Consider the following 203,523-nt stretch of genomic DNA (forward strand, 5'->3'; position numbering starts at 1 on the left):
TTTACCATACTTCACAAATACGTTGGTTAAATTATTTATTCTCTTCAGTTGATGTTTTTGGTCATTTTTTTATGTGATCCTGTGCTCATGAGATGTGGGATCATATTTGCTGTCATGCCACGACTCTAAAATTGCTTGAATATCTTAGTGTTCTGTATGTTAACTAGAAGTTCATCGTGAGGAATTCATTTGGTTCTGTATCGTTGCAGGAATGGGATGCTATTAATGATTTGAGAGCTGACATGGGTAGACTTCAACAAGGGATGAGCAGCATGCAGAGGATGCTGGAGGCGTGCATGGACATGCAGCTGGAATTGCAACGTTCCGTGAGACAAGAAGTGTCAGCGGCCTTGAATCGATTTGCAGGACCTGAAGGTTATATTCCCATTACTCCCTTGCCCCCTGCTGTATAATTGGAGGATACTCATGGCATCATAATTGGTGTACTCTTTTCTCTAACACACAAAGATACTTCGCACCAAAATAGGGCGGATTGGGGATAGCCATAAAATTCTTTTTATGTGTTTGTTTACCTAGTTTATTTACTCAAGATGATTATTACTATTGGCAGATATTTGCTTGTTTTCAGTTTGGTTCGGTTTTCCTGCTTTGTATCGTGCTATTTTTTTTTTTTGGTTGCCATTCATTGTGCAAGTATGCATGCTATGTATTAAATATTTGCCTTTGTTTCACAGGATTCTCGATGGATTTATCTGACGATGGATCAAAATGGAATCAAGTGAGGAAGGGAACCTGCTGCGTATGCTGCGATACACAAATTGATTCTGTACTGTACAGGTTAGGACACGCTTTGCATCCCAGGTTCCTTGTAGTATATACTTAAACAAGATTTTCTATATGATCTGTGATGTATACTCTTAACCATTTTGGTGATGGTGGCAGATGTGGGCACATGTGCACTTGCTCAAAGTGCGCAAATGAGCTAGTGCGCAGTGGTGGCAAGTGCCCGCTTTGCCGGGCTCCGATCGTGGAGGTGATCCGTGCATATTCAGTAATGTAAAGTGGTGGATATACAGCGGGAAAGGGAATAAGTTAACGGCAAGTGAAGTTTTGCTGCTAGAAGTTTAGACAAGTAAAAAAAAAAAGAGGTCTCCTTTCCTTCCGTCTCTGCTCTCCTTGTGAATCTACATGTGTTACTTGCATATTTGTTGCCTTGCTGCTTGCAGCAAAGGGCATGCCATTGGTTGTTGAAAGGGTTTGCGTTGGGTAGCAGGAAAAGAAAGCGAGAGATATCCAATGTAAGTTCTTCCTCACTGTATTTATAATCTGATCCACGACAGAACAGGCACCTGCAATGATATAGGTTCATTGATAATCTGATCCTTTTTCCCGTGGGGATTGAACTCGTGTTTCATGTGTAGTGTGTGGTATGGCTCTGTTGTGCGGATGCAGCATTGTTGAGCTTGACACGTGTGCACTAACTACATCTGCATCAAAGCTGACTCATCGTTGACCTTGTCTTCCAGCTCATTTGAGCCACTTGTTTCTGTCGTCAACAAAGCTGGAGTCTTCTACTACTAGTAGTAGTCTCACCGGACATCGACATGGTCTCCACTACTGCCAAGTGGTCCCATTCTTTAGTTGGGCCCGCATGTCATGCCGACAGGTTTTCTCTACTCAAAAAAATTGCTACAAGCCCATATCCACACATAGGAATATAGGATACGTTGAGCAGTCACTGGCGCGGCCTGAGTCTGAGACCCAACGAGGATTCAAAACCCGACAGAGACTCGCTGGTGGGATTCAAAACGTAGGAGGGTGGGTTGGGACGGACTTTTTGGACACCTATGGACGCATGTGAGTGAATTTGCGTCCCTACCGCCGACCCAAATCCAAATTAGACCCTGACTCGCTCCACTGTCAACCCTAATCGCCCTCTGCCACAAAGGATGTCTCCCCAGCGGAGGCCCACCTTGCCATGATGGAGCTAGCCCATATGATCGGTGTCCCCTTTGCCGTCTTAACTCAATTCAACAGATTTAATTTCTCTTTTACTCGTCGCAATTATTCTCAGTCGAAGGAGGATAAGAGATTTTAGGACGCAGCTGGTAGGGACGTCCCTCCCTGGTGGTGGACATTGGGGGCATGCCTCGAGATGATCATGCGAAGGGACGGCACCATCAGGGAGGGACTCAACTTGGACATGCCTGACGTTGTCGCCGCCGCGCCATCCATCGCCGTTCAGTCAGAAGTCACAACCCTTCCTCTCTTCTCCTACATGTCCGTGACCGGAAGTTGCTAATTCACGTGCGAGCCGGTAAACTCGCAGCTCGCGCCTCTTCCGACAGCTCCCTTCTTTTTTTTTAAACTTTTTTTCCTTCACGTCTTTCTATTTTGAAAAAAAAATTAAAAAATCTGTCAAATTTTTTGAGAAAAAGAAGAATTTTTTTAAAAAAATTAACAAGAAAAAATTTATATTAAATCATTAATAGGTTTTATGTGCGTCTTGCTTGAACACGCAACTTGAGCTGTTAGCGCACGCCGACGGAACAGAATTTTCGTCCGTGACCCTGCAAGAATCTCTATGCAACTATGACTGGGAAGAGAACAGCACTGCCCAACTCTCGATAAACTCAGTTGCCTGAAAGCGGGTAGTTGGTTTAATTAATTAATTTTCGATGAGGTGCAAAATGATACTGCATACACTAATATAATCATGATCGTGTCGCCAAAAAAATAACAAAATAAAGCACAAATATCTCTTTTCTTGCCGGTGGAGCATACACACGTGAGCCACAACAAGAGGTTGTGGACAAGGCTCGGGTGGTGAGACGAATCCACCCGGGCTCGAAGTCTGGTGATGCACAGGGGTTCTGATTTATTTCGGATTTCTTCAGTTTCTCCGACGTGACGCTATAGAAAGGATTACAACGTACTCGTCGTTTACGGGATTCTTGATGGGTCCCGATGATCTTCGGATGGACACTTTTTTCAAGCTATGTATAGTTATAGAACTAGTATGTACGTGCGTTAGATGTATGTGGAGTGGGTGCGTGTGTGTGGGATGAGTGCGCGTGTTCATATTCAGATACTACAGCTGCATTCAGTGGTGGAGTCAAAAAAAAAAAGAGGTTGTGGACAAGAATATCATGCCCTTATTGATTTGTATACTATGGTAAAAATGATACCACATATATAGTATATACCTTATATACACACACACCACTCTATTTGTATACCTTATATACCCTATATAATATATGTATATATGTGCATGTGGACACACACTCACTCTTCACTCTAGTTGTTTTCGGTAGGAACAATACTACATCTACAATTGATAATGTAGGTTTAAAAACACTTGCGCTAAATAAACTATGGTTTCAAATGAAAATCAGATAAAGGGCGTCGATCAATCTATCTACTACTATGCAAATTGAATCAGTTCAATTGGTGTTTTCCATATTGATTGTCGTATAGTGCCAAGCCAAAACGCACAATATGCTTGTCATTTACTTCATTATCCAAGACAAAACTAATGAGATTGCTTGCAAAAAAGTATCAGTGTTGCGAATGATGTTACCAAAAATAACAAAATGATGCACAAGAAGTGATCTCGAGTAAAAGATTGTGATTTTCGTGTGACAATTAATAATGCCCGAGTTGAAGTTCAAGTTGGAAGCGCTTCAGTTTCTGAAACCATAACATCACTTTCGCGTATTCTAACAAAGTTTTGACAACACAATGCAATTTGCTAGTGCAACTCCAACGACAAAGACAATTCACAGTCACGCAACTGGTAAGGATTACAGGTGGAATTAGAAGTACATTCATCAACCCATAGTCAAATATATATTCATGACAACAATTATTTCTTAGTTATGGTATGATCACAGAAAGCGTGAACTATTTAAGCATCAGCTGACATGAACCAAGTGAATACATGCATCATTCATCTTTCTTATCTTCTGCGGCAGCACCTTGGGATTCAACTAGGGGTTTTGAATCGCTTGCACCCTGCAAAGGCAGAGTAAAATAAGCACTTTGGAGCTAAACCGAACAAACCATAGATGACAATCAATATGTCAGTCAGGCACTAATGGTAGGCTGGTGAGTTGATGTTCAAGCAAATTAGATAGGTGTTTGACTAGGCGCAGAGCAATAAAGTAGTGGTGTTTAGCTATACTTTGTTAATTCCTTGAATAATGGAGGCCACACGTAACAGTTGGGAACCTGCATTTTGCAACAGCTCAAGTAGCGTGAACATTTAGGCTTACTTCATCGTTCTTCTTTGCTGCAGGCTTATAAGGACAAGCAGGTGGGACTCTTTCAGGTCTCCTGTATTCCCATCCAAATAGCTGATACACCTTTCTCTGGAATATCATTCAAAACACGAATCAATGTTCAAAATTTGAGTAACAAAAATGTAGTAGAAAACAAAAGGACATGATCCCCAGGATGGTAGTATTACCATGCAGACCTTATGGCGGTATACGCAGTTAGCAAGGTCAGTTAGAATTGAGATATATTGGTAATTTGGTATGGTTCAGAACAGGGTTTGAAAAATGTTTTAGTTTTCATGATTAAGGCATGAGTACATGGTGAGACCTGACCTGCAGCACTGAACCATTATCTTGTAAACATGCAAATTACTTCCCAGAAATGTCAACAATCAGGTGTCTTCCCCACCAAAATTAAAAGCACGCTTGTTGTCCAATGCTAGCATACCTATACCAATACAATCTCAGATCTTACTTCAGTAAGTGTTATCACTTATCAAAAGAAGGTATCTCCTTTAGCTATTCTAATTCTGTCAGTTGTTTCAAGGAGATGAATTTCTGCCCACAGGAAACATAACGCATATGATGATCAGGATCACCACTGTGGGCCTGTCATCCTTGTGAGTAATGAGCGTGATAATTCGCAAGGTCCTGTTACTTATCCTTGTGGACCAGGCATGACTTGTAAATCTATCGGATTCTGTTCTTGCTAAGTGAATCGCATGACTGGGAATTTGGGAGGCCATGAAGTGCTGGTAAGTAAGTTAATCATAAAATCCTGACCAAATCGTCGGGTTCAAACGAATGAATGAACAATTGGCAACCAGGTCTTCCCTAGAGTATCACTGATTTGGTGGTGGTCCAACGAATCCATAAGTTCTAAATAAATCGCGGTTGCAGTTCATCAGGGTAGATAAATGAACCCCAAAATCCACCATAATTCACACCAACCATGGATGGATCTTATTAAAACCGGGGGATCGATTACTAGAATGGAGCTAGCTGACGGAAAAAGGAAAGGGAAAGCGGGAATGGAGCACATACGAGGATGAGGTCGAAGAGGTAAGGGAGGGCGTTGACCACCGGGATCAAGAAGAGGGGCAGCAAGCACGCGACGCAGACCTAATCAACATACAGCCATCAGGATCAGAATTCGCCCAGCAGCAGGCGGTGCGATTGGAATTGGAAGACGGGGCCAGGTCAAGCTCACCATATCGTCAGATGAGGAGGAGGAGAATAGGCCACCTTGATTTCAACTTGTTGCTCGTCTCCTCCTCGTCGTCCTCCGGCGGTCGCCGACCTGTGCGATGCGATGCGGTTGGGGGAAAGAGAAGGCGGACACGGTGGTGACTGGTGAGGTTGGCTTATGGGCCCATACAGCGGTGACTTATGGGCCGTGGAATTATGGGCTTTTTTAGTGCTGCAGCCCGCTTAGACTCAAAAGTGAAAAGACCACTGACCTGCATCTGCATGCATGCTAGACTAGAGCGAGCCTACGAGACAGACAGATAATAAAAGAGTGTTCTTCCCTCAAAAAAAGGAAAAGAAAAAAAGAGTGTTCATTATTTCACTCGTCGAATGCTTCAACTAGAATAATGTGCGATGCTATGACATGCTCCAGCCGTCTTTATTTGGACTTGGACTCGCATGATGACACCTGTAGGTTGAAATCTGTCGGTGGCAAATGGAGCACAGATCTACGAACAGTGCTCGCCTGGACGGACAGATTGTTTTGTTTACTTGGATCGTCCGGGGCCCCGGCAGCAGCAGCAAGTGTCGTGAAAGGTGCAAGTGCTGTGTCTGCAAGCACCGGCGGTCCTTTTTGTTGGTGCATGCTGCCTGCGCGTGCATGCATGCATCTGCTGCAGAGCCGTCCTCTCCTCCACAATGAAGGCCGTCGGCGTGGCACCTGCACCCATTACTACTGATGCGGTCGCACGAAAGACAAGCTAGCAATGATCCAGAGAGACACAAAAATTTCAGCAAATTGATTACGAATCCTTGCCCTCCATAGCAGTGCTTTTTATTATTATTATCATTATTAAGTAGTACTCGTTATTGACAATACATACGCTTGGGATCGATCGGGAAGCTCGATCGATCTCATACATTATTAATTATACATATATATGATCCATCTATATATCATGGGATGATCGTTTGGAGTATATATATGACGGTACATGCATATCTCAATTAACTAACTAATTAATTGATATTAATTGCGGCTAGCTAATAGATACTAGTAGCTTGCTTGGATCCTTAGGTATCGCCTGCTGCATGATGGATGCATTCTGGGGTGGTGGTGCGTGCGTGGTCTCTCTTGGGGTCGAGGCAGTAGTTGTACACCATGTGGTTGCGCTGCACCCACCCCATCGCCGCCTCCTGCCGCGGGCTCAGCGCGTCGTCGACCGACGGCCCGGGCCTTGGCGCGTGGCAGCGCGGCGGGGCGCGCGGCGAGCAGGCGCGGATGAGCAGTCCGGAGAAGCGGGACACGAAGGGGCTGAACCGGTAGTCGGCCTTGGACCTGCCGTCGTCGGTGGCCCACGAGGAGGCGTCCCAGATGGAGCCGTACACCCACATCGGCAGCCGCGGGAACGTCGCCGCGCTGCGCCGAGGGTACCGCCGGATTGGCACGTCGTCCACGTAGAAGCTGCATGCATGCATCCATCCACGTAAGGTACACGCATGTTTTATATATATATATATGCTACATATCATTCAGTATCCAGCAGTCAGGTGTGCGTACAGTACAATACAGTCGGCAGTCAGACCTAGCTAGATCGGAGGCATTTGTTTTTTTAATGGCAGAGTGGTAAATTTATCACTAAAACTATTGTCATAGATTTAGAGAACTTATTTATCATTCTTAACAAGAAATTGTCACTCCAATAAAATATTAAAAAGTTAAATATTCTGGTTAGATCGGGCCAACGCATCGAGTAATAAAATTGAATGATGGATGGTTGGATCCGGTAGATGAATGATTAGACGCGACTGCCGGCCGGATTGTCAGTGGGAAGGCGTGCAAGTGTCAACTAAAAGCAGCAGCTGTACGGCATCCTGCAGCTGCGTGTACGGCGTTGTACCCTGGGGCAACTGCTGATGCACACAAGTACTCGTAGCAACAATCTAGGCGCACAGGAATAATCCTTGGACATGGCTTTATTGTTGCTACAGTTTGGGTAGCACCACCACCGACGGTCCAGGTACCATTTTGGCTAGCTAAGCTAGCTGGCCGGAACCATCCATCAGTACCATTTTGGCCTAGCTACTTCGAAGTTTAAAGCGAAACATAAAAATAAAACCTTGGAGCTTTAATTCTTTGCATACAATGAAACCACGCCTGATCGAGCTGAATAACAATTTAGATGAGATGAAGATATTTCACTTTAATTTTGCATTAACATGGATCCCCCTCATTAACATGTAGGACGACTACTGTGCTTACTAGCTAGCAAATTAGATTAGATTAGATATGATACGATACGTACTAGGTAGATCGTCACGCGCAAATTAAAACAGTAGATCGACAACTGTGAAACATGCATGCGTGATTTCGTCCATCTTAACTTGTTACTAGCTAAGGTAATTTGTGTTACGCGCGCATGCACGTACGTACATGATATGCGTGGGGCTCCAGAGGATGGCGTAGTGGTGGAAGTCGGCGGTGGGGTCGAACCAGCTGAGGTGGAACTTGACCTCCCGGCCGACGACACGGCCGGGGCCGCCGTCGCCGCTGCCGCTGATGTACACGTTGGTCTGCAGCGTGTACGGCTGCCCCGGCGTCGTCCCCAGGAACTCCATGTCCATCTCGTCGTGCAACCCCGGGTGCGCCTCGCTGTTGGACAACTGCATCGATCCAGTCATCAGCAGCTAACAAGCAGTAATCATCATGCATTATATAGGGCAGTGCAACTATATACTATATAGACACATATATTGCTCCTACTACATATATAAATACACAAGCAAGCTAAGAAACAAGATATATTGTGCGTAACACTAGATAGCTAGCTAGCAGTACATAGAAAGCGGTGATGACGCCGGCGGTGTATCCGGGCTGCAGCTTGATGGAGGCGCCGAAGTAGCCGGAGCGGAAGGCGCGGTGCGACTTGAAACCGCTCCCGGAGGTGGAGTCCAGCCAGACGGTGACGTCGCCGGCGCCGCCCACGGACTGGTGCTGCGCGCCCCACAGGTTGCGGAAGTCGCGGTAGAAAGGCCGCGCCCGGAACCGCTTGCTCGGGTAGAATCCCGGCGAGGGCTGCGCTTCGACGACGACGCGGCATGGAGGCAGCAGCAGCGGCAGCGCCACCACTAGAAGCAGTGCATGCCGAGCAGCGAAGCAGGCGGGTGTACCAATGGCAATGGTGCCAGCGGCAGCAGCAACAGCCATGCCCATGGGTAGCTATTAGCTAGCTCGATTATCGAATGTTTCGACCTGCAGGATCGACCTGTGTCACCCGTGGGTGCAATGGGAACTAGATGAGATAGGTAAATAGACAGATGAAAGTGGGTTGATCCATTGGGCAGAGAGGCTGCTGGGGCCATCTATCCGGCCCTTGCAGTCCAGTGGACTGGACCGACGACATCTTGCACCGCATGCATGCAAGCAGCGTACAGGAGTAGTGTCGGTGCTTCAGACGCGTATAGCTGGCCGTACGTATATATCGATCGATCACATCGCACGTTGACACAGCATGTACGTCGATCCAGCGCCATTGATCAGCTACAAACGATCGACGACGACATACGTGTTAGCTCGATCGGGTCCCGTACGTAGTTGGTCGGGATCGGATCGGAGTTATTGTCGATCGTACAACACAGCACCGTACCCACCGACACAAGCTAGCCTTCGTGTCTCGACCCCATGCAACGCGCTACTGGCTAGCTTCACTGTGACCGTGTCCAGTGGCAGACTCGGTACTTTTTGGCTAGGCATTCAAACTTGGAAGATAGCTTAAAGTATTTAATGCGAAAAAAAGATTTACAATAGTAAACTCCACAATATATTACGAATTATTCATAATGGAGAGAAACCTAAATATTAAGATAAATTACAAGCATGACTGAAAGCTCGACAAGGTTTTTCACTTTTTTGAACCTTTTATCTTTACGCATATCATTAATAAAGAGTATGAATTGGTAACTAAGAGACACCAAATCTGTGCTTGAGAAATCTATTGGATAAAACTGAGCTAGTTTAAGAAAGTGATCCTTGTCATATGCAACAAATGAATAAGATAGATTGAATGATACCATGCAAATGAGTAGTTCTGTGTTTACCTCATCAAACTTATCATTAAGCTCTCGAAGTTGCCTATCAATAACGCTTAAGAAAATCTCAACACGAAAATGATAGTGATTATTGATATTTCTACGAAACCTCTTTGATTTTATAATTGGCTCATAATGATCATCCATGTTAGGGACTTCAATACCATGCTTCACACAAAAGGCAATGACCTCTTCAAGAAGTGTTTTCCATCTATCATCCTCTCGCAAGGTGCCCAATTCAACCTTTATCAAATAAATGAGATCAAGAGCATTAACAATATTCCAATCCTTCCTTTGCCATGAAAACAAACTCAAATGACTCAAAGTACACCAACGTTGTTTGAGCATTTATGCCTCGCTGTTTTGGGAATGGTCTTCTCCAACCATAATGAGAACATTCCGAATGGTAGGATATAATAAAATAATATGCATAATAGTTTTATAGTGAGATCCCCACCGAGTATCACCTGGCCTACCAAGGCCCGTCTCTTGGTTCAAACCTCGACCACTTTCAATCTCACCCAATTCTAATGCTTGTAAAGCTTGTTGAGCTTGAGCTGCCCTAAGCATTTGATGCTTTTTGCAAGAAATTCCAATAACACTTAGCAGAAATCTAAGTTGCTTAAAGAAAGAAATACAAACTTGATTTTCCTTAGCAATAGCTACAAGTGTTAATTAGAGTTGATGGGCAAAACAATGAACATAATAAGCAGAAGAAGTCTCATCCATAATTAGTTTATTTAGAACATTAACATGATCTTTTATGTTACTTGCTCCATCATAACCCTGCCCATGGACCCTAGACAAAATCAAAGAAAGATCTATGAGTAAGCATTGAATTGCAAATTTAAGTGTTGACACAGCAGTATTTTCAACATGCACAACACCTAGGAACCGTTCCACCACCCTCCCTTTTTTATCAACATAACGCAAGCAAAGAGCTAATTGTTCATTATGATACACATCACTAGATTCATCAGCAAGTATTGAAAAATATTGGTCACCAAGGTCTTGCATAATAAACTTAGTAGATTATTTGCACAAGAATTAATGAGGTCCTTCTGTATTTTTGGAGATGTCATTTGAGTATTCTTCGATGCATTTTTCATAACCACCTTATTAGCTTCTTCAAAATTTCTGAGAGCCACTTCAAAAGCTCACAGAAATTTCTTGATTTAGTGAGTCTTCACTTTCATCATGCCAATGAACCTCAAGCATACCACTAGTGTAACTTTGAGGAAAATCATGATCTCATGGTTGACATGGCCCTAAAGCAATATATCCCCTCTTCACTGCATTTCGTTCATTAACATCATAGTCGTTGATAGCTATCCTCATCCGAGGATCATGCTGTAGCAAATCAACATCATATATTGCTCTGTCATGTGATTCATCACTTGATTCATGACCTTCTGTTAACGGGGACAATGGGGAGCATACATTGGGATCTGTGCTTGCATCTTCTTCATCTTCGGTACTTGGGACGCGATCATCACCATATGCATCAATATCATTGTGACTATAAACTTGCAGCTAGAGCTCAATTGGAGGAGAATTGCTCTCAACTTGGCTTTTGATAGATGGAGGTTTCGACATCGAGGCAAAAGTTGTCTTTTGTGCCTTTGCAGTCCTTTCCCATAAAGATTTCAAATATGGGGTCTTGGTCTTCTTCATTTTCAAGCATTTAATCTCTACTGTCTGTATTTGAACAAAAAGAAAATAAGATCAATTAACAATTTGTTTAACAATTAACACTCAGAACTAAAAAACTAAAGAGTAGATGTGTCGTGTGCTTAAACTAGCTGAGAGATCCATGCGGGAGTTGGTTCATGTAAATTTTGGTGGCTGGTGTATCTAAAATCTAAAATGCTCTTTATACAGTGCAATAGATGAAGGACAACGTATAAATCTAGCTGAAAAAACTGGATGTGCTTACCTAGTTGGCTAGTTGTTGTCCTGCCTAGGAGACACACATGGTTCTCCCGCTGCCTGTTGTGGCCTCAAGAGCCGCCTGACCCCCTGCTAGCTATTGCACACCTCGTCCACTGTCCTAGCGTCCTCCGTTGCCCGTTTGCCCACCGTGGCATCGTTCGTCTGCCACCGAGAGAGGGTTAGGGGTGGGGGGGGGGGGAGAGAGAGAGAGAGAGAGAGAGAGAGAGAGAGAGAGAGAGAGAGAGAGAGAGAGAGAGACCTTCCGCCTGTCCGTCTTGTGAATGGGGGAATGGAGAATTGGGGATTGGGGGTAGGGATTTTGGGAGGGGGATGGGGAATTGCAGTCGAGGCGCTGCTGCTCCCGCCTGCTTATTGCAAATGAGGATCGATCCTCCCTAAGCCAAGCAAAATGATACATATGATTTTTGGGCTGGGCCAGTGGATAGGGAATGTGGGGGGAGAGTAAAAGGGCCGATTGAAGGTCATTTTTGGGTAGGAAGAAGAGATTTTGACCTAATTGCTTGTATACATGAATATATGCCAAATACCCATATATATACTCAATTTTTTGCCCAAAAAACTGGACATTTAGTTGAATGCCCTTGAATCCAATGAGGTCCGCCAATGAGCGTGCCTCCAAAAATACATATCGTCTAGCTATAAATCTGTTCATGTCAGATTTTTTTTGTCTATGTGAAGGGGATAGTAATAAGAAGAAATAAAAATTAGACTACTAACCAATAAGATAATATAATAATTTAATTCATTAATCTTACAACCTATTTGTGTTTTCAGCATAGATCGGCCCATCAATTTGGCTCACCAACAATGGGCCGCGTGGTTCAAAAAAAAAAAAAACAATGGGCCACGGCTTACATGCATCTGGTAAGTTTTTTCTTTTTCGTTTTTTAATATTTATTAGTAATTTATCAGTATGATGTTACTAAGCTATGCAACTCTTTTGTGTGTATCCTTATTATCCGTCGTCCTTCTAATCATTAGATTTTGAAAGAATTTTGATTTCTTTTCTACTTCTAAAAAGAAAAAAATCTCATTATTTGACTATCTATAATAGTGCGGAAAGAAAGCACGTAGGAAGAGTGCGTTGGCCTTGAGTTTCTCACCCTTTGTCTTAGGATTTATTATTTCTCTTTCTAGATAGGACGTGGTTATTTTTATTGATTTCTAATTTCGGGCTTTTGTACGCATTCAATATTTTGAAAGACTAAGTTCGGTACTTTTCAAACCTACTGCTTTAGCATTTTGGAAAAACTAGTTCAACGTTATATGTAAAAATATTGAAATAATGTATTTAAAATGTTGAACTCATTATTTTTTGTTGTTTTGGATTTCATGCTTATATACGCATTCAACATTTTGAAAGCTAATGTTGACATCTTTTAAAACCTAACTCAACATTTTGAAAAAAATAGATCAGTATTTTATTTAAAAACATTGAAATAGTTAATTGAAAATGCATGTTGAACTAGTACATTCAAAATGTTAAAACTTTTTAAAAAACTCAAGAACACGCCTGGCTGGAGATGCCCAAAGTGGAATGGGCCGAAATCAATCTGAACGACAAATGTACCTCTCAATTCGGCCCAACAGTCTAATTAATTCCACGTCCTGAAAGACTCAATCAAATCCAAGCGCACAACTAAATCAAACCAAATCCGCCACCACCTCGCCGCCGGCGATGGAGACGCCGTCGCCTCAGGCGAGCCCCTCCGCCACCGTACGCGTATTCTCCCATACTCATCCTCCCCCTCCCCGGCACCCGCAGCCGGCGCGGCGCGGCCCGCCTCCCATGACGGCGTCGTCGCCGTCGGCTTCGTGGGCGGCGCGGGAAGCGCCCGCCTCGCCGGGAGCGTCAGGTACCACCGCGATGGGGAGAAGAGGATGGTGTTCCTGCACCTCACGCCGCGCCCACGCCGCTGGAGGCGGGAGGAGGTAGCGGAGGCGGCGAGCTCCCGGAGACGCTCTTCATTTTCTCCGTGAGTTCGGATTCCTACTGTGCTCTTGCTGATTAGATTAGATGTTATCATGGTAGTCTAACTGTGAAGGCCAGCTTTACCTGCTTTATCTGGATGTGTAAGATCAGCTTGTTCTACTGGCTAATGGTAGCTAGTTATTGATGCACTGAAAATAGCTGGAGGATGCTGTTTCTGTCGGCTAGGTTCAAATTTCATAGGTTTCTATACATGCTTCTGATATCTGCCATTGGTCATTATAAAGTGGCACATTAACATATAGATTTATCATTTCATTCATCAGAATTGCCAAATATACAGTATGAATGCTACAACTTTAGTGATTAGCTGCAAATTGCTTGATTTGGTAATTTATTGCACAACTGACGATGGCATTTTTATGTGTTTACCTGATTACTAAAAATGATTTTATTGCTTTATCGCGGCGATTAGATGCACCCATCTGTCGGTTTCTCTTTAGAATAAGCTTTGGTTGGGCATACATATGAATATAGAGATTGGCACCTTTTGTATTATGTAGTTTATATTGCATTGCCATTGCTTGAGAAGCTAAATCTTGCTGTAAAATTATTTGGTGGGTTTTCTTTGTTCTCTGTATTATAGCAATTACTATGTGCTTAGATACTAGAAGCTAGCTTCTAACGTTCTCTGCTATACTGGATATTTTTCTTTCAGAATTTGATGGCATCGTGTTGAGTTGGCATCTTAGAGCTAAATTTGTAACAGTGTTTCTTGCCTATGTGGCTAAGGTCTGGTGCTCTGTGATGGGATAAGTCCTTGTGCAGCACATGGTCTAGCAATGATGGGATAAGTCCTTGTGCAGCATATGGTCTTTGTGGGGCTGCTGCATGGTCTTTGTGGGCTGCTGCATGGTCTTTGTGGGGCTGCCACATGGTGGTCTTGCTGCCCATATACTTTAGGACAGCATCTAGGATACTAGGACAACATCTAGGACAGCATCTTAGACTAGAGGACAGCATCTAGGACAGCATCTAGGACAGTATCTTAGACTAGCATCTTAGACTAGAGGACAGCATCTAGGACAGCATCTTAGACTAGCATCTTAGACTATCATCTTAGACTAGCATCTTGGCATATGCTTGGCTGGCCATGGGACTATAAATATGTATCCCCAACCCCTCAGGTTGGTATGGCATTTGTGTGAGAAATAAAGAAAAAATTGCCCCAACTCCTAGTGTCATCCTCTCTCGATGAGAGTAAGAATTCAGCTACTACCAAGAGTAAGAATTCAGCGACTAACAAGTGGTATCAGAGCCTGTTTATCCTGTAGCCTGAGCATCTCCTGCTCATCTCCCCCCTCAGCCTCGCAGCAGCCCCAGCTAAGAGCAGCAGCAGCCCCGGTTGCTCCTGCTCACCCCTCTCCCTCTGCGCAGAGCAGCAGTAGCTCGTCTGAAGCAGCCCTCTCCCCACGCAGCAGCCCTCCCCCGGTAGCGCGTCATGTCCGCAGGGCAGTCTCAGCGCTCGGTCGCCTCGAGCACGCGGCGTCGGCAGGAGGCCGAACTTGCCGCGGCAGAGGAACGCGAGCGAGCGGCGGCAGAGACCGCTGTGGCGGCGGCAAGGGCGTCGAGGCTGGCAGCGGCGGAGCTAGCAGCAGCCAGAGCGGAGGCAGAAGCAGCGGCGGCGGCGGTTGCAGCGCGTGCGGCGGCAGCGGAGGTCGAGGCTCTGCGCGGCAGCACCGGCAGCTCCATTTCTGCTGACGACAGCGCCGACGCGGACCTCGAGCTGCCGGAGGCAGAGGCAGCGCGAGAGCGGGCGACACAGTGGGCAGCGGCGCACGCCCACGAGCGGGGCGGCAGCCCAGACAGGCGCGGACGCGCCGGCGGCGCTCCTGGAGGAGGCGCGCACGCCGGCGGCGCTCCTGGAGGAGGCGCGCTCGGCAACGGTGGCGGACGGGTCGATGGAGAGCGCGGCCTTTACAGGCGGCGTGGCTCTCTCCCCGGATCGGTACCGTGGTCACCACGGGTTCCAGGCTGTTGTCAGGGACGTCGGCCCCGGCGGTGGGTGGCCTACCCTCACTAAGACCAACTACGTCGAGTGGGCTGCGGTGATGAGGGTAAAGCTCCAGGTGCGGCACATGTGGGAGGCAGTCCGGTACAGCGACGTCGACTACGACCAGGATCGACGGGCGCTGGATGCCCTCATCGCAGCAGTCCCGTCCAAGATGCAGTTCTCGCTTACTAATAAGCGGACTGCCAAGGAGGCTTGGGACGCCATCGCTGCGGCACGCATCGGCAGCGACCGCGCCCGCAAGTCCACACTGCAGGCACTTCGCAAGGAGTGGGAGAACCTGGCCTTCAAGCCAGGTGAGGACGTTGATGACTTTGCTCTCCGTCTCAACACTCTGTTGCAGAAGATGGTGCAGTTCGGCGATGACACCTACGGCGAGGAGAGAGCTGTCGAAAAGCTCTTCCGTTGCGTCCCCGAGAAGTACAAGCAGATGGCTCGCTCGATCGAGTCTCTGCTGGATCTCTCCACGATGTCGATCGAGGAGGCGATAGGTCGCCTCAAGGTCGTCGACAGCGATGAGCCACAATCTCTCTCGGGGCCCATCACCACTGGCGGGAAGCTCCTTCTCACTCGGGAGCAGTGGGATGCCTGCCAGGGTGACCGGAGGAAGGGGGAGCCTTCTTCCACGACAGGCGGCCGCAAGCGTGGCAAGTCGCGCAAGGCGCGCAGAGACGCCCAGGCCGGGGAGCGAGGACGTGCCGAGGGTGATGCCCGCGGAGGCGCCCAGGGCGGCGCCGCCGGCAAGCACAAGCCGGCACGAGACGACACCTGCCGCAACTGCGGCCGGCTTGGCCATTGGGCCAAGGACTGTCGTCAGCCACGACGCGGCCAGGCCCACGTCGCACAGGCGGAGGAGGAGGAGCCGGCTCTGTTCATGGCTCATGCGAGCATAGAGCTACCTCCAGCGGCACCGGCCGCAGCGGCTCTCCTCCACCTTGACGAGCCAAAAGCACACGCCCTCCTCGGCGACGGCTCTGGCAATGACAAGACTGACGGGTGGTGCCTCGACACCGGCGCCACCCATCACATGACCGGTCGACGGGAGTTCTTCACCGAGCTTGACTCTAGCGTCCGAGGCTCCGTCAAATTTGGGGATGCCTCCGGCGTGGAGATCAAGGGCGTCGGTTCCGTCATCTTCACCGCCGTGTTTGGTGAGCACAGGCTGCTCACCGGAGTCTACTACATTCCCGCGTTGAGGAACTCTATCATCAGCTTGGGACAGCTGGATGAGAACGGTTCGCGCGTGGTTGTTGAGGATGGAGTCATGAGGATTTGGGATCGCCGTCGTCGCCTTCTTGCTAAGGTAACCAGAGGCACAAATCGACTCTACGTCCTTAACGTGCAGGTGGCACAACCCCTCTGTCTCGCCGCTCGTCGGGACGACGAGGCGTGGCAGTGGCACGAGCGCTTTGGGCACCTTCACTTCGAGGCCCTGAAGCGGCTCAGTGCCGCAGAGATGGTGCGAGGCCTGCCGTGCCTCGACCATGTGGAGCAGCTCTGCAACGTCTGCGTGTTGACGAAGCAGAGGCGACTCCCCTTTCCCCAGCGGGCGAGCTTCCGAGCCAAGGAGAGGCTCGAGCTTGTGCACGGGGACTTGTGCGGCCCGGTGACACCGGCCACACCGGGAGGACGACGCTACTTCCTGCTGCTCGTCGACGACCTCTCCCGCTACATTTGGGTGATGGTCCTCGGCAGCAAGGGAGAGGCTGCGGACGCCATCAGGCGCGCGCAGGCTGCTGCGGAGGCGGAGTGCGGCCGCAAGCTGCGCGTGCTGCGCACCGACAACGGCGGCGAATTCACGGCGGCTGAATTCGCGTCGTACTGCGCTGATAAGGGCATTCAGCGCCACTACTCCGCGCCGTACAGCCCGCAGCAAAACGGCGTCGTCGAGCGGCGCAACCAGACGGTTGTGGGGATGGCTCGGGCCCTCCTCAAGCAGAGGGGGATGCCGGCTGTCTTCTGGGGAGAGGCGGTGGTCACGGCCGTCTACATCCTCAACCGCTCGCCTACCAAGGCGCTCGACGGCAGGACGCCGTACGAGGCTTGGCATGGGCGCAAGCCGGCGGTCTCCCACTTGCGGGTCTTCGGCTGCCTCGCGTTCGCCAAGGAGCTTGGCCACATCAGCAAGCTCGACGACAGGAGCACTCCGGGAGTGTTCATCGGCTACGCGGAGGGCTCGAAGGCCTACCGCATCCTCGACCCGAAGACACAGCGTGTGCACACGGCGCGCGACGTTGTGTTCAACGAAGGGCGAGGATGGGCGTGGGACAAGGCGATGGACGACAGATCGGCTCCGATGTACGACGACTTCACTGTCGAGTACGTCCACTTCGAGGGAGCTGGGGGAGTAGGGAGCTGGGGGAGTAGGCAGCTCTTCTTCGACGAGCGTGTCTACCCCAGTCCCCGAGCCTCCACCGACCCCGGCGCCTGCTACTTCGACAGCACCACGTTCTCCAGCCAGGACCTCGGCTGCGATGAGTTCTTCGCCGGCTCCACCACAGCCGGCAACGCCACGCACTCCAGCACCGACAGGCACCTCTCCGGGCACGTCTACTCCAACACCAGCTCGTGTCGAGCACAGCCCGGTTGAGCTCGCTACTCCGCTCTCTCACGACGAGGAGCACATCGACGCGTACCACGACGGCGAGCCGTTGCGGTACCGTACGATGGAGAACCTTCTCGGCGACCAGCCGGTGTCGGGACTGGTGCCTCACGATCTGGAGGCGCAGTTGCACCTTGCGTGTGACGACAGCGAGCCTCGGTCGTTTGCAGAGGCCGAGAGACACGCGGCATGGCGCCGCGATGCAGTTGGAGATGGATGCGGTTGAGAAGAACCGCACCTGGGAGCTTGCTGACCTCCCTCGTGGTCACCGAGCGATCACCCTTAAGTGGGTATTCAAGCTGAAGAGGGATGAAGCCGGCGCCATCGTCAAGCACAAGGCTCGCTTGGTGGCACGAGGTTTCGTGCAGCAGGAGGGGGTCGACTTCGACGACGCCTTCGCTCCCGTGGCACGGATGGAGTCCGTGCGACTCCTCCTTGCGCTAGCTGCCCAGGAGGGCTGGCGTGTTCATCACATGGACGTCAAGTCGGCGTTCCTTAACGGCGACTTGAAGGAGGAGGTCTACGTGCACCAGCCGCCGGGATTTACGATCCCCGGCAAGGAGGGCAAGGTGCTCCGCCTGCGCAAGGCCCTTTATGGCTTGCGGCAGGCACCGATGGCGTGGAATGCCAAGTTGGATTCCACGCTAAAAGGGATGGGCTTCGAGCAAAGCCCGCACGAGGCGGCCATCTACCGACGGGGCAGTGGAGGAACCTGCTCTGCTGGTGGGTGTCTACGTCGACGACTTGGTGATCACCGGCACCAAGGATGCGGAGGTGGCGGCATTCAAGGAAGAGATGAAGGCCACCTTCCAGATGAGTGACCTGTGACCTCTCTCCTTCTACCTGGGGATCGAGGTGCACCAGGATGACTCCGGGATCACGCTTCGACAGACCGCCTACGCCAAGCGCGTCGTTGAGCTAGCTGGGCTCACCGACTGCAACCCAGCTCTCACTCCGATGGAGGAGAGGCTGAAGCTGAGCCGCGACAGCACGACGGAGGAGGTGGACGCTACGCAGTACCGGCGTCTTGTGGGGAGCCTTCGCTACCTCGCCCACACACGGCCGGACTTGGCATTCTCCGTCGGCTACGTTAGTCGGTTCATGCAGCGACCGACGACGGAGCACCAGCAGGCTGTGAAGAGGATCATCCGCTACGTTGCGGGGACTCTCGACCACGGCCTCTACTACCCTAGGTGCCCTGGGGCGGCACACTTCGTCGGGTACAGCGACAGCGACCACGCCGGCGACATCGACACCAGCAAGAGCACGAGCGGGATCCTCTTCTTCCTCGGCAAGTGCCTCGTTAGCTGGCAGTCGGTCAAGCAGCAGGTGGTGGCCCTGTCCAGCTGCGAGGCCGAGTACATAGCGGCCTCCACCGCTTCGACTCAGGCGCTCTGGCTCGCTCAACTGCTTGGTGATCTCCTCGGCAGAGACACTAGAGCGGTGGAGCTCAGGGTGGACAGCAAGTCCGCTCTAGCCCTGGCAAAGAACCCCGTTTTCCATGAACGGAGCAAGCACATCCGGGTGAGGTACCACTTCATCCGAGGCTGTTTGGAGGAAGGGAGCATCAAGGCGAGCTACATCAACACCAAGGATCAGCTTGCGGACCTGCTCACCAAGCCTCTTGGGAGGCTCAAGTTCCTTGAGCTCTGCTCCAGGACCGGGATGGTTCAATCTTCCCACAAGACAACGCACAAGACTTAGGGGGAGAATGATGGGATAAGTCCTTGTGCAGCACATGGTCTAGCAATGATGGGATAAGTCCTTGTGCAGCACATGGTCTTTGTGGGGCTGCTGCATGGTCTTTGTGAGGCTGCCACATGGTGGTCTTGCTGCCCATATGCTTTAGGACAGCATCTAGGACACTAGGACAGCATCTAGGACAGCATCTTAGACTAGAGGACAGCATCTAGGACAGCATCTTAGACTAGAGGACAGCATCTAGGACAGCATCTTAGACTAGAGGACAGCATCTAGGACAGCATCTTAGACTAGCATCTTGGCATATGCTTGGCTGGCCATGGGCCTATAAATATGTATCCCCAACCCCTCAGGTTGGTATGACATTTGTGTGAGAAATAAAGGAAAAATTGCCCCAACTCCTAGTGTCATCCTCTCTCGATGAGAGTAAGAATTCAGCTACTACCAAGAGTAAGAATTCAGCGACTAACACTCTGTTAATAGATATCGTAGAGTTCATCATCATATGTACCAGACTATTATTTTGTAGATTTGTTTGACTCATAATCATATCTCTAGAATAATGGATGCCTTTGACTGCTCAAATTACTATTGTTCTGCTTCTTGGTTTTCTTTGACAAAGACAATTGATTTGGATTTACTTTGCAAAATTCTAGGTCTGCCACATAATAATATTTCTCCAAGAAGGCTTCAGATTCAACACACAAAACTTAAAGAAATTCCGACTGCTGCAATCTTCAAAGCATGCTTTTGCACCATTTGTGAAGTCATTGGTAGCAGCTGCAATGCCTGCCAAAACTGTTTCCTCTGATATCCCAACGTGACCAACGCACAGGGTTCCCCCATCTCCCCTCCAGCGCGTCGTGGAGGTCACACTGGTCATCAGTCCTCGTCCATCTCACTTATGTCTGGAACTGGTTCAAATCCTTCTGTGTTGCCAGGCCAATGCGTTCCTATTTTGCTCTTTGTCTTTGAGGATGATGCAGTTGATGTTTGAAGTGCCGCGACAAGTTTGGATGATATGGGTGACACATCTTCATCAAATCAGGGTTCTAGCACTAATGGCTTATCAAAACAGAGCTTAGCTTCAAAAGGTTCTGATTCAGTGGTTATGCTCGCCCAGGCAGCAAACAAATCTGAGGGTAGTTTGGGCAAAAAGCTGCATTCCTCGTTAGAGGGATAGATTCGTGTCTTGCTTAAGAAGTGCAGGGTACTTGCTGTTATGGAGCCAGGGCATATTGGTCCGAGGGGTCTAAGTAACATGAGTCATTATGTACCTCTATTCTCACTTGATACCTCAAGGGTTGTTGCACTGTTGAAACGGTGTGTTAATAAGAAACGGGAGCCATTAGATATCATTACAGGATTATTTGAAGATTCTTTGAGCTCTAAATCATCATTGGATATTCTTTCGCTGGAAAACAACTTCCACACAACAAACCATGACGACTTTCAGTTAATCAAGGATTTTAGATTCGGCAGTCTGATGCACTGAGAGGGAGAGCGGGGTATTCAAGCAATTCAACTGCCGGATCTGTTGCTGGTGTAGGCATGGTGGCTGCTACTGCAGCAGCAGCAGCAGCAGCAGCTGGGAAACCAGTTAATGCTCCTGATCTCCGTAGTTTCGATAAATGGTTGTCCATAAGTACATCTATTCTAGCTGCACTGCTCAATGGAAGAAATGTGCTTAGTGGTCAGTCTGAAAGCAAGACTCATACAAGTCATAGTGAGAAGAACGATCAACTTCCTGCTGCTGGATCTAATGCTATTGAGATCGCTTTATGTTGCTTGGCAAGCAACAGTGGGCTTAACATGAAATTTTCTTCATCATGGTGCCAAAGGGTGCTTCCAGCTGCTAAGGAGATATACCTGAAAGGTTTACCTGCCTTTTACCCAACCAGCATGCATGAAGTGCGGCTACAGAAGGCATTGCAATCCTTTCGCTCAATGGTTAAAGGGCCAGCAGTCCAGGTATTCTCAAAGAAAGCTAGAAGATAGGTGACACACAATATGGGAATCTGGAAGGAAGCAGTGCGATGCTGTTAGTCTTACTGGCAGACCATGCAAGCACCGGAGGCATGGTGATTTCTCTTCATCAGATGCAGTAGAGCAACATTCTAGTGGATATGTCTTCCTCCATGCGTGTGCCTGTGGCCAGTCACGTCGCCTTAGAGACGACCCTTTTGACTTTCAGACAGCCAACATATCTTTTAATTGTTTGTCTAATTGTGAAGATCTACTACCGATCTTTGTGCTTCCAAGAGGCAGTGATGCTGGTTCATTTTCAGTATCCTCTTGGCGTTTGGTGCGACTTGGAGGAGCAAGATATTACAAGCCAACAAAAGGGCTGCTCCAAAGTGGCTTTAGCTCCAAGGAGAATCTTTTAAGGTGGATGATATTTGTTGGTAAGGGGCAAGTGAGTAATGGCAACCATTCTAATACTATTGTTACTTCCTCCACAAGATCTAATATGGACCCTCAGACCCCACCAGTAGTTACTAGTGAAGTAAAGCCTGCCACAACCCAAGTCACGCCACAATTCAAATCTGCAAAGCTTCAAAATTCTGGAAAACAACCTGAAATGGAATCAATGACTCAGGTATTAATTTTGGTAAAGGTCTTCCAAATTTTACTATGAAAAAGCTGTTTACTGAAGTTGTTGCTGGCAACTCAGCAAAAGACGAGTTTCCTGCTCTTCAGCAGACTAGGCCACCAAAACCTGGTGGCCTAAAACATGAGCGGTGGATGAGGATAGCAGACCAGACTAATGGCTGAGGCCATGCAGCTCTCAGCCAAGGGTCTATAGCTGAAAGTGAATCTGAGAAAGTGAGCAGAAACAAGAGTAGTGAAAATGCTGATGGTAAGTCCTATTTACAGATTGGGAGAAATTTAGTACCAGTGATTGTTGGAAATGAGACTAGAGAAACTAATCAAACCGTGCAGCAGTTTGTTGTATATGTTGGATTTGAGCATGAGTGTCCCTATGGGCATTGTTTCTTACTGTCAGAGAAATATCTGAAGGACATTGATTCTTCTTGTTTGCAGTATCAAAGACCTTATCTAAACAAAGAAGCAGAAAGAAAACATGCAGAAAAGTTGCTCCAAAATCCATCTGGTTTAACAGCAACTACAGTGGACGTTAACAGTGGACGGAAAAACAATACGCCGTTGGAATCATCAGGGACAAACAGCCAGCAGCAATCACTGCAGCCCAGGGTTGATGTAGAAACCTCTCAGCCTTCTCCTTGGCTTTCAAATCCACAGAATGACAAAAAGGGAGCGCATTTTTTTCGAAGCATTACAATTGATGATGGTGGAGAAGCATTTTCACTCATGAACAGAAACTTGCCAATATATATGCACTGCCCACATTGTAAGAGCTCAGAAAGGAAGGGACATCAAGACGTAAAGTTTGCTGGTGCTGTGTCACAACTTCAACGGATTTTTATTGTAAGTTACAAACAATGTTTGAACTAAAGTTTATGTTGTAGCAAGATATGACGAAGTTTCATCATTCACACTTTCACAGCAGGAAAAAGGATTTTAGATGTTAGTAAATATGGATTCTAGTCGCTCCCTGTTGGTTTTTGTAGGATCTAAAGCTGTCCTATAATCTCGCTTTTCTACTAATGTCAAAGTTCTCTTTAATGCAGGTGACACCTGATTTCCCTGTCCTGTTGGCAAGCTGCCCGCTTGTACAGTTTGAGGCAAGTACCGTCATCACTACATCTGTTGTCTCTATACTCAGCATTGAGCATAGAATTTACTTTACTTACCTGGACAATTTTTTAACCAGATGTTTTTTTAACAGAAAATATCAGTAAATGGAATTATGTTTCTGATCATGAGTGACAAGGGTTATTCAGTATTGGATGTCGAGTTATCCTCCCACCTGAGAGCTTTCTTATCATGAGGCTTCCATTTGTCTATGGTGTTGAGACAAGAGAGGGAAGTACATTTCCCTTCAAACACATCGAGAAACAACCAGAGCTCACCGCATGGCTTGTTGGAGGCACAGCTTTGCAAACTGTATCAGTAGCAAATGTCACTGAGAAAGAAACCATTATGAGGTGATAAACATGGGATCTAAAGCTTTATTGGTTCAAGCATATTCTATTCACATCCAGTGATGTTCTTTTGGGGAGATGATAATAATTGTTCCTTTTTTTTGTTCTCTTCACCGCCCAGCACTCAAGGTATTGAATTTTAGGCCTCTTGTCTGTGGAATTCATGCAGGATGGTTACATTCCTGTCCGCGGTTTTGCTTCTACTCCTGGACTTGTGCTGCCAGCTTGCCAAGCTGTTGATATAACTATAGCTTCCTTTCACTATGCTGCATGCATTGGGAAATGGAAGTTTTTCTGAGGACTACCCGAATGTTGCACAATAGATGCAGAGAGAGACACACGGGTACATATTGTTAGTTCTGCATTTTCTCCGTTTTATACCACAGTACATGACAGTCTAGTTCATTACTAAACACAGTATGTGTTACTGATGCAGGCAATCATACCGTGCTTGCCTTGTACATTAATAGGTGTCAGGTAAAGTTTAGCTGGTGATGTAGGGTCCGTTTTCTTGAGGATCAGTGGATCAATCAGATTCCTTGACTTATTGCCTTTGCACTTGAAATTGTTGCACCAAGAAATAGTTCAGTTCAGCTGTGTAATATTTAGTTGGAATATTTGCTAGTCATGTTAAGAAAGTTTACTTTGGATTATAAAAGAAGAAAAAGGAATTTCTCGATGATGTATCATAGAAAACTGTTGCTTGAAATGCTTTTCTTAATCTCGACTGATTTACCTGTATCACAGGAATTTTTTGCAGCCTTGGAAAAAGGATGGATTTGAAAATTGAAATGATAACTGAAATTTTCTCGCATCAAACTTTTGTTGGAATGTGGAAGCTCCAGGTAGGCAGCAGCCGCTTCTGGTAGACTGGAGACTGGAGAATGTTGAACCTGGAAGGAAACGCATGAACAACTCCTGTTTGACAAGTGTAAAGGCACAGAAAGGTAATGAGATCACAGTCGAGCCTCTGTGTTGATGGTGCATCCAAGTCTGCTTTTTTCACCTGCAAAACAAGCGTTTCCACGTGATCCGAGTCATTACAGAATGGCGTTCACTCAGCTGTTCCAAGCCTGACACGTTGGTTAACTGATCCGTCCAACTTAAAAGGTTTCTTTCTTGTGTGTTTCTCCCATTGTCCAATCACTGAAGCATCAGTTGCTTCGACAAGCAGCTTGCTGTGCTACCTAATCTTTGCTTGGTCGATAACTGACTTGGAATTGAGCTCTCCCTTACCGGATTGACGAAAGCCCAAGTAAATGCAAACAGCTGTTTGGTTCAGGCACCAACACTGGGCAGATCGTAACAGTCAACTGTTGGTAAGTAACTGTTCTCGATTTATTTATGCAGTAGGTTCCATGTGCACTTTCATGTGTGTTTAAGAACCATATTCAGGGGCTTGTGGCGAATTATCGGGAAAAAGAAATCCACGGCTGTGACCAAGCATGGATCCAGTACGTTTATGAACTGAGGGAGTTATGCTCTTGCCACATGATCTGGCCTGAGTTCTCAACGGCTGTGATGTTTAACTTGCATGAACATGTGATGCTGCTGCAAGCCCCTGAATCTAGGGTAACCAGGCTCAGATGAGTTTGGCTACAGTAATTGCACTGTACCTGATACATATGCTTCGCACACATTGCTGCCAACAACTACAAACTCCTCCTTTTCTCCCTCCTGATGAATGTGATAGTGATTTAATCTTTAAGTTTCTACCCACTTGAACCTCATATGCGACCACTGATAACACTTTTAGAAATGTGGTAAGGTAACAGCAGCGCACAAAAAAATATCTCTGCCCATAGATTAGGCAGCCAGTGTTCACATGTATCCTTGCCTCGACTTCATTAGTACTTGTTTTTATAATCAAACCCTAAGTACTCTTCCAGAGGCTTTACAAGTACGTGTGATACTGTGATGTCACAAGGGGGAAAAGTCTTGTGACAAGTATGATGCCTCGACCTTTACCTATGGAAACGTCCGTATTTTCTTTTTGGCGCACAAATATATTCACAAGTTAGGGGAAAAAATCATCGGTGTACTAGTACTATGTTTACGGCAAGCTGATAAGCTCCATCACGGTTGGAGAAGTTGAAAGTGAAACAGGTACACAGCACAGCTCTTTCGTGCCTGCTTTTCCGATAGAGACATACGAATCCATCTCAACCGATCATGTATGTATGCATGTATTATGAAAATTACCGGGTAAATGGTTTTTCCTCCAAGAGAAAGAGCTAGCTTCAGAAGTTAGGTTAAATTCCGATTTCTTATGATGGAGCAGGGTCTAAGGGTTGTAAAATCGAATTTCAGATGTCAAGGCCTTCCAAGTTCCTAACAAGCATGTTATAACTTTTTTGGCAGTGGAATACAAGCACAATTTGGCACGTGCATTGGTATGTTCATTTGCGTGTAATTAATATGGAATTTGAGTATTGGGTGTAATTAATAGGGGAAGAAAAAAGTTAAAAGAACATGGAAAGGCAAGTCTCCAACTGGGAGTTGGCAGAGAGGGAGGGAGTGAGCTGACGGAGAGACCAGTGGCCACTGCACATGTGATGCAGCATGAGACTGACGGAGAAGAGAAGATGACCTCCCACTGGCCACCGCCACCGCCTAAGAAACTTGCAGCGGCAACCAACTACTGGGACCATAAAGTAAGGTAGCTCACTTGTGCCTCAGAAACGTACTTGCAGTGCTCGTACAACACCCGGCCGGCCCCGTGATTAAGCTTATAATCAGACAATGAAGTAGGGATTATAATCTCCACCGGCTGCTGTAACCTCAACCTGCAGCCATGGCTTTGTCTTTAGATTAAAGGAATGATGTCTGGTCGGTCTGGTACGTTATGAATGACAAAAGCCACGCATGCATGCATGTACCTCCCTTATTCTTTTTCCCTTGTATCTTCTTGTATTTGTAACATGCATGCTATATCTAGGGATGGACGAAAAGTTCAAAGCTCACGAGTCAGCTCGGCTTGTCTCAGATTGGTTCGTTTTATCTTGTAACGAGTTGACCCGAGTCAGCTCGCGAGCCAGGCCCAGCAAGGTGTCCCACATGAGGCCTGGGGCCTAAGCGCTGCTCCACATGACTACGACATAGCTCCAAGCAAGTCACTAGACACGTCGGTAGCGCCCTTTTCTTTAACTGTTGTTGCCTCCAGTCCTCGGTGACGCGTCGCTTAGAGCCCTCGATGTTGGCATGTCGTACCGGCTAGAGCCCTCGATGCCGCACTGCTCGGCCCCTGATGCCCGACGTGGTTGCATGAGGTATGATTGTGTTGTCTGTTATATTATCAGGTTCTATGATCTAATTGTGTTGTCTATCGCATTGTTATGGGCAATTACACATTTATTTCTTGATCGTTGTGCTTAATTTATGTCTATCCAATTGGTGTTAGTGCAATTCTCACTTCGAAGAAGATCAAGAAGCTAATAAAGGTGGATGAGCTCACAAATGGTGTCGATACAGTACACGACATCATAGCATAGCACGTCACAATCTAGCTTGCCCCAAAGGTCCTGCAGCCCACAGTGTCAAGTAGGGTCGTGTCGATGACTATCGGGGACAACTACGACGGCGGTGACTATATCTGGCTCACGAACTGGATCGAGCCGAGTCAAGTCTATCTTTTAGCTAGGTTTCAAGACGAGCTGAGCCAAGCCAACTTGTCAGCATAACGATATGTACCGAGCCGAGTTGGCTGTTATCCACCGCTAGTTATATCCATGCAGGAGCCACTTAATTTATTAATTTCAATTGTTAATCCCCGCCCATCATGAGTGTTGAAGAAATAAGTCGTCGGCCGATGGATGGATCGTGGAGTCACGCAGCACGAGACGTACAGCTTGCATGCATGGTACAATTAATCACAATGCAAACGGCTTATCATGCTTCATGCTCATCATTTTCAAATATCAAAACTCAATATATATATAAATAATTTATAATTAAATTAAGTTTGTAATGATTAATTATACGCAACTTAAAACGATACTTTGCCTAGAGAGTATCTGATCTGAGACTCTTCCGTCGATGGATCTATCGGTCTCGATGGATAAAAATTAATTGTGAAAGACGGCTAGGCCAACACGTGAAAGGATTAGATACGATCGACCGGCTGGCTAGCAGTCGTGATGCCATGCCGCTCATGCTATGTATTCTCTCGATCTCTTGTGCGCGCTGTCAAAGCTAAGTGCATGTCACGGAAAGTATTGTCTGCCTGCCTGCCTGCCTGCCTTTTCCTCCCCTGCTGCACCTTATCTAGCTGCAGGTACGTGCACACACACCGTCAGGGAAAAAAAAATACACGCATATATAGTATATACTAGTACGGTTCAATTCAATCCTATGTCTCTTGATCAGGTGCTAGCTCAGGAGGCTCTCAAACAAATGAGTTGGCCAATATAATTCTGATTGGATGGTGAGATCCACTTGACAAGTTAATCTACTTACTTGGTGGTGGATAAACCATTTAAACCAACACATCCAAAGCAAGAGATATCGATCACTAGCTAGAATGCAGTAGCAGATAAACTTGATAGCTTTCAATCGTCTTAATTTCTTGCTTGCAATTAACCCTCTCAATTCCGATCCCATGCTGGTAAGGTTGTAGCTCAAAAGGAAAGGAAACGTGCACCACAAAGTCCATAAAAGATAGAGTACCATCGAAACGGGCACTGCATGATGTGCTAGCTATTATTCATCAAACACCCAAGAATATTCGATAAATATATTTTGTACAGCGACATATTTTGGTACTGGACAGAACTAAATTAGGACATGCAAAAAAAAAAGTAATATCTAGCAAGCGGCCATAGATAACATTACACCCACTCCCTTAATTTCTTCGTTGAGAAGATGTGGCATTGTCGCCCCTCCACTCACTAGTCACTCCCACACACACTCACTCCAAGTGGCGAAACCTTTTATTTTCCAGCAAATGGAATTTTAATTCCAATTCCGTCACCAATTAATATATATAAATGTTAATATATTACTAGAGTGTATAGTATATTAAACCAAAGAATTGAAAGAATCAATTATATATATGTTACACTTTCCTTGATAGATAGATAGATAGATAGATAGATATATACCATAATAAGAATAAATTCTAAGTAAGTAATTGCTCAGATCCCCCAGAAGAAAAATAAAAAGATCAATCAGTGTACGTTTAAGAAAAGAATTCATGAGCTAGGCCAGGGCTCATGTCAATAATGGCAATCCACCAGCGCTGAGGCTGTCAGCATAAGGCCAGCCTTCTTGCCGTCGCTGAACTGCCCGAGACCGAGCACAACAGCCGGTGGCGGGGACGGGGGTGGAAGCGACACGGCTTCCTCGTCGGACGGCGCCGGCAGGTTGAGGTCGAGCTCTAGGTTGATGCTTGCGCTCCCCTCTTTCTTAGTGTCCGTGGTGATCGCGGTCACCGCGCGCTCCGGCGCGTTCAGTGGCCGGTGGCGCCGCATGTGCCCGCCCAGCGCCTGCCCCGATGCGAACTCGGCGCCGCATATCGAGCACTCGTGCACTCTCAGCTTGCTGCTGCTTGCGGCGACGTTGTTGAGGCACAGCGCGGTGGTGACGTCCGGGAAGACGGCGATCTCGACCTGAGGGGGAGGCGGCGGCGGCGGCGGCGATGCTGTCGCCATCGGTGGCTTCTGCTTTATGGTGGTGGTGATGATGATGGCGTTGGTGTTGGCGATCTCCTCGTCGGCGTTGGCGAGGCGTGGCTTCTTGTGGCTGGCGCGGTGGCCGCCGAGCGCTTGGAAGGTGGGGAAGCACTTGTTGCACGTCTTGCACTCGTACACGTAGAACCCGGCCCTGACGCCGTCCGCCGTGGTCGCCGCCTCCGTGTACTTTCGGCTCGTGTACCTCTCGCTCTTGACCACCACCGGCGGGGCGGCGGCCGGGTGCAACGGCTGTGCCTGCTGCTGCGCCGGCAGCTGTGGCGCCGGTGATGGCGATGGCTTGGAGTCCACGGCGGCGTGGGGCGCCCCTGCGCCGCCCTGGGCGAGGAGGATGAGGCAGTGGGCCATGTCTTCCTCCTCGGTGGTCGTGCTCTCCGATGAGGATGCGGACGACGCCAGCGGTTGGTGGCGCGGCCTCTTGGTGCGCTTGCGCTTCACGACGGCGGCGAGGGGCTGGTGCCTGTCCACCAGCTCGCCGGAGTGCTCCGTGGAGGACGTGGGCGCCATGAGCGCTGGCTTGCTCTCCCTCTCGGACAGCTCCGTTTGCATGTCGCGGAAGCAAGAAAGGTGGAGAGAGAGTGGGGGTTGTGGAGAGGACCGGAGTATGTTGTGTGTGGGGTGTAGCTAGGCCGGCCGCTGCCTTTTTTATTGGGAGGGAGGAGAAGAGACGAAGAGGAGAGGAGAGGGGAGGGCGTTTTGCTTTTGCATGCACAATAGCAGCTTAATAACTAGCCGCTATCTTGATCGACTAGCTAGTACAATCAATGGAAAGGATGAAAGTTTCCTTTCGCTTATTAATACACCATATAGAGTATTTAGCTAGAGAGAGAAAAGAGTGTAGTACTATGGCGAAACCAAGCTAGCCGGCTTTCTTTCTCTTCTCTTCTCTTCCACCTGTCTCTCTCATCCAAGCTTTGTTGCCAACTCTTATAACCTCCCCATCCCCCTTGTTGACTTGTTGTGTAGAGAGAAAAAGAGGAGAGAGAGAGAGAGGTTTTGGTGGTTAATTACTACTGGTACTATTGTTAGGGGGGGGGGGGGAGGAAGCTAGATAGCTATACTCCAGTAATAGTGGCCGGGACGGTTAGTTGGTGGCCAAGGAATTAACGCGCACGCTGCCAGGTGAAAAATAGGATTACCGGGTGTGTTAAAAAGGCTGGCTGCAATTGATGTAAATGTGTAAAACATGCGTGCAAATTAATTCATGAATAGCTAGCTAGCCTTAATTTAGCCCCAAATGCTAGCCTTAATGATACTCAAGTGCTGTGCTGGATTAGTACTAATGCTGTGACTGTGAGGTCTGGCTCCTGCCACGTTAATTTACCTGGACGATGAAGCAATGCAAGGTGCACTGCTAAATAATTAAACTTTGTGGAAATTGTTTGGGCCACCACTACACAGTATGTGGGAGAGACAGAAAGGAAGGGATCCAAGCAGGAGTGGTGAGTGAGCAATAGTAGCAGAGAAGAGCAGCAAGAGAGAGGAAAGCAAAGGAAGAAAGCATAATATATATATTCCCTGGGAGTGGATGGACCATGCAATGCAATGCATTGTGTGATTCCTGGGGTGATGGTGTTACACTGCAAGGCTGGATCGGAACCACAGGAAAAATGGTCTGCTTTATTTTTCTCCACTTTAATTTTGAGCTGCTGCTGCATATTCACTCTTACCACTTGTGTTTGGATTGGTATTTCCTCTGAAATTCCTGATACATTTTCAGCTCATATATAGTATAATTAATTTGACGCATTTTGTGATGGATTCTTGTTTCCACAAATAAACTAATGGGATATAGTGAAATCTTGGGCAGTTGTATTTAGCAATTTCCATTGATCGGGAACACACTGTTTAATTTTAATTTCTCCCTTTCGAAATAACAAATTGATCCATCATGAACAGCTAGCTTGCTTGGCAGTTAGCAACTAAAATTAGGAGGAGGTAGTGAGGTACTAGTGGTGGTGCAGATGTCACTCTCTCTCTCTCTCAAGCCTATATTAATCACCTGCTGCATGCATCTCCACCCTAGCTAAATACGTACAGTATAATGTTTCTCTCTCACGGATCGATCACCTGCATGTCCTTTGCACTGCACTGCATCGCCTAATCAGTACTAATAATCACTTGCTTTCTAATTAAGCTAAACCAATAAAAATCCAGCTCTCCGATGCTACCAGTTGTAATTCGTTTCGTTTTCTCTTGGATCCCACTGACACTAATAATTAGTTAGTGGTTGCATGCATTTTGTCCGTTGATGGATTTCTCTTTAATTAGTTTCGAATTTGTTCGAATCGGATCCCATTGGACTGGACTGGACTGGACTGGAGTAGCCTGGGTTAATTTGGTGGAGTAGCTAAACTCAACTTGCAGTGCAATCCAGTCCGTAGTACATGCATGCTTTGCCATATATACTTGGGCAGTGCATAAAAAGATGAGTGCCTTGAGGTACGCTTTCCATGATCCTGCCTATGATTAGCAATTAGGTAGCTTTAAGGATCCTATTAATGAATTATACACACACACACACACACACTATATTAGGTAGCTAGAACATGCATATATGTTTTTCTACTCTAAGTAGTCAACTGATAATTATTAACCAACCCAATGACAATTAATTAATAAGAAATGTTTTTCTACTCTAAGTAGTCGACCAAGGCATGCACCATCTCTAATGTCCACATTAAAAATTGTGACCCACATTGCCTCTATCTTGGGTTTCGATCCGTAACCATCGATCAGATCATGATTTTTGATCGGCAAGGAAAAGAAACTGGATGATCGGATAGAGTTAATTAACAGGGGGCGAGGGAACAATAATCCATCAGCTTGTTGAGAGAGAGAAAGAAACAATGCTCTATTTGGGGCAGGGAGAAATTGTGGATGGGATTATTGGAGAGAACATGCGGCGCATGCGCAGTCCATGGACACCCAACCCCAACCCCAACCCACCATGCTGCATCAATCTGTCTGTGCCGACGAGAGTGCAAGTGGTAGCCTTCAACTGCAACTGCATTTGATTTGATTTTGATCACCAAACTATTTATGTTAGGGCCGCATTTGATGGATCTGCCTCGCCTCCGATCCCTCAAATATAATGAACGGGTGTGTCAACTAGTCCCTATAATGCAGTTAGTATTCATAACTACTCATCATATGTAGTGTTTGGGTACTACCCATAGACAGATTAGTGAGTGGGCCACCACTCCCCAACCCCAAGTCATATTCAAACTAAATTATACAGCGACACTTGTATAAGTAAGTACTCCCTCCGTTTAGAAATAATATGCATATTTTTTTTAGAAAAGTCAAATTTTGTGTACTTCAACTAATATTTAATTAAGTCATAAGAATGTCTAGTGTATAAAAATTATACAATTAGGTTCATAATTTAAAATAATTTCATACTATATATGTTTAATATGTATAAATGATATATTTTGTGAGAAAAACTGAGTTAAAATTTAACTTTGAAGACCGAATCTAGAAGAAATAGATCTAATATTTTTAAACGGAGAAAGTACTAGCTTGCTTGCTTGTTGTGAGGTTATTCCTTGCTGATGGAGTTGCATTATAACTAGTCCAGGTTACTTAAGATAGTGGCGTGGAGTGGAGGGAGAGTATGGATGCTGTGCTGGCTTCATCGATCACCTTGAGAAGAGGACTAGAGGAGTGTGGCATGCAGGTGTTTGGCTTTGCTCATGTCATGGGCAACCAAACCAACAGAGTCACTGATTGGTGGGCAAGGCAGGGCAACCTTATTATTCCTGCACAGCACCATGTGCCAGAATCATCTTTTAATTGTTCCTTGTCAAGTCATGCATCCCTCTTTGCTTCATGCATGCTCGACTCCACTGCATCATATCATATCATGTGTTTCTGATTAATTACTTCAACATGCCCTTATAATTAGCGCCTCACCACATACTTTAATGATGCATCGATCGTCCCTCTTCAAACATTACTTAATGCTTCAAGGAACTACTTAGTGATGACTTGCGAATGCTAGCTACCTTCAATCATATCATTTCATACTATATATGCGTAGTTTGCTTTAGTCAACTTACTACCTACCTGAGCTGAGGTTCTCCTTCGTTCTCCCCTAAGAGATAGACTTCCTGCAGCTCCAAGAACTTTATGTCTTCATCCTTAAATTGGACCTGACCAGGTAATCACCAACGAGTAGTGGACAAATGCTAAGCAGATGTCAACATTCTCTTAGCTATACGACACAGGGAAAACTCAATAGCGACAGTGGGGAAAGAGAATAAAAAAGATCGATCTTAAAAAAAACAGAGAGACCAGGATCGATGATTCCTACAAGACAAAGTACATATATGCTTTACTACTAACTCCAAGCTAAATCCCAATCAGTAAAAGATTTAATTTGGAGAATAAATAATAAATTGGAGACCTATCTTGTAGTAGGTCTCCCTGTTCAGTGCGGCTCAGCGGCTCTTATCCAAGAACACTGAAAAACATATTCCACAAAAAGACCCAAGATCTCTCTCCCTCAACAGCGGGCCCCTGATTACGACATGAAATGAAAACCACATATATATAATCGGCTAAACGACCAGATGAAAACTCGTGGCCTTTCTTTTTCTTACTTTCTTCTTTGTGGAAAGGTAGGATTGGGATTTAGTTAAAACGACCATTCATATACCCCTTTTCAGTATACAAGTTGGCTAGACATATTAGTTCTCATGCATGATCCCAAAACCACACTGGTATAGTACTCTTCAAAGGTTCATACATTCAACATATAGACTTGATATCTTGTGATGGAGATTTTCACCAGGTTGGATGCCTAACTTGCCAGACTACAATTAGTCCTGTAACCGGCCAAAACATTGTACCGCCAGGCAAGTTGGTTAGTCGCGGCTAATGCTAATTGAAAACGAGTAGCTAGCTACTGAGGGCATCATCCGCATGCATGGCCTACTTTCAGCTCCAACCTAAACAATGCTTCCAAAATTAGCAACTTTGGTAGCTATTCAGTCCCTTTTCGTCGCACGCAAACTATATGCTGCTCATATTTTACAAATCTGCCAACCGAAAGTAGCAGTACACTGTCTTCGTTGTCGCAAATAAAAGAGAAAATTTGGCATGCCTTCTTCAGAGTTCAGAGTTATGTCTGGAGAGTCCACAATAATAATTCTATAAATCCTTGGAGAAACTAAACTAGGGGCGATCCGTATCTTTATCCGTCCACTTATCCACTCATAGCTATCAGCGTACTAGAATTATAACAAGACGTCGACGTTGCGAGACGAGACGGGGAAATTCAAATATATATCCAGGAGTATTTGTCACCATTTTGCTAGCCACAGAAAAAACATAGGGTGTCATATGGCCACACATACACAGTCAGGCAGCCACTGGAGTACTGAACTGGCTGTGGATGGAACTGATAAGTAGCAGATAGATGCAGCAAGCGTTTGTTGATGAGTAGCGTAGCAGGGGCAAGGCAGGGGACAGCAACAGGTAGCAGCGTCCTGGGCCAAGCAGAAGCAGAAGCAGAAGCAGTAGTGGATCGGATGCTAGTTAGCTGTGGAGAGGAGAGGAGAGGAGTGGAGTGTGGGTCACTACTGTATTGAGTGAGCCAGCGACAGCGAGCAGCTTGTGGAAGAGAAGGAAAGGAAAGGAAAGGAAAGCCTTTTTAATTCCCAGGAGAGGTTGGGATTGAGGCTGCGCAGCCTGCGAATTCGGTGGTGACACAAGAGCAGAGCAGAACAGAGTGTTTCCTTCCTGACGGCGACGCTGCAGCCGATCCCCTACACTCGCCTGCCTCTCTCGAGCAACTTTTGCGAAGCTTCCCTGGCTGCTCTAATTCACTAGCACGTAGGATCCAGATAGATTAAAAAAGAGTAATAGATATTTTATAAATTTCTTACGAAATAAATAATCTATTTTATTTATCTAATATACTTAAAAAAGATCACCATAAAGAAAAACACAACAAAAATTCAGACCTAACCCAAAAATTCTGATTGAAAAACCACATTTGAAAATCCAATAAAATTGAAATTCAATACTCAATTGAGTTTTTTTTACGTGAATTTTTACGTGAATTTTTTACGTGAATTTTATGTCTCTTCCGCTCCCGGTCCCTCGGTTGCCTTATTACTTGCATAGATATCCATTTCGTTTGACTTTATCAACACACCTTTTTATCCTCCGTTTTATACTTTGCTTTATCTCCACGTGTATAGATAGGATCACTCTTAACTCCGTTCGGCCTTCTTCACCATCTGGCACCAAACACTCGTTTAGCTCCGATCACCCATCAACGACCATTAAGTTGCGTTTGTCACATGCACACTATGAGATAATCAAATATATTTCTCCAACTCCATATCCAGTTCGTTTATAATCAAAATACTCAAACTAAGTTCAAGCAATTCAAAACTCACTAAACTAAATAAAAAACTTATCAATCACTTATCACAAATAAAATAAGACATATTTTAACTTATTTTCTCACTTTGAGTTCCGAAACAAACAAAAAAAAGCCTGAAGTGGTTTCTCTCTAGCCTCTGCTGCCTGCGTACACGTACAATGGTATCAGCATGTATGCATCTTGTGCACTCAAAAGCAATCGCTTCGCTTCGCTTGTGGCCTCATACTCATACAGGTCTCGTGACCACCACCACCACCTTTACATCCTTGAACCACTGCGCTGCGCTCCTCGTCAACCTGTGGTGGGCTGTTGCTGCTCGCTCCATCTCAGCACAGAGAGAGCAGAGAGAGATGAAATGAAACCTTGTTTAGGCCGGCCATTCGAGCTCACCAAACCGTCAGGCCCAGCAAGATGGCCACCAAATGAAACCCAAATTCGTCCTCCTCGAATCGCACCTTAGCGTTTAAGAAAAATGGGTCTCCTAGGACTTGTTGGATGCACATAACTGCGCGGCGCATGGCAGGCAAACATCACGTTTCATCAAGTGGAATTCTGTTAGGGCACATTTGAATGGGAATAACACTGTTCCCAAAGTTCCCCTACTCGTACTACTATACGTCGTTGTGCAAGTCTTTTTATTTTCTAAAAATCAACTAAGTTAAAAAATATTATCAGTGTCTCTATGACATGTGATCCTAAAATTCATATATCATTCTCATATCCGATGATATTTGTAAATATAAATATCTTTGTAATGGTATCTACATAATTTTGTCTATTTATTATCATTGCTAGTTTGCTTTCTCTAGAGATGACATATTAACTAACCGTCCTGGATCCATTCTCTTATTTCTGAAAACACGATAATCTAGAGGGATATAATGGTGGTGGAAATGACTGACTGCATTGATGCAACATGGAAATAAAATGTGGAGCAGTTCTATCTAATTTTAGTTTAACACTAAGATAAGTTTGTTGCAATTTCAAAGTTTCCTGCTTAATCTTCCGTGTGTAAGTGCCTGTAAGTAAGAATAGAATATCCGTCCTTATCATAGTTTAATTATTTCTCCGGATCAGGACGATGACTTTTATGTATAGCTGACTTAGTGTACATGTTTTACTAATGCAAATACCCAATAGACAAGACACAATGTTAATTGCAGCCATGAACATAAATGTTAGATCGCCACCAGAAGCAGACATTTCTTTGATACAATCATAGCACTTTGAAAAATTATGCCACCGACCCTCATGTGACAAAAATTGGCACCGTCAAAAGTCTGAACCCAGCCAAAATGTTGAAAGAACCCCTGGACTGTATGTTAGTTAGTATACAGATTTTTATGCTAGGAATATCATTTGTTTATGATCCATGTTCTTTGCACACTAGAATCCTATCATGGTATAGGAAGGATCGATGACCAGTATCGCATTATGTGAGTTGAGGGTGAGGCCAGGGGAGGTGAGTGCGGCAATGAGGTGGCGCGAAGGAGCAAAGGGGTGTGGAGGGTGGGGCTTATGGCTTGCTGCGGCGGCGGCAGCGACGGCGAGGAGGAGTATAGTAGGGGAGACTTTTAATCGGGGATGACTAATGGGCCTTGGTAGTTGGAGGTAACAGTTGTAATTTGATTTGTGAAAATTATAAAAGAAGAAGAAGACGATGACTAGGATGGATACAGTAATTAATCACGACGTTTAGCTAGTCTCTAGAAGCTAAGCTAGGCAATGTGCAACTCGTGTCGTCGGTGAACTCCACCCGCGCCGTCGTCGAACTCCACCCGCGCCGTCGCGATGCAATGATTCATGATTTATGTATCTATCTACATTCATGCATGCATTCAGATTCCTCGTGCATTTACAATATCACGCACGATTTTCAGATTATGTGCATATATAGTGTACGGATATCTACTGGTTCAATTAATATAATTCCAGATACTTATAGATATATCGATTTCTTACCATAATTACTTGTAACGATAATGCACTCTCAACTCTCAAGGAAAGGTCGCATATACACACATATACCTTTGCACTCTCAAGCAGTCCATCACTTGGGAATCAAATTTGGTTGATTTCCGATTAATTGTCGCTACACACGACGTCATTTCATTTTGAAGCGGCATCAACTGTTATTTTCACTTTATCCAATGGAGAGGTAGCAGTGCTTTGTGCTGCGAGTGATTTCTGGCACAAAAAAGAAAAGAAAAGAAAAGAAAAGGCAAAGGAGTATGGTACGTCGAGCTAGCTAGCCGGCCAATCTGTGCTCGCCGTTTCCGGAAAGCATCGTTGACAATTAAGGAAAACGTTGATGAGAATGCATCCATCAGCGCATTTCTGCGGTGAATCGTTTCACGTAGCCATCATATCATATTCATCATATATGATCATACCCCGGCCCGCGCGCAAGCAAAGAGATGGCTACTTTAATTAATTAGCTGTTCATTTTGTAGCTACGTGCGTGGTCTATATACAAAACATGGTAGATATATATATGGCTTCTGGTCTGTAGCAGATTGGAGCTCGCTAATGCATTTGGCGGTGGCTCCGCATGTGAACTTTATTACAGTACCTATGGATTGAACAAAAGATGTTTTCTTTGAAAGTAGATACAAAATCCACTTAATTTTCCAAGCTAGACGGCATAAATAAGATATTTCAATATTTGGACCGTGCGGCGCATGCACCAATGATGCCCTCAACAATGCGCAGCTTGCTCAGTTCCTCCTCCGTCCAACGACTTAAAAAAAGGAGGAGAAAGCAATCGATTGGCGAAGCGACGAAATTAAGAGAGAAGAAAAGACGGCTGGGATCCGGCCAAGATCCGTGTAGATCAATGGATAGGGCAGAGGTGGCCCAGGAGGAGGCCACGCGTGCCGCGAGTTTCAGGGGATGCTTGTTTTGCTCGTTGCAGTATGCAGAAAAGCGGCGCGTCTGGTCAGGGCAAGCTAGGTCGGTACGGACGACCAACGACCCATCACCGTTGAACGGAATACAATTCGTTTCGCTGTTGCCAGGCACCAACGAATTATTTATCTCTATTACACAAAGATTGTGACTTGGATTCCTACACCTGTCGATTTTTATGTTTTTTTTTTATTTTTATATGTTACTGGACTGACAAGAAAAAAATAATATTAAACCTATCATGTCACAGGCCAGCACGGTACGACTCAATCCTAAGTGAATCGTATCTAGTTTGACATCGTGACACGTGGACTGACACGATATAATCCGTTTAACTAACGAATCTAACCAAATCGTGCCTAAATAGGCATATATCATGCCGGGACAAGCCACCCATTTGACCATCTCTTCTTTTTATGGAGTATATGGCTTAGGAACTCTTTTGTATTATTCCAGTGTGACTAAGAGATCCACCTATTCATACAACCAAGCATGATGAAGTGATAAGTCTGGATATATAACGATCAAAGCACATAACCAATTAGATCCTTAGTTATGTACGTACCGGTGTCTCTCAAAATCAGCGCAAGTGAAGTAATCAGGGAGAGAGTCGAACGCCTCTATCCATCCACTTCTGCGGCTGAGTGGACGGCACACTCGTGTGTTCAACTCGGAAAAGCATGGACGGCACTCGATCGATCACTACATAAATATATAGATCGCTACCTTATCATGAAATAATGCTAGATAGCTGCTCCGCCAACAAACGGGTCGATCGGATCCGTCTCCCTCCGATTAGATAGCTCTCAGGAATATTAATCACAATATATATATATAATATATAACTTAATTCCTGGAGCCACCAAGCTATAGCTAAAAAGAGCAACCCCACCAAGACGTGGTTCCCAGATGACGCCTCTTTTTTTATGAACGTGCAGTGCGCAATGGAGCATACTACTATATACTACAAGAGTTCCAATTTTTTACCACAATTCTTTATGAGTAACCGACAATTTTTTTACTCTTTGGTACTTTTTCGAGTTTCTGACAGATTTAATTTCTAAAGTAATCTGTATCTTTCCCGACACTTTTAACAAACCACCAACATCATCATTTCGCCAACAAACTCATTTCCCACAATATTATATTCTTCATAAAATGCTATAAACCGTTGGCCACTTCCAAATATAAACCATGGGAAAAAATTGTTAATCTTTTAGTGATACTATGTTCCTTCTCATGTGAGTTATACCTGAAATGCTCTACACTATCTCCTCCGTTCAGAAATAGTAGGCATATTTCTTTTAGAATGGGTATTCAAAATTGAATTTTAACTAAGTTTTTCTTATAAAATATATCATTTATAGCTACAAAACATGTATAGTGTGAAATTATTTTGAATTGTAAATCTAGTTGTATAATTTTTATACACTATCATTCTTATAATTTGATTAAATATTAGTCAAAATATATAAATTTTAACTTTTTTAAAAAAAATACATCTACTATTTCTAAACGAAAGGGTAGTTAAATACTAAGGAAAGAGTAGTTAAATACTAGGTTCTTTCTTTCCGAGATTTCCTACTTTAGGACTCATTGGAAATTAGCTACTTAACGGGTAATATATATAATGCTGTCAAAACAATGAATAAATCATAGGTACATATAACAGTAGACAAGTTAATACTCCTAATTTCTTCACTAATTAAGCACGAGGGTTTGATCGAAAAGGCGTATGCACGTGCAATCGATCGAGCTTTCCTGGGGATTCCCAGCTGATGCATCTATACTTCAGGAGTAGTACTAAGCCAAACTAAGCTAGTATTTAACTACTCCCTTCGTTTAGTCTTGGTGCGTAGGGTATCTTAAAGAGAAATAGGTTGTATCTAAATTAAACTAAAAATAATGTCACCGAATATCGCTTATAGTTTTGATGCTTGTATCAAGTTGTAGATACTCTTCTTTCTAGGGATCTGGTTCCCTACTTTATATAGGGTGGTATACCGCATGCTATCCAATCGTAGCTGTCGGAGGATGAACTTCACAAGCGGAGATTCGGAGGGACTCCTTTGAGATTCGGCCGGAGGATGATTCTGAATCTACCTCGTATCTGAATTAAATGAGAGTAAATGAGATACAGATGGGATGTATGATCTGATGCTAGAGAAAATAAATGCTCATAGTATTTTAGACAGGTTCGAACCGCACGGAGCGTAATACCCTACTCCTGTGTGTATGCTATAAATGCTCTGAAAATGCCTCTACGAGGATCTCTTGCGTTACAAGGGTTTTTGTCTAAGTCTAGAGCTTCATGCTTTCTTATTCTTCGTCAGCTTGTCTCATTCCTGAAGAACTTGTCCTCATCGTTAGGACACACCCCCACCTTTTATATTGTCGGGGTGGCCTAGCGTGCCCAGAAAGGATGGCGTAAGTCTCAAGACGCTATAAATGGAAAGTAACTATCATGGGCTGCAGTTTGATGTTACGCGGGTTGAAAACGCGCTCCCGTCCGGTCCTATCGTCATCATCCAGCTTTTCAGCGGGTGCAGCGGAGAGGGGTCACCGGGCAGCCACCGAGCAACCCTGCGTGCCCGCCCGGCCAGAGCGAGCCTGACACAGCAGGGCGGCAGGCGATATGCCTCGAGCCCTGCGATGATATCCTGAGGCGTGCCGGATGACGCGCGATGGGACCCACCGCATTAAATGTCCCCACGCCTTCCTGCCAGGCGGTGGCAAGGACTGACAGCAGGCGTGGAGGGAGTGGTTGGAAGTGACAGGCCATGCTCCCTCTTAAATGCAGCATCGGGCCTCTCACCAATTGACACCTCACCGTTGAGCCCTTGTGGGGTCCACCGGCAAGGGGCTTCTCAAGTCCTCGGGGACTACTGTTCATAGCCCCGAGCACTCTCTCCCGGATATGTCTTTTCTTAGTCCTCGGGGAATTCGGGCACTCGGGGACCACTGTTTATGGCCCCAAGCGCCCTCTCCCGAAACTTGGCTTCTCGGGTCTTAGAGAAACTCGGGTACTCGGGGACCACTATTCATGACTCCGAACGCCCTCTCCCGGAACTCGGCTTCTCGGGTCCTCGGGAAACTCAGATACTCGGGGACCACTGTTCATGGCTCCGAGCACCCTCTCCCGGAACTTGGTCTTCTCGGACCTTGGGGAGAAGTCCCCGAGAAAAGACGCCATGTGGCACTCTGCTGTCCTGACCTCAGGATTCGAGGACCCCGGTTCCCATATCACCGATAGTAGCTGATAGGGAATCATTCATATTGTCTGCCATGACAAAGCATATGGATCCGATTTAGATATTAGTCGTTCTCGAGTTGGACAACCAATTAAGATTTTTCTAGTATACGACATCTAGATTTTCAAGTGTATCAGATACCGCAGATTCAATTCCGTAATATCCGAAGTTATTATATATGTGTACAATATATTCTATCCATATACAGTTTACTCCTTAAATGTATATACCATATAGTTATATTACCGTACACCGCTTAGATTATGTCAATAGCTTCTAAAATATTTATTTTAAAAATATAAAAATCATCTACGTATAGATTTATCCTGAAAAATATTCTTATAATATTATATTTTTATTAGATATTATAACTATATTTTAATAAAAAATTAGTTGCACGTCAAACACTATAAAAATAAAAAAATATTATGTATTTTTACAGGATGGAGTATTAAGTCTACCAGAATCAATCAATGTAGACGCTCACATAACTTTTTGTTTTTTTCTGCGATGAGTCGAACACGTATAACTGTGTGCAGTACTTTACTGCAAGTAGTAGAACGTTTTTAATCTTCACCTTCTGACTGTTTTTTCAGACTAGCTAGCACACGGTGCCCTTTTCCCTTTTATGTTTGGAACATTAGCTTTAAGGATAAACAAAGATAAGTGACATATATAATCATAAGTCTAGCCGGGAAAAGAAATTAACAAGGAGCCGCGAGCATATTCTTTTTTGAAAATCAAACACGGCTAGCTAGAGCTCGAGCCGGTCATATATTAAAAGGAAGAAAAAAGTTAATCTAATTTATAAGTGAAATCGGGTAAAAAAAATCTTAATAGATGCACGGTTTCAGAGAGAAAAATCAACACAAAGACCCCACGACGATAATACGACATTGGCTCAACAGATGACGCTCACGTCAGAAGGCACATCTGGACAATAGACAAGACCAACCTAACTCAACTCGCACACTAACCAACTAAACAACAGACACATTCACAAACTCGATCGACGGAGCCCTGCTCCTACGCCGCACCTCTCTGCCCCCACACAAGCTCGGTCGGCAGAGCCCAGCTCCCACGCCACACCTCTCTGCCTCCTCACAAACTCGATCGGTGGAGCTCTACTCCCACGCCGCATCTTTCTGTTGTGCAAGCCAATAGCGTGTCGCTTCAAAGGAGCGCGCATTGAAGCAAGCCGCTGTCGAGAAGAGCCAAAAAGAATGAAGAGTCACTGTGAACCGAGGACGTAGGGATCAACATACAAAAGAAATATGTAGACATCGAAGAGCGTGGTGGGCATCCGAGGCGATGCTTTCAGGAAGGGAGCGACAATGATGCCATTGTTGCTCGATCGAAGAGACGGTCAGGGTTTTCACCCAGCGGAGCCAAAGGGAGGAGGAATTGCCCCAATGACATCTTCACGAAGGAGATGATGCCCAAGGATGCTAACGTCTTTGACACTGGCACACAACCGGGCAAGGCTTTCGCTGCGACTCTGCCGCCCCAAGAACCATTCAAGAAAGCAATAAGCAGGCAAGACCATGGTAGACCCAGCAGGTGGCCAACGCTTTGATCAATGCCCAGCAGAGCAGCAGACCTGGCAGCACGGCACATGACGAACGCGGCAAGCGAGCGTAGCACTTGGCAGCATAGACAAGCCACCATGTCGCCAAGTGTGACCGCCTCCATGGCCAAACCACCAGCCCTCCAGCATCTGTCGACGTCGACACCGTCCCCCCAGCAAGCTGCAGAGGAAAGGGGCGGTCCGGCACAGGGTAGAAGCGTAGGCATGCACGATGCGCCCGCGCCCACACCACTACAACTAGTGACGCACCGGTCGAAAGGGCGCCAAACAGCGGTGGAGCGCAGGACCTACCAGTTGCTAGGTTTGCCACGCGCACCAACGAAGGACCCGGAGACGAGGCGCAAACCTGGCCGCACACGGACCCTGCCCACCGTGCCTCCAAGCGCGACCATGACCAAACCGTGCCTGCAGGTGACCGCAGCCGACACCGACATACCCCATCAGGCCGCGCAAGAAACAACAAATCGCCACGGCGCGCCCGCGGCGACTGACAACACATCGGCCGAAGGTGCACAACTCGACTACGGAGCGTGGGAGCTGCCACCCACGTGCACCCACCAACAACAGAGCGCAGATCCGGCCACCCGCACACGTTGCCAAACACAGCCGACTCGGATCTCAGCGGGGACAAGCATATCCGGTCGCTATCGAGGCGTGAAACCACACGCGCCTCCCGAAAATGGCGAAGCACGTCGGAACATGACCGAAAGGGTAGGCAACGCAAAAGCACGACCTCCGCCTAGAGCACGACCCATCGACCTCAATCTAGCCACTGGAGGCCGCAACATCAGAGCCATGCAGCCAATGCGCCGGGAGGACCGCAACACCGGAGCGGCGCAGCCAACACGCTAGCTCCGACGTCGCCAACCAGCGGAAGTGTCTGCCGCCACCTAGATCCGGCCCCTCTCACACGGATCCAGACAACCTAACTCATCGCATTGAACCACAAAGGGAAAGAGGAGAGAGAGGGGAGGAGAGGAAAAGGGAAGGGAAGGAAGTGGAGCCACTGCTTGGTGATACCCACCGGCCGCCGCCACCACCCTCTGCCGTCGCCGCTGCCAGCCTCTGATTTTTGAAAAATTTTGGCGGGGCACGGAGTCGCCCACGTGTCGCCTGTGGGAGACGACGTCAGGGCCGAGAGAGAAGGTAACAAGTCCAGCGGCGAGCATATTCGCAGCGCAGTCTGAATATAGAAGGAGACGATCGCCATTTCGGCCTTTGATTTGATCGCCATTTCGGCCTTTGATTTGACCGGTCAAACCACAGGTACGACCACCCCATCCATAGGAGGAAGTGCAACCCTTCTCCGTCCGTCTCTTTGCTCGATCTGGGGGGCGGAGCACCTGCGCGCCCCAGCCAGGCTCACACACGACACGACATGCATGACGATACCAAGTCCTCCTCCTCCTCCTCCGACCTCCGCCCTATATAAACCCCATCGATTTGCCACCGTCTCAACGTCTCATTCTCATCACCAAGCAAACAAAACAGCACGCACATGGAGCTGGTAGCAGCAGGTAACCTGGCATGCGGCGGCGCCATGGCCGTGCTCGCCGTCCTGCTCTGCTCCTTCATCTACGCTGCATGGCTCTCCCCTGCCGCGACCAGGCGCCGCCTCCGCAGTGCCGGCTTTGACGGGCCCAGACCGTCCTTTCCCTTGGGCAACCTGGTCGAGATCACGGCAACTAAGAACAGAACCGCGGCGGCGCCGGGCCCGGGCGTGAGCAGTGACATCCACGGCGGCGTGTTCCCGTACTTCGCGCGGTGGCGCGGGGCGTTCGGGAAGGTGTTCGTGTACTGGCTGGGCACGGAGCCCTTCCTGTACGTGGCCGACCCGGAGTTCCTCAAGTACGCCACCGCCGGCGCGCTCGGCAAGCACTGGGGCAAACCCGACGTGTTCCGCCGCGACCGCATGCCAATGTTCGGCAGGGGGCTCGTCATGGCTGAGGGTGACGAGTGGGCCCGCCACCGCCACATCATCACGCCTGCTTTCTCCGCCACCAACCTCAACGTACGTACAGTGCATACTCTCCTACGGAGTATATATGTTTGCTCTCCTGCTTTGAAATGCGTGCGTGCGCGCATGCATGTATGCATGCACTGATAATAAACGTAATCGTAACACGAATTGATTAATCACATCTCCTAAGTACATGCGCTGAAATCCGTATGAACACGCCGTTATCGGATTAGAGGAGGGGGTTTTTACGGTGGGCAGTTTGGGGTGTCGAATTTAGATGGAGGCTGGGCACGGTGGTTTGACTGCAACGAGGTGACAAAGGTAGCATCGGTGCCATAGGCGGTGGGCGGGATTAACGACATGAGAGCGTAGTGGGGGATTGGTTAGCGCAACGACAGAAGACAGTAGTGGATCCGGTAGTGCTCCCGCTACCAGAGACCGGTGGAGGAGGGCGGCGGCACACGAGGATGAGCAAAGGAGGTCGATGATGGAGTAGATGGGTGAAGGAGGACGGCGGTGGGCAGAGACAGAGGCGGGTGAGCGGGAGAGAGAGCGATGGTCAGATGAAGAAGGAAAAATCACATTTGTCCAATTGGATCCAACAACCGAGGATGTTGCCTGATACAAACATGTTATTTTTAGGTGTCTGAAATATAATATCACCCTTAATTAATATACGGGAGTTGTTAATTTTCAATCGAGTAAAAATAATGGTATGTTTTACTTGACAACAGCAACCGTTAGATGCTAACGGCTAAAAAAACTGATTAACAAGTGAACAATATTTTTCTATAGTAAGAATATATATAATTTCGTGATGTATATCGGACAAAAATCCCTGACTGAGTATAAATCAAATGATATATGCACGATCCGACGAACGAACAGATAACACATCGAGTGAAAGAAATCTATGATTTCAATCGATTGAAACGCAGTAAATCTGTTAATATATTGTAATATGTGTGCAGGACATGATCGGCCTCATGGAGGAGACGACCGCAAAGATGCTTGGGGAGTGGAGCGAGGCGGTGGCCTCAGGCCAGAGCGTGATCGACGTGGAGAGCGGCGTCGTCAAGAACGCCGCCGAAATCATTGCCAAGGCGAGCTTCGGCATCACCGATGACGAGGGCGGCGCGCGGGTGTTCGAGAAGCTGCAGGCCATGCAGGCGATGCTGTTCCGGTCGAACCGCCTGGTCGGCGTGCCCCTAGCGCGGCTGCTGCACGTCCGCAAGACGTACGAGGCGTGGAAGCTCGGGCGGGAGATCGACGCGCTGCTCCTGGAGATCATCGAGGCGCGCCGGCGCCGGCGCCACGGGAGCAGCAACAAGAACAACGGGAAGGACCTTCTGTCGCTGCTGCTGGCCGGGAACGAGGCGAGCGCGGGCGCGGAGAGGAAGCTGACGACGCGGGAGCTGGTGGACGAGTGCAAGACGTTCTTCTTCGGCGGGCACGAGACGACGGCGCTGGCGCTGTCGTGGACGCTGCTGATGCTGGCGGCGCACCCGGAGTGGCAGGCGGCGCTGCGGGAGGAGGTCCGGGAGGTGGCCGGCGCGGAACTGAACGCGGGCGCGCTGGGCCGGCTGACGAAGATGGGGTGGGTGATGAACGAGGTGCTGCGGCTGTACCCGCCGTCGCCGAACGTGCAGCGGCAGGCGCTGCAGGACGTGGCGGCAGCGGAGGGGAAGGCGATCCCGCGGGGCACCAACATGTGGGTGGACGTGGTGGCGATGCACCACGACGTGGCGCTGTGGGGCGAGGACGCGCACGAGTTCCGGCCGGAGCGGTTCGCGCGGGACCCGGTGCAGGGCGGGTGCCGGCACCGGATGGGGTTCCTGCCGTTCGGGTTCGGGGCCCGGATCTGCGTGGGGCGGAACCTGACGGCCATGGAGTACCGCGTGGTGCTGGCCATGCTGCTGCGCCGGTTCGAGCTGTCCGTGGCGCCCGAGTACCGTCACGCGCCCAGGATCATGCTCTCGCTCAGGCCCTCCAATGGCATCCAGCTCCGCCTCACGCCAGCATCTGCGTGATGATCGATCGAGTAGATTAATTCTATATATATGGATCGATCTACCGATCTGGCAGTGGTACGTACGTTATAGCTAATTAAGCTACCTGGGCAATAAGAAATTCGGATTTACTAATTTCAATCGACTGGTAACATAGCTTTGTTTCACTCGAAGTGTTATCTATTCGATCGTCCAATCATACGTCTCTACTATATAAAAATATTGTTTACTTATGAATTAGTTTTTTTTATTATATCTTCATCCAACAGTTACTATTGTTAAATGAAACATATTTTTTCCCCTCGATTAAAAATTAGCAACTTCTAATAAATTAAGTAGGTGATCTCCTAACTATATATGGGATTGTAGTACCGAGCTGTACACTTTTGTAAGCGCATGCCTGCCTGCATGCGTATGTACGTGAAATTGCCCGCACAAGTAGGTAGAGTTACAATTGCTATGCAACTCGTGTGCTTCTCATTTTGTATGACATGACGTACATGATCCATGAACGAGTTACAATTGTGAAGGATTTTGATTTCCTTGTGCCTGGCCCTCCCTGGTCTGGTCTTGGTCATCAGCTTCTTCAATCAATGCAATTAGCTTGTTGTGAAGATGAAGAATTAGCAATATATGTTTGAGGCGGTACAACTCTTTTTTACTCTATGGAGTTGAGTTGCTAAAAAGGATTACTCCACTACATAGCAATTAATATTAATATTGGTTTGACAGAAGAAAAGGGAAAAAAATGCAAGGGCCCATCCGGGTTCGAACCGGAGACCTATTGATCTGCAGTCAATTGCTCTACCACTGAGCTATGGACCCTCCGATGCTCTCACCAAAATGATTAGCGACGTAACAGTCTAATATTCCCCTCTTCTTCTCCTGCTCTAGATCTTGTTCAAGGGGGCCATCTTTCCTTGATGGTTAATCTAATCTACTAGTATAATCAGGACGTTGCATTGGTTGGTGCCATCACTTGGTCTTGTCATTCTTGTGTTACTACTACATCTAATCTCCTTCCGATTCGATTCAACATTTGGCCTAAACGCGTCTACTTTTCCTTCTTTATTGCTAATCCGTTTCTTACTTATTTTTTCCCAAGAGAATTAATGCGCAACAATTACATTCTTTTTGACGACGACGAGCTACGCCATTCTTTCCTCTCTTTTACACGCAATCATTCCCAATATAATCCTACGTGCTAGGGCAATAGTACTTTGGACCCACCCCAGATTCTCTTCTAATAATGGCAATTAGCCCGACCCATTTGACTTTTATAATTCCTCTCCTCACAGAACGGTACCTTGGAGTGGTTCAGAAGAAGAGATAATCCACATACGGAGAACTCAATACCCAGGTTCCTTCTTCTATATATATAGGAGTAGCTAGGTAGCATCTCATTATCTCGTACAACAACAAAGTACATCATCACAATATGATACGTAGAGTTTCTAACATGACCAACACAGCAATCACAAACAACTCTACAAGCAAGTTAATACATGCTGTGTCGTCAGGTGGGAAGAAGGATTTGTTCCAAGTCGAGACCCTGGCCTGGTCTTTCCATCGGTTTGTCCGGCGGAAAACTACTCACGGATCGAGTTGATATCTATGTTCGAAGATCTCGAGTCCATCTGCCTCATCATGCTGGGTGCCCACCCACTCATCGGATGAGGTGGCATGTTGTGCTCAGGCAGTGCCATTGCAGGGGCCTCTTCCTCACCTGCATTCGGTTCTTCATGTCCGGTGTCTGCCTCTGCCTCCGCTTTCGCTTTATTTTTCTTTGAACCACCATACATGAAGCTCCCCACTATCACCTGCAGCAATGCAAAAGCAATGTGTAAGAAAAAACTCAAGCACAAGCACAGCAAACTCATAGCTGGATCCCTGAATGGGAGAAGAAACTGGTATGGAAGACAAACAAGATTGTTGCAATGATTCCTTTTGATTCAGTTGCGATAACAAATAACCCATATGACAGCAAAATTATGATACTGACAGTATATTGAGACTGCATCACAAAAGATTGGATGAGCTATCACAGAAAGACGGTAATCACCTGAACTGTTCCAGCTGCTCTCAGGACTCCACCTACACTGCCACCGATAACCCTGTGGTCAGGACCACACAAAGCAATGCAAAGGCCTCCGCTTCGGGTTCGAATGCCGCCATCATCTAGCACCAAGTATGACCCAGAAAGGCACAGGATTTCAAATCGACCCTGCCAAATCAATAGTAAAACATAAGGGCCTAAATTAAATGAGAACAAATGGTATTTCTCAGGATCACAGTATAAATGAACAGTTCCATGGAAAAAAGAAAGTATCTTGTGAAGTATGGCCTGCATGGCAACCTCGCACATGGATATAACAATCTTGGACATCAAGCAGATGTTCTCAGCATGGATAATTAACAGCAATAGTTTAGGACATCAGCAAGCAATTCGACTATCAAGGTGAACAGCCATCAGCAATGCCCTTTGTTCATTTGGAACGGTGGGCAAATGTTTTATATTCAAACGTGCAAGAGAGGAACAAAACACATGCATGTAGTCATGTAGGAGTTTGGTGCAAATGATAACCAGCAGCAGGATACCTCATATGTAACCACGCCACCAGATTCCGAATCCTGATGAAGGGTTGCTGTAGAAACAGCCCCAGTTGCTGAAATGATGCACACTGCTCTTGGGCCTTGTTGCGAGAACGCCATTATCCTGGCAGCAATGTCCTGCACAAACAGGAAAGCTATAGTCACAAAACAGAAAGGCATACGCAACAATAATAAGAACTATTTAGTATTCCGTGAAACAGACAAAAGATTATTACGCTCTAATTTTGCTTCTTAAGTAGTTGGCACCCCAAGATTGGAATTTAGTCAATTTACCACCATAGTTGTTACGGCGGTGTGGCGAGGCGTGGTGACTCACAACTTTACAACGCCTATGGCGTGTGGCGTGGCAACGCCATACACACATCGGCGTTGAGAATACACACATTATAGTCTAGGATATTAGGAAATTATATTGGCAAATGGCAATGTTAATGTAGCTCAAAAGTTATAGTCTAGGGATATTAGAAAATCAAAGTAGCAATGTAAATGTGGCACAAAAGACGGAGAACTCTCTCATCTCAAAGTTTCAAATCTCTCATCTCTCCCTTCAATTAGTGGAATTTAATTAAAATATAAATCAATAAATAATTTCATATGAGCCAAAGCGAAGCATTTTTGGCCCACTCATTTTTTTCTCCTCTTATCGGTCGGCCCAAGCCATCTTCTTAACCGGCCTAGGCTCCCTGAAATGATCTGACCTGTTAACTCCATCTGCATCACTAAACCAAAAGGTCCAACTCCCAAGCAGAACCCAACCCTTCTTAGACTCACTCATCTTCCTCAGATCTAGGCCACAACCCCTCCCCCAGCTCCGGCGATCACCGGGGCACCTCTGCCACGACAGCGTGATGGACCTTCTCATCGCACAGATCACCACCGACCACCACTCTTCGGATGCGCTCTGGCAGTCATCCGCGCTCCTACAAGCCCAGCAGCAGTGCGCTGCGGGGTGCTACGTCTCCGCGCTCGCCCGCACCGAGGCGGACAGATCTGAGCAGGGGCGGCGTACGGCTCGGTCTCGGCGGCGACCTACGAGTCGCCAATCACCAACTCGGGCTAGGTCACAAAAAGGTATGCTCTCGTGGTCTGCCTCGGTCTGTGACCCACCCAACCTCTCCTCCCCCTTCTCATCACCTCGATTGACCAGTATGGCGCCCGCCACAAGGAAAAAGCCACCACATGACGCCTTATCGGCGCCGCAGCGACGCCATGCCGATATGGCGGACACCATACACTCCGTCGCCGTGGCGAGGAGCAGATCAGCGCCACACCGCCATATCGTCGTTATGGCAACGACATAACTACGCCATGACAACTATGTTTACAACAATTATGAAGTGTCGCTGTTAATCCATGGAATCAAACTACATTTTAACCCGGGTTCAATGAGATAGCATGAACTATAAACTTGTAAGTGCAAATGCTTTTATTTTAAAAGAAAATAAAAAAAATGCATAGGTTCTCAAGGACAGATGATTTTCTTGGATTAGGTGTCTAACTGCCAAGATAGTAAAAGCAAAGAATATGAAATGGAAATGCAATGTCACATCAAGTAGCTTTTCCGGAGACAATGCTAATGATGCATCATCAGCAAGTACAGTTATCTAGAGAAGTTAGCTTGCACAACGCAACACTGATGCTAATGCAGCTGAAACTATCCCACATCACAACCTCCTTCAATATCGATGATAGATTCCTGATTTGACAGCTAACAAAATAGCCGCAACTTAATGTACAGGGCTAATAGAAGCCACTTAGTGCCACCAGTGAATTCAAACACACAAAACTGTTTTGACCACTAAAGAAGAGTTTGTTACACTTCCTATAGGTTCATGTGGTGTTGCCTATTCAGATACCTCATCTATAAGATACACCTTATAACAACAGGAATTTGAGTGGATATGCACACTGGGTAAACCAGAAAACACTTGAAGGTAATTCGCAGCACCAAATACAAACAATCATCACTCATGACACTAAGCAAACAAGATGTCCAACTGAACAATAATACATAAATCAACAAAGGGTGAACCAGAGCCACTTTGGAAATAAATCATCATTTGATGATCATTCTAACTTACCTCTCCTGGTGAAATAATAATCACATGAGGAGTGAAACCTGTTCCAACAGAGCCAAGAAACCACTTTCCTAAAGAAAACACAATGGAACATCATCAGATAACAGCAATAATAAAATCCTCTCAGATCATGCATATAAAACAAGGGAGTGCGAAAGAAACAAAAAGCTAGTCACGCAAAGGTTCCACCTCTCTTTTTTTCTTGTGGGTAAAGCCAAGGTAGTAAAAGAGATTTACTTCCCGCTTAACATAGCAGAGCCAACAGACAATTTGAATATGTTGTCAATTCAAGAACTGCCAAATTCATAATCTCACTTTAACAAAGGAAAAAAGAGGGATGTTTAGAAGAACGCTCCACACCCACTCCAATTCGAAACAAAATCCTGAAGAGATTATGTAACAGAAACATAATCAGAACAGAATGTAGGGATTGTATTTGCCAAGATGGCAGTCATATCTTCCAGAGGACAACAGGTGAGTAACAACCTATCAGTCATGGGAAGGACAAGTAGTGGGGATGTAATGAAACAAACTAGAAAAACAGGTATAGCAGAGCAAATTGTTCAGAGTTGATCCAGATACTTAACAAAACGTATAAGCTAAGTCAAGAACTTCTCTTACATTGCACGATACACAATGTGGCTGGATTCAAGGAAGGTCAAACATAACATAATAGGCGGCCAGAGCATGTTCATACCCAAGAAGCAATGTTATCATGCAAGACATTCATGGCATTGAGAAGTTATGGCGTCACGGATATTGAAATCTACCCATAATTGCCTAGCACATTTTTTCAGTGGCACAAATAGAGTATATAAACTATATGGAACTACCATTGCACTTGATGATCAATTATCATAAATATAGGATATGCTAGTGAAATTACAAGGCCACAAGAAGTTACGCCATCACGGAGATTTAAATCTACCCATAATTGCCTAGCACAAAATTTTCAGTGGCACAAATAGAGTACATAAACTTCATGGAAGTACCATTGCACTTGATGAATCAATTATCGTCAAGCACAGGACGTGTTAGTGAAATTACAAGGCCACAGGAACTCACCAAGCGAAGCCAGCTGCTGCATCTTCCCAGACCCAGGTGGTCGCCCTCTGCCACGTTTCTCTGATGGGGCACCAGACCCTGAACCCCCAGACCCAAATCCTGAACCTGGTGTGGTGACCATGGCCATCCCCGAGCTCGACGAGTGAGGTGTTGACGATGAAGAGGGCGAGAGCCCAAGCGTCACCGCCCCATCAGGCTTATACTTCCTTGGCCTACCCCGCTTCTTCTTCACATGCTCATCCTGGCCAGCTCCACTCCCCTGATCCCCTTTAGCATCAGCACCCACGGCCACGCCCATGCCGATGTCCATACTACCACCGGCGCCGGCGCCACCACCAGCGCTGTGCTGCGCCACAGGGGGTGAGGCCTCAACATGGTGGTACCCCTGCCCAATGTGGGGACCCCCAACTTGCGGGGTCTGGAATCCGTACCCCGCAGAGACTGCATCAAGATGCTGCCGGTATCCGCCAGGCGGCGGGCTGTGGAGCCCCGCCGAGTGGCCGGCGACACCCGGACCCCCGATGCCCCGGTGCTGCGCGTAGAACGAGGAGAAGTTCGGCCCCGATGCAACCGTGGACTCCCTCCCGTCCATTCATGGAATGGGCAGCGCCGCAGAGCTCACCGCTGCCCACCAATACGCACGGGCCAAGCCTAGTTGCAAGAAACGGCACAGAGGTGGCAACTTTCCTTCACTATTCGAGATCAGATGCTCCCGAAAGTTATTGAAGCGAGCAAATGGACGCGAGAATCTCAACTCTGAGGATCTTCCCCCACGAACACTCACACAAAACTGCCATTCTTCTCGCGAGACGAAGCAAGATGAGATCGAGCAACGCGAGATCTCAAGAAAGCGGTGAAATTTCCTGGTACCGGAGGAATGAAACGCAAGAAAGAACGGGAAAAATCCAATCTTCGCAACAAATGGACGAAAAAAGAGGGGATTTGTGCGAGGTTTTCGGCGGAGACCTCTCAGACGAAGGTGGCCGCGCCGGAGGCTTGGGTGGCTCGCGGCGGGATCTGCTTTTGCGGCGGGTGGGAGGGGAGAGATCCGATCGAAAATGGCGATGGGGGTATGGGGTGCTAAAACCCTAGAGATGGGGGAGAGAGGGATCACAGGGGACGAAGCGAAGAAGAAGAGCGAGCATGTATGGTGTATGTGTTCGAGGAGAGAGAGTGCGGGGAGAGGAGAGATCAGGATTGTTTGTGGAAGGCATAAGGAATGGCACATTTCTTCTACTCACTGCGACTCTGCGAGCTAGGGAGGGCAGCCGTCAGGTTCGCATCTTATACAATGAGTTAAGTAGAAATAAATTATCTTACAGTAATATTAATAAGCTTTTGTCGATTCTTCATTCAAAAGATTTTATGTATATTAATATCTATTAGTACTTAGATGAATTAGTGTCTGTTGGTGTAGATTACATAATGAAACAAATACCAGTATAGTCATTTTTCTCTCTATTTTTTTACAACATAGATAAAAGATAAAATACAATAGCGAGTAGAAAATTATAAAAATCTAGTAATTTATATGAGCGGACGATACAATAGGAGTTGGTATTTCTCTTTCACGTGTAGATGACATGTTTTGGGTTGGCAACACCACTGCATGAAAATACCTGGCACAAAGGATCCTAGCCTTGACCGGGTACGGAGACAGAGACACGTCACAGTAATAATTGGACTGAGAAGTGAGAACTCACCCTCCCTGATATAGATGAGCAAGCTATTATACCATCAAAAAGAGATAGTATTTGTTACCACTCCACTTGATCAAGCAGAAAAAAAGAGGAGATATTTATCTACTGGCATCTATCAACATGCATTTCGATCGAGTTCTTGCTATGGAACAGTTTCAGCACGATCCAGCCAAGGTACCTGAACCGATCGAGTTCTTCGCAAACGATTACGCTGGCTGACATGACATCACCTCGATTATTGAGCTTGGAATTTCTCTCTCCTTTGAACAAGCCCAAAGGCCTTCTTTCTGCCTCCCAAGGGCCACCGGTAAGCTCCAATGTGCCAGGTCGGTTGGCTGCTTCCGAGGAGATTAAACAATTCTCCGAGCAACACGACAAGAAGCAGGCGTATGATACGACGTACTTCCAGGATCATACAGACAAACAATGGGCAGGCACACCTTGCATTTCTCCTATCGCAGCAGTTTCACACAAGAATTTTCCAATCTGAAAACGTTCCAGAACAGGAAGAAAGCTAGTGAAAAAGGAGATGTAGAGCATCATTTCGTCTGTCAACATTGAGTTGCTGGGCAGGCAAGAAAAGGATTGAATGATTCAGTGGAGCCACACAGTACTGAGGATCGACACATGCAACTGCTGTTGCATCCAAAACAGCGTGCAAAGCAAAAGAGCATAGAGATCACAAACCAGAAATCGAGACAAAAATATTCCAAGACGGTAACCATCTCACAGAAGAAATATTTCAGCCGTCTTCTTGCTTTGGACAAGCTCGTTTATACTCTACCACTACAGGAGTAGAAACCAGCAACAGAGAAGGGTAACAAGCTGCACTGGGAGGGAGTTGCCTAGGCTACATGAAATCTGGTCCCAGCAAATGCTATCCATATGAGGACAGAACCCTCTCATTTCGTTCAGAAAATCAACATCAGCTGAACACTTTAGCCAATGGAATGCAGATTATATGAAGCAAAGCTCTGCAATCACTTGTCGACCTCCATGGCTTGTGCAGCTTTGGCTTTCGTTAAGGCTGTAAGTTTCGTCTTCACCTTTTTCTTGCCAACCTTAAATTTACCACCCTTTCTATTCATTTCACCACCATCGATCTGAACAAATGGAGGAAAGAAAACAACATTAACATAAATGTGCCAAACTTAGATCGATCAGATCTAAATACAAGCAGTAGTCTAACATCATGATCAAACAACACGTAGTACAATCTGGGGAACTGGTGAGGGAAAACAATCCTAAGGACCAAGGTATATAACAAAAACTGCCTGCGCATAAATTAGGAGTAGTTAGAAAAAGTCCCTGAGAGCAAACATAAATATTCATAATATAGATGGTAGACTGTCAGAGTGCTACCCAAGAATAACAATTCTAGTTTTTAGAAGAAAACAGATTAGCAAGTTTTCCCTGGAGCACCAAACTAGTATGAGCAACCTGGTTGCAGCATATCAGATGGCATATAGCCACCAAAGATTACCAAGAAGCCAGAATGAACAAAAGAGCCATACAGCTGGCACAGAGAACTTGACAACATGTATTTCAAAGGGTTAACAGGCAAACTTCAGTTCACACAACCACACGGTTAGAAGTAATGCTAAATAACACAAAAAAGATAACAGCAAGCTGAACTTGTAAACAGGTTGTTTTCATCCACCTAAAAACGCGCCTCATATGTTTCCCAGTGCTAGTACTCGTCACGATGGTAACACCAGCCTAATGGAAACAGTTCAGATGGTAACACGATAGATAACAGGATCTAGTTCATAATCAAAGTACTTGTATATTTCCCAAGCTGACTAATGACCAGCGAGCATGGCATTTTCATGAAACATCAACAATAAAGGCGTAATAGGACCAGAACTGCTCAGGTACTTAAGAAAATGCCAGGATGGTCATTCCACAGCACAAGTTGAGGAATGAAAATTATGTTTCCTCAGGGATTAATCCAAGAAAAAAAAAAGTGCACACCATTCATGGCCTAGAGAATAAGAGAGACGGTGTGACAAACTGTAGCTCATTCCTGCAACCTCATAAGAAAGGAATAACCGCACTAACAATTTCACAAACTTCCTGTTGCCTGTTTAGCTGGTGGGCTGCGCCCCCCAAGCTGGAGCATTGAGACCAAACGACCATAAGACCATGATTACGGTCGGCTTCAAACAAACTCAGACAACTAGCCTCCTAGTCAGAATAAAAAGGACTAGCATGGTTCTATTTGTAGCTCTACTCTGGTCCTGATATAAAATCTGCTAGCCGGTTATGCGACTTGTAAACAAGCTTACAGCCTCCTAGCCCAAGGTAAATCATAAGAAATCAAACACCATGACATAGCATGGTGAAACACACATGCTAATTGACAGAGAAAGGCATCCCGTGATGCCAATCAGTAATCTAAATTTACTAGTCAGTAGTCAGGGCTTGAGCATTCATGTGGACAAATACATCAAGAACTACTATTTTAGAGAGAGAAACTGCAAGGCGTTCCTAGACAGATAGTACAGGATTGGTACCTTCATCTTGGATTTCTTGGCTTGCAGCTTCTTGGACTGCTTCTCCTTGGCTTCCTTCTCCCCTGCACATCACCACCAAATCAGAACAACTTCTCCACCAGAAACAGCCAAACAAGGGAGAGGCGAGATAGTACTTTGGAGGTCGAACTCGTGCTGCTTCTTCCTCTTGGCGAGGTTGTTCTTCTTGGACATCTTCCCTCGCCGCCAATCGTACCGCCGATACAACAGCAAGGAGAAGCGAGCAAACCCTAGCCGATAATTTCTCCCGATTCTAGCCTCCCTCCTTTAGTCCTTTTCCTTTCCCTTTTTTTTTTGTCGGTAGCTGTTGGATTTGGCGGCTTTGGGTCGACTCGTCACCAATGGGCCCAAATATATGGGCTTGCCAGCGTTGCTTATCTTAAAGCCCAACCACTATTCAGCCCATAGCCCAATAACCTGCGGCCCGCAAGACTTCTTACGTGGGAATTTTTTATTTTTTTAATATTTACAAAAATACACGACCATTTAGAAAAATACAGATATATGCTACCGTCGTCCACTGTATGAGCGATGGCAAAGTGTCAACTATCCAACGAGTGACCGGAGCGTCGCTGAACACCGCTGATGGCCCATTAGAAAAGATATCGCCTATTGAATAGATGATACCTTTTCTTATATAAATCGGCGTTTGGGTTGCCCTCACGCCTCATTTGCTGCCTAATCTAGAGAAGAGGGATAGGGAGAACACCCAACGCAGAGAGGAGAAAGGAGGGGATGGAGGAATAAGAGGTGAAGGCCTGAAAAGAAGATAAAGTTTTCTACTTTTATTTTTTATTTAAATATATATAAGATGTTAGATCTACAGTTTAAATATATTCTAGAGTTTAAATATATGTTAGAATATAGATCTAAGTGAGGGTAGAGCACAAAGGCGAGGAGAGAGAAAAGACGAGAGGGCACAAAGACGGAGAGGGAGGAAAAGCGTAAGATTAAAACATCTCTAACAGAAACTCTAAAATTACATCTCCTATAATAATATTATAGCATCCTATAATAATATTACAGTATCCCTTATTTTTTCCATCTTCAACAGCCACCATATTTCCTACCTTCTATTCATCTCCTCCTTCTCTCGGGCCCACAAGCATACACATGGAACAGTGATACGAGGCCTCAAATCGAGTAGCAAATTTGCCGATATATGCCGGAGCCTGTTTCACTGTAGCGCACGGCAAATAGCTTCTACGGTCTCTGTTGGATGCAAGAAACGCTAAAATGGACGAAGCACAGTGATGCGAGGTGAATTTCCGGTCTCCGCTGGAGATGGCCTAATCAACCGCTCAAAAAGAAAAGAAACTCCTAGAGGGATTTGTGACGTGGGAGGGAGCACCTCGCCATGTCGGGACACGTTGCTCTGGCCGACATTCATCCGATCAAGAGGACGCGTGGCGCAAGGCCGGTGATGACGTGTCATCCATCATTCTATCGTACTGTATCCACCAAGGATTAAGGAGCATAATTAACTTTCCCAAGCAAAAGCAATCTGCAAAAGGATTAGTGGTGGTGCAACGCGTAAGCTCTACTCTACTCCTCGTACTGAGCTAGAGCTTATAAAAGGAGCAGGCGATTAACAGCTTGGTCATCAATCATCATCATCCGCATTTGGTGATTGGTGTCAGGCTCAGAGTCTTGCTACTACCCGGGGAGATCGATGGAGTCCCGGGAGGCGATGGAAGCGGATATGGTGGCGCCGGCGGCCGCTGCCGGCGCAGGCGCAGGCGATGTCGGTGGAGTAGCCAAGAGTAAGAAAGACCCTTTGTTACGCTGCTTCTCTCTCATGTCTGTCTCTCTGTCCGTCCGTTTGCTTAAATTCTGGTGATGTTCTGGCAGCTTCAACCTCCTACCGACTCAGAAAAGTAACTAATCTGAGATCGAAATTTTAGCATCTAGATCGAAATGTCTCTTGTAAGTCGTATTTAGGAAGATGGAAGAAAACATCTGCTCCGGACCTGTCAATCTGAGATTCTCATTTGTTCTGGAGAAATTTCTCTATGTTCTAGTTGTACAGTTTATCCTGGAACTCGTAAAACAAAGGCACCTTGTTGAAGCTAACCTGGTAAAAACAAGTTACTTTGCTTAGAATCCACATGATGGTTCAGCGCTACAATTGGATTGCCTGCCTCAAGTGCTAGTCCGTGTGTTACCTGCAGATGGACCTCCAGTGCCAGTAGAAAAGGCTGCAGATGGCTCGGCTGACAGAGGTGTCCTTACAGTTTCAGTAAAAATGCGACTATGAATCTTTTGCTATGAAGAATCAATCAATTTACACAGTGAAAATTGTAGATGCCATACTTGCAAAGGTGGAGATGGACAGGAAATTGTCGACGATCAAGGCTTGGGAGGAGAGCGAGAAGAGCAAAGCCGACAACAAGTAACCCATACTGAACTGAACTGAACTGAACTGTGTTTAGAAGAATTCTTTGCATGCTTATCCACAATGTAATCTTGTTTTTACACGCAAATGCCTCACAGGGCTCAGAAGAAGATGTCATGCATCCTCTCGTGGGAGAACACAAAGAAGGCGTCAGTCGAAGCAAAACTGCGAAACCGAGAGGTCTGAATCTTTTCCACAAAATCATAGTCACTTATCAGGGAGATGCTGCTTGCAAACAGTTAAGCTTATTTACTCGACAGTTCTAGTTCTAGATAGTTGTGTTGTTGATCATTGTGTCAGCAGCTCAGCTTGGTGAGACTGAAATTGGTCGCCAAACATACTGTTAACTAGTTCTGGATTTCTGACCAAAGCTGCCGTTGCTGAACGAACGTACCTTGATACTAGGAGTAGCAAATGATATCAAACATGGAGTCTTATGTGAAGTTCAGTTGTCAAGATATAGAGAAAATAGCATGTGCCTATTCTGACATACATATGTCGATTTCAGGAGAAGCTGGAAAAGAAGAAGGCAGAGTATGCGGAGAAGATGAGGAACCAGATTGCAGCCATCCACAAGGAGGCAGAAGAGAAGCGTGCATCCGTGGAGGCCAAGAGACACGAGGAAATTCTCAAGTACGAGGATATGGCGGCCAAGCACCGATCCAAAGGGACTACCCCGGCGAAGAAAATCCTGGGCTTTTTTTAGCACAAAATACAGTCCTGTTCTTGCACAATCTGAATGGGACCAAGGGCGAGCAATTTGATATTAGCTTCTGAGGCTTAAGCTTGGTTTTGTTTTGGGCTTGTTTTCTTGTTGATGTTCCGGCCTCTTGGCTATTGTGCTTGTACTTTTACTATCCTTAGCTGAAAATGTAAGCCTGCGCCTGTGCAGTATGATGTAATTGTATGCATTGTATTTGTAGTCACTCAACATTTTCAAAAGCGAAAACCTGTAGCATAGCTGCATGTACGTGTAATGTACTTTGAAGGAAGGTACATAACAATGTGAACATCTGGATTCTGGAGTGTGGGACTTGGTGCTGGTGCTGAACAGTGACCAGAATTCAGAACACAGGGGACACGAAAGCACAACTAGCAATGAGCCAACAACAGCGATCGTGCGTGTTTTTTTTACTGACTTATAACCACCTCTTTTCTGAATCTACTGATCCGACTTATTCCAGCAATGCTACTACAGTGAGTAACAGTGTAACACTTTAACATCTAGCTACAGCAATGCAATGCAATCTACAAAATCATACCAGCACTGCAATGCAATGCAGATCAAAACATCTAGCTACAGCAATGCAATGCAATCTACAAAATCATATCAGCACTGTAATGCAATGCAGATCAAAACATCTAGCTACAGCAATGCAATGCAATCTACAAAATCATAGCAACATAGCTACGCACTGCAACTACAGTGAGTAAGGCAAACCTGGGACATGCTGCTAGCAGCGTGACGGGAGCGATCACGGTTTCGCCCGGGATCAGGTGGGCGGCAGGACGTGGTACCGGGTCGTTCACGCGGCGTGCGCAGAGGTAGGCAGCGAGCGCGACGTCGACGGTGGCCACGGCGCTGACCGTCGCGGCGAGGACAGCCACGAGCACCTTGCCCCAGAAAGCGGCGCGGCGCAGGCGCGGGCGGTAGTGGGGGTGAGCTCGGCGGCGGCGGCCTCGGCGAGCGCGGCCACCAGGCGCTTCGAGCGCCGGCTGAGGCCGTTGCCGGCATGCAGTTCGGCAAGGACGAGGTTGATCTGCTCTGGGAGGGGCGCGTCCCTGTCGGCGGTGGAGTCGGCGGGCACTGCCACCTGTGGATTCGCAAACCGGAGGCGTCACAGAAAGAGAAATTGAATTTAGGCATTCGGAACGTGAAAATTTTCAAATTTAGGGGGGAATTAGTTGATCAACCGAATCAATGGCGAACCGCCCATCCAGCCGATGGATCAATAGCCAAAATTCGAGTGCGAATTCATAACTTCGAAACACGAGCGCATTCAAATACGAATCGGAAAACCCAAATAAAACCACATTCCCATCGCGTCAAAAAAAATCCAGCGCGAGTCCCAAAATTTCGAACGGAAAACCGGAGAAGCAACTGAAAATTCAAAAGGATGCGGAGCAGCAAATTTGAAACGCCGATAAGGGCCCGCATTCAAAATCCTAGCACAAATTCAAATTTGAAACGCCAAAACTCCATTCCGATCATGAACAACCGAAATGACAAGCAATTAGGACCCGCATCCAAAATTTTCAGCACGAATTTTCAGATTTGAAGCGCCAAAACTCGAGACTCAAACTCAAACTCAAACAGTTCAGGACCACCGAAATGGCAGTAGCACCCGAACTCAAACGGAAAACCCCAAACACGAACCCGCATTCCAAATTTGCAGCGGAACCTAAATTCTTTTCGAAAGCAAGGAAACCTCATTTCCATTACCAAAATAACAGAAGCATCCACCGTTTAGAGTCCTTACATCAAAAATAAAGAAGTACGACTTTAACCGAATATTTAGATAAGTATGTTAAACAATATTATAATATAGACAGAACAACATTTCAACTAAAAACATTCAGGCAACTATATCACCATAGAAGATAACCAATCATTTCATATTGGAGCAAAACCCCAAAACAATCAGAATATCACACCACCGGAAAAAGGACCCCATCATTCATCCATTCCCTCGGTCTCTTAATTCTTAGCCAGCTCATCATCTTGAAGCAAAAAAAGGTGACCACCAGGTGTAGCTTGGGGTGGCTGCTGTCGAGCCAGCAGCTGGGACACATATTGCAACAGATCTTGTATACCACGAATTAGCTCATCTTTGCTCATGTTCTTGAGAAGCTATGCCCAAATAGTAAGAAAAAAACAAGCACGGAAAATAATATCACTAGGATGACGAGGAGATTTTTCTCAAAGCAAACATTATTCCTACGTTTCCAAATGACCCAACAGATGGCAGCCAGACCCATAGTAGCAAAAAAATTGTTAATATTCACCAAAGAGTCGATCCAGATATTGTATTGATAAGTAGAATCAGGAATAGTACGAGCATCGAACCATTGGGCCACTAACTCCTAAACTGCCTTGACAATAGGGCAGAGAAAGAAAAGGTGTATGTAACTCCTAAACTTGTAATCATATTATCTTTAGTAAGGATATCATTTTATTCAAGAAGCCAAAGAAAGATTTTAATCCTTTCATGTATCTTAGCCTTCCATATATTATTGAAAGGTTAGTTGGTAGTGTCTCTCATCAAACAACTATACAAAGATTTGACAATAAAAATTCCACTAGAATTCAACAACTAAATCACTTAATCATCACTTCTAGAAAACTGAAACTGGGAGGTCCAAAACAGTGTCAACTCCCACTGATCCTGAAGGACACCAGTCAGCCAACGCCTAAAAGGAACATTCCATTGGTTCATCACAACCTCACACACTGAAACATTTTTAGTTAAGCAGATGTTATACAGACTTGGGAACAAGATAAAGGTTTATCTTGAATCCAAACATCATCTCAAAATCTGGTGTTAGCATCATTATTAACAATACATTTTTGACTAAGAAGATAAAAAAGTTTAACTTTCAAAAGATCGGCCCAACATAGATAATCATCAATTTTATATTTAACTAAAGAGATAGAAGTATTAATGAGGTATTTCTTCCTAACAATAGCTTGCCAAAGACCAACAGATTTTTCAAGCCTCCACCACCATTTACACATTAAAACATAGCTCATTTTAATTAAGTCTTTAATACCTAACTCACATCTTTTCTTGGGTTTACAGATTTTCTCCCAGGCAATAAGGTGATATTTTTTTTCTTAGTACCACCATCTTGCAAAAAAAAATCTCTCCTTACCGTATCAATATGTTCCAAGACAGTTTTACGAAGAAGGTAAAAAATTCAGGAGCAATTCGAATTCACCCGAGCCGCGCTCCTCACCTCGGTGACACAGGAGTCGGCACCGGCGAAAGCTGTCACCGCGTCATCCGGAGCAGCGGAGATAACGGACGAGGAGACTTCGGGGTCTGGCAGCTCCAGCAGAGACGTGAGGACGTCCTCCTGTACAGTGAGGCCCTCGGGCACGGCATCCGGCGGCAGCGTGGAGGTGGCGGAAGCAGGGAGAGTGGAGTCATCGTCGTAGTCCACACACTTGGCCACCACCTGATTGTTGTATTTATTTTAGAAATTTTAATGTGATTTTGCTTCTCTGGGCCGAATCTCAACTGCCTCTGGGCCTTCATCTGGTTTGGTCCAAGCCCGAAGCTGGTGTGCCCTAAAAAGGGTTCCGGCTGACCAGATGTGGGAGAAAAAGAAAAAAAAATTCCCTTCGGGGGAGGCGGCGGCGGCGACTGCAACAGCCTCTCTGGGCTTCTCACGATGGAGCTTCGCTGGGATTCTCCTGGCGTGTTCTGGCCGTCTGATGGAACCGGATAGGGAGGTGCGCGCGTAGGGTTCGGAGGGGGGGGGGGCTCCTCTGCGCCGTGAGTTTGTAGCCGCCATCTCCCCTTTTTCTAGAGAGGCTGGGCTTTGATTCAGCACATGAGTAAACCGGGGCATCTCACAGTTTTCGGTTTTCCCCTCTTTTTCTCTCTGTGATTTGAGCTTTGGTGTTGAGAGCTTGGACTCCAATTGAGGTTTTGGCCGAAGCTCTTGTAGCACTGGGAGGCATCTTGTTGATGCTCGGAGCTACGCTGCCGAGGTTCGCCCGCACTGCAGAGGCTGTGCGGTTGAGGTATTGTATCTCCGTCATCCCCTTATCCGGCGGCAACGTCGGTTGATTGGATTTCTGGGACTACGACATCTGTGTCGTGCCTTGCCTCACTCTCCAGCTTATTCCAGCATATTCACTGTGAGCTCTCTCTATTCCCCTGATCTGAACTGTTGGATGCATGGTATAATTGCTCTGTGATGATAAATTTCATTGAAATTGATTTAGGATGTTGAGTACAATAGATACAACCTTGATTCTCTGTTTGCAATTTGGCATGAGCAGTGATATGATCTTTCAGTTTTGATTATAAGGATTCTGATCTCTTGTTAGCTGAATTTTGCTTTAGTCATCTGTCACTGCCTGTTAGCTTACATTCCTAAACTTGAGTAGCATATATTTCTGAATTCAGCACATTGTGAAGATTGCAATCTGCAGCTTGGAATAGTTTCTGTATTCCTTTCTGTCTCTTGTGCAAAGAGGTTTTAGTGTTCTGTTTGTTTGTCCTGTGAAGGCAAGATGCTGGCTATGTGCTGAATTCTGATTTCCAGTAAAATATATCTTTGTTATTCTGTCTAGGAATCTGTAGAATTCAGAGAATTGTATATCAAGGTTGTCATCTAGGTGTGATCTCATATCCTAGTTTAATTTGTGATATGATTTATAGTTCAGCTTAGGAGCAGATCTTTATTGATCTGGAGCTAGCTGATAAGAATACTCTGAGAGCCATTTGAATATATCATCTAGTTCAATTCAGATTATTATATATGATTTACTTTCTCAGTGCTCATGGTATGATAGACATGTATCTCATATTCTTGTTTTTGTTATATTTTATCTACTGCTTTTGTTATCTCTTTAGAGGAATATGTATATATATGCTATTTATATGGCACATATTTCAACACTGATCAGCACAGGGAGAAGAAGAAGGCGAGCTAGTAGGTGAGACACGGCTACGAAGGTGAGAGGACGAGGTGCGCGCATCGCTAGTTGGGTGGGATGTTACCTTGGCGCTGAAGGCGAGGTCTGTCAGGAAGACTGAAATCTGAAACTCTGAATAGTATGCTCAGTTTGGAGGCGGGAAGAAAAGTTAGTAGAGAAGGAGCGCGTACCGATTCAATTAGGGAGATCGAGCTGTTATTGATCATCTTTGAGGATTGGACGATGGAGCTACTTAGCCTGTTGCCAACTGATGGTGTATTTTATAGTTCACTTGTTTTTATGTTTTCTCTATTATGAATGCGCGGCAAAAACCTCTATGTACTGTGTCTTAAACTCTCGTGGGGAATGAATGAAAGCAACTAGAACTAGATAACACTAGCTTACTGTTAAGAGTAGTTGGCGTAGCATTTGTTCTTGCGAGTTTTCTTCACTTTTATACCCAATTTTTCACCTCGATCTCGTGATTCTGCGTGTGCTGCGATTTCTGAATTTCTCTGAATCTTCAAGAACCTATCATGGGTATCAGAGCCGAGTTGCTCCCCGGCACAAACTGACGGGGAATCCGACTGAAGCGAGGGGTGTGCGGCGCTGTTCTCGCGTCCAACTCCTGAAGCTGCGGTTGGATTTGTCTGCGACGGTGACAGCGGGGGACTGGATTCAGGCTTAGGTTGCACGGCATGTCCGTGCGTAAAATTTCATGGTGTCAGCAACAGTTCCTCCTTGATAGGATGCTCTTTGTTGCTTCATGCATGGAGGCATTGGCCCTAGCTAAATCATCCAAAGTAATCTTCTTACTCATTTCTTTTTAAAAAAGAAATCTAAATAGAGGTAATCACTCTTATTTAAGACAAGCGTAACTTCTTCGGATTTAGGCACGAGTTAATACAATTTAAAGCTGTGGGTTTTCATCGACATGGGGATTATGAGCAATGCGTAACAGAAACTAAAGCGTGGGGCTGCATACGACAGTTTATAAAACAACATTGTATTTTATCCAAACGTCCAGATTTTTTTTAAGGACCCCAAGTTTTTAATGTTATGTTATTTTTTAGAAACCATGGTATCCCCTAAAAATCCAAAAATACTACGTATGATAACAAGGCCTTGGTTTCTTAACAAAGCCATAATAGACGTTGGCACCTCCGTTTTTTGTGAATTCTGCGTTCATCATCTAATAAATGTTATTTTTCATCTTCAAAAAGGAGCTGCATTCAGTCCTTACAAAAAAAAAAAAAAGTGCTGCATACGAGTGCTGTGCTTGTCTACTGGAATCCATGATTTTTGCAGTTCGATTGGTCTAACAATTACATAAATATACTCTATTACATTTCTTAATGTTACATGCATCACGGTAACACCAGACCATAAACATAACGGCTCATGACTGGAACGTTAACGACACGCTTCTCATTTTTGCGAAGCAATAGCACTGAAGCCCGTATTACCGAATTAACGTGGAACGCTACCAGTGTACATATATGTCACTTCAGCTGAAAGAATGACATATATTACACATTCATGAAAATAAATTTGTACACTAGGATAAGGCCTAGGGGAATACAGAAAGAAATGCTCGTTCAACAGAGGAACATTTGGCCAGTTATTTCCTAATTCGAATCCCAGGGACATCCTTTAGCCCCATTTTAAGGGCGGTTTTCCTATATATCGCTGGAGGTTTCTGCAAACCAATTGAAACACCAAATCGGTTTGCTAGGTCAGCAAGCATGGTTTTATCTCTACCTATGTCGGCCATTGAATTGTAATAACCAAGCCATGCATGGTACGCTGCTTCTTTGATGCTCATATCAACGATTTTTATCGAATCATCAACCTGCATTGCAAAATGTGAACGCACCAGATTCAGTAATGATGCAAAATAATATACATAGGCTTAAAAATCTATTTTTGGCGAGCATATAACCTTAGAAATCTGAAAGTGCAGCAAAACGAAGGAAAGTATGACGATGGCAAAATAAGTAAATCTGTGACCCTTTAGTCACTACCACATCATGGTGCAACAGTTAATAGTGAAATGAATAAAATTCTAGAAATGGTGATGTCACAAAGCAACAGAAAATGCTGTCACGGGTATATATGCAAGTATTATTCAAAAGAATTTTCATAACAATACTTAACTTTTCTGCACCAAGACACCAATGTGGAACACTCACAGTTAAATTGCATGATGAGATGGTTACAGAAGGACACAATAAGCGAGTTAAAAAAGAAAAAGAACAAAACAAGCAAAGTAAGTAATTCAGACCTTCTGTTTCATTTCCTGCTGAATTTCTGGTGCTTGATACTTCTCTATTGGGAGGTCACTTATTTCATTCAAGAAATACTCTTCCCAAGGGGCAAGCAAAAGAATTCCTCTGCCACATTTACCTTCTTTCCCGGTCCTTCCAAGCCGATGGATATAATGCTCTCTATCTGGAGGAACACCAACCTAATCAAACAACCATGTCCGTCAGAGCTGCAATCGAGAAAGAATAGAGCAACTACAATCAAGAGTTAAGCAAATAAAGTAATATTGTCTTAAACTTTCTTCAACTATATTAACCATGGAAAAAATTCCCACCTGAATCACTAAGGTGACATCTGGATAATTCACTCCACGAGTGGAAACGTCTGACGTTACAAGAATTAAGCGATTAGAGTCTCGGAACTCTTCAGATATGCGAGTTCTATAAAGCTGAGGTTTTCTTGAATGAATTTCTCTGACATTTAACTTCAAATCTCGAAGCATGATATACATAAATTCAGTCACCATGGCAGTTGTGCAGAAAACAATCACCTGGTATTAGAAGATTATTAGTAAAACAACACAATGAAGTTCTTACAGGAACCTTACTGGTTGGTCGAGGGAAAGGGGGTGGGGGACCTTATAATCGACTTCACGATCAATATGCTCTTGAAGTAGGTGATGAACCATATGAAAATGCAGCTCATGTGGTACCACAAGATACAACTGCTGAACCTAAGCTCAACAACAGGAGGTAGCAATGGATTAACAAGCGACAAAAGTTATTTTCATAACAGAGAATAGAAAAGGGGGTTAAGAGAGAACCACGATATTCTTAGGATAACATAGGACCACAGTATTCTAATTAGGACCATAGAATCTTAAGCTAGAAATGATTTAGGAATACAGCTCATGTTGCCGCGAAAAGTATACAAATGCATCAAATATTAAAATGGTCAAAACAATAATGGGGGATATGGCTCAGAACATCTATGTGGATATTAAAATATATTATGAGGATGGTAAAAGGTGCAAAAAATTGAGTAGAAAGTAGGGCACCTTAGTTGGAGTTTCAACAGCTCCCAGGCCCACTGTATCAACAAAAACATGATCCCTCTTTAAAACTAGCTGTGAAACCCTTCGAACCTGTCATTTACAAATGACAACCAGTGCTCCCAGTTTCAGATTCCTGGTTATTCAAAAATATAGTACAGCATAGACAAAGACATACAACAAAAATACTGGTGACATGAGTGATGCTGATTATACTACCTCTTTTGGAATGGTGGCTGAAAATAGCAATGTTTGTCTTTGACGTGGCAAGCTATCAACAATCTTTTCTATGTCTTTACGAAAACCCAAATCTAGCAAATGATCAGCTTCATCCAACACAAGCAATTTCAATCCCATCAAGCGGACAGAGAATGATGATTTGTTTTCAATGTGATCCAGCAGTCTGCCTGGTGTTGCGATTAAAATCTGGAAGGAAAAAAACACAGAAAACATAGGTCAGGCTAAAAGTTAGTAGTACTACTTTCATCTTCAGTTGGTCAATAAATGTGACAAACCTGGCATGGATCAGACTCTAAACGTCTCTGATCAAGCTTGAATCTAGTACCACCAATAAGAGATTGAACACCAATTCCTTCATGGTACTTCAACAAGACATTTGCCTCAGCTGTAAGCTGGATGGCAAGCTCTCTTGTAGGGCAGAGGACAAGAGCAAATATTGGAGACACTCGATGATTTGTATTGCTCTTCATAGCATTCAAGACTGATTCAATTGCAGGAAGCTGTTTATCAATCCATTTTGAATTAATTGGTTGAAGGACAAGAACACCGAAAGGAAACAAATATATCATAAATTATTGCGAGTGAACATTACCAGAAAAGCTGCACTTTTGCCAGTTCCAGTTTTGGCCTTGACTAGAACATCTTTACCTGCTTATATAGAGTAGTGAGTAAGGACCGACTTGACCGTATACTTATGCTTCATAGAAAATGCTCCCTCCAGTCACAAAAGAATGTCATTTTAGACATCGACACGGTCACCAATACACTACTTTGACTACTAATTACTACTACAAAATGTTCGCAAAATATAGCAAAGTCAAAGTTATAATATTTTGAAACTACACTCTTCAAGACAAATCTAGCTATACCATTTTCAAAAGTTCAATCAAAATATTGAAAAAATTATTGATGGTCAAAGTTTAAACATGTTGACTGCACGCAACCCAAAACGGCACTCTTTTGTGATCGGAGTATCTCAATGTACAAACACAGATTAGACAACCCGACTTCTAGTGAGCTGTACATGCATAAGATCAGGATTAACATCAACTTCAGCTATACAAACAATTTCCTAATTTCACGAAGTTCATTCTTTCCCTCTTTCTTCTGGAAAAAAAAGCCTAAAGAAAGTAAACTAAAATATTATACCTTCAAGACATATAGGAAGAGCTGCCTCTTGCACCACAGTTGTTTGTACATATCCAGCATTAGTAAGCGCTTTGACTGTCAGAGGGGAGATACCACACTCATTAAATCTGAAGATAAAGAAACAACAAACTAGTTGGTTAGATGGATAGTAGCAAAAGGTAAATTCAGTATTCACCAATCATTCATTAATCTCGAGTCAAAAGGACAAGTATCATGATGTGTGGTGACTAATAATTGAGTATTATCCCCACTCTTTGTATTATGGTTAATTCTTGTGGTCACAGATCAGTGTCAGGATAAAAAAACTGCAGAAAGACCGATAAGCAATTTCATACAATACAATCTACACATTTCAACATTATCTTGTTGCTTTACCTAAATTTCATGAACAACCATACAGATACCACTTTCTATGAAGTTGCTAGGCTCCAGAACAAATTAACCAATAGCATACGAGGAAATAAATTACAATCAGAGATGATTGTGAGAGTGTACCTTTTATTGGTAAGCAAAGATTCACCCCTCGTCTCGTAACGCCTCCTATCAGTACCCAAAACCTCCCTGTTTTTTATCTCCTCTCGCAGCTCTCGGATTCTACCAGCGAGATCACTGTTTTCCTCCTCATAAGACTTGAGCACCCGCCTTTCCTTCTTCATATCGCAGTTCCTCAGAGCAGCACTGCTCCATCTCCTCCTGATGGCACTTGTCTCCCTCAATTCATCACTATCTGAATCCTCTTCACTTGAAGCTCCAAACTTTCCGAACTTAAGATCCCTCTTTGCAGTAGATGTGCCCTCCTCATCCTCATCCGATGAATCCGGCCTCCATTTCCTGCCGAATCGCCTCGCAACCGAGTACAACCTCTCCTGATTAAACAGAGCCATTGCTGGTTCCTCCCATCTATTCCCAACCTCAGCAAGTCCTCTAGCACCCAATGGCATCAGCGCAGCACCCGACTGCCAACTCGCCGAGCATGGAGACATCGCCGAGTAACACCTCTCCGGACCAAATAAACTGAGAGATGCCGAACTCCAGTGCGACCACCAGGGCGCCACAGTCCGGTACTCTCTCCTCGGATTGAACGCGGCCAAGCTTGGCCCCTTTCCGCCGGCTCCAACCTCCCTCCGAGCCCTCGGTTGCTCTAGAGCCAGCTCATCCCAATCCTTCCAGTTCCCCTCTCCCCGGGGCTTCCCTGAGTCCAAATGCTGCCGCCGGTCACCCGAAGTGATCCTAGTCGGCGGCCGCTTGGCTCGGCGGAGAGGCCCGTCGTCCTCGTTCCAGAGGTCCTCGGCGCCGGGCTTGCGGAAGCGGTCGGCGAGGGCGCGGATGTGGGCGCGCGACGAGGTGGGCCCCTCACCCGGGGGAGCGGTCGGGTCGGTGCCGGGGAGGCGCGAGGCCCGGATCTCGGAGCGTAGGCGGGCGAGGTAGAGCTGCTTCTCGTGGTGGAGGAGGCCGCGCTGCTTCTGCCGCGCCAGCTTCTCGTGCATGCGCTTGTACTGCCACTTGGACAGCCCGCCCGGGAACGTGCGTGGCCCGCCCCCCATTGCCGGCGGGAGAAGAGAAGGCGGCGGCGTGTAGGGTTTATCGCGATCGCTGCTCTGGGTTTTGACGGCGAAAGCAAAATCACAGCTTCCGCCTTCCAGAGTGGAAGTTTCCGCCTCCGTGTGCGGCTTACGGACTCAGCTCCTGTAGGCGCAGGCGCGGCGCATTGCTTCCGTTGCTCGCGGTCGCAGCAGATCTCTCATCGATTTCCGTGCGCGGCGGAGGGGAGAGATGGCGGAGAGGAAGCGGGTGCTCGTGACGGGGTGCTCCGGCTACCTGGGACAGCACCTCCTCGCCGCGCTGGCCTCCGCCGCCGACCACTCCTCGACGCGCTCCCCTCCCTCCGCGCCTTCCGCGCCGATCTCCGCTCCGGCGACGGACTCAATTCCATCTCCACGTCATTCGGTCAGGTACGGCTCCGCTTTCTAACCGCAGCTCGTGCAGTGGCGTCCTTCCTCTCCCATTTCGTCCAACACTTGGTTACAATGGCTAGGTGCCCCATTTCGTCCAAAACCTTTGCAAAATCTCAAGGGAAAATGCGACGCACCTGCAAAATCTCAAGGGAAAATCGTGTGAAGAGAGAATGTGAGATTGATTCCTGTGCGTGTGCGTGCACTTTGGTGTAGGCAGCCATTTTCTCAAGCCCCCTTCTGTGGCTCCGCCTTCCAGGATTACTTGGTTTTAGGGGCCTTAGTGCTCTACCCATCTGTCCAGACGATACCTACTGATCGCTTGCCTTTTCTTTACATGAATTAGCACATTGCATAGTTTTCCTCTAACTGGGAATGACAACCTTTACAAGTTCAGCCACACGAAATTGTGAACTGCGCCGCGATCTCAGTTCCTCGGGCCTGCGAAATGGATCCAGCTGCTGCTATGGCCACCAATGTGCCTTCTTCACTTGTCAATTGGTTGCTGAGCTTTGGGAATGGCAACTCTCTTTTGATTCATCTCTCAACAGATCAAGGTAGTACTTGATGTAACTATGTAATATGATGCAATGCAAACCATTGTTTGTGGTACATCCTATCCTGCAGTGTACAATTAAATATGACTCTCCTGTACTAACAGTTTATGAGGGGGTGAAATCCTTCTACAAAGAGGAGGATGATACATTGCCAATTAACATGTACGTAAAATCTAAAGTTGCTGCAGATAAGTTCATTGTTGAAAAATGCTCAAACTATGCAATCTTGAGAAGCAGCATTATTTATGGGCCACAAACAATATCTCCTGTGACAAAATCTCTTCCCATTCAGGTAAGATGAATTTAAGGCAGGTGAAACTCTTGTTGCTAGTGCTTTAGAATTGAAATTGTTAACTGAATATATATGCTGAAACTCCAAGCTAGCAGAGTGGTGTCTAAGTAAAAAGTACCTGTCATTTGGATGCAGTGGATGGATAGTGTTCTTTCACAAGGCCAAGAAGTTGAGTTCTTTAATGATGAATTCTGCTGCCCTGTTTATGTCAAAGATATGGTGGATGTAATACTGTCTTTAACAATAACTTGGTTATCAGGTGTGAGGTCAACACGTAGAAATTTTATGGAACCCAATCACTATATCTATAACAACACTTTCTAGAACATATTCCACATGCTTAACATTTTGTTATCCTCGTAATAAATGCTTTCTATTTTCCTGTTTATCAGTTGCATGGTGACTGACATCAAAGCACATGATGCAGATGGTAAAAAAATTCTGGTACTTTTGAATGTCGGTGGACCGGATAGGCTATCAAGATTGCAGATGGCTGAGTCTGTTTCTGATGTTAGTGGATACAACAACACTATAATCAAATCTGTGTCTGCATTGTTGGCATTAATCTTCTCTCTTTCCTGGAGTGTAGCATAGAAGCCCACATGTCTGCCTGTTAACATGCCTGGACTATTTCTAGACATAGTTCTTTAGTTCACTATGCAATTTAACAAGCATGATTTTGAGACACAAGTTGGCCTTAAACTTTACAACTGAAATAATTCATTTTGTTTTATGTATTTCGGGTTACATCGATTTCCAACCTGAGCATTGAGCTCACTTTAAGCATTGTGCATTGATATGATTCTTTACCATCATAACATCATCTAATGGCCCCATCCATTTATTACCCAGGTTAACCGGGGGGTAGCTTCTCCATCAGATATATCCATGGATATCACAAAGCTAACTCAGATGCTTGGTATCAAGCCAATCTCATTTCAAGATGGAGTCAGAGCTACACTTGATGCAGAATCCAGTACATGATACTTCCTTAACGGTCTGTTCGAGTTCCTAAGAGAGCTGTTTGAATCGAGATTCGGAAGTGTGATTAGAACCATATTTTGTTTGCAAAATTGCAGCAATGGTCAATTCTGTTGATTCTATGTGAAAGATGTCATTTTGTACTCATCAAACACCAATGTCATCGGTATTACTGCTTGGTTGTACCATTCTGAGTGAAAAAAAATGGCATTTATTTTATATTTATTTTTCAGAAGTTTGTAACTGCATTGTACTATGTATACTGTTATGAGTTGCCAACTACCATTAATGAAGAATCTTTAACCTTACGTATGTTGTTGTTTCATAATTTTAAGATATATTGCTATCCAGGTTAACTGAAAACTTACTATATACCCAATGAGTGGTTTTAACCATACCTTGGTGAGTTAGTGTTTTATATTGCAAATAACTCTAAATTAGATTAGTGGTTTTAGCCATACCTTGGTGAGTTAGTGTTTTATATTGCAAATAACTCTAAATTAGATTAAACATATGGTTTGGCAATGCATAATATGGGCCCAGGCGACACTAGATGCCGTATTCACACGACCATGTCCATGAGAGGGGCATTATGCTTGTGGCAGAAGCAACATGGTTTGACTCAAACCCTTGTCTTGTAGGGTGACCTATTGGCAAAGCTAAGTACTACTCCAGTCTCCAGTGCTAATCAGGCTTCCACAGCTGTATATGAGACCTACATTTAGCACCTGTGGTATGATTAAATTGCGTTGTTTTTTATCGCACTGCAGGAAATAAGGGGGAGATGGGAGAATCACGTGAGCTTAAACCTTATACTAGCAAAAGTTGGTACACCAACTTTTTGGTGAAATTCTACCAGAACAAGCTGCCTCCACTTTGCAGAGATCAGCGCCATATAAAAACTGTGTCAGAGGCTCTAATGCTCTATCACTCATACATACATGCATATATATACATACGCAGCATAGATTCGACCAGTGAAAGTTTGAACTCTTATACTTGCAGTTTAACCATGTTTGCTTCTATCACTATCAATACAAGAGTACTCATTTTCTGCACTTCTTGGCAGGTTTACCTGGATACGGACACGGGTGTCGGAATCCGATTTAGATTCGGGTGTACGATTCGGTAAAGAAAATTTGGACACGCAAAATACAGTTCGGAATCTAACACGGGTGTCGGAATCCAACTCGGATTAGGTGTCCGATTCGGTAAAAAAAAGATGGATACGGGTGTCCAGGTAACAATGGACATGTAGCGTATCATAGGTGCTTTTCGTGAGTTCCTGTAGCAAGGTTGTATGTGCTACAGATATTTGTCACATCATCAAAGCATGAGGTGCACATTGCATCACTGGATGTCCTTTCCAGGTTAAGCATACATATCAAGTCAGTGTATGGTTCTTAGAATTCCAGCCAGTCTCCAGCTAAAGCAGCAATTGCTCATCAAGGGTACTAGATTGGTTGCTTGATATTAAATTGCCATTAATCCTGCCTTGCTTGATATTAAATTGTCATTAATCCTGCCTGTAATGAGAGGCAGGATTAATGAATATGGGCAGTCACACAGATTGGTGCAGAGACACATCAATTAACAATCCAGCACGTCAAATGAAAGCCTACATGGTACTGTCAGGTATCTTTTTTTTTTCTTTTGTTACGAAATCTGATGAAGCTTTACATTGACTTTACTGGACAGTAGAAATATAAAATTGTAACTAGTGTCTCCTCAGCCAGTTTGTAGTCAGTAATCTTAAGCTGCCCATTCTTTTGTACTCCAACCTTTGCTGGTGATTGGAATTTAGAATAGTCTTGGATTTGTCATCTTGACTTGCCTTCAATTCTAGAAATGAGAAATATGCATCTGGAGTAAGATCGCAAGGATAATAGCACCCTAAATCTCTTTAAGTAATGTTACTAGATGCTCATAACTTTAAGCCTCTCCTTATATTCGACATTTCTTCCTTGCCCCTGATGTCTTACCTGATGTTAGATTACGGAGCACCAGTTTTGTGTTTGGATTTCCTCCAGAGGTGGGGCCTGATTCGTCGGTAGGGAGACTAATGGTGTTAACTACCCTTCGTTGACAGTCTGATCCCAAGGCTGTTTTTGGGTGAGAGGGCAGCAGAAGCCATCTCATTTTCCAATGAACCCTGTTGAGATGGCTTGTAACTGCAACCAAAGTCTGCTTGCTTGATCAGGCTAACATTATATAGTAGCATATAGGAAATTCATGACGCAACACAACCAAGATTGTCAATAACCTTTGTTCAGCACTTCAGCCTAGGCATTGTTTATGCAGCATGAGTTTCATGAATCTTTCTATATAGGTCTTGAGAAAAGATAATAAAGTTTTCTACTGCAAGATCTCTTCAGAAAACCTTGACAGCTGAAAAAAAAAACTAGTGCGAGTCCATATACAAACCAAAGAGGGGACACGTACTTCCAAATTACCTAACCAACGTAATTTAGACATGCCAAAGCTGGTCTGGTTGCTGGGATGGCAGTATGGCACTGCATGTTTGCTATGTTTTTCCCCACTTCATCATAGGTTCCATATCCAACTCCAGCTGCTAAATACACTTAAAAAAAGAAATCGAAAATTAGTGGGCCTCATGTGTGAAATTTTCAGTGAACCAAATATATCATCATCTATCCAAAGTAAATGGATGGAGGTTCAGTTTGAGCTCTATTTCTTGTTACCCGTCTCTTCCCCACAGGAGTATGATATGTACCCCGGCTAAATCAATATTAATACCCTCCATCCTTGCCTCCCAAATCCCTCTCTCTCTCTCTCTCTCTCTCTCTCTCTCTCTCTCATATGCCATGAGGAGGTTCTTCCAGCGCTTGCTCCCTTGCATCCTCCTCCTGCTTTTTGTGATGTCACACTTGCTAGGCTCAAGCCTTGGCTTGAGAACATCGAGAGAAGAAGCAACGAATGAGTTGAGAGGCCATGAGCTCCCTCCAACGAAATCTCCTTCTCAAGAGGTGGGCGACGACGACGATGCCAGTAAGTATGCTGTTTCAAGAAGAATGGTTCCTCAAGGACCAAACCCTCTCCACAACAGATGAGCATATGCTGCTGGTATGGTCATCAACTAGCTAGCCCCTCTGCAGGTGTAGCACCATTCACCAATACCTTTTTCCTCTCTGTTTAGCTGGAGTTTATGATACAGATGCATGCATGTTGAATACTACCGCTGTAATGTATTTTGTTGCATTATTAGACTCTGTATATAGATAAGATACTAGTAAGTTGTAAAAGTTGTGGTGCTGTAGCTTAAGCACATGCATTTACATGTCGCTATAGCTTGTTTGTTAGACAGAGATTTCAGACAGCTCGGCTTTCGCATAAGAAAGGTTGAGTGGACACGGCGATGTGCCGTGCCGTGCCGATGGTTGCTTCTCTCAAGCACGGCGTATCCATCTCAGTTGGGTGTCATCTTGTGGTGGTTGAAGGGCTTCCATCTGCGGGAAACAGAAGATTTCCGTCGGATGGAATGGAAGCATGAAAGAAGCTTATGAATGAAATGGAATACAAATCAGGCTGTCAGTACATTTTGAGAGGTTCGTTGGGAGCAAGCTTGATCGATTGTTGTGTGGGCTAATTTGGACAGGCATAAGGGAGAAATGGTGAGGAAATAAAGTAGTAAGCTGTATAGGTCAGCATCTCCGGCCCGGAGGACGCGCTGATTAGACAGTGATTAGGTGCGAGTAAAGTTTTTTTTAAGGTGTTTTTGTTGCCCCAGCAGGTGATTCTGGATCGATCATTGATATGGTCGGCGCAAACATGTTTTTGATAACACTAGCACACAGGACTAGTCGTACGTAGTACTCCATATGTTGCTTATTTATAGATAGTCTTGAAGAAAGAGTACCTTATGCAGTAAAATTGGTGGTTTACGTCGCGGTGAAGGTGAGAGATTGGCCAAATCTAACATGGATTGGAGTGTTTAATTTAGCAAAGAAAATTTAGATACACAAAATACAACTTAAATCTGATACCGACGCGTGAGAATCTAACTCGGAACAAGACGTAGATTCGGTAAAAAAGAAAAGAAAGGGCAGCTGCTGTTAGAGAGAGAGAGAGAGAGATTGGTCAAAGCACGAGATCCAAGGTAGATACTCAATGGCGAGGATCAACAGCCATCTTTTAGACTAGAGTATTGGGAGGAGGTACGAGGGAAAAAGTTTACCAGAGTATCTAGAGCATTAGATCAAAAAGCAGCATCCACAGGCAGAGGCAATGCAGCATGCTCAACCATCAGCTTGCCTCCTCTCTGGCTCTGTCTTTCCAAGAAGCATTAGTTCTTGTACGTCCACATCCACCGGCACCAACACAAACACAAAGCAGCACTCAAGGCCATCACATCTGAGAGGCCAAGGCATCGACATTGATGGGTGGTTGCACGGTCTAGGCAGGTGCCACTGCCTGCCTGGTGCCTGCCTTGTGCCCTGATGAAACAAAGGATTCTCTGATGCACAAGCAGAAGCAATTAACATGCTGTTGTCACCCAGTGCTGCTGTCCCTGACGATAGTGATCGCTTCATCCACCAACATCCCTGACGATACATGACGAATTCATGTCAGCACATACTGTCATCTCATCATGAGCATACCAGCTCTCAGGGCATCCCTGACGATACATGATGAATTCATGTCAGCAGATACACTGTCATCTCATCATGAGTATGTTATCTCTTTTTTTTTTCAACACACTTCTCACAAGATTTTGTCCTTAATTTCCATACCTTACAATATTTAAAGTTCTCTCTTATTTTCTCTCATTTAAAAGCTAACTCTCCAAAATTTCCCTAAACGTCAGCTTCTCTATCTCACCCACTTCTCTTCTCTCTATATACCATAATAATAAAAACTAACTACTATCTACAAGCACGGGAGGTTTGCTGAGTTTCAGACTCTCACCATTATAGCCTGCGTCATTCCTTACTCTGTGGCAATTCGTAAAATCATGTAAAAGTTACTGCTTTACCATGGACAGAAAAAAGGATGGCTACCAGAAATGACACTTGCGCTCCATGTTATGAAATTTCATGGCAGGCATGCTCACTGAAATCAGCCCTCTATGTTGGCATCTTTATGCATAACAATCACAAGGAAAATTACATCGATCAGAAGATCTTTGCTACCCACAGCTAGTAACATAGAAGAATCTCCAAATCTGTTTCATACACGATTGGGAAAGAAATAGAGAGCATGGAACATACATTGTCTATATTTATCCGGGTGCACCAACACAGACCCACAGCAAAAAAAGGATCAGAAAATTAAATTCTTGTATGGACAATGTTTAGCATACATGAACTCACATGAACGGTCAACCTGTCAATTTTTAGATCTCTTGCAACATTAAATCAAGAGGCTTTCAAAAATAGTATTATGGTGCTATCTACCGTCAATAGCTTATTTCCTTTCTACAAATACCCAGAATTTCACGTGTATGGAATCCTGAAATGCACTGTTTTTGAAGAGCCTAATCAACTATTGTTTTGAGGTATCTGAGGCATATTGCATTTGATCAAATAGTTTTGGAGAGGGCTCATATATCATTACACAACCGAATAGTTTTTCTCTTGTGAGCTACACAATCGAGCGGTTGAGAAAATTACTTTTTACGAGTAGTAAAGCAAATGGGACAATGCCATTTACATTTGCAAATTGGAAGAAATCAGGCCAGCAGCAGCAAGTCGACAAATCCCAACAATTTCTTATACATGCAACAAAGTAACCTTAAATTTGGTGATTTGATCAGATAACCCCTGCCGGAGGATAAATTGATGGTACAGCAATTTGGTAATACAAGTAAACAAGTGATATTGATCCCCAATTTTTTTCATAGCATTAACACAAGTTGCAACTGGTGAACATAGTGACACATTCCATTCAATTCAAACAACAGGGTCACACAAGATATTCACAGGCACGGACACAGAACAAGACAGATTGCTGCCCTAGAAAAAAAGAGGGAAAGAACAAGCAACGAAAAAAGCACACGATTTTATTTGGTGACGAAGGAAGGCGAGAGATGACGACACCATACTTGGCGAACAAGAAGAGGGGTATAGCTATCGCAGTAGGGAGCAAGCCATTGAATTCATACGGGCGGTAGGGGCGGCTGCTTCAGGTCCTGGTCCTCCTTGCCGTCGGCGGCGGGAAGGGCAAGGCCGACGGGGTTAGCAGCCTCGTGGTGGGAGGCGGGGGCGGAGAGGATGAGGGGGCGGCCCTTGGCTTCCTCCTCCTCCTCCTCGTCGTCGTCTTGGGTGGAGAGGTTGATGCAGGAGCAGCGCTCGAGGGAGGCGAAGAAGGCGGAGGTGACGCTCGCCCCCACCCAGGTCGCCCAGCTCTCCATGGCCGTCGCCGATCTGCTAGGGTTTGGTGGCGAGGGGGGAGAGCTTGGGACGGTCAAGCCAAACGCGGTGAGCAGACGGCGACAGGAGGGCAACAAGGGAAGACAGCAACTACCACTTGCACACCAGGCCTGGCCGGTTGCCTCACGCTGATTTTTTATTTATAATTTTTTTCTAAAATTCTTTCCCTCGTTGGATTAACTAAATTACATTAACGTCCTAAAATAAATTACTTTAAAACTAATCATAACTCCAATAATATATAATTAAACTTAATCGTGCGACTATAAATTTAGTTATCCATATTTACTATTGGCACATGTAAATATATAACATCATTTATAGCCTGACTCGATCTGCATCTACTCATATAGACGTATCTATTTGTTAATGTCAAAAAATCATCTTTATACGAGTAACCAATCGTAATCTTAAATCTTGCATCCGTTTAAATAGACTTAAATTTAGTTAACCAAGCAAAAACTTAACTCAAATTATTCAAATAAATAAAATCAATCAAACACCCTGTTTTTTCACCAATAAAACTCTATTAAGACTACTTATACCATGTAGGTCCACGAAATTAAGCTTTTTCATTCGTCGAGGTATGTGCTGAATGAATCTCAACGACGTCGATGTGTTGCACATGATTCGACGAAGAACACCGTAAGTGTATTTATGAAATGCCTGCTTTTATTAGAAAAAAATTGTAACGGTACAAGAGATGCTCTAAAGATTGGCATTTGAAATTTCTGCTTTTTCGTCGGCGGGCGAAGCACACGGTTTTGGCAACCCACCCACGGGTCGGGTCGAGGCGGGGCGACAGGAGAATTCCAGGCGGCCTCCGCCCCGTCGCCGCGGAGAAACGAAAACCAGAGAGACGCGGACGGAAAGCGACCAAACTCCACTCCCGACGCGACCGCCCCCTCTCCCTCCCTCCCTCCCTCCTCCGCGCTCGTGCTCGTGCTCCTGACTCGCCCCGTCCCCCGCCTACTCCCCATCCCCATGGCGCCGTCGCGCCCGCTCATGCGCGGGATCCGCCCGCCGCGCGTCTTCCCCACGCGCGGCGTCCGCGCCTCGCCATACGCCATCGCGCTCACCGCGCTGCTCCTCGTCTCTGCCTTCCTCCTCGCGCTCATCGCCTTCGGCGTCTTCTCGCTCCCGGTCTCCGCCCCCAACGCCGCCACCACAACCGCCGCCGCCGCAGGAGGAGAGACCGAGTCCGCCGACGCCCGACCCGCGCGCCCGCGCGCCCGCCGCGACCTGGGGTGAGTAGTCAAGATTTCGTTTCCCATTCCCCACCTGCGTTCGTTTGGGTGGTGGCTACTTGTCCAGATTTGGTCGATCCGGTGGCGATCCCGCTTATCGTTTGTGTTTGCAAGCAGCGAGGGGCTGGGAGAGCGGGGCGCGCAGTGGACGGAGGTCATCTCGTGGGAGCCCAGGGCATTCGTCTACCACAACTTCCTGGTAAACAATGCCCACGCGCTCTCTGCTTACTCAGAGTTATAATTAATAGATTTCTACATATCCATGCTGTTCTGTGTAAGGTTTAACATTCGTATGGGCCATACACAGTGTGATGTGAACTATTTGCTTTTTTCCCTGCTGAATTGCTAGCCGTTTGAGGTGGCACAGTTGGATCTGGGAATGAAAGAGTGCTTACCTTACGACTGGATGAATGGGTATGGGTGAATTCAGCTAATCTAGAAACACTGGAGTTTCGGGCATCCTCGTGGGAGGCATTGGATGTTGTCAACCCAACTTAAAATGCTTATGACATGATTGTGCTGCATTTGAATTTTACTGTCGTCCTTAGCAGAGCTTGCTAGCTCAACTGCATGGCATAAAAAAAATCACTAGAATTCTAGTACCAGGCTTAAGTTTCTCCCAGTGTACCTCTATTTATGATGGATTATTAGCTGAGCTATGAGAGAATTGGGATGTAACTATACGGACTAGTGCTGTCTCGATGATTTACTGTATATGCTATTTCATACCTATTCAGACAATCTTATTGTAAAATAAGTTGAGTGAAGAGTGCAGGGGAAAATATTTGTGTAGTGTAGTTCCCAGTGACATATTTAACTGTTGGTTTTAGTTTGGGTACCAAGTTGCCAATGGATGGAAGACTCACATGTACCATCTGTGTTAAGATATTCATTTGCACGTCCTTCTACACCACCATAACTTAAGTACTAAGAAATGCTTTCACGCAACCAATATGAATTAAGAATCTGATAAATTATAATTAACTGTTTTTTTGTTGATCTTGTCGTGTATGCATTTTCAGATTTATCATCTACCAAGGGAAATTTGCTTTAAATGTTGCCCTGTGTTAAATTGTTTTATATGGTGTGCATACAATATAATTTTTTAGCCAGTGTTTACTAATCATTTCTCGTTTTTTTTGTCAATTTTTTTTATCGTTTGTTAGACCATCATCCATTATTGCTGATTATTTGACTATGCGTATTACTGACAATTTGTTCCTTTCATTAGTCTAAGGAAGAGTGTGAATACTTGATTGGATTGGCCAAGCCTCACATGGTGAAATCAACAGTTGTTGACAGCACTACTGGTAAAAGCAAGGACAGCAGGGTTCGCACAAGTTCAGGCATGTTTCTTCAAAGAGGACGGGACAAGGTTATTCGGGCCATTGAAAAGAGGATAGCTGACTACACCTTCATACCAGTAGGTATGTAACTATTGAAATGTTCAGTCTATGGCTATATTGAAATCTCTCGGATGATAAAGACCAAGTTTTACATTAAAGTATAGAACTTCACTCACGTAATACATAGGGCAGCAGCTTGACGGTTATGTGTCTTATTTGCAGATAGCACTATGCAGGTGCTTAGAGTTTTATTAGCATGCAAGTATTAATTCATGCTGTTTTGCAGAACACGGAGAGGGACTCCAAGTTCTGCACTATGAAGTTGGACAGAAGTATGAACCTCACTTTGACTATTTTCTTGATGAGTTCAACACCAAGAATGGTGGTCAGAGGATGGCTACTCTTCTGATGTATCTGTACGTATGGTAACTTGTATTATAATGTTGTGGTAACATATGATACTTATTAATTTTCTCATATATTCTTGTAAAAATATTTTCGATGGGAACAGATCAGATGTTGAAGAAGGGGGTGAGACTATTTTTCCTGATGCCGATGTGAACAGCACTTCTTTACCATGGTATAATGAGCTTTCAGAGTGTGCCCGAAGAGGTCTTGCTGTCAAACCAAAGATGGGGGATGCGCTGCTTTTCTGGAGCATGAAACCTGATGCCACTCTAGATCCACTAAGTTTGCATGGTTAGTCCAACGATTAGCCCAGTGCTCTTGTTACTCCTTGTTTCTGGATACCAAAATATTTGAAGGATATTAGACCTTTTACTCTTGACACCCTTGTCCCATTTTCCCTCTTGGGATTTACATCCTTAACCTTTAACTGATGCTCTTCCAGTTCTTGTTATGTGCTATACAAATCTTACATTAGATTGTTCTTTCAGGGGGTTGTCCTGTGGTTGAAGGGAATAAATGGTCGTCAACCAAGTGGATGCATGTCCATGAGTACAAAGCTTGAGCTTTTTTGAAGTCATCATACCAAAGGTATGTACTGTTTTTGTGGATTTATACTGTGTAAGATGCTCAGCTGGTGGTGCTGCTTCTTTTGTTTTCTTAACAAGTATTTTAGTGTTGGTCAAATGTGGCTTTGAGCTTTGAAGTAATTTTGCATCCAGTTTCGTTTTGTCTCCTTCGATTATTACTCCCAGGCAGGTACTCTGTAGCAACAGAAATTTGCCATTCCTAGATATTGATCTATATGAAGTGAGGCTTGGACTGGATTGTTTGTAACATATAAAGTTTTGTTTTGTAGCTTGATTTGTGTTATCGGGAGCTTGATCTTCTGATGGTCTACTCGGTTTTTTTTTTTTTTTTGAGATGATGTGCTGTCACTTTCTCTTGCAGGTGGATCTCTATGTCCATGTGACTTGGGCTGTTTCCAGGATGGTGCTTGGGTAGGCTTTACAGGTCCACTCCAGATGTATTATTTACTCATTGAAGGAGAAAATATGGCCAATAAGCAGGGGGCTTCCTTGTCAACGCTGGACTTATAGAGATGACCAATCTTGGTTGACTTGGCATCTTTTCTTTTCTTTTCTTTTCTTTTGTTTTCTTTTCTTTTCTTTTCTTTTGTTTTCTTTTCTTGAGGTACCCCAACTATAGAGGGATGATGTAGTGTTGGGGTCATAGGATTTGGAATTTTGCTTTGTACCTTTTTTTTGTGTCTCACCGCTAACATCATCAGTACCATAAATCTGTAATGTTATGGTATAAGCTGTGTTGCTGATCCGTGTGTTGGAGGGCATCTGATTGTTCTGCAATTCAGCTTCAGATGTCCCGTTGATCCAAGGTATCTGCAGTTCAGTTGGCAAATTAGGGTCGGTGGCATGTTAAATGAACTGACTGTGGAGCTAAACTTGAGTGGTACTACTAAAAGGATGGTGAGTGACAGCGCAGACAGCACAATGATATTCAGACCCGACAACAATATGCACTTCACTTACATTCGTCCTAGTCCCAGACACTGAATAGTACTAGCTCCATTCGATGTTTTAGAGCCTTCAACGCGTAGATCAAGGCGACAATTGCTAATTTCACTTTTAACATATGTACCCTTTTTTTATCGTTCCTGTTTATAATAAATAAATAGCACCAAACGCACTAATCCTTCTTGTGGGGAAGGAGGAAAAGAGAAAAGAAAGGAAGTTAAAAGTTGAGTCCGTAGAAGTGTCAACGGCGGCAGGCGTCGGCTGCCGCGCCTACCCACGCACGCATCCATCACACGGCGGGCGGACGCGCTAGTTCCTTCCTTGCCAAGTTCTTACTCCCCCTCCCCTCACCGGCCATCTCATCTTAGTCTGACTCCTCCGGCCACCGAGGTAGTGACTCCTGCCTGCCTGCCTGCCCACCACATCGCCAGATCTCACTGCCCCCGACGCCAAACCCTAGCGATCCCCGTCCTCGGATCTGCCGCGCGCCATGGACTCCGGGGCCGGCGGGGTCACGTCCATCCGCCTGCCCTACCGCCACCTCCGCGACGCCGAGATGGAGCTCGTCAGCCTCAATGGCAGCCCCCGCGCCCCCGGGGAAGGACCGCCCAAGGACCAGGCCCAGGTGGGGAGGACCAGCAGCGGCACCACCAGAACCAAGCTCGTGCTCGCTTGCATGGTCGCCGCGGGCGTGCAGTTCGGCTGGGCGCTGCAGCTCTCCCTCCTCACGCCCTACATCCAGGTAAATAATAAATATGCACCATGCCATGCGCGCCCGTCCGCCCGCCCTTCTCCTCACGCTTATAGAGCAGATCCCGCTGTCTGGCTTCTTCGGTTGGAGAGCGTTCGCTCGGGCCTGTAATCCCTCTCGTTCCTTGGGTTGTTCGGTCTGCGCATTAAGGATAGGACTTTTTGTTTTGGGCGGCGCACTTCTGTTGGAACTGGTCACCGGTTACAGCAAGTTCCGTATATACCGCACCAACATTTCTAATCTACCACAAATGTAGGATAAATGCAATTGTTTAGAGAACGCGATGTTGCCATCACTAGAATGAACTCTCAAGCCTGGGAGGACTATTTGGCTACGAACTTTGCTACACTGTACTAGCACACGAAATTCTATGGACAATTAACATATCTCCACAGTCTAGACTGACCGGGCAAAAAGGCTACCGGTTTTAGTATCAATATCACATTGGTACTTCTGTTCATGTGCATTTAAATGCTGGAAATATGAATAAAGCTAGAACAACCACCTGGATTTTTTGTTATGTATTCACCTGTTGCTCATTTCTGAATTTTTTTTTTTTTGTGCAGACCCTAGGAATAGACCATGCCATGGCATCATTTATTTGGCTTTGTGGACCTATTACTGGTTTTGTGGTAAGTTACCTCAGGGAGAATATTAACTTGTTTGTTTGGAGTCGGCATATAAAGCTCAACTTCACATCTCTAAACGACAATGTCCTTCCAGGTTCAACCATGTGTTGGCGTGTGGAGTGACAAATGCCGTTCAAAGTATGGAAGAAGAAGACCATTTATTTTGGCTGGATGCTTAATGATATGTGCTGCTGTGAGTTAGATGAAGTTCCGTAGGTCATTATGTTTCTCACTTTCTTCATGCTCTAATAGATAGACTTCATACGTAGGTAACTTTAATCGGGTTTTCTGCAGACCTTGGTTACCTTTTAGGAGATACCACTGAGCACTGCAGGTAATAGTTGATCTCTTCCTTGTTGGTTGTTTTATTTACATCGAGTGTGTTGTCACTAAAATGTTTACCAATTTTTTACTCAGTACATATAAGGGTTCAAGATATCGAGCTGCTACTGTTTTCATTCTTGGATTCTGGATGTTGGACCTTGCAAACAATACAGTGCAAGTAAGCTTATTCAAAACTTCACATGCGATCTGGCGTGCCTGCACCAAATCTTTGTCAAATTCTGTGCCTAAGTTTTATTGGGAAGTTGCCTTTAATGGAGGTTCTCCTAAAATTTTGTTCTTTTTCGTTATGTTCAGGGTCCTGCTCGTGCCCTTCTGGCCGATCTTTCAGGTGGTTACTACCTTAAATTTAGCATGTTTGCTAATGCCAGATTCACCCTTAAAGTATCACTTATTGAATGATACATCCTATTATGCAGGCCCTGATCAGTGTAATTCTGCAAACGCAATATTCTGCTCATGGATGGCTGTTGGAAATGTTCTTGGTTTTTCAGCTGGTGCGAGTGGCAATTGGCACAAGTATGTCTTTTTACGTGTGTTCTTTTGTGCTTGCATAAACATGATTATGGTTCAGCAATTGGTGTTTTCTTTAAGATTATATTCATGCATTTGATCTAACTTGTGCTAGTTGATGTAAATGGTTGCTTGTGCCGCTGGTAAACCCGAAGATATGAGTCAATCTGTATCCATATGTAACAGGCTCAAATTTATGTGTCGTTTTGAACTATTTTCCGTGAACAGTCTAGAAGTAGCAGAGGAAACAAGCAATCCCATAAATTTGCTTCTTCACCTTTCTTTTTCATGATGAAGATACTAACAGAAGTTAAAAAAAAAAGAACCATACAATGATGACACTTCATGCACTTCCTGCCATCTTCTGACATTTGGTCCTCATGCTCCATCAAGTTCATGTATACTTTGTCCCAAATTCTCTCTATTCGACGAAAGTTACTCTTTTTTCTTGTACGAAAACTGAGTTTGCCTGCTTCTTGTTATTTTTGCAGGTGGTTTCCTTTTCTAATAACAAGAGCCTGCTGCGAAGCTTGTGGTAATTTGAAGGCAGCTTTCTTAGTTGCAGTTGTAAGTTCTCAGAGATTCTGTAATTGCCCTAGGAATTTGAAGCTAGGTTTCTTAATGCATTTTAGAGCTAGCAGAGTTCTTTATAAAATTATAAATTATAAGACTGTTTACTCCGCTATGCAAAAGCTGAGTAAGTTGTATTGTGCAGGTATTTCTTTTGTTTTGTATGTCTGTTACCCTATACTTTGCTGAAGAGATCCCACTGGAACCAAAGGGTGCACAAGGATTATCTGATTCTGCCCCTCTACTTAATGGTTCTAGAGATGATGGTCATGCATCGCATGAACCAAATAATGATAGACTTCCTAATGGCCATGCGAATGGAAACAATGTCTCAGCTAACTCCACTGCCGAGGATTTTACAGATGTGAATTCCAACTTGAACAGAGACAATGGAGAAGTTTTCAGTGATGGACCAGGAGCAGTTTTGGTTAACATTTTGACCAGCATGAGGCACCTACCTTCTGGAATGCATTCTGTGCTTATAGTTATGGCCCTAACATGGGTATGCTGTCAAATTGCATAGATAGATGTATACCGACCACTTGCTGATGGTCGCTTTTCTTTCTATCTTCGAGATTGATGGTGTTATCCCTATTTTGCTTGCTTTGCAGTTGTCATGGTTTCCTTTTTTCCTTTTTGACACTGACTGGATGGGGCGTGAAGTTTACCATGGGGACCCAAATGGTGACTTGAGTGAAAGGAAAGCTTATGACGATGGTGTCCGAGAAGGTGCATTTGGTTTGCTATTGAATTCAGTAAGAACTCGTGATCAATTTGTTTACTATTATTTGTATGCAACTATGTTTAGATACATTTGCATAACCTAGCAATTCTATGGCCTTTATTATCTAAAATTTTGTGGTACGTGTTATGCCTTTAAAAATTCTCTGAAACTGAGGTACTATGGTTATCTGGCCTTGTATTGATTTTGCAGATGTAATATTAGGTTCATTTGTATAGGTTGTCCTTGGCATTGGTTCCTTCCTTGTTGATCCACTATGTCGGATGATTGGTGCAAGATTGGTTTGGGCAATCAGCAACTTCACAGTGTTTATCTGCATGGTGGCTACAACGATACTAAGTTGGATCTCTTCAGATCTGTACTCAAGTAAACTTCATCACATCATTGGAGCAAATAAAACAATCAAGAATACAGCATTGATTGTGTTCTCTCTTCTTGGATTGCCACTCTCTGTAAGTACCAGAACCAGACTCACATTTCCTGCCTTGTTGTGTTGGAAGTTGTCTTACACTTTGCTCTTAAGCGTTACAGATCACATATAGTGTTCCATTCTCTGTAACTGCTGAGCTGACTGCCGGAACTGGAGGTGGACAAGGTTTGTGTTGCAGATGTTTCAGTTTTTATTTTTGCTTGTGTGATTCTCAGTGACTGATAATGTTTGTGCCCCGTCTCCAGGTTTGGCTACAGGAGTCCTAAATCTTGCTATTGTCGTTCCCCAGGTTAGCCATTTTTTTTTTCAAAAGGACTCCTGTATGCGTTGTTACTGAAAATGCTTCGACATTAATGCTTCCATTCTATCTGCAGATAGTTGTCTCACTCGGAGCAGGTCCATGGGATGCTCTCTATGGGGGAGGAAACATCCCTGCGTTCGCCTTGGCTTCGGTCTTCTCCCTCGCAGCTGGTGTGCTCGCACTTCTCAAGCTACCGAAGCTGTCAAACTCGTACAGGTCTGCTGGTTTCCATGGATTTGGTTGATGCTCGTGCTCAAAACCGGTTGCTGTGTAAGATTCAGATATTCACACCAACACTGAGCTCCATTTTGGCATTCGTTTACAGTGAAATGATTCTTTTTCCTTCAACCACTACAGAATAATATTGAAAGTAGACATTAGGATAGAGAGGCTAGTCAGGTTCATGTGCATACAAGGCAAAATCAAAGGTGTAAAATCTGTATCTATTTTTTTTTACAGTATATGTAAGCTGCCCGTACGGCAGAGAAATTTTACAACTGACGATGTACAACACGTTTTGGTCCTAACCTGCCCTCGTTTGTACATCATGTTCTCTAAGGTAGGCTGTCAGATACGTATGCCGTGTGTTGTATAACTGTATTGTCTCTGGCTGTAACAAGCATATGTTATTTTGCAGTTTTCCTAGTTGGTACTTCTGTACATGGGCACATTGATTGAACTTTGACTGTATGGTGACTAATTTTTGATACTGCAGTACGCTTCCAAATAGGGGTGGAACACAGAGATAGAGATAATAAGTCAATTAATTGATCAACCAGATCTGAGATCAAAGGCCGTGCCTAGCTAGCTTTTTGTTGTAGTTAAAACCAGATAGATGCTTGTTATCATATTCAACAAGAAAGATCTCACAATGGAGTACATTACATGCTTACATAGTTAAGAAACTGGAGTAGAAAGCTAAGCTTGCGGCAAGCGGAGACAACTCAGATTGCTCCTCTCCAAGAGAAGACTCACTCTGATCGAGTGGAACCATGGTAAGGAAGAGCCAAGGAATTGTGTGTTTGCGGTAAAGATTTTTTATTTTTTTAAAAAAAATTGTAATATATATTTTGATTTTTTTTTTTTTTGTAAATCTATACTTGGGTCGCCCGTTGTACATTTACAGATACCTTCAAGTCAGACTGATCCCAGTCCCAATAATCCTAATCCTAATCCTAATCCTAGGGGAAAGAAGCGGGCTCACCAGCCTCTCCTCGTAGGACGACAAACGTCGACTCCATTCGAGATGGACTCCGGCGCGCTCGCGTCCTCTGCGCCGCCAGCTGTCGCTCGCGTGAGATGTGTCCTCCTGATCGAGTCGCCGCCGGCCGCCACCCGCGCGAGGTGCGTCCTCCGCATCAGCCCCCCGCCGGCGTGGACGCCCGACGAGGACGCGCGCCTGGAGTGCCTCGCCAGGGAGCACGGCTTCCGCCACGTGGCGGCGCGCATGCTGGGGCGGTTCTCCAGGCAGTGCCGCAACAGGTGGCGCCACCACCTCGCCCCCGACGACGCCGACCTCGCGCGCCTCTACCTGCGGCACCGCAGCAGGGTTCACCTGCACGGCCGTCGTTTGACCCGCCCTTTCACCTGCGTGGATGAGTGCTTGTACAAATTACTATTAGTGCTAGCTAGCTCATTACACACCATGATTCTTTTGTATCATTTGTAACAAGTTACTATATATGAATGAAACGGATCAGAGCGAATTATACCATGCAATGAAAGCTAATAAAAAACTCTTTTCCATTTACTCGTTTTTTCTTAAAAAAATTATTGACTCTAATTATTGCATCGAAAAGATACAAATTGTCTTCTCATCGGTCATCGCTAACCAAAGCTATAAAGACAGGTGCCTTATTTCAGGACAGTTAAATATTGAAGGTACATTTGGTCGAAGGACGATGTTGAATAGGATACGGCTATACATATTTTTTAATATGATGATTTAATTTTTGTTTGGTTAGGATGGATATGATGAATCAATTTTTTATTTATTTGATAAAATTATAGTGAATATGATGTACTATTCATATTTATATGTATTCCATAAAATAATAAAAATGCATATAAATAGAGCATTATAGAGGAACTTATTTTTTCACCAAATAATGTAGAGTTCAAAATATTTTTATAAATTATTACATCACATGAAAAGAATATTAGTGAATTTTTCCAGTTTTTTGGAATTTATTTGAGGTATTAAAAATTACTAGATGTTATAAAAGTAGACTTCTTTAGATAATTTTAATTAAATATTGGCTCAGGTTTTTTAGATCAAACCAATTAAAACGGTTTGCTAGTGAGCTCTAAGTTTACTCATAAAAATGTTTAGATTTTTTGAACCACTAATATACTCTAGATAAAATTGAGAGTTAAATAAAAAACTAATAACACACATGAGCACATCTCGAGTGAAGTCGGAACTGGATCGCTCCGTCAGCCTGTTTTCACGTGGATCACTTCATCTAGCATCTCAGCGAATATTCTCTAAATCTAGCCATCTCATCCAAGTTATTCAACAAACCAAACATCTCAAAAACTGAATAGCCATCTCCCGAATGACTATCAAACGCACGCTAAGATTAATGAATAGCATTACCAACCTAACCGAGCAAATAGGACCTCGGGCGAAAAATTAATAGATGGGCACCAAAACTTTGATTATGGATATTTTCATGTCGCATATTGCCATTAAAAATGCTAGCTACATCCTCCGGAGATCGTGGTTGCTGCAAACAAAAGCATTACATTTCAAGGAACATAGGCGGCATAATGAGCATGGCATGGAAATGACATCCTGAATCTAGTAGGTGCATTGCGCGGTCTAATAATTCTGAACGATGGGATATAGGTCTTTCGTAATTGACTAGCTACGAGTTCTGGCTCAGGAGTCAGTCAGGACAATGGATGCGCAGCAAGAACACTGAAATTTAATAAGCCCGTCTATTAGGATAAACACGGCGTTAGTTACTAAGGGAGAATTAGACTATAAATTGAAGAAACTTAAATTTTAGAAAAGACATAAAAGAATAGGACTGAAAAGTGAAAACTAGAATTGCCGGCTAGAGAGTATCCCAGCCAGCCTACACGTCTCAATTCAAACCCACTTCTATCTCTAAACTTCATCTCTAATTCTTATTCTGAGTTAAACTAATTAATATTATCTTATCTCCTAAACCGAATTAATTTAAACCAAATAACTGGACTCTGAACTGGACTGATTTTATCTCCTAAACCGACTAGACTTCATCTTCTAAACTGACTCTGGACTCTCTTGCTGCGCGGTTACTGTTCATGCGAGGTTACAGTAATCCAGCTCATGACACCGTCCTTCTAGCTAGCTGTCTCCGCTTGCTTGTTATTTTTCTGGCTTCTTTTCCGCTTCCGAAACCTCTTTCCCTTCGACTCGCCATCAGCCTTACCCCCCTGCAGAACAAGTGGAATCAGGAGCTACAGAAAGATTTTCAATCCGGTGAATAATAACTTGCGCATGTTTTTCTAATTGCCATGCATTTAGTTCTGTCTCTGAAGACACATCAGGGATCAGACAGCACCAGACTTGCTTTTATAGTGTGATGACAGATAATTATGCTTGGCATGTTTAGGAGTAAAATTCCCCAACTACTGAGGCAACCAAACAAACAGAAGGAGAAAAACCATAATGCTATACAACAAAATCACCTGATTTTGGACACCTGAGGATTGGGGCTTTGGCTTCTTTTTCTTGCAGGAGAGTGGGTTTGGACCCTGCAAAAGGATACACGTTAACATTTAGTAAACATTGAATATAGTCAACCCCATGACAAAATATACCGAAAAGCAATGACTGTAGATATAACCTTTGCTCTGTTCCTTTTAAACTTGCTTTTCTCAGCAACACCAAGTGCATTTTTCACAAGAGAACTGATAGGCCTCGCTTGTTGTTCTCCGTCACTTCCATTTTCATTGGCTGCTGTCTTTCCTTCTGATGCAACCTTTAGTAACTTCTTATATTCAGATATATCCATATTGAGACGCTTCTCTTCATCCAATTGAGCAAACTTGCGTTGCTGCACAGAGGGTTTCTCTATAAATAAGGAGTTCCTCAGACCATATATTACAGGAACCACCGGAATCTACATGTAAGCAAACAAAGTACATGAGCAAACTGTTCAGTCCAAACGCTATTGTAGATAGGATTCACTCGAATTCAAAAAAAAAAAATTAGTAGAAATGGACACAACAGATGAGGATTGTCAATACCTCTCGTAACTTTTCCCGGAGATCAGCATCCTGGGTGGCAACGAAGAAGCGATCATGATTCTTATCACCTATGAGTGACAGGACACAGTTCACTGCACTGACCACCTTGTCATGCTCACACCTGTAAACACAAGAGAAGTCCAGAAGAGCGCACGGTCAGTGCATCGTCATTAGGCTCATCTGATAAAACCAGCGGTATCTGATCCGATGTGCGAAACCCAAGCTGGGAATGAAATAACATATTTGGGAATGGCACGAACTAAATGCACCAGCTACTCCATGTAATTGTTATGACACAATGAAGTAGTTGAAGCCTACAACCAGTGAACAAATCCTGGACCAAACAAAGGTTAGCAAAATGCGTTATAAAGTGATCCAAATTCCAAATGCAGCTTAGGTTCCAGACAATCAACTTTCAGACTGAACCAAATTTGCTATTCAGGTTCCAGAATATCATGCAACAACAATGCGATTTGGCTCTCTGCAGTCATGTAAGTACACTGCTGCAATCAGATAAATAGCATTCAATCGAGGTGATACAGTTACAATGACGCGGTGGATTACCAAGCATGCACTCCATGCAGCAACGAGATTAAGTCGAAGGCGGATAACTGATTCAAGTTTGGAACGCATAAAAAGAAAGAATAGTACGAGCTGCGAAAGTGGCAGGATTGAGAAAAGAAAAGAAACCGACTTGGTCGTGGCGAGCAGCTGCGCGGCGTCGAAGTCGTCTGCATGTGACTTGCCGAGCCGCCTAAGCTCGGCGAGGACGCACTTGGAGGTGAAGAGGGCCGGCGTCCTGGAGGCGGAGAGGAGGTCGCGTAGGGCATCGTCGGCGGGGAGAAGGCGTTGGGTGAGAAGGTGGTGGACGAAGGTGCCGTCGATGAGGATCTTGTACGGCTGGCGGAAGCCGAAGCAGGTGGAGTAGAACCTGACCGCCTTGCGGTGCCTAGACCGCCTCTTCACCCTCATCCTGACCGGAGTTGGAACCGCTGGCGGCGCCTGTCGGAGTTGGAGAAAGGTGAACCGCGACGGAATCGGTTGCAGATTGGATAGAGAGAGGAGGAGAGCTCCGTTTTTAAGGAGAGGAGCTGCCGGGTCCGCCGACTTCCACGCTCCCGCGACGGAGTCCGAGTCCGCCGGGCGAACGTGGCGCAGGAAGCGGGCGTGCTCCAGCGGGAGAGATCCCCTTATGCAACACTGCATGGGGTGACGTCACCCGACATGTTACGCGTGAAGAACGGCATTCGCTCGAGCGCAGTTGCATTGCCTCTTCTCGGGAAACCCTAACGATAACTTAATCTTTTTCCCCTTTACTTTTCTGAACAATTTCACACTTTAAATTTGACTACAAGCTCAGATTAGAAATTTATAGAAAACCCTCCAAATTTTCCAATAGTTGTTAGTGAAAGATTAAGTTGTGACCCATTGTTTGTTTTTATTGAAATATTACATTCATGATTGTGGTATTAAATATCCAATCAATTTGTGGAATCATACGTAAACATTTAATTGAAAAGGTACATTATGTTGCATTATACCTTGCTGACCATATATCTAAATTGTTTTAAATTTTGTGTATACTCTAATTTGTAATATGGTATGATTGTTAGCAGCAATATTTATTGTATCTTAGCTAAGGTTTTATTGTTGCCACTACTAATCCATCTATATTTAACTTTGCTTATTTTGTAGATTCATTTTTTATCTTTTATTGGAGAATTAATATGTTCTCTTTGTTATTGAGGTATTCTTCTTTACTTAGACTTTGTGTCTCCACTCTAACTCAAAATTGTTCATGGATCTGTCATTGCTACGGAGCCCGATAAGTTGCCGAGGCGCGTCATCCTTGCTTTCACCTCCGCTTGGTGGATAGCGAGCGCGAGGTGAGGGAGCATCGCGGTGAAGCTGAGGGTAGGAGATGGGGCCACCCAAACCCTAGATCGAGTGAAGGTAACCGATGCGGAGTTGCCAAATTGAAGAATGGACAACACAGCTGTGACCCGTGAGGTCAGTGCGCATCGAGCTAAGGGAACGAGGATCTCTATAGAATTTCTAAATGTCATGAGGAATAGGTGGTGGAAGGCAATTCCATCTAGATCTCTGCCCTTCACCACATATATGATGATTCTCATTGCAGAGATTATATTATTTTATATTCATTCTCGCTATCAAAGTTGCTGGAAGACTTCTTTTGGTTTATTTATAAAAAAAAATACAACCAATTTTGGACTATACACTACAGATTTGAACCCAATGCCTGCACTTCAGCTAATGGACTAACGTTCATATAATGGGGGCACACACACTTGGAATGCAAAAGGTTCTCACTGCAAAAGTTCAACAAAAAAACTTGCCTATTTCCCTCATTGCAAGAAAAGCGATTATATGCTCGTACGATTTTTATTACAACATCATACTCCACTCTACATCATCAGGCTCATTACTTAAACATACAATCTGCTAGATACATTATACAACGAGTAATATACCAGTCATACAGCTTTCGCAACAATTTTTTCATTACAACTGCAATCTAGTTTATATTCAACTAAGGGTTGTTGAAGTAGTAATGCATACATAGAATTCTTCAAAATAGTTTGGAGACAAGAAAAGACTAGAGCTGGCAATCTTCTTAGCAGAGTAAATAAATGTGTGGAACACATATATTTTACATGGTAGGAAAAATCTAGATTTGAGATAAAATGAAAATATTTCTAGGATTTGGATATTTTGCAAGAAGTGTGGAACACATATATTTTACATGGTAGGAAAAATCTAGATTTGAGATAAAATGAAAATATTTCTAGGATTTGGATATTTTGCAAGAAGTGTGGAATGTGCCACATGGCAATATATCAAATGTCTTGCACTAAAAAGACAATTATAAATAGGGATGACCTCCTCCCCCACCAGCACTAAGTAACTAGAAATTAGAATGAGGCTCTAAGTCTAAATGGTTTCACCATGTACTACTAGAACGTAATGTTTCATAAATGTACCACATATAAAACTTATTTAGTGATTTATTCGTATGCATGCATTCCAACCACATCAGTGTTGACAATTTTAGAATAAGAAAAGTATCATTTACAACATTAGAAATCATCTACCAAATGTATATTCAACGATGATAAAAATTGGAACATTATTTACAATGTGTCTTAAAGAAGACAAAAGGTTAATCACGTAGCGTCATTCCACATTGCATGGACAAAATATATAAATTAGCTCTCCAATACATAGTTTCCTACACATACCAAAATATGAACTATAAATACTTTGTGGTATAATCAAATATTTTGTAATGTTGATGAGGACCTTGTAGGGCTCACGGAAACAGAAGCAAGTGGCATAGAACCTGACTATTGGCTTCTTCACCCTCATCCTGACTGGTCGGGAGCAAAGGCAGCGACGACGGGTGGGAGTCAACAATCGGTGGGTGAATGAGCAGTTAGGAAGGAGAGAGGGCAAATTAGGGCTAAGGCTTTGCTTTATCGTGTGGCTCCTTTATGTGCTGGGCTAAAATGGACCGGTGAGGAATCAATGATGGAAAGAGGACTATCGGGTAGAGCCTATTACCTCTTACTTTTATCTCAAACTAAACCTTCTTTGAGATAGGACACGGGGTTTGGTAAGCTTGATTGGCTCTGAAATGGAAATGAGTTGACATCCGAACGAATCCATATATCTTTTAGTTCTATGGCACGATTTTTTTCTTCCGGTAGGAGTTGATTCAAAAATTAGTGATTACTTGATGGATTATCTCGTAGCATTTCAATTTTCTTAAATTGATGCAATTTTATGACAACAAGCAAATAATGTCACTCCATCGTAGCTTGATCGATGATTTGATTTATCCCCAACAAAGGATGGTGATCATAATCTTTAAATAAAAGAAAATACATAATGGTATGAAGTCGATATCACATACATCAACTCTTAGAAAAGAGATTTTGCTCTTTACCGGTCTTCAAAGTTAGACTTTTTTACTTATATATATCATTCGTTTGATAGGGAGGAAGTATTGAAATTTGAAAGAAGAAAAAAAAAACTCTACACAGCAGCGCTAGAGACGTCTACTCGTGTAGCATTATCTGCATAGCAGTCACCTGTCATCAACATAGATGTAAAAACGGTGGTTCTCGTCCAAATACAAAATTATCTTGCATGCCTATTACTTAATATATATATATATAATTAGCGTTGAGGAAATCTCGTCCACCGATTTAAGATCCACCTTTGCAATACCTCTGCATAGATTTTGTTTCCGAAATTTGAGAGAAGACGAGAGGCGTTGACTCAGTCAAGCAAGTGGTCACTGCTCCTCCCTTCCAGTCGCTTTTGCGCGTCCTCCTTTCATCGCTGACAAGTGGGCCCAAGTCCAGCTCCGTCATCGCAGACAAAGGTCCCACCCCGGGACGCGGCAAACGCCCCCAGTGGGTTTTACAATCCGGTCCTCCCACCACAAAAAACTCGACCGACGAACAATATTACACTCAGGTCCACGTCGCCGGCGCGGCCATGCCCATGGCCTTCCTTTTAGGTTTCCTCCTCGGCCTCCTGTCGCTGCTGGCGCTGGAGGTGGCGGCGGTACTATTTCTCATCCGCCGTCTCCGCCGCAGGCAGGAGGCGGAGGGCTCGCCCCCACCGCCGGACGCCGACGAACTGCCCGGCGAACGCCCGTTCCCGTATGAGAAGCAGGTCAGTGACGCCGCTTTTGTTTCTGCGCGTACCTTTCCCTTCGATCGGGTCGTGTACTCACTCTTCAGGGCGAGTAGTAACTGTTTCGAGGAGCTAGGAGGAGATGCGGCTGCTAAGGATCGATCAGGATCAGCCCTTCACTTTGTTCTGCTTTTGGCTGCTTGATGGAACATGTATAGCTGACACCAGTGAGCGTGTGTGATGGATCATGTATATCTGACACCAGTAGCTTGCTTGCACTGCTATTGATTGGGAGGAGCCCAAGTGTGCTTTCATGTCGATTCCCCCCCTCAATTCCTGCTGTTGAATTGGGGAAAATGGTTAGGGTTTGTTTCTGGAAGGATTCTGAGCTTAGTTGCCGTTAAGTGCTAATACCAGTGCTTGTATCATTGTGTGGCCTGTTCCATTTCTTTAATTTAGAAACCTGGGTGTTTCTTAGACAGGGGGCCACGAGCTACTGCTCATGAAGATTATGCAAGTTGAATTGAACGTCCTATGCTTGAGTAAATCTGCACTAGCACTCGTTTCGTTTGCCACCTAAAGCTGTGGTCCCAACTCCCAACCTTAACTAGTATAAAACCATGGGCGGACCCACCATGATGCATGGGTATTCAATTGAATACCCAACTTTTTTGAAAAAAATTAAGTATATAGCATATATACTACGTATATATATCTTTGCTGCTTCAATTCATCAGACCACTCAGCAAATTGTAAACTAATTGTTTTAGTAAACTAATAAAAGTGATTTCACTAATTTTGGGGTGTTATAGATTAGTTATGAATTAATCTATCTGTAACATATTTACTCAATCCTGCACGTTACAATAACTATTTCAAGATTTTATGTATTTTTACAATATAGAGGATCATGTAAGAAGACTAAAAAATTTTGTTTCATAATTTTTGGATTAGTAAATAATTAACTATGCATTTAACTCGAATTAATAAATGAGTTGCACGTTTTTCTTTTTTTTTCAAACTTACTCTCCATGTAATATGATGTAAAGGATATTATTTTTGAAAACAAATTTCACAAAAGGTCTTATAATTGTCTCTAGTTTTTTTTTAGAATTTTTTGTGAATTTTTTAAATTTTTGGACGTGTTTTTGCAACAAAATCAAACCTTTAGGGGTTTTTTTTTGCAACAAAACAATTTTTGGAGGGGAAAGTTAAAATCCAAGTGACTTTAGGGGGGTTTGCATTTTTCCCTAACTGAAAAGAGCCCACATAGCAATAAATATCAGGTATTTATGATCTTTATGTTGTGACTACCCAGTTCGGCAATCAGCAGTTGAGCGTAAATTTTTTTGTGCAAGTTAAGGATAGTGACATCATTAAACGCTTCCAAGCCATAAAGGAACACAAAGTTAAATTGTAATTTTGTTTAAATGCTTTGTAATTTCTTTTAATTAGTTGAAACTTCTCTACTATGAACAATTTATACTTTAAAATTTACGCTACTATGGACTTCTCGTATTTTGGATTGAACATTTTTTTTAATACTGAATACCCAATCGCTAAATCCTGGGTCCGCCACTGTATAAAACATATCATACATGGATGAGAATTGCTTGTCCAGTTGTTTGTGTTTGTGTATGTCACATTTGTCGACCTATTATGTCCCTAGCTGTTTATTGTTTAAACTTGGTTGCCTCTGACATTGACAGATAGTTTATGCTGTTTATTGTAGCTGATAGGCGTAACAACTGGTAGATTTAGGGTAAAACACAGTTGCAATAACAGTAATATCAAGTGTTTGAATGGGAGAGGGGAAAACAAAATCCTACCCTAATACACTAACAGAAATGTCAAAAAGAAGTCACATGAAGTATTTACAAATTCACATTAATGTCTTAATAAATCTACAGTGCACAGCTCAGTGAGTTGCTTCAGCAAGGTTTTTGTGTAAATTGTGTTACTAGTTTGATGGGGAATCTGAGCTATTGTCATGCCTTTGATATTCTATATGTTTTATTTGGTACGAGCAAATCTATTTACTCTAGTGCCATATGTTTTCAGGGTTTTCTGTGGATACTAGAGCCAGAAAAAATACCGAAGGCTACTAATGAACGTTCATCGATTGGAGGTCCCAAAGAGACGAAGGACAAAAAGAATATCGTGGAGGTTTTCCCTGCAAAGAAGTTGGCTAAAATCAAGGGACACTCACTTACTTTGTCTGGTCCTGATGGCTCCCAGGCAACCATTGAGCTTCTGAATTGCGCGGTCCTTGCTGTTTCTGCATCAAGTATGCCCTCGCGTAAATGGTTAGTACAATCAAAACAATTGCCATTTATCAGTGATCATCAACCATCGCTTGCCATGTAGAAGTTAGTTAAACTTGGTCATGCCTTGTTAATTGTCAAATAAAATTTTCAAAAGTATTTTAATTAATGACATTGAAAGCTTTGGTTTGGAGGTACTTACATGTTGCATTGAGCTTAAGGTTAAGTACTTTTTATTTCTTGAAGGAACTCATATAGAAATAAAGTTTATTTTACATGGTACTTAAAAGTGCCTGTCAAGCTACTTTCTGTACCTTGCGCTAAGCTGTTTTAGGCTTGATTATATATAATTCTCTTATATACCTCACTATCGATGTAACTGTACCGCTGTTGCTAACTGTCAGGGCTAAGAGGTATCCCATAAAATTAGAAAGCAAGGAATGTGACATTTATAATGGAAGCAAGGTGTGCTATCTTTATACTGACACTTCCTGGGAGAAGGAATCATGGTGTAAAGCACTTCGTATTGCAGCTACTGCCGACAAAGAGAAATTGAACTGGCATGCTAAGCTGAGTGAAGAGTTCCTTAATTACATATCATCGTTGAATTCCGAATACCCATGTTTCTTAAAGCCCCCAGTATTGTCCGGTGAGGACCATGAGGCTATGGGCAGGATAGTAAAGACTGATGGATCTTCAAAAGTCCGTCTTTTCCTCAAGAAGTTGGCAAAGAAGGCATCCACAAAGGCTCCCTTAGAGGGTAAAACAAGTTTGGGCTCGTCAGTGCAGGGAGAAAAAAGGATACTTGATAAACTACGCAGCTATCAGGGTACACCATTTATTGAAGCATTAATAGGTCCACAAGGGGACAAGTCCGGCAGCACTTCATTGCAAGATACAGTGAAAGCCACTGCCCCAGCTGCTGCTTTGAGCCACACTGATCAGCTTTCAGCTTCACCTGATGTAAATGCAGATGATCGAGTTGCCGATGAAGGCACACTTTGTTGGAACCTACTATCTTCACGGTTGTTTTTCGATGCTAAAATGAGTGATGAGATAAACAAGGCCATCAAAGCACGTATTCAGGTTAAATATACTGCTAACTTTCAATCCATTCTTATCAGTACCTTTTATTGATTGATTTTTATTTGGTCAGAGAACACTGTCAAATATGAGGACCCCTGCTTACATGGGTGAAATTACACTAGCTGACTTCAGTCTTGGAAAACTTCCACCTTATGTACATGCGATGAGAGTCCTTCCACTGGATTTGAATGAGTTGTGGGCCTTTGAAGTTGATTTTGAATATTCGAGTGGAATACTGTTGAATGTTGAAACAAGGCTCGAGGTTCAGGAACCTGAATTGCAAAAGGACATAATGAAAACTGGCTTTGGAGCAGACTCTGATGGAGAAGTTAATTCAGATTTTCTTGAGAGTATTGAACAGTATGGTAACCAATTTAGAGATTCACAAAACTCAGTTTCTTCAGCGGAGGAAAAAGATGAAGCAGGTTTGTAATCTGTTTCAGTTTCTTATGTATTTCCTTTAATATGTCAGTTATTGTTTATGCTTATTCAACCAAATGACTGAATGATTCTTAAAACAATAAAGAGAAATTCCTATAATTATTTTCTGCCAAATGGTTGGATCAATTCTTGTCTTCATTACCTTGCAGGTTGTTTTTCTGTTTTTCTTATGTATGCCTGTACAAACTTGTGTAATACATTGTTAGAATTTATGTATGCCTTTACAGACATGAGGTGCACGTTATTATAGTTTATGATTTCCTATGTCTTCATTTATTAATCCCTTAATTGTTATCTTAGTGTGACACAACACTGAGCTATGAGAAAAAGGGGCAAAACTCCTATGTACCAAACATTGGTAGTATGAACCATGATTGAGATACTATGATCTTTTCTATCAGATGCATCAAGTCAGTTAAAGAGCACTGGATGGACATCTGCTTATGTTTCAAGATGGAAAAATATATTGCATTCAATAGCCGATCATGTCTCACAGGTTTGTTCCTCTCTTATTGTCTGCATTTGTTTGCCTAAATTTCTGCACTATATCACTTTGTCCTGGTCACATTTTGGTTCTAATTTTGAAACTGTAATAATAGGCCTGCTATACATAATATTTATATGCTTGATGAAAGCATAACTAAAAGAGTAGAAATGACTATACATTGTGTATCTTTGATTGTGAAGAGAGTGGGGACTTGAACCCATGACCTCAACTGCACAACCCTGTGCTCTACCACTTGGCTACACGAGTGCCCCCATAAATAAGAACTTTAATTTCAAAAGCCCAGATTTTACCAGCACTGCCAGAAATATCTTACATCCTTTCCCTTTTCCACAACAGGTTCCACTTTCTCTGGCGATAAGAATTTCATCTGTCCGAGGTGTCTTGCGAATACACCTGAAGCCCCCTCCTTCTGATCAAATTTGGTATGGATTTACGTCAATGCCTGATCTAGAGTGGGAGTTGGAATCTTCTATTGGGGATAGGAAAATCAGCAACAGTCATATCGCTACACTTATCGGTAGCAGATTCAAGGTATTGAATTTATACCCGTCCTCTGAACATGTTTCTTTGCTTATTTGTTTGCCTAATTGTGAAACATATCTTACCATTCAGGCTTCGCTTCGTGATAGCTTAGTACTTCCAAACTGTGAAAGCATTCCCATGCCATGGATGTTGGCAGAAAAGGATGACTGGGTACCACGCAAGGATGCGCCTTTTATTTGGCTCAATCACGAGCCCACTGAGATCAGAAGCCATGCTGCAGTAATAGTGTCAACCCAGCCTGAGGAATCTGGTGTGAAGGATGATGCTAGTAACAAAGACGCGACACTTTGTTTGCCCAATTCGTCAGCTGGGAGCGAGGAATCACTGAAAACAGTGGCATCCATTGATGAGCCAAAACAAGAGCCTGTGGCAGAAGCATCACATATGCAGTCTTGGTCGCCTCCAGCTAGCGAACCTTCCCATATGGATGCAAACGACGAGCTGAGGAAGCCACTGTTGCTCACAGAAAAGCTTCACGAAGATGCTTCAGAAAGCAGAGTTAGCTCACCCATGTACACATCTCTGGGGGCCGTGATACCAGCAGGGGAGCAGCAGCAGCAGCCGTCAAAATCCTCTGTTGCAGAGGATGCCAAGCGTAAAAGCGGCAGACGAGCTCGGATGATGGATTTTGGGAAGAGGATGGGAGACAAGCTGGAAGAGAAGAGACGAACTATCGAAGAGAAAGGGAGGCATATCGTGGAAAAGATGCGAGAAAATGCTAGGACGAACAGCATGGAGAGGACTAGTAGTTAGTTTGGGATTTAGGATCAGCTGCGGCAGAGTGCACTTAGACTTATCTTCGTTTTTCCCCCTTGGTTCATTGCTTGCGAAATTGTGTACAGCTTGAACACGTATGCTTTGTAGAGTGCTGCTGCTCTTATCAACATTTACGATTTCACGACAGCTGAGCCTGAACCTGATTGATGTGGCAAATGTGCATGGATGGATGACTGCACTTGCAGCTGCCTTTTATATGCATCAGCCTGCTTGTGGAATATGAAAAGGAAAAGGAAATACAGCCATCCAGGGCGGGGTCCATCTCGGCGGCTGGTGTCAGGAGGCGGAAATGATAGCGCGGCCCGTGACAATAGCCTAAGCAATGGGCATGATTGGTTGTCCAAAACTGAGAGACTGTTTAGCTAGTTATATATGTCTAGATGTGTTGGGTTGAGTTTCTATTTGTTTGATTAAATATAAGGTCATATAAGTGCATGTAAGAGTTATATGTGATTAGTTGATCACATGAAATTGATTTTGTGATATTAATAAGTATGCTTCTCTATATGAGCGGATACAGGCTCGGATCAGAATACGAACATACATTTGTATCTATCAAATTAAACTAGAATAGTATATACGAACAATCAGATTATACCCATCCACCGTACCGCTTATAAGTAGAATTGATGCAACAAAATGAGATCTAATATAATTATATTTTTCTACTTCTGATTTTTTTTAAATAATATTTTGAATATACTAGTTCAACGATTTCACATAAAATATTGAACTAGGTTTTGAAAAATGTTGAGTCTAGTTTTTTTAAATATTGAGCAATTTCAACATTTTTCTGAATTTGTTGAGTCAAGTATTCTAAAATGTTGAACATGTATGTTGAAACTATTGAGTTAGGTTTTAAAAAAAATGTTGATTCAATTTATTTAAATTTGTTTAAAGGAAAAAAATGATAAACGTAATGAATTAGTTATAAGGATTACAGGAAAAACATTTATAGCTACAAAACCTATATAATGTAATACCATTTTGAATTATAAATCTAATTGTGTAATTTTTATACACTAGACATTCTTATATCTAGTAATCGCACACGTGTTTCACACACATAGAATCAATTCAAGATATAACAATGTATGAAAGGTAAATATTAGACATATAGGTATAGAAGATAAATAATGAGATATTGAATGAATTTGTAGAACATGTAGAAAGTAAATATTGGATATCTAGATATATAAGATAATTAATATGAGATTAAATATATTTTTAAAAGGAGGAACTTAGAAAATATTTATATGGTGATCGATTGATTAGTTAGGAGAAGATCGTTTGATTATGACATAACTCGTGTATTTTATAGAAGTATAGATTTAATTAAATGTTAGTTAAAGTACGTAAAATTTAACTTTTAAAAAAAATACGTCTACTGTTTCTAAACAAAGGTAAAAAAGAAAAAGTAATTTTGCATGGAATGTAACGCCGTATAACAAGGAAACTACAAAAAGAAAGAAAGAAATCACTTCATTCGTTGACGAATGTAATGTAATGTAACGCCGTTGTCGTCATCGATCGGAAGGCGCTACAAATGCATGGAAAATAATCTTGCTTGCTTATTCCGTGGCTGCTTGCTAATCCAAACAGAAGAGTTTCCAAAATGAGTCTCTCTCTCTGTCCCCTTAGCTTGGCCCTTGTTGGATGGATCCCTTCACCTTCCTCTTTACTACAACTCAAATCATATATATAAGCACACCCTACACTACACTACACTACATGGCAGTTGATGTTTTTTACATGTACACACCTATGGACGAAGCTAGAGCTCAAAATATCTGAGTGTACGGTTCAACATATATAAGTCTAGATGGTGTATATGTTTAGCAATAATTGTATATAAGAGGTGAAATTGAATTGCTAATAACTGAGATTTTATTATTTTTCTCTGATGTCAATACACTCGGGTGGGCTATGATAGCTTCGCCCGTCACACGGCAGCTCTGCTTGGTCAAGTTGAAGCAGCTCCAACTTCTGTTGCAGTAGGGTATGGTCGTTGCACAGATGCAACAGCCATCCATAGGTTCTAGTCATTTGCAGCGTCTTCTGTCAGAGGAAGCCGGTACTCCTCGGGTTTCAGAGCCACGGCGAAATCCGGCAGCGCCGGCACCGCCTCATGGATGCTGTAAAAACAAAACATGCATGACAGATAATTAGCTACTACTGCTCCATCCTGCACCTATACTGTACACAGGCACTGCATGTGCGTTCATTTCAAGTAGATAGATCTGCAGATGCTTCTCAGCTCAGCACATTCATGAACTCAGCTTGTAGTTAAGCAGATCAAAATGTTGTATAGTTCAAAACTTCGAGCACAAAGGAGACAATATTGGATGTTAAGATGAGCAGCACCTGTCATTGCTGTAGAGGTCCTTGTTGATGCGAACTTTGCTGGATGAGTCCTTCTGGATCTTCTCATGAAGATACTTCATCGATCCACATACAGGTGGGCTTCTGATTCAATCATGAAACAAAATTCAGAATATGCAGCAACTCAATACATCCTCAAGTTTCTAGTGGGAAATAGTAGATATGCGCCAAATTTCAGTAAAAAACAAGGATGGATCATGGATATATTGCCTTGAAACAGGAGGTGCTGCATGGAAGGTTTCACAGACATCTTTGCTCTCCCTGAGGAACTCCTCTGCAGATTGCAATGCTGCGACGGCCATCTTATGGGATTTCTCTGTGTTGCCTTCGTCAAGGATAAGCCCATGGTAATAGTATGCTGCAGCCTGTACGATTTTAGTTAGTTAATCTGTAAAACTTATCTTCTTTTAAGGCGCTTACTGCAAAGATTTTCTAGCAAAATGATTGTATATGTTTCATATTTTACACCAACATTACAGGTAAATGCACTTTAGATGCAACAAAAATTATAAGAAAAAACATATTTACTCAAAAACTATTATAAAAACATGCATACAAAAACAATTTAGTTAAAATATGAATATGTTGGCATACCTTTGCTTCAATGTACTTCCACTTCAGAAAGAGCCTGTGCTTCTCACCCCAGCTATCAATTAGAGGTAGATCTGCCATGCTTTCATGTGCCTGCGAATAAATTTAAAATGATTGTGAATATTGATGAAATATACTACAAAATGGACTAATCATTAATTTCTCAAACTATACAACAGTAACTTTCATGTGCCTGAGAATAAGTGTTACTACTGACGCACTAGCAGAAAGCCTGAAACCATTTTGTCAGTCGGTTGGTTCTACAGCTAGTTGGTTTCAGTGTTTTAGGTGAACATGAGAAACCTTGGTTATATGCTTAAATTGATATCAGGTGATGTTCAGGAGCGAAACAGTTCTAAATTAAAGCCACGTTACAATAGCATAGCAGCAGTTGGGTAAATCCAGCAGTTTCGGTTCAGGGTGACACTATGATACCCGAATTGCCATGCATATCTTTCTTACTGTGAGTACCAGTATACAGAACTGACAAGTTCAAACATCACTAAGATGCTCCAATTACCAAGCAAATCCTTATAACTGTCAATATCAGTATAGAGAACTGAACCAACTGACAAGTGCAAATATCCGAACAATCCTGATATGTTGAGAACACGGCGGAAAAACAATTATAACAATCAGTAGTACCTGCTGCCAGCACTTGACTATCTCACATGCTAACCTCCTTTTCACTGCCAAGGTAGCCTTTGGGCTGTCAATTGCCAACCCAAGTTGGACATCAATAGCCTGGCAGCATGATGTAGACATAATTTGTTAGGAATTTTCAGACGTCAAACAGGTAAAAATAACATGTACGCAAGGTTATGCACGGCGTGAATAAATGGCATGATGAACTCAGAAGTGGACATCTGAGCTGATATTCACATGAATCGTGTGATTTCGAGCTGATATCCTTTTCTTTTTGCTTAATCTTTCTTGACAATATCAGCTCAGCAGTTTTCCCCGGCATTTCAGATTGGCTAGAATCTTTGTAATCTTTTCTTTTTCTTTTTGTTTCCTTCTTGCTTTGTGTATACTTTTGTTTTCCTTAATATCTTATAATCAGTAGGGGCGAGCCCCTCCTGTTCTTCAAAAAAAAAAAAAAAAAAAAAAGGATGGCAAAGGGACAAAAGGGGGAACACATACTTGACCCAGAGCTTGCATGCAGATTGCTTTCAGGACTCCTTCAGCTAAGTCGACAGGAAGACCTTTCCTACACGAAATGGCAGTCAAGAACAATAACTCCTGCACTAACTACAAAATGGAATACTGCTCATCAAACATTTTACAAGTAAGAAGGCAACTCCACCCACCTATTTTCTGGGGATAGCCTTGGAAGAACATGTTGAATAGCACACTCCAAGTACCCAGATGCCTTGAGAAATATTTCAACAGAAGCTCGTTTGTTATCTGAGAAACAGAATTACACAGGATAATTATAATACTGCATTGGATACAAATTAGAATTGTTGAGAATTAAAAGTGCACCTCCATAGCCTTAAAAGATAACCAATACAGATTTCTGCAACAATGAGGAGTGGAATTTATATTACAGACCTTCAGATACTTTAGCATGGTATCCCTCGAGCGATGTCTTTGGAAGAAGCAGGGAGTTTGCTTGAGATAAACGCAGCATAGCCATCATGTGCAGAATCGACAACACCTCATACCAAGCACTGGGCAATGCCGTCTCCTAGCAACAGAAGCCAGCTTAATCAGTACCCCTACAATAATGGAGAATGCTAGACATGCACTACACGGACAGATGCTTCCAGACCTCTGCATCATCCTCTTGGTTCATCCATGAAAAAACTATCTTATCTTCCAAGTCGCTCCCTGCTAAGAATTGAGCCAAAGTGAGTCTTCACTAAAAGAAGAAGAATTGAGCCAAAATGAAGGGAACAGTGATTGGCACAGATTTGTTTGATCTCATTCAGAGCAAGATGGAAGAGCAACAAATACAAAAGTTACCCTCTTTTATCAGTTCTAGAAGAACTGGCAAGTACTCTTCCAAAGCCCGCAGAAGATCAGCTGATGTAGATCCTCCTACAGGCACCGTTTTTTGAGATAGTTAATTACTTGTGTCTGCTGATCTCGCACAGTCGCGTTAGTATCAAGCTATCAGGAAAGCCATGGACGAACCATGCTGTGTGAAGGTGCGCTTCCGGGGCCTAGTCACTGATAGTGCTTCATGAGCAGCCATGACCACTATTCGACTCCTCAACGCAGCCAGACGTTCGGTCAGCCTCCTCGGGAGGCCATCATCTAGCGGCTGAGACATCTCCAAACTCTCAGGAACGCGCAGTCCAGGTATAAACACAGCCACGTCGCCTATGCTCCCAGGTCTTCTTCTGATCGCACCAGCATCATTTGGCTTGGAACTAAAGCACCCCATCTCCTGCAAGTCTGCAGCTTTCTCTGTGAGATTACTTGGAAAGAAATGGCATATAGCCCAACGTGGAGAAGGTAATACGTGGACTCAGAGCGTGAATAATTGGTCTGCTGAAAAATCGATCAGACATAAGAAACTGGAGAAGGTAATACGTGTACATGCATTTATGCATTCAAGCATTGATAAGGTATATAAAAAAAAAAGAATAGTGTTCCTTCCACTGGGAAAATAAAATAAAGTAAAGGCTACCGGTGATTGAAAACTTAGCACCACCAAGGAATAACAATCTGAGGTTCGCACATCAAATCAGAGAGGTTTTTTATTTTCTGAACGAGGATCAAATCGAAATCGAAGTACCAGACAAGAATGGAGAAGCGAGTTTCAGACCGTAGAGAAAGGCATAAAATTAGCAAGAAATGAACGGAACAACTAATTCAAAGACTGGTGTTACTGTATCAGAGAAGACAAGGTGCCACCTCTTGCAGAACCCACTTTAGCACATCAGCTTTTGCAGATCAGTAGTGCAAAGGGGGGAAGGTGAATAAAAGGGAAAGAAACCGAAGAGCCAACGAAGATGCGGTGATTTAGTCAATCAAATGCCAACCAACAGGGAGAACCGATTAAGTCACTCACGAGCATCACATCCACATCAAACAACCGAAGTGGCTGAAGGCTCACATGCCCCGGGAAGACACGTCAACAATCTCGCAACTAGATTTTTCACTTTTATTCCCCACCTTCTTTCTATGAACTCAGTCATGAAAACTTCTCACCTCTCCATCTCCTAGTACTGATCCATAAGAAATTAGCTGCTGGAACTGTAACTTGTCGGTACTATTAGTTACCTCTCCACTCGCAGTTAGAATAGTTTGGCTCTAGGCCACTCCACTTGAGCAACCAATGCAAACATTCGTTTACACCTATCACTCCACAAACAAAATTAACTTAATACTGTATATGCGGAAGAGAAAATTCTGAAGTCAACCGTTTAGTGTGAAGTAAAATGGAAGTTAAAGCGGCCAGAATGGAGATGGAAAAGGGAAAGAACAAACCCGCAAGTCTACACCAACAACTCGTCAGTTCAATGAATCATCAGGAACATAAAGAAACCGTCTTGAACCGCTAATTTCAACAGTAGAAGACTGGGGTACATCTATTAGTAATTTCCTAAGGTTCGCCTTTTTCACCTCTATCTTTTTGAATTCCCACTAAAAGGAGTTACTCAGCGGCAAGGCCAAACAACGGAATCAGAATTTTATTTGGACACACCGCAAGGATTATTTAAGTTCGATGGGTTAGACACTTTAGAAACCACCATTTTTGCCTCCATCCTAGTACAGTTTTTACCACAAGAGAAACGATTTGGACTAAGAAACAGGCAACTCCTCCTCCAGTTTTTGCCTTTGGGGAAGAGAGAGAGAGATCCTTTAGGAAATGGCGCCCAAACGCGGGTTTTTGAAGGGGGAAGACGATGGCGCGCCGAAGGAGACAACTGGCTGACTAGTGGGTGGATCCCTCCCTATTTCTGTAATCTCCGAGTTTGCTTCGCTGAATTTAATGATTTTTCCGTAAATTTGCTGTTTCTTAGTAGATAACTTTTTCTGAAAATAATGATTTTCCCGACTAGTCTTCCCACGAGATGAAGCGCTCGGCGGGTCGATTATGCGCCGGCTGGGCATCGCCAAGTGAGAAGAACGCGTCGCCCAACCTGACGCCTCGCGGGTTCGACCACGTCAGGGCGCTCGTGGAGGAGGAGTGCCCCGGCCGGCGTAGTCTCCTGCGCCACACCCTCGTGCTCGCCGCCTGTGACACCGTCAACGTCATCCTGGGCATGGCAGGGTGACACCCTCCATTCGTGGCGATCTGGCCTGCGTGTGGGGACGTTGCCATGACGACGCCGGATTTGCGCGGCCTCCGCGGTGGCGCGCATGGATCCGCTCTTCGGCGCCTGGTTCCGTTGCGATGGCGCCCGGGCTGCCGCCGGGATCTTCGTGTTGACGTCGCATGGACATCCGGCGCCCACCGACTCCCTCTTCCTCATCGTGCTCAGCGTCGAGTCACATGGGCGTGCGACCGAGGCGCCCTCGGTGGCCGTGCCCAGTGTGTGGCCATGACGTGGTTTCGTCGAGGTCCGGCCGTATGCGTTTGGGGGTGGCGACGCGGTGACCGTTCGTGCGCGGTGTCTAGGTCAACGACGTCGCAACTACTCCTCGCTACCGAGCTAAGAGGCTGCCTCTTCTCCTTTAGGTCCTAGCAGTAGCGTGTGCTCGTTGTGTTTTTTCTCGACCGTGGTGGAGGTTGGGGTTCATCTTACCGATGCTTTTGTTCTTCTCTCAAGCTTCATTTCATCCTTTATATTTTTTTTTCAAAAAGACGGTAACAGTATTATCGATTTTTCATTAAAAAAAGAATTAATCTAATTTATAAGAAAAATCGGGTCTGAAAACCTTACAACTACGCAGTTTTAAAGAAAAATCGACAGACAAACTCGAGACGACACTACGACATCAACTCCACTAGCAACGCTTTCACCAAAAGCACAAATCCAACAAAAGACATGACCGATCCAACTCAATTTGCGCGATAACCAACCAAACAATAGTCCCTCACAACTCGGTCGACGGAACCCTGCTCTCATGCCGCACCTTTCTGCCACAAAAGTCGGCAGCGCGTCGCTTCGACAGAGCGTGCATTGGACAAAAAACCTGTTGAGAAGCACCAAACCTGAAAGATGGTACCATCGTCAAGCTAGGATGTATGGGTAAAACTTATAGGAGAAGCCGACAAAAACAACCTTGAACAACACAATGGCACCCACAACACTCGACGCAACCAACAAATAGTCGCACCTAACCTAACTCAACTCACACACCAAAACCAACAATTGAGCAACAAGCTGATGAAGTCTTGCTTCCATGCCAATGACAACTTGGTTGGCGGAGCCTTGCTCCCACACCAAATCAAACCCCCAGAAAGACAGCGGACGTGTCGCTTAGAATGAGTATGCATCAGGCAACAACTGATATTAGGAACGACACATGAAACGTCAATATTGTCTAGGCCATTTTCGTGCTTGAAGCGTCAATATGTCTTTGATCAGGATCTGGCGTTGGTCAGTTTGGCAGCATTGTCGCTCTAGTCTCGACCCTATTTGGGGTACTGTTAATGTCAGCGTCCACGACGTCCTTATGTGTCATTCCCTCCTTAGACGTAGTGTTGTGGTGTTCACTACTTATTTCGGAAGGTTCTTCAGGTGAAAACCCTTTTCCGATGCTTCAGATCAAGCAACGACAACGTCTTTAGTGTCGTGCACCCCTTGGAAGTGCCGTCTGGGAGTAACTTTCTCCTCATTTTCAATTGGTTGCCGGCTTTCATCTATTCTGCGGCGTTGTGAATCATTTCAGATCTAATTTAGCTAGGTAGTCGGTCAGGTATCTCGATATTTTCTGCGGTTTTCTAGACCTAGTCTAGCTATATAGTTTGCCCGCTATATTTATGATTTTTGTCCGATTTTTTCTTAATTAACTGAGGAAGTCAAAACCTATCGGGCACTTCTTCTCGTTAATACATTAGGCAGGTGTAGTGCCGGTTCGGTTAAAAAACAATATTCTTTCTAAAAAAATTACAATGACAAGAATGTGTACTAGTCCAATGTCCTTGTCTTGAGATGGACTGAAACATGCATCATGGGTTGGGAGGAAAGCAACTGTAGCTGAATCAATGGAATCAAAATTTGGGTCCACGAACTATAAACACCAGCTAGCTGCGTTAGCATACGTAGACAAGACGGCACAGCACAGCATAGCATACCTCCAAACTTCACATGAAAGTTAAGCTCGGCGACATGGACGCATGCATCACCAACGTACGTCCATCCATCGGTGCATCTCGTCAGTATCTATCAGCTACCAACACCACCTTAGCTAGAGCTAGGTAAGCTAGCTGTGTATGATCTTGTCTTGGAGCCATATCGATCCATCCAGGAGCTATATATCCTAGCTAGCTATACCTACATACACTTCCGTGTCGATCGCAAAATTCACCGGGCATTTCTTTCACCCTGCATTCATGTTTCACTTTCTACGGTAGTTGAAGCCTAGCTCGATCCAGCCTATAAGTATCAGAAGATCTCAGCAGCATACTATCAGTACCGAGCAGTGAAGCGACTCTGAGCACCTTGGTAGCTACTGATCGATCATGCCGACCAAGAACATGAACGGCAAGCTCCCCGATGAAGCCGAGCTGCTGACGTCCCTCCTCGCCGCCGCACGTCCGTTCCTCCGCGGCGAGCTCGCCAAGGTGGACCCGGAGCTTCCCTCCCTGGTGTCCGTGCTCTGCTCGGCCGGCGCCGGCGAGTGCTACCACAAGCACGGCACATTCCTGGCCCACCTCGTGGACGTGTACCGCATCCTCCGGCTGTGGGGCGCTCCCGACGCCGTGGCGCGGTGCGGCCTCTTCCACTCCTCCTACTCTAACTCCTACGTCAACCTGGCCATCTTCCACCCCGACACGGGCCGCGACCACGTCCGCGCCATCGTCGGCGCTCCCGCCGAGCGCCTCGTCCACCTCTTCTGCGTCGTCCCGCGCCACGCGCTCATCCACGACGACCTCCACCTCCACTACACCGACGCCGAACTCAGGGACCACCTCGCCGCCTCGCAGGCGTCCCTCGACGCAGCCAAGCGGCCGGCGAAGGCCATGGCCGCGTCGGTGGACGCGGAGCCGTGGCGCCGGAAGCTGCGGTCGCTGGTCCCGCCGGAGGGCGTGGTGGTGAAGCACATCCGGACGGGGGAGCCGGTGGCGCTGTCGCGGAGGGTGGTTGCCGTGTTCATCCTGATGACCGTGGCGGACTTCAGCGACCAGTACACGGACTACCAGGACAAGCTGTTCGAGAACGAGGACGGTCGTCTCGAGTTCCGCGGCGACAACTGGGGCGCGCTGTGGCCTGGTACCGGCAAGCCCGGGCTGTGGGTGAGCGCCATGTCCAGGCTGGCCGCGCTCTACAACCTCATCGCCAGGGACGAACAGCTCGACAAGCTGCTGCTCGAATCAGCTGGCAGCAACAAGGAAGGGGAAGGGGAGGGCGACGACATGGTGGTAGGCGAGCTGGTGATCCCACCGGTGTTTGAGGGGTGCACCCAGGTGCTGGACCCCGAGGAGCAGAAGGCGGCGAGGGACCTGTACTGGGAGGCCATATGCAGCGGCAGCACACAAGGTGGGGTGGAGGCGCTGCTGCGGGAGAGCATAGGGAAGAACCCGTTCGTGGGGGAGCCGCAGCTGGTGCTGGCACAGGTGCTGCTCAACACGGGGAGGTACGAGGAGGCGGCGGCGGCGGCGGAGCGCGGGGTGCGGCTGCTGCTGGAGTGGGGGAGCAGCTGGGACAAGCGCATGTCGTGGGAGGGGTGGGTGTCGTGGGGCAGGGTGATGAGGGACAAGGCCAAGCAGAGGCAGTGGCCGCGCACAGCATGGGGCGTCATCAACCTCGGCCTCGTCCAAGGCGTCCACAACTGCAACTCAACTGAAGCTCACCACCCATCGACTGTCTGAAGCTTACCTAGTTGGCCGTCCCCGGCGATCTATACTATGTAGATACGGTGTGTGTGTGGTGATCGATGATGCTACTCCTCTATCCTCTATCTAGTCTAGTAATTAAGGAACAAATAAATAAATAATGGTACTTAATGTACAGTGTTGTTAATCAAGGGATATGATGGATCGTTGTGTTTTGTTTTGGTTGCAGCTGGATGGATTAAATCTGAATCGATCCATCCTACTTCTTACCTCGTATATGTATAGTATAGTCTCTGGTTGATATTGGTCAGATATGTAGATTTAACAATTAAGCAGCTGAAAATACCTGGCTCAGAGTCAGCTGAAAACACAAGAGAGCACAAGAAGAAGAAGAAGAAGAAGGGCCCAGCCCGCCTCGTCGCTAGTTACATGGGATGGGCCTCTTTCCGTTCACGATCCAATTGTCCCTCCTTGGTCGTTCCTGTGTGACTGTGCGGCATTATTGATTTCGGCCATGCTTATGTTCTCCGCAGATTTCGGTTCCATCGTTGCCATGCACAGATTTGATTTTTACTGTTTCGTCGTTGCAAGAGTCTTTCTTGGTTTATTAGCAGACCAGATCCATCATAAACAAGGCAAGGCAGGCACAATGTGTAGTACTCGAACAACATCAGTATGAAACCGAAAGGCACGAGACAGGGAATGCATCATTCCACAAAGCTTTCTCTCTCTTTCCATCGCTACTAATCCAGATAAAAGCTTATCTCAGTCAGATTACTTTACATCACAACACAAACAGTTCCCCACACCCACATGGTTTGTTGGTCCAAATTTGTGGCTGTGGCTGACTAAACAAGGGAAGAAAAGGCCCACTTTAGTGAAAAAGACCAATCAAGCGCAGAGGCACGATTCTTTCCCATGAAAAGTTGGTTTGCCACCACAAGAGAGTTGTTATTCTAATTCCAGCACATGCACACCAGAAGAGAAGAGAAGAGAAGGGAAGGGAAAATCCAATCCGTTCCACCATATGTCCCTAAAAGAGCCGGGCTACTACCAAAACTTGCAACCATGGTGTATCATCAATTCATCATCGTCATAGTACGAGCAAAGACAGACGTAGCAAGCAACAAACAGACAGATGCCATATTCATCTGATAAGACATACTGTAAGAGGAAGAAAGATGAATGGATTCATTCTAACCTTGTTTCCCTCCTTATTCTTTGTCCATTAATTTCATCACCGAGACGGATAATTAACACATCAAACAATCCGTAGATACATACATGACTACATGAGCTGAGCTACCAACAATCAATAACTAGTACTTATTATTCTCCCCAAGCAGTAATCCAATCCAGACAAGACAAGACGAGAGAAACGAAACCCTGAACTAGTGCTAAACATGACAGCCAGCAGATGAACAACTTACAGCCAGCCTGCCTTCACTTTTTGTTTGAAGCCATTTGTGCAACCGAGAGGAATCTTCTACGCCGAATTCGGAAGGACGGAGCAAGCTTTCTTTTTTCTTCCTTTTGCGATGAATTGAGCACACCAGTGGCTATGATTCAAGTGAGGGGTAATTCTTGCTGTTGCTGGTGTTCTTGCTGAGCTTAGACCCAATTCCAATTCGGGAAGCCTAGAAACCAAAACAAGCAAGGAAGGCGACCTTCGACCAGAGTTGAGTGACACTTGCACACACACACACGCAGAACTGCAGAAGCGAAGCATATCCAAGGAAGAAACCCTAGACCTAAAACCCTACCGCCGGAGTTGATGGTGGCCGGCCCTCAGCGGGCGCTCTCCTCCTCGGCCCTTCCAGCGGTGGCGGCCGCTCCGGCTCCAGCAGGCCCGCCGGAGAAGGAAGCGAGCAAGTTGAGGTTGCCCTGCGCCATGGGGAGGTAGTTGCCGACCCTGGCCGCGGACGCCTCCCCGGCCACCATCATCTCCGGCGCCGCCGCGAAGCTCCAGAGCTGGCCGAAGTCGGCCCGCGCCGGCAGCGCCCAGAAGCCCGGCGCCGCGGTGACCTCGGCGGCGTTGGGATCGTGTTCGGCGCCGCGGACGCGCTTGCCGAGGATGAAGGGCGCGGCGTGGGGGAGGACGTGGGCTGTGGGGGAAGCAGCGAACGGCTGGGCGATGTTGGAGGAGGAGCGGAGGGAGGAAGGGGAGGAGGTGGAGAAGGAGGCAGGGTTGGTGCCCGTGCCGGTGGCGGCGATGATGGAGGGTTCAGCCTGGCGGAGGAGCCACTCGATGGTCTGGCCGTCGGACTTGTGGCCGAGCTCGCGGGTGAGCTGGAAGACACGGGCGGCGCAGATGACGGGCATGCGGATGCGTCGGCCTCGGCCGTCGACCTTGCTGTGGCGGTCCTTGGAGGGGGACTTGCGGACGGCATTCCCGTTGGCGTTGGCGTTGGAGGCGGGGAGTAGCTGCTTGTCGGGCGCGGCGGCGGCGCCTCCGTCGGGGCGGGTCGTCATGACAAGATGTGTGTGGGTCGGTCAGTGGGACAGACTTGAAATCTGCTGTTAAAACTGCTGGTGGGACTGGAATTGGGGACGGAGTGGCGGTGGTGGTGACTGCTGCTGCTGCTGCTGCTGCTGCTGGAGGAAGAGGAAGAGGAGGTGGGGAGGAAGAGGGCTAATGATTGAGGAGGAGGAGGAGGCAGAGGGGAGGGGGTAGGTTGGAGCTTTGTTTCGTCAATGACCGATGGTCCCGACACAAGGTAGGACCATAACGTCAGTGAGCAGGCTCCCATCCCTCCCCTGGCTGAATCAGGGGAGGGGAATCAGGAAGGGATATGGCGGGAGCTCCTCCAGTTGCTTTCTTCTCTTCCTCCTCTCCTCTCCTCTCCTGTATTTCAATTTCATCAATCAATCAAAAGGGAAAGGAAATACTCCCAGTCCCAGGAGCAAGAGCGAATTTCTTTCTTTTCAATCCCATTCCTTTCCAGGATTTGGTGGCACTATCTTTGTGTCGTACCATAAAAGCCGGCAAAAATCCAAAATTAGACAATATATGTGACCGTATTTACCGAAATAGACAATATGTTAGCGTATTTACAATTTTAGCATCCGTATTTGGCACACCGTGTGTCGAATATGAGTCGAATATGTAACTGTAGCTCATGTTCGGTACACGGTGTGCCGAAAATAACACTGTAGCACAATTTTCGGCACACGGTGTGCCGAAATACGGTGCTGCAGTCCATTTTAGACACGCCACACTCCGAAATGAACAGTACCGTGCGTGAACAGTAAAGCAGTGCGTTTGAATTTCGTTTTTCCTCTTTTTCAAAACGGTGGTCTTCTGTTACTCCAAAAATGTTAAAACTTTTTTTACATATTCCATAATACATGTGCAACCCATTTTAATTAGATTCACCGAAAAATCCTTTGTATATTTAAAACTAAAATTATTCAAAAAAGACTACTTTTATAACTTGTAATAATTTTTAGTGTCTCAAATAAACTCCCAAAAATATAGAAAAATTCACTAATATTCTTATTATGTGATGAACTAATTTCTAAAATTATTTTCAGCTCTAGTTTATATGATGAAAAAATGAGTTATTTTGTAATGCTTCATTTACATAAAATGATAAAAATACATATAAATGAAGCATTACAAAAGAACTCACTTTTTCATCATATAAAATAGGGCTAAAAATAATTTTGTAAATTAGTCCATCACATAATAAGAATATTAGTGAATTTTTCTAAATTTTTGGGAATTTATTTGAGACACTAAAAATTATTACAAGTTATAAAAGTAGTCTTTTTTGAAGAATTTTAGTTTTAAATATACAAAGGATTTTTCAGTGAATCCAACTAAAATGGGTTGCACATGGATTATGGAATATGTAAAAAAAGTTTTAACATTTTTGGAGTAACAGAAAACCACCGTTTTGAAAAAGAGGAAAAGCGAAATTCAAACGCACTGCTGTACTGTTCACGCGCGGTACTGTTCATTTCGGAGTGTGGTAACGAAAATGGACGGTAGCACCGTATTTCGGCACACGGTGTGCCGAAATATGGTGCTACAGTCCATATTCGGCACACGGTGTGCCGAAATACGGTACTACAGTCCATATTCGGCACACCGTGTGCCGAAATACTGTGCTACAGTCATTTTCGGCACACGGTGTGCCAAAAATTGTGCTACAGTGTCATTTTCGGCACACCGTGTGCCGAATATGAGCTACAGTGCCATATTCGACACACGGTGTGCCGAATACGGATGCTAAAATTGTAAATATGCTAACATGTTATCTATTTCGATAAATACGGTCGCGTATATTATCTAATTTTGGATTTTGCCCCATAAAAGCCTCCGGTCAATCTTCGCTGTCGTCCTTGTTATTCTTCTCCATTCACTCTCTCCCTCTAATCCAGCAGAAACCCGAGACAATCTTTGGTTTGGCGGGAGCTGGCTGGCGCGCCAAAACAGTCTAGGGCTGTGTTCCAAACGGTTTAGGCCATGTTTGTTTCAGTTTCGGATTCTGGCTTTCAGCTTTTATAATCCGAAGCTGAAACAAACAGGCAGCTTTTGGTTATAGCTTTTTAAAATCTGCTGGTTGGATTGTGATAATCTGAGAAGCTGGTTTTTCTCAGCTTTTGATAGATTGTGAAAGTCTATTTTACTAAACTGTCCATTAAATTTTTTTAGAATCTACAGTCTAAAAGCTTTTCACAATACAGCTTTTCACAATACAGCTTTTCACAATCCAACTTTTATAAGCTGCTTTTCAGAATCTCTAGCTGAAACAAACAGGCCCTTAAGAGTTTGAGGTTGAAAAATGGGCCGAGACCAAAGTTTCTAGATAATAGAAAGAAAAAAAGTTTTCAGCTTTGGACCGTACAACGCACACATCCTGACCGGTGCCATAGTTTCAAAACAGGGGAGGCCTCGTGTATGTATGAATGAATAGCAGCCACATGATCTGGGTATTGAAAGTCTATCATTGAACGTCTGCTAAAAAAGATACGCAATTTGAAATATATCATTGAACTCGGTCAACAGTTTAAAGTCTACCATTAAACGTCTATAAAAAAACACGGTAGCAGTTACACTTTATTTATACACAGTGAAGAGTTACTTGTAAAAGACAGGAGGCAAAACCAGGCAAGCCAGCTGGCCCCAACCCAAGACATGACGAAGCAAGAAGCAAAGGGAAGGGTGGGTGAGGCGTCTCCATCCACCCGTACAGGTTGGATCGGATGGGTCCCCACGACCCACCCGCTCTGCCTCTGCTTCTACTGGAGTAATTTCTTCTTCTTCCTCACCGCGGCAGCTCCATCTCCTGCCATGCCTTTTCCCATGCTTTGCCGATCCCGACTAGCAGTAGCAGCGCAAGGAAGAGGAGCTCTTTCTTTTTTGTAGCCTGCCCTGTTGGCAGGGAGGTCCATGGTGCTTGCTCGGAAGAGTTGTTTGTCCATGGATGGCATCACATTCACACGGAGCATCTATCTGTTCCGACTACGACCACCCTAGTCTGCTGACTGACGTCGTCAGGTAGCGCAAGTCCACCTCCAGCTGATTGTGCTCAGTCAGTCAGTCAGGCCAATCTGTTCTGTTGTACTCCTAGCCTAGCCCCCCCCAAAGTCATTTGCAGTTGACATCCTATCCTCATGAAGCCTCTTGTGACCACATCTTTTACCTCCTCTTGGATCTGGATCAGTAAAAATCTAACTATTTGATACTTTTATTATGTGCCAATTTATTCTCTTACTGACACCACTCAGCTAATAAGAGTGGTAAATAGTTAAATACATGTATCAAAGGTTGGTTACTCCGAGTTGTGCTTTGATCACACCACACGAACCCAGTCTGCTAGGTTGGTCACACGCAACTCCTAATCTTATCCACTTTGTCTTTTAGTCTTCTTGTTCATCGTACCCGTGAAACAGGGGACCTGCTGCTTCTTGTATGCAACAATCAGAATGGACCATGCAGTCCGTCGGCCACCATTCCAAACAAAATATACAAGGTGATGCTTCACAAGATACGTCACACTTGTATATTGTACTCCTTCCGTTTCTTTCCTTTTGCATAGCGTACTATGGTTTCAAAAAATCTTCAAATGTATATTTTGATCATTAATTTTCTCTAACAATATGTTACTAATTACCACAACATCAATATCATACTAAGAGATTTGTGAAATATGAATCTATTTATATAGTTTTTATACACTAAACATGCACATAATTTAACTAAATGTTAGTAAAAAAATTACAAAGTTTGACCTTTTCAAATCATAATATGCCCAATAAAAACAAATAGAGAGAGAGAGAGAGTACAATTCTTCCCCATTCTGAAAATTAGTTTCTAGATTGTAGATTTTAAAAAGTTGAATTGTAAAAAATAGAGGATCCAAAAGCTAAGGGTTATTGGCAACCTGGATTTTGAGGTGAGTTAGATATTTGTTTTGGTTGTGTAATATCCGTAATACCCTATGTGAGGCTTATAGTGCTAATTGCAATGTTGGATCGTGGCGTGGGCGGGTGTAGGGGAAACGGCAGTGGAGAGGGGGCGGTAGCTGCAACCGACGTGCGGAGGGGTGTCGACGACGGAGAGGGGGCGACGGCTAGGAGGAGACAGAATAGAATATAAGGACAGGAAGGGAAACAAGAATAATTTAGAAGTAGTAATGGTATTGGTGAGGAAGAGGAACAAGGACAATTTAGAAATAGTAATAGTATTGGTGACTAATTATCTTAGACTTGTATGGACACTCCTATTTTTTCTACCATCACAATCTTTAAAAAGGTGGCGAGAGACAACTTTTGAATTATAGTAAAAAAAGAAGTTAGATTTTGCAAATCAGATTGTATAATTTACTCGTTTATTTTAGCTTCAGCTTTTATAAACCGTTTTTCAGAATCCGAAACTAAAACAAACTTGCACTAAACTTCACCTCAGTTTGTTTTGACCCTTATCTGAATTTCGATCTCGGCGTCCCAGGACGCATTTAGTTACACTTTTTATACCTTAGCTACCGGTGTATTTATAAATATATATTTAAACTAGATATAGCTTTGTTTAAAAAGTACTTACATAATATTGTATGTTCACGACGTTTATGATACTAGTGAAAGTTGTGCTTTCAACATTTGTGTCAATATAAAAAAAACATCACATTGTTTGTGACCGGAAGATTAGTTTTCCTTCTCATGTAGCATCATCTAAGAGGAGATATTAATCAATATAGATCAATTGGATCACGAAGTTAACATGGCGAACATCCAAAAGCACCCCACTAGTCAACTATATATACCTACTGGAGTATATTCTCTACCAGACAACAAGGATTTGCTAGATCATTAGTTGAGAAATGGCGACTCGGGTCAAGCATGAAATTGAATCAAGCCAACGAAGCTATACAGGAGGAGGAGGAGTATATTCATATAGGAGGCAGTGAAGCGGTAGTCGATCTAGCAGCTTCATGTCCATGCCTAAATGATAAATTCAAATTGATCGATGTCGGCAAGGTGTATTTTTTTTAATTATCCCCGCATCAAGGTATTGCGCACACATCGTCGTGGTGAATAGCTACAAATTGTACCAGCATATAATAAATATGTTCTACAAGATTGTTACGTATTTGCAATCCTCTGAAGAAGAAGAAAAAACTCTTGCGACCAGAAACACTCTCCTCTCCTCACTGTCACTGATAATCGGGTCTCTAATCCCCAGATGACCTTGGCCCGTTTAATAAGTCACTATCCGCGAACGAAACATCGTTGTGCTCGTGAAAGCTGCATCTGCTGTTGGTCTGCACGCAAGTGTGCACCATCAGTTCTTCTTCTTTCTGAGACGGTGTACATAATCAGATATGAATGATTATATTATCTGTCATTTTAGCAGCTGAGACTGCGGGAGAGAGATGGCCCAGCTCAGCTCGCATAAATCCATAATCAGTCTACCCTGAATCCAAATGTTGCGGAAAGAAACTTTACGATCCCATGAGGGGGAATGGAAAGACGCAGGCCCACCACCTACCCACGAAGGCCTGTTTGGATTAAAAAAAATCGAATTCCACCCCTGCACCCTAAAAAGATTTAGCACACTACCCAAATTACACTATCTGTATCTCTTTCCACTCTAAAAAGATATCTTTTTCATCTCTTTTCACTCCAACAAACTATCCATATTTCACCCTATATACTCTACTCTCCTATATTTTAATAATTTTTTAACTAACCATATATTTCTAACGGCTAGCAATATGCATTCGTCTAAAGTTATGTTTCATTGTCTACATCGGTGATCCAATGAAGTAACTAAAAATATGACATATATACTGCTCAAACTCATAGTGTAGAAGTTGTAAAATTTATTCAAGTATTGTGTGCCTCGTCTTTGAAAAAGTTGTATAGTACAGTTCCACTTTGCTTAAAACAAATAACAATAACTACTACTACACAGTACACAATTCAATCTAGATCCGGATATGCAATTCATCCTAGTTCTCATGATGCCCGATCTGAAGTGGGGGATTCAAATTGCAGTCGGTGTCTGTGAGTCTACTACCGGATGCTTACAATAAGATTCCTATCAATTAACTTGGCGCCCCCAATAAAATACTCCAGAGATGATAACTTAGCCTTTATAATAGATTAGAGCTTTTGTAACAGAAAATACTTTATAATCTGTCTAAAATATGATTGACCTCTTGTTGGAATAAAATGCAAATTTCCTACTATGTTTGCGTTCATCTCTTTCTAGTCTTTTTCTACTGGCTCTGTGTTTTGTTCCAAATTTTTCCTTTTAGATGTAATTTTCGTTTTGGTATTTGGGCTAAAATTTCAGCACATTATGAAATTATTTTATTTGTTGTTAATGGTATAAAATTCTCACACACACATATATAAGTGGGTATATAATTTCTTTACCTCTATTTCATCAATTAGCTCGTGTTGATTCAAAGTTACAAACTTTTGTACATAAAGATATATAGGACAATCTTAAATGATACTTATGAGTCATATATCATCCATGAAATTATGTTATCTCGGAACTTCTCTTCTTAAATAGTCCCTCTGGTGTTTTGTATCTGTCGATATTTTAAGGTGCGTTAGGTGATAAACAAGATAAGAAGATCAATTTCATTTTTTTTTTAATTAAAACACTTATTCACGCCTCAATCAGCAATCTCAATCCTACGGATTTGAAGAAAGCAAACAAGCAATATTGTACAGTCTATGCGGAGGTCGTGAATCGTGAAGTTGCAAAAATCATAAGTTGCATTAACTGGGTACCGGAGAAGAACAATTGCAAATAACCAGATTACAGTGCCACGCTGGTAGTCATGGAGGGATCAGGAAGCTCACGAAGGCCGACGTGGTCGCGCACAACACCGGCAGCGGCGACCGGGCCATCTCCGTTGCCTAGGGCTTGGGAGGGGGGAGCCTGAGCCAGAATCTGACCCGAGCAACGCGGCGGCGCACTGGTGGCGCGTTGCCAGCGGGTCCGCCGCCGCTCGGACTACAGTGTGAAGCTGCAAAAGTAACAAGTCTACGCCTTCACATCGGAGAGGTGCTACTCGCTTTAGCAGGCGGAAGACGTAATCGTGGGAATACGCCGTGATGCAAGGGAAACCGTGGCCGGCGCACGCAGTAATATTTGGTTGTTGTTACTGCTGCTTGACGAATTTACCCTTCCCCTCCACCCACCCCACGGAGTGGGGTTTTTTTTTACGCCGGGTTTTTTTTACGCGCGCGCGTTAATTTGCTCACCCCGCTCTTCCTGACAAGCCCACTTTTTATTTTTAAATTTTTTTCTAAAAACTTTTCAAAATAATATTTTGAGTAAATATTTTCTTAAAAAAATTTCTCGTTAATTTTTTCGAAAAGTTTATTCAGAAAGCTTATCTTGATAATTTTTAAAAAACTTTTAAAAAAATTACAGAGGAAATTTTTTTCTTAAAAAAGAAAAATTGTGAGTTACTCCATTATACAGCGCGCGCCCTGAAATAAGAGCCTCACCCCAGCCCACCCCACCAGGCTAGGTACCGTTCAAAATTCGGACAGGGACCCGCCTGTCAGTCTCGCTTGCTCACGAGAGGCGGTCCCGTTTCCGCGCCCAAACCGCCGGCCCCGCCCGCCTGTTTTTTTTCCCGTGTCCTCAGTACCCAGCAGCAAGCCACCGCCCCTTGTTTTGCGTGGTCCATTCCTCAACGTGACATGTGTCACTGATATGTGGGGTCAACATCCAGGTTGGGACATGTTGTCAGTGGGAAGGCACGTTTCCTAGTCCGTAAACGAGGTTATGCCTCGAGGAGAGCACAGAAAGGAGGATGTCCTCGTATCTTTGCAAAAAAAACCTCTGACTGACTGCCCCCACCGAAAAAATAAATGTCATACTAGGACATACGTACTGTATTATTTGCGATATCATCCATCGTTTTTTTTGCCAACATCCTTCCGCAAATTACCGTCAAAACGAAATCCCATACAAAGAGCCTAAGCATACCTTTTGTTCGTTCATCCGTTCCTCTGATTACCACAAATACGACTATATGTGCAGTTTATTATTTTTTACTTTTTAGTAATGTTGTCTATCAATAAATGACCGTGACGTGTCAATCTATGCTGTCACGAGTAACTATTGTTATATCATATATGTAGATATTGGGCAACTATTGTTATATCATATATGTAGATATTGTATCATACATGCAGGGTACCCGTGCTATTATCTTTCATTTGTCGATGACCTGTATTATTAGGTTTTACTGTTACATAGGCTAGTTTACTAAATGTATGTAATGATTACATTATGCATTGATAAAAAGACAGTATACGTCAAGTTCTAAACCAAAGTCTTCCACTAAAACCACGTCTCTTATATGACATCCTAATACACCGACTTTTTCTGTTAGACTTCCTTCTCGCAACATGCATAATCTTAAACACGCAATCTTGTTATTGGGTTTAAAATCATATTTCCCGCCAAAACCGCCGCCTCTCTCACATGACCATCTTGATTCTGATACAACATTACCATCAATCCAACGTGCATTTTATCTTCTTCTTTTGAACTGAGTCGAGCAATGTCATGTTGCAGACAGTGCTGTCCTGGATGATGATCGAAGATTCGAAGCCTAACCTAATGCAATTTTCTTATTTTCTCTCAAGAACTAATACAGGTCCTTGTTGTAAAAACTCAAAAGGCACGTCAATTTCCAAAAAGCTCCTCAGATTTTCGGAGTTGAAGCAAATCCATGGCCTCACCGACCACCGGACGGCCAGTCGCTGCCAGCGGAGCCCACGACGGCCTTAAAAGGTCTCGCTAGTACTAGACTAGAGTACCTCTCTTCTCTCCCCCCCCGCCCCCCCCGCACTGCGCGGCGCGGCGCCTCCTTACGCGGCACCGACCATCTTCCTTCCGTCTAGCTCCACACCGACCAATCCATGGCTGAGGAGGCGGAGGGGATCGAGGTTGAAGAGGGCGATGGTGGTGCGGTTCCCTCGGCCGGAGAGGGCGAGGAGCCGAGGCGGAAGACGGGGAGCCCCAAAGCTACGCCAAAGCCGAAAGGGGGCCGCGTGAAGGGGAAGCGGCGGACCGGCGACCGGTCCTTCGCGTCGTCGGCGATGAGGCCTGGAGACGAAGGGCGCGGGGTGGCGGCGGGGAACCGGGTGCTCAGGGAGAAGAGGCCGGCGCCCGAAGCCTTCTGCGAGCGCGACACCGACGATGAGGTGGGGGAAGTTCTCTTTCCGTTGATGGCAACTACTTGTTTTGGCCGGGATTGCATCGCTTTCGCGTCTCCTAACACGAGCGCATACGCATTGTGGTGGTCTCTTGGGTGAATGCACCTGCGGAGGGGTCTTGGCTTTTGCTTTCAGCAGTGCTTTCGTTCATTTCCGTTTGGGATTATACTACAATTTATGCCAGTAAGCCGGTTTCCCTTTGCGAATCTCTTCCTCCTACTCGAGTGATCGCGCGGTGAACTTCGGGTGCTCTGCCATTTCCCTTCTCTGTTCATCTTTGGGCATCAGCGAGTTGTGTGATCTCCTCCTTGCCTGACTTGGGTTTTTGTTTCGGAGTCCATTACTTAAACAGCAACAGAATCACATCAAGTTTTTTGTATCAAAAAGTAAAGACGAGATGACTACCAAAGATTCATTGCTACACATATGCTCCCATGCGTCAGCAATAGACTTAACATGCAACAGACCAAAAGATAAACATTCTATCATTCAAAACGATTCGCTGTTTTTTGACGAATTATTCGCCAATGCCAATCAGGAAAGATGTGGTTTTTCGCGAGGTGGCCAGTCAGTTAATGTAGATGTATTTTTCTAAATATTTTTGCAGTGGTGTCCGCTCTATAAAGGAATAAAAAACTTAAATTTTGACACGCTTTCCTCTTCCATCGACATTTCTGAGATTCTTTTACCAGAAGGATCGCTATTACCTAGGATATACATTGATTTTATCGCTATCCGTGTCCCATTCTCTGAAAAAATGTCCCCTTGCCGTTTTGTTGGTTCGGTTCTTTTTGAGGTTGTGCTTCAGTTGACTAATTGCTATTTTGCCAGGAGGATGAGGAGGAAATTGCGAATAATCAAGTCAACCCCTGGAAGGCCAAGAGAAGTGATTCTGGGAAGAAGAGGGGAAGACCCAGAAAAACAAAAGTAGAGCAAGTGGATACCAGGGCCCAGCTCTCCAACGGTATAAGCCTCGGTGAAATGAATGGGGTAAATTACTTAACAGCCTCTGCAACAGTTGTTTTAGGAATGGTTTTGTAGCCATGTATAGAAGAAAAAAATCGTATTTTTTTTATGCAACCTTCCCCTTATCCATTGACGTTTCAGGGAGTCTTTGATCAGAATGCTTCTTTTACTTCAGATGTACGGTGATTCTATTGCTATTTATGCCCCACTCTCGAAAAATGCTCCTTGACATTTTGTTGGTTTGATTCTTGTCGAGGTTACGCTTCAGTTGACTAATTGCTATTTTGCCAATAGAATGATGAGGAAACTGTAAACAATCAAGTCAACCCCGAGAATGCCAAGAGAAGTGATTCTGGGAAGAAGAGGGGAAGACCCAGAAAATCAAAAGTAGAGCAAGTGGGTACTAAGGCCCAGTTCTCCAACGGTAAAAGCCATGGCGAAATGAATGGGGTAAATTACTTAACAGCCTCTGCAACAGTTGATTTAGGAATGGTTTTGTAGCCATGTATAGAAGAAGAAAATCGTATTTTTTTTATGCAACTTTCCCCTTCTCCATTGACGTTTCAGGGAGTCTTTGATCAGAATGCTTCTTTTACTTCAGATTTGTGTTGATTCTATCGCTATTTATGTCCCACTCTCGAAAAATGCTCCTTGACATTTTGTTGGTTTGATTCTTGTCGTGGTTACTCTTCAGTTGACTAATTGCTATTTTGCTAGGATGATGATGAGGAAACTGCGAATAATCAAGTCAACCCCGAGAAGGCCAAGAGAAGTGATTCTGGGAAGAAGAGGGGAAGACCCAGAAAAACAAAGGTAGAGCAAGTGGATAGTAAGGCCCAATTCTCCAACGGTAAAAGCCACGGCGAAATGAATGTGGTAAATTACTTAACAGCCTCTGCAACAGTTGATTTAGAATGGTTTTATAGCCATGTATAGAAGAAGAAAATTGTATTTTTTTTATGCAACTTTCCCCTTCTCCATTTACGTTTCAGGGAGTCTTGATCAGAATGCTTCTTTTATTTCAGATATATGTTGGTTCTATCGCTATTTATGTCCCACTCTCGAAAAATGCTCCTTGACATTTTGTTGGTTTGATTCTTGTCGAGGTTACGCTTCAGTTGACTAATTGCTATTTTGCCAGGATGGTGATGAGGAAACTGCGAATAATCAAGTCAACCCCAAGAAAGCCAAGAGAAGTGATTCTGGGAAGAAGAGGGGAAGACCCAGAAAAACAAAGGTAGAACAAGTGGATAGTAAGGCCCAGTTCTCCAACGGTAAAAGCCATGGCGAAATGAATGTGGTAAATTACTAAACAGCCTCTGCAACAGTTGATTTAAGAATGGTTTTGTAGACATGTATAGAGGATGAAAATCGTATTTTTGATGCAACTTTCCCCTTCTCCATTGACGTTTCAGGGAGTCTTTGACCAGAATGCTTCTTTTACTTGAGATATATGTTGATTCTATCACTATTTATGTCCCACTCTCGAAAAATGTCTCCTTGACATTTTGTTGGTTTGATTCTTGTCGAAGTTGCGCTTCAGTTGACTAATTGCTATTTTGCCAATAGAATGATAAGGAAACTGCAGACATTCAAGTCAACCCTGAGAAGGCTAAGAGAAGTGATTCTGGGAAGAAGAGGGGAAGACCTAGAAAAACAAAAGTAGAGCAAGTGGATAGTAAGACCCAGTTCTCCAATGGTAAAAACCACGGCGAAATGAATGAGGTAAATTACTTAACAACCTCTGCAACAGTTGATTTAGGAATGGTTTTGTAGCCATGTATAGAAGAAGAAAATCATATTTTTTTTTATGCAACTTTCCCCTTCTCCATTTACGTTTCAGGGAGTCTTTGATCAGAATGCTTCTTTTACTTCAGATATATGTTGATTCTATCGCTATTTATGTCCCACTCTCGAAAAATGTCTCCTAGACATTTTGTTGGTTTGATTCTTGTCGAGGTTGCGCTTCAGTTGACTAATTGCTATTTTGCCAATAGAATGATGAGGAAACTGTAAACAATCAAGTTGAGCGCAAGAGGGCCAAGATAATTGATTCTGTGAAGAAGAGGGGAAGACCCAGAAAAACAAAAGTAGAGCAAGTGTATAGTGAGGCCCAGTTCTCCAATGGTAAAAGACACTGCGAAATGAATAGGGTAAATTAATTAACATCTTCTGCAACAGTTAATTTTCATTAGTATGATGTAATGCCTTGCTTCTTGCTATTATGTTGTTTCAGTTTATAAACTTTGTACTTTCCTGTACCTTCTAGTTTGTTACCCAGACAACAGGGTTTGGCATCAATCAAAACTATCAAGTGGAACTTTAGTTTCTGAATTTGTCTTATAAAATCTCCCTGCACATCATGTAAATTAAGCATCAGTGCAAATTAATGATGTACATCAATGAACCATCAAATATTGGAATGTGCATTGTGGATCTTCTCCACTTATCATTGTGCCTATAGACCTTTATGAAGTACACTTATATTATGTAGTTTTTTTGGAAGATGTTTACCTTATAATCTAGTCCTTGAGGATGCCAGTGCTTGTAATAAGCTATAAGCACTTTGTCTTAGATATTGAAAGCAGAATGTTGCCAGGCTTAGCATTTTCTTTCCTTGTCAGAATGACGCTGAGACAGTAAGGGGCAAGGAGTCAAGTAATGATGGGGTTTTACATACTGCCAACAAGCAGAGGAGAAGAGATGCAGAAAAGGAGTTTATCACAAAAGGGTTGAAGAAATTGGATGAAGAACAAAAGAAGGCCTCATCCTCCAAGGATAAAATTATTGTTGAAAATAATCGGGTAAGCTACTAATTTCTATAAGTTGTTTATGGAATGCTTCTCCACAACTATTTTGACGAATGTATCTCTTGTTTTGATTATCTAGAAAGTGAAGAGGATGACTGGGGAAGATGCCCTAATGTGCCACCAATGCCAGAGGAATGACAAAGGGAGGGTAGTCAAGTGTCAGTCATGCACGAAGCGCTTCTGTGTGCGATGCATAGAACTATGGTGTGTCGAGTTGTCTTAATCTTGTTTCCTATTAATTGGATTGCTCATAATCTAATGTTTTTTTGGTGATATGACATATACAACTTATATACACCTGCTTTGATCGACTGCTATTTTCCACATGCATCTACTAAGTTTTTGTGCTTTGCTGAACTGCTTTTGTCTAACATTCTACATTAAATTGAAGCATTTTCTTTCTAATGCTTTCATTTCATTGGCTATTAACATATGATATGGCCATGTTATTTGATCTTGTGTGTTGCACAACACTCAAGTGACAAACTGTTCTTGGTAAATAGGTATCCTAATTTGCCAGAGGATGAATTTGCTGCGAAATGCCCATATTGTCGTAAGAACTGTAATTGTAAGGCATGCCTACGGATGAGGGGAGTCAAAGAGGTTCACACTTAGCATCATGTTGCCTCTTTTACAGTATATGCATTTCATCAACTGATATTGTATGTGTTCAAATTCTTATCTTCTAGTGTTCATCATTAATGAATTATCCCATTCCTTGCGACCAGCCTCCAAAAAAGGAGATTTCTCAAGAGAATCAAATGCGTTATGCTTGTCATATTGTAAGCTTGCTGCTTCCTTGGATGAGAGAATTGCGACGGGAGCAGATGGAGGAGAAGGAATTAGAGGCTAAAATACAAGGTATATTACTATGGTTTTCTGGGACACAGGTTGTTAATTCATAATTGTGGTTGCCCTAAATGCTAATCTGGTTTTGTGAACAGGTGTTTCGACAAATGAAATAGTTGTGGAACAAGCTGAGTGTGACCTAGACGAGCGTGTCTATTGGTCGATCTCTTTCCCTGTTTACTCTATGCCATAAATCTATGACTGCATGCATCTAATCTGTTCCTGTCCTCTATTGCAGCAATAATTGCAGAACTTCTATAGTTGATTTTCACAGAAGCTGCAAGCATTGTTTCTATGACCTTTGCCTTAACTGCTGCAAGGAGCTTCGCAATGGTGAGATCCCTGGTGGAGAAGAGGTGGAGACTGTGCAGGATGAAGATAGAGGCAGGAATTATGCTTTTGGCAAGATTTCTCAGTCAAAGGATTATAATAGAAGGGTCTCTTCGAGGAGGCACAAGGACTCCTCAAATGATGAGCATTACAATGACATGGCTGCTGCTGAAAACCCCAATAACCCTCTGCTGCTCTGGAAAGCAAATAGTGATGGCAGCGTACCTTGTCCACCAAAGGAAATAGGAGGCTGCGGCGGTTCACTTCTGGAACTCAAGTGCTTGTTTCCGGAGAAGATGCTTGCTGAGCTAGAAGATAGAGCTGACAAAATTCTTGGGAGTGAAAAATTTGCTAAAGCAATAGTCAGAAGAAGTGACCGGTGCCCTTGCTTTGATCATTCGGGCAAGATTATAACTGAGAGCAAGTCATTACGGGAGGCTGCAAATAGGAAGGACTCAACTGATAACTTTCTATACTGTCCGGTTGCTACTGGTATTCAGGATGATGACCTAGTGCATTTTCAGATGCATTGGGCAAAGGGTGAGCCAGTTGTTGTTTCTGATGTTCTTCAGTTAACTTCTGGTCTGAGTTGGGAGCCAATGGTAATGTGGCGGGCATTGCGGGAAAGAACCAAAGGCAAGGCGGAAGATGAGCAGTTTGCTGTGAGGGCAGTAGATTGCCTTGATTGGTGTGAGGTGAGGAGCTTTATTCCGGAACGTGTCTAATTGGCTGAAATATTTTTTGGGGGATAATAACCATGGTTGATGGCCTTGTTTCCAATCTAATGCTCGTTATATACTTATATGTACCTGGTTTGGATATAAGTTTTGACAGAAATAGTTAAGGCAATGCTGATTAGTGATTATTCTAGTTAAAGTTGTGTACACGTTTGCTTCCAGAAGAAAAGATCACATATTATACCAGTGCTGTCGAACTTCATTGCTTCATCAGTGAATTGAAGTTCTCACATTATATAGGGATGCTTATGAGTCTGCATGAATTTAGGTATGTTCCTTTTTTGCAGCTTTATATGTAGGCTCTTACTGTGCTTATATGCTGCAGGTGGAAATTAACATACACATGTTCTTTTCGGGATATACAACAGGCAGAGCTCATTCCAGGACTTATTGGCCTGAGATGCTTAAGCTAAAAGACTGGCCTCCATCTAGTTCGTTTGACAAGCGATTGCCTCGCCATGGTGCTGAATTTATCAGCGCATTGCCATTTCCTGAGTATACGGATCCACGATATGGCCCACTAAATCTTGCAGTCAAGCTTCCTGCTGGTGTCTTGAAACCAGATCTTGGACCAAAAACTTACATTGCTTATGGTTTTTACAAAGAGTTAGGCAGGGGTGACTCTGTGACCAAGCTTCACTGCGACATGTCTGATGCGGTATGCTGTGTTTTAAGCTTTTAATAGTGAATATATTTTCTTGTTTTGTCCTGCATTTGGGTTTACTCTGTATCTTCCATCCCTAGTGTTAAATAAAATTGACTTCATCAAGGCCCCTGGCTAACCTACTCACTTTCTATATCTTGCTCTCCTAGTAGATGTTTCCCTGTTCCTGTGTACCTAGCTCATTTGTTGACCTTTTAATAGTTCCTATTTTCTTATCTATCAGTTGCTTGGGTCATATTAGTTGGCATGCTTGTGATTAATTGTGACGTGGGTGTGATTTAACCAGGTAAATATCTTAACACACACAGCTGACGTGAGTCGCCAGGCTTACCAGCTTTGTCAATTTGAAAAAATCCAAAAGGACATGAGAGCGCAAGATCTTCAGGAACTATATGGGGGTTTAGAATCCAGCATTGAGCTCAGGCTATCGGCATCTCCTATTGAATCCAGGGATAAAGCTGTTGATCAAGCACCAAAGACCACATGTAGTATGGAAAACAATCATGCCAATAAAGGCAATTTTAATGGTTTGTGGAGCAAATTTACTTTTGCTAATAATTTGAATAATTCTGTTTCATCTTAAGCTTTATGACATTCTTGCTTGCCTCCTGCAGGTTTGGACATCAATGCTTTACCACCTGATGATGTTGAAGGTGATGCAAAGGAACTAGGGCAGTGCCCAGATCACAGTAATGTCAACACATCTGATGAGATGCATAGTGGAGCTCATTGCATTTCATACAGTCAAGATAGCATTGACAAGAGAGAGCATGTAAAGAAAGATAGAGGTTGTCCTCGCGAGGCAGTTGGCATCAAACCCCAAGAAGAAAAACCTGAAAATTTTGACTGCAATTGCATTGATGCAAATGAAAAACAAAGTTCCGAAGATATTCAAGATGCACCTGTTGTGGAGACTTCAGAACAACAGAACACTGGTGGTGCTTTGTGGGATATTTTCCGCAGAGAGGATTCTGAGAAATTACAAGATTATCTTCGGAAGCATGCATCAGAATTCAGGCATATTCATTGTAATCCAGTGAAACAGGTCCTTCTCATGTTGCAGTCCATAAAAAAAAACTATTTTCCTTTTTACTTTTTTATGCTGACCAATAATCATGTTTAACGGGCAGGTTATGCACCCAATTCACGATCAGACTTTCTACTTAACCGCAGAGCATAAGAGAAAGCTCAAGGAAGAATATGGTTAGAAAATGTTTTTGTGATGCCTTGAGATCTCTCCAACACAGTGTATCTGAAGATGGCACGCCCTTTCTCTTATCTTTTGGCTTCCCTGCTTTAGGTGTTGAACCCTGGACGTTTGAGCAGAAGCTTGGTGAAGCTGTTTTCATTCCTGCTGGATGTCCTCATCAAGTGAGGAATTTGAAGGTGTGACAGAATTTTTTATCACTGTGATAGCCCAGCTCAATTGTTTTCCCCCCTTTTTAAGTGTAGTATCAAATATTCTGGTTATGAATGATGAAGCCATTTTCATTTTCAGTCCTGCATCAAGGTTGCGCTGGACTTTGTTTCCCCTGAAAATGTTGGCGAGTGCGTTAAGCTGACTGGAGAGTTTAGACGACTTCCATCTTTCCACAGGGCTAAAGAAGATAAACTAGAGGTTTGCATGGTGTATTTTCGCAGCGATCTGGTTTGCGCTTACATTATATGATATTTGATATGATGACTAACCTGGACGGAAATATGTTGTCTTCAGATTAAGAAGATGGCTCTTCATGCTCTGAACGAAGTTGTAAACTTGTTGGATCCTTGTTCCTCTGAATGGTAAGGGACAGTAGCCAGTGTTAATGTTTTGCTGTAGAAGGTTTGAAGCTGTTACGGAATCTGAGCCATTTTGGCACTGATGATTGACCGGTCAGGTTGGAGAGTGGGTCTGGCCTGCCCAACAATAAAGATGAAGTTGGAGATGAGAAGAAACCTAAAAGGAATGGTGGTTGCGGAAGAGGTGACCTGTGGAGCGAAGATGACAAGTCCAATGATGAAGCTGCTGATTAGAAGCAGCAGCAGCCTAAGAAGCGTGGTCGCCCAAGCGGAGGCAGGCGGAAGGTTCGCTGGAAGGATGTATTGATCTGGGTTGAAATATAATTATTTTGGAAGATTGGCAAGGCATTAGTCACCCCAGACCCCATTTAGGGCGTCTGATTTTTTGTTCATATGTGGTGATTAAAAACGCCGAGAATCATTAGTTAGTTGCTGCTCCTCGATCGGGAGAAGGATGTAGCGGGCAATAGTGATAGGCGACAAGCAGAGCATATATACTGCTGATATTTTGGCAATTAGCTCGAATAGCTTCCCTGTGGTTCATGCTGGGCGATCCATGGATTGAGCAAGCTTCCTGACAGGATTCAGGAGGCAGCAGCTATAACAGTCTCAGCTTACAGCTGTTTATGCAATTAATGTTTTGGATGGTTCCATTAGTTCTTTGTCAGAAAGAAGCATCTTGGATCCATTGAACAGAAACGAGTCTCTTGTCTAATTTTCTGGATTTTTTAATATTATTATTTTATACATAAATTTCAAAAATAATATGCAAACGAAAATTAAAAAATAGTATTTATTCGTGTTCTGGTCTTGTGAGAAAGAGGTTTTCACGTCTTGAGGGCTAATTTTTTTTTGAGTTTCGGTGGTGTGAAAAACATATTTTCACGAACTCCAAGGTTGAAAATAAAGTTTTTATGTTGTGATCGCAAAAACAAAAAAAAAAATTGCATCCTGAGCACACGAAAACATTCTTTTCGAGTCCTGACCATGCGAAAATGTGATTTGCATGGTAGAAAAATATTTTTAGTGAAAATATTTTGCTTTTGCATTCTGCGAATTAACTTATTTGTTGTACGAAAAATTGGAAAATGTATTTAAGTTTTATTGTATGCATGCAAAAATTAATCAGTGAAAATTTTATTTCTATTGCTAGAAAAAATATTTAGAGTGAAAATATTATGTTGCTTTTTTATTTTGCGATTCAACTTATTTCTCATACGGAATGGAAAGATGGAAAAAAAAAAATCATAAAATCACTAATCATACAGAGATGACGAAAACATTACATGGGACGTAGCGGTTTTTGTCGTATAGCGAATGGACCCTAATCATATAGAGATAATGAAAATAAATATTAGCATGTATGATACGTCTAAATACTAATCTAATAGTGTACCAACGTAAACCTAACATATCTTAAGTAATAAAAATAACCTAAGTTACAATAGGTGCTCTACTGAGTGCAGGATATTTACCCTTTCTCTAGACATCAGAGCCTGTCGCTTTGGCTTGACGGGCCCTCGCCGGTTTTATTTCCCTCTCTGCCTGGTGTGCTTCAGCTTCGGTGCAATCCTGCGCTACTGTCCTTATGCGCTCCTCCTCTTGCCACTTGAGGTGTAGTTTCTCTTGTTGTTCCTCATACTCCCGACTTTCGTAAGCTTACCTCCTCCAATGCATGTTCATTTTGACCCAATGCTTTTGGCGCTCATTTTGCTCCATATCCAGCCATTACATTATGTCACAGATAAATAGAAAAGATTGGACAAATGAAAGAAGAGGAAAGATTAGTAATAAAGTGCAAAAAATCGTATAGAAAGTGAGACCAGAGTGATCTGTGTCGCTATACCGGTGGATATTCATACGGTCCATGTCGAAGCGAGTCGTACTATTAGTTGGCACACATGAAGAATCATCTACCATATGTGTAGGAGATGTCTTAGGACTCGCGAAGCCTATAAAGATGGCCACAGAAGCACATCGGCGGTTCGACCATTGGGAGGAAGGAAGTCCCCGGATACTTCTTGGATGAGCTCAATAGAGCTGAGGAAGACATTGTAGCTAAGAGAGTTGAGAAAGAATCGGTCTATCTATGGTTCAAGGTGGGATTATTTATGGTCGCTGGGGGCTGATGTATGAATTGAGTGCATGGGCATGGCTCGAAGCTGTAGGACGAAAAAACTATGCGCAAAGACAAATGAGCAGGGATTCCATGTGAAAGCTGTAAAAGTTGTCATTGATGATTGATATAGATTCCCTTTGAAAGCTGTTACTCTGTGTGGTCATCTCGTTCTGCAAAAGTTTAACAAAGAGTTATTGTTGCGTCTGCATGGAAGGCAAGGAGTCCTATGAGAGCATTGTGCTTAAAGAAAGTGTATTGGTGAAATGGTAAATCCCGACCATTTCATTGATGAAAAGTAAAGTACATCACATATAGGGCCCATCGTAAGCATTCGTTACCTGCCTATAACTACGGTACATAGGACAATATGCACTGACTCATATCCTATTTCTACACAATCTATGACAAATTATAATGGCATGTAGTACTCTATCGCTAAATGAAGCATACCTTATGGGAAGATAGATTGTTGGGGTCAAGAAATCATCTACTGGGTTGGTGGAAATGATAGAGCCTTCTCATTCAGATACTCCCAACGGATCTCCTGAAAGTTGCATCCATGGGGGTAGGCTTTGCTGCACATGTACCCTTATGCCAATCCTGGCACAGCCGGTAAGTCACACACGCATTTTAGAGGAACCTCTATGCTACCGCATATAGTGATGTAATTATCTCACCACTCTTCATTGAGTTTCTGTAGCCTCATCTTCGGTCTTTCAACATCATATGAGGCTAGTTTTCATCAATTTCAGTCTTCTTTAAAGTGGTGTATGTGCTAGGGTTACTTTCCTTAAGAATTTAAAGGACATGGTAAATGTTGCAATAAGAAGCCTCATAAGTATCCCATCACTTCTCCAAGGAATTCTGCTTCGCACGCCAAGTCTTTTGATAAGTAATATCATATTTGAACTATCGTAATATTGCTCGTTGGATGAACGAGCATTCCAAGTCCCTCTTGTGAATAATCTCAATGAACAATTTATTTGTAACTAGTACAACTGTGAGGTTACGTTGCTTTCGACCTACATTTTTTGACTTACAATTGTGTTCAACCACTCTAGAGGCTACCCAATGGGTCGAATGTTTTGCCTTTTATGCATGAACATAAAATCTGCATCCAAGAGTTCTACACTTCACACTATACTTTTTTTTAGGTTGACACAGCAACCCATACCTTCCTATGTGATGTCACTACCCATCATGCCACTGCATTCTTCATTTTAGACCGATTGGGGAAGAACAAATTTAGGTGAACCATACTTGATGCATACCCCCAAGGGGAATCATGTTTTTTTCCATAACTTGATGTTCACTTCCTCATGCAAGTTTTATTGATCTGGGATGACAGTTTTAGATGACTCATCATCATCATCGTTGTCGTCATCATCATACTCTATATTTGCAGATTGCAATAAAGATTCTTCCTCGTGTACCGTGTTACGGTCCACATTCTCAAGATCATCAATAATGTTGGGAGGTTGCCATCAAGAACCCCTAATGCCCTCTTAGCTCTGTCAGTCTAGACTCGAGGACCATCAGGCTCAAGACCCCTCTGGGGCCCATGGCTCTGAAGGGGTTCCGGAGGCCATGCCTTGGGAGCCCTACAACCCTTCAGAAATATCAACCAGGAGAGTGTTCGTAAGTCGCCCCCCACTTGCAGCGAAGTGACCAGCATTTAATACGAGTTAAGTGATAGCCGCCTGACATGTTGGTGTAGTGCGGCACCAGAATATACGACCAGTCACTAGAACAACCACCTCACTAGCTGTAGCAATGATTTTATGTGGTTCTCCCTATGTCCTGTGGTACAGTAAAGAACTTATATCTCTACCCGCCCCATATGAGCATATTTATATATCTACACTCTGAATATTAGTATAAATGCAGACCCTTGACCACCAAGCCAAGAGGGCAGATTTCCCTGAACTCATGGTGTTCTATCCATCTCCACTTCTTCTCCAAGCTTGAGTCATTCCTGTGAATTGACTCTCGTCACACTTTTTTCATGGAAGATATTTTCTTTCATCAACAAATAATTTCTTCAATTTCCTCCCTTGGATCAACCTAACCCTCAACCTATGTCGTCTGGCTATGCACAATAACCTCTGTCTAAGTTGTATGTCGTTGCTCAACTTTTTTCCTCGACACTGCATGCCCCCGCATATCCTCTTCTTCTGCAGGTGTCGCTGCATTGCTACTGTCATACACTTCTCTTGGACAACCCTGCGCTAGTATATTAAACTTAGCCCTACGACGCTTGCACCACTCCAACTATTTTAACCACTTGTCTGTCTGATATACTGGTTTGAACTCCCAACAAACTGGATCTAACGTACGAGTCCACATGCAATGCATCGTAATAGAATAAATATTATGATCCAACTGAAAATATTGGGTGAACCACGTTCTCATCTCCTTCATCCTTATACCCTCAGGGTTTGGGTGCTCAATGATAGTAAACGTAAAATTGCTCAAATCAAAACCCGATGAACCGTTACGGAATTGACATTTCTATATAAAACTCTAAGATTTATAGTATTTCACATTACTATGATCTAAAATAAATATATCAAATAAATTCCCAAGTTAATTTTAGTGACTAACTTCAAATGTAGCAAACAATAACTATATTTCTCTAAATTGCTTAATCTAACACTCAATATCAAATTTTGTGAACCCTACATGTACCATAATATAATTCCTCATAAACTAAAATGTAAATAATTCCTTTTACATCTCTAATTAAACTCGCATAGATCTATAACAACATATTCCTAAAATCGTAAATCTAAACAATATTAAAAAAATACCTACAAAATATTTACTTTACTCTAAGACCTATAGTGGTCAAGACATATATGTGACATGACATAATTATCAACAAAATAAAATTATTCTCAGCTTAAATAAAAAGTTATATCATCTAAGATTATAGCAGTACAATATTATAAAATTACATAATTTATTGTATATCAAAAAAAGTATAAAACATAACTAAACTTAGAACAAATGTCTTAAATAAAATTATATGTTACATCTGTCTAATATGTATAACATACAACAAATACCTCAAATTAAATTGCACATTTATGATACTATTACTAAATCTATAATTAATTTCCTAACTCGAATATCCTAAAGTAAATATTGCATACGCATAATAATTATAACCTATTTTTTATTATTTTTATGGACATCTTCGACTACCAAATATTATTGAATCTGTAATTTATTTTTGTACTCATTAATTATTTATACCAATATTTACAACTACTAAATATATAATTGTAACAAAAAACAATACTAACAAAAATACATATTTTTTTACCTTATTTCTTATTATCCTCCTCCTCCTTCCTTTCCCTCCTCCTCTTCCTCCCCTCCTCCTTCCTCCTTCACCCTCTCCCTCCTCCTCCTCCCTCCCTTTGTTTCCTCTCCTTTCTACTTCCTCCTCTCGTTCTTCTTCCTTGTTTTTTTTTCTCGCTCTCTAAACTAAGCGCTCAGCCGAACTTGCAAATAGCACCGAGGGAGGAGGGGCCGCGCAGCCAGGATAGGACCGACAATTTTTGCACCCCCAAGACACGAAAACTTACCACGTGTCCGGTTATCGCTACCCAGGATGCGACTACTAACATGTCAGTAGTTTTCGAGCGCCCAGTCCACGACAACACTTTTTTGAGCACTCAAGCCACGACAATCCCTTTTTCATGCCATCGTACCGCGGAATCTTGCTTAATGTGCACACGTGAGAATTGCACAGGTGTTTTTATTTTTTTAGGACGCGAAAATTATTGTTTCGCATACCCGAGACTCGAAACCCTTTTCTCGCGGGACCAAGACGCAAATATGTATTATTTTTGTATTTTTCATATTATTTTGAAATTTACATATATAATAATAATAATTTTAAAAATTTCTCATTTTCTGCATACTGCATGCCATAAAAGGATTACAGAAAGAAGTGGCTCCATACACTCTCTGGCCTGGCCTGGCCTGGCCTGTTCAAATTAATTAATATAACCCAAACTTGCTTAGGATCGAGAAGGTCTTTCTACGCTTAAAAGATAGGACGGGGTTGGTCTCGTCTAAGTAAGCTAGCTAGTACATCAGATGTGTAGCGCGAAACTTCAATTTCTTGCTAGCTACTTACTACTCCGAAATTCATTCTCATCAACTATGATTATATCTTCCAAAATTCATTAGTTGATTTTAACATGCCTGCATGCCACATATATGTGGTCTACCGTACCTAATTGTCGCCTCCTTTAAAGCAACAATCGAGTTCATGCTTAGCCACTAGCTAGCTAGCTCATGCATGTGCTGGCTTTTCCATCTTCTCTTGTAGCTAGCTCAGCTCCCTAACTCATTTACTTCCGTTTGCTAGGGTTCTGTATTTTCTCAGAAATGTTTTGGTTTTGTATTCTCTCTTAAAATATTTTTCTAATGAATTATAATCACTTTGTGCAATAGCATAGCTAATTGGATGGATTCTGATTCTCGAGAGAGAATGACAATTGTAAATAAAAAGGAAGTGATTTGAAAACGGGAGGAACCACATTTTTCATGCTTTTCATCCACAGTGTAAAAAAGAGAAATGTTTGTTCCGTTTCGGATTTGAATCAATTGCCGAAAGCACCGTTTGGCCAGAATTCCACTAATTATGACCAAAATCTGAAACATTTCTCACATCCAGATGTATCCTCACAGAGAGGATGACAATTGTAAATGAGAATAAAGTGATTTAGAAACGGGAGAAATCATATTTTGCATGTTTCTCCCTCACAGTGTAAAAAAGAGATACGTTTCTCCCGTTTAGGATTCAAAATATTTGCTAAAAGCACCATTTGGCAGGGATTCCACTGATTCTGTCTAGAATCCGTAATGTTTCTCCCATCCAAACAGGCTCTTAGTGTCATCGAAGAGTGCATTTTTATCATATGTCCATTCACTATGCCACATATCTAACGGGATATCGCAGTCGGTTAAGAAAGCTTGATTGTGATTAGCCAAACAATTCCCGTATGGAGCCCTTTGATGTTATCTTGAGAGAGCTTGGATGGCAAAAACTATCTGGGATAATTGAACATCACAGACCGGTTCTAACAACAATTGTCTACGATATAATCCAGACGGCTGCTTGTAGAAGCTATATGTCGTAACGATACACATTGCAGGCAGTTCTCTAAGTGAGCTATATGTGATAAAATAGCATAAGGTTTCTCTATGAGCCACCTATTATATGGTCGTGATCGCAGGTGGTTCCTATGTGGAACCATCTGGAATATAAAGGGCCAGCTGAGAAGCCGAGCAGACGACGCTTCACGCTTTATATTCGTGTGGAAGGCAATTAGGATTTTCCCACTCTCTTACTCTACTTGATCTCTCTCTCACTTCGCTCTCTATAGATCCACACCATGGCCTCCTCCTCGTCGTTACCCTTCCCGCTTTCCGATTCACAGTCGTCGTCACCCACCTTATCCTTCGACTGCAGTGAAGAGGGTGCCAGCAACAATCGGAAGGTGACTCTCTTCATCGAGGTTGGCTATGAGGAGGACTCAGACCCTGAGGAGGAGTCTGAGGCCGAGCCTAAACCTGAGCTCAAGGAAGAGGAAGAGTCGAGCTACAATGATGACGATAATGAAGAGGCGATGAATTTAGGTGATGGCAAGATCATTGACGAGTATGATGGTGACTCTGACGATGAGGAGCCCGAGGAGGAGGGTGACAACAAGGAGGAGCTTGAGGAGCAGGTCGATGGCAATGATGGTGACAACAACAAGAGTGATGAGGAGCCTGGAGAAGATGACAATGACGGTGATGAGGATGAGGAGGGCTCCGAGAAGGAGGAGCCTGACAACCTGCTCTGGCTCCAACAATTATCGACGACAATGGCGACACATCTTCCTCAAAGAAGAGGAAGCCGCAATATATAGTAGTGCGTGCATGCATATAGTACTAGTGCATGCAGCTAGCACACCGTAGATATATAACGCTTGCTAGCTATAGATATTAGCATAGGCAATGGAGGCATTGTAGCAACGCCCGGTCGATGCGGCTTCGTTTTGGCTTCATGGACGTTAGTTGTGGCTTTTGGTTATAAGATAAAATCGTGTGTATGAAATAGCTTGAGATCAAATTATAGTGTGTATGAAATAGATAACAAAATTCAAGATAGGAATCAAAAGATAGTAGAAAAACATAGTTTCAAAGATATCACAGAGTGTTCTAGAGAAAAAGACGACTACGATGACTAATATCACATATGGTTCTGACCTATAAAACCGTGTGTGATATGTTGAGCCATATTGTTGACGGTTTGTTAGCTCAATATCATATGTGATATGTATATTTACGATTATGGTTTTAAATATGAAACCATTGTCGCAGACAGTTGTATGAGTTAGAAACCTTCTGGAATACGAAGACTCGGTAACTCGAAAGTACATGTCTCTTTGCTTTTTATATTCGCGAGACCGAATTTGAGACTTCCAGTGTGAGGATTCCTTATAAAAGTGTAATCATTAAGTGATTACACGTCGTCGTCTTCTTGCTGCTGCCCCGCACCAATCAAGCCGACGAGCAGATCACATCCATCAGAATTTCAGATCAGGTCGATCAAGGGTCAACACCGACCACCGAGCCGATCAGTAAGGGAATGCATGCCCTCAGAATCTGGGCATTTAATTTACCTTCCAACTGGGCTCAGAGAAAAAAATTTGGTTTAAGCTAAGCTAACCACATCATTAAGACAGTAATACCTGCTACAGTACAAGTGAAACAACTTTTACAATGTGTCAAACAACTTCTTAAACAGTCCATGGAACGCCAAATGTACCGGGGCAGGGAATCATGACAAAAATACCAATCCCTGTCATGTAAAAATACATAGTGAACTGAATCTTGTTCCAGTTTAATACAACAGTGTTTTGCCCAGCTACTTTGTGCTATGGATATTCTACATTCCTTGTCTTATAAACTGTGCACAGGAGATCGAGAGCACCATCATGTCATGCTTGAAAAATAACCTGCTTCAGAGGAAAAACTTGCAAAAGTTATAATATGAATATCTATTAGTAAAGCAGATAAGCACAAGTTGGGAGAAAAATGGAGCTTACATAAGTTCAGTTTGCAGCATGCTGCAAAGTAAAGGGCTTGGTATTTTCTTCCCACATTGAATTACAAAACAACTTATGTTCTATCAAAACTACCAATATGCTAAAAAATATATATATTGTGACAAAACATGCATGATTAATCAATCATGATACAAGACGCCCAAATAGAATTCCACCAAACACCAAAGCTCCAAACCACTTATTGGACACGAACCTGCAGAGTAATTAATCCAAGAAAGTAGCTTAAGCACTTCATAGCATTGTAACATCAATAAAAACATTAGTGTCTTTAATGTCAATCAAGAGTGGGTATTCTAAATATTCTAATCAAGTAAACATACTTCCTGTTGCAATCTGAGCGGTTAGATAAGCCCACAGTTGAAATCTGCCATGCTAACTGTGCAGCTGCAGCTGTCAGAAAAGGATAGTAGGGCCATGCATGCTGTCCAAAAGGTCTATAGTTAATATTAATTTAAAAAATAGCTACACTTCAATAAAGCATGATACTAAACACCAACCAAGTTGAGCATTGTAGCCACTCAGTGCTAAGCTGCCAATGCACGCGGCACTAAAGCCACTAATCCAGTACTTGGTAAAATCTCCAACTCTTAATGCTGTGGACTTAACTCCTACTTTGAGGTCATCTTCTTTGTCCTGAGATGTACATAGATGCATATGGATAACGAATCGCATGGGTCTGAAAAATGACTTCACGGAGGATAAATATGAAAGAGCGTCAATAGTGAAACACCTGATGTGCATATATGGTATCATATACCAGTGTCCAAAATATACCAGCAGAATACAATGGAAGGATGATGGAGGGATCTAAGCTTTCTGTAATAGCAGCCCATCCTAATAAAGCTCCCCAGTTGAATGTCAGGCCAAGATATGCCTGAGGCTGTTATTAACGCATCGAAGGAATATAAGCTATTACACTCTGTAACAAGAATATATTATTTCAAATCCATATGTAGTATCTTTTAATGCATACCCAAAATGTGAACCTTTTCATCAGAGGATAGGAAAAGACCAGAAGAAGTGAAGATGCCCCAAGAATACGGCTACAGAAAGGAAATGACACAAAATGACATGTGAGTAGCAAAATCAACAAAAAAGAGGAAGTAACTGCAAGCTTTTCATCAGAGCATATAGTGCAAGCTGCCTCTCTGTATACGCAAGGAAGCAATATTGTTGCAAGATGGCAATTGCACACGCTAGACATGCAGTGATATTTCAGCCATTCCTTAATGAAACAGGCAAAGGCATTTTCTGGTTATTAATCAAGAAAATGTAACTGGGTTCTAAGTAGCACAATAATCCTTGGACAGAGATAAAGATAACAAGAACATATAAAGATAACAATAACAGAGTATAAAGGTCTAGTATACCTATAGTCATTCAGTCTACGTGGCCAATGATGATCCAATATCTCTAAACAGACTGTTTGTCCCGTCTTTTCTTTTTAATTATTTTTCTAACGCTTACTTTATCTGTTTTGATGCGTGTGACTATAGCCTTGCAGTTCGGAGACGACCTGACGACGACCAGTAAAGCAGTTTAATCAGAGGTCGTCTAGAAAACCGAACGTAATTAACCAGTGGCCTTGCGAGGCACAGGAACCTAGAAGACACGATCACCAAAGCATTAGTCAGAGAGCGTGTGTGTTTGTACGTGTGTGAGCAAATTGTAAACTATGAAACTGTACTTATAGTTTCGATAATGAATAAATAAAGTTATATATTCCAATTATATTTGTCTCATGTTCTCTCGTATACGACTGTATACTGGCACACCCACATATATTCATAGTTATGTAATACAATAATTCAAATACGAACGTATGTTTCTAATCTGCGAAATAATATGATAGAGTTAGAATCGGAGTCTTATAACCCGATATTTTTAAAAAAAATATGAAAGGTCCCCTGTTACAAATCGGCATGGTGACAAAACGCAACAGGCTCAGGGGTGCTGTGGGAATCCGAGTGGTCGGTGTTGTAATTATCGAGAGGAGTGTCCTAGTGTAGATTTGGGCTGAACCCCATGAATAAATATGCTGTCTAGAGTGCCGTTGAGTTCATCTGGGTAGATCTATCGCTGCACAGGCTTATTCTATAACACCTAAGGCAGGCCTGGGGAAACGCAGGTGCGGCATGCGCAGGCTCCCATCACCGAACCACCTTCCTTTCTCATTTGCCGGCCCACATGCTTCCTTTCCATTTTCTCTGTCGATTTCACCCATTTTTCTCCCAAGCTGGAACCCTGACTTGGCCGTGTACGTACGTAGCTCCTCTATGTGGATTGGAAATTGTGTTTTGACACGCCAGACTGCTTGCTTGCTTGCTTGCTTACTCCCTGGCGCTCTCAACGTCACCTCCCAAATGCAAACATTTCTTGTGGCTTCTCCACCGACATCTACACGAAGCCATCGCAACATAACATCCACTGACTGGTGCCCTTGGAGATGAGATAATGCATCTCCTCCTCCGCTGCCAGCATGCCCGTCGGTGAGGTTTGGACATCGCACCACCTCTGGCAATCCGAATGCAGCAGCTGAGATTATGCTTTGGGTTCAGAAAGCGCGCCTTTGCGCTTGGGGCCACAAGTTGTCTAATGTAATAGGAGCCGGTTAGAATTCTACTCTCCCTCCCTACCTCCACTATCACAAATCTCTCTCTCTCTCTCTCTCTCTGTGTCTCAACTGATGGGAAAGAGGAGAATATATGTTTTCCCTGAGAAGTGAAACACAATCACAGCTAATTGCTGGTGGATGTTGAGAGAGATGATGATCTCTAATTATGCATCACTAACTGCCTGCTCCGATCCGATCTCACTCACTCACAGATGATGGATCATACCTGTTTGGTTGCCTGTCTCGAGAGTCTCTCTCTGGACACACTGCACTGCAGCAAATTAAAGAGCTAGCAAACAGATCCATCGAGAAGCAAACAAACAAAACCAAAAAGCTGCATGCCTGCCAAATGAAAGTTGCATGATTTGCTTTATGGTTGGTTGGGGTTGGAGCAGGGAATGGCAAAGCTACAACTCACTCTCACACTAGTCACAGTACAAGAAAGCTCTCTCTCTCTATCTCTCTCTGTGTGTGCGCGCGCGTGTCTCAACTGATGAAGATGAATATATCATCAAGAGAAAAGAAAGACATGAAGAGCTTTAACCCGGCCCCCTGCTTTCACTTTCGTGCAAATCGATCTTTTCAAATTCCATTTTCCAAGCCCCGCAACAAGAGAAAGTACCTGCATCTGCCCCGGCCTGCTCTGCTGATCGAATGGAATGAAAGCCACCCTGCACCTAATATATAAAAAGCTGGACGATGGAGTGCTCTCCCCACCAAACCAAACCAAATCCTGGCCTGGCTAATCACTTTCACTATGCATGTATCTACCTTTTTTTTATCTTATTGGTCCTTGTCATGTCAGCACCAAACCATGCTGCATGCATCTCGCTCTTAGTGCTTCAACCTCTACTCATTGCTATCACTCCAAATTATTATGATATTGCATGCCATCATGATTCAGGTTGTCCACAACTGAATTATTATTAAGTGTTCTATATTCTTGTTGTCTTGTTGGATCACACATTTCTTCTGTAACATTGAGCCACTTTATTTATTACCTACAAATTAACATTCTTTTAGTCAATTGAGCTTTCGAAAATACTCCGCCGGCTATAAAAAAGGAAAAAGCAAAAGATTGCCACCTTTATCTACAGCATACACACTCTTAACGATGCACACTTTGAGAGAGAGAGAGAGAGAGAGAGAAGCAGCAGGTAAACAAATCAAAGTAAGTTACAGGCGTATGATAGCATCAGTACTGAAGCAGGTCATCGATTGATTTAGGAGCAGGTTCAGTTTTGAAACACGTCCCCCGTCAGAAAACAAAAGGGAAACGGATTAACAACTCTCAACATCACTCAATTACAGCCTACAGTGCATCATCAAGATTTGATCCACAGTTACAAACTTTAACTTTAAAGATTACTTACACCATCCATAAACATATGCTACTGTAACTGCAAGAATATGATCTAGATCGGTGGAGCAAGAAAACACTGAAGAAATTCCTTCAGCTGCTTGTACAAGCATGAAAAGAAAGGAGGGAGGAAGAAGCTAAGCAGTATGCAGCTATCATGGTCATTGCTACCCTGCCGAACAAAGCATGCATGAAATTCCACAGTGAAAGCAAAGCGAGGCAATGCAAAGATGGGTCGAACAGCTACTTACTACACATGCATGAAGAGCAGGGAGACAGAGTTGTGTCACTTCATCTGCTGCCTGCACTGCAATTTTCTCACCACGGCACACTGAGCACAGTGCAAATTTCAGCTCCTTTTGATGATTGCAGAGAGACGATTCCAACGGTTTCCGGTTTAGGCAACATTACTGTCGCAATTATTGGAACCGCTGAATTGTCAGCTTCAGATTTCCATTTATAGAGATGCTGCCTAGCTATGATCGATGGATCAACATATCCACTGAAGAAGCTAAGCTAGGAGTAGAGATCGTCAGCAGTGACAGCAACTAATAGTGAACTGGTTTGCATCTGTAATTAAAATGTTTCAGAAAAGAAATGAATTGCAGGAGAAAGGAAGAATATACTGTAATGCGAGAAAAAATACAAAAGGGAATGCAGGTTGGAATGAAGCGACAGGTCAGGAGGACAAGGATGGACGGATCGACGGGACACGAGGGAAGAAAAGCAGCTCAGATAGCTCCATGGATGATTTGGATGGCTGGATGGATCGTCGTACTGCTAACATAGAGACAGCAGAGTTGGAGGGAGCTGTGCGTGTCTGCTCTGCTCTGCTGCCATTTCACTGCTGCACGCTTCTCTATCTTTCTGGACCAGCAAGGTAAAGTCCAACAGTAAATCAGCAGGCACCGATGCATACATCGCTCGAGCTAGTCCACCAAAGGACGACGCATGCATCACCGCATGGGCACCCATTTTCTTTTTTCCTTTTCTTTTCTTCTCTATCTTGTGAGAAATTGCAACTTCATTTTGATTTTCTTCTCTCTTTTTCATGATACGGTTGACATTCCTACACACATATCTTGTTCCTAAATTATATTATTAGTCAGATATATAGTATATCATAGTAGTGCTAGCTCTACATGCATGGGATAACTTAAGAAAAATAAAGGTAAAGCAAACATACTTAAATCAATCGGGTGCAGATTCCAATATTTACAATCAATTATACGAACCGCTCCATTGCTGACGCTAACGTCGACAACAACCTTGCATGCTGATTGAAATTACGAATTAAAATATTTCATGCAGATACACGGTGAAATGTTGTTGTCCAATTGTTGGAAAAAGATAGACGACTGTTGTTTGCTCGAAAAATAATAATTGTTCCTTAGCTTTTAACTAAGAATATCTATCACACATCAGGTTCTAACGAAACAAAATTATCAACATATACTAACTGTATATCCAAGTAGCAGTTACGAGTGTCATCATGAAAAACAGGGTTTTTTTTTTGTAAATTAACAAGTATTTAGATCAAAGATACATCCAACACGCACAATTGATCGAAATGGGCAATGTTACAAGACATGTACTTAGCTTTTCAGAAATATACTCATAAAGGGCCTTAGCTATTTGTCTCATGTCCACATAAATCCTTACATGTACTTGTAAAAAATTGTTCGCTTGAATTTCTGCGCTACTACTAAACTCTTGCTTTCCCCCCTGCTAGTGCAGTACTATTGAATTGGTGTTACAGATATATGCAGCAGTGTCCCCGCTGAACTAGTATTAACCAAATAATTTTTTACTGCAAAATTTAGCAATAACAGTAAAAATGGCATGGTATAATAAAACATGGCGTCATAGGTAGGGTTAACCTGAACCTGAAAATTACATAAGAAAGAAAGGAAGAACGAAAGACTACTTATATATACAAGAATTCCCTCGAAGAATTGAACTGGAGAAGAAGATGGATATATATTTGAGGTAGGTCTCGACAAAAGAATAATAAACAAAAATTGGATCTGACCAATTAACTATCGAGTTTTAATAGAAAAGTAGAGGGAACAATTCCAAATGGCATATCAACTTAGCCGAAAGAGAAGATTAACTAACTGCCAGGGGGATATATACATCATGCATCTAGCTAGGCATGCGCATGCATGGTAGATCTGCATCTGCATACGATAAGGAATTAAGAGGGCAAGATCTGCATCCCAAATTATGACGATAGAGTTGTGTAGATCTCTCTCTCTATATATATGTAGCTACGTACAATTAATGAAATTAACCGCAGCCGATGGACTAATAACATCGAAACTAACTCACCGAGCGAGAAGGAATTAATTATGCACAATCAGATAAATTTACCCAAAATTACCCGCAGATCAGATCGGCTAGCTAGCTGTCTCCGGATGACCGCTGACGGTAGGAGCGCATATGCATGTTGTCCTCCATACTTGCATTGGGTGGAGAAAGGAAGAGGCGTCATGTTTTCCAAGGACTTTCTTGAACCATCAACAAGGCGACTACTCTTGATTCAGAAGAGATGTAAACCAAACGAAATTAACCGAGCGGGATTCAAGCACGAGTTCACAGTTCAAGAAAGCCTGTGGAGAACATGGCCACCATCTTGCACGCAGAGGAGCTGAGCACTGGGAATAACTCAGAGATCCATGAGAGAGAGAGAGAGAGTTGTGTGTTGTGTACCCAGAGGCGAGATGGAGCGGTATAAATAGATGGAGGAAGGAGAAGGGAGCGAGCGAGGGCACCGGTCGGCAGATAGCCAGCTGGCGGGTGGATCGAGGGGAGAGATCGAGGCGAGAAGAGAGAGATCGATGGGCCGTGAAAACTCAATACAAGCTGCTATGAGAGAGAGAGAGAGAGAGAGAAAGAGAGACGGCCGGCAGGCACACGCTCCAATATAACTTCCGCGCGCGCACGTGCGGCCGGACCCAAACTGCCTGCCGTCTCCGTTTGCTGCTAGGTTAATCCTCATGTATCAAATAACGGAAAAGCTAAAACATGCAGGAGTGTTTCAAGCATCCTTCTCGCCCAAACTTTCTAATGTGGTTCGAGACATGAGATTGGGCGACCCCTTTCTAATGAGTTGCTCTGGTGAGGTTAAGGTTCAGAGCTAGAGGTTTGGTTTAGGGTAGGAGTTCATTGGAGTCTGACAGGCTTAGGCGGGGCACCACTAGCTATGGTGGCGGAGGACCGATGATGGTCTGGGTTAGGGTGAGGGTATCATTTGTGAGAGTTTAGCAAGACGACAGGTGACAGTGGCGGATACAACGGCAGGAGTTATCGGAGATAAGAAAGGAGGGTGGGCGCAAGAGCACGAAGGAGAAGCTCATCGGAGTTGAGGAAGGAGGCGGTAGGGTGCGCGCGGAGGCTCGGGCTCACCAGGTGGAGACGACGCCGGCGAGCAATAGCTTAGGGGAGGAAGAGGTCAAGGTGTGTGTGAAGAAGTTGGGTGTTGAACACTCGAGAACACTCAAATGTCAAGTAGACAAGCCGTCAATAATTATCCATCACCATCTCAACTGCAACCAATTACATAACTTGGATGGTTGAATACTCAAATCAAGGATATTTGCCCAATTTAGTTAAATCAAGATGACATCAAATAATACATCGGTCAGGATATATCTAGCACAACTTGCGTATATGTACTTAAATCGAAAAAGATCAATAAAGCAATTTTGATGTTATTTCTGGTCTACAATATCATTTCGGATTAAACCTTGAGCAAGCATTATTGAATATGTCGAATCACGCTTTCACAAAAAAAAAAGAATATGTCGAATCACGGGTAAACCGGAAGTACTGTTTACCGCGGACGGCCGGCATGCGGCATGAGGACTGTTTACACTTTTCACGTGCATTCTAGAATCGATCGTATCGCGACGACTGATGGAGGCTCATTCATGCATGCATGGCCAGCGAAATTTAGGCAGCAATTGAACACACACACAAATACACACAACAATTCCATTTCCACTCACTGATTGCCGTGGAGCCCATAAAGATTACCGATCAAACAATCTCGATTAAGAGATTACCATGCATCATCGAATATAATCCTAGCATGCAAGTAGAGTCTATCTGATTGTCTACACACAAATAAAACCCCGAGAGAGACATCACACCAAATGATCATGAGATGCACTCAAAGCAAGAAATCGAGTGGCTTAATTACTAACCTCGTGTATTTTTTTCGAGTTCAAAACGAATATTAAAAACGCCCTCATAGAAAGATACGAATATTGGCATACGGAAGCTATGGAAATATGTCGGCCGCACAGAAAGATATACAAGCAGAGTCTAGCTTGATAATTTATATTTTTTGTTGTAATAAAACGACTTGAATTTGTAACATGCAACCTGAGTATTACCACCAGCCTACTCGATCTCTTAACTTGCTCAGTCTCCAATTTGACTTGAATTAAGCTGCTCACCTGAGATGGAAAATAATTAGCCCGAGGGTTGACGGCTGATCTGATCGACAGGGAAATTCAATTATCAAGATAGTTGCTGCTTATTACCCACATGAAATTAATACATTTTCCTGATAGCTTTACTTGAAACCATAAAAAGTTAACCCATTTTCGCGATAGCTCCACCAAGCAATTTTTTTTCTTCTGACGCTTTGGCTTGCGCATAAGGATCGGATGAGATGAGAATCGAGAAGACCTCGCCGCCGTAACAAGATAACGTGTGTCAGATGCAAGTGTACGTGTGTTGCTGATCAGACTGCTGATACATGCCAGCTGGTATTACGGTAGAAACTCTCGTCAGTATTGATTTAAAATCATTATTAATAACAGATTTTGAATTAATATTAATTACTATATTAATAATCACTGACTATTAGTGTCAGGTATATAACCGACACTAATAGTATCGGTCTTGATTTAATATTTTTGGCAAAAAAAACTTTAATTTTTTTTCACGACCAAGGACACCCACCCGAACCAAGACTCGAACTCAAGATCTCATAATCTATATCCACACGTGACCCCTCTAACTATCTCAGCTATCGTCCGTTCGTGACTATAGTAATATAATAAATTCTTTTGACATCTTCTAACCGAACGTTTGAATGGTTATTTAGATATCTAAATGATCTCAAATAAAAAAGTTATCAACTATAAAATTATATATCTCATCGAGTTCTACAATGTTCATATAAAGTTTGCTTCCATCCAACTTCGTATTTCAAGTTTATGTTCAATCCGTGTAATGTTTAGTAAAACAATCATAATTTTTTGCATACGGAGTCCAATTTCGATATTCGACGTCTACTTTCAAAACTAACGAGGAGGCGCATTCGAAAAAAATACAAGTTTTTAGACCTATACACTTCTTGATCCCAAAAAATCTCGAAAGACCCTCGACAAAAACTCTGAAGTTTTTGTCGAAAATTGACTTTCTCTGATTTGCCTAAAATTTTTTTAGACATAGTGTTTAATCTGAAAGTCAGTGCTGCGCAGATGTTTCATCAATCCGAGTTACCAAACTCACGATGAAAATCTTTCAATTTGTGGTTTTCATCTTTATGGCTAAATTGGCTTTTTTAATAATTTCTACTAGTTTTACATTAGATCCAGTAATTTAGTTTGTGATTTTATGTGTGATTCCTTCGACAGTCTTTATTGATTTATTTGTGTAGTTATATTACTTTAAATAAAAAGTGATCAACTGTAAAGTTATAGATCTCGTCGAGAACTACAATTTTTATATAAAGTTTTTCGTCATCCGACTTCATGTGAAAAAGTTATGATATTTTTAATGCGAGCTATCTTCGACCACTGCTGTAACTTTATTATAATTATTTGGGCATTTAAATGACCTCAAATTAAAATATTTTCAACTACAAAGTTGTAGATCTCATTTAGAATATAATTTTCATATAAAGTTTTTCCTATCCGACTTCATGTGAAAAAGTTATGAATTTTTTAAGATAAGCTATGATAGTAGCAATCTTCAGTGTCGGTTCGTGACTAGAACCGACACTGATACTGATTATAAGTGCCGGTTCGTGTTTAGAATCAGCATTTATACAGTCACTATCAATGTCACTTCTTTGCTCCTCAGTCTTGTTCGTATGCAGTAGTTTAAAAACCAGCACTGATACATCTTCAGTGTTAATTACTATTAAGCTGGTATTGATAGTGTGTTATATGTGTGATGTTTTGTAGTAATATGGTACGGTATTTCTCACCAGCTTCAATTCGTGTAACAACTAACTAACAGTGGATTGTAGTTAAGATTTTAGTGATACGGAGAAGAAAGAGGTTATTGTCTCGTAAAACAACTGCCACACAAGCTAAAATTTAACGTGCGAGACAGCTCCCACACCATCTTACCGTATGTCATTGCAATAGGTATATTATTTTTCTCTTCCACTAACCCATAAATTAAAGGGACGTGAAGTTACTATAAAATAACTAAAAAGATGATATATTGTAGAAATTCACTATATGAAAAATAGATAAAGAAGACACAAAATTAGTAGCAGTTGATTTAAAACAATATTATTATTAATGACTGGTCTAGGATGACCTATCACCGATAAATTGGTTATTAGTGATGGGTCACAACTTAACCTGTTACTATTGACGTTCGTAATTATGGTAATAATGATAGGTTATAGTTATGACCCGCTACTAATGACTACTCATCAGTACGGGTCATAATAGGCCAGTCATTAATAATAGGACATGCATTGGGATGGCTCGAGTGAAATAGTATTGTTAGGTATTTTTTATCAAAAAAATACGAAAAATATTCATCAGTCATTAGTAACGAGTCAAATATGATAAGTTATAAGTGAAGTGTCATGACTATAACCCGTCACTGGTGACCTTATAAGTGACGGGTTGTAACCCGTCAAAAATAAAAAATTTGGTTTTTTTTTTATAAAAAAAACATGAAAAATATTCACCAATTATTATTGACAGGTTACGGTTATGACCCGTCATTAATGATCTCATAATTAAGTGATGAATCGTAATGTGTTACTAATAATTAGTCATTAGTGACGTGTTTGAAGTGACAGGTACAGAACCTGTCACGTATGACAGTTACCACCCATTATTGGAGGGCTTTTTTTTTTACGTAAGGATTGTCAGTTAATTTTTTTCAAGATTACGTGAAGGCTACTGAGTGATCTGTAAGACGGCATCATTGTCCTTGCCCTTAAGATAGGTACAATGATTGTCTTATAAGTTATCTCATGCTTTGCTACCCAAGTATTTTAGGTTACGTGGGGAGAGACGAAGGTGAGAAACATGCTATTGTCTCTCGAGACAATGGTTTTTAAAGCTAAAATTTAGGATTACTATACTATTCTTGTATTTGTATGAGTTATTGTTTTCATACAGCTCACAACATTTGTTTAGTCTATGCACAAATTAAGTATTTATGAAATTACTATAAGATAATTAAAAAGATAATTTATTATAGAGATTATATATTAAGTTATTTTAATATTATATAATAATATATAAGACAGCCTATAAGATAGACATATGGTACTTGCCGTTAGTTATACGTTTTGCTTCTTTCCCTTCCTTTTGTTTGTACGTGTTTCGTTTGTTCACGTTTAAGTTTTAGTTAATCTTTCCAGATCACCCAATTTATTAGCAAGCAGGCCCAGCTCATGACTTGTGGATCAACTCTACTACTCATGTGCATGTTAGGTGCACCAGCTAGCTAGCGTACGACACACACACAATGATGCATGGATCAACAATTAACTTTTAGATCTATCTACCACTGTACCGACCGGTGGCTAGGTACTCCAGCAATGCAATAATACGTACGGTATATATTCATGCATGCATGGCACCCGCGTATTGTGCATGCATGGCTTATATATATATATATATATATTACACCCGTATATATATATATATATTACACCCGTATATATATCTACAGTACTGGCTCAACACAGCTCACGCACTAGTGCGCTGCGCACGCGGCCCGACGCCAACTGCGCCGCTCGCCTCACGCGCTTGCTCGCTTCAGTCCCACGCGTATGGACTCTGATCAATTATGAATCGAATCGGGAGCATGTACTCATAGGAGTTACTTACTAGTTTCTCTCTTATAACACCTGTTAATTCTCACGTCCTTTCTTTTTTATCATCCTCCTATCTAATAAAAACTTCCAAATTTAAATAATTTATTCATATTTTTTATTCACCCTCGTCATTCAGCCTCGCCGACTCATTATCAGTTACAGATATGTAATCGGTTACTAATATAAATAAAAAAATTAGAAAGAAAATTAGCAGATAATCTCTCCCTCCTTTTTTTAAATTTCATCTAAAATCAACTACAGCATCACTCCTGACGTATTGGTTCGGTGACACTCTCATAACGTATCCACGTCTTCATATCTTGAGTTTATACTTAATGTTACTATATCTAATACTTGCATTTTTGTTGCAGCACAAGTATATTTAGCTAGTATATATAGGAAAACTAGTCCGTATTCTCGAGAGTACATACTCCCGGTTTGATTCACAGTTGATCCCGCTATAACTAAAATATATAACTAAAGAAGTATATATATTTCAAAAGGTAATATATATATCTTAGAAAATAATGTGTGTATTCACAAGCTAGTGTGTGTGTCTATATATATATTACCTTAAAAAGTAGTATTTACTTTAGTTATAACAGAATTAATTATAGAAATATACTATTAGAGTACAAACTCTGTATATAGTCACCGCACGCTTGAATTCGACATCATGTTATATATATGGGTTTATTATTGTGTATTATTCTCTCCGATCGTAAAAGAGTGCTGTTTTGGGTCGTGTAATTAATATGTTTAAACTTTCACCATCAATATTCTTTTGAATATTTTAATAGAACTTTTGAAAATAGTATAGCTAGATTGGTCTTGAAAATTAGTTTTAAAATATTACAACTTTGAAATATTTTTGCATGCGTTGTCTATTAGTAATTAGTGTTTAAAATTGAGAAATCAAGTTGAAATGTGTCTTGATTTTCTTATGATGAGTGATTAATATTGTATTTTATTTGGTTTGATGATCTTCGGTTTTGCATGAGCTTTGATGTGATTTGAATTTGATTTGATATTTCATTTGAGCATATTGATTATAGACTAATTAGAATTGGAGTTGAAAATATGTGTTTGCTTGTCTCATGGTGTGCAAGTGATGGATGCAACTTGACGGTCAACAGCAGGATGATTAAGGCCAAGCGGAGTGTTTGGTGCCAGACGATCAAAGAGACTGAGCAGAATCAAGGGTGATCCTAGCTGAACACGTGGAGATCAAACAAAGCATTAACGACGAATAAAGACGACGTGTTGACAAAGAAGTGAAGGAAATACAGTGCAAATGATAAGACGATCCGAGGGATCAGGAGCAGGAGAGACCTTTGTCTCTCTAATTCTTTTGTCTCTCTAATTTTTTTCTTCCACTTGAACGTTTTAAAATACGTTGGATGAGAAATAGGAAAAGATCATCTATTTCGAAAGAAATTTATTGAAACATATATTCACCTCGCTCTAATCGTCGTTCTCGTTCTAAAAAATTAGTATATTGGAAAAGCTAGGCAGCGAGAGTATATATGACAGCCAATGACAGCCAATTGCGATCGATTAACCACCAGAAAGCTAGAATATCAATATATGTAGTGAAATCACTGTGCCAAGCCTCGATCTAAATTATTATTAGCTAGTACAATCTTCATGCATTACAACAGTATCTAAATATTTTAAACGAATATCCTACTATTACGATAGCATATATCACTAAAAAAAAATATGATATGCAAATATACCTTAGTCAAAAATAACATATATCGTAGCGATATTGTCAATTTTTTCGCCATAAATATGATAGTAAAATGTCCTTGTATTGCAATGATTCCTAATTGTTAACCCACATGAATATAAATTTTTTTCTATAACTTACAATACCACTGAGATCAAATATGATGTTGTGAAATGCAAAACAGATGCTATAGACCAATAACGTCATGCATTAAAGAACATGAACCTAAATCCAACGTCGATCTAGTTGTGTGCTACAAATTAGACTCAGTTCATCAAAATCTTTTGAGTTGTGTGGGATAAAACAATAGGTTCTTCAATTATCACGTTGACTCTAGCTGCTTCTTTTAATTTTCCCACTGCAAGTGGATCGATGAGATGGACTTCACCATTTTTCCTCCAGTGGTAGTCCCCTGGGTTGGGAAGGGCCTTTGCATCTGCACTGCCAGGTGAAGGGGTTCTTGAAGGGAAATCCAACTCATGAAGTCGGAGAGCATCTCGTGCAAGCATTTTTGCCAAGAGGTTCCATTCCATCCTAAGCCATTGGCATCAGCAACATGTCTAGGGCTTCTACCGTGTACCTGGAGTTGTTCAGTTCAATAATTATATATCCAGCACAAATGAAAACAGCAACCAAATAGAGCTAAACCCTTACACAAAGGCCTTCAGGGGGGGGGGGGGTCAAAATTCCGTTGATACCTACACGTTCCTTGTTCTCATTCTTTTGCTGCATCAAATTGTAAAAGAAATCATAATGGCTACGTTACTTATGTTTGGCCCAAGTTGTCATCAGTAACTAAATCAAAGTTATAGCCCAATTAGATGTACGACGTTAAAGCATGGTGAAGGACTTACTGGAAGTGAGCTCGAAATGCTTGGAGCAAGTTTCTGGCACAGACTCTACAATGTCTTTGAGGTTTATCTTTTGTCTCTTGAACCATTTCCCATATAGGTGAGCTTTAGAGTATTGTGCCTTCAGAGCTTCATCGTCCACTACAGTGTGGTTTTCAAAATCAACCAATAGCATCATTCCAGGATTTAGCCTACCCTTTCTGAGCACATCTTCAGGAGGAACATCGACAACACCAACTTCACTACCCATGATCACACGTCCACTGTGGGTCACATAAAATCGACCGGGCCTCAAGCCATTGCGGTCCAGGGAGCTCCAAGGTAACGGCCATCGGTAACTGCAGGTGACAGCCAAGTTAGATGAAGTAAATCCATCAGAAGTATGATCAAACAAGGAAAGTGGGCTAAGTATATTTACAAGATATTAGAGCAGGTCCATCCCAAGGCTCCATAAGTGCTGACAGGAACTCGTAGAGAGCTTTCTTCCCAGGTTCCATGTTTGCATCGTTCGGCCATGCCTCAGGGATCATCGTCATCACAGCTTCTGGCAGGCTTCGCCCACCTCGGACAAGAAGCTCAAGAACATTATCAAATGCACCTACAATTCACATGTTTTTTTCCAATCAATAAGATTCCAAAAATAACATTAACACTGAGACAGACATTGGGCTCCTACCTGAATCTGAAGAGGTGGCATCCACAATTGGTAGATTTTTTGACATTTCTTCCTTTGTTAGGCCAAGCTTCCTGCCATAAATCCAAAGAACTTAAAGACCAGCTGAGAATCATAAAATCCGATTCTTAATGTTTGCCTCCGTAAACTCCTACATGCCCAAGCTATTATCCTGCGAATCATGTGATGCATTGCAAAACAAATAGCGCATCAGCGGCCAAATTCTTATCAGACAAAAGAGGCCAAGTAGTACAATGTAAAACGCGAGATGGCTCAGGTCGATGAACGCCGTGAAAAGGATCAAGAGGCGCATTCTGCCGCAGCTGTGATCTTGATGGCGATGTTTATAGCAAGGGAAGTCCAGACGATTAGCTCTCGATGACGCATGATTCGAAGGGGAGGAGGGAGACTAACCAGAGCATGAGACGGCCGCGCTCCGGCGGGATGCCTCGCAGGGGTAGTCGAATCGAATACCAACCACTCCTGGTCAGATTACCCTATTACAAACATCAGTTCTGGTAAGAGCTAGCATTACCCTATTACAAACTGAAGTATGATGATTTAAGTTATAACAATTAAAGCAGAAAAATGCAAAGCTGTACCCTTTGAACAAAAAATAAAAATAAAAATGTGAGTTAGAGTAAGCGATTCGTGGAAATGATCTCACCATCTTATCTTATATTTATTAATTGAAGACTCCTTTTGGTGTATTCACGTTAATCTAAAAAATCATAGAAATTCCCATAAAAAAATAAAATATCCGACCGTCAAATTAATTGATTGACTAACTATAACCATAGATCAACAACTAAACGAAACAACATAGAAGATTAAAAAACAAATCATAAAATCCAACCCCAATAAAATTAGATACCGTTTATCCAACAAATTTACGTTAGCAAACTATTTCATTTGTGGCTGCCCGGTGGGCCCTCCCCACGGCGCCCGTTGAAGAACGGCATGATGACGAACAAGATCGGACGGGGCGCGTTTTCAACCCTCCCCGTCACCTCGCGCAACAGCCCATGATGGTTGCTTTCCATTTATGGCGCCTTGGAACTCGCGCCATCCTTTTTGGGCACGCTACCACCCCGGCGGGTATTTAAGCCGGGCGGGCACCCTGAAGAAAGACAAGTTGGACAACAACGAAGCCAGAAGCATAGATCAACCGAAGAACAAGGAGCACGAAGCTCTAGACTAGATAAATATTCTTGTAACTCAACAAACACCCAGAGAGACATTCTCAGAGTATTTATAGCATACACACAGGAGTAGGGTGTTACGCTTAGTGCGGCCTGACCTGTCTAAAAATCCTCTAAGCATTTACTACTCCCTGCATCCGATCCTTCCATTTCGCCTGTATCTCATTTACGCCCATTTATTTCACCCGCAAAACGGATTCAGAATCATCCCCTGGCCGAATCTTAAAAGAGGTCCCTCCGGATCCCCGCTTGAGGAGTTCACCCTCTGACACTGAGCACTCAAGTTCCCCGATAACAAGAAAAGCCAAGTTTCGGGAGAGAGTGCTCGGGGCTGCGAACAGTGACCCCCGAGCACCCGAGTCCCCCGATGACCCAATGAAAGTCAGTTCCGGGAGAGAGTGCTCGAGGCCGTGAACAGTGGCCCCCCGAGCACTCGGTTCCCCGATGACCCAAACAGTCAGTTCCAGGAGAGAGTGCACGGGGCCGTGAACAGTGGCCCCCGAGCACTCGGTTCCCCGAGGACCAAGAGAGGGCATGTCCGGGAGAGAGTGCTCGAGGCTGCGAACATTAGCCCCTGAGCACTCACAGTTCCCCGAGGGCCTGAGAAGTCCTTCGCCGGTGGTCCCCACAGAGGCTCAGCGGTGAGGTGTCAACTGATGAGAGGCCTGATGCTGCATTTAAGAGGGTGCGTGGCCTGTCACTTCCAACCACTCCCCCCACGCCTGCTGTCAGTCCCTGCTACGGCCTAGCATGAAGGCATGGGGATATTTAATGCACGGGTCCCATCGCGCGTCATCCGGCACGTCTCGGGATAACGTCACGGAGCTCGAGGCACATCGCTTGCCGCCCTGCTGTGTCAGGCCTGCTCTGACCGGGTGGGCACACGGGGCTGCTCGGTGGCTCCCCGGTGGGCCCTCCTCGGGGCACTCGCCGAAAAGCCGAATGATGACGAATAAGACCGGATGGGGGGGGGTTTCAACCCTCCCGTCACATCGCACAACAGCCCATGATGGTTGCTTTTCATTTATGTCACATTGGAACTCGCGCCATCCTTTCTGGGCACGCTACCGCCCCGGCGGGTATATAAGCAGGGCGAGTTCCCCAGAGAAGAGGGACGACCAGAACAGAGACCAAAATACGGAACACACCGGACAAGTCTCGAAGAGCATAAGACACAGAAGATAGAGGCTTGGATCCTCCGAAGAACAAGGAGCACGAAGCTCTAGACTTAGACAAATATTCTTGTAACACAACAGATCCTTCGAGAGTCATTCTCAGAGCATTTATAGCATACACACAGGAGTAGGGTGTTACGCTCAGTGCGGCCTGAACCTGTCTAAAAATCCCCTGAGTATTTACTCTTTCCCGCATCCGATCATTCCACTCCACTTGCATCTCATTTATTCCCATTTATCCCACCTACGAAGCGGGTTCAGAATCATCCCTTGGCCGAATCTCAAAGAGGATTCATCCGGATCCCCGCTTGAGGAGTTTACCCTCCGACAACATGGATCTCCACTTCTTAGATCCATACACTAGACGATGCCACTCAGCATCAACCAAACTTATGAATTTAGGACATGTTTGGTTTGAGATCACACGTTGCCACACATTAGGTAGTCAGAGCTGACTAGTTTTGTGGCTAGTGTTTGGTTTATTGCCAGATATCTAGTATGGCAAACTTTTCCTTTAGTGGAGCTAGAGATGTCACAAGGGCTAGAGATGTCACAGACTCAACTTCTTGCCACAATTGCGACGAACAATTTGTCTGGCACAAAAGCTACGACATGACAAACTTTTGAAACAAAACTGTGGTAAACAACTAATCAAGTGTTTGTTATAAAGTGAAAGTCTAACAATTTAACCCTGGGGCGTTTGGTTGTCTGTACGAGGCGTAGCTAGGCCTGTGGCCCTGTGGGGTATAAGTTATGGATGCTTGGTTGCCTGGATGGGGACCTGGGCTTGTCTCGTTGGATGCAAAAGTTCCTGCCCAGCCTAGCTTGCGGGAAAAGAGAATTATTTTCATTTCCCACGGGTCTGGCTTCGTTGGATGCAAGCTAACATCTAACTAATAATGATTTTAGTATGTGATTAGTGAATATTAAGTAATATTAATATGTTTTAAAGTTAATTAAGGCTTAATGATGTAAACTAAGACCAATTAGAATATACTTATGCAAAATAAATGGCACAGTAACACCTATTTTTTAAAATTTTATCTCATTCGATATGTACTCATACGGTCAACGAAACAATGTATTTTTTGAATCAGGCTGAACAGATATAAACAACTAAACAAAATAGATTGCATGCACTCAAATAAGACCAGTTCACTCATTAGCCACGATAGGATCATACAGGCAACCAAATGAACCCTTATAGAACTTACTTAAGGAGTTGGTTACCTAGTACAAACATATATAAAATGAAGTATATGTGAATCCCTGGTGTACACATGCTTTTTAGGTGAAGTCTCAGTAAAAAAGATTAGAACAAATTGTAGCTTTTCTTCCTACATATCATGGGCGGACCCACCATGATGCATGGGTATTCAATTGAATACCCAACTTTTTTGCAAAAAAATTAATTATATAGCACATATACTACGTATATATATCTTTGCTGCTTCAATTCATCAGACCACTCAGCAAATTGTAAACTAATTTTTTTAGTAAACTAATAAAAGTGATTTCACTAATTTTGGGGGTGTTATGGATTAGTTATGAATTAATCTATCTGCAACATATTTACTCAATCCTGCACGTTACAATAACTATTTTAAGATTTCATGTATTTTTACACGATAGAGGATCATGTAAGAAGACTAAAAAATTTTGTTTCATAATTTTTGGATTAGTAAATAATTAACTATGCATTTAACTCGAATTAATAAATAAGTTGCACGTTTTCTTTTTTTTCAAACTTACTCTCCATGTAATATGATGTAAAGTATATTATTTTTGAAAACAAATTTCACAAAAGGTCTTATAATTGTCTCTAGTTTTTTTTTAGAATTTTTTGTGATTTTTTTAAATTTTTTAAATTTTTGGACGTGTTTTTGCAACAAAATCAAACTTTTGGGGGTTTTTTTTTGCAACAAAATAATTTTTGGAGGGGAAAGTTAAAATCCAAGTGACTTTAGGGGGGTTTGCATTTTTCCCTAACTGAAAAGAGCCCACATAGCAACAAATATCAGGTATTTATGATCTTTATGTTGTGACTGCCCAGTTCGGCAATCAGCAGTTGAGCGTAAATTTTTTGTGCAAGTTAAGGATAGTGACATCATTAAACGCTTCCAAGTCATAAAGGAACACAAAGTTAAATTGTAATTTTGTTTAAATGCTTTGTAATTTCTTTTAATTAGTTGAAACTTCTCTACTATGAACAATTTATACTTTAAAATTTACGCTACTATGGACTTCTCGTATTTTGGATTGAACATTTTTTTTAATACTGAATACCCAATCGCTAAATCCTGGGTCCGCCACTGCTACATATATGAGGAAAAAACAAGGGGCACATCAAGAAGGCTACAGACAGTACGAAATAAGGCAAGCATGAATGCAGCGAAGGAAGCACAGCAAGACTGATGAGTATGGAAGAGTGAGCCATAGAGAAGCTAAGCATTGCATGACAAACCGAGCAAGAAAGAGCACACGAAAAAAGGGGATATAAATCAATAAAGCATTGTGATTGTGATTGTGATTGTGATTATATATAGGACAGAAAAGGACCTGAGGAAGTAGCTAGCTAGCTAGCTAGTTGAAGGACACAGTGAAAGAACGAAATAGGCCGAAGTAGTGATCGAGGCAAGGGAGCAAGAGAAATGGAATGCGGAGTGCAAGACAGCTCACCAGGAGTGCAGGAGTGGAATGGAATGGAGCAATGGCGGCAACAGCAGCAGAAGAAGAAGGAAAGAAGCAAGGGAGGGCAGATCTCTGAAGATGGGATGGGCGAATAATTAAGGAAGGACAGGCTAGGTAGGGCAGGGATGCCGATCGACTACTCCATCCCGACCCGAGTAGCACGGTCCCACGTTATCGCAACAGCAGCACGCAGGCATCAGGTATGGGCCTCCCTCCCTCCCATTATTTAGTCGCAGAGCAAGAGCAAGCGCAAGCGCATGCGCTAGAACGCTACGAATGCTCCGACCATTTCCACACACAAGACGCTCCGCATTTCCAGCTTTCGAACCAAATCAGAGTGTAACCACACCACCCCAAGTAGTTCTCGTATAAAACCAAAATGGAAACGGAATCAAGCAAGATTCAGAAAAGCTGACCTTGTGATGTTCATGAAGCCATGGCCACCCAAGAATTTGTCGACCTCGAAATGAATCGCGTGGGAGAGCTTTCAGCGTTATGGATAGAGCTCCTTGGGCGAGGCAGCGCAGCACAGCACGGGCGACCGATCTGTGGGGGGCGGGCGCGAGCATGACGATGACTCTTTTACGAACGCAGACAGCTCTGCCCTCAGCAACCAATCGATGCCGAAGATATTTTCGGGCAGCGGGAGACGACATTTGCGATTCTCAAAGCACTCCAACCACACAAATAGCACGTGTTTGCATAGGAAGCAAATTATATAGTAATCTATCCTACGCAATACTCTCTCTCTTACGATGACACGTATTCGTTTGTTTACTCTTCTCTTCAGTTCAGTCATTAGATCATATGATTGATGATATGGATAAGTTTTCATGAGAATCTTTCTAGACAGTGTCCTATAGAATTTGTTTTTTTTTTGCATAGTATGTTGTGGACTTGCATTTTGCGTCCAAATTTTTCCAAAAAAGAATCCAAGTTACATTTCCATATAACAACGCATGCCTTGCTACTCCGACGAGGTTCATTTCATTGCCCGCTGGACTCTACATCCTCGAAGTAACAGTCCTGGCCCAACAGTCTGAGCTGCTCATCGAGGTCTCTGGCAGCTGCCATCACCTCTGGATGCGGCCACAAACTCGCACGTGACTGTGACACCCGTCAGCTCCCTCCCCTTCCTCGCGTATCTCCTCCCGCCACCGTCTGTGCGCTTAGCGCCACGCCGCAACAACCCGTCCAAAATCGCCGCTTCTCACCCGCGCCACGAATCTCGCACCCGCTGCCCCGCCTGCAGCTATATAGCGCAATCAGAACCCTGGGCACACTCCCTTGTACTCCTCCTCACCCAAGCCCCAAAATCTCGCCAGATTTTACCTACCCGAGAGCTCCCGCGATGCCGCCGGACTTCGTCGAGCCTCCCTCGCCGTCGCCGAGCTTCTCCGCGCGATCCCGATTCCATCCGAGCTTGCAACAATGTTCGTCGGTAGCATCTCGTTGTCACACGCTGCTCACCGCTGATTTTCCATCACCGGATCGAGCCTTCGTCGCCACCGAACCTCCGTCGGGGTGCGCCATCGTTGTCGCGCTCCTCCGAGTTGTCCCGAAGCCCGACGATTCGTCAAACGAGCTCGCCGTAGCCCAGGATCTCCTTCTGCCGCTCGCCGTTGATGCTCGAGCTGCGCAGTGCCATTTTCCCCCTTCTCCGACGATCCTCCGTTGTCCCCGAGCCACCGTCGTCATCTAGCCTAGGTGAGCCCTCCCTCAGCCGTTTGATCTCGCGTAGATGGCCCATATTACATCGGGCGCCCTTCGGTCCACCATGGACCCGTGGACCATGCCACCTCAGCTGGTCTACGGGACCATAGACCTAGTCAGCACCCACGCAACCGCTGTCATTATTTTGTCTAACGTGGCAGTCCAAGTCAGCAAATCGATCCGATTCAGCAGCCACATCAGTCCAATGTCTTGATTAGGTTTTCTAAATAAAAATTAATTTGTTAATTCTTTTAAATAGGTAATTTTACATATAAACCCCAAATGTTTTCACAAAGACCTTTTTTAGCCTTGCAATTTTACTTTTAGCCCCCTGTAGTTTATTTATTTGCATATAGATCCCTAACATTTTTACAAATAAGTCCTTGGATTTTTTTTTTACAATTTAGCCCTTGTACTTCTTCAGAAAAATCCCCTAAGCTTAAAACCCTCGTAACTTTTTCATACGAGCTCTGATTTAGACGATTCTTGCGCTCCCGTGATCTTAGCAGCGAGTACTATCCGTAGTAATATTTTTATAGTGTCTTGCTACTGTTTTATGTATTATTCTTAGATGTTTGTACTTGTTTATTTTCAATGTGCGCTATTGCAATAGGAGATGAGCAGTTTGTGAATCTATAGGACTAAATTTTCAAGGAGTTTGAACAACCCGCGGTTGAAGGTAAGTGTCTTTTATCACATTGATCCTATTGTAGGAACGTGTATTTGTTATTTTTCTAGATGCATGCTTGTCAATATGAATATCATGTTTAGGGTTTACTAGTACTTTCCTATTGTCCTTGTCGTCTGTGTTGTAATTTGAGTGTCAAGGGTAAAAATACTTAGTTATGCTGTCAAGTCAGGTGAGATAAATGTTAGTTTGATTATTGGTATAAACAACATGAAACGGATTGGATAATCTATATAGCAACTTTGATCATAAGGATCTAGGCAGGTTGGTTTGGTTGGTATGGCTGCTGTGTGCGTATTGGGTGATGTGTAAGTACCTGCTGTAGATTCTAAGAATAGGTTTGTGAAGCCTGTAACCCGGTATAACAGCGCAACCACGAGGTTTACATGGGTACGGCTTAACCAATTAATTATATGTCCTCCTTATTATGTATGCACCAGTGGACGATTGAATGGTATAAGAGGGGGTCTCTAGAGTGGATGGAATCCTTGTTAGCGATTAAACCTTAGTGGTGCATATAGATTTGGAGGCGTTTTGTAAAGGCCTCGTAGTGAGGACCCGACTCTACACTCCGAAAGTGCGAAGCAAAACGGGAATCACGACTCGTAAGTAAAGTGTGCAAACTCTACATAGTATAAAATTGATTGATCTGTCGTGCTCACGGCCAAGAGCGGGCTTGGACTTCTTCATGATTAGTAGTGATCTTGGATGGTTGGTTTTAGGTAGTCAGGTGATGTACCGATGAGTTGGTAGCCGGATATGAAATATCTAGTGAGTCTGATAATCGGATGGAATCTGATGAGCTGTTACTTTAATGTTGGTGTCATCACACATATTATTGTCAGTAGTAAAACACCGAACGGAAATCAGATTTTTAATGATATGTGGGGAAACAAGAACATTATGTAGGTGCAAGGGACCATGGGGTGGTGGGAAAGGTCACCGACCCTGTAGAGGTGACAGGGAGCAAAGACCCGTTGCTGACAATGATGTTAGACGGACAAAAAGGGATGGGTTGGTGGGAAACAAGGAGATTACCGGAGTTCGACGTCATGTGAGAAGTGGATCTTGAATCCATGTACCAATCTGTTGTCAGTGGAGGTTGTAGTGTCATTGTGTTGAACGCGTTTGCCAACGCATTTTGATCCCACGACATCGCCGGTGACACGGGCGCCCATGTCTGTTACGACCACTGAGGCGCCAGACTAGAGTAGGAGAGCAGACCTGGGACAGCCGGTGCGCCAAAAAACGCAGGTTGCATGGCCGGCAGGCCGGGGGTTACGTCGAACGATGCGGGTGCACCTGGCGCACCGCCTGCAACCAGCTCATGAGGCTTGGTGACGAGACACTTCTGCTGCCCGGACTGATGTCCGGTAGGGCGTTGACGAGGATCCGTGAAACCGAGCCATACCTGAAATGTCCCGGTCCACGGATTGTACATGGAGGGCCAGCCGAAGTTTGCCGAGGCACCATCGTTACGACAGCCACGGCGTTGATTAAGACCATTGCCGTGTGGAGCGGACATGCATTGGACACACCGCTGTTGGGTTTTTTGCTGTCTGTTTGTGTCTCTATTTTTATTATGTAGTCTCATGTAAAGCACTCCTAGTATCGTCTCTGTACAATTGAAATCTTGCACGCCTGCATTGAAATGGATGACAAGCTTGAAGCTTGTGTGTGGAGGTGATTAACCGACGGCTTGCTGGTTCTGCTGATCCTTGTTGCTTGCTTGTTTTCCTTCCTTCCTACCTTTTTTAAAGTGGGCCCTGACAAGGGGAACTATCTTGGTTTTATCTGTAAGCTGAATCCATTGATGAGCAACGTCGTTGTTACTGTAGTTTCTATTGGGGAACTGAACTGGGGAAGGACGTGAACTGCTCTATCCAGTATTAGAGTCCAGCAGGAGCTGTAAACTGATACGTCCACGTTTCCCTCCATACATCGTTTCGTTTCGTTTTGTCCAAGCTACAAAAAATACAAATTTCCAGTTTTGTCAATCCAAATCTGTTGAGCAGTACATACGGGTAAGTGTGAATTCAAAAAGGAAAACACAGAGGAGCAATGCGAATTCAAAGAGGAAAATCGAGTTGAATGGAAGATGTGGCTCTGGTGTTTTATCCCCTTCCAACCACAAGAGACTCTCTCAAGGCTCCGGTGCTTGTTGCCTTCTTCGATCTCTTTGTCCCTCCCTCCCTCCTCCTCCATCATCTACTTTTCTTCTGTCAGTCAGGAGCTCGAGCTCCTCCTCGCCTCGCCTCCATCGAAAAGGACTTGAATCGCAGTCAGGTCCCTCATCCTTGGACCGTAAGTTGTCCTCTCTTCTCTAGATTCATCATCTAAAATAAAACCATGCTTGATTTGCAGATCGAAGAGGTGAAGGTGCCATCTTGCGTGTGATGATGAATGTTCTCTCAAGCCACCCCCAAAATATGAAGCTTCGGATCCAGGAGATCTCTCACAGTCACAGACGGAGGTCCTGCAGGGTTCAATGTCCATACGCGCTGGACTCCCCTTGTGGAGGAGCAGGAGGACATGTAGCACTTGTTCATCCCCGCAGGAGGCGTCATCCATTCGTTGCAGTCAGAGCAGCCAATGGCAGCGGAGGAGAATCGAGCAGTGGTGAAGACGATGATGACCAAGAAAAGCAAAGCAAGAAAGAGGTTTGTTTTGATTCATGGCTGTAGTATCATTCCCTTATATTATCAAGCGAAGTACACTCTGCTCTGGCCTCTGGGTATACATAGGAATTGAGTTGCTGCCTGAAATTTCAGATACGGACTCCTCCAGTCCTCTGTGCATAACTTGATTTCATAATCGTATGTCCTGGTTGGCAGGGTAGCTCTGGGTCTGGGTTGTCCAGAGAGGATTTGGAACGGCTAGTCGGGCCTGACGATGCAACGTTCGATGGATTGGATCTTGCAAACCTCATCAGGAAGAAGTACGGTAGATCATACGATGTCACGCTCATAAAGAAGGTTTGTACATGTATTGTATCGATGGTGCAGTCCTTTTGTGCTTCATCATTAATTGGATCACATATCAGTTTTCCATTCAGTAAGTTACCTAGGTAGTTGTTTTGATGCCATTCTGCTGATGTGGTGCAGGAGTTCATGGGAAGGAATCTGTTGGCTATGAATGTGATGTGGAAGTACAGGGAGCAAGTGAGTGGTTTTCACTTTGATCCCCTAATTCAGTTCCCTCCGATCCATCTGCTGAACTCATGTACCCCATCTCAACTCATGTATACTAGTAATGTAATTTGGAGTTATTGGTTGATACATACTAACTACATGCTCAAATTCATCTGAACTGAACATATGTTAATCACTGAACTGAAGTGAAGTGAAGTGAAGCACCAGTGCGTGTGCGTTGATGATTTGATTGATTGATTCTCCTAGAGATCGTTCCCGTTGAGCGAGGAGGAGTACCTGCTGCGTCTGGACGGCGTGGCCAACACGCTCAAGTGCTGGGGAGCTGTGGCGCATGTCCGGAATACGCTGGAGAAGCTCAAGGAGAGGCCAAGGATTGGCAAAGTAAGATAGATCTGATGAGCAACAGCCTTGCCTTGCTTGCTTCGATCTCTACTTAGGTCATGATTGATGATGCAGGCGGTGAGCATCTTCATCGACTTGGACGAGACGGGAGGGCGCTCAAACGAATGGATTTACAAGTGATCCATGATGGATCCACCTGAACCTGCTTGGCTCTGCTTGCATCAGCTAGTTAGTTACCTTGAGGATGGAGTGAAATTCTTTGCAGCATAATCGAATAATAATTTGCCTGCATCAGTGATTATTTATTGGCGTTCGACTCTACTCCACGGAATGTAATTAAAATGACAGTGGAAGCTGAGGATGATAAACTGCATCAGCAATGTTAAAACCGATCGAATTTAATTCAAATTTTAAAAATTAACAAAATTACGAATTTTCATCGAATTCTACGAATTTTGACCGATATTCGCAATATTGGAAGAATACTTCAGTCCTCGCCCGCATTTTGGAACCCCTCCTTCCCGAAACGAAACCCTTCCTCCTCTCACCATGGCCGCCGCCGCCGCCCTCCGCCAGAGCCCCGTCCTTCTCCTCCGCCGCCAGTTCCTCCTCCGCCTCCTCTCCACCCAAACCCAGCTCCAAACCCCCGCCGAGCTCTCCCGCCTCAAGTCCTCCATCCGCAACGCCGCCACCACGCCGGACGACCTCGCCTCCCTCTTCCTCTCCGCCCTCCCTCACCCCGCCTTCCTCGCCGACCGCCCCCTCTTCGCCCTCTCCGTCCACCGCCTCGCCTCCGCCGGCCGCCGCGACCTCGTCGCCTCCATCCTCTCCTCCTCCCTCACCGCCCTCCCCAAGCCCCACCCTTCCGAGGGTTTCCTCATCCGCCTCATCTCCCTCTACTCCGCCGCCGCCATGCCCGACCACTCCCTCACCGCCTTCCGCCTCGTCGACCCGCCCTCTGACCGCGCGCTCTCCGCGCTTCTCTCCGCCTACCACGACAACCGCCTCTACGACCGCGCCGTCCAAGCCTTCAACACCCTCCCCGCCGAGCTCGCCATCAAGCCGGGCGTCGTCTCCCACAACGTCCTTCTCAAATCCCTCGTCGCCAGTGGGGACGTAGCTGCCGCCCGCGTCGTGTTCGACGAAATGCCAGAAAAGGCAGGCCTCCAGCCGGACATCGTTTCCTGCAACGAGATCCTCAAGGGATACCTCAACAACGGTGACGCCGCCGCCTTCGATGAGCTACTTAAGGAGATTACTGGTCCCAAGAGGAGGCTGAAGCCCAACGTCGTGACCTACAACCTACGGATGACTGCGCAGTTTGCGAAAGGGAGGAGCTTTGAGGCTGAGGAGCTTCTGGATGCCATGGGGGCGAAGGGGGTGTGGCCCAACCGGGCGAGCTTCAACACAGTCATCAAGGGACTCTGCAACGACGGGGAGGTGGGTGCTGCCATGGCGCTATTCAGAAAGATGCCGGAGGTGCCCAGGCATAACGGCACAGGGGTGTCGCCCAACTTTGAGACCTACATTACGCTGCTTGAGGCGCTGGTCAACAAGGGCATGTTCGATCCTGCTTTGGAGGTCTGCAAGGAGTGCCTGCAAAACAAGTGGGCACCACCATTCCAAGCTGTCGAAGGGTTGGTTCAGGGCTTGGTCAAGAGCAGGAAGGCCAAGCAGGCAAAGGATCTTTACATGGCCATGAGGAAGGCCGTCAAGGGCGACTCCAAAGAGGAGTGGATGAAAGTTGAGGCTGAGTTTCCATTGGTGCTTGCTGACAAGAAAGCGTAACTGCGAGGAACCATGCATGACATAGTTGAATAGGTCATCATGTATGCTTAATTATGACATGTAATGCTTCTCATACCCGCTCTTTGTCTCAATTGGTTTTATCTTCTTCATTTATAACCTCTTATTATCTATAACATTCGGTGCCTTTCGATCTGGTTAATATGAACACTCTTGAATGCTATATAATGCCTGATCTGGTTTGATGTAGTCATATTTCTCACATAAGCTCCTGAGTTATCTGATTTCATGATTCAGTCTGCAGGCTATATATCCTTGGTCGGGTGGTATCAAGTTGAAGGTAAGTAACACTATTACCTATATTTTGGCAAACAGAAATAAGGTAATATTTATGATTAGGCTCTCCCATTAACATGTTATCTGCGTAACTCAATGTTGTCATGTGGTTACATCTTGCAACATGGATCTGCTAGATGGTATTTTGTGTTTTGTGACATGTCTACCCTGTTTGCATATCAATTTCATCATTTTAAGATATCACTCCGGAACTTCACACCTCGTTGTGACTTGTGAGAACATTGAAGGACTAACAAGTTGTATCTAGGTTTATCACTTTTTTTTTTTGGTTCATTTGGAGAGACTCGAAGGAATGGAATATCTAGAAAGAACTATCCACGGATAGAAGCACGTGAAGGTTAGAATCTACATGTCAAAATCATAACTTATGCTTCAGTCTTCTTGTACCGTTATTACTTTTATTTTTTACTATTACTAGCACATTTATTATCATTATTATTTTTTTTATCATCTTTTAGTTGGATCTTATGGGTTTCATCTTTAGCCTACCTAACTTGCTTGGGACAAAAGCTTTGTTGTTATTATTGTTGTTGTTGTTGTGGGTTCATTTGAAGAGTGAGTAGGTTGTTACCTACTGGTGATTCACGACCATTTTCTTTTGTCGGATATCATCGGCAAGTGGCTCTAATTTCTGATGATCTGTCTCCTGGAATATTCAAGGGTGACCTGAGAGAGGCTCGATCGTTGCTTTGGATATCTCCTGTGTAGTTTTCAGTGTCAAATCTTGCAGTTGCGCCTGTGTTTGTGGAGGCTACCCTTCTGCTTTGTTTTGTTTTGACAGTATCCATACCCTGCATATATGATGCTTCGATTTGTGACATCTGTGGTTCTTGCTCTTGCGAATCTATGCTTCTTTTTTATTCCTTTTCTTGAATTCACCAAGTTTTTGTTTATTTAAGGACATGCACAGCCGCAACATATGAATTTGCGAGTGTATGTTATAACATTTCTGTATTTTGGCACCTATGTGTGTGTGTGTGTATATACACACACTCATAATTAATGCTACAGGTGGTTTTAGGGGGCGCACTGCAGTTTTAGATTATACAGTACACAGCATAGCACATCAACTTTAGGTTATTTTTTTCCCAATTTATTTTGTAGCAAAATTACATGGAAAATATTATGCAGCCATAATTAATGGCGTCGGTGGTATTGGTGGATGCATCATCGTTTTTCAGCTTGATCAATGTTGAACATGCACCTACATCAATATTAGCAACATTAGTGGTTCAGTGTATGCGCTATTTTAGAATATGCACACATCACATGGATATACACAACTTACACTTGTGTGGTATATATTTCATAGTTCAACCGAACCTTTGCAACGTGATGTAATGCTTGAAACACTATGCAACAACAAATAGTGGCATCAATTGTTTGTGGATACGTCATAATTTTGGGATTTGCATACTGCGTCACACGGATACACATCAAAATAACTTAAGGAGCATTTATTTTCCATGCTAAACCAAATCTTGCAATGTCCATTTCATCATGCTTAGATTCCGCGCAACAACAAAAAAGTGACATTGTTGGTTTTATTGGTTGCATCACATTCCATGAATATGCATACTCTGTTGTCATGTGGATACACTGCTTATGAAGTGTTTATTTTCTAGTTTAATCAATTCTTGTAATATACAGTTACATCATGATTAGAGACAAGGTTCCAAAGGGTGTTAGGCGCTAGTCCACTGCCTAGCGACTAGGGTGTCTAAGCGTAGATTAAGCATGCTTAAGCGCTACATATTGTATGAATATGTTGTGGAAAATTTATATTTGTATGAATATGTTATGTAACATGTAATCATGTGCACTAATGTAATAATAATTTGTAACAAATTTATATGAATATGATTATATGTTTATAGAGAAATGAAAAACAGATTCAGTTGAGATTCATACCTGCTCTTGCACATTTGTTCTTGGCCTTTTGTTCTTGCCTTCTTGTTATTGGCTTCTTGCATACAACAGCAGCTAATAGTCAGAGACAAGAGATGAGAAATCCAATATCTAAACAACAAATCAACAATAAGAGAAGGGAAAAGAGTAGAAACTCATCTTATAGGGACAGCTGCAGTGCTGCATATGCACATCAGCTCCAAACAGCAACACAACAAGGCAAAAAAACTCACAAATCACAAATAAAATATAAAGAGACACTCACAATTCATAATAGTCACAATAGTTCACAAATAAAACAGCTCACAAGCTACATTGCTGACTTCAATCACAAGTCAGGGAGTCACAATAGACATAATCACATAATAGTTCACGAAACTTGCATATTTAGAAATTAAAGATAACTTGGCAGCATGATGCCATCATGCAACCTCCTCACTTCACACAGGTATTGGAGTTCATAATTTCATCTTCATCATCCTTACCCTCATAATCAATCTCATCCTCATAGTCAGCGTTTTCAGCTTCAGATTCCTATTCTTCTTCATCTACCTCTTTAGGTACTCGTGCACTTCTACAATACTGAAGCTGATCATTAGCTCCCATTGCTTCTTCAAGGACACTCCATGGTATCCCCATACCTGACACTTCTCCCTCATCCTCATCCCTAAGGAGAACCAATGCATGAGCATTTCCTCCCTCAAAGAAAAATCCTTGAGCTTCAACATTATCAGAACTTAGGAGGACTTCATAGTTCTTTTTGCTCATTTTCTCTTTCTTGGATATCATTCTGTTATCAGAACTTAGGATGTAGACAAGAGAGTTGAGGCGTTCTGTTGTTAGCCTATTCCTTCTCTTGGTATAAACCTACAAAGTACAAACCAAACATTAGCCAATGTACATTAGATTGAGAGTTGAGAGTGATTACTAATTAGTAGAGGTAGAGACTATAAACTGATATGTTCAAAGTTGCTCCAATTTCTTTCACAATGAGAAGAGCAGGACAATGAGAGTATTCTAATAGCCAATCTTTGCAAATCCAGTGCTCCACCTCCATAGAGTCTCCACCAAGATGCTACAATAAAGTGAAATTTATCAAACAATGAAGAATCGATGCATTGCAAATTGAAGGCATAGAGGTAGAGACTATAAACTGATATGTTCAAAGTTGCTCCAATTTCTTTCACAATGAGAAGAGCAGGACAATGAGAGTATTCTAATAGCCAATCTTTGCAAATCCAGTGCTCCACCTCCATAGAGTCTCCACCAAGATGCTACAATAAAGTGAAATTTATCAAACAATGAAGAATCGATGCATTGCAAATTGAAGGCAAAATTAAGTACAAGCTACTCGGAATGAAATCGAAGCATTCACAACCCCTTGCCATCTTCTTTGAAAAGGATTCATGTCTCTTTTGAAATTTATCTAAATGCTCATTAATAGTCCTATATTCCTTCTTATCATTACCATGATAAAAGGTCTTAACACATTGCATGAACTTTTCCACAATAGTTGAATCAGTAAAGATTGTGTCATTGTTATAACTATAGTATGAGTTCAACATGCATGCAACCACGTGCAGTAGAGAATCAAGCCTATCTTTCATTTTCTTGCATTCTTGTCCTTCTTTGATTTCACATCCGATATGCTATACCACTTTGCATCAACCACCATTTACCTTAGATCATCTTTCTTATCCATCATGCTTTGCAATGTAAGATAGGCTGAAGCAAATCTGGTTACCCGTAGCATTATGACTTTTCTCCCCAAGGTGAAGAACCTCATACATGCCAAGGTGCGTTGGTGCCCATAGACAAAGATTGTAAATGCTTTTGCTTGGTCAAGTATTTTCTTGAATCTTGGAAGGTTGCGAATATCTTGCAGCATCAAATTGATGATGTGAGTTGCACAAGAACTCCAAAAAATATTTGGCCTCTTGGCATGTAGCAATGTCTTTGCTCCCATGTTGTTAGAAGCATTGTTTGTCACTACTTGCACCACATTGTCTGAACCTACATCCTCAATTGCTCTATCCACCAACTCAAATATGACTTCACTTGTGTGTGACACATCCAACATCTTCTTTGACTGATAAAGCTTGTCCCCTCGTTAGAATGTGTGCACAAGTTCATGATGCTCCTCCTCTTCATGTATGTCCAAACATCAGTCGTAATGGAGCAGCATGCATGTTCTTCTCATCTTCACGGTCTTGCAACAAGCACTTGGTTCTTGCATACTCCTCTTCCATCAATTTCTTGTGAAGTTCATGCTGAGTAGGAGGTTGAAAACCAGGGCCAAATAGACCAATAGTCTTAACTATTTCTTTGAACTCATCATTATCACAAGCATTGAATGCAATAGCTACAAAACAGATTAGCGCAAGGAATAATCAAATAAATGCATAGCAACTAACAAGGCAGCAACAATGCAAGGTGCTGAAAAAGGAAATAGAGCAGGGATAAATAGTAGTACTATGTGTATACACCCGTCTAGCAACATATTTTGCACCTAGTGTGTTCTCTCTTTCCAAAGAGCCTCATTTATAATTTGTTGCCTCTTGGCTTCAGCTCGGCTTACTTTGGGATCAATATGTGTTCTCTCTTTCCGATGAGCTTCCAATAAGAGATTGAATTTCTACCACTTTTCTTCAGCTGCCGAAACCAGTGAAACATATACATTGTCTCTAACCTCTTTATCATGTTGCTGCTTATCTTTATTCTTTTGTGTCGTTTTTGTAAGATCCTTCTTGCACTTATCCTGAACATCCTTGCCCACTTTCTTGCATTTGGCCACAGTTGTGCCAACATGAGCAAGATGTTGCTTAAAATGATGAATCCCTCATGTGCTCTTATAGCCACAAAGAAGGCACTTCACTCTGTTCTTGTCATTCGGATCACATAGCCATCCCTACTCCCATCTTATGCCATTTGACCTGCTCTTTAGTTGGTTCTCAACCTCCGTCACCACCACAGCCTCGGACGTTGACATCCTACAAGCAATCACATAGGAAGTTGAGCATACAAGCAAGAGTTCACCAAGGCCAATTGGGCCAATTGGCCTGCGTAGGAACAAAACAGGTAGAACGAAGAACAGAGCTAGCATTCAGCATCGCGCAGGAAGACGAACTGCCTAGCGAGTGGGCAGCCAGCATGCAAGCTACGCGTAGTGGCGCAGGCAGGGCGTTGGCGAGCTGCGGCTGCGCAGGAGGCGTGGGTTGACGGCCGACGCGCAAGTTGGAGGCAGAGGCGGATGGCGAGCATAGGTAGGCGACGCGCAGCGGCAGGTAACAACACAACTGCTTAGGAGGTATAAAAATGCTCACATCAATCGAGTAGAGAGAGAGAGAGAGAGAGAGAGAGAGAGCTCGAGGTCAGGGAGGCGCAATGCCAACAGCGACGCAAGAAGATGCGGCGTCACGAGGAGGGGCTCGAGGTCGGGTTCCCCTCCTAGATCTCTCTTTTCCCTTCTGATAACCCTAGTCCTCTAACCCCCTCCCTCTTCCTCTTACTGCCTTCTTCTCGTTGCTTTTTCCATCTCGTGTGCTCCCGCAAGCGTCGTTCCTGCTAGCCTGCCTCGCTGCCGCTTTTGCCCGCTTTCGTGCTGCCTAGCGCGTACGCGAACCGCCTGGGTGTGCCCCTAAGCGTTTTTGGGTGCCTATGCCCTACATTGAGCTCAAGGGTCCACGTCACACTTTAGCGTGCCTAAGCGAGTGCTTAGTAGCGCCTTTTGGAACATTGATTAGAGATGTTAAGTCACAAAATATAGTGGCTTTAGTGGTTTTACTCGATGCACCTAATGCACCATAATTTTTTTGGATATGTACATCCTATCCCATGGATACACAACTATAAATGGCAAATTTATGTAGTATTTGTTTTTAGAATAATTTATAATTTACAACTGAATAAGTGACTGTTCTACGATATATCATCTGTTGTGAGAATGACATGACAACTTATTCAGTGGTAAATAGTAAAATCTCCCTTTATTTTCTAATTCAACTGAATCTTGCAACATGCATTTAATCATGCTTAGAAACACTACACAATTCAAGGTAGTGACCTTAGTGGTTTTGTTGAATGCCACTGGATGTGTCACAATATTTGGATATGCACACCCTATCACAAAGATACACAACTATGTAGTATTTATTTTCTAGTTCATCCGAATCTTGCTACGTGTAAAGTAGTGACATTAGTGGTTTTACTAGATGTGTCACGATTTTCTAATTTGCACGCCTCGCATGGATGCATGTACAAATGCCAATTGCTTACCTATCGAAATGATTTCAATGGTTGGATGGATGTATTACGATTTAGGATACATACACTGTATTGTGTGGATTCAAGACATATATTAAATCTATAGTATTTATTTTTCAACCCAACTAAATTTTGCAGCAAAAATGTGTCATGGTGTCGAGGATCGATAAAATCAATTATATAAAAATTTATTTAGAGTTGGGTTCAAGAGACGTATCATACTAATAGTCTTTGAGTGTAACTTATTTAGAGTTGGTAAAAATTTGTAAAAAAGTTATTTAGAGTTGGTAAAAAATTATTTAGAGTTGTACCGAGTGGTACGTTCGCGTCTTAGAGTCTTGGTGACTCATCGACAACTTGAGCCAGAGTTGCTCAAGCTTGTTGACCCTTTGACTTGGTGTGGAACGACGGTAAGACTTATGTACATGGACGCAAAAACCATTGCCTTGGTGGCTTAATCTCTGAAGTGATTACAACGGTAAGCGTCCAGAAGAGGCACTAGTGTTGAGGCTTGCCTTTGTAGCTTGGCTGCTCATCCAGTTTGAGATCTTGTTTTGGTGATTTGGTGGCTTAAGAGTCGTGATCAGGTGTCGATTGAGAGTATATTTTTGATATAGCTTTAACAAGGACTAAGACAATATTTATGCTATCGATATCATAGGATAAAAGTCACTTTATCGAGTTTGCTTTCTCTACCATCTACGCTTCTACATTTACATTGTTGTAATCTACCTTTGTGCATTTACTTTTCTAAGTAGTTTGTTAGGATCGGCTATAGTTTGTAAATCTTTTTTGAACGATAGAGTAGACACACTAGATAAATCTAAAATATATTTAGATATAAATTGATATATGTTTATCTTGTATAGTTTTTAAAGCTAATTAGATTAATTTTTTAAGATATCTCAATTCACTTCTTTTTAGACGTCACCGATCCTTACACCCGTCGGTCTTTTTCACATGCTTGTTCTGTCCCGTCTCCAACGACGTCTCTATTATCAAATCTAATACCACCATAAGATCATCCTGAATCACCCCTACTTTGGCCCTTTAAAAACTAGCAATCCTCGAACACCCGCAGCCAGCAACACCCCCCTCCCTCCTCGAGACCAATCTTCCACCTCCTGTAAGGTAGGCGTCTGCCCGCCCCCTGTGGATCCGCTGCTGATCTCACTAGAGCTCGTCGACTGTTTTCAGGTGATTGATATATAGAAAGCGTGGAAAAGAAAATAGAAAGAATATATGATCTGAGTCACTGCATGCAGACGATGAATCTGCATTTCAGCTCAACATTAGCTGGTTTATTAATTCACCCAGATGATTGATTCAGTGGAGGATGAGTAAACATGCATCCATGCAGAACCAACCAAGACGCTGGTTAAGCTAGTTGCGATCTCCATGATCATCTAAACCATAGAAACCAACCAAGACGAACTGGCTAAGCTACTTTTCCTTATTCTCCTCCGCCATGGTTACCACAGGCAGCGCCGGCGCAGGGAGATCTGCCTCCTTGGTATCCCCGGCTTCCTCCTGAGCCACGGCGACCACCAGCGGCGGCGGGAGATCGTTGTCCTCCTTGTCCTTGTCCTGCAGCTGATCTCCTGCGGCAGTCTGGCCCTGGAGACCCTGGACGACGGCCTGCGCAGAGCGAAGAAGGTCGTCGAGCCTGGCTGACACGGAAGCCGGTGGCGCGACGTCGAATTCGGCCCCGACAGCGACGCGAGCTGCCGCGGCGCAGATGAGCTCTTGGGCGTGGTCGCAGGAGGCGGAGAAAGCGTCGAGGCGGTGCTTGAACTCGACGAACAGCGCCCCGCGGGCCGGCTCGCGGAGGACGGCGACGACGGCTTCGAGGAGGAGGTCGTAGGCGGCGTCCATGGCGTTGACGGCGGCGTCCATTTGGGTGGGCGTCTGTTGCGGTGTCTCGCTTGTATTTATAGCCACCCCAGAACTCTTCTTCTCATCAATATATCATCATGCTGCATTTATTATTTCAATTTCTACTACATATCCTGCCTTTATTAATTTTATTTACTGATGGACTGGGCTGGGCCGGGCCAAGCTAGGATTGCGTTTGGATATTGTTGTGTTTTCTTGGAGGGGTCTATGGAGTTAGACTTTTTTATTTTTTTATTTTCTAAATCAGAAAATTGTAAACATATATGTCTGTTTTCAAAAATTAAAAATGTACATACATACGACAGGAGGTGGCTGAGTCCTTAGATCGAAGGAATCGACCACGATGATATCTACATCAGATATCATCTACTTGTTACCTTTTCAAAGAGTGACAAGAGCATCTACACTGCATTTATTCGTAGAGGGATCCTGTTCAACAGATAGAGGTGGAGGCTACTACTTTATGCTTCTCATCAATATATATACCATCAATCATGCTGCATTTATTATTTCAATTTCTACTGTATATCCTGCCTTTATTAATTTTATTTACTGATGGGCCGGGCCGGGCCAAGCTTGGATTGGGTTTGGATATTGTTGTGTGCGTGTGTTTTTTTTCTTTTCAATGGATCCGCACCAAACCTCACTCCATGTTGAGCCCATGGATGGACTCCAACCAACCAACCTGGGCCAGGTCGCAGTTGAGCCCATGGCTTGGCCCAGCGAACAAGAGCAGGGCAGCGCCGGAGAGGAGAGGAGAGGAGAGGAGTTGGTTCCGTTCCGGCCACGGCGAGCCCCACCATGACCCATGTCGACCTTCCCTCCTCCGCCGCCCGCCGCCGCTAGGCCCCCCCTCGCCAGGGTGCGCCTCGACGACGTCGCACCGTTCCACGGCGCCACCACCCCTGCCTACGCGCGCGCCGTCGACGCCCTCGCCGCCTCCCTCACGCGCCACAGCGCCGCAGTCCTCGAGCTCCCCGCCGCGGACGCCGCAATCGTCCGCTGCGCCCTCGAGTCCGCGCGCGCCTTCTTCCGTGCCCGCGCCGGCATCCATGTCTACCGCGCCGGGAGGTACCGTATGCATATGCAATCTCTCGTAATAAACTACCGTGCTGCCTGCGACATAACTTGACTGCCTTCACTGGAGTTGCTGCAACTGCTTGTTACAGCTGACATTTCTGTTGGAATGGTGTACTACCAGTACCATATTGCATGCCAATCTCATCCCATCCGTCCATAAAATGGCTTTCATATTGTTGTGTATTCATATCCAAATGGCTTTCAGTATATAATGACAGGCATCCTAGCTATATCGATCGCCTTCATTAATATTCAGATACTCTTAAATAAGAACATGGTTTTTACTACAAAATGTACAAGAATTGTATATCATGATGTGTCTATATTATTGAATTAGTGTTGTTATAAACAGTACGCATTGGAATACCAGAGACGAGCTATAGGTTGCCGTTTTGATGACAACTTTTCCAAGCTCTCTTTGCCATTTTTCATCAGTCTTTCGTTTCCCAGTTAGCACATTGTTACTCCTTTAGTTCGCAATAAGTTTGCATTAATCTACTCTACAACAGGGCTCTGGATGATGGAGAGTTGTCACCTGCTTGCATGCCTGATGCATTCAGATGTTTGGGCGAGGCAGCCCATGCTGCTCTCTGTGCAATAGCACGAAACCTTCGCTTACGTTCGGAGTAATTTTCTTGCCCTTTCTTCCTAAATTGTTTCCTTTCAGCAACGGCCTGCTGTTCATATTTCTATTTTCTACTAGCTAATGGTTGTTCTTTGCTTTCCAGTGCTTTCAGCCATTGGCTTGATGATACTCCATTGCCTGTTAATGAGGCTTCAGCCTCAGAACTGCTGGTGGCTTTTTCTCATGGGCACCTCCAAAGTGGGCAGGCACCTATAGTAGGCCTCAGATCCTCAATGGCTGAAGTTGATAGGGGTTTTGTTACACTAGTTGCTTCTGACCATCCTGGAATTGAGGTATCAAGCTGCTCATCCTGTAACTCTTTTATAAGCTTTATCCAGAATGGCACAAAATAGCAATGGTTATGCCCCAGTTTCTTTCTCCAATACTAGTTTTAGTTTTGGTGAAATGCTCTACTGTTTTGTTATCCTCCTTCTGTTTAGTTAAATAATGTTTTCGTCCTTGATTTATTTTTTACTGACTCTGTTGTTATGCTTTGTAGGTTTGCAACCCAAATGGTCATTGGTACCTAGCAGATGCTGGTTCAAGCCCTAGTGACCTATTGCTTCTGACTGGAAGAGCCTTGAGTCATGTTACTGCTGGTCTTCAGCCAAACTCTCAGTACAGGATCACTAATAATGAGAATAGGTGAGAATCATGGACTGCTAGTAGATTTCGCCTTTTCCACGAGCATCTCATGTATTTTCTTTCTCTATTCTCTTGTAGGGCATCACTCATGTATAGGCTGATGCCTCGTGCAAATGCTATATTGGACTGCTCTCCAATTTCAGCTGCGGGGCATTGCATACCGCAAATCTACCAGCCCATATCTGCAAGCCAATTTATGGATGATTCGTGTCCTGAAGAGCGTGCTGTTTCCAATCACTTGGAAGCACCTTCTGTGAGTATACATCTAAAGCTGCATAAATTCCATCGCATGCATGTGATTATACCATTCATTCAATTGTAGTGATACATGATATGATGAGAGCTAGCAGACCTCTTTTGACTCTCTTAAGAGTAGTAATTAGTGAAGTGCTGTATTGGAAAGAGATGCATGTAGTGTGTGTTTCATAGCATATTCATCAATAGCCTTAAAACTTCAAAATTGCTCATATTTTCCCAATTTGGATGCAGGAATCTCAGGGCAACCTTTTTAGTGAACCGTCGCTCAGAAGTGTACTGTCAGACCCTTTGTCGTAAGCTCTTCCTTGTCGAATGTAACACTTCATCCCAAGATCAATGACATGTATATAATTTCTGTTTTCCTGCAAGATCCTTCTATATCTGCTCTTGAACGTGTTTTATCGTAAGATGCATCGTAAAGGGAGAGATCCGCTTTAAGACTTAGGGCCTGTTTGTTTGAGTTTCTGCTTTTGAGCTTTTCTGAAAAGCTGTGCTTTTGCCTTGTTTGAAAAGCTGCTTTTGAAAATAGGTTGTTGGCTTCTACAATAAATTTTTGGCTTCTCAACACATAGCTTCTCAGAAAAGTATCTCTCAGCGAGCTTCTCAACTTTAGTTTATTTTCCTCAGAAGCAGTCTTCTGGCTTCTCCAGAAGCCACTTCTCCAGAACCCCGTTTGTTCTGGTTTCTGCCAGCAGCAGAAGCAGAGCCAGAAGCAGAAAACAAACAGGGCCTTAGCTGGATCAAAAGCAATTTTCTGAAAGATACATCTGCAAAGTTCAGATTTTCCTCTCTTTTAGCGAAAGAGTTTTCAATGTATTGTTATTTTTGACACATCATCTCATGACTTGACTTATAGATGATGATTACAGTGACGTGATACTCTCTCTTCTTTTCCAGTGGGGCTTTTCTCGAAGATGCTATGGTTCTCTCATGTGGGCACTCTTTTGGTGGCCTCATGCTGAAGAAAGTTCTTGAAATGGTATATTCTGAAACTTCATACTCAATTTTTGTGATGGTTCTCAATCTTCTAATTGTAACGTTGAGAATAAACTATAAAGTTGTCTGATTTACTTTCAATCCTTAATGTTCTTTTAGATACCATGGAAATTAATCGTTATCCTGAATCCTGACACTGACTCAGTTTGTGTAATTCTTGCTTTTATTTGGAGATACACCACTAAATTTGCTCTGATCTGGAACTTAGTATTTAGCAGGACAATCCTCTATAAGTAAACTTTTTGTTGGACTGACATATTTTTGCATATACAACCGAGGCAGTCATTGCGATCTCATGCCATAGTTGTCATAAAAAATTGATTATGATGCTATAATTCATGCACCATCATTACTACAATTAAACTTGCAAGCTCATTTTTCTTTTGCTACTCCAGTTTGTTGGGATGGCACCAACCAACATATTGTTTTTTAACTAATCAGGCGAGGTGCAGCATTTGCAATGGAGAAGTTGACCCGGCCTCCTTATTTCCTAATCTTGGTGTGTCGCTGCTGCCCTTATTTTGTACCATGAATCTAGCCTTGGATATATTCGTTTGCTCACTTACAGTTGGCAGTATTGGATATTATTATTATATAGCTCTAAGAGCAGTAGCTACAGTGGTGAAGATGGAAGATGATAGGAGGCTCTTTCATAATGCTGCTCTTCGAAAGCGCAGGAAAGAAGTGACTGAGCTAAAGGGTACCGGAAGTAGCAGGGTACATAAATCTTTGAGCATGCCTCTTGTAGATGATAGTCTATCATGATTTTGGGGTAATTCCTTTATTATTTCATGGATTGTCAGGATAACGGCGGTGAGCTGGGGTTAGATGCTGAAAACACAACAGCAGTCAAGGGGGTGCAGTATCCGTTTGTGGTGGGTGAGAGGGTCCTGATCATGGTACATGAAATGTCCACATTGCTTCCCACACTTGCACAGCTGAAAAGAAAGAAACGGTAGTGCCTAGATTGATAGTATTCTGACAATTGGATGCTTGCAGGGGAACAAAAGGACGCCTGAGAAATTTGTTGGGAAGGAGGCAGTGATCACATCACAGTGCCTGAATGGCTGGTAAGCGCATCTTGGTTGGTTGAGTCTCTCCTTTTACCAGTAGTATCAGGATGGATTATATTGCTTTGATCAGCAGCACGTGTGAAGTGAACTGAACTGAACCGCAGGTATCTTGTGAAGGCGCTTGATAGCGGAGAAAGTATACGGCTGCAGTATAGGTCACTGAAGAAAGTGCCGGAGCTGCAGACGCAGGCAGGAGCAGAGATGAGGCTTCAGCCACTGACATTTCTGCAGAATAAATAACAGTAATAGTAATAATGTACAATATACTCCCTCCAGAGAAAAGGCTGGAGGTATGAAATGAAGCATGCAATGGCACGAAGTGTAGGGGTGAAGTTTCTTTTCCCAGTTTGTTTGCTGTTGCCGCCCAATTGTCCAAATGTAAGGAGAAATGTAAAAGGAAGGAATGGTGCAGTAACGTGCTAGTATCAGTTTTAGTTGTACCCCACTTGAAGTCGAAGGAAAAAATCTAATCTGCTCTGCTAGCCAAGTCAACAACGGACACATACAAAGGCAAAGACGAGATAGATGCTCATCATCTTTTCTTACTAGTTACCATTCTTGTGATGGTGAAAATCGTTGGGGGCAAACTAGTGTTCTTCTATTGACTAGTAAGCGGGCACGTTGGGTTTTTTTTTATTTTTTTCCTAGTTTTTATTAGATAGTGTGGGAGACTGAGGAGGGGTGAAACTCGTGCTTTATAGCAATAGTCCTACGAGAATCAGGTGATTACTATTTTTAGTTATCTCTAGCAGATATTTTAAAAATTTATCCTTTATAATACTATTACAATATCCACTAATACTATTACAGCATCTTATATTTTCTTTATCTTCAATAGCTACTCTATTTTCTACCTTACATTACTTTTCATCTCTTCTCAAACCCACAGTCGTCCATTAGCTACAGTAATACGGGTTCCCTTTTCGTCCGCATATTTGCTAGCGTCGGAATCGTTCGGTACCCTGTAGCGCTAGATAAAGCTTCTGTTGGAGAGCATGCGGCCAGCTGCAATCCGCAAAAGGACAGAAAAAATTACGACACAGTGATACAGGGCGTTTTTTCTGATCCCGCTGGAGATGGCCTTAGCCTCTTGTTTCTCTTTGCTTACTACATCGGCCCTCTTTTGCCTGTAGCAGCTTCTAGACTTGTAGCTGAGCACCGCCACGGCTGAGCCTTCGCGCTGCCGCGCCACGGCATCCCCTTGGGCAGTAGACCGCCGGCGCCAGCCAGAGAACGTGCCCGGCAAGTTCTTCGTCGACGAGCAGAGCTAGTTCTGCCTCTTGGTCTGCGTGTTTAACTTCAAATAAGGACAGCCGTTGGATAAAGATGGAGGAGCTCATATTTGTCACACGAAGAGATGGCAAAAATAAGACGGTTGAAATACAACATCAATTTGATTTCCAAATATAAGACCATCTCCAACAGCTACCTTAAATTTTCATCTTCAAAATACTATTACAGCATCCTTTATCACTATTACAGCATCCTCTATCCACAACACTGTAGCAGTACTATATCACTGGATGGAGGATCTGTTGAAGATAGATTTCTAGTGCTACAGTATACCGTAAAACACTGTAGCACTAGAATTTGCAGGTTTAGAGACTGTTGGAGATGACCTTGCGACAGCTTAACGGACTGGCGGGCAAGTCATTGAACCTGTCACTTCGTCGTGCTGTCATGCTGGGTACACACAAGCAGCAAATCTTTGACTTTCTCCAGAAAACTGACTTTCTGTGAAAACAATCCAACGACACTCACTAATAAGGAGGAAGATACTGGGTAAGTCTTAAGCAGCCGAATCCAGATACCAACCGGAAGCGCCACAGCAAACATGGCAACGACAATCAACAGAAATTCAACATCAAATCATTGTCTCACTAAAACCATCAACAAAAGTCTCGTGTCCAAAGCATAAATGCAGTAATAAGTTACATGAACTGGAGTAAGATAAAATATATACAGTTCATGTCACGACCCAAAGGAAACAAATCAGCTTCACCATTTAGAAAGACTCGCGGGGCCTACAGCCACAGCAAACATTTCACCAAAACACAGCCACACCCAGGAGGTCCACCACACCTTCAGAGACCGAGATGATAAAATACAATAGCCGTCGACCCAACACTCAAATAAGATCAGCAACATTCATTGGCATTTCATCAATCTGCGTACTGTAGTACTGCTCTATGTCCCTCAGTATACGGATATCATCTTTCCGCACAAAATTGATCGCCACACCCTGCAATGGCAAAGAAACAGCTCTTTCGTCATCCAAATCGACCCATCATTATGTACATCAAGCACTAATGTGTGGTTAGCAATCAGACTAGTGGCTATAGGATTGCAATTCACTGGCAACCAGACTCTACAATAAATCTGGATGACACATTCCAGCTCCCCATGCCCAACATAAATGGGTAACTATGTATCCACTTTCGCCATGAGCATAAATGACGAAGAAACATTCGAGATGAAGGGAGCAAACATTTAATTTAGATACGCCACGTCAATAATGTCCATTTCTTCTATAATCTAAAGAAAAATGTGATTAAACTGTTGGATTTATTAAACATTCAACATGGAACAAGCAAGATTCCTAGTTTATTGGCTGTCATATAATGCAAACGAAAAGATGAAATATCTTATTTGATTATTAACATGCCCACAACTTGTAATTGTTGGTTTGATTATGTTAAGAAACACCGAATATACCTACATAACAGTATAAGAAATAAGAGAACCAAACTATAGCATGACTCGTCCACAGGTTAGTAGACAAGAGAGGGGCTACAGTAAAAAGGTGCCAAAGTTTGCAGCAGGAATTTAAAACTTCACCTTGCGCCCAAAACGACCGGAGCGACCAATGCGATGGATGTAAAGTTCACGATTATTTGGGAGATCATAATTAATAACAAGAGAAACCTGAAAATGAAATAACTCAGTCAATACTCAAGCACCAATACATTATATCACCACACATAGATACAGGCTAAAATAAATCGGGTGACACACCAACAGTATATAAGAGAATTCAAATAAAAAATATGTAGTTTGACTTGCCTGCTGAACATCCAGTCCTCGAGCCCACACATCTGTAGTGATTAGCACACGAGTTCCACCAGACCTGAACTCACCCATAATGGCATCCCTTTCCTGTTGAGGCATGTCACCATGCATAGCTGATACTGTGAAGTTATTGCTGCGCATTCTTTCAGTAAGCCAATCCACCTGGCCAAAAGAAAATTTTCCACTTAGCATACAAACAACAGCACCAATAATAATAAGTGTATTAGTGAAAGAGTAGGAATAATGAAAATACTTGGAGCCCATCATAAGTTACCTTTCTCTTAGTATTGCAGAAAATGACAGCCTGAGTGATGGTCAATGTATCGTAAAGATCACAGAGCGTATCAAACTTCCATTCCTCTTTCTCAACAGCAACAAAGAATTGTTTGATGCCCTAAAAACATGACGTTAAGAAAATATAGTTGCCAAAGGACATCAAGAATGATAAAATAAAAATGGCGATGATATTTACCTCCAGGGTCAATTCATCACGCTTCACAAGGATCCGAACTGGCTCAGTCATGAACTTGTTAGTCATCTCCAGGATCTCATGAGGAAGGGTAGCAGAAATCAAAACAACCTTGTATACAGGAAAGTGATACACAATCAAATTAGTAATAAGACCACAATTTCAAGTAAAGCTATTATTTCTAGTCATCAAGAGATGTCTTGACAAAAAAAATGCTAATGTTTCTCATTGTTTACTGTTCATGAATGTGGCAAATGTTGTGTGTTACATGTAAAACAAACTCGTAACAAAATATCAGGAAGTGAGCAGACAACGCAGTGAGTTGTATACATATAACTGGGCATGCGTTAATAATCAAAATCGAAACTTGCATGCAACAGTTCAAGGAAAAATGCAATCAGAAAGATAAAAAAGGACCAGAGTACATTTTGTAGCAGATTGGATGCTGTTATGTGTGTGTTTTGGGGGGGAGGGGTGGACATCTATTTGCTAAGGGGAGATAAACTAAAGAGAAACTGGGAAAGCGCGGTTTTGGGCTAAGTTCTGAGGTCTGATACTAACCTGAAGTTCCGGGGGGAGATATCTGTAGACATCATAAATCTGGTCCTTAAAGCCTCTGCTCAACATTTCATCAGCTTCATCCTATATCATGAAAGGAATTAGCCCTGTACGCATTGAGCAGTTAAAAACTTTTGATACAGCAAAATGAGAGTGAACTAACCAGAATTAGGAGCTTGATGGCTCTTGTGCGCAGGGTCCGTCTCTTGATCATATCACAGACTCTGCCTGGAGTTCCTGACACAACATGCACTCCGTTCTCAAGCCTCCTGATATCCTCACCGATACTTTTGCCACCAATGCAGGAATGCACTTGTATATTGAGGAAGTCACCAATAGACAGCATTACTCTCTCCGTTTGTGAAGCAAGCTCTCTAGTAGGTGACAGAATCAATGCCTGCACCCTATGAAACGAGAAAACATAAACAATATTGTCATATCCAATCTCGACTTTCAGCTTCATTCTCTTAGTCTCTTGGTTCGAACCAATTTTCAGCTTTAGCAATTTTGACCGAAAACCTCACCACAACCTACACAAGTCAAAGATATTACTCCCGTAAACCTAGAACAAGAACGGATGTCTTAAATCCAATGCCTAGATTGCTCGGCTACGGGGGCAAATTTGTGCGAATAACAAACACATAGCAGACCCTTCCTTTTTTAGGGGAAAAGAAGAAGAGAGGGGTATAGCAGTGAGTTGAGAGTGAGGGAAGAGGGAGGGTAATTAAATTACTCGCGGACTGCGGTGTCGATGATCTGGCAGACGGAGAGGGAGATCATGGAGGTCTTTCCGGTGCCGGACTGGGCCTGGGCGATGACGTCGCGTCCATTGATGATGGGGAGCACGGCGCGCTGCTGGATGGCGGAGGGCTTCTCGAAGCCGTATCCGTAGATGCCGCGGAGAAGATCGTCCTTTATCCCCATCTGGTCGAAGCTGCTGACGACCTCGACCCCCGGGGAGGTCTCGAAGGTGAGATTCTCGTCGTCCATGTTGCGGCCGCCGCCGGGGCCGCGCCTGGACGTGGTGGCCGCCGCCGCCGCCATTGGTGGAAACCCTAGAGGAAGGGGTGGGGTGGGACTTGGAAAGGAGGGGACGATCTTTGTGGGTTTTTTTTAGTCTCTCTCAGTCTCTCTCCTCCCCCCTCCATGTAAGGAAAAAAACTGGTAGAAAACCAAGGCCCGCTGAAAAAGCCGGAAAGAAAACCAAAACCGCAGCAAACCGGGCACGATCTCCACCTGAATCGAGGTCTCTCATGCTTTCCATTTTCCTGTTGGAATGCAGTGTATTTTGAGAATTACCCTGAGAAGAGTAAGAATGCGATTGGAATGTGTTCTTGTTCCCATATCCATGGCTCCCTGTGCCAAATCTTGGATGATTGAGCTTAATTATTTGGTTAGATCGATGGAAAAAAAACTACAGTGCTGAGATAGGCCAATTTATAGTGCAGTACGTATATCCTAATTTTTGTTGGTTTTATTTGGTTAACAGTGCCAATCACCTAGAACTATATATATAATCCAATGATAACTGTTGGTTAGATGATTTAGGACAGGATAAATGGTGCATAAATACAGTTATTAGCATGCATAGCAGTGACTGTTAGGCAGGTCTCCTTGCAAACCTGTGAATAATGCTAATGAGTATAATCAACTGAGAAATTCAAGCAGCAAGGAAAAACGTAGTTCGTTGTTAGCAACAGTTAACTAATCAAATCACAAACACTGGCAGCTTGCCTTCGGCTGCACTGAAAACAATCTTTTTATCCCTGATGAAAAACAGCGCAAATTCAGGGAAAAAAAGATTTACAAATCCAGCTTACATGATCACTCAACTTGCAAATAAATGACAATCTGGAGTATCTTGTAGCCTGCCTAAAGGGAAAAAAAAGAAGTGGGCTAGCTGTTCCAACAATCCCAATCGCCTGCTGGCTGCCGCAGTGCAGTGCAGTCAGTCCCTGTCCGTGAAGCTCTCTCTCTCTCTGTGGCCTGCTGATCCCGCGGCAGGCCCAGCACCGCGTCCGACCACCGCGCAGGTGACCGGTCGCTGCTGTTGGACGACGACATGGCCTCGGCCCTCGCCTCTCTCACCATGCGGAGCACTTCGGGTGTGGTCGGCCGCCTGGCCGGGTCCGCGGCAACGCACGCCGCAGCGATGCCGACCAATGCGGTGAGCTTCTCCTCCGCGCCGCCGGCACCGGCGGGCACGGAGTCGGTCTCCCTCTCCTCCTCGCGCACCGCGCGGACCCAGCTGGGTATGTCGTCGCCGTGCAGCTCCACGAGGTCCTGGAACGGGGTCCTGCCCGTGAGTAGCTCCAGGAGGAGCACCCCGAAGCTGTAGACGTCGGACGCCGGCGTGAAGGCGTGGGCAGCGCGTACCTCAGGGGCCCGGTAGAAGAGGGACGTGGAGGAGGAGGAGTCAGCGTTGGAGGGGAGCAGCGTGGGGACGAGGCCGTAGTCGGTGAGGCAGGACTCGAAATCGGGGCCGAGGAGGACGTTGGAGGGCTTGAGGTTGCCATGGACGATGCCACCGCCATTGGGCGAAGGCGACTGGTGGAGGTGCAGCAGCCCCGCCACGACGTCCTCCGCGATCTTCATGCATGACGTCCAGTGCAGCGGCTTCCCCTTGCTGGACGGCCGCGATCCTGCAACAACTCACTACGTGTTAAGTATTCACACAGCTTCGTCCTTCCCCTCGATCTTGATGCATAATACTGTACTGTATACAGTACATTGATTGCAGAAAGAAAGAAAGAAAGAGGATTCATTATACTCCTTCAGTCCTACTCCTATTAATATGCAGTCAGTATGAATGTATGATGGATGCATCAGAGCATCTCCAGTGGGCTCGCTATCCCGCCCGCCATCGTCATCTCGCTCGCCATACCAAGAAAACGAGTCGTCAGCAGCCTCGCCATCTCACTCGTCACTGGCCATCCGGCCAGAATGGATCGGCAAATGTAGCCAGCGCTCCTACCACACCACCCTGCCTCGCTTGGCTCCTATGCAGGTCGGTGGAAGAGAGAAGACAACAAGTTGGCCAAATACTTCACAACTCTATTCCTTCTCTCCTCTTTTATAAATCAAAAAGTGACTTTATAGAGATCCTAAAATCATACTAATTATTGTACTAATAGAATAAATAACAGAGAAACTGTTTTAACCGGTTCCAACTAAAAAACTCTTACAAATTTTAAATGAAAATTCTCCAAATTTGATTGTTTTTTACTTTGCTTGAATTTTTAGGACATAAATTTAATTATCAAAAATCAAGAAAAAATCATGAATATTCATCTAAACTAATATACTAATTTATAGCTATTGCAAAGAAAAAATAGTTGTTTGAAAAAATTAACTGTAACGAATAAAATATAGGTAAATAGGATATAGAGAGTACAATTTGACTATTCTAAGTGTGCAAAAATATAGAAAAAAATTGAAATACATAGCTAAATAAAGACATAGAAGACGAAATTTGATTAGTATCGTAGAGATGCTCTACTTGATATTAGCTGTCCATCTCTAGTAACTAACTAGTCCACTCCACTTGATACTTTCACATTGATTGTGCTGCTTCTCCTTGAGCTAGCTGTGGATCTACTGATTGATTGCCTCTGTCCCTGCTGCAAGTAACATGGACCAACGATGCTCTTGTCCCCAGTCTGTCTCAGACATGACAAGAATGAACAGTTGCGAGAGAGCATGGCCTGGCCTGGCCTCCATTTGACTGCCTCGGCTAATTTAGTACTCCAATTTGGGACTCTCACACTGAGACCATTGTCATTGTGGAGATAGGACTCCCGGTCTCAGCCCGGTGCATGGAATTGGAAACCAAATATATAGTAGCTGATAAAGAATTTTCCTGCTCCTGAACAATTCATTATATAGCTTATCTGTACACTAAGAAATGCAGGGCGTGTGTTACAACAATAGGACAAAGAGAACATTTCATTCTGCAAAGAAAAAACACACGAGAAATTATTGTGGTGTATCTCATTGACTCACACATGAACCACCCATGTTATTCAGAGCTGTCAGTAGTATTTTATGTTTTCCACACAGTATGATTTGTTATCATCTATTACCAGTAGTATTTGGTTCCTAAACTTATGCCGCGTGTGTCTTCATGGGAACAGTCGTTGCATGTTATGTTCCCCAGGATCCTCTCTGTGGCTGGTTAATGGTGCAAGGTTTTCCTTTCCATAAATCATGTGGATCTTGTGGGAACACTAGTAGAGTATCACTGAAACTTGTCCTGGTTTTGGTTCCTCCATTACAACTTGAGATATAAAGAAAATGTACTGAACGAGAAAGCAAAAATCTGCAACTCAACAAATTTTTGCAGCATTGGCAGTGGCAGATGTACAAGCTCGATCTCTCTTTTAGTGTCGCGCCCATTTTCCTCCTCCTCTATGTTTTCTTTCTATGTCGCTGCCATGTGGGTCCCTTCTGTCCGTCCATTGAAAACCCGTCAATTCCGCGCTTGAGTAAAGGAAGGAAGCCAGGTCCATTTGGAAACTGATGTATATTTTTGAAATTTTCAATGTGTTCATGCCTTGGGCGACATGTGAGCTGCTGGACCGGGCTGCTTCCTTTGCTTTCGGCCTAGGCCCCTGAAGGGCAGCTTTTAGTCGGCAGCTAGGGTTGGATGAGGATGGCTTTTCTCTGAGCTGAGGGGTTTGATCCCTTTTTCTGGGAGCTAGCGGCGGCTCAGCGGCCTTCAGCGTGCCTCCAGGGCGGGTGCTGGCGGCGACAAAACAGCCTGAGGCTGCATCTTTAGCACCTCGAGGGCAAATTGAGCTCCTGGGTGCCTTGGCTGGATGCTTCGGTTCTTGGAGCCGTCGGATGGAAGGTGGCCGCGGGAGATTCGGAGGTATGGCTATGGCCGGGTGCCTGCCATGGGGCCAAACTCATATATATCCTCTCCTCTCCCTCACATTGTTTTTCAGATGAGTTTGATTCACTTTTGCTTGTCTCCCCTGTGATTTCCTCTCTGGTGCATTGGTGTGTTTGAGTCCTGGTTCAACTCGTGCTTTGGCCGGTGCTCAGTTCGGAGGAAGATCTGTTGGTGGCTGGAGCTGCACTGTCGAAGCTCGCCCGTACTGCAGTGGCAGTGCGGTAGAGGTCTTGTATCTCCGTCATCTCTCACACCGGCAGAAATGGCAGGTGGTTGGATTTCTGGGTCAGCAGCATTTGAGCCGTGCCTTACCTCGATTATCAGTTATCTTCAACAAGTTGCAATGTGAGCTTTTCTTCTCACTTCTGATCTGAATGTGTGAATGCCTGATTTACATGCTCTGTGATGATCAATTCTATTGAAATTGAATTAGAATAGTGAGTACAATAGAAGCGGTCTTGATACTCTGATTATTAAAGCATAGGCAGTGCTCTGTTTTGTGATTTGTTAAGTGTACTTCGGCGTGCTGATTAGCTGATTGTGAATCCTTACTTTTCACTCACTGCCTATTGTATGCAACACCTGGACATGAGACTTGATTATTGGTCTCAGTACGTTCTGTGATCTTGGTTTGGTGTTCAGTAAACCGTGCCTGAAGTTCAATATTCCTGTTGTTCTTTGCGCAGAGAACTCTAGCTGTACTGAGCCTCTTTTTTAGTATAGTCTTAATTTGTAGATCTGTCCAGGTGTTTGTAGCTTTCAAAGTATTGTATATCAAGATCGTTTTCTAGGTGTAATCTCATATTCTAGTTTAATTGGGGATATGGGTAAAGGATCAGTTTGGGAGCAGATCTTCAAAGATTTGGGGCCAACTAATGTGAACGATCTGAGAGCCATTTTTATATCACATCATGTTCAGTACTGTTTCAGATACTTGTTAAATAATTTCTGTGGTTATTTTCTGGTAGCCATTTGTTTCATGATCATGTTTTTGACATTTGTATCATGCTGCTCTTGTTATATTTTCCTTGGGATATGTATATATATATATGCTCATATTATCGCAAATAATACAACAGAAACCGACGCCGCAATGAAGATGGCCGTCACGCCGGATCGATTTCGCAAAGGAAAGCGGACGAGAAACAAGGAATCGAGCCAAATTTTTCCTCCGCTGCCATCAATCCCCGTTGTCCATCCTAAATTCACCATCCTCCCTCTATAAAACCTCGATTCACCCCTCGGACGAGCTTCTTTGCACTCCACCGCACCCAAGCCCTCAAACCTCATCAAGTTTCCTCTACTCGTGAGCTCACACGCTGTCGCCGGACTTATTCTGCACCCCATCACCGAGTCACCCAGTGCCTCCCCGACGTCATCCGAGCCTCCATCGGCATCCTCCATCCGCACCTTGTTGTCCATGACCGATCGCCGTCGAGTTCCACCGTTATGGCCGAGCTCCCGAGGCTGTCGATTGTCCGTCGTTGAAGCCTATCGTCGCCGAGCCGCTCTAGTCTTCCCCAACGTCCCGCGACCCTTCAAACGAGATCGTCGTCATCATCTCGACCTCCTCCACCGTTCGTCATCGTCTCCCCGAGCGTCGCAGCGATATCTTCACCCTTCTTCGGCCATCTCTCGTCGTGCCCACTCGTCGCCGTCGACTTCCCACGTCGGAGCCGAGGTAGGTCGCTCCTCCGCCGTCCGATCTTAGATGTGTGGCGTAGATTAGATGGTAGATACCCCTTCGCGTTGGATGATCTTGACCGTCCGATTGAAATCGTGCGCGTAGGATTTAATTAGTTTCACGCCAAGTCAGCATAGCATAGTCAGCAACCACGTGTGCACTTGTGTCTAACGTGGCAAGTCCGGTTAGCACTTCCGAGCCGAGTCAGCAGCCCGATCAACGATGATGTCAACGATTGCGCAATAAACTCGATTTTCCTTTAGAAAAATAATTCTTGATAATTTGAATATTTCGAAAATAGGTTTTCTTTATTAGAAAAAAATCTAGAAAATAGAAAATGCTCTATATAATTGTTTTAATATGTTTTTAATAGGTTTTCAATTCTATTTTATTTCTAAAAAATAGTTTTAAGGATAGAATAAATGCTGTTGTTTTGGAAAATAGTTTAGAAAATATATATTAATTATGATAATATTTAAAAATGAATTCTTTGATAAAATAAATATTTTTAATTTGTTTTATTTCTAGAAAAATGCAAATAAATTTCATAAAATTGTTTTAATTAGTTTTATGCTATAAAATAATTCTAAAAAAATTTAAATGAACATTTTAGGCCTTTTAAAAATTAGGTTTAATTCCAGAAAATAGTTTTTGTCGCTTTTAGTCACTTTGAAATTCGTTTAGCTGTAGTTTTCGCTTCGTTACTCCGATTTGGGCGGTTCTTGCGTCCAGATCTTCCTGAAATTGTGTTCTACTTGTTCTAGTGTTTGTTTTATGTGTTTACTTCGCTTAGTGTCTGTTCTTAGTGGTGCTTGGTTGCTCGCTTGTAGAGGAGTTTGTTTCGGAGGCGTTCGAGAATATTTAGGATCAATACTTAGGGGATTTCGAGCAACCCATCGAGGAAAGCAAGTGTCTTTGAACATATTGCACCTACTTTTAAAAAATATTTGTTCTATAAATTGCATGCTTGTCAAATATGTGTTATCCCATTGTTAGGGTTTACTAGTTTTCCTCGATCTTCCTTGTAGCCGTAGATTAGTTTTTGTGTTATGGGTAGAATGTGCTGGCTCATGGGTAGCATACTAATTATGCTAATAATGATGAACTTTGGTAAATGTGCTTAGTCTAAGATAGTAGGGTCAGGGTAAGTTGGCATGTTGGTTGGCCTGTGGATGTGTTACATGCAGAATTGTTGTCTTTCGAATGTTTGGTTATTACCCTGTTGTTGGGTTGATGACGGTCTTGCCCAGACCATGTTAAGGACCGGTTCGTCGAGCGATCACCCATGAAAACAGTACAACCATAAGTCTAGTATGGTACGGGCCTAGCTTAGTAATTTATTGTTCTCTCAGCATTGTGAAGATCATTGGGTGGTACGGGGACAGAAGGGTGTACTTTCCGGAACCATAAGGCGCGAGAGGAGGCTTCTGGGGTAAAGGGTGTACTCCACTTATGTACGACGGTGAAACCTCAGTAGGTTAACACGTGCTGAGAGAGACGTTGGAAAGGCTTTGCAATGGAATCCTGACCACATATCTCGAAAGTGTGTAAGTGTTTGATTGATACGGGTAAAAAGGAGGACACGTCTTGTGGGTAAATTGTACGACCTCTGCAGAGTGAAAATTGATATATTAGCCGTGCTCACGGTCATGAGCGGTATAGACTCCTCACATAATTAGTCAGGTGGTTCTCAGGTTGATTTTGGGTTGGATTTGGTGGATCACAATGGTGGGAACTATGATTCTAGTTAGCTTTGTTTAGAGGTGGTTGAAACCTCACTTGTAGAGCAAGTTGGTAGAAAACTTGGCTGTTGTCTTAATGAAATCATTCACATAGATATATGTTGTTTTTATAACTGTTTTACTAATAAAATAGTTTTATACAAATAAACATTTAAGTTAAGTCTATCTTGATTTTTATTTCATATGTCATAATTTTCTCACACTTGCTGAGTATTCTATATACGCACGCTTGCTCTCTCCTCTATAATCTTATTATTGCTTAGAAGGTGAAGACTACGAGGACTTGCTAGAAGATGGATCTGAGTTATAGGCAGACGATTTTTCGGTTAATTAATTATGGAGTTGGACGTCGTGCTAAGTTTATTTTCGTTGCCTTATAATCTTCTTTTAGACCTTGGATTATTGATGTAATAAAATAACATTTTAATAATAGATATTGTATCTACTACCTACTTATAAGTAGACGTTACTATATATATATATAACTTGATATATATATATATATATATATATATATATATATAACTTGATTCTATTATATACGTAATTTATATTCGATTCGATCTCAAAGCCGATTGTAACATTTAGTTTTAGCACTGAGACCTGCGATCTGGGAATCAAGTACCAGCATCGATCGTCCATGAATTGCAATGGATCAATTCAAGTCTAGTCATGCCACATGGCTTCCTTTCCTTGCCTTGTGGTACTACTACTGCTGGTGGTGGTGGATGTCATGTCAATTCATTCATTCTAGTTCTGGGTTTTAATTTTTAAGGAAGAGGAAGGTAAAGGTTGTACCCTAACTTTAAGGTGAAGCATGAGCCATGCATGAGGTCCTTTCCTTTTGGTAACTGCATTGCACGCCACATCCATGCTGCTAGACATAGGACTATAGTCCATAGGGGAGAGAGAAGAGAGAGGATGCAACCATTGCTTGCTTTTTCTCTACGGCCTCGAATCCATGGATCCATGGTGAAAAGAGAGAAATGCGTGGGTCATACTTGTTTCTCTCTCTAAAAATTTTAGAGAGGGAAGGAGAGAGAGAGAGAGAGAAAATAAAATAAAATTCAGAGAGTAAGAGTAGGATTAGTTACACTAGAGACTAGAGACTGGAGATGGGACGGACCGTGCAGGTGCAGGAGGGAGAAGAGGCTGCCGTTGGGGTAGTAATCGTACACGAGCAGCCGCTCCTCCTTGGCCTGGAAGTAGGCCCTCAGCGCCACCACGTTGGGATGCCGCACCCTGCCCAGCTCCTCCGCGCGCCGCCCCAACTCCCCTCCCGCCAACGGCTCCCGCATGCGCTTCACCGTCACGATGAACCCCGTCTCCATCACCGCCTTGTACGTGCTTCCCACCTCGCCGCGCCCCAGCGTCTCCGCCGACGCGCGCAGCAGCTCCTCAAGGCTGTACATCTCCGCCACGCCGCCGCAGAACACCAGCTTCCCGATCCCCTCGCGCTCCCACGAGAACTCCCGACCGCCGCCCGCCGCCGCCGATGTATCATGTGTCTGCGCAAAAGGAAATTACTGCTGAGTACTACATTAAAGCCGAGAGAATTGATTGATTAATTAGCCACGGCCCAGGCGAGATTGTTGCTCCGGGCATACCAGGCAGTTGACGAGGTCGTATCGTACCTGTGGCTGTGGCTGTGGCTGTTGCTCCTCCTCCGGCGCTGGCATTGCCGCGCCGCCGCCCTTGTCCACGTCGCCGGCGACGCGCTTGTTCCTACCGCGCCGCGACGCCATGAGCGCCGCCGCCGCCAGGATGCCCAGCACCACCGCTCCTGCCACCGTCGCCCCGGCCACGATGGCGGCGTTCTTGCCGCGCCGGCTCTTGGACCGGGGCGGAGGCAGGGGCGCGAATGCCACCATGGGGCTCGGACCCGCGGCCACGGAGAGGCATCGAATGCTGAGTGGCGGCCCACAGAGCCCCGCATTGGGGAGGAAGGACGACGCGTTGAACTTCGCGAGCACGGCCGGGATCTCGCCGGACAGGCGGTTGCCGGAGACGTCGAGCAGCCGGAGCGTGCGCTGCGCCAACGGCGGGATTGCGCCGGTGAGCAGGTTCCCGTCGAGGAGCAGCGAGGTGAGGCGGGGCACGGCGGCGAAGGAGCCCGGGATCTCGCCTGTCAGTCGGTTGCCGGAGAGCACGATGACGGTGGCGCGGTGCAGCAGGACGAGGCTGGCGGGGATGCGGCCCTGGAGGCGGTTGTCGGCGAGGTAGAGCAGCTTGAGGTTGGGGAGCGCGCGGGGGAGGGCGTCCGGGATGGGGCCGGTGAGGGCGTTGGACTTGAGGCTGAGGACGCGCAGCTCGGCGAGCGGCGCGAGGAGTGTGGCGGTGAGGGAGCCGGTGAGGTTGAGGCCCTCGAGGACGAGCTTGGTGACGCGGGCCCCGCGGGCGCACTGGCGCACGCCGGGCCAGGAGGAGCAGAAGGTGGGCGCAGTGTCGGGGCGCCACGGGAGGCGGTCGAGGGAGGACTTGAGGGTGAGCAGAGCTTCAGCGTCGGCGTCACCGGCACCGGCGGCGAGGTGGAGTAGCAGGAGGAGGAGGCATGATGTCCAACGAGGAGGCATGGTTGGTTGCCTTACCTTAGCTTAGCTGTGTGAGTAGAGGAGCTGAGGTAGGTTTTGAAATGGGATGGCCGGCGCGGCGGGGCAGCAGAGCAGACTCTTGGTGGGGTTGAAGAAAGGCGGGCGCGGCGAGCATGACTGCATGAGAGCAGAGGGAGCTACCGAGCTTTGAATACAGTCGGAGTGACCACCGAAAGTCTGCCTCTTCTTTGCTGCCATATTTACAGTAATTTCCTTCCACATCATCAATCGATCGGCGATTCTTCTTTGCTTTCTCTGACCTCTCGTCCTTTGTCTTGCCAATTTTGACAACGGTCGAGGATGTTTTATTACAAACGTTTCTGTTTCATCAGACTACTGAGCAGGTACTTAATCATTTGTACCATATCATTTTATCGTATATTTGCACAGCATATACATTCACATATGCATATAAAAAAAGAAAAAAAGCTTGGCCGGCCCGGCCATTGTCTCCTAGCCCGAGCCGGCCCAAGGCCCCTCTCTCGTACCCTTATCCTCTCTGCTCGAAAGGACCGGCCAGCCCTTTCCATCTCTTCCCCACACTCTCTTATCCACCCGAGCGCTCATGTGCTTCTTCCTCCTTCACTTGGCTGTCGTCGCCACCTGCCCAACCGAGTCGTGTTGCATCGCTCTCTCTCCCCTCCCTGCTCCCTGGGCCCATGCCGCCGAGCTATTCTCTCCTCTACTCGGCTCGTGCCGCCAGCTCCTCCGCTCGGCCCCCGCGCGCTACTGTCCTTCTTCTCCACCCGCCCAAGCCGCGTTGCCCCTGGCCGAGCCCGCGCACCGCACCGAACCGTCACCTTCCTCTCTCTCCCTCCCTATCCCCCTCGAATCGGGCTCGTCCCTATCTCTTCCACCCAAATCAGACCCACTTGATGCTTATCCCTCCGCATGGGAACCCTCGCCGCCGGCTATAAAGGCATGGAAGGGGTGCCGCGCAGAGGGGGAGGAAGGAAGAGGACGGGTGAAGAAGAGAGAGAGCTAGAGAGAGAGAGAGAGAGAGGAGAGATCCAGGGAGGAAGGAGGAAGCCGGTGAAGAAGAGGGAGAGCTAAGAGAGAGAAAGAGAGAAGAGAGATCCACATAAGGAAAAATTCAAGCTGGAGCACCATGGCCATCGCCGCCCTTGCCGGTGGGTCCCTGTTGTGACCCATCTCCCCTTCTCCCTCTTTATGCTACAGGGCTCTTGCCGCTGGCGATGCCGCGAGCCTTCGGTCTCGTCGAGGACGTCGTGCACGTGCTGGTTCCCCCCTCCACGACTGCTCCAGGTGTTTCTTTTGTAGTTTTGGTCGGCCTTCGCGCCATTACCACATAAATACAGGTGCTCCAATCGGCCCTTGCGCCGTGGTCGTGCAAGAGGCAGGTGTTGTCCCAGCCGACTTTGAGCTATGGACGTTGGGTTGAGCTCCGGCGTTCGTGCTGTTGAAGTACAGGTGCTCCGGTCGGCCTCGTGCCATGACCATCGAAAATTGTCACTGTCGAGATATTATGGCTCTGTTGGTTTGTGTTTGCTCCAGACGGCCTCGTGCTGTGACCGTTGAGATTGGTTGCTGAGGTGTACAAGTCTTTTCTTCTGGACGGTTTCGTGTTGTCACTATCGAGATGCGTTGGTCAGTCTGACTTGTCGCGCGCTCATTGAAGTCAGAATGTTGCCGGCTTGCCAGCTGTGCATCTGAGTGTGGCAGCGCATGTGCTCTCGAATTGGTTTGAATTGTTGTTCGTTTGGACGACGTGTTTATGTGTTTCACTCCGTTCTGACCGTGTCGCCGTCAATGTGGTTGTTTACGGTGTGAAGTTGACCGGTTTGTGAGCCCCCACCGCCGTGTTGCCTCCACTTCCGCCTGTGTGTATGGCTACCACTGTACCAATATGCCAATGCGTGTCACTAGTGCATGTGTTCCCTACCATGCTGGTGTTCCGAAAGGAGTAGTTGCCAGTGTGTTTGATCTGCTATGTTGGTGTTTTGAAGGAATCATCGTTGATGTGCCATTGTCGTGTTGGCGTGTGATTGTTGATGTTCTATCAAGATGGGCGGGTCAATACGCAGTTGGCCAGGAAACACAGTGCCGTTGTGCCTATGAGAACGGCCGGCTGGGTGTCTGTACGCCACCAATGCATTCTCGCATGTGTGGCCGTCATCTGGATACTGTCATTGGGTGTTTGGTTGCATTATGGTCCGTTTCAGTGTGCCATTGCCATCTAACCAAGTTCCTTGGGCGCCTGACATTGTGTGCACTACTGTGCTTTGGTGCCTGGTCATATAGTCGGTGGCTAGTCGATCAAATTGTTAAGCTATGGGCATCTCCCTGATAATTGTGGTGGCTTAATATACTAAAATGGGATGGTCCTAACTGGCTGATGAGGCTTGATTATATTAGCCCTTCTGCCATTGTTTTCTCTTGCTATTGTCGATGAACATGGGTAATGATGACTTTGAGTTGGTTATGTGGGTGGCTTCCCAAATTATATATGTGTCTCTTCTACTCTGATGTCGAGATTTACACTATGCTACTCCCCCTGTTGTTGGTTTTGACGCATGTGTTTGTGTCGTGGTGCTGTTGGTTCTGATGTGCTCCTTTGGGATGATAGAGCATTGATTCTAATCTTTAGTCATGCCCCCTTCTGTTGCCTAGCGTCATGCTAATGTCTTTGTGGTTGATGCATTAGTGATTACCTTTTGCCTATGTGGTTTGTTGCCTTTGTGGTGTTAGTTTTTGTGACTTGTTGCCTTTTGGATGACCAATGAGGTTAAGTCCAAGGCATGAGGGAGTCAGTGAGCTAGGCACACGCTGGGCTCCTGGTCGTGGCTTCGCTGCCACACTGGTTGTAGCTATACGTCGTGCTCCTAGCCCACCTCATTTACACAATATTCTGAGGTTATTTAGCCGATGATGATCCGAGATCTATAAATAGTCTAAAAAGCTCATACTAGACTGATGTCCCGTCTTCTGTTTTATTATTTCTAATATTATAACTTTGCTTGGTCTGTATTGTTTATGACTACATCCTTGCAGATTCGGAGATGACATCTATATGACGACCGTCAATGCAACTTAATCGAAGGTAGCCCGGGATATAGGTGTAATTAATCGGAGACTTCACGAGACCATGGAAATTAGGATGAAGCAGTCGTCAGAGCAGAATAGCTAGTCAAATAGCGTGTGCGTATGTGTGTGGAGCGAAAATGTTGTAATCAATGAAACTTGTACTTTACGAGTTCATCAATGAATGAATAAAGTTCAGTGTTTTCGTTACATTGCTCTACTGTTCTTTTATATACGATGTTATATTGGTATGTCCGCAAATGATATATTCAGATTAACGCAAATTCGAACGTGAGTTTCGAATTCGCGAAACACATTTCTTATAATGGAAACAAATTTTATATAACCTTCATATGAAAGATTTTTATAAGATTTTGATTTAATCACATATCTTCTAATGCAATAGTCGAGCTAAAGAGAAGAGAAAGAAAGAACACATATTATTAGAGAATAAAATCTTTGATATGATCTAGTTTAT

The 203,523-nt window shown here is 43.9% G+C and overlaps 25 protein-coding genes, 1 non-coding gene and 3 pseudogenes across 48 annotated transcripts in view; 13 read left to right on the top strand and 16 right to left on the bottom strand.

Moving 5' to 3' along the window:
• LOC133920144 (uncharacterized) overlaps positions 1-1,364 on the top strand; it is a 5,729-nt gene extending 4,365 nt beyond the window's left edge. For both annotated transcript variants that reach the window (XM_062364818.1, XM_062364819.1), the window contains exons 5-7: positions 210-375; positions 696-798; positions 904-1,364. In XM_062364818.1, coding sequence (XP_062220802.1) covers positions 210-375; positions 696-798; positions 904-1,021 — 387 coding nt within the window. In that variant the 3' untranslated portion in view covers positions 1,022-1,364. The remainder of the gene's footprint in view (positions 1-209; positions 376-695; positions 799-903) is intronic.
• A 2,378-nt stretch (positions 1,365-3,742) lies between these two features.
• Positions 3,743-5,607, bottom strand: LOC133920145 (uncharacterized). The gene is made up of 4 exons (XM_062364820.1): positions 5,452-5,607; positions 5,286-5,363; positions 4,239-4,334; positions 3,743-3,978 (listed from the first exon to the last, which is right to left on the bottom strand). The coding sequence occupies exons 1-4, from the start codon at positions 5,452-5,454 to the stop codon at positions 3,910-3,912; spliced, it is 246 nt and encodes an 81-aa protein (XP_062220804.1). The 5' UTR covers positions 5,455-5,607; the 3' UTR covers positions 3,743-3,909.
• Positions 5,608-6,249: 642 nt separating this feature from the next.
• On the bottom strand, positions 6,250-8,694 carry LOC133917768 (xyloglucan endotransglucosylase/hydrolase protein 31-like). The gene is made up of 3 exons (XM_062361627.1): positions 8,269-8,694; positions 7,864-8,093; positions 6,250-6,894 (listed from the first exon to the last, which is right to left on the bottom strand). Exons 1-3 carry the CDS (start codon positions 8,641-8,643, stop codon positions 6,504-6,506), a joined length of 996 nt encoding a protein of 331 aa, XP_062217611.1. The 5' UTR covers positions 8,644-8,694; the 3' UTR covers positions 6,250-6,503.
• Positions 8,695-13,109: 4,415 nt separating this feature from the next.
• Positions 13,110-24,661, top strand: LOC133920146 (uncharacterized; annotated as a pseudogene).
• Positions 24,662-28,916: 4,255 nt separating this feature from the next.
• On the bottom strand, positions 28,917-30,245 carry LOC133920147 (zinc finger protein ZAT5-like). Its single transcript, XM_062364821.1, has one exon. It carries the CDS (start codon positions 30,076-30,078, stop codon positions 29,056-29,058), a length of 1,023 nt encoding a protein of 340 aa, XP_062220805.1. The 5' UTR covers positions 30,079-30,245; the 3' UTR covers positions 28,917-29,055.
• A 14,903-nt stretch (positions 30,246-45,148) lies between these two features.
• Positions 45,149-47,665, top strand: LOC133918145 (cytokinin hydroxylase-like). Its single transcript, XM_062361881.1, has 2 exons — positions 45,149-45,686; positions 46,607-47,665. The coding sequence occupies exons 1-2, from the start codon at positions 45,174-45,176 to the stop codon at positions 47,663-47,665; spliced, it is 1,572 nt and encodes a 523-aa protein (XP_062217865.1). The 5' UTR covers positions 45,149-45,173.
• A 732-nt stretch (positions 47,666-48,397) lies between these two features.
• TRNAC-GCA (transfer RNA cysteine (anticodon GCA)) lies at positions 48,398-48,469 on the bottom strand. The gene has a single exon. It is a non-coding gene; the product is annotated as a tRNA-Cys (tRNA).
• A 514-nt stretch (positions 48,470-48,983) lies between these two features.
• LOC133920149 (AT-hook motif nuclear-localized protein 9-like) lies at positions 48,984-54,604 on the bottom strand. The gene is made up of 5 exons (XM_062364822.1): positions 53,401-54,604; positions 52,339-52,406; positions 50,243-50,374; positions 49,707-49,868; positions 48,984-49,464 (listed from the first exon to the last, which is right to left on the bottom strand). Exons 1-5 carry the CDS (start codon positions 53,990-53,992, stop codon positions 49,234-49,236), a joined length of 1,185 nt encoding a protein of 394 aa, XP_062220806.1. The 5' UTR covers positions 53,993-54,604; the 3' UTR covers positions 48,984-49,233.
• Positions 54,605-55,779: 1,175 nt separating this feature from the next.
• Positions 55,780-57,913, bottom strand: LOC133920150 (uncharacterized). Its single transcript, XM_062364823.1, has 3 exons — positions 57,751-57,913; positions 57,617-57,678; positions 55,780-56,203 (listed from the first exon to the last, which is right to left on the bottom strand). The coding sequence occupies exons 1-3, from the start codon at positions 57,806-57,808 to the stop codon at positions 56,081-56,083; spliced, it is 243 nt and encodes an 80-aa protein (XP_062220807.1). The 5' UTR covers positions 57,809-57,913; the 3' UTR covers positions 55,780-56,080.
• Positions 57,914-59,130: 1,217 nt separating this feature from the next.
• Positions 59,131-61,100, top strand: LOC133920151 (remorin-like). The gene is made up of 5 exons (XM_062364824.1): positions 59,131-59,397; positions 59,806-59,856; positions 59,939-60,026; positions 60,128-60,209; positions 60,538-61,100. The coding sequence occupies exons 1-5, from the start codon at positions 59,307-59,309 to the stop codon at positions 60,733-60,735; spliced, it is 510 nt and encodes a 169-aa protein (XP_062220808.1). The 5' UTR covers positions 59,131-59,306; the 3' UTR covers positions 60,736-61,100.
• A 329-nt stretch (positions 61,101-61,429) lies between these two features.
• LOC133918147 (uncharacterized) lies at positions 61,430-64,797 on the bottom strand (annotated as a pseudogene).
• Positions 64,798-67,023: 2,226 nt separating this feature from the next.
• On the bottom strand, positions 67,024-72,077 carry LOC133920152 (DEAD-box ATP-dependent RNA helicase 48-like). Its single transcript, XM_062364826.1, has 10 exons — positions 70,880-72,077; positions 70,385-70,491; positions 69,828-69,883; positions 69,511-69,735; positions 69,215-69,421; positions 69,002-69,088; positions 68,582-68,677; positions 68,279-68,494; positions 67,964-68,146; positions 67,024-67,531 (listed from the first exon to the last, which is right to left on the bottom strand). The coding sequence occupies exons 1-10, from the start codon at positions 71,926-71,928 to the stop codon at positions 67,301-67,303; spliced, it is 2,457 nt and encodes an 818-aa protein (XP_062220810.1). The 5' UTR covers positions 71,929-72,077; the 3' UTR covers positions 67,024-67,300.
• On the top strand, positions 72,013-74,474 carry LOC133920153 (uncharacterized). The gene is given in 5 exon segments (XM_062364827.1): positions 72,013-72,233; positions 72,236-72,336; positions 72,734-72,893; positions 72,998-73,185; positions 74,038-74,474. Coding segments are annotated over 5 exon segments (657 nt in total). The 5' UTR covers positions 72,013-72,157; the 3' UTR covers positions 74,170-74,474.
• A 5,529-nt stretch (positions 74,475-80,003) lies between these two features.
• Positions 80,004-80,671, bottom strand: LOC133920156 (uncharacterized). Its single transcript, XM_062364831.1, has one exon. It carries the CDS (start codon positions 80,534-80,536, stop codon positions 80,282-80,284), a length of 255 nt encoding a protein of 84 aa, XP_062220815.1. The 5' UTR covers positions 80,537-80,671; the 3' UTR covers positions 80,004-80,281.
• Positions 80,672-81,337: 666 nt separating this feature from the next.
• Positions 81,338-84,888, top strand: LOC133920155 (probable prolyl 4-hydroxylase 3). Its single transcript, XM_062364830.1, has 7 exons — positions 81,338-81,802; positions 81,920-82,001; positions 83,034-83,229; positions 83,435-83,564; positions 83,660-83,847; positions 84,045-84,144; positions 84,505-84,888. The coding sequence occupies exons 1-6, from the start codon at positions 81,540-81,542 to the stop codon at positions 84,116-84,118; spliced, it is 933 nt and encodes a 310-aa protein (XP_062220814.1). The 5' UTR covers positions 81,338-81,539; the 3' UTR covers positions 84,119-84,144; positions 84,505-84,888.
• Positions 84,889-85,304: 416 nt separating this feature from the next.
• On the top strand, positions 85,305-90,045 carry LOC133920154 (sucrose transport protein SUT4-like). Of its 3 annotated transcripts, none has more exons than XR_009910009.1 (14): positions 85,305-85,830; positions 86,406-86,471; positions 86,563-86,661; positions 86,738-86,802; positions 86,886-86,970; positions 87,108-87,141; positions 87,230-87,329; positions 87,815-87,890; positions 88,039-88,395; positions 88,505-88,648; positions 88,854-89,087; positions 89,159-89,230; positions 89,311-89,354; positions 89,440-89,540. XR_009910009.1 is itself a non-coding variant. In XM_062364828.1 (14 exons), the coding sequence occupies exons 1-14, from the start codon at positions 85,579-85,581 to the stop codon at positions 89,608-89,610; spliced, it is 1,791 nt and encodes a 596-aa protein (XP_062220812.1). In that variant the 5' UTR covers positions 85,309-85,578; the 3' UTR covers positions 89,611-90,045. The 3 variants fall into 3 exon arrangements, 2 of the variants coding, with proteins under 2 accessions (XP_062220812.1, XP_062220813.1); XM_062364828.1 differs by having other exon boundaries at positions 85,309-85,830; positions 89,167-89,230; positions 89,440-90,045; XM_062364829.1 differs by having other exon boundaries at positions 85,760-85,830; positions 86,763-86,802; positions 89,167-89,230; positions 89,440-90,045.
• Positions 90,046-92,699: 2,654 nt separating this feature from the next.
• LOC133917769 (uncharacterized) lies at positions 92,700-94,654 on the bottom strand. 2 transcript variants are annotated; one of them, XM_062361628.1, is made up of 5 exons: positions 94,303-94,654; positions 93,609-93,729; positions 93,206-93,481; positions 93,048-93,113; positions 92,700-92,792 (listed from the first exon to the last, which is right to left on the bottom strand). In XM_062361628.1, the coding sequence occupies exons 1-5, from the start codon at positions 94,578-94,580 to the stop codon at positions 92,700-92,702; spliced, it is 834 nt and encodes a 277-aa protein (XP_062217612.1). In that variant the 5' UTR covers positions 94,581-94,654. The 2 variants fall into 2 exon arrangements, with proteins under 2 accessions (XP_062217612.1, XP_062217613.1); XM_062361629.1 differs by lacking the exon at positions 92,700-92,792 and adding an exon at positions 92,817-92,864 and having other exon boundaries at positions 93,006-93,113.
• A 3,403-nt stretch (positions 94,655-98,057) lies between these two features.
• LOC133920157 (uncharacterized) lies at positions 98,058-104,397 on the top strand. Its single transcript, XM_062364832.1, has 7 exons — positions 98,058-98,312; positions 100,335-100,579; positions 100,942-101,623; positions 101,694-102,048; positions 102,466-102,560; positions 102,909-103,103; positions 103,185-104,397. Exons 1-7 carry the CDS (start codon positions 98,133-98,135, stop codon positions 103,866-103,868), a joined length of 2,436 nt encoding a protein of 811 aa, XP_062220816.1. The 5' UTR covers positions 98,058-98,132; the 3' UTR covers positions 103,869-104,397.
• Positions 104,398-105,756: 1,359 nt separating this feature from the next.
• LOC133920158 (uncharacterized) lies at positions 105,757-111,533 on the bottom strand. 10 transcript variants are annotated; one of them, XM_062364840.1, is made up of 13 exons: positions 110,307-110,323; positions 110,100-110,174; positions 109,005-109,268; positions 108,834-108,908; positions 108,640-108,701; positions 108,420-108,555; positions 108,176-108,272; positions 108,009-108,075; positions 107,511-107,609; positions 106,869-106,958; positions 106,485-106,639; positions 106,257-106,358; positions 105,757-106,027 (listed from the first exon to the last, which is right to left on the bottom strand). In XM_062364840.1, the coding sequence occupies exons 3-13, from the start codon at positions 109,255-109,257 to the stop codon at positions 105,931-105,933; spliced, it is 1,233 nt and encodes a 410-aa protein (XP_062220824.1). In that variant the 5' UTR covers positions 109,258-109,268; positions 110,100-110,174; positions 110,307-110,323; the 3' UTR covers positions 105,757-105,930. The 10 variants fall into 10 exon arrangements, with proteins under 10 accessions (XP_062220824.1, XP_062220819.1, XP_062220818.1 ...); XM_062364835.1 differs by lacking the exons at positions 110,100-110,174; positions 110,307-110,323 and adding an exon at positions 111,043-111,533 and having other exon boundaries at positions 108,640-108,698; XM_062364834.1 differs by lacking the exons at positions 110,100-110,174; positions 110,307-110,323 and adding an exon at positions 111,043-111,533.
• Positions 111,534-113,118: 1,585 nt separating this feature from the next.
• LOC133920159 (uncharacterized) lies at positions 113,119-114,980 on the top strand. The gene has a single exon (XM_062364845.1). It carries the CDS (start codon positions 113,452-113,454, stop codon positions 114,799-114,801), a length of 1,350 nt encoding a protein of 449 aa, XP_062220829.1. The 5' UTR covers positions 113,119-113,451; the 3' UTR covers positions 114,802-114,980.
• A 956-nt stretch (positions 114,981-115,936) lies between these two features.
• LOC133920160 (transcription factor TCP7-like) lies at positions 115,937-117,657 on the bottom strand. Its single transcript, XM_062364846.1, has one exon. The coding sequence runs from the start codon at positions 117,235-117,237 to the stop codon at positions 116,554-116,556; it is 684 nt and encodes a 227-aa protein (XP_062220830.1). The 5' UTR covers positions 117,238-117,657; the 3' UTR covers positions 115,937-116,553.
• Positions 117,658-126,093: 8,436 nt separating this feature from the next.
• Positions 126,094-135,262, top strand: LOC133920161 (lysine-specific demethylase JMJ29-like). Its single transcript, XM_062364847.1, has 21 exons — positions 126,094-126,459; positions 127,303-127,461; positions 127,732-127,887; positions 128,155-128,313; positions 128,579-128,737; positions 129,007-129,162; positions 129,435-129,590; positions 130,062-130,241; positions 130,327-130,451; positions 130,751-130,850; positions 130,976-131,108; positions 131,192-131,255; positions 131,335-132,121; positions 132,489-132,821; positions 133,114-133,354; positions 133,442-133,872; positions 133,958-134,030; positions 134,128-134,213; positions 134,326-134,445; positions 134,542-134,609; positions 134,705-135,262. Exons 1-21 carry the CDS (start codon positions 126,175-126,177, stop codon positions 134,838-134,840), a joined length of 4,107 nt encoding a protein of 1,368 aa, XP_062220831.1. The 5' UTR covers positions 126,094-126,174; the 3' UTR covers positions 134,841-135,262.
• An 8,722-nt stretch (positions 135,263-143,984) lies between these two features.
• LOC133918148 (4-hydroxybenzoate polyprenyltransferase, mitochondrial-like) lies at positions 143,985-146,258 on the bottom strand. Its single transcript, XM_062361882.1, has 7 exons — positions 146,218-146,258; positions 145,232-145,246; positions 144,835-144,904; positions 144,592-144,741; positions 144,348-144,494; positions 144,182-144,282; positions 143,985-144,054 (listed from the first exon to the last, which is right to left on the bottom strand). Exons 1-7 carry the CDS (start codon positions 146,256-146,258, stop codon positions 143,985-143,987), a joined length of 594 nt encoding a protein of 197 aa, XP_062217866.1.
• Positions 146,259-157,725: 11,467 nt separating this feature from the next.
• LOC133920162 (glutamate synthase 1 [NADH], chloroplastic-like) lies at positions 157,726-164,935 on the bottom strand (annotated as a pseudogene).
• A 3,635-nt stretch (positions 164,936-168,570) lies between these two features.
• On the top strand, positions 168,571-170,470 carry LOC133920164 (uncharacterized). Of its 7 annotated transcripts, none has more exons than XM_062364849.1 (6): positions 168,582-168,936; positions 169,020-169,315; positions 169,490-169,630; positions 169,760-169,816; positions 170,054-170,188; positions 170,264-170,470. In XM_062364849.1, exons 1-6 carry the CDS (start codon positions 168,747-168,749, stop codon positions 170,327-170,329), a joined length of 885 nt encoding a protein of 294 aa, XP_062220833.1. In that variant the 5' UTR covers positions 168,582-168,746; the 3' UTR covers positions 170,330-170,470. The 7 variants fall into 7 exon arrangements, with proteins under 7 accessions (XP_062220835.1, XP_062220836.1, XP_062220837.1 ...); XM_062364855.1 differs by having other exon boundaries at positions 168,793-168,921; positions 169,018-169,315; XM_062364851.1 differs by lacking the exon at positions 170,264-170,470 and having other exon boundaries at positions 168,571-168,936; positions 169,760-169,877; positions 170,056-170,148.
• A 140-nt stretch (positions 170,471-170,610) lies between these two features.
• LOC133920163 (small ribosomal subunit protein mS86 (rPPR1)-like) lies at positions 170,611-174,017 on the top strand. 2 transcript variants are annotated; one of them, XR_009910011.1, is made up of 2 exons: positions 170,611-171,997; positions 172,193-174,017. XR_009910011.1 is itself a non-coding variant. In XM_062364848.1 (1 exon), the coding sequence occupies exon 1, from the start codon at positions 170,699-170,701 to the stop codon at positions 171,935-171,937; it is 1,239 nt and encodes a 412-aa protein (XP_062220832.1). In that variant the 5' UTR covers positions 170,612-170,698; the 3' UTR covers positions 171,938-172,071. The 2 variants fall into 2 exon arrangements, 1 of the variants encoding a protein (XP_062220832.1); XM_062364848.1 differs by lacking the exon at positions 172,193-174,017 and having other exon boundaries at positions 170,612-172,071.
• A 6,982-nt stretch (positions 174,018-180,999) lies between these two features.
• LOC133920165 (uncharacterized) lies at positions 181,000-185,436 on the top strand. Of its 3 annotated transcripts, none has more exons than XM_062364859.1 (12): positions 181,000-181,390; positions 181,909-182,025; positions 182,128-182,317; positions 182,524-182,669; positions 182,748-182,922; positions 183,159-183,220; positions 183,825-183,906; positions 184,365-184,422; positions 184,522-184,640; positions 184,727-184,798; positions 184,923-184,993; positions 185,101-185,436. In XM_062364859.1, the coding sequence occupies exons 1-12, from the start codon at positions 181,128-181,130 to the stop codon at positions 185,234-185,236; spliced, it is 1,491 nt and encodes a 496-aa protein (XP_062220843.1). In that variant the 5' UTR covers positions 181,000-181,127; the 3' UTR covers positions 185,237-185,436. The 3 variants fall into 3 exon arrangements, with proteins under 3 accessions (XP_062220843.1, XP_062220842.1, XP_062220841.1); XM_062364858.1 differs by having other exon boundaries at positions 184,543-184,640; positions 184,727-184,822; XM_062364857.1 differs by having other exon boundaries at positions 181,001-181,390; positions 184,727-184,822.
• Positions 185,437-186,849: 1,413 nt separating this feature from the next.
• Positions 186,850-190,219, bottom strand: LOC133920166 (eukaryotic initiation factor 4A-III homolog A). Its single transcript, XM_062364861.1, has 8 exons — positions 189,826-190,219; positions 189,256-189,496; positions 189,096-189,176; positions 188,538-188,645; positions 188,340-188,459; positions 188,060-188,227; positions 187,835-187,921; positions 186,850-187,238 (listed from the first exon to the last, which is right to left on the bottom strand). The coding sequence occupies exons 1-8, from the start codon at positions 190,134-190,136 to the stop codon at positions 187,125-187,127; spliced, it is 1,230 nt and encodes a 409-aa protein (XP_062220845.1). The 5' UTR covers positions 190,137-190,219; the 3' UTR covers positions 186,850-187,124.
• Positions 190,220-190,785: 566 nt separating this feature from the next.
• LOC133920167 (inactive leucine-rich repeat receptor-like serine/threonine-protein kinase At1g60630) lies at positions 190,786-200,153 on the bottom strand. Its single transcript, XM_062364862.1, has 3 exons — positions 199,047-200,153; positions 198,539-198,920; positions 190,786-191,734 (listed from the first exon to the last, which is right to left on the bottom strand). The coding sequence occupies exons 1-3, from the start codon at positions 199,983-199,985 to the stop codon at positions 190,989-190,991; spliced, it is 2,067 nt and encodes a 688-aa protein (XP_062220846.1). The 5' UTR covers positions 199,986-200,153; the 3' UTR covers positions 190,786-190,988.
• Between the last annotated feature and the right edge of the window lie 3,370 nt (positions 200,154-203,523).

This window comes from Phragmites australis, chromosome 5, assembly GCF_958298935.1.
Source record: "Phragmites australis chromosome 5, lpPhrAust1.1, whole genome shotgun sequence".
NCBI lineage: Eukaryota > Viridiplantae > Streptophyta > Magnoliopsida > Poales > Poaceae > Phragmites > Phragmites australis.

Coding starts and splice junctions, on each gene's coding strand:
- LOC133920167 (XM_062364862.1), bottom strand. CDS start 199,985: ATGCCTCCTCGTTGGACATCATGCCTCCTCCTCCTGCTACTCCACCTC. Junction 198,921..199,046: donor AGCCACAGCCACAGCCACAG/GTACGATACGAC, acceptor CCTTTTGCGCAG/ACACATGATACATCGGCGGC. Junction 191,735..198,538: donor CTCCCTCCTGCACCTGCACG/GTCCGTCCCATC, acceptor GAGTTGTTGCAG/GATCGCGGCCGTCCAGCAAG.
- LOC133920151 (XM_062364824.1), top strand. CDS start 59,307: ATGGAGTCCCGGGAGGCGATGGAAGCGGATATGGTGGCGCCGGCGGCC. Junction 60,027..60,127: donor AAGAGCAAAGCCGACAACAA/GTAACCCATACT, acceptor AATGCCTCACAG/GGCTCAGAAGAAGATGTCAT. Junction 60,210..60,537: donor CAAAACTGCGAAACCGAGAG/GTCTGAATCTTT, acceptor TGTCGATTTCAG/GAGAAGCTGGAAAAGAAGAA.
- LOC133920160 (XM_062364846.1), bottom strand. CDS start 117,237: ATGACGACCCGCCCCGACGGAGGCGCCGCCGCCGCGCCCGACAAGCAG.
- LOC133918148 (XM_062361882.1), bottom strand. CDS start 146,258: ATGTCGGTGGAGAAGCCACAAGAAATGTTTGCATTTGGGAG. Junction 144,495..144,591: donor ATACCATATATGCACATCAG/GTGTTTCACTAT, acceptor TGTACATCTCAG/GACAAAGAAGATGACCTCAA. Junction 144,283..144,347: donor CTCAACTTGGTTGGTGTTTA/GTATCATGCTTT, acceptor CCTTTTGGACAG/CATGCATGGCCCTACTATCC.
- LOC133920149 (XM_062364822.1), bottom strand. CDS start 53,992: ATGGACGGGAGGGAGTCCACGGTTGCATCGGGGCCGAACTTCTCCTCG. Junction 52,407..53,400: donor GCAGCAGCTGGCTTCGCTTG/GTGAGTTCCTGT, acceptor TGTTTTCTTTAG/GAAAGTGGTTTCTTGGCTCT. Junction 49,869..50,242: donor GTGGCGTGGTTACATATGAG/GTATCCTGCTGC, acceptor TTGATTTGGCAG/GGTCGATTTGAAATCCTGTG.
- LOC133920157 (XM_062364832.1), top strand. CDS start 98,133: ATGCCCATGGCCTTCCTTTTAGGTTTCCTCCTCGGCCTCCTGTCGCTG. Junction 102,561..102,908: donor TAGCCGATCATGTCTCACAG/GTTTGTTCCTCT, acceptor TTTCCACAACAG/GTTCCACTTTCTCTGGCGAT. Junction 103,104..103,184: donor TTATCGGTAGCAGATTCAAG/GTATTGAATTTA, acceptor CTTACCATTCAG/GCTTCGCTTCGTGATAGCTT.
- LOC133920155 (XM_062364830.1), top strand. CDS start 81,540: ATGGCGCCGTCGCGCCCGCTCATGCGCGGGATCCGCCCGCCGCGCGTC. Junction 81,803..81,919: donor CGCGCCCGCCGCGACCTGGG/GTGAGTAGTCAA, acceptor GTTTGCAAGCAG/CGAGGGGCTGGGAGAGCGGG. Junction 83,230..83,434: donor CTACACCTTCATACCAGTAG/GTATGTAACTAT, acceptor GCTGTTTTGCAG/AACACGGAGAGGGACTCCAA.
- LOC133920152 (XM_062364826.1), bottom strand. CDS start 71,928: ATGGGGGGCGGGCCACGCACGTTCCCGGGCGGGCTGTCCAAGTGGCAG. Junction 69,089..69,214: donor CAGCCACCATTCCAAAAGAG/GTAGTATAATCA, acceptor TGTAAATGACAG/GTTCGAAGGGTTTCACAGCT. Junction 68,495..68,581: donor ATCGTGAAGTCGATTATAAG/GTCCCCCACCCC, acceptor TTCTAATACCAG/GTGATTGTTTTCTGCACAAC.
- LOC133920163 (XM_062364848.1), top strand. CDS start 170,699: ATGGCCGCCGCCGCCGCCCTCCGCCAGAGCCCCGTCCTTCTCCTCCGC.
- LOC133920150 (XM_062364823.1), bottom strand. CDS start 57,808: ATGTCCAAGAAGAACAACCTCGCCAAGAGGAAGAAGCAGCACGAGTTC. Junction 57,679..57,750: donor GCACGAGTTCGACCTCCAAA/GTACTATCTCGC, acceptor GGTGATGTGCAG/GGGAGAAGGAAGCCAAGGAG. Junction 56,204..57,616: donor CCAAGAAATCCAAGATGAAG/GTACCAATCCTG, acceptor CCATTTGTTCAG/ATCGATGGTGGTGAAATGAA.
- LOC133920166 (XM_062364861.1), bottom strand. CDS start 190,136: ATGGCGGCGGCGGCGGCCACCACGTCCAGGCGCGGCCCCGGCGGCGGC. Junction 188,228..188,339: donor TCTGCAATACTAAGAGAAAG/GTAACTTATGAT, acceptor TCTTTTGGCCAG/GTGGATTGGCTTACTGAAAG. Junction 187,239..187,834: donor CCGGTCGTTTTGGGCGCAAG/GTGAAGTTTTAA, acceptor TTGCCATTGCAG/GGTGTGGCGATCAATTTTGT.
- LOC133920158 (XM_062364834.1), bottom strand. CDS start 111,295: ATGAGGAAGAGGGAGTCGGTGGGCGCCGGATGTCCATGCGACGTCAAC. Junction 108,909..109,004: donor GCGCACCTTCACACAGCATG/GTTCGTCCATGG, acceptor CGGTGCCTGTAG/GAGGATCTACATCAGCTGAT. Junction 107,610..108,008: donor GCATGCAAGCTCTGGGTCAA/GTATGTGTTCCC, acceptor TCATGCTGCCAG/GCTATTGATGTCCAACTTGG.
- LOC133918145 (XM_062361881.1), top strand. CDS start 45,174: ATGGAGCTGGTAGCAGCAGGTAACCTGGCATGCGGCGGCGCCATGGCC. Junction 45,687..46,606: donor TCTCCGCCACCAACCTCAAC/GTACGTACAGTG, acceptor ATATGTGTGCAG/GACATGATCGGCCTCATGGA.
- LOC133917768 (XM_062361627.1), bottom strand. CDS start 8,643: ATGGGCATGGCTGTTGCTGCTGCCGCTGGCACCATTGCCATTGGTACA. Junction 8,094..8,268: donor GCGTCATCACCGCTTTCTAT/GTACTGCTAGCT, acceptor GGATCGATGCAG/TTGTCCAACAGCGAGGCGCA. Junction 6,895..7,863: donor TGGAGCCCCACGCATATCAT/GTACGTACGTGC, acceptor GCATGCATGCAG/CTTCTACGTGGACGACGTGC.
- LOC133920165 (XM_062364857.1), top strand. CDS start 181,128: ATGTCGACCTTCCCTCCTCCGCCGCCCGCCGCCGCTAGGCCCCCCCTC. Junction 182,670..182,747: donor ATCACTAATAATGAGAATAG/GTGAGAATCATG, acceptor ATTCTCTTGTAG/GGCATCACTCATGTATAGGC. Junction 182,923..183,158: donor ATCACTTGGAAGCACCTTCT/GTGAGTATACAT, acceptor ATTTGGATGCAG/GAATCTCAGGGCAACCTTTT.
- LOC133917769 (XM_062361628.1), bottom strand. CDS start 94,580: ATGAGGGTGAAGAGGCGGTCTAGGCACCGCAAGGCGGTCAGGTTCTAC. Junction 93,482..93,608: donor TCCGGGAAAAGTTACGAGAG/GTATTGACAATC, acceptor GCTTACATGTAG/ATTCCGGTGGTTCCTGTAAT. Junction 92,793..93,047: donor CCTCAGGTGTCCAAAATCAG/GTGATTTTGTTG, acceptor CTTGTTCTGCAG/GGGGGTAAGGCTGATGGCGA.
- LOC133920161 (XM_062364847.1), top strand. CDS start 126,175: ATGGCTGAGGAGGCGGAGGGGATCGAGGTTGAAGAGGGCGATGGTGGT. Junction 126,460..127,302: donor AGCGCGACACCGACGATGAG/GTGGGGGAAGTT, acceptor CTATTTTGCCAG/GAGGATGAGGAGGAAATTGC. Junction 129,591..130,061: donor GACACTGCGAAATGAATAGG/GTAAATTAATTA, acceptor TTTCCTTGTCAG/AATGACGCTGAGACAGTAAG.
- LOC133920147 (XM_062364821.1), bottom strand. CDS start 30,078: ATGCAAACGGAGCTGTCCGAGAGGGAGAGCAAGCCAGCGCTCATGGCG.
- LOC133920156 (XM_062364831.1), bottom strand. CDS start 80,536: ATGGAGAGCTGGGCGACCTGGGTGGGGGCGAGCGTCACCTCCGCCTTC.
- LOC133920159 (XM_062364845.1), top strand. CDS start 113,452: ATGCCGACCAAGAACATGAACGGCAAGCTCCCCGATGAAGCCGAGCTG.
- LOC133920145 (XM_062364820.1), bottom strand. Junction 4,335..5,285: donor ACCTCTTCGACCTCATCCTC/GTATGTGCTCCA, acceptor ATGATATTCCAG/AGAAAGGTGTATCAGCTATT. Junction 3,979..4,238: donor CAGCAAAGAAGAACGATGAA/GTAAGCCTAAAT, acceptor CTGCCTTTGCAG/GGTGCAAGCGATTCAAAACC.
- LOC133920154 (XM_062364828.1), top strand. CDS start 85,579: ATGGACTCCGGGGCCGGCGGGGTCACGTCCATCCGCCTGCCCTACCGC. Junction 85,831..86,405: donor TCCTCACGCCCTACATCCAG/GTAAATAATAAA, acceptor TTTTTTGTGCAG/ACCCTAGGAATAGACCATGC. Junction 87,142..87,229: donor CCTTCTGGCCGATCTTTCAG/GTGGTTACTACC, acceptor CCTATTATGCAG/GCCCTGATCAGTGTAATTCT.
- LOC133920164 (XM_062364849.1), top strand. CDS start 168,747: ATGGAAGATGTGGCTCTGGTGTTTTATCCCCTTCCAACCACAAGAGAC. Junction 169,316..169,489: donor AAAAGCAAAGCAAGAAAGAG/GTTTGTTTTGAT, acceptor CCTGGTTGGCAG/GGTAGCTCTGGGTCTGGGTT. Junction 169,631..169,759: donor ATGTCACGCTCATAAAGAAG/GTTTGTACATGT, acceptor GATGTGGTGCAG/GAGTTCATGGGAAGGAATCT.